At 37.2% G+C, this 288,358-nt stretch overlaps 6 protein-coding genes and 1 non-coding gene across 25 annotated transcripts; 3 read left to right on the top strand and 4 right to left on the bottom strand.

The window, feature by feature from the left end:
- Positions 1 to 6,981: 6,981 nt before the first annotated feature.
- Positions 6,982 to 22,316, top strand: toy (twin of eyeless). Its single transcript, NM_001202531.1, has 3 exons — positions 6,982 to 7,199; positions 16,012 to 16,192; positions 22,164 to 22,316. The coding sequence occupies exons 1-3, from the start codon at positions 6,982 to 6,984 to the stop codon at positions 22,314 to 22,316; spliced, it is 552 nt and encodes a 183-aa protein (NP_001189460.1).
- Positions 22,317 to 72,763: 50,447 nt separating this feature from the next.
- On the bottom strand, positions 72,764 to 100,949 carry LOC101738517 (transmembrane 7 superfamily member 3). 6 transcript variants are annotated; one of them, XM_038015277.2, is made up of 11 exons: positions 85,494 to 85,530; positions 85,279 to 85,369; positions 84,744 to 84,872; positions 82,578 to 82,913; positions 81,931 to 82,190; positions 80,083 to 80,254; positions 78,400 to 78,567; positions 77,167 to 77,319; positions 75,675 to 75,932; positions 74,880 to 75,000; positions 72,764 to 74,236 (listed from the first exon to the last, which is right to left on the bottom strand). In XM_038015277.2, exons 3-11 carry the CDS (start codon positions 84,763 to 84,765, stop codon positions 74,164 to 74,166), a joined length of 1,563 nt encoding a protein of 520 aa, XP_037871205.1. In that variant the 5' UTR covers positions 84,766 to 84,872; positions 85,279 to 85,369; positions 85,494 to 85,530; the 3' UTR covers positions 72,764 to 74,163. The 6 variants fall into 6 exon arrangements, 3 of the variants coding, with proteins under 3 accessions (XP_037871205.1, XP_004922851.1, XP_012552690.1); XM_004922794.5 differs by lacking the exons at positions 84,744 to 84,872; positions 85,279 to 85,369; positions 85,494 to 85,530 and adding an exon at positions 83,477 to 84,381; XM_012697236.4 differs by lacking the exons at positions 75,675 to 75,932; positions 84,744 to 84,872; positions 85,279 to 85,369; positions 85,494 to 85,530 and adding an exon at positions 83,477 to 84,381.
- LOC101743013 (ankyrin repeat and sterile alpha motif domain-containing protein 1B) lies at positions 85,498 to 266,715 on the top strand. 6 transcript variants are annotated; one of them, XM_012697209.4, is made up of 18 exons: positions 85,498 to 85,797; positions 111,195 to 111,275; positions 112,154 to 112,310; positions 113,533 to 113,678; positions 114,807 to 114,929; positions 120,099 to 120,325; positions 121,205 to 121,280; positions 127,999 to 128,128; positions 145,626 to 145,757; positions 146,012 to 146,494; positions 154,322 to 154,481; positions 221,408 to 221,682; positions 252,139 to 252,375; positions 252,515 to 252,895; positions 259,094 to 259,375; positions 260,558 to 260,716; positions 262,757 to 262,894; positions 263,363 to 266,715. In XM_012697209.4, exons 1-18 carry the CDS (start codon positions 85,694 to 85,696, stop codon positions 263,705 to 263,707), a joined length of 3,636 nt encoding a protein of 1,211 aa, XP_012552663.2. In that variant the 5' UTR covers positions 85,498 to 85,693; the 3' UTR covers positions 263,708 to 266,715. The 6 variants fall into 6 exon arrangements, with proteins under 6 accessions (XP_012552663.2, XP_037871201.1, XP_062528000.1 ...); XM_038015273.2 differs by having other exon boundaries at positions 125,518 to 128,128; XM_038015274.2 differs by lacking the exon at positions 85,498 to 85,797 and adding an exon at positions 101,034 to 101,267 and having other exon boundaries at positions 125,518 to 128,128.
- Positions 110,838 to 110,919, top strand: TRNAS-AGA (transfer RNA serine (anticodon AGA)). Its single transcript has one exon. It is a non-coding gene; the product is annotated as a tRNA-Ser (tRNA).
- On the bottom strand, positions 224,645 to 232,505 carry LOC101737899 (collagenase). The gene is made up of 5 exons (XM_004922789.5): positions 226,928 to 232,505; positions 225,811 to 226,078; positions 225,556 to 225,654; positions 225,231 to 225,430; positions 224,645 to 224,802 (listed from the first exon to the last, which is right to left on the bottom strand). The coding sequence occupies exons 1-5, from the start codon at positions 227,123 to 227,125 to the stop codon at positions 224,701 to 224,703; spliced, it is 867 nt and encodes a 288-aa protein (XP_004922846.1). The 5' UTR covers positions 227,126 to 232,505; the 3' UTR covers positions 224,645 to 224,700.
- On the bottom strand, positions 232,830 to 238,140 carry LOC101738031 (collagenase). The gene is made up of 5 exons (XM_004922790.5): positions 237,850 to 238,140; positions 233,968 to 234,235; positions 233,713 to 233,811; positions 233,392 to 233,591; positions 232,830 to 232,987 (listed from the first exon to the last, which is right to left on the bottom strand). The coding sequence occupies exons 1-5, from the start codon at positions 238,045 to 238,047 to the stop codon at positions 232,886 to 232,888; spliced, it is 867 nt and encodes a 288-aa protein (XP_004922847.1). The 5' UTR covers positions 238,048 to 238,140; the 3' UTR covers positions 232,830 to 232,885.
- Positions 243,973 to 269,550, bottom strand: LOC101738159 (collagenase). Of its 9 annotated transcripts, none has more exons than XM_038015279.2 (7): positions 269,380 to 269,550; positions 268,858 to 268,996; positions 248,996 to 249,165; positions 247,285 to 247,552; positions 246,797 to 246,895; positions 246,341 to 246,540; positions 243,973 to 244,161 (listed from the first exon to the last, which is right to left on the bottom strand). In XM_038015279.2, exons 3-7 carry the CDS (start codon positions 249,125 to 249,127, stop codon positions 244,060 to 244,062), a joined length of 801 nt encoding a protein of 266 aa, XP_037871207.1. In that variant the 5' UTR covers positions 249,128 to 249,165; positions 268,858 to 268,996; positions 269,380 to 269,550; the 3' UTR covers positions 243,973 to 244,059. The 9 variants fall into 9 exon arrangements, with proteins under 9 accessions (XP_037871207.1, XP_062528012.1, XP_037871209.1 ...); XM_062672028.1 differs by having other exon boundaries at positions 248,996 to 249,203; positions 269,384 to 269,536; XM_038015281.2 differs by having other exon boundaries at positions 269,384 to 269,536.
- Between the last annotated feature and the right edge of the window lie 18,808 nt (positions 269,551 to 288,358).

The raw sequence follows: 288,358 nt of genomic DNA, 5'->3' as shown, positions 1-288,358 counted from the left end.
AAGAATAATATTATTACTAACTATGAAATACCTCTACTTATTTCTAAAATAAAAAACATCTTGTAAATTCGTATAAAATCTCCATTGTCCAAACATAAAGTCGCGTCCGATAGTTGTAAATCACGTTTTTTTTTTGTTTTGTTAAACGGCAACATTTTTTGCGCATCTGTGGGCGTGGTGCGAGTAAGTTTTATATTCTGTGCTAATTTATGGCCGTTCACATTCATAGATTTAAAACTTGTAATGTTCACTTTATTCTCTTATATGTATTTGTTTATTAATGCAAAAACCGACAGCTGCTTTTTAGTATTTAATAATATGAAATTACTGCTGATCTGAATATGACGAAACTTTAAAAACTTTAATATCTAATAATAAACTTTTTAATAAATACTTTTTAAACTTTTTTATAGAGACAGTATTATTTTAAATTTTTACAAGAAAAATGGTTAAAAACAAAACAAAAGAGCATATACTATTATATTAAACGAATCTAAATCTTTAGATGTTAGTGATTGTGGTCGAATTTCGAAAATTAATAACCCGATTTTACAAACACTTTTATTCTATTAAATACAAGTGTTCTTTACGCGTTTAAAGTGGTAACAGAAGCCCATATACATCAACAACATGAGACATGAGCTCGAAGTTTCAATTTAATTTATAACGGCTTTCCCGCCATTGAAGCCGGCACGCGTGACGCGGCAGAATGATGGTAGTACCATTCTGTGATCGCATAGGAAGAGCTACATAAGGCAATAATCATCGTTGCTCTTCGACAAGGACTATGATGCATTTCCTTGTCGCACTCGTCGACTCAGAAGAAGAATTCGTCGTGCAAACTAGCCCATAGACACAACCCACTGAGTTTCTCGCCGGGTCCTCTCAGTGGGTCGCGATTCCGATCCGGTGGTAAATTCAGCGAAGCACTGCTCTTGCTAGGGTTAGTGTTAGCAATTCTCTCAGGTTGAGCCCGTGAGCTCACCTACCGGTCTGCGTAAAGTTGCGAGTAGCTCATTAGGCTACCGACGATTAAGTGGGGATCGATCTATTAACGGTGCTTTTAGGCACCACAAGCACAGGTCACCGTCCTCGTCGAACCCGTCGCTTGCGACGAAGGGCTCGACGAGCGAGTTAACCCATAGACACAGCCCACTGAGTTTCTCGCCGGATCTTCTCAGTAGGTCGCGTTTCCGATCCGGTGATAGATTGTGCTAAGCACTGCCTGGTCTTGCTAGAGCCAGTGTTAGCAACACTCCGGTTTGAGCCCCGTGAGCTCACCCACACACGTTAGGGTGAAGCTGAAATAGCCTCTCAAGGCTATCAGCAAAAAAGGTGGGGGAAAAGGCACAATAATTAAAATAAAAAAATTGGCAGCGAACAGCAGTGCGTCGCTGCTAACGTTTATACTCAGCAAACCATATACAAGAATGTAACGATAGGTTCACATAGTAATTCATTAAGTACACAATATGAAAACGTACACTTAGTATAGAAATTATAATTAAGTAAGAGCACTATTGTTTTCGGCCATTTTTGTGTACTCCATTCTTATTTTAAGTATTCAAAATATACATATATTTTTTTTCGTTCTCACATTGCATTAAAATACTTTCGACCCCAATGTACCCAAGCGGAGACGCGATCAACCCAAACCAGAAAACGTGATTTAGCGCATCCAAAATGGCGTTTACCCGTACAATTAATTCTCCCCTTACAGATTAATTCAAAAACAGATACAATATAATAATAATTTCAGTGGGGGATGTCTGTCCAGGTGCCCGACTGAACCCTTATATACTTGCGTGTGTACGTAAGTGTTTGATTAATGCGTATTATACAAATTGTGTATAGTAAATTGCATTTCATTTCAGTTAATAGTATATAGAAAAAAAAATTAACTAACGCGTCAATTTTTTTTATAGTGTGTTCCTTGTTTACTTCTAGTATTAGACCGGTATCAAAAATCTAGATTATGAGATAAGAAAATGTCAGAAGCCCGAAAGCCGATTTCCTTAAGTTAAATTGCAAGTCGTCGTGGCCTAAATGATAAAACGGCGGGTGTATTCATATCGAGTTAAGCAACTGTGTCGGTGTTCGAATCTCGCAGACAGGCCAATTTAAAAAAATATATCAAAATACGTACCTAACTCATGTTCACGACTTCAACAATGAAGGAATAATACACGGTCAAAATCAATCCTGCAAACATTTTAATTTGCGTAATTACCGGCGGCAGGTAGGATAAATAGGAAATTAGTGATTTTTATTGGTAAATAATTTACGTGAGACATGTGGTGGTAGGACGTCTTGGGCGCCTGCACGAGTAGGTACCACCACTCTACTTGTTTCTGCCGTGAAGCAGTAATGGGTTTCGGTTTGAAGGATGGAGCAGACTTAGAACTTGTGTCTCAAAGTAAGTGGCAAGTGTTAACGCTGTTCATGTCTAAAAGCTTCGGTGAGCACTTACACCAAATGGGCCGTGAGCACCAAATAGGAATACAAAAACGCACAAAGTAACGATACATCTGCTTATAGTGGACGGCAACTGAATTCTAACTAGCATTTATTATTGTAATACTTTTATATCATCACGAAATAGCATAGCAATAGCTTCCTATTTTATGCTGTTTATTGATTGCTGTTGACACTGGTCAACGTTCTCGTTCGACTCGTCGATTTCGATGAAGAATTCGACGTGCAACCTGCAATAGACACAGCCCACTGAGCTTCTCGCCGGATCTTCTCAGCGACCCGCTGGTGGATTCTGCGCACCGCCCTTACTAGTGCTAGTATTAGCAAGTTCTCTCACGATAAGCCCTTGCTTCTCGTCGGATCTTCTCAGTGGGTCGCGTTTCCGATCCAGCGGTAGATTCTGCAAAGCACTGCTCTTGCTAGGGCCAGTGTTAGCAACACCTCTTGGTTTGAGCCCCGAGAGCTCACCTACATGCTAGGGCAACGCTGATAGAGCCTCTCAAGGCTATCAGCATAGGTAGGTGAAAAAAAAGAGTCAGCCCCGTGACTATTGACAGGTAAATGTGAATAATATGTAGTACTTATCAACTTTATTCTTAGGCAACAGCGATATTAAAATAAGAATTTGACGTCCGTCAATTTTTTTGCGAATTTCCATTTCAGACTCGCTCTGTGAATTGCTCATTAAAACTTTTATGTTAGTTTAACTTACAGCATTACATTTTAATTTGTGATGTTTGGAATCGTAGTAAGTGTTATTAGGATACATACTAACTACAATTAATAAATTGCGTATTGAAAAAATAAACAAACATACGTAAAACTATAAATGAAATTTGTAGCGTGGCACCCATAAAAACGGGGATTAAAAATAAATCGCTCGAATAAATTGCACCTCTGAAATTAAAACACTCCCTCACACGCGACACGCGTACTTGCGCCGTCGTGTGGTGCTAGCGACGGGAGGAAGCGACAGCGGGAAGCGGAAATAAGATTATTCTAAATTTTACAATACGATTGAGATTTATCTAGGTTGATTACGTCATTCCTTTTGTTACGTCCGCATGGTCCATATTTTGGAACCATTTAGACAAGGTATAAGCTTTTATTTTTTGAGGTCATTTCATATAATAAAAATGTTATTTTATACACATTATTAAATAGAACTAGGACTAGGACTAGTCGCTGATGCCTATGTTCGAATATCCATGTCTTCCTTAGGAGTTGCTCTGAAATATTTGAGGAGATTTGAACGAACAAAACGCTATCGAAGCGGAGTTAATTTCCACTATCTGAAACAAATGCACTCTCTTATAGTTTTTAGTGTTTTCTCTTATTATTTTAATCGCGTATTGTCTCGCATAATGCAGTTAATGACAATAAAAGGGTCATTATAAACCTTAGAACAATCTAAACAAGTTATGTGGAATTTACAATTTGATATATCTTATACATTAGTATAAAACAACTTTACGGATGTTCCGTTATAACTACTGAACCGTGATTCCGATTGACTTGAAACTTGGTAAACATCTAGAAAATACAGTTACTTAATGGATAGGCTAATATTTATATGAGTGTTGGACTCCCTACACCAGTTGTGGGGGTGCTAATGATGAGAATTTTTGTGGGGGTGAGAAATAATAATGTTAATTTTAAATGCCCAGCGAAGCTGATGGGTACAGCTAGTGTTTTAATAAAAATGTCTGTATCTATTTAAATTAAGATTTTCTCCTAAGCAATATGAATCCAAGTAGCATAATGCACGTGTTAGTGATGTATAGATATAAATTCATACATACTGCACTCTTTAATTTATTACTTGGACCATCCAGAGCTGCAGCGTGCGGGGGTGTGGCCCATTGTCCATTGTTCTTTTAACAGCCGTCGCTTGTTAGCTGGTGGAGTGCCGCGCGATGCCAAGCGACTACCGAGAGGTGTGATTAATGATTTGTACACGGAAGTCTCGGTGTGAGACCGACACTTCACCGAGCCCGGTTAATTGGGAAACGGTGTAAATTACGAGATGTTTTCAGGTAATATTTGTTCGAGGGATCGCGGTTAAGCTGATTAAAACGAAATACTTGTCAAACTTGCCCCGACTTGTGGCCAGATTCATAAACCTGTTCTCGAAAAAAAAACAAAAAATACAATGAATCATCCCTTTTCGACGCGTCTTTACCGAGAACAAAACATCTGAAAATAAGTACGAATCGATCAGATTCTTCTGTGCTTCTCTGTTTCCAGATTTCGAAACACACGTCATTGTCATTAATCGAATCTGAATCTGACAATCGCAAACGTTATTATACGAAGAAGAAAAAAAAAGCAAAAGAATAATTCGTCGATTTTCATTCCATGCACGATCTTTGGAAATTAGATGAGAGCCCGAAAAAAAAACGGGCTGACGGTCCAAAACAATACAAAACCCACCCTTCAGGCCCTAATCAAGGATCGGCCCAGAATTCGCCCGCAAATTGCATCCAATTGTTCACTTTTTACCGCGAACCGTGTTTAGAAGGGGTGTATGAAAAAAGGAATTATCTAGTACGACCACGGCTGAGCAAGCCTGATCTAATGCACTCCTATTCATGTGTGTTGGCTTGTTAATAACGCGGAGGAATGGTTATAATTGGGTGAGCAGCCAACATGTTCGAGCCATCTGTAATTCGACGAACGATTCTACCGCAAAATGGACGCATTCAATTACAAATCGAATTAAATTTTATTGTGCAATAGTTTCGGTCAAATAATATTAAATTCTAAGAATTCTTTTTTTTTTTAAATCATATAATATAAATAATTGACAGTCTACAAAAACACTATAAAGTTTTAGGTTAGGTTAGGTTTTATGTTATATTTGCGTCCTTTTCCCGCTTTTAAGAGTGGGGCGTTGTTTAATAAAAGCCTCCGTTCAACTCTTAACATCATATAGACCGTGAACTCGATCATACATTTACGCAATAAACATAAAACGTTACCTAAAATAATTCAACACTTTTTACTATCATGCTAGTGTGAGTTATCTTTGAGATAAGTTACACTGAAAAGTTTTTATTGCCTGTTAGTATCGCTAGAATCGAATAACTTCGTAGCAACTTCACTATGTATTTATCAAACGCACGATAAGTCGACAAGTTTGATTTCTACTTAAGCGTATAGTTGACTCTTATTTAATTATGTATTTCTGTTAAATCTCTTGTTTATGGTACCTGTCTTTAATGCTCTTCGTTAATTAGAAATCAACAAAGACAATAAGGTCTTTTGTGTTGAAAATTCTTTACCGTTTGATTCTGAAGGCGTTTCAAAGGAACCTAACTGTTTCTGTTATAGTCATGAATCCTATATCTTCAGAGATTAGATAATGTTTTGTGGTTTCTGTTGTGGACCGCTAAACCCTTTTTTTTTTGTGACGATAGATACTTTTTAGATTTCGCAAAGAGGATTATTTTTTAGACGGTTTAAGTTTTTGTTATTAGTTTTTGTACGAAGCGACCGTATTGGCAAAGGATTGATGAAAAGATTCGAAGCCACTTAAAAGACGTTTGGAATTGAAAATTGCAGACATTATTTTTTCGGTGCCTTCAGAATTTGAAGTGTTTTTTTTTTTTAAATATAAAACATGGTTTTTATTAAAAGCCATTGTCATATGGGACGCGTTGCAAAATTACCACGGCTGTTTGTTGAAGAGTTCCTGTGCGGTATATTAACACATTTCCAAAACAATCCGGGTACTTTTAACACGTGTTTTACGTGTATTTAATGTTGTTACACGTTTGATTAATATGAAAATGCACACACGCATCAAGGACCGATATCAAAACAATAATTTTAGAAATTCGCTCTAATTTTTATTTTTTTTTATTGCATAGACTGGTGGACGAGCTCACAGCCCACCTGGAGTTAAGTGGTTACTGAAAGCCCATAGACATCTACAACTTAAATGCGCCACCCACCTTGAGATATAGGTTCTAATGTCTCAAGTATAGTTACAACGGCTGCCCCACCCTTCAAACCGAAACGCATTACTGCATCACGGCAGAAATGACTGGGTGGTGGTACCCACGCGCGCTACTCACAAGAGGTCTTCTACCAACAGTAATTACGCCAATTATAATTTTGCGGGTTCGATTTTTATTACACGATGTTATTCCTTCACCGTGGAAGTCAATCGTGAACATTCGTCGAACGTATTACATTAGAAAAATTGGTACCCGCCCGAGATTCCAACACCGGTGCATCAACAGAAAAAACTGAATCAACAGAAAAAAAAGAATAAATTTTAACTCTTACTTCGGTTTGCTATTTCAGCGTTTTTAAAGTACATATTCATAAATGGATATGTAAGCACGGCCGCTGAATTTAAGTCTCGTAAAATCTTATTTATTTTGTCTTAAAACAGTAGGGACCAGAATGACCTCTTCAAACCGGATCACGTGGCTATTTATAGTAATAAGCAGAATTATAACATGTTCTAATCAAAATGTCTTTGGCACAGATGAACTCATGCACAGCGCGGCTATGGGTGGTGGAGGCCTCTTCGGATGCTCGTCGGCTGGTCACAGCGGCATCAATCAGCTGGGCGGGGTCTACGTCAACGGACGACCGCTGCCGGACTCGACTCGGCAAAAGATCGTGGAACTAGCCCACTCCGGAGCTAGACCCTGCGACATCAGCCGCATCCTGCAGGTCTCCAACGGCTGTGTCTCCAAAATACTAGGCAGGTCAGTATTATACACTTTAAATACCTTAAAGTCAGCGAAAGGCCACTTTGAGGTCGTAAGCTCAATTGAAATAGAATAACGGCTCATGAGTTCACATTTAATTCATTTGCTATAGAAATAGACCAACCTGTGGCTGTCGTGTGGACCTGGAACAAATCCTTACAGCTATAAAAAAGGTAAAACTGGCATCACGATTGAAAGCGGTACAACTGATACCTTAGGTTTCTGCTTCCCTACCTATGCTGTAGCCTTGAGAGACTATATCAGCGTTGCCCTAGCGTGTAGGTGAGCTCTTGGGGCTCAAATCGGAGGCGTTGCAAACACTGGCCCTAGTAAGAGCAGTGTTTTACAGAATCTACCACCGGATCGGAAACGCGACTCACTGAGAAGATCCGGCAAGAAACTCAGTGGGCTGTGTCTATGGGCTAGTTTACTCGCCGGGCCCTTCGTCACAAGCAAAGGGTTCGGCCAGTACGATGACCAGTATTTGAGGTACCTAAATGCACCGTTAATGGATTGGGGCCTTAGGATTATGGCGTTCTCTTTTTATAAATATTTGGATCACTTTTGTGAAAGAAAATTAAACTCCAAGTTATGTTACTAGTATTATGCAATAATTAATTATTAAATAATTCCATCACAATCAACGGACACGATTGGCTGAATCGGAAACTCAGTTAAATGAGAACTCACTTTTAGACTTACATTGATAACGAGAACAAACCATTGAATTTTTGTCCTTAGAAATGTGTTTTATTATTACTAATGTACGCTAAATTATCGAAATACGACCATAATAACTGGAAACCTTAAGACAGAGATTCATTTTGTCTATCACCTTTTCCCTTTTGTTTTGTTTTGTTTAAGACACGAATTTTCCGTATTTCAATATAGACTACGATTATTATTATCTATGTTTTTATGTGCAATAGTAACATTAATATTAACATTAATTATTACCTATATAAATATTTATTGCATAAGGACTCACGGCCCACCTAGTGTTTATTTGTTATCGGAGTCCATGGACATTACAAAGTGATTGCCGTCACGCACTTTGGACATGAGGTCCAAGTTTCAATTTTAATGTCCATGTAAACATTGTGTAACAATATATTGAGATCAGGAGCAAAGGGTCGGATTTTTTTAAAACAACTGCAAAGTCCTCTCGTGTGGTTCCACTTAAATAAGATCCTTTTTAAAAAAGTCGTCGCATTGAAATTTATAACTTTATAAAATCATGTACATACACAATATCCCTATAGTTTTCTCTTTGATGAATATAACAAAACGTCAATAATGCAATCCGAGTTGAGCAGTATACTATTCGTCAAACGCGAATAAAGTTCACACAAAAACTATTGAAGTGAACGAAAGTCAAAGAATCTATTATATCTGGACTCCGTGTGGGCTTAAATTCTTGCGCCACGCGCTACCAAATTGACGGAATTCCCACAATGCCGCACAAGGAACCGTACAATGGCCTCGACAATAAGCACAGCGGACAAAATTAAGAAAACATTTCAATTACTTAATCAATACAATAGTTCCGTTTTGCATTCCCTTAGTTTATTGTTTTTCATTGAACGATAGACGTGTGCACAACGGGGTCCTAGGTGGGAATCGACATCGGGTGCCGTCGGCTAGCCAAGGGGTGCCAGTTCCAATTTCGTCAGTTTTATTGTTCGATAGCGTTCGTATCTGCAGATCAAGGAGGATTTCGGCCCTCGCTTATATTAGATCGAGTGCTTATTTTAATGCTAAGCGTTCCGTTTGAGTGTAAATTCAGAACAAGTGTTTTCATTAGAAATTTCGCAAGGGTTTTTGTAAATTAATATTTTAGCTTTTGTCCGCGACTGCGTGGAATAGTTACTTTGGCATAACGCTAAATTTTACCCCCCACTTCGTTTACGTAGAAGTGAAAATATTTTTGAATTACAGAATGTTAAGGTTTTTTACTGGTGGTAGGACTTCTTGTGGGTTCGCGCGGGTAGGTACCACCGCCCTGCCTATTTCTGCCGTGAAGCAGTGGTGCGTTTCGGTTTGAAGGGCAGAGTAGCCGTTGTAACTATACTGAGATCTTAGAACTTATATCTCAAGGTGGGTGGCGCATTTACATTGTAAATGTCTATGGGCTCCAGTAACCACTTAACACCAGGTGGGCTGTGAGCTCGTCCAACCATCTAAGCAATAAAAAAAAAAGAAGGAGCTATTTAAAACCCCTATTTTGAAACATTCTTTATTGATGCTCCACTTGTATTAGTTTTACCGTGATGTTAGCCTATAGCTTTCCTCAATAAATGGGCTATCTAACACTGAAATATATTTTTCAAATCGATCTAGTAGTTCCTGAGATTAGCGTGTTCAAACAAACAAACAAACTTTTCAGCTTTATTATATAATATTATATAATAATAGCTCTCGTTGTTTTTTAATGTAAGATACACCGTTTAGTGCTAAAAGTGCAATCAGAATATCAGAATCATCAATAAATCTATAATATATAAATCTACAATGGTTTTTACGGATGTTCCCTTATAACTACTGAACCATGCATCCGATTGACTTGAAACTTGGTATCCATGTAGAAAAGACATGTACTTAATGGATAGGCTAATATTTATATGAATGTTGGACTCCCTAATAATAATAATGTTAATTTTAAATTCCCAGCGAAGCAGACGAGTACGGCTAGTAATTAATAAAATCATTTAATCACATAAAAGTTCGATAAACAAAACATGTAAAATTTTAGCGTAATAACAAAAAGAAATCAAAGAAACTAAATTCGTTTTTAATATAGGGTGTGCCTTACACGGTTATCCCACGACCGCCCCTAAATAAAAATGAAAATGACAACATTATTTTCTGGTAATTGGTGTTCCTACTGCGAGAAACCGCTTGACGCCACTCGAAGAGATCTTGTAGGAAAATAGATTTCGCTCGGGACTCGGGGAGAGCTATTATATAGCCGTACGTACACATGTTATTCTTCTGATTTTGACTGATGTTTTTTTTTTAATTGTTTTCATTGAAAAAGTTTGGCTGAATCAGACTCTTAGTTAAACGAAAACTTACTTTAGGGCTTACATTGACAACGAGAACAGATCTACTGATTTTTTGTCGTTAGAAATGTTTTTCATTATTAGATACTAATATACACTCAATGATCGAAATTCGACCATAATTACTAAAACCTCAAGACTTAGATTTCTTTGAGTCACACATTTTTTCATTTTGATTTGTTGTTCATTATTTAAATATAGACTACGATTGTTATTGTGTAAGTTTTTATGTGTGATGGTAACATTAACTGTTTTTCGTATTAGTTCCTTAATTTCTTCTAGACAAACGGAACAAGACGTGTTATTCCCACGTGACCCCATTTTATATCATGCCAATTAGAAGCAAAGGGGTTTGTGTAGTATTCTTAAAGGTTTATGGAAAAGGGCAAACGGTAGGACTCCTAATTAAGGCGACGCCCCACTGTGACCGCCAGTGTTGTGTTAGACTGAGAATCTCGCAGTTTTGGAAATGCTTTTGAGGTCAGAGCGATCGACTTGATGAGATAAACGGATTGGAATCGCTACATTGTGAGCTACACAAATGCTGTTAACTATGGTAGCTATCAATTAGTATGGTATGTACCGGTAGAAGTAGGTACGTATAGGTATCATAGAAAATGAAATTGAAAATAGACTTTAATTAATAATAATAATAAGTACGATAATTATCTGTAATACTGCATTTTTACCATGTCTACAATCCGTGATAATTCGTTTTCGCTTTCTCTAGAACTTGATTTTCTTTTTACGTAAAATATAACAAATTATTATGTATTTTTCTTCCAAAAATACTAAATTTCAGTTAGTAACGCAAAAAAAAATACAATTAAAATATGAATTATGTTAAATAACGTATTTAAAATAAGCAACAGTACATTTTGTACAAAATTAACTTTTAAACCACGTAATGGTATGTATAAGTACCTATAAACTCACTACTCTAAACACACCAGACTTGTTTGCGAAATAATTTCACCGCTAAATGCATTTCAGTAACAAACTTACTACTAAATAACCACTCGAAAAACAATCTAGATAAGCACCATTGAACGTTGGCCCCAAGCTGCTAAATTTGATCCAATCTTGGCAACTGACGCGACGTTTCGCTAAACGCTAACTCCATTGAATGAGCGATGCGAAAACAATTTCCATTTTGTCGTTGGGAACCGGTAATGAATGCAAACAATGTACTTAATAGCCGACCGTTATCGGTGATTTGTATCAGTTTATTGTTTGTTACAATCATTGGTCGGTTGGACGCCAATTTGTTTGCGAATTCGGTTTGATTGCGGCAACAATTAGATCGAAGAGAAATAGAATTTAATGTTCGAAACGCGATCCATTGATCGGGAGCGTATTTCGATTTTATAAAGAACGTTCTAGAATCAAAATTTCAGCTTTCGGTATTAGATCTATTTCTAGATTTCTCCTACGTATGCTGATAGCCTTGAGAGGCTATATCGGCGTTACCCTAGCGTGTAGGTGAGCTCTCGGGGCTCAAACCGGGATTGTTACTAACACTGGCCCTACCAAGAGCAGTGCTTCGCAGAATCTACCACCGGATCGGAAACGCGACCCACTGAGAAGATCCGGCGAGAAACTCAGTGGGCAAAATCAATTGTTAAATTTACGAGTAAATAAAATTTTGTGTTCCATGTATGTATGTAATATTTAACGAACAAAATCAAATCAGAATCGAATGAGCTCCCACTCAATTAAGAGGCAGTCAACCTCCTGCCCGCCCTTTTTTCGGAAATCTGCCGCCCTGGGCGAAAGCGATTATGAAAGCCCTCCGGCGAGACAGTAGGGCTCTTACCGATAATAACCTTATAAATATAGACAGACACGCATTTTGTATTTGAAAATATGTAATAATATAAAAAAAATACTAAAAAATAAAAAAGTATTTTTGTTGTAATTCGTTCGATTGGGCGTATTTGGATGCACAATCAAATCCGTTCTTGTAACGTTGTATTGCATTACTATTATAAGATGAGTGGCGGTATTGACTTTGTGTCCAGCTGCGCTAACAGCTTACCATCAGGAAGACTGTGAGGTTGATGAAGCGGTCCTCTCTGCAGACCGAGGGTAGTCAGTTCCATTCCCGCTCCTGGTAAGCATTTTTTTAATTGCTCTATATCTGGGAGTTAACTAATTCTAAAGACGTGTTTGTATATTTAAACGAATACATGTGTAATGGCTGGATGACTCCTATAGTCCAATTCCAGTTTGGAGTTAGACGACTGTCTGTAATTTGTCCCTGATTTATATCAATTAAGCTTGAAGTCTTGAACTAAGTGAAATATTAAAACATTCTATTACATAAATGTATAGATAAGATGTTTTTTTTTCATTTTATTGCCCGTATAGGCAGACGAGCGTACGGCCCACCTGATGGTGAGCGGTTACCGTCCCATGGACTCCAGCAATGCCAGGCGCAGAGCCAAGCCGCTGCCTACCGTTAACTACTCTCCACAAGCCTCGTTTAAAGAAGGATATACATGTACAAACTTATTCATTTATATATTTTCTTTTGTCTTAAATGTACCCCGCAAAATGTCTACAACTCCGGCCCTGTTCGCAAATACTCGACAATGCCTAAACAAACAAGTATCGACAGATGACAATCTTGATGTGATAGTGTTTATTTCGGTTTGACATCGCACAACGATCTATAACGGTTCGACTGCTAAACAAACAGCTTAGTACGTATTTATACCGACATTACTGAAGACATAAATAAAGTTGGTATTTATATCGATATTAATAAAATAAAAAACCGTTGTTGCTAAATGTTTTTGTTGTTATAACAATAAACTATTGTCTTGTGTGTAAGATATACGTAGTTTAATTCTGAACGCGTTTTCCAGGATGAAGGGTTCAGCCGTGCTCAGGACGAAAAAGTTGAGTGGTAATGAGCCTATAGACTACGGAAGTCCATTAAGAAGTCATTATGACATGATATAGATATGATAGTCTGCTACTGGTGGTAGGACCTCTTGTAAGTACGCGCGGGTAGGCACCACCACCCTGCCTATTTCAGTCGTGAAGCAGTAATGCGTTTCGGTTTGAAGGGCGGGGCAGCCGTTGTAACTATACTGAGACCTTAGAACTTATATCTCAAAGTTGGTGGCGCATTTACGTCGTAGATGTCTATGGGCTCCAGTAACCACTTCACACCAGGTGGGCTGTGAGGTCATCCGCCCACCTAAGCAATAAAAAAAAATCGAAGTATCAAGTCTAACTGCGGTAACATACCAATAGCAACAGAACGCAAGATTATTTTACAGCCGATTATTTCTTATTAAATACAAAATGGTAAACAGTGTTTTTTATTTAGCGAATACGGATATAGCTAATCTAAGATCAGCACGTGCATTGTCCCGGGCACATGTTACTCGGACAATACGTTCCGTATCTGAAATCTGCATCGATTGTTACTACTCCAAATATCGACACATGTCAATCTCTCAATAGTTACCTCACATCCTGATCTAAAAGAAATTATTATTTTGTATCCTATTTCGAGCCAATAAAATCTAAATTTGCTTGTCTGATGAAAATGTAAATGTTACGAGTACCCTCTCGAACGTGTCCCGTCGATTGTCTCTTATCGTTCAGGTAATAAAGTCCACAATCGTAAATAAGCGGAAACGCATTCGGTAATATTTGTATAGGTACTCGAAGTAAGGGGATGCGCTGTGGATTACATTTTTGTAATTGTATTTTAATACTTTTCTAGTGGATGGGGTAGTTGGGGTTGAAATATGTTACTTAAGTGAGTTTTTGTAGTTACACAAAAGATTTCAACAGGCTTCAAGGTAAATTACTTACTTAAGTATCTATACCAAAACACTACTTTTTTTTATAAAAGAGGCATAGTTTACAGGTGGTAGGACCTCTTGTGAGTCAGCACTGGTAGATACCACCACCCTGCCTATTTCTGACGTGAAGCAGTAATGCGTTTCGGTTTGAAGGGTAGGGCAGCCGTTGTAACTATACTTGAGACCTTAGAACTTATATCTTAAGGTGGGTGGCGCATTTATGTTGTAGATGTGTATGGGCTCCAGTAACCACTTAACACCAGGTGGGCTGTGAGCACGTCCACCCATCTATGCAATAAAAAAAAAAGTAACTGTATAGTTTTAATAATCGTTTTCAACACAACACCTGTGAACTTGTAGTGTCATTAGTTTTTTTCTCTACCTAATCCCTGGTTGCAGGGTATTCCAGCCACGTACGGTTGGATAGGCAAGCTCACGAGGCTCAGCCTGAGAGATATTGCTAACACTGTCCTCAGCGAAAGCGGTGCTTCGTTGATTCTACCACCGGCTTAGAATCACGACCTACTGAGAAGATCCGGTGTGAAACTCTTTTTTTTTTTTTGTTGCTTAGATGGGTGGACGAGCTCACAGCCCACCTGGTGTTAAGTGGTTACTGGAGCCCATAGACATCCACAACGTAAATGCGCCACCCACCTTGAGATATAAGTTCTAAGGTCTCCAGTATAGCTACTCAACTCACTGGGTTATGTCTTTAAGTTAGTTTGCACGTCGAACTCTTCGTCCGATTCATATGAGAATGTCACTAGTATATTTAGAACTCACGAACAAAGATAGAAGAAGCAAAGTGAACAAAGTAATCTATACTAATATTATAAAGCTGAAGAGTTTGTTTGTTTGAACGCGCTAATCTCAGGAACTACTGGTCCGATTTGAAAAAATCTTTCAGTGTTAGATAGCCCATTTATTGAGGGAGGCTATAGGCTATATAACATCACGGTAAGACCAATACAAGTGGAGCACCAATAAAGAATGTTTCAAAATAGGGGTTGAAATAATAGCTCCTTAACATTCTATAATTCAAAAATATTTTCACTTTCTACGTAAATGAAGGGGGGGGGGGCAAAATTTTGGGTTATTCCTGTACCTAACTATTCCACGCGGATGGAATCGCGGGCAGCTAGTTAATTATATACCTTAAAGATACCAAAATTAAGACTAATTTTACGGATTACATAATCTAGCGATATTTATTTTTGTAGTATTACATTATTTCCGCTGTTTCAAAAGCTTTACAGTTTCCGTGGTCACGGAAGACTGTAATTAAATTTTAACGTAGCTTAATCTCGTAAAAGTAAGTTGTTTTAATTAAGTCTACGCCTCGCGTAAACCGAAGGAATTACTTTAAAACTACGATACACAAACATATAATTTGTATTGACGCTCTTTATAAGCACGTTATCTCTATTTAGTTTTATATCTTATAAATCAGAGCTTGTTGCTTCTAACGTATTGATACTATAGTGACCTACCATTACTTATTTATATGCGGCCGTTTTTAGAATCATACTAATCGCGTCAACGCTAACATCTAATTGAATTGCAATTTGTTTATTTGCATTATTTCGATTGATTCGCTGGTGCTGTAATTAGCGCATCTGACTATTGCGCCGAGGGTCGTGGGTTCGATTCCCATATCGCGCAAACATTCGCGTGATGAACAGATTTGAATTTGTTTGGTCTTTTTCTGGGTGTTTATTAACTATGCTTGTATACATTTAAACGAATATTATTATGTATGTCAGTTTCTGATACCCATAACACAGGAAATCCTAATTTAAGGGCGGATGATCGTGTGTGATTTGTACTGAGTTATAAAAAAAAAACAGTATTTATTATTATTATTATTATTTGTACGCTCTTACCGCATTCCGCAATCCAAATTAAATTCAGCTTCACACGCAGATATTACGAGACGGGGTCGATAAAGCCACGCGCGATTGGTGGGTCCAAGCCCCGGGTGGCGACCACTCCAGTTGTCCAGAAGATAGCCGACTACAAGCGGGAGTGCCCCTCGATCTTCGCCTGGGAGATCAGGGACCGCCTGCTCAGCGAAAACGTGTGCAATAACGACAACATACCCAGTGTGAGTATGAATTTTTATTCAAAAACAATTAATGTTACTTTTTAATAGCCAATCGAAGTAAGATTTTTTATATATGGTGGTAGGATCTTGTTAGTCCGCACGGGTAGGTACCACCACCCTGCCTATTTCTGCCGTGAAGCAGTAATGGGTTCCAGTTTGAAGGGTGGGGCGGCCGTTGTAACTATACTGAGACCTTAAAACTCATATCTCAAGTTGCCGCTAGCCACTTAACACCAGGTGAGCTGGGAGCTCGTCTACACATCTAAACACATATAACTATATATAAGCTAGATGTCGCGGTGAAGAACGAATCAGAGACATTCAATACACAGAATGAGAAACTGTACTAAAAATAGGCACTTTTTGAGCTTGCTAAGAACAGCGGATAGGCCGTCTCCCAAACTGACTGAGTCTACAGAAATAAAAACTGCACTAATCTCTATAAATTTAAATACAGAATTGCCAAAACAAATTCGAGTGCTGTTAACGTATTTAACCAAATCTCCCGAACACGCGTCCGTTACGTGTATCTTTGGGCACAATATTGACAATGGTTATTTTTAATCCAATTTTTCAATATTCGGACCATATGTTCGGGTCATTGTCCGTTCGGGTCCCTTTCAAGAGGTCCACAATAGACGTCATTCGCCGAATTATCAATGTGCCATCCATGAAACTTACCTTTGCGTTCAAAGCTCGCGCGTTTTATTGCGTTTTTGTGCATCCCTATACAAATACGTGTCTATTATTAAATTTTGTCGAGAGTTCATAAATTGCATTGCTAATAATCCATCGTAAAAATAAGATTTATTGGTGTGAGAGTTATTTTTTTTTCTTTCGTCTCGCGTTCCTCTATGGAAAATGGGATATTTTTACTGGGCAAACAAAAGCTGAAACTATTTTTGTGCTTCATTATACTGATGAATGAGCTAGCAGCTCGAGACGAGACATCACAACGCCAGCCACTTTGCGTTACGAGATCAAAATTTCAATCGTAATGCGTAAAAGCTCATTAGCTTAGCGGCAGAAAGATGTGGAAATGTGGGCTCTTTCCGTCCAGGCTCGCAATACTCTCGCTTACCAGTAATTACTCAAATTTACGTGTATTTAATAACAAACAACAAACTGACAAAAATAAAACCTAAATCATTTCGTTTGCTAGTACTACTTTTTACCTAACTTCGTCTGTCATCTCAAAGTCGAACATTTCCCACTGAGCACTTCGAATTTTAATCCCTTGCAAATGTTTAATAATAAAAAAAAACCACTTCAATATAAGAAATATCGAACACGATATGAAATGAAGCAATGTCAACATGACACCGGAGTGACATCTGCCCGGCCAATGATAGCAAAAAATGACAATACCCGAAAAACGGGGAGTTTCTCTAATACTGCGCGATTTACTTCAAATACTGTACAATTTCTGTTTTAATAATGTCACAATGTGTGTTTTTGTGTTTCTGTATTCGTACCGTAATGTAAACACTCAGCGAGATGTCGAGTGTTGCCAATAATTTATTATTCAATGTTTGCTATTCGATATTGTAACATCTGTTTGTTTATTAGTTTTTAATTATGATTTTTGGAGTTCGTAATTTTTATCCTCGCACCGGATTTTTATGCACCGTAAGGCATATTATGAGCTCGCAGGATTAAGTACCACCGTTTTTTCTATTTATTGCCGCGAAGGATAATGGAGCTTTCAATATTTTACATCGGTTATCGACTAAATTTAACTTCAATTGTATTCGTAGTCCTTAAATTAAAGACGTTCCCTTCCATTTCGAGTAAAATAGGCATATGTCTGCCTATAAGGCCTAAATTAGATAAGCACACGTCAAGAACGGAAGTAAATCATGCTAAAGCGATCGAGTATACCTAAACACAATCACATAGCCTACCCCTCGTAACGAGAGGACTTCGGTACCCCCAGAAGATTCGGCACCAAAGGGCTATTTTTATGACTAACACGGCCCACTGCCCAAATAGGGTGAGCGGTACATATAACGCGTTAACACACGTGCCCGAGCGAGATAGGTGTTTTCTGTCGAACCCGTAGTCTAGTCATAACGGTCGAATGGGCGTGATGTTTCTTACGAAAGGAAAGCGCACAAAAATACGCGCGACAATCGATTGTTGCTCCGAACGAAAATGACGTAAGCGTCAAAACATCGGCGCTCCTACAATTTTGTTGTTATAATTTTCCGTATAAATTTAGAGGATTCAGCTTTACATTATGACGTAGACTTTGTGTATTTTTATCATTTATTCATTAGCATAATCATTTAAATAACAAACGCGAGGTTGAATCATAAAAGTAGTATTAATTATAGAGTACACTATCGTGTAGAAAAAAAGGAGCTTTCTTGTTCGAAACTTACGTCATTTTTCCACGGACCCCCCGGTTCTATAATACCACAATTTACGCGTGAGTGCTCCGAATATTTGCCGTCACTTTCACTCGCCCACCATCCTGTACTTGAACGTATAACTGTCCTTCTCTGACGGATTAGCGTCTGCTTTTGACGGCTTACACAGACGGTTGTAAATCTTCAGCTATTTATAACATAGATATTGTTATTACCGAAATGAATTTATAGCATTCGCCTTCAGATCGCATCAGATAGCAGATACGAACATTTCACTACTGCAAGGACTTACTAATTATACAAAGTATAATACAGGACAAAGAAACAATTATCTTAGTAGGTACTGCAATGAGTTTTTTAGGGATCGTATAACTTTTTTAGATTTTTTTTGCTATTTAATGGAGGTAAGGCGTCCTGTATGACTGCACGGGTAAGTACCATTACCCGGCTTATTTTATGCCGCAAACCACTATTATTTCCGGTTTCAAGGGTGGAAGCGCCTAATAGAATACTCATTATGGTAGGCAACGGCTTGGCTCTGCCCCTGGCATTGCTGACGTCCATGAGCGACGGTGACCACTTACCATCAGGTGGGCCGTATGCTCGTCTGCCTACAAAGGCAATAAAAAAAAAGAAATAAAAAAACTTAAACCTCATATCTCAAAGCTGGTGGTGACATTCACGTGGGTTCATCAACAATCGAAGCAACAATAAAAATATACCTAAGACGAAGCCAGGTAAACGAGCCAACAAAATTAGTGCGAACAAGAACACTTGAACATTTTATATATTTTTAACATATGTGGGGAAAAGCGAACAATACGTTACAAATAGTAAAAGTATATAATTAACATAAAGGACAGAAAAAAGACCAACTACGGAAACAGATAGCCCCGTATCTATACGTATAAACGTAAACTTCAATTTTTTTTTTTCTATTGCCCTTGTAGGCAGACGAGCATACGGCCCACCTGATGGTGAGTGGTTACTATCGCCCATGGACTTCAGCAATGCCAGGGGCAGAGCCAAGCAGCTGCCTACCGTTCAATACCGTTTAATGAAATAAAATTAAAATTATGACGACTTCTTAACAAATCTGTTCAAATACAAATAACATTGAACGAATAACATCGTGTGTGTGATCAAATCCGCAATTTTTCCCTAATTGTTGATAGTATTTCATATTGCCGGTAACACCACCCATCAATGCAACCCGTCTTCAAACTTTGAGGTCATCTTTCAAAGTCGTTAGTGGCGTTGACTGACGGTGACGTCTCATTCGATAAAATTCGAACCACTTAAAACTGGGTGAGCACAAGAGCTCATTTGCTCACAACTGAAGAAACAAAACACTAAACAACTGTCAGTGATATCAACCAAAAAAATATTTAAACAAGCGATACAATACGGGTACACATAATAAATAGTTTATATGTACATATATAAATATTGAACAGTCTTAATTGTAAAAACGGTGCGATATTATAAAGGATGTAACCTGATCATCTTAAACAATTCCTCAAAGCAGAATGCGAGTATGTTCTTTTATCAAATTTAGGATGTTTTGAGGAATATCCTCTTCTTCTGCACAGCGTTTTCCCGGTCTAGTGCCAGAGTCACCTTTCCTACATATTTTCTTTTTTATTGCTTAGTTGAATGGACGAGCTCACAGCTCAGCTTTTGTTAAGTGGTTACTGGAGCCCATAGACATCTACAACGTAAATGCGCCACCCACCTTGAGATATAAGCTCTAATGTCTCAAATATAGTTACAACGGCTGCCCCGTCCTTCAAACCGAAACGCATTACTGCTTCACGGCAGAAATAGGCGGGGCGATGGTACCTACCCGTGCGGACTTACAAGAGGTCCTAACACCAGTAAACTTCCTTCACTTCCTTCACTTTTTCCGGTCTTCGGCATCCTTCTGCGCGAGGCTATTCTCCTTCATATCCGCCTTTACCACATCTAATCAGCGTTTCTTGGGCCCGCCGCGGGATCTTGCTTTGAGGAATGTATTACAAGATAATTTATTTTTCATTTAAACGTTCGATTTTTAGTAAATCGTCCTAATTAAGTTTATGAAGACAGATATCTTTTTAATTCTAAGGTGAGGGCCTTCAATTAAATATTAAACAAATAACAACTTTATCGTCAAACACGATAGGAGGGATTGTCCAAAATGTACGTACCTATTTAATTTTCAATCGACCGCGTTTTTTTTAAGCCGCGACCGCGTTCACGTAACAGGACACCTCCAAAACGCTACCGGAGAGCATTTTGGAGGCTTCGTGCACATAAGGTGTAGGGTCGACACCTTTCAATTACGAACATAATTTTAAATACAGCTTTTTTTTCCGAAGCTATTCCAGCTAAGCCTTGACGGGTTAACTTAACCTGAGAGAAATTGCTTTTTTTTTCGGGCCGGGAGCCGAACCTCCTTCGAGGTCCCCGCGCCTAGGTGGTGCGCAGGGTATGTGGGACTTGACGATCTGCAAGGTGTTGGGAGCAGACCGCAGGCCCAAGGAATTTTAGGGCCCTACGCACTAAACCACAAATTTACCCATCAATTTGCTAGCCCTAGCAAGAGCAGCGCTTCGCAGAATCTACCACCGAATCGGAATCGTGACCTACTGAGTAGATCCGGCAAGAAACTCAGTGGACTTAAATACAGCCAAAACGACAATATCTATAACTGACATCACAGATAACCATAAACGTTCAAAATAAATTATTACTTATGTTTATTTAAGCACACACAGAGCTATGTGTAAGTTATTGTGGCTTATTTCTGCCGTGAAGCAGTAATGCGTTTCAGTTGTACTGTAAAGACGTCATCTTAGAACTCATGTCCCAAGTGTGGGTGGCGGTATTTACGCTGTTAATCCTTATGAGCTCCAGCAACCAATTAACACCAATCGGGCCGTGAGCTTGTCTACCCTTCTAACCGAATCGTGGCCTAAATTACGAGATCTGGTATTCGTATCTAGTGATGCGACTGTGTCGATGTTCGAATCCATCAGGCGAGTACTAATTATTCTAATTCAATATATACTAGCGCGTATTCGACGATTTCCAGAATGGTCAAATAACAATGTGTAATACACCAGCTATCTTTATAAATTTGCGTAATATCCAGTGGCATTGTAAGTCCATACGCTGCGTTTCGTTTAGCTACCAAACTAATGACCGTCTCCGATATATATTTTCGCACTAATTTATCACCCATCACCTTTATTGTTAGACATGTATGACACGCCAGTCTCCTCTCGAGAAGATTTCCAAAATGTATTTTTTTACAACACCGCATTGACAACCCTACGCATTATGTAGCTTTACTACATTTTACTCGTTTTGATGTTAACTGACAAGTGACGTAATACGAAACTCGGCCCCCCGTCGGTCATCACAGTTAGGCACGAAACGAGAAGCGTTTGCGTGGAAAACTTAATAATAATAATTAATATTCTTTTGGTCATAATATTGGAGTTGAAATTTTAATGTTACTTTAGTATGACCGGGCGTTAAATTGTGTAAAGATTGGCTAGCATATAATAAATAAAAGCTACGAAAATTCCTAATTTTTTGCTTCAAATAAACAGTCCCACATTATCGATGCGGAGGTATTCAGAGGTACAGCTGGGGCACGCACCAGAGGAGTCCCCTCCGTCACGCAATCTTACTCACAGTTAATCGCCAATGACTCCCACGTGTTTATAATTATTTATATCAGAGGGGATCGTTTAGAATTTTGATTACTGCTACTCACTCACATTTATTTGGGTACTCGAAATAGAAAAAATATTAAGTTGTAAGGCTTTATTATATTCAAAGAGGATATATTCAAAGATATATTCAAAGAGGATATATATTCAAAGGAAAAACAAAGATCGTATTAAAGCAAAAGAGTTATTTCGTAAAATCGAAAGCTAGTAAGAATGCGTTTCGCCTTAAAGGGCGCGGCAGCCGTTGTAACTATACTGAGACCTTAGACCTATATCTAAAGGTGGGTGGCGCATTTACGTTGTAGATGTCCACGGGCTCCAGTAACCACTTAACACCAGGTGGGCTGTGAGCTCGTCCACCCACCTATACAATAAAAAAAATAATGTGAAATCTATTTGTTCTTAGCATGAATAATGTTTTTAGTTCACATTTGAATTGCAATATACATTGCCGTTTGCATGTATAGATATATCTCGGACTACACTAACAACACGTACCAGTAGTAAAAATATATGATAAAAATCTGATTTATTCTGATAAGACTAAAAAAGAACTTAGACACATAAAATACTATTTTTACTGTAGGTAGGACCTCTTGTGAGTCCGCACGGGTAGGTACCACCACCCCGCCTATATCTGCTGTGAAGCAGTTATGCGTTTCGGTTGAAGGGTGGGTTAGCCGTTGTAACTTTACTTTAGAACTTATATCTCTAGGTGGGTGGCGCATTTACGTTGTAGATATCTATGGGCTCCCGTAACCACATAACACCAGGTGGGCTGTGAGATCGATCACCCATTTAAGCAATTAAAAAAAATACACCGTCGCGCTACAAAAGAAAATATATATATAATGTATTCTTTTATTTATATCAAAATACAGTTTAGCTTAGTAAAACTATAGCAAAAATTGAGTTGCTCTTATGAAGAGAAACAACATTTAAAGCTATTGCTTCACCACTATTTTTATATCTTTTTATATTTTAATATTTCAAAAATGCTTTTATATTTCTAATGTTCTTTCTAATGTTTTTATGTTTCAATATTCGAAATTCTATTTATGTCATCTTTATATCATATTAACCTCTTTTAAGATTAATCGTATAGAGGTTACATATATACCTAATGTTCAATATCTATATATTTACGTTTATTATCTAAAGCATTTATGATCCAATTCAACCTAAAAGCAGTTGTAACAGTTCATTATAACTAAACGAATGCACGACAAACTATCCAATCTCAGTTCCCCCCGAGGGGCTCGCAAAAAACCGTCCCCCCGAAACCGCATCCAACGCGGCATTTCCCGCATGGGACCGAGGTCTCCGCAGGTTAAGCGTATACGTTAAAATGTTTATAGATAATAGTAATTCTTGAGGGGGACCGGCCCCCGAGATGAGGCTATAGGAATTCGCATTCGGCTTAATGGTCTTTTGTACAAGTCTTTTAATCTGGTTTTGATGTACGAGAAAGGAGGCTGGGGGTTGAATGGCCCTTTTTTGGTTCCACGTTTCTAGCGATCGGTTTTGGCTGCTTTGTTTCTTTCATTACGGAGATTTAAGTATATTACATCAATTTAATTAACTTTAAATCGAAGAAAAAAGTTTTTTTTTTTCCTAATTCATTCAGTTAAGTATTTATTAGTATCCTAAAAAAAAGTGCGTGCGTACAAAGTTCACATGTCAGAAGTGAAACTTTTTTGGCGAACTAATTTATAAGTCTTGCTTATATTTATACAAATCTAAAACTTAGGAAGGGAAAGAGGAAGATATGTTCCCGCCAAAAGTCTATCAAATGTCAATCTCAAACTTCAATGTTGACAGTCACATTATGTTTAGATTTCTAAATTGTAAATGACTAATATTTTACCAATTGAATTGACTAATTTAATTTCATGCTATTTGATTAATGTTCCAAATCCTTTTCATTTCATTTCAATTCCTATTAACATTTTTCACAAAAAAATTATAAAATATTGGGCTGTATGGTATGATACATTTGCCTTTCCAGTTGGAAAAATACAACAACTACTACTACTGACATTTGACAAGTACTTAATTTCAATAGTAGTTTGATGTCACTTCCGTTGCATACCTGCGTGACGTCCTGTTAAAATTTTACCCCTATGCGCCTAAAGAAGTTTCACTTCAAAAACAAACTATTTTGTAAGACTTGCCAAATGTATTATAATTTTACAAGTGGTGGTTTTACAATCCTGGTGCTCATAAATTAATTATGACTGAGGTCCCTTACAGCAGACTAAGAATTGCACGTATCGATTCTACAAAATGTTTCAAAAATCTAACTCCCGATAATGCTACAATTTGATAACATTTATTCTGTAGATGATTCGTTATACTAGCTCTACACACCTACACATATCACAGGACCGATATATATATTTCGCTTTTTTCAATACAATAATATTTTCCAGATCATATTTTACTAACGCGATAACGTAAAAAATTTTTTGATACATTATTTTTCAATTGAACTCTATCAACCGAGTCGAAAACAAATGTTAGTTTAAAAGAAATACTTTATTAACGTAAAATCCGAAACTTCATCCAAAACCAAAGTTGTTAATCGAATTTCGAAGATAATATAACTAAAAGTGCCATTACTTTTTTTATTTTTTTTTAAATTGCTTAGTTTGATGGACGAGCTCACAGCCCACCTGGTGTGAAGTGGTTACTGAAGCCCATAGACATCTACAACGTAAAAGCGCCACCCACCTTGAGATATAAGTTGTAAGGTCTCAGTATAGTTACAACGGCTACCCCACCCTTCGAACCGAAACGCATTACTGCTTCACGGCGGAAATAGGCGGGGTGGTGGTACCTACCCGTGCGGACTCCCAAGAGGTCCTACCATCAGTGATTACGCAATTTATAATTTTGCGGGTTTGATTTTTATTAGGTACACGATGTTACTCCTTCACCGTGGAAGTCAATCGTGAACATTTGTTGAGTACGTATTTCATTAGAAAAATTGATACCCGCCTGCGGGATTCGAACACCGGTGCATCGCTTCATACGAATGCACCGGACATCTTATCCTTTAGGCCACGACGACTTCAACAACGTAAATGCGCCACCCATCTTGAGATATAAGTTCTAAGGTCTCAAGTGTAGTTACAACGGCTGCCCCGCCCTTCAAACCGAAACGCATTACTGCTTATGCTATTATTCGAAGTTAATTTCGCTTTCCATTCAGAAACATGTCTTTTAAAACGCTGTATAGTTTTCCCCGATCCACGTCACATGCGATTCGTTCTATAAATTCGATTGGGCGCGTAAACGTCCATTTTACTTGACGTTTCTGTAAAAGACCACCGCGGTTCGAATCTCCAACACTATATCGCCTGTTGAACCATCTATCATGAACATCGAATTAGGGCTGGTGATTCTGTGCTTTGAAATATCTACGTAATTATCAAAACATATTGACGTCTTTTAAGTCCACTAATCTGTAAAATAACATATCGATTAATTTCCCTATTCATTCAAAATCGATTATGAAACTTGTCGGAATTAAAAATAAATCTGTCGCACCTATGAGTTCGATATTTTTACTTGGATGTTAGTGAATTTTATAAAAATGTAAGAAACGTTGTGTACAAATTCAGCACTTTGTCTTGTTTTGTCGTGCGCACATTGCTTATGTTGCTAGCCAGATTTTGTTTCTTTTTACTTGTGTTTTTATGTATCTTTTTAGCTTGTGATGTGTATTGTGTGCCTAATAAAAAAAAATAAAAAAATATTGTTATACTAAATTCTATTATCGTTGATTTATGGTCTACAAAAATTTATACTTAATTTTTTTTTATGATATTCCATCACAAAAAACCTCTAGACGTTTAAAAAGAATCAAAGGTTTTTTGTATGTAAGACAGCCCTGTGTTGATAGGACGTCCTATGACACCTGTCAGTGTGACAGCGGAGGCCGCCGGCGCCGAGATCTATGAGGCTATCGGTGACGTCACTGCACACGATCCCCTGCGGTCTAATTACATGTTACATGTCGCCGATCTTATCTTTCTATAGCCACGATGGAAAAACACGATGAGCGGAGTTCGTAATTGCGTGCGGGATTCGAACGCGGATGCAAAGCTGAAGAAGTAATTTTCAAATAAATAAAAATCACAAAATTCATTGTAGCGAACAGTTTTCACAGAATAAGCCCGTTACCGTTGTCAATATTAAATTGAGTCATTGTATTTGGGTTTTCTTCGGATCGTCCGCTGCTCATCGCTTTAAGCCAAGAGTGTTCGTTGTGTTTTGTTTTTTCGTTTTAGCTTATGCATAAATAAATATCAAAATTTAAAGTTTAAAATTTAAAAAAAATATCATAACAAAAAATCTTCTTCGGCTATTTGAATGGAGTAAACTTATTTGAAGTTCGATTAAAAACATCGAACTGTTGATGCCGATACCAAATAAAACGCACCTTTAATTACAAAGATAAATGTCACGTATTAAGGGAAATGTCACTTAAGCCACATAGCCTTTGATTCACTCGATATGTATTTACAAAATATGTTTATCAGTTTATTTTAAATAGATCGATGAAATATGTCCTCAAAAATTCTCAATAGAGAATGAACAAACACTTACTAAACTAAATACTATAAATTATAGATGTAGGTATATAATCATTTCAATTTTTTGACTTACGCCGTTTCGAAGCTGAATTGACCGTGTTAGTAGCCAGCGATGTGTGTAAAGAGCATATAACTCCGGGCCGCTACGGGCGCGAGGTGCGTGCACCGGGGGCTTTATACGAGCTTTCGGAAAAAACCAGCTTTTAGTTTTGAGCTTCCCGACGGCAGACATTGTTAAAATAAAACAGTTGTTGTTTTTTTGTTTAACTTAGTTGGCTAGAATTCGAAAATCTGTTGCTGTTTTTAAACGTGCTATTTAAATGATTAAAATGCATTTACGTAGACACGTCCACAGAAAAACGGATAATAATTTCAATTAAAATATAAAAAAAAATTACATTAATGACACAAAAGTTTTTTTTTTTATAGTTTTTTGTCACTAAGCGTATTTTATTCAGGAACACATCGTCGTATTTTAACAAAACTATTTGTATATTTACCAATTAAAATAAACCGAACGATGATTATAATTATTCAACATATCGACGCTTGAAAGGCAAACGTGACTAAGCGACAATGCGTGAACTTTACAGTAGACTAATTTAAAGTTGATACTAATTTAAAATAGCTTAATAATAACTACTAGAGGTCCCGCAGTAGTCGAAATTCGACTAAAATTTATTGGAATTGTAATTTTGTACACTATTATGATTGTATTTTATACTTCTATAATCACAAATTTCGCCAAGACAACACTATAAAAATATTAAGAAAGACAAACAATATTTAATTTATTCTCAATTTGATAACAGACGTCAAGAACAAAAGTTTTACAATAAATAGTATGCATGCGTGTGTGCGTCAAATACATGGTATGTAGTGTGTGTAATGTTTTCTTTATTGATTTAATGTATCTTTTATGTATTATTTAAAAAAAAATAGTAGCATTGTGCACTTCTTCTCTATATTCTCTATAAGTGTGGAAAATTTCATACTCCTCCGTACGCGCAATTTTCGTAAAAAGGGATACAAAGTTTTTGCTTCACGTATTAATATATAGATTAACTAATAATAGCTTAAAATTCTATTTTAACGAATCTAGCTGTAGGATTGAAATTATTTTAATAGACCTAGAAATATATTTTTTTGCGCATCGAATATGGCCTATAATTTTATAATTTTATAATTGCCTATAATTTATGTATAAAGCAGTTATTGTCGCTTAGTCACGTTTGCCTTTTAAGCGTCGATATGTATATTCATAAAAAAAAAACTATCTACAGCTAATTAGTATAACAAATTGAATTTAACAATAGATACGAAAAAGTCGCAGCTGCGTGGTTCAGTGTTGCGTGAAACTCGGCGATTACGGTTCTTCAAATAACGACATCTGAACAAATAAATTGATGGTTTTTTTTCTCTAATGCGTCGCTTAAAAAATGCATTTACCTCGTTTTTAGGCAGGCTCGTGCTGTTTGCACGCCCGTGCGATATAGAGCAGCAATTTAGTTCAATTTATTATGATTAAAAGTAGGTATTCGTAAATAAAACCTAGCTCCGATCCAACGTATAAGCAACATCATCATTTATTATTTCCATACTGTTGATGGTATTATGTGTATGTAAGTATATTAGTATGTATTATATGTAAGTATGCATATTGGTATATAAATATTGGTATATATTTCATATTATATGTAAACCGTATATATTTTGTTTATTGTGATTGATTGATTTTCTAATGAAATACGTATTCAACAAATGTTCACGATTGACTTCCACGGTGAAGGAATAACATCGTGCAATAAAAATCAAACCCGCAAAATTATCATTTGCGTAATTACTGGTGGTAGGACCTCTTGTGAGTCCGCACGGGTAGGTACCACCGCCCCGCTTATTTCTGCCGTGAAGCAGTAATGCGTTTCGGTTTGAAGGGTGGGGCAGCCGTTGTGACTATACTGAGACCTAGAACTATATCTCAAGGTGTGTGGCGCATTTACGTTGTAGATGTCTATGGGCTCCATTAACCACTTAACACCAGGTGGGCTGTGAGCTCGTCCACAAATCTAAGCAATAAAAAAAAATGTATGTATATATTTTCCATAATAATGTATTATCTATAGTACACCGCAACATACCTGCTATGTTTTTACATTTTCTACAATTTCTGTAAATTAAACGGTTGTTTGGAAGAGATCGCTTTTAGCGATAAGACCGCCTATTGTAGAAATGTATCTGCTTTTTTTTAATGTTTTTTTTTAAAATGTAAATTGTGTTTTGGTGTGCAATAAAGTGTATTCTCTCTCTCTCTCTCTCTCTAAGCAACGTTGACGGTCATACAAAATCGGAGGTTTGATTATAAGACACACTTTAGTCAAAGGAGAAAGCTTTACCTAAAATATCTTGGTCCTCATAATATCGTCAAGGAAAAGAGAAATGACAGATACAGCTTAATTAATCAAGATTGGGGATGGAGAAAACACGCTACGTATGACTAGTTCTGCTGATTTTATGAACATTTATTTATAACCTATCCTTGCTATTGCTAACCTACCCTTTAAATCCCGAAAACTTTGAAAACGGGCCTTATAAATTTACACTTAAAATGGCAGGGCTTAGACGATTGTTTATAAAAGTTAACGTCAGAAGATCGTTAAGTATATTAATCGTCTATATGTTAAGTGTTACGAGAAACGAAGGTAATCCTAAATTACTGGAAGGTTTAGGTTTAGTTTACGGAAATTATTTCAACATAATAATATTGCAATTTTAGATGTTTTTTTTCTTCTCAATGCTTGAATAAACTCTCTTTTTGATGCTTCTGGCGAGTTGACATGCGTTTCTCCCAACGCAACGTATAGAGAACATTAACAGTTAGCAACGACATCTGTACCCTTGGCATTGCTGATGTCCATAGGCGGCTGTCAACACAGTTGTCTGTTCGATAAAAATGCATAAATCTTAAATCTAATAGTTTGCGAATCCATTACAGATTAAATCTAAACAGATTATTTTACGATGACAATAGAAAAATCCTTTTGTATTCTAATAGGAACGTGTGGTTTAATCTATATCTGATTGGATGGGGCGCTGTCAGAAGCAGAGTTCGCTTTTTAAATGCAGCCCGCTTATTGGCCGGTTAAGGTTTATAAATGTTTTTATTTTAATCAGATTAGAATTTGTTCGTTTTTGTTTTTCAAATAATGTAACAGAGACGATTCGCGTATAATTTAATTCGAATTCACGAAAACTGTTTGAATTTCGTTTAAGATTGTTGATTGAAATAGTTTTTTTGTTTATCTCCTATTTATTCGCTGGTAGCCCAGGGCTATTCCGATGGTAGAATGGTAGGCGAGCTCACGGGCTAAGCTTAAGAACATTGTTTGTTGCGAGTTCACGCCTAAATCAAAAAATCGTTTCTGACGGAATTGCGCATGGATATAGCCTTAATTGTGAAAAATAATATAGGCTAGCTTCCATTCCACTGCTGAGTAAGGGTTTCTGTCCACGCGGGCTGTATATATATATAATATATTTCACTGGATTGGTACACCGCAATTAATTCGTTTCCAAATGATTCTTGTTCACTTGATGGTTGTCTGGAAGAGATCGCTCTTAGCGATAAGACCTTGAGACCTTAGAATTTATATCTCAAGGTGGGTGGCGTATTTGCGTTGTAGATGTCTATGGGCTCCAGTAACCACTTAACACCAGGTGGGCTGTGAGCTCGTCCTCCATCTAAACAATAAACAAAATTAAAAAAACAAAACCGCCAAATGTACTTTTCTCTTGTATTTAATGTATCGCATTGTTCATTAATTTTTTTGAGTACAATAAAGAATATTCTCTCTTTCTCTCAAAACAAGGATTGAGCGATAAAAGTAGCTGTTTTAATTACCTATATCTACGACTTTTACTGTTACGACGCGAAGACTGACCAGATACTATTATTATTCTGTTTCTGTACAACGCGTGCTCACTCAAACATCGCTTTGTTATTCACGGCCCGCACAGGTACCTACCTACCGTTGTGTACAAAATATTTTACGCATAAACCGTTTAATCTTCGCCTCCGCCGGTCAAAACACCAGAAAACGACCCTCTTTTCATTACCAACGTAATACAAAAAGGAGCTGTAAAGAACGGACGTTATAACCCGAACGCGACCCGCCCCGCGCCGGCGGGAAAACACATTTCCTCCGTCGCCATGGCAACGCGAAAACAGATATTATACCTAGGGACATCGATGAATACATAACTATATCGTGCCAAAATAGACATACATAACGCTCTGTCTGTGTGTGGCAGGATTTCACGCATGCGTGCTTTTCGGCGAAAGTAGATAGATATTGGGGTTTTTAGGCCCTGTAATGGGGTGAGGCGGTTACGGGGGGGGAGCGATGGGAGTCCCTTAATCTGTCCCTTTGAGGCTGCCGATTGGAATTTAGTAATCATATTAGATTTTAAATTACACGAACATGTAAGTTAAAAGGGTGCAGAGGCAATTTGTTTCCTATTAGATAGTTGTTTGGTAAATGTTAAAGGCTTGGAAAGTGGGCCGGGAATTATCCTGTTTCATTACATACGAGATATATTTACAAAATAAAAACAATTAAATGAGCTTTTTTTTTATTGCTCTAGATGGGTGGGCGAGCTCACAGCCCACCTGGTGTTAAGTGGTTACTGGTGCCCATAGACATCTACAACGTAAATGCGCCACCCATCTTGAGGTATAAGTTCTAAGATCTCAGAATAGTTACAACGGCTGCGCCACCCCTCAAACCGAAACGCAGTATTGCTTCACGGCAGAAATAGGCGGGGTGGTGGTACCTACCCGTGCGGACTCACAAGAGGTCCTACCACCACTAAAAATTTCTGTAACTTTTTAACTCAAACAAATAAAGAATAATTAATAAAGAACAATGATCATTCAGGTGTCATCAATAAACCGAGTACTACGGAACCTGGCCTCGCAGAAGGAGCAAGCGGCATCAGCGCAGAACGATAGCGTGTATGAGAAACTGAGGATGTTCAATGGTCAAGCGGCGACTGGATGGTGGTATCCAGGGCTACCCACCGCGCCGACCGCACCGGCGATACCAGCCCCACTGCCCCCTCAACTCAGGACCACAACAGAAGAGCAGAAACGAGGTTAGTGTTGTTAACATTAAAGTTTTGGAACGAAGTTCCTTATGGGACGATGTGGGTACTCCAATCGGAAAAAAACGTCCGTAGCGTAAGATTTTTATTAGTAATGCACACAGTGTACGACTTAACTTTGTAATAACGTACAAAAAATAACATATTTTTTATCATTCATTGACCACGATCTCTGAGCGTTCGTTTGCGCAATACACTAACTCTTATGCAAACAACCGTGAATGAAGTGTACCACAATAAGTTCGCACGTTACCGAATGCCCGCTGGTTTGTGGGTCTTTATACCTCGAATAGAAATTAAAATTAATGTTTTTATAATAAGGAACTTAGTTCCTATCCGGTGTCCCACGACAACACACATCTTTTTTTTTATTACTTAGATGGGTGGACGATCTTACAGCCCGCCTTTGGTTAAGTGGTTACTGTAGCCCATAGACATCTAAAACGTAAATGCGCGACCCACCTTGAGATATGAGTTCTAAGGTCGCAGTATAGTTACAACCGCTGCCCCTCCCTTAAAGCCGAAACGCATTACTGCTTCACGACAGAATTAGGTGGGGTGGTGGTACCTACCCGTGCCGACTCATAAAAGGTCCTATCACCAGTAAAAGTAAGCCACTATATTATTGGTATTGTTACGCCACTAGAAATCGAAATAGGGTTCAACCGAATTGCCAGAAAAACCCCTTGCATTACCTACAGTGCATTTCTATCAAGAAAAAAATCCCCCACTTTTGTTTTGGTTGAGTGGATAAATTATTTCCATGAATATTTTTAAACTAAAATCAGCAATAATTTATCCTTAAGCTAACACATTTGTGTATGTGTCCGTTTTTCATTGCATAGGTGTGTGAAGCTCACGGCACAATTTGTGATAAGCATTTTTCGGAATAAATAGATGTCACGATGTTAATTCCGCTAGACATTGAGTTTTACAAATGTACTAGAGGTCCCGCAGTAGTCGAAATTCGACTATAATTAATTGGAATTATAAGTTTGTACACTATTATGATTGTATTTTATACTTCTATAATCACAAATTTCACCAAGACTACACTATAAAAAATATTAACAAAGACAAATAATATTTAATTTCAGTGTATTTAATGTATTCTCAATTTGACAACAGACGTCAAGAACAAAAGTTTGACAATAAATAGTATGCATGCGTGTGTGCGTCAAATACATGGTCTGTAGTGTGTGTAATGTTTTCTTTCTTGATTTAATGTATCTTTTATGCATTATTTAAAAAAAATATTCACATTGTGCACTTCTTCTCTATATTCTGTATAAGTGTGGAAAATTTCATAATCCTCCGTACCCGCAATTTTCGTAAAAAGGGATACAAAGTTTTTGCTTCAAGTATTATACAAATGTATAATGTAAAAGCTTTCTCTTACCTTTCAAATCAGAACGTACGATTGATACGCGCCATAAGCAGACAGGTTTGTGGTTAGCACAAGTACTATAAAATGTGTCATATAAATTAATTACCTCACGCTCTGTTGTGGTCAGTGTAAAAAATCACAAATTTTCTGTCCCCGAGCGCAGCCACCCGATTTACCTACTTTGATTGTAATTTCTAGAACTATCATCAACTATTGAACTAATCAGAAAACGTTTCATAGCGTTTCACAGCTCACTGCGAAACAAATAAATTCATTCATCATTTACTTTGAACGTGTTTAGCGTTAGACGAAACATTTCGTCTGACTCCAGCACCTTATCTAGGGCATAGTATGTGTCGAAACGAGAAAAACACAGTATACAGGATGTGCCTTTTGCACGCTACACTTTGACGCCGCGATGTGACTCGTGTCGGTGGGACATAAGTAGCTGGATTAGGGTTGAGACGTGCAGAATTACAATAGGAGCTATAATTATATTCTTACTTTTATTCTGAGTATTTATTAGATGACTTACATATACTATTATTTAACGGGTTTCTATGCTAAAATAAGCTAAATAAAAAATTAATAAAAAACTAGAAACATAGTCTTAAGATGGGTAGCAGGATGAATTTTTATATTTTTTATATTTATATTTATTTATGTACACACAGAAAAGAAGACATAGTACAGAGTAATAGGAAAATTATGTACAAAGGCGCTGCTTATTTCTTTAAGAAATCTCTTCCAGCAGACCCGCGAGAGGATTATGAGAATAATAATTAAAATTGATGAGTGTGTGTAGAACAAATAACACGTAACTAAAATAACAAATACAACATGAGAATTATGGTAATGCACATACACATAGCAAATATTGTTAAACTTGAATACAAAATATTATAAGTAACACAGTATACCTATACGATAAGTATAGAACAATGATCATTCGGTTGATGAAAGATAGAATTGTTTGACCTTGTATTTAAAAACAGAAACAGACTTGCAAACTGGGATGTCAGCCGGCAACGAATTCCACAGTCTGACCGCGTGCACAGTGAAAGATTTTTGTAATCGCCATAGACGCCGATAGCTATTTAAATAAACTTTTGAATGCTTCAAAGACTTGACCGTGTCCATCACCATAATGGCGTTATTTTACTCGTGTAAGCCCTAGAAAATGGATTGATATCTTTGACCGGGTTATGATATTACTTGGGTTGTGGGACGGGGTCTGGCTTTGAATTCCAGTCGGAGTTGGGATCTTTGTAACATATTAAGAGGCAGTTTATTTGTCTATTAGAACTAGAACTTTTGAATTCTTTTTTTGATAAATATTTTTTCGTCGTGGTAACTCAAAAATTGTGTACACACGAAAACAAAAATTCAAAATCTCATCTTGTTACCAACATAAGAACTATGTTAAGTCGAGTTGAGATTTCTTGTGTGTACTTCGCTGGCGTGTCTTTGGTAAATAATAAAAAAGTGTCTATGGATATGTGGGAACCCTGCCCCCACCCCCGCCCCTAGGGAGAGGCGGGAGCGGGGCTGTTGTTACCGATTTTCTTGTCGAACACTTCGCTTTTTGTGGCGACTCAGATTATGTAGCTGTGTTTTATTTTGCCGTAGAACCTGTAAATTTTCGGGTTATCCGTTTTCAACTTAATTTATTTCTTTTAGGCAAGTTTCGAAAGTGACGTTTAAGATGTGGCAGTAGGCCGTATTACGAGCCAACACGAATTAGCACCTGATAAATAATAAAAATAAAAAGACTTTAATTTCTCGCATTTTTAAAAAATGACGTTACAAAACTTATACAGGTTTTAAATAATACATTAATAATAATAGATACTAATTAGAATTCATAATATATAATGGATATACTATCAGTCGGGTCGCTTACATTCATAAAACTATACTAAAATATATATACATAAAAAAAAATTAGCACTTACCTTTGCATTTTTTCCACAAAGCATTTGAGGAGTGGGACTTGTCAACGTAGTTGGAGGCATTGATTTAGCCCCACACATACAACAGTATCTGGGCCATATTGATTCGTCCATCTAGTGGAAACAAAAGTTAGAAATACCAGACTCGAATAGATCTGTTTTTTTTATTTATTGCTTAGATGGGTGGACGAGCTCACAGCCCACCTGGTGTTAAGTGGTTACTGGAGCCCATAGACATCCACAACTTAAATGCGCCAACCACCTTGATGTAGTTTAAATGTCCTTCGTTTCCTTTCCTTCCTGTCCTTTTTCCTTTGTCACTCTCTACTTATATGTGATTTTGATGGTGGAAACATATTTGGTTATTGTTTTAGCTAATTTTTTTAAATATTATATGTTTGTTTTGTACTGTTGGTATCCTAAATAAATAAATTTGTATAATTCACGTAATTTTTCTTTTGATCTTATATAAAATTATTTTCACACATATATACGTGATATATGTGTAAAAACACGTAGATAATATTATCTAGATATGACATTTCCATGTCTTACATTCCGTAATGTACGAAATATACTTCTAATTCGATTAATAGGAATAGAAAAATAATATAATACTTTCAAATTGTTAATGTATCGTATTTAATGCGAAGCTCAAAAAGTTTAGTCTTATTGATAGTTGTGGAGAAGTATTATACTTATTGAGCTCTTATTACTGGTGGTAGAACCTCTTGTGAGTCCGCACGGGTAGGTACTACCACCCTGCCTATTTCTGCCGTGAAGCAGTAATTGCGTTTCGGTTTGAAGAGTGGGGCAGCCGTTGTAACTATACTAATCTTAGAACTTATACCTCAAGGTGGGTGGCGCATTTATATTGTAGATGTCTATGGGCTCCAGTGTCCACTTAACACCAGTTACATCACTTAACCCATCTAAGCAATAAAAAAATTAAAAAAGAATAGATATATTAAACACATTTATTGTTCAGTCAAAAAGAGATACATTCAGATAGAAAGATTAAAATAGTCACACAATGGAATCGTAACGAGCGGTATTTGTTAAGAAAAAAATCTCATGTTGTTTGATGTTTAATATTTTTAACAATAGTCGATATAAACGGAAATTATAATCGAGTGGGAGCAACCCTAAGATTGTGAGATCAACTGCGAGTGTTAACCCTTGACTTGCACCCGGATAAAACTGTGACCTCACACGTCCACCGCATCAAGGAAAGATTTATTCCGTAAAATGTTGTCAAATATTATTATTTATTATATGTACTACGGATCCAATACTGAATCCTGGGTGAGGTCAATAACTTTGTAAAGGATATCTCGTGCTTGAGCTGATTGAACTAGTTAATCTATGTATCGAATGGTTATCCGACAAACGTAAAACATTAAATAATAAAATTGTAGTTTAAAGCATTGAAAGTGTAACTTCAGAATATATGAAACAAAATTATTGCAATCTAAAATATCTTAAATCTGTTTATTTATTTGTTCGTGTATTCTGCTTTATCGTTTATCTGATTAACTTGAAGCTCTGTGCAGTTCTCTTCAGGGAAGATATACAATATTATATATAGTCTAACAGATGGAATGAGTGTTTACTGGTGGTAGGACCTCTTGTGAGTTCGCGCGGGTGGGTACCACCACCCTGCTTATTTCTGTCGTGAAGCAGTAATGCGTTTCGGTTTGAAGAGTAGGGCAGCCGTTGTAACTATACTTGAGACCTTAGAACTTGTATCTCAAGGTGGGTGGCGCATTTACGTTGTAGATGTCTATGGGCTCCAGTAACCACTTAACACCAGGTGGGCTGTGAGCTCGTCCACATATCATAGCAATAAAAAAAAAACATGTAACTGTGTACATGTACATGTAACTTATACGCTCACAACGTTACTAACAACAAAGCGTATCGATTAAGCATTCTTGTGACGTGTTACATCACTATTTTACTACTTAATAAAATAATAGTTTAGAAAAACTAAAAAAAACACGCTTTAAATAAGATTCAACTAAAATATATTTTACACTATTTTCAATTTAAATTTATTAAAATTTATTTTCTATTTTTTAGTTAAATTTTCTATAAAAGCGTATTTTTAAAACGATTAAATACTTTAACATCAATTTCTGCCTTATCGACTATAGATAAAAATTATATAAATTGGCAATAATATTATTTTGCAATTTGAATATTGGAATAATCTTATCAAATTTGTGTATTGTCGGCCCTCAATAAATCTACAAAGTTTGAATTAAATCTGGCCGTATAGAGTGGGTCAAAATCTCGTCTAAAGGAGTCAGTTATAAACATAGGTACAAACATCCATACAAGTGAAGCTAATATAAAGCGTGTAAAAAACGAAAGAGGTCAATATATATTTCCCAAGATACTTGTTCTGCCTTCATAACGTTTGACAACATTAGCCAAATTAAAAACTTTTTTTTATTATCTAAAAACTACTAGTCAGCAACCCTAAACGTAGAAGTTGTTTAGAAACACAGTACGCGAACTGAACGGTGACGCGGGTTGTATCCGCCATTTTTGTCTTCCCGCTGTTTTGAGGCGGCAAATAAAAAAACAAGTTTCTGACTAAATTCTGGCAACCATGAATCGCTTCAGGTGATAAAATCAATTAGATTGTTGAAATAATAAAACACCTATAAAACCTATGGATAGGAATCAACGCAAGCCGCTCATTTACATCTAAAGAAAAACATCGAAACTATTAAGTCGACAAAAATGAAATAAAGCTTCAAATAAAGAGGCTAAGCTTTAGAGTCCATCGCAGCTAAATGGGTCTCGTTCCACCGGGCTGGCGCGTCTTAATTAACTTTAAGTCCAGCATTCAACTTGGTAAATAGCATTCTCAGTCGACGCTCCACTTGAAAACAGAGAAAATACAGGATAGGATTCACATCGTCTTACTCGATATAAGCTGATTGATGTCTAAGTTTAGTTAGGTATTATGTAAATAGGTTAACTAATTATTAGTGACTATTGTTATTACCGAAACCCACGCACATCGTAAAGCTTCTCGACGGCTTCGCGGCAGAAATAGACATGATAATAACATCTGCCCGTGCGTGGTTACATACAACGTACAAGTGGCGGTTAGTTATGGCAGTATCCGGTCACCGTCCTCGTCGAACCCGTCGCTCGCGACGAAGGGCTCGACGAGCGAATTAACCCATAGACACAGACCACTGAGTTTCTCGCCGGATCTTCTCAGTGGGTCGCGTTTCCGATGGTTCCGGTGGTAGATTCTGCGAAGCACTGCTCTTGCTAGGGCCTTTTGCCTACCTAGGACCTACTAGTTAAGGTAACGCCGAAATAGCCTCTCAAGGCTATCAGCTAAGATAGGAAAAATAAAAGATGCCAGTACGTTGGTATTATACTCTGCGAACGCTGCTGCCTATTCTCAGATAAATCTCTGATTCGTCTTTTAAGTAAGACATCCAGAGGAAGATACGGGGTTGAGCTCTACAGCACTCTTTCTTTTGATAGCATTAAAAACACTTAATCTTGTGAAAAGCATTTGGTGTCACACGAAAAATATATCCAAATTTTAATGCCGTTTGAAATTGATTCTCTGAACCATCTTCTGATATTGTCTTCTAAGCGAGAAGGCGGTTCTCTTTACGGAAAATAGGGAGATAACCAAGCCACGGCCTATAATAGTTCAGCGCTCTCCGCAGACCTAGTTTGAAGAACAACATGTCATATGGGGAAACTCCGTGGAGAGTAATTCATTCCAGAGCCGGATGGTACATGGCAAAAATGATATCTGAATCTAGATGGTATCGTAGAAATCTGCTCATGTTACAGGCGATGGTAAAAATAATACAAAGCAATCATCTCAAACAACTTTAGAGGAATTAAAGACCAACCCACATACACGTTTTTATTTATTTATTGCTTAGATGGGTGGGCAAGCTCACATCCCACCTGGTATTAAATGGTTACTGGAGCCCATAGACATCTACAACGTAAATGCGCCACCCACCTTGAGATATAAGTTCTATGGTCTCAGTGTCGTTACAACGGCTACCCCACCCTTCAAACCGAAACGCATTACTCCTTCATGGCAGAAATGGGGAGGTGGTGGTACCTACCCGTGGGGACTCACAAGAGGTCCTACCACCAGTGATTACGCAAATTATAATTTTGCGGCTTTGATTTTTATTACACGATGTTATTCCTTCACCGTGGAAGTCAATCGTGAACATTTGTTAAGTACGTATTTCATTAGAAAAATTGGTACACCCGTCTGGTACGTCTAATTACTGAGGCAATAAAAAATTCTGAAGCCGCAATTACCTGGCAATTAAGACTTAAAGACTACTGGCGACGTTCACGCTGTGTCTACAGTACCGGGCCATTTAACATACGGGTAGAGCTCGCGAGCCTATTTATAAATTTATAATAATATTTACGCGTATGAAATAGCCGGTGGAAATCGTTTCAAATAAAGTTAAGCCTACCCCGGGCTTTTCCAATATCGAGGCACTATGTAAAGTATCGGCCGATACATAAGCCGGCCCTTCTTTCGTATGTATGTACATATTTGGCGTGCGTATGTATGTGTGCGCGGAGGTATTTTGATGCTGACGTCAGCCGCAATCGGTTTTTCCTGTAATTACTTCGATTGCATGTCACTGAATTATTTACATAGTTTTCGATTTAAATATTTTACTGGTTCCATTTTCAAAAAGAGCGGTTTTTGGTTTTTAAATTTTTAGTTATTTTAATTTTGAGTCGCGAACGATTATTTCCTGCAAGATGTGGTGAATTGAAACTCGCCTTATTTTAATTTCGACACATTGTTGTTTTTTTTTGTAATTCCGCACGGATAGGTACCACCACTGCACTGCTCTGGAGCTAGCAAATTATCTCAGGTTGAGCCCTATGAGCTCACCCACCCGACGCGCGTAGCTGGAATTGCTCCTTAGCTTATAGTCAGGAAAAAAACCCGAAAAGGTGGGATAGCTATACTATACAACTGAGATTTAGGCCGCAGTAGGAGGTATTCAAATTGTTATACGTGTAGTTAATAGGTTAGTCATTTGAAAACTGTGTTACGATATCCTTTACCCGTCTATGTAAAAGAAATAGATTACGATTTCAGTCTTATGCCTCAAGTGGTGCGATGGAATTCGGGACATGATGTCAATCAACCCTGTTAGCAAAGTAATCCGGTTCTTTTTTCCTACCCAAGCTGAAGCTGCCTTTAGAAGCTATTTTAGCCTAACCTTAACTAGCAGGTGAGCTCACAGGGCTCAAACCGGAGTGTTGCTAACACTGGCCCTAGCAAAAGCTTTATTTACAATATAATCATTTTTTTCTTACACTATTTTTAATTCAAATTTATTTTCTATTTTTAGTTGGATTTTTTAAACTATTATTTATTTTTCATTTTTTAGTTGAATTTCAATTTTTTCAATATATTTTTTTAAATATTGAATTGTCATCGGTCCTTAATAAGTATACCAAATTTCGAGTAAATCCGATGTTTTAAAGGAGGCCAAAATCATGTTCAAAGATTCCGTTAAATATTAACATACTTACGTTTGAAGCTAATAAAAGCGTATTAATAAATTCAAGTGTTCGCTCCATTTTACGTTGCTTCGTCATACAGTGCAAAAGTGCTTTTGCGTTCTGCATTTTTTAACATTTCGATGTCACGTCAAATGTATTGGAAGTCGGGGAAATAGAGGGAAAAACCGATACGTTTTCGGTACAAAAGCCCACCAACTTTTTTATCCGGCTTGATTGACTTTTGCTGTATACAACGTGCATATTCGCGGGACAAACGGTCGCCCTCTGTTTTCAGTTGACACAAAAACTTTTTTTTTTACATACCCATCTGTTATTTGTATTATCATTGTTTATATCTTTAATCTGCATTGTGTAGTTTTGTTTTAAATTCAAACATGTCTTTTTTCCAACTTTAATTAATTTATTGAGTTTTATTAATTAAAATGTAACTTATTAAAATGCTTTAAAATGAAAATTGAACTCTAGATAATTTAACGAATCGTCTTCGTGAGCTAACCGGCGAGCAACCCGAAAATTTAACTACAATTTAATCTATACTATAATAAATTATAAAGAGAAAAGATTTGTTTGTTTGTTTGTATTGAATAGGCTCCGAAACTACTGAACCCATTTGAAAAATTCTTTCACTGTTTGAAAGCTACATTATTCCCGAGTGACATAGGCTATAATCTTTTTTGGAAAAAATTAGGGATCCTTACTAAAACTCCAATAACGTAACCCAAGGTGTAAAAAAAGAATTTTATCGGTCCTTAATAAGTACACCAAATTTCGAGTTAATCCGACGTTTTGAAGGGGTTCAAAACCATGTTCAAAGATTGCGTTACATACTAACATACATACGTCCGAAGCTAATAAAAGCGTATTAAAAATAGCTGTAATTATAACACGTACCCCGTTTACGCAGTCCACTACTCGTTCAAAAGTCAATCACTCAATTCGACAGCAAGCCACGAGTTCACTTCAGCGTTACAATGAAAATACATTGTTTTGTTGTATTAATGAGCCAACGACTCTTAGCTTAAGTGGGCGCGAGCTATGAGTGTAATGGATAGTTTTAATTTTTCATTATTAAGTGTATGCATTATGGCGGGGACACCTGGTAATGTAAAATGTATTAACAGTTAAGTGCTCATGGTACTTTCTTCGGTTTTTGTGATCTAAATAACTTTTACGGTTTTAATTTCGCGTTTATTATTGTTATTATATTATTTCGAACGTTTCGAACCACCTCGATTAATTGTTATTTTACTAAGTTTAATATTTGTTGTTTTATTACAAGTAATTCTTGTTTTACTACCACTTTTATACTACTTGTACTTTTGTTCTTCATACTACTTTTTTTTCCTACCTATTCTAGCGCTGACGACCGCCGGTCCGGCATCCCGAGGGGGAGGGTGATGGGAGAGATGTGCTCCGCACTAAACGCTTCACTTTCCCCCTTTTGCCTTTTCATGAGTTCTGCCTCATGCGAGGTTTGGACGTTGGCTGTTGAGCGACAGGAGGTTTTAGTCGGTTTGACTCTGACATGCTCCGCCCGCCATCTCCAGTGGAGGGCGTAAGTCCGGCGATTTCCTCCTAACCAAAAAAAAACCTTTTTATGATTCAGGGTTTACTGGTGGCCCGGAGGCCTTTCCAATTTCACAAGGACAGGTGGGCGAGCAAGGGCTCCGCCAGTAGGGACAAAAAAAACCTATTCTTGTAACCTCTAGATTCACCGAACTAGTAGATGAAGTCACGGGGCTCAAACGTGACATTTATACTACCTTAATACTACTTGTTTTTTGTTATGCATTAATTTAATTGGGCAAATATTAAAACTGCGTCTTCTAGTTATTACGATTATTTCGTTCTAATACCGCTACGTCGATCGACTTGTATATTGGCATTACAAGCGGTGAGTGAAGTGGAATAATCTGAAGAACACGATAACGCACTCCTTTTTAATTAAAAGCAGTTAAATAGAGGAAATAAAACTATCGCTAATCCCTCCTCCCACTCGTGCAGACAATGACACCACGATTGGACAAGTCGCAACGAGTGTTGTACTTATCTGCCCTCATGTTAAGTAATTCGTATGGCCCACGGGACATTAAATACTTGATTACAAACAACCAATTTATCTTGAGGACAGGGCCGGCGTGAGGGATCGCGGTACGGTTTCAATGTCTTTTTGTTTTTTTTTTTGTTCGCGTTTAGAAAAAAAAATGGAACATTTCTTATGTTTGATTTTGGAAATTATTTTATGTGCACGGTATGTGTGCATGGTACCGGTATTCTAGATTCGTACCTAACATATATTCACAAGCGACTTCAGTCGTTAATGAAAAGAACATTAAGTTAAAAATGTTGAAATTGCGGTTAGATACCAATACCTCCGGGTCACGTGTTTCAGAGTGGGAGAAGCCTTGATATAATTGGGTCTTGGATAGTGGCATCTATATGGTCTATCAGTTTCAGTAACTATGAAGAATATAGCAATAATACATACCGTCAAAAACTTTTTTGGTGGAAACAGATCACATCGTCTGTCTCACTCGAATTCTGGGACTATAATATTAGTGACGTCACGCGGTATACGTAAATTTGTTGGCATTATCTCCTTAATGCCGTCGCCAAATTTAATATATTTTAACTAACTTTTTCAGATTTTAGATAACGTAATCTCTTTATATATAAATTTCAATTAAGAAAACCTAATTAACACTTTATTGCATTTAGATATCAAGTTTATGGTGCGTTCGTGTCATTAAACGAAACAAAATTACAATTTACCTTTTTTTTTATTTTATTTTTGTAGGATTAGAACAAGATTTGTGCTAATAAAGATATCGATTGTCGTATAAACACGGTGGGAGTCGAACAGGTTTCCTTGATACGGGAGACAGACTTCGTTTTATTCCGAGAGGCGTGTCGAATTAGGTGAAACGCGCGCTGACCGACCGCAGAAATACCGTGTTTTCGGATAGACAGCGCAAGTCATAAGAGGACACGTTAAAAACAAAAAACAAAAAAAACGGTGCGCGTGCAACTTGGTGCACGTGAATGAAGTGAAACTTCTTCTTCGATGTGTCGTATTGTGGTTTTCTTCATTTTTCATTCTTAAATCAGATCGCTTTTGTAATAGGGAATGCTGTGTATAAGAGATACGACATATATTTTAAATTATAGATATAAAAATAAATGTACATATTTTTTAAAATACTTCTATAAAATATTAGACGCTACTCGTTGCTGACGCTCGTGCTGGCCTGTAACAGGTAAACTACGCGCATGCTTTCGAGTGCCACGCATTCACTCTCGCTCTGTCTCTTTCTAGTATGGTAGCGTTTAACGTTTAACGTAACCTTGATGGAAGACGCCTTAGAAGTTTCACTTCAAAAATAATCTCACACTGTAGCCGCTCATAATGGCGCTTTTTAAATCACGGAACTGAAAGCATTTCGCTATATAGTTACGTACATAATAAGAGTTAAAGATTTTTTCGATTAATATACGTAGTTCTTTTAACGAAAACATAATTGCAATTTTTGTAAATATACACGAAAATGATTCGCGCAATGCCGCCGTTTTGTTTTGAAATTTGCTGACAGTATAAAAGATGAGAAAATCATATAATTGTTAACCGTAATTGATGATTGTTATCTATATCTACACTAATACGTGAAACAAAAACTGTACCTATTTTTACGAAAATTGCGCGGACGGAGGAGTATGAAATTTCCCACATTTATAGAGAATATAAAGAAGGAATGCAGAATGTTAATATTATTTTAAATTATGCATAAAAAATACATGAAATAAATAATTAAAAAAAACATTACACACACTAGCGTGTATTTAACACAACGCATACATACAATTTTTTATTGTCAAACTTTTCTTATTACTTATAATCTGTGATAAAATTGCAAATAGATTAAATATTGTTTGTCTTTATTAATATTTGTCTAAAGTGTCGTCTTGGCGAAATCTGTGATTATAGAAGTATAATAAGTCTTTGAAAATAGAATCTTAATAGTGTACAAACTTTCAATGAATTATAGTCGAATTTCGACCACTAGTACGATTTAAATTTGTACATTTACTAGTGTTAAGACCTCTTGTGAGTCCGCACGGGTAGGTAACACCACCCCGCCTATTTCTGCTGTGAAGCAGTAATGCGTTTCGGTTTGAAGGGTGAGGCAGCCGTTGTAACTATACTAATACCTTAGAACTTATATCTCAAGATGGGTGGCGCATTTACGTTGTAGATATCTATGGGCTTCAGTAACCACTTAACACCAGGCGGACTGTGAACACGTCCACCCAGCTAATCAAAAAATAAATAAAAAATTTAGGAATCGCTTCCGCTCGTGATGAGCACCGTGTCGCTTGAGTGACAGTATCGATCTCACATAATCGCGCCCCGCCAATCGCCCCCACCTAGGACCCGGGCCGATGCCTCCAATTCCGCATTATCTCCGACTTTCTTCCCCTTTGTACTTATTTTCTTCAATTTTTTCCTCCCCACTTTTATTTCGTTCCTTATTTTCTTACTACTATTATTTTCTCTTATGTATTTTTCGTGTTTCATCCCGTATTGGAGAGGAAAAAGTTTTTTGTCGATCATTTTGAACGTCGTTATTGGTGGAGTTGCGGGTAAGAGCGCTCGTCTACCGAATTGATTTTTTTTAATGAATTCCTTCTTTATTGAAAAATAATAATGGTCCGTTTGTTTGAATAGAAATATTGGCGTACAAATTAATGTTTGACTTTTATTTTCGATTCGTGTTTTTTTATTTATTTATTGTCTCGTTCAGAATATTATAACTTGGGTTTAAAAATAGATTATATTTGGGTGTGGATGCTTGAACTTGACTTTTTGTGGAGATCATGATTTAAATATTTTATTTTAAGTGAATCTATCGTCTTCAGCGACATATCCCAGGTCCACGTGTTAATAAATTGTCACCGAAGCTAGTAGGTAGTATTTTAAAACTTCATCCGAATAAGAATATGAAAGAAATTTCGAGAAACATTGACGAGAGAGCTATTACCCAATATGGTATGTACGTGGGAAAAATTAACTCTAGTAACTGGATGAGCTCTTCTCCTGGGTGGGTGCTGCATTAGTAAGATCTTGGTGTCGAGTTAATTCGGAACAATCGCTAGGTTAACTTTATGACCATCACCTAATAATAGTATGTTTGACCGGTAGATTATTTCATTTAACTGTTCCATTTCCATTTAACTTGGCTGTGCCCCTGGCAACGGTAACCACTCACAATCATGGCCATATGTTCATCTCCCTACAAGGACATTTTTTTTTAATACTAAGTATGATTCTTATATATAATATCGGCGGTATAAAAGCAAACGATCTTATTCAATTTCCATCAAAACGTTTAATCCAAATCAATTGCCTACTTTAGCATTCTGTTCTGAATTATTTCTAAGGGCAATCGATCGCATTATGTTCGTTCCGTCACGATGTAAGGGCGTGCACACACCGTCAATCAGACGGACGATCAATCAAAAGTGTCAACTGATTGGAAAGTCCGCCATGTTTGGCTGAGCAAATGTCACGCATCAATCATATCTCGTAGTGATGTGTGCCGCTCTCAAATTTTTATGTTCTCCAGTGAAAATACACCGTTGCTTTCATAAAAAAGCTCTGTCCTGGCAGTACTTATGTATTTCATAAACCTAAGGTGAGGAGGTGGAGAGTGGACACTGAGCACTTGGGAAACTAATGTCTTTAAGTGTCGTTCATATAAAATGTAAATTTAGTTTCAATATCAGAGAACTCAGCGGTAGATGTGGCAGCTTCACAAGCTTAAAGTCTTACCTTTACTAGTGGTTCCGCAGTAGTGGAAATTCGCCTTTAATTAATTTAAATTATAAATTTGAACATTATTATGATTCTATTGTCAAAGACATAAACTTCTTTATTCACAGATTTCACCAAGGCTACACTATAGACAAATAATATTAAAGACAAACAATACATATTAATCTATTCTCAATTTGACCACAAATTTTAAATAATAAAAGTTTGACAATAAACAAAGTATACATGTATTTAAGTGTGTGTTTGTCTAATAGATGGTTGTGAGTGTAATGTTTTTTTTATTGATTTAAAGTGTTTTTTATGCATAATTTAAAAAAATATTTACATTCTGCACTCCTTCTCTATTTTGTGTGTAAAATTTGATACTGCTCCGTCCGCGCAATTTTCGTAAAACTGTGTACCTACAAAGTTTTTGCTTTACGTATTAATATATACATTACAAATACGTACAAAACGAGTTCTCGATCTTTTCTCTTCATTGAGGTCCCCTTTATTGAAATTTCACGTACAATGCTTTTCATACGTCCATGCAACATAATTAATTACGAGAACTTGCCTCAATTCCCTTAATGAATCGTATCCACGTCACAACGAAACATAAAAATGTGACAGATTGTGTAACAGTCGTCTCATTCAGCGCGACCATCAGGCCGTGCGGTCATTACCCAGGAATCGAACCCCGGCTCAAGTGGCCCGACCATAAAGCAAATTAATCAATTAGCTGGAGGCATGTCGACAGCATCGCTGGGACGTTTAATTTCGCCCTCACTGAGGGCCGTAAACAACCAGTAAAGCCTGAGCCCGCTTTACGAGCAAAGGGTTAGGAGGCGAGGATCCCGGCGATGGGGGCTCGCGTAATTTTTGTCTGCAATACTGGGGTCGTAATTTTGTACAATTCCGCTGACGCATTTGGTTGATAGCGTGGAGTGCGCTTTGTCAGTATTGTTGATAGTTTATGATCGAGAGTCGCGAAGTTCCCTCGGTCTTTAGAGCGTTTTTTGTTGTTGTTAAATACACTGTTAACTAATAGCTCGGTGCTCGGGAGACGATACGAGTTACATTGTCAAGTTAAATGTCGTTTTGTACAATTTTTAATGCGTTGAATTTAAACTTTGCTGCAATTTTAGATGAATTTGTTGACGAATGTTTCTCAAGTAGTCCCCTACTCATTATTTATTAGAGCATTTAAAGCTTTTGTCTATTTCGGTAAATCTTTCTGAATAATCTTAGACTAAGTACATTACTGAGCTACCTATATATTCAGAATTACCTTTCTTTATTTATCGCTATTATATTTCGGTGTTCAACAAAGTTACCGATCACCGTTCTCGCCGAACCCGTCGCTTCCGACGAAGGGCTCTACGAGCGAATTAACCCATAGACACAGTCCACTGAGTTTCTCGCCGGATCTTCTCAGTGGATCGCGTTTCCGATCAGATGGTAGATTCTGCGAAGCACTGCTCTTGCCAGGGCCAGTGTTAGTAACACTCCGGTTTGAGCCCCGTAAGCTCACCTACACGTCAAGGAGAAGCTGAAATAGCCTCTTAAGGCTATCAGCATATGTAGGAAAAAAAATATACCCTCTCTTTCTCTGTAATTGCATAAATTGGTAACTGAGCTCACGGCGGACTTGTTAAGCTGATACTATAGTCCGCAGACTGTTTTGATCTCGAATGAATCAATATCGAAAGCTCCTAAATAAATATACATAAGGTTGAAATTTGTAAAAAAACATAAGAACTCATATCTCAAGGTGGGCGGCGGCATTTACATTATAGATGTCTATGGGCTCCGGTAACCACTTGACACCAGATGGGCTGTGAGCTCGTCCACCCAACCACGCAATTTTTTTTTTAAACTAACGCATTTTATTATATTAACACTTTATTATTTTTCTATGAAAGCAGATACAATTCAGTCGGAAGCGGGTTCAGACGGGAACAGTGAACATGCGTCATCAGGCGACGAGGACTCGCAGATGAGACTCCGATTGAAGAGGAAACTCCAGAGGAACAGGACCAGTTTCACAAATGACCAAATAGATAGTCTCGAGAAGGGTAATTGATTAATATCTATTGTATAATCTAATTCTAGAAATGACGCAGAACGACCCTTGTCTATTGATAGCCCACTGAGTTTCTCGATGGTTTATCCCAGCTCTTGTTAGGGCAGATGTTAGCAAAGTCTCTTAGAGCCGTGAATTTCACCTACACCCTCCGTGAATAGCCAAAATATCTCCTCAAGGCTATTAGCAGCGGTTAGGCCAAAAAAGTCTATGGAAGATGCGAATTCACAGCAGATAAATTATGTCTGTCCGTGATTAAGATCTCGGATTACTGCGTTTTGTAAATGTGATTAACCGGTTATTTGTTTTATTGGTGCTAGTTCGGAATTTTCTCGAAATTCGCTGAATGATTTTTCTGCGATTTCCTTGGAGCTCGAAATTATATCGTATCTTATTTCACCACGATTACCAGATCCAAAGGTTAAGCGGAACAAGTACCTTTTGTAACAAATTTAATAATAACTTTCATTAAGTTTTTAAAGCCTTTTAAAGCATGTCAAACTTTTTTGTTCCATTTTCGTGCATTGAAATTTTTTATTTTAAATTAATATCATTCCATCGAGACGGACATGCAAGAAAGTAATATTATATTGTCTTTATGGAAGTGACAGTTACAAAGATCATCATAAATTATCGTATCTGTCTTCATTTAGCGATAAAACCGATGTTTAATAAACACATTCCGTTGAAATAATGAATCAATATTAAGCCCCATCGTACACGGTCGGGTCCTTACAAATCCCGCGAGTCTTCATAAACCTATTTCCGATTGTCCCTTTCATCTTATTTATTGTTTGCGATACACGGCTATTAGTAAATAAATAAATATTGTCCCCCAATATTTGTTGAGCACTCCGACGTACGACCGGAGCCCAATTACGCCGTAGCCCGGTGCTAATCTTAGTTTTTGCTATTTAGTTGTTTGCCGAGTCATTCTGGACGAACTTATTCCTTTTATTTGTCTTTTTATTAATTGAAATACTATATTTGTTTATGATCATATTAGGAACGTACCCATTTAATTTTAGGTTAGGCTATTTAATTATGAATTTTATTACGTCTTATTACGCATTATTATAAAAAGTAGCGTTAACAATGTTCATTTATTTCGGCAATTTGAATGTAGAGCTCTCGACTTTTCTTATCGGAGCCTAAATATTAAAATGTGAATACCAATCCACTTTGATACATGAGGTCGATGTCCCAATGAATTTTGATCTTTTTTTATTTTTTTTATTGCTTAGTTGGGTGGACGAGCTCACAGCCCACCTGTTGTTAAGTAGTTACCGGAGCCCATAGACATCTACAACGTAAATGCCGCCACACACCTTGAGATATAAGTTCTAAGGTCTCAGTATAGTTACAGTATAGTCTCAATGAAATGCCTTTCAAAATCCTGGAACTAATTCGCTGCATTTGTACATATTTTATGTCAATTTTCTATGGCTATGACTTATATACAGATCATCGAAAACCAGAATTACTACACTGTTTAATACGTTGTCACTAGTGCCCAACGGAGTGCACTCAAGTACCTAATTGTATCGATTTCTCTTACTAAGGCGCCGGAATATCTAGTAAACTCTGGGAAAAACGAATCCAAAGATACTGAGAATGAATCTATTTCGAAGAGACCTAAAAGACTAAAACATTAGAAACAAAAAAAGGCAAAGCAAAAATCGATATGATTACTTCAGTGCACCGCGTAGGGCATAGGTGACCTACATGACAATCTAAAGGATAAGACGTCCGGTGCATTCGTATCTAGCGATGCAGCGGTGTTCGAATCCCGCAGGCGGGTACCAACTTTTCTAATGAAATACGTACATAACAAATGTTCACGATTGACTTCCGCGGTGAAGGAATAACATCGTGTAATAAAAATCAAACCCACAATATTATAATTTGCGTAATTACTGGTGGTAGGTCCTCTTGTGAGTCCGCACGGGTAGGTACCACCGCCACGCCTATTTCTGCCGTGAAGCAGCAATGCGTTTCGGTTTGAAGGGCGGGGCGGCCGCTGTAACTATACTGAGACCTTAGAACTTATATCTCAAGGTGTGTGGCGCATTTCCGTTGTAGATATCTATGGGTTTCAGTAACCACTTAACACCAGGTGGGCTGTGAGCTCGTCCACACATCTAAGCAATAAAAAAAATAAAAAAGTTAACGTGTTAATAGAGTTATTTGTTGTTGATGACAGAATTCGAGAGGACCCACTACCCGGACGTGTTCGCCCGGGAGAGACTCGCTGAAAAGATTGGATTGCCTGAGGCACGTATCCAGGTAAAATAACATCCAGTTTACACAGCGGTGAGGCGGCTGTATGGCAGCGTAACACAATAACACCTTAACTTGTAACATAATAATATACTAATTACTAATTGGGTTTAATCGGGATACGCTTAAGGACTTTTTGTTTTTATTATACAACAAGCTTTTGCCCGCAACTCCGTCTGCATGGAATAGTTACTTTGGCGTAACGCTAAATTTTACCCTCACTTCATTTACGTAGAAAGTGAAAATATTTTTGAAATATAGAATGTTAAGGACGCTATCGAAACCCCTATTTTGAAACATTCTTTATTGGTGCTCCACTTGTATTGGCCTTACCGTGATGCTATATAGTCTTCCTCAATAAATGGGCTATCAAACACTGAAAGAATTTTTCTAATCGGACCAGTAGTTCCTGAGATTAGCGCGTTCAAACAAATAAACTCTTCCGCTTTATAATATTAGTATAGACAAGACAGTAGGGCGGTCGAGTTGTTTGACCTCATACCTGGTGACCTTGAGGTCTCAGTCGTATTCTATAAAGGCTCATCTAACCTAAAAAGCCTGAATGCAATACTGGCAATGCTAGTGTAGTACTTTAGTTGCGCGCGCAAAACACGCCGTGATATTGGTAAAAAAAAGAGTTCGCAATCTGTACAGTTCCTTGTCGTTTTGTAAATAAGGATCAATATCGTAAGTACCAGTGTAATCGCTTCGATACATACGACATCTAATAAAATCGTTATCACAAGGCAAAGCTGGCAGGGGTATTTCTCATACGAATAATTACCGTGATTCCGATTTAGAACATTTAAAGTCATACAACGGATCTAACAATGAGATTTGGTGCTATTTTAGACTTTATATGGCTTGGCAAATATTGTATGTTCATTTATGTTCACATCAGAGTTTATTGTTGTCGATTTAGCCTACGATTCTCAACCTGAAAAGATATTCACCAATTTAAGCGATGAATTATATTAAGAAAATATAACTATATAAATACACCTATTAAGAAAATAAGCAATAAAATATGTCGGTATTAAGCCTGGTCACATTTAAATAACAAAACAATCCAAATAAATAAGTAAAAAGACATAAAAATAATAATTGAAATTATAACAAAAATAGTGGAAAGATCGCGGAGCGTTTTCAGTTCATAATTTATTCCGTTTTATAGAAAATTCATTTAAAATTTGCTCTTTAAAAAAATCTCTCCGCGGCCATGATGTGTGTTGACTGGCTGTTTGTATAGGCAAAAGGGAATGTATAATAAGTATATGCGTCTTCAGCAAACACGTTGAAAAAACAAGGGGTATATCATAGCCCTTATATTATGTAATGTAAATAACTCGGTACAATAGCCTCGAAATGTTGTTTTTAATACACGATTTTTTTGCGGACGCCATGTTTTGTTGGGGCTTGCATTAATTTGGATTGTATTAATTGCGATCACGACTTTAATGTTTCGTTTTTCTATTGCTTAAGCGGGTGGACGAGCTCACAGGCTAGCTGGTTTTAAGTTTTCCATAGACATCAATCACTTAAATACCGACACCTATCTTGAAACATAGGTTCTAAGTCTCAGTCTCCCAGTAAGTAAAACGGTGCCCCAATTTTCGAACCGAAACGCATCACTGCTTCAAGGCAGAAATAGGCAGTATAGTGGTTACCTACCCGTGCGGACCAGTGCACTAATAAGCTCGGTCTTTCTTTTGGATTTTAGGTGTCTATTAGCTCGTTGATAGAATGATGTTTCAGATGCTTGTAAGTTTTTTCATTTATTAAGGAAATTAAAAAGTTATGATTACACTAATGTCACAAGAACGATACATATACCTACATTTTAACATTAAAATAATGTTTCAAAAGCGCCACCTCGAGACATAGCATGAAAATGTTACATTATAAATACAACTAGAGGTCCCGCAGTAGTCGAAATTCGACTATAATTAATTGGAATTATAAGTTTGTACACTATTATGATTGTATTTTATACTTCTATAATCACAAATCTCGCCAAGACTACACTATAAAAAATATTAACAAAGACAAACCATATTCTATTCTCAATTTGACAGCCGACGTCAAGAACAAAAGTTTGACAATAAATAGTATGCATGCGTGTGTGCGTCAAATACATGGTATGTAGTGTGTGTAATGTTTTCTTTATTGATTTAATGTAGCTTTTATGCATTATTTTAAAAAAATATTAGCATTGTACACTTCTTCTCTATATTCTCTAGAAGTTCGGAAAATTTCATACTCCTCTGTCCGCGCAATTTTCGTAAAAAGGGATACAAACTTTTTGCTTCACGTATTAATATATAGATGAAGTGTTATTAGTGGAAAAATTTTTGACTGCGAATAAAATGTAAGCAAACGTAACGACAAAAAAAATGTTTTGATTTCTTCTATATTTTTAAACATAATAAATCTGGTTACAGCTTTGACCGCCTCAAATAAGATTACAGACGATGTAGAAGCTATAGAATTCAATATGTTGAGTCTATCAACGAGCGATAGAGTCACCATATTGAATTCCGACAAGATATTTATTTCAAAAGTATCTATCTATACCACAATAATAATAACCGGGAACAAGTCACACACGATCATCTAGTCCTAAACTATGACAACCGGAGTTTGATACACATATGTACATATATACACATGTACATGTATAGTTTTTTTTAATGCTTAGATGGGTGGACGAGCTCACAGCCCACCTGATGTTAAGTGGTTACTTTAGCCCATAGACATCTACAACGTCCATGTACCACCCACCTTGAAATATGAGTTCTAAGGTCTCAGTATAGTTACAACTGCTGCCCCACCCTTCAAACCGAAAAGCATTACTACATCACGGCAGAAATAGGCGGGTACCCGTGAGGACTTACAAGAGGTCCTAACACCGGTAATTACGCAAATTATAATTTTGCGGGTTTGATTTTTACTACGCGATGTTATTCCTTCATCGTGAAAGTCAATCATGAACATTTGTGGAGTACGTATTTCATTAGAAAAATTGGTACCCGCCTGCGGGATTCGAACACCGGTGCATCGCTAGATACGAATGCACCGGACGTCTTATACTTCAGGCCACGACGACTTTTTTTAGATAATATTTACTGAAATAGTGAGCGAGCAAAGTTGTTAATCAAACGAATGTTTGCTCGATGTGGGAATTGAACCCACAAACCTCGTCCCAGTAGTCAGTGGCGCTAACCACTGCACATTGTTCGACAATGTATACATATATATTATAAAAAACATTCACCGACGTTTAGGAATTATTTATAATGCAGCGGGCACCCGGGCTATAAATTCATGTTCGCTGCATTGAGTTTAAAATGTTTAAAGGGACTTGTAACAACAAAAGCCATGCTATCAAATCGTCATTACGTTAAAAGCTTTTCCTATAATCTAGTTACTAGCATTTTATTTTGTTATACTTTAGCTAAATTACTTACGAGATGAATTTTGACTTTAGTAGATATAATTTAAAAGCATTTGATAGATAATTATAATTAAAAAAAATTCGTAATGCGATTTGAAGATTGAGATACCTCTATTACGCTTATAAAAAATTCTAAACAAATATTAAAGCTACGATGGCGACGCCAGGCGGGGGAGGAAAGTCCTCGAATGGAGGCCACGGATGGGTACCAGTAGCGTGGGGCGTCCTCCAACCAGGTGGACTGACGACTTAGTGCGCACGGCGGGAAGTCGTTGGATGCGGATGCGGAGGATCGCATTATGTGGAAGGCATTGGGGAAGGCCTATGTCCAGCAGTGGGCAGATAAAGTTTGATGATGATGATGATGGCTTTTGCACAATGCTACTCCAATCTCGACACTCGTATGTACACGCTAACTCGGACACTATAGAAGAAAGAGACAGATGAGTTAGGGCATAACACTTTTTGGTTACGTGACGATTTTTAGTAATAGCCCACCGAAGGCCGCGTATACTTCGTATAAAAAAAAACTAGGGTTGTATGAAATAACCTTAAACATTATTTTGAGGAAAATTCTACTATTTTTAATTTATGTAGGCTTTGTGTCGGTAGGCTGACGAGTTTACGGCTCACCTAGCGGTAGTGTGTATCAGAGATTTTTTTTTCCTTCCTAAGCTGATAGCCTTGATAGGCTATATCAACGTAACCTTAACTAGTAGGTGAGCTCACGGGGCTCAAACCTGAAATTTGTATCAGAAAGATAACAGAGATATAATAACGTGACGCTTCACAAGTCTCGAACCATTAGTATTTGAAGACGTCGCACGTTAAAGCATAAGACGCCCGCTGTATTCGTATCGATTGACTGTGTTCAAATCCCGCAGACAGATACAAATGTCTCCCACGATGAAGGCATAGCCTAGTGTAATAAAAATCATACCGGCAAAAATACGATTTCCGTAACTATTATGCAATTCAAACACATAGAACTTAGTTGGTGGCAGTGTCTACGTTGTTGTCTACGGTCTTAGGATATCAGTCGGGCCGCGAGATCGCTTATGTAAAACAATAGAAATACGGAAATGTTACCCTCGAAAGCACGATGGTTTTGCGATAATACACCCTATAATCTAAACTAATATTATAAAGAGGAAATATTTGTTTGTTTGTTTGTATTGAATAGGCTCCGAAACTACTGAACCGATTTGAAAAATTATTTCACTGTTTCGAAGCTATACTATTCCCGAGTGACAGACTATAATCTTTTTGGAAAAATTAGGAATCCTTACTAAAACTCCAATAATGTAACACAAGGTGTAAAAAAATTACCTAAAATATTCTTTACGTCGCATACCTTGCGAAAACTATTGATGATAGAATAAAATATTGTACTACGACTTTGTAGAACACATTATTATTTACAAAAAGTGTCGCAACAGCATATGTCTAACTATTATAGTTATGCCGCAATAAGTGTTTCTTTATTTTTTTAAATAAAACAACGTGATATATCGTTGAAATTTTTCTTAAAGACCCGAGCGGAGCTGGAGCGGGCCGCTACTCAATTATAAAGGTAGAGGCAAAAGAAAAAAATCGATATAATCGGATATCATCTACTGATACCAAATATGGAGGTGTCCATTCCTCCGTATTATCCTGTTAATACAAAAACAGCAGACAATTAAAAAAAATACAAAATACTTTATTTTCAAAAGCGAGTTAAAATAATACAATGATTGGAGTCTCCTTTTAAGCGTGCAAGCCTGTACTAGGAGACAATTCACTGTAAGATTTAAAAACACGGGTCAAATGTTTATTTACGTAAGTAAGTAAACTAAAACACGGCAAAACATTTTCTTCTGCCAAAAAACTTAGTGTTAACTATTCGGGACGTGGACTCAAAGCTCTCGTTTCTTCGTAAAAACGGCTTGTTCTCCGTAGCAGGCGGGTAAAGCTCCCACATTAACCTCTCGTCGGCTAGTTAACATTCAGACCATGCGACGTCACAACTCAACAAGTAAAGCTTTAGGGTTGTGCCTTAATTACTACTCTTTGATCTGATATATACCTTGTACCATAGTACTGTTTAAATGACTTTTTTTGGAACGAAGTTCCATATGGGACGATGCGGAGGGTTACCCTAACCGGGAAAAAACGTCCGTAACGTAAGATTTTTATTAGTAATGCGACATACCTTTGTAATAACGTACAAAAAATAACATATGTTTTTATCATTCATTGACCACGATCTCAGAGCGTTCATTTGCGCAATACACTAACTCTTATTGGTTATCAGCGGATTGGCTATGCTCTCGGTATTGCAGGCGTAGATTAATGACGGTAACTACTTACCATTAGGTGGTGGATCACACCAATTTTTCTTATGAAATAAGTACTTAACAAATATTGACGATTTACTTCCACGGTGAAGGAATAACGTCGTGTAATAAAAATCAAACCTGCAAAATTATAATTTGCGTAATTACTGGTGGTAGGACGTCTTGTGAGTCAGCACGGGTAGATATCACTGCCCTGCCTATATCTGCTGTGAAGCAGTAATGCCTTTCGGTTTGAAGGGCGGGTGAGCCGTTGTAACTATACTGAGACCTTAGAACTTATATCTCAAGGTGGGTGGCGCATTTACGTTGTGGATGTCTGTGGGCTCCAGTAACCACTTAACGCCATGTGGGCTGCGAGCTCGTCCACCCATCTAAGCAATAAAAAAAAATAAAAAAATAAAAAACTTGAAAATTTGCACACGCATCAAGGACGAATGACATTACAATAATTTTAAAACTTCGCTCTAATATCCTAACCAGTATTAACAGGATAAAAAAAATATATAACTAATTGTAGTAACAATTTGCTATTTAAGCATGCTTTTTTAAGTTTTTAAACTACATAATATATTATTTTAAAGCATACATGCGTACAAGATTCATGGTGATGTATAACCACCCTTTGACCGGAACGCGTTAATTGTATAAATTACGCGGCATAACGCGGCAGAAACATGTGCTTCTGCTTCACAATAATTATATGTCTTAGTTTGAAGGGTAGAAAAGCTTTTACTCCCGCGGTATTGAGGCTACGACCTGTCTAAAAAGGAAAAGGTATATTGATATTTGTGTCAATGAATATTGCTAGTGGTTTATCGTCAAGCAATCCATACACTCGTCTCTCCAAGTAAGAAAAAAGAAACAGCAAATGTAGACGTTGCTTTAACTGATTAAATTATAAGCTTGGCTTAATATTAAACGTCTTAATAAATTGTATTTCAAAGTGGGCTTCAAATAAAACAGAAATAGACCAACTCGATGTTTGCTAGAAGCGACTATGGCTTAGTTACAAACGCCATTATCAATAACCAGTTTCATTCAGTCGAGATTTAGATTTAATTTATGTATTACAATTTTTTTTGTGTTTTTTTTTTACTGCCATTTTGCTTGTGAAAGTGAAAAAGAGACTGTTATTATGTTATTATGTCATTGATGGCACTACAAGTTATCAACGTTAGCTAAAAAAACCAATACCTAAACAAAAAGGAAAAACGTTCAACACTGTTATTTATTTGCCTAATATGTATATGTGGATTATGTGTGTGCAACTGATTTGATACTTGTGTTTATATCGTTTGATAATTATAGTAATTGTGTCAGAGATGCAATGAGACAAACACGTACTTTTTCGTATAAAATCTTAGGCATACGTTTTCTGGCATTATATTTGACAGTTGACAGTTGAAGGATTAAAAGACCATTGGCAGTACGTAGATAAAATGCGCTTTACAACTCCGAACTTCTGTATAAGGAATGGTGAAAGCATATTTCTTGTAGACTCTCGCCTTTTTCTCCGGTTCTAATAAGTTATTGTTAGAATGTTTACAGGTGCAAATACAAGTGCAAGTGCAAGTACAGACTTAACTCAATCACGAATGAGGTCTTGGTCAGTGATCATCATAATTCGTAACAACAACGTTACGGTATTTATTGTATTACCCTTCCACGGGCAATAATTTCACTTGGCGTGCACACGTGTCTGATTTTGTAAAAGAAAAAAAAATGCTGACTGTGGCGCCCCTAGTCCAATCTTACAAAAAAAAATTAAAATCCTCTAATCAAAAGTATCTTCAAGATAATAGAGAAATATATGTAATGAGAACTTTTAAAACGCTTCATGGCATAAGCAGTGGAAAAAAAACAGGAAGAAAGAATCAAGCGGAAATTCGTTCATGGAAATTTTTATATACAGATCGAGTTCAGTGTGATTTCAATCGCGTTCCAATACCTTTTTCGGTGCAATAGACATTGATTAACTTCAAACGATCCCTAAGACATTATTAACCATCGCCTGCAATTAAAAAATGCAAACAAAACAAAACAAAAAAATTAAAATGGAGTACAATATTTTCCCCTAAAATTACAGTCATAATATTCAGAAGGGTGGGCTATCGATCCTTGAGCCTACAGGAAGCGGGGGCGCGTTTCCGCCACTGAAGCAAGGGGGTGTTTTGAAAAATTGGCAACCCTCAACGGTTGATAAAATCATTCGAATTTTAACTCTATTCGTACGAGATAAAGAATACGTATTTCAGCTTAAAACACTGAGATTCCTCTATATTAGAACGGTGTTCGGATTTATTGTGTTTTTGTACTGTTTGATGAATGGCATTGGAATTTTCTCGCAAAGTTTCTCTGATGATTTATTTTTTTCTTTGTACATTTTTTTGTCTTACTTTCGAAGACCTAAAACAAGAGTTCATTGATGGTAATTTACGTATCTTTTCAAATCAAATATGTGAATTTTGAAGTTGAGGATTTTTAAATTTGACATAAGCGTTTTTTTTTTTCTTCATAAGAAGCCCACTGCTCACTGTTTAGTGGTTATCACAGCCCGCAAGCATTATGTGAATTCCGCCACCCAACGCGGTGAGATGAAGTTGAAATCTCAATTATATTGCATAAGGGCTGCCCCACCCCTCAAACCAGAACGCATAACTGCTTCGCGGTGGAAGCCCTGCATGTTTTACGGGTTTGAATATTTTAACACAATGTTATTTCTTCATCGTGGGAGTCATTCGAAACTCGTTTATTAAATGGTAAAATTTGGTACACGCTCGCGAGATTTTAACACCGACATATTTATATCGCTTGATATGAGTAGGTACACCGGGCGTCTTATCCTTTAGGTCACGACGATTTCACTTATTAAAATTAATAATTTTCATAGTTAAGAGGCTACTACAACATGGCATTTTTAATCCGTACGGTTACCATAGGGTTAGTGGAAAATCAAATCAAATTCTAAGCCTATAATATTTAATTTGTTTAGTTTAAAAACGTTCCACATTTTCAGCATATTTCTCTTGAAAATCACAATAGTACTTATTATTACGTTAAAAGCAACATTTTATAGCAACACTTTAAACGAACACTGAAACCGAGCAATTAAAACGACTCAAGCGTGATCACACAGTATTGTGACATTGAACTGCGTGGAACGGAACGCACCCCCGGAAAAGGAGCTCACGTGCGCGTCACTTCCGTCCTCCGTCGGCACTCATGGCGACAGCAATATGGCGCCCGGTCTTCCCGCGCTTTGTCAAGATGAAAACAGCAGTTTATTACTCAATTTTAGAAGTCCATAATTGAAGTCGTGAGAGTGTAAGAATCCTAAAAGCATTATTAAACTATGCCATTGTTACTATATTTGAATTTGTATCTTATATATGATTTTCTAATTTTTATTAATCTACAATAACACAGTCATAGTTTAATAATAAGATTAAGAATAATTACGAAACGTTGGTACGAAAAAAAAGACTAAAGAATTCCAAAAATACTTCCACATTTCAATATTACGTATAAGCAAGCCATGATCAAAGAGTTCGAACAGAAACGCGATACGTCACAATTATTATTGCATCGCTTTTGGAAAATCTCAAAAAATTCGCCGACAATACCTATTTTCCTCGAGAAACTTACGAAAACTAGGTAGATGCTGGGGATAAGCTGCTTACACACACGCGATGCTGATTGAGTCGAACAAAACCTTGAACGCGCTTTGTTTTCGAGGTGTCTTTCTTGAACAACAATAGTGTAATGATTCTGCGAAGCACTGCTCTTAATAGGGCTAGTGTTAGCAACGTCACTAGGTCAGAGCCCCGTGAGCTCACCTACTCGTTCGGCGAATCTAGAATAACCTCTCGCTGTTATTCGAATAATAGGAAAAAATAAAAGATTTGAAGGTATAACAAATGAATTGGGAAAATCGCGAATGTTCTAGACACTAACGTTCTCAAATCGGCAGTAAGATTATCGAATAATAGAAAACACCTTAAGTAATAATCAAGCACGGGTCGATTTTATATTAAAATATAAATCCTAGTAATACGAAAACAAATCCTATGAGCACATCTGATAGTCAGTGATTTTCGTAAAATAAGGTAAAGGCCACGAACATCTACCACCTCTGGGATCCGGACAAGCAGTCGCCTAGTACCTTTCAAGTACAAAGTATTCTATGTAGGTACCTAAGAAGGACATACTCTAATCTAATGTTGGTGCGATCAACTGAAACAAATGTTTAGATGGAAATGTATCTCAATACGAGTTCCCACATCAACCTGTGCCATTTATCAAATCATTTATTAAACAAATTTTTTATCATAACTATTAGAAGTTACAGTTCATTAAGAAACTTAGGTAATTGTCTACTTAAGCGGTAAATACTTCGTTATTACTAAGCAAAAAGCAGCTCATTCTACACACGCCCTAAGCATGTGTTGAATTATTGTGACATCCCTCATTTTTCCCATAAAGTCTATAGATATTTCTCTCTGACAGCGATGACAGGCCTTTTTCCCGCCTCTCCGTTATTCCCGTGGCCTCGCAAATTGTGCCTCACAGTCACCACATAGGGATGTGTAAGTTTCGATAACAATCGAGTTGCAAAATAAAAAGTCCGGTAATCAGAAAAAAATGTTTGTGTGAATTTTGTTAGTTTCCGAAATAAGCTTCGATAGAACATTTGTTTGTATTTAGGGAGCGATCGATATTGGCTTTTGTATCCGATGTTTTACGGCCGGTATATTTCGTTATACTCAGAATCATTTCATATTTAACCACGATTGAGAACATTTTCATTTATATTATTCATTTGGGTCTACAGTACAACATAATCCACTATGATCTAAAACAGTGCGTCATTTTACAATTTTGCTGTTGCAATGAGTATTTGATTTACAATGTTAATAATTTATTTCAAGTCTATGAAAGCAGATGACGCCGACACGCGTCGGAAGGCACTATGCGCATATATTTTGTGATAGACCACAAACTGCCGGAAACTTGATTAATCGTTCATACTCGTTCAACGTTCGAGTCAGAGAGAGAGACAGAGAGAGAGAAAGAGAGAGAGAGAGAGAGAGGGAAAGATATTGAAACGCATATTTTAGTGTAAAAACTCAATTGTTCATAATTAAAACTCCTACGGTTTAATCTTGCGTTTTTTTATTGTAATTATATTAGTTCCGGGGTTTTTAATACTGTACAGTTCTCGAAGTTACGAACAGCTTTCAATTGGTCATTGTCAATTGTATTTGTTCAAATCTTTTGAATTTTTAAAGGCTGTAGGACGGAGAATACGAAATTAAACAGTACCTATATAATAATAACTAGCGGCCCGCCCCGGCTTCGCATGGGTAGTAGCGCACGTGATGTAAAAAAAATTATGTAATTTTTTTACACGTTGGGTTACATTATTGGAGTTTCAGTAAGGATCCCTAATTTTTTTCAAAATATAATAAATATAGCCTATGTCACCCGGGGATAGCGTAGCTTTCCAACAGTGAAAGAATTTTTCAAATCGGTTCAGTAGTTTCGGAGCCTATTCAATACAAACAAACAAACAAATCTTTCCTCTTTATAATATTATTATATTATATATATATATATAGTATAGATAAGTACTACAAGTCACGTAAATATGAGAAAATATTTCGAAGTACCTTTTAACGACAACGTATTTAAGGTAGCTTCTTAAATCTTAAAAAATAATAATCAATTAATTGAGTTTTTCATTATTATAACAATATAAACTTTTTAAATATCATTTAAATTATAAAATCTTTAATGTAAGAACCTCAGTTGAATGAAATAAATAAATAATGTTTTTAAATAGATTGTCTATGACTTGAGAATCCACATAACAACAATTCCTTTATTAGTTGTAGCAGCTACGAAACTTTCTCCATTGACACGAGTCTTTCCAAGTAGGCACTCGAGTCGGAATCAGGACTCATCACGTCGATGTCGCGTCTCTAGTGCAGAATAAAGTTATAAGGGTACAAATGGATTTTCCCATAATATTATTATATCTAACGGGTTGCGGCATGCTGTAATTGTTTTCGTTTGAATTTCTACTCGTATTTCGTTTTGTCTGTTGTTGGTTGTTTTAATTTTCGCAGCACGGGACGAGGTATAAATTTATGTTGATAAACTCTAATGTTTGGTTAGTTTGAATTTCGGAACTGACGCAAAATGTACTAAATTTCAATGGAAATTTTTATTCTCATTTCAAACATTATTATTTTGGAAAAAAAATAACCGAACGTTTTTTTTTCTTTCTGAAACCGGTTAGTTTTTAGCTATTATTATTGCACTTATTTAGGCCTACAACAATATCAAGAATTGATACCTACATGGCTAGGTCACACCAATCATTTTCATAGCCTGTAGAATATTTATCTATTTAAGTATTTATTGTGATGTCTTTATGTAATTATTTCCATCAACAGGTATGGTTCTCAAATCGTCGTGCAAAATGGCGTCGCGAAGAGAAACTCCGGAGCCAGCGTCGCGACGCGCCGGCCGCGTCTCCTCCCGCACCCCCCGCGCCGCGACTCCCCCTCAATGGAGGCTTCAATTCCATGTACAGCCCCATACCGCAACCCATTGCCACAATGGCTGATTCTTACAGGTTAGTTTCAACGGTCAACGTCTGGACGTATTGTGTGGACTTTCTCAAACTAAATTTCTTTTTGCTAAATATTGGTATCATTGCATAGTTGTTTTTGGTTTTATACGCTTCGGTTGTTTACTTACCTATTAATGTCACTTAGGCCATTGTATTATTATGATTACACAATTAAATAACTTTTAATTGTATATGAATTCTAAGTTGTATATATTTTTGTAATTGATTAGTTTTTTGTTAATATTACAGGAGTATTTAGCTTTACTTTAATAAAATGTTCCTGGTTACAGACTAAATAGTATTTTAATAAAATAAACATATTGCCGGTCTACTAGCTAATAATATTGTAAAACAGAATGCCAAGCTAGTATCTTTGTAATGTAGGTACCTAATACCTATAATACCGTAAGAATACGTACCGTAAAATGGGGCGATTAGGGACAAATTCCAACTTTATGAGCAATTTTAAGGTAGTTGTTGATGTATATAATGCTATATCAGGATCAAAATGATTGAGTCTTGGGGGCATCTTTGTTGTCTAATTTAAAATTATGCAACTAGCATTCCAGTATAAGCAAAAAATACAAAAATAGGTGTAATCCCTATTTACCCGAAAATTGCGGTTAATTGGGACGAAATGAGAAATTTGCTAGGGTTGGCACTACTTTTATTTTTATATATAGTTTTAATTTATTTATTTATTTAGTTGCACCAACAAAGTGATCATCAATAAAAAAAATTGAAAAACTGACAAAAGTACATGGCAGACATCACCTCAATTATAGGTGCAATCGACAGTGCTGATATTTCTATCTGGGTTAAGAGATTAGGTGTGTCGGTTATTCCATGGATTAATCAGATGAATACCCGCACTCTGAACAAATATTAAATATTTTATTATGTATTACTTAGACATTTTTGTCCACCTTGAGATTTCATTGATCTTGATCGACTTACTTATATTAAATTGCTCATCTATTTCAACTAAAGACTTATTCCCAATTTCGCTTCGATAAACCAGATTTTTACCAACAAATTTAAAAAATATTGTTATAACTACATAGACAACCCTACAAACCTGTACCTATTTATACTTAGGTCGTTTCCATTTCACGTATTCTCATACCAATTGACCCCTTTTTCGTTGTTATTTACACCTAAGACGTCCCCAATATCCCCAAAAACAACAGATTTTTACATATATTTTTATTTAATCAAATACATTAAAACCAATAACAACTGAGACTTACCTTTAATATATATGCTGGTTCAAACACTAAATAACGTTTATAAATCATAGTCGTCTTCTATTATTATCAAATAAATAAAAGAGAGCAAAGTTTTTAGCACTAAAATAATTACCACCACAGGAAGTTAATTTGAAACGCGATTTTTTATAAGTTAGCAGCTATTATCATGCATATTCAGAGTTGTTTTGTGAACTTTCAACATTCTACTATTAAACTACAAAAAAATGGAAGATTTTGCAACGAATATAAAACTTATATTGAGCGTCGAAAGATTTTCCCGGTTTTTTCCCGATTCGCCTTTCAATCCCTAATCGCCCCATTTTACCGGTACTGAATGATTCGTCATTCCAACGCCATCTATGAATCGTGTGGCGGTACTAATTAAATTGCGCGCGAAATCGAGCGGCAAAGGTCGCGCCTCCTTGCGTTTCCCGCCACTGCACCGAGACGCTCCCAAGTTTACCGAAGGTCGCCCGACTTTCCGCTTCAATTGATTTTTAATAGTGAACTACGGGCTTTAGCTTTTGTCGTCGGCAAATTAACTTAGTGAGATGAGAACTTTACCCCGGCTATTGGCTTTTTGTAAAACTTTTTTCTGTTCAACGCAAACTTTATTTTTCTAATGAACCAGTTAAATTCAAATCGATCATTGTGGTTGTTGATATTTGAAAACTTTACTAAAACGTATTTTTAATTTTTAATGTGGTTTACTATTTTAAAAAAATCAAATCTTGACATACACGCGTAGAAGTGTTCAATATTCACGCATCCATAGAAGTATTGCATTCTAGAATTACTAAATATTGGACTACGCCTCCTTTAATATATCACATAAACAAGTTTTTTTATTGGTTAGATGGGTGGAAGAGCTCACAGCCCGCCTGGTGTAAAGTGGTTACTGGAACCCATAGACATCTACGACGTAAATACGCCACCCACCTTGACATATCAGTTCTAAAGTCTCAGTATAGTTACAACGGCTGCCTCGCCCTTCAAACCGAAACGCATTACTGCTTCACGGCAGAAATAGGCAGGGTGGTGGTACCCACCAGCGCGGACTCACAAGAGGTCCTATCAACAGTAAATAAGATCAAAATCGTTGAATAATTATCGATGACGTCACAATACTGTACAGAGAACTACTTATGGATTGTTTTCGCTCTGTAAACCCTTTGACTGCCATGTGGGTCACGGGTTTCCTGTTACTTTCTCTCTTCGATCGATAGTAGACTCTGGGAAAGACGAATCTGAAGACACTGAGAATAATTCTATTTCTAAGTTGTAACGTGGGGCACCTGTGACATACGCCGCAGTCAACGTGTTAATCTTATTTTCTCTTGCTCACGTAACAGCTCGATGTCTGGTGGGCTCTCCTCATCGTGTCTCCAGCAGCGAGACGGCGGCTACCCCTACATGTTCGGGGACGTCCTCGCCAGCGGAGGGTACTCCAGAGCCCCGGCAGCGCATCAGCAGCACCCGGCTTACTCACAGCCACAGCCCGCTGGCAGTACGGGTAAGTTCCCTTAGTCATGTCATTAGTAAAAAAATTGATGCTAGTAGACGGAGAGTGACAGTTTCTTTTTTCAAATTCAAATTACGAGCTATGTTACAGAATTTCAAAATTTGACACAAATGCTATACATGGGCAGTCGAGTTTACTGGCCACATCGGCCCATAAACGCCATAACGTAAAATAGTTAGAATATTAAAAAACATTAAAAAAATCGAAAAGTTCTAGAATTTTTTACCAAACAACATACGGGTATTAATAACAGTCAGTATTTTCATAAAGTGTAGCAGCAGCCCACAATCAAAACATTCGTTGGATGTTACTACGAATTTATATAATTTTATGCTGGGCTACGCTACTCTACAAATACTAACTAAAGAATTTGATACGAAATATATAATTTTATCGGGGAAAACGTTGCGAAATCGGCAAAATTGAAAGGAGAGAGGCCTTTGAAAATATTTACAAACTTCGTAATAAAAAGCAAAAAAAATATGCTGAGTTCAGAACGAGGGGCGCCCGGTCCGAAGACCGCGACATGACGGGGAAAATAAATAAAAAAACGTAGGGAAAACGGAATTCGAGCCTCGATTCTATTCACCGTTGTCTGTTCCTTACAAATGGTTTTTAAATTGATTTCGAATATCCAATGCATTTGTTGAGCGATAGTTTTAGAATGTTAATTTCCTTACAACCGAATTGAATTGTTCGACGAATAAACAAATACAATCTCCACATAGAACTTACAGATTTATTACGTAAAAAAACCGAACAAACTTCGACTGGGTGTGGCGTTCCTATTATTTTAAAAAGGTCGTAACTTTTCCATTTGAAATTATATATGACGTTGCGGACATTTTTAGCCGTAGGCGGCGGAAAGCGCGGCATGAATTATTGTTGTTTGGGGCGTTTCGCGGCATTGTTCCGCCGGCGAGCTTCCATCGCGCGACCGCGAACAAAAGAGTTTTTCACGTTTTCAAAATGCACATTCTCGTTTCATTTAATCTTTTGCGCTCTTTCGACGGGTGCATTTCCAGCTTCGCATTAAATAAGTGCGGATCTGTTGTTCTACTTTTCGCGTTTTCTGGCTCTTTCTCGTTCTTTTATTAAGTCGAATGGACTAGGGGTATTTACGAACGGAATCTTTTGTTTGCTTAAAAATATTCTTAACTCGCCCTACCTAAACATTAGTTGCTTGAGGGGCTTTATCAACTACCGTAGGTGAGCTCACGGGGCTCAGTCTAAGACTTGCTAACACGATCCGTAACAATATCATTGCGTCGCTGAATCTACGACCGAATCGGAATCGCGACCCACCGAGAAGATCCGGCGAGAATATCAATGGCCTGATTCAAACAAAAAAAAAAAAAGTTGCGCACTTTAAATCTCACATTAGAACTTATCAATATGAAAACGTACCAAAATTTCAAAATAACAATGTATATTAAATACCGGAAAACCATTATTATATTCATCCGAGCCATAAATAAAAATCACACAGCTCCCCACAGATGCAATTACGTGCTTGCAGTAAAACGGCTACAACATCGAATTCATCATAAACAAGCGGCACATAGACGCGAACCATCGCCCAAACGAGTCTCGCAGGATCTGTGTTTAGAGTCGATAATAACATGTAATGAATGTAAACGGCGCCCCTCGCGCGCCGGCACGGAAAACTGTTATCGCAGTCCCACACGCGCGGTTAGGGGCGCGCCGTCCTATCGGGATAAGGGATGAATGCGTCTACTGTGTGTGCGTTAATAGACAATGTGCTCTATACCGATTTAAGGTTTCGGTAAGCACTAGACTCTATTGTTTGCGTTGTGCGTCACATAAAGGCTTGAAACGATCGGGATTACGTCGGTTGCATCAACAGAATACACATCCACGTTAATACTTTCTTCGGTTTTCGTTTTCTGAGTATGCAAAATTAAAACTAATTTTACGGTTTAATCTCGCGCGTTTTTACGATCGCTATATCATTAACGTTGTTTCGATTACTTTACGGTTTCCGTGGTAGTGGTCGACTGAAGATAATTCGTCGACATTTGAACATTGTGCGAATTACCATATGTTTTTCTATACAAGTTGTTTCGTTACCTAAGAACGGAGGTAGGGGCAATTCCCACTGAGTTTCGGGCCGGATCTTCTCAGTGCGTCGCGTTTCCGATCCGGTGGTAGATTCCGCGAAGCACTGCTCTTGCTAAGGCCAGTATTAGCAACTCTCCGGTTTGAGCCCCGTCAGCTCACCTACATGTTAGGGCGAAGCTGAAATAGCCTCTCAAGGCTATCAGCATAGGTAGGGGAAAAAAGGGGCGATAAGGCGATTGAATTCTTTCCAATGCTAATTCTAGGCTAACAACTAGTTTAAATACCTCGTTTTGATGACTCTTTTGTCGAAACTAAGCACTCGTCACTCGTGTACGTATTCTGCATGACTGTAGTTTAGTGTATTTCAAGTACACGCGTTGGATAACTCGATTGTATGGTAAACGGAAAGCAATCAGGGTCCTATAAGACACATCGGGTCGACGTTAATGGGTTCCGCATTAGACAGGGTTAACATGTGCTTCTGTGATCGTCCTATATACATGATTGACTAGCAATTACACGGGATTGAAGACATTACGATGTATGTACGTATGGATAGACGCTCGTGCGATTTACGGGTTAATTTGAATCAACATAATATTGAGTTAGCCATGAATTCGTTATACAAACTTTTTATTTGAATTAATTGCATTTATTCTGTTATTGTTTATGGATATATATGAATTAAAAAAAAAGATTGTCGTTAACGTCCTTGATGGTAAATGAACTTTTTTAATCTGTATAATTGTAACATGCCTTATAATGCAAGACAATCAGCGAAACAAAGGGATAGGCTCTGTTAGTAAATGTGTTTATCATAAATTTACCGATTCACATTTCAGTTTGTTTATTATGTACAGTCTACAAGCACAAAAATGTTAGTGGGACAGCCCTGCCCGTCGTAAATGACATGCCCAGATTGTTTATATAGCATTCATACTCGACCGGTGGACCGAATGGTAAACAGTCGACGTCGCCCTAAGCACGTCATTACAGATCCTTCCGATCCATTAACGGTGCTTTTAGGTACCTCAAGCACCGATCACCGTCCTCGCCGAACCCGTCGCTTGGGACGAAAAACTCGACGAGTAAACTAACCCATAGACACAGCCCACTGAGTTTCTCGCCGGATCTTTTCAGTGGATGGCGTTTCCGATCCGGTGGTAGATTCTGCAAAGCACTGCTCTTGCTAGGGTCAGTGTTAGCAACCCTCGCGGTTTGAGCCCCATGAGCTCACCTACTAGTTCGGTGAATCTAGAATAACCCCTTGAGGTTACTAGAATATGTAGGAAAAAAATATTTATAGCAATATTTTGTTGGACAGGTGTGATATCGGCGGGCGTGAGCGTACCCGTGCAGATACCGTCGCAGGGGCCCGACCTCGCGTCCAACTACTGGGGCCGGCTCCAGTGATCTCAGCTTTTCGGGTTCCCGCATCGGCTCCTAGCGATGCCTGAGAACCCGAACTCCCTGTCAGAGTCGCCATCTAGCGACGTGGCGCACAACTACGCCGACGCGCGCCTCGCCCTGAGCATGGCGGCCGTGCCCGACGCGGCGGCGGGAGACCAAAACAATTCAGTGTCGTAAGTGCAACGCTGTACGTGTCTACTACCAGTTTCCGTTTTCGTTTCTATGGTGCAAATATTTATAGATTGTCGTGTACAGTGATTAAAATTAATTATAAAGCGCCCTGTAAACGATCAAATTGTTTGTCAAATTATTTGACAGTATGTAGCTTTGTTTGATGCGTTTGTCAAAAAGTTGGGGGTGTTTGTCAAACAAGATCTGTCGTTACTCGACACGACGTCTCGTTATCGAGAAAACCGAATCTATGGGCAAGTTAACAAACTTATTTGATATTTTAAGCTATTGTTTGATGAAAAATGTAAAGTTTGACAAACAAATTTGATCGTTTACAGGGCGCTTAAGGGATGCAACTGATGATGTTCAAAATTAGTGTGTAAGCGTCGTGACCCTCACAGCGGAATGTGCAGTGCAATAAACACACTGACATTTATTTATTTTCATATATGATAATTTGTGTGACGGCTGCACGAGTCATTGTGCTCGATGAGTGTAAATATTAGGGTAAGCGACATCTATCGTCGAGTAGATGAAGTAGCGCGCCGTCGCTGTTCACCGACGAAAGTGTAAATGTAAAATCGTTTGTGCCAACGTTTGTTATAATTGAGTATTACGCGCCCTATACGTGCACAACCCTTTTATTTCTTTGATGTACGTCGCAGGGGTGGGAGATTTTAATGCCGCGACGAAAAATAAGCTTCGTTATAACCATTTGTTTTCGGACCCCAGCGTTGGCGTCGTCAAACAAATTGTCACACAGAACAATCGTGTTTGTGACGCGACTACTTTGTGTATAATAAACTAATAAATGTTGTATCGTGTTCATATTAAATATACATCGCAGCACCTCTAAAACGAATTACGTTATTTATTTTAAATAATTTAATGATTGGCATTTATAATACATATCGACGCTTGAAAGGCAAACGTGACTAAGCGACAATGCGTGAACTTTACAGTAGACTAATTTAAAGTTGAAATACATGAAGAAAAAAAAAATTAACGAATCTAGCTGGAGTAGAATCTAGCTAGTAGCTGTAGGATTGAAATGATTTTAATAGACCTAGAAATTAATTATTTTTGCGCATCGAATATGGTTATTGCCATCATTTATGTACAAAGCAGTTATTGTCGCTTAGTCACGTTTGCCTTTCAAGCGTCGATATATTTGTAATACTGTGATTTCGAATAGTTGTATAGTTCGATTTAACGACTGTATTGATTATGATGATTTTGATGACGAATTTTTAAATTATCCCGACGGATTAGGCGAGATCGCCCGCGGCGGCACAATGCGCTTCCGATAACTTGACGTGTGTATGTATTTGTACATTGTATTGGATATTTACATTAAGATTGCAATATCGAAGCGGTTAACTCTGTTAGTGCTGTATTAAAATCCGATGTTAATTGTGAAATAAATTATTGATAGTTCATAAGTGCATAGAATGGGAATATTACAGTGAAATTAATTAATAAATATTGCATTAACCATTAAAATCTCGTTTTCTTTCTTTTGATTCCGTCTAATTTTATATGGGCTGCGAGGCAGTGACACATTCTTGTTGGGAAAATGGCGTCGACCTCACGTTTCAAGCTGATGGCATTCGCTTTGCAACGCTAAGTGTCAACACTTCACTCATATGTCACTTTACTGGTGGTAGGACGTATTGTGAGTCCTCGCGGGTAGGTACCACCACCTTGCCTATTTCTGCCGTGAAGCAGTAATGCGTTTCGGTTTGAAGGGCGAGGCAGCCTTGGTACTGTAAAAACTGAGGCCTTAGAGCTCATGTTTCAAGGTAGGTGGCGGCATTTACTTTGCAGATGTCTATGGGCTCCGGAAACCACTTAACATCAGTTGGGCCGTGAGCTCATTCACCCAACTAAGCAAAAACTTAAAAAACCGCATTTAGAAGCATATTTGGTAGTCTTGTTGTTCCAATACCCGACCATCGCAACAACGGCTTAGAGTTCAATTCTCGATCTAAATCCATATCTTTATAGCAATTGCCATTTGGTATCTCAAGATATCACTACAACAATTAAGCTTTAGTATTGTTATCGGTTCTTGATAAGTATTTTTGTGTTAATTGGACGTCTTAGCTGAATAGTGATAAAAGTAAAGCTAGTTAAAAGCGTGTTAAAACAGATGACCACGAAATACAGTATACGATAGTAAGCATCATGAATGCCCACAATGCAACGTCACTTGAGTGTATCGAATGACATAACAATACTCAATAAAGTGGATGAAATATTATCAATAATGAACGACAGATGGCATTAGCGTCTGAAAACAGGTCGATGCCGTAATGGCGGTGTGGCTCTTTTAAACTACACCGCAAAACGCATCTTACGCCTTGGAGTTACGGTTCAAATTTGAAACAGCTCGTTTATAAGACCACAACATAATTTGCGATAGTTTATTTTCGGCAAAATATGCTTTAAGGTATTTTAGATAAAGTTGAAATGTAAATTCGTTATGATATAATAATGGTGTTCGCCGAAGTGTAAGTGTGTTTGGGCGGTGCGTATTAGTTTTGTGTGTCGGCGCTTAGAGCGGGGCAGCCCTGGGGCCAGGGGTGGCGGACAAATGGATGGGATTATGCGTGTTGCACAATGAACTCGGCTTTGTTAGATGCGTTGCGAGCGTAACGGTGTTAATTCTGTGTTCAGAAAGTACTTTAAAAATAATAATAAAAGTTTCGAAATAAATGAACAAGATTAAAAAATTTTTTTTTATATGGAAACTAAATTATTCAACTATTTGATTTTTTTTTAATTGTGCTTTATTAGATATAATTTCGTTTCTATACAAGTTGATTGTTGGATCGAGAGATATTAAAAAATTATAAATGAAAATTGACAACTCTATCCAGGTGTTTGTAGCTGTGTAACATATAGATTCATTGATAAAATAATTAAAGACTAATATGTTTCAATATTCTTTACCTTACATGCTCCAAGCACAATTCCCATAGACACAACCAATTGAGTTTCTCACCGGATCTTCTCAGTGAGTCGCGATTCCGATCCGGTGGTAGATTCTGTGAGCACTGCTCTTACTAGGGCTAGTGTTAGTAAATTCTCTCAGGCTGAGCCCCGTGAGCTCACCTTGAGCCGGAATAGCACCCTAGGCTACCAGCAAATACATAGCGAAAATTAAATTTATATTTAAAAAAATTGCTTAATTCATTAACACGAGATCGTTCCAATACATCTAGAGCATTTTAGTTACATTAAATAATTACATATCGACGCTTGAAAGGCAAACGTGACTAAACGACAATACGTGAACTTTACAGTGGACTAATTTAAAGTTGAAATACCTGAAAACAAAATTTATTTTAACGAATCTAGCTATAGTAGAATCTAGCTAGTAGCTGTAGGCTTGAAATGATTTTAATAGACCTAGAAAAATATATATTTTTTGCGCATCGAATATGGTTATTGCCTATCATTTATGTACAAAGCAGTTATTGTCGCTTAGTCAAGTTTGCCTTTCAAGCGTCGATATTAAGATTAAATGAATTTTCTCTACGCGTTCCGCAATTGTCGACAATTTTTCATATATAAATTACAATTTATTGAATACGAATGAAATTATTATATGGTTAGTTAGGTCCACTGGGTAAACTCTTTCTTTTTACTATATGACTTCTATATCTATATGATTTACGACATAAAGAGGTTATAATAAGTTATACAGGTGACACATAAATAGTATTTTGAATATTGAAATATTAGAAAAAGAGACATTAGAGACATGAAAAAATTAAAAAATTTAAATTGACAAAATTTTACATTGAAAAAAATTTTTAAGTCATCCGAACTAAGGCACTTAAATATTTATATAACAATAACGATTACTGATATGTTGAATAAAATATAAATACATAAAATATTTCTCCTAAAACATTAATAAACGAACAACCATTTAAACTTATACATTACTTAAGCTATTCTAATGTCCCGATTATATTTTGAAACTTTATTATAAAGATTTAAAGTCTAAAATACAATAACGTAGAGAACTTAAGTAATTCTGATAATTTCCTACAATTGCATTAATATTTGGCGAAAGCAAGTTCTTTGGTGATTTTATGTCACATGTTTTATCATCAAAGCTATAAAGCTACAGTCAGAGAGCTTTGGTTTGTGCTATTTTACGATAACAAAGGCGTTCTTTCGTCGCAAGTACCGGGGTCTCGTGGTCTCGTGGAGAGCCGGGCGAAGGATCTGTTGGGTAAGTAGAAAATGTCACTACTACTACTACTGGTACTACTACTGCTACTGCTACTACTATTACTACTACTAAAAAAAAAAACTAGTTTTAACTCTTTTTTTATTGCTTAGATCGGTGGACGAGCTCACAGCCCACCTGGTGTTGAGTGGTTACTGGAGCCCATAGACATCGACAACGTAAATGCGCCACCCGCCCACCTTGAGATATAACGGCCGTCTGGTGTAGTGGTAAGTGACATGGTCACTACACAAGGGGGTCGGGGGTTCGAATCCCGTCAAGGGAAGGTATTTGTATGATAAATATAAATGTATTTTCCAGGGTTATGGATGTATCTTAAATATATGTATGTGTATAATAAAAATCTTACATTTATTTCCGTTATCTGGTACCTGTAACACAAGTTCTTTACGAACTTATCACGGGACCAGTTAACGTGGCGTGATTGTTAGTAAATATTTATCTATTTATTTATAAGTTCTAAGGTCTCAGTATAGTTACAGCGGCTGCTCCACCCGTTAAACCGAAACGCATTATTGCTTCACGACAGAAATAGGAGGGGCGGTGGTACCTACCCGTGCCGACTCACAAGAGCTCCTACCACCAGTAAAAACATACTTACATACTTAAGATACTTACGGGGGTCTAGCTCTGATGCCCCTAGGTGGAGGGGGGAAGGGAGGTCGGCCGTAATTAGTGTAGTATTGGTAGGCGAAACTTGTAACGGTAAGCGATGCCCATAGGAGTGTCAGTACTAAATCTGAAAAAAAAAACAATAGCAAGTTACGAGTATACGAGATTACAGCCTACCTTGTGTTAAGTGGTTAGCCCATAGATATCACAAGCTTCAGGCTTGAGGTCGTAAGTCTCAATTGTATTATACAGCGGCTTGTAGTTGTGAATCTGCTACCAGTAATCACGTGAGTAATAAACTTTTAATATTTTGTGAGTAATATCCATGTTAATACCTTCGCCGTGAAAGTCAATCGTGAACATATTTTGTTAGGTACGTATTTCATTAGAGAAATTAATACCTGTCTGTGAGATTCGAACACCGGTACAGTCGCATCGCTGGATACAACAAGCGTCTAATTTATTAGTCCAAGACAATGGTTACTATAAATATTAATTAGAACATTCTGAATTGAGCTAACGGACGGTGTCAAGAACAGAGTCAATTTATCTTCAACGTTTATTGTTTAATGGACTCCATGGGCATCAGCAATGCCAGGGGCAGAGCCAAGCCGCTGCCTACCGCTAAAGCTTGAACCATGAGGTCCGAGTCTCAGATTTACCATACGTCTGCCCGAGCCTTCGAGCCTAAACGCATTAGGTACTGCTTCACGGCTGAAATAGGCAGGGTGGTGGTACCTACCCGTGCGGATTCACCACACGTCCTACCACCAGCGGCTGCAAGAGAAACCCATTTCTCACCTTTGTATTGATAATTGAGTACGAGCGTCGCACTCTTGAAATTCGGCACCGTGGCCCGTCTCATCGTGTTGATCAGTATGTACTTCAAATTCGATCCAATGTAGTAGTCTATAGGGTATATAACCGCGTAACCGCCGAGTATCGCGCAGGCCAGTATGTTCGCTTCGAAGGTCGCGCTTATCATTATTATCGCGCACACCAATACGATTAATGCGAATATTAACCAGTAATTGAGGTCCTCCCGGAAATACAAGTCATCTGAAATGGACGTTGCTTAGTTCAATTCGGTTTCATTGTACTTTGTAGGCAGACGAGCACACGGCTCACCGGACGGTAAGTGGTCACCGTCGCTCATGGTTATCAGCAATGACAAAATCGTTGTCTACCGAAAGATTATTCAGATTCTTTAGCATCCATTTTATTTTAAACGAACACACGTCCCGATTGAAGGTATGTCCTACTTTTTTGTTGTTTAGCTTAGATGGGTGGACGAGCTCACGGCCCGCCAGGTGTTAAGTGGTTACCGGAGCCCATAGACATTTACAACGTAAATGCCGCCACCCACCTTGAGATATGAGTTCTAAGGTCTTAATAAATAATAAAATAAATTGCTTACACAGACTAATAGGGCCTATCTTTCAAACGGGAAGGCAGGATTGATGTGAAAGGTAATCTATAATTTTGAAATAATAATAATAACTGGGAACAAATCACGCGCGGTTATCCCGCCTTAAATTAGGATTCTCTGTGTCATGATTACTATAGACTGACATACATACTTATATACGTTCAAATGTATACATATATAGATAATATATACCCAGACATAGAGCTAACAGACCTTTTCATCACACATAGTCGACGTCGCCCAAAACACGTAATTACGGATCCTCCCGATCCATTAACGGTGCTTTTAGGTACCTCAAGCACCGGTCACCGTCCTCGTCGAACCCGTCGCTTGTGACGAAGGGCTCGACGAGTAAATTAGCCCATAGACACATCCCACTGAGTTTCTCGCCGGATCTTCTCAGTGGGTCGCGTTTCCGATCCGGTGGTAGATTCTGCGAAGCACTGCTCTTGCTAGTGTCAGTGTTAGCAACATTCCGGTTTGAGCCCCGTGAGCTCACCTACATGTTAGGACGAAGCTGAAATAGCCTCTCAAGGTTATAGGTAGGGCAAGCATAGGTAGGGAAAAAATCACACATATTTGCCCGATGCGGGAAGGCCCGCTAACTACTGCACCGAATCAATCTTCAAAACAAAACACTACATCCACCGCGATGCCGGCATGCGTTCCGATCCGAGACTCCGACCTCACTTGAAGTCTTGAGGTCGCCGGCTGCGTTCGCGTTGTTATGTACAATAAAAATATTTTGTCTCATTCACGCGCAAGCATAAACGCATATGTTCGTCTCTGTTTCATCGACTTTTGAAACAGCAAATTCCGGTCAAAAGATCCCCAACCTTAGCATTATAATTAACTTTGACTTACCTGGTATGACGTAATAGAACAGTGATGCCATAAGGAATCCAAGATTCAATGACGTCAACAGCAGGGCGATGATCGGTATACCGTATACCCACCAGAACATCAGCCACATCGAGCCGAAGAACAAACCTGATAACGCCGAAGCCGCTACCACGGCTGCAAATCAAAACAAACCGTATCTACCCAGCTTTAAGTTCGATTTCGCGTTATCGCAACCGCGACGTACGCGGAAATAGGAAAACTAAATTATATGTACGCACAAATAGATGTTGATCTTTATATATCCAAATTCGCGTGGTATTTGCGTGCGTAGTTCAAACATCCTGCCTGTGTATACCGCGAAACAGTCACTCCAAACTAGTATGGAACACCAACATCTCCCAAAGAGAGAGGCGGTAGTTCCATTGTGATCTTAAGCCGCAATAACCACTTAATACTAGGAGGTACGTCCAATACGATCGGTGATATCCAAGTGCGAATTGCTTTTCCAGATTTACCATTCTTTAAAGTATCTATATATTTTTCCCTACCCGTTTTTAGCCTGAAGGGCAATTCCAATTACTTGAGCTAGAGAGATCTAGCCCTAGCAAAAAAGCGCTTCACTGAATCTACCACCGGATCGGAACCGCGACTCACTGCGAAGATCCGGCGAAAATCCCAGTAGGTTATGTCTATGGGTATATTATAAAGTTTTGGACTAATACCGAAAGTTCGTGCAATTGTAGGATTTACGGTCATAATCATAGTCGGTTGCTCTTAGCAGAGTGGTCGTGGTCATGTGGAATTCTTGTTTATTAAAGCCTTGAATTTATGGTACACACACTTACTGGTGGTAAGACCTCTTGTGAGTTCGCACGGGTAGGTACCACCACCCCGCCTATTTCTGCCGTGTTCGTAATGCGTTCGTAATGCCGTAATGCGTTTCGGTTTGAAGGGTGGGCGGCCGTTGTAACTATACTGAGACCTTAGAACTCATATCTCAAGGTGGGTGGCGGAATTTACGTTCTAGATGTCTATGGGCTCGGGTAACCACCTAACACTATACAATAAAAATAAAAATAAACTTGAATTATGTCAGTCAATTTCTTTTACAAAACTTTTTCTTAGGACATACGGATTTAAATATTCTCGTATTCATAGACAATTCATCAACATGGCAACAACATCGAAGTAGTCATACAAGAATACCCAGTAGTTTCTGTGAAAAGGAATTTAGTCTGTAGGTGCATAACTAACCAGTTCGATCGGTAACGACGAGGTATGATATAAAGATGTAAGTCAGTACAAATCCGCTTGTGAATCCAAACGTGAACAGTTCGATCTTGAAGAAACGATGACGTAAATAACAGAGAAACAGTCCGACGAACACAAGCAGCGCGCATAGTACGCACGACAACAGGTCCTCTGTAAGGTAATCGTTCATGTACAGACGTGGTACCGTTGGCAAAAACAAAACGATAATATTAACTATTATCGTCAATTACATATTCGTCAAGTCAATTGAATATAAAGGGGTGAATAGCTATTTAGTTTAAGCGGCATTCTACTTAATACGTGACATTTATCTTTTTTATTAAAGGTCCGTTTTATTTGGTATCACTATCAACAGTTCGATGTATGTAATTAAACTTCAATAATTATGTTTACGCCATTCAAATAGTTGAAGAAGTTTTTTTGGCATGATATATTTTCCAAATTTTAAACTTCAAATGCCTCTCCTGTAAAATTTGCAAAAATTTCGCTCTAATCAAATAGTTTTTCCTCTTGCTTCCTTTCAATAAAAGAATTAGCTTTAAAAAAAAAACAAGCGTCGAAATCGGTTTACCCAGAAAATAGTTCTGAGGTAACACATTAACAAATTAACAACCTCATCCCCTCCTCTTTTTTGAAGTCGGTTAAAAGCTATAAGCGAGCATCGTCTCCACAATCCACGCTCGTCCACTGCTGGAAATGGCTCAGGCATAGCTATCCCACGCCACTGATGTCTCATCCAGTTTCCTAAGTCATTGCTCCACAAGTAACAAAACGAACGTTTGCACGTTTCGTATTATTTTTAAGCAACAAATCATATTTATGACTAGCTTTTGCCCGCGACTCTGTCCGCGTGGAATAGTTACTTTGGCATAACGCTAAATTTTACCCCCACTTCATTTACGTAGACAGTGAAAATATTTTTGAATTATAGAATGTTAAGGAGCTATTTAAAACCCTATTTTTAAACATTCTTTATTGGTTTTCCACTTGTATTGGCCTTACCGGGATGTTATATAGCCTATAGCCTTCCTCAATAAATGGGTTATCTAACACTGAAATAATTTTTCAAATCGGACCAGTAGTTCCTGTAGTAGATTAGCGCGTTCAAACAAACAAACTCTTCAGCTTTATAATATTAGTATAGATTGGAGTTATGTGTGTTTATTTTGAATTATTCAATTTGTAGGAATTCGTTCTTCGCGATGATCACCTATTGGCACTAGGCTGACTTTTACGCTCTCAATTTAAACTTGTCCATGAATAAAATTAACCAAAAGCAAAAGATAAAGGTGGATGCTACTTGTGTGGATTGCCATTAAAAATTACTAGTAAATTGTAAACACATACTAATATTAATAAAAATATGAGTTTGTTACCCTGCTATTACGTTTTAACTACTCACAATCATCATGAAACAAATGAAGAGAAAAAATAAATTTATTGGCTTGTTTTTTTTTTTTAAATTATCTCTGCAATAATTTAGCCGATCCATATTTATCAGTAAACTGTAGTGTATTTCTTGAGTTGAGTCACATATTTGACAAGAAAACATAAATGACAAGAAAATCCAAAGATTCACGTTCTAAGATATACGTAGCAATTCAATATTAAGCTCGGTCTTAAGATGATCTCGTTTATCGGAACTAGTAACCAATCAGCACTTACTAATAAGTTCGCATCCGTCATTTGAAAACGGTGAACATCCATACGTCTGGGCTGGCACGTAGAGGGCATAGCCGTCGGCGCCGGCTTTGGCTACGGCAACGAACACCATACCCGTCCCGGGATACAGGCCGACGATACGACGCATTTGCATCATCTTCGACATTGCGGGCACCTGATTCCATCGGTTACGTTTACAAGGGAATATATTTGTATGATAAATATAAAATGTCTTTTCCAGGGTCATGGATGTATATTAAATATATGTATGTGTATAATAAAATCTTACATTTATTTCCGTTTTCTGGTACGTGTAACACAAGTTCTTTACGAACTTAGCACGGGACCAGTTAACGTGGCGTGATTGTTAGTATTTATTTATTTAATTCGTTAGAATTGACAAGCGTGATTTCCAACTTTTGGTCTTCTCTTACCTACCTATTCACTGGTAGCCTAAGAGGCTATCCCAGCTATGCCCTGACGGGTAGGTGAACTCAGAGACTCAACATGAGAGAATTTGCTAACACTAGTCCTAGCAAGAGCGGTACCTCGCAGAATCTACTACCGGATCGGAAACTTAGTGAGCTATCTATGGGTTAGTTCGATCAAGGTGCGACCGGTGCTTTATGGGTCTAAAAGCACCGAGAGTGAATCCGGGGGACAAGACATGTTTCGGGCCACGGCAGCTTTGCGTTGCCTTGTCGTGTTCGGATAAGAGCTTTTGATGCTTTCTCGATGTTGGACGTAAATAAGATATAATACTGTTCGAGTTGTAATGAGAGATTGCTCTCGCGATTTTTTGTTCCCTGGTGGAAAAATGTTGGGTATCTTAACTTAGTTAGTCAATGCTTATTAGAAGCTCTTTTTGGTCATCATTAAAATTTGTGACGACAAAAAATTATTCCGCTACAACATATTATTGCGACATTTTTTGTAATTATAAAATTCATAAAGTTGTGATTTGATCAAGAACAGTCAATCAGAATCGATTTTGCATCAAATTTTTAATGTATCCTTGGTATTAAGTATCCTAAGGTCCATGAGCGATGGTGTCTACTTACCATTAGGTGGACTCTATGCCAACAAAGGCAATAAACAAAAGAAGATTAACGAATGTCCTGTGTTATGTAATCTGATCTGTTCTGATCTTGGGCTTTGCTACTAAGCTATTATTAATCAAGCTAATTATAAATTATTAATTTATTATAAATACTAACTATGATTATGCACTTCGATAAGATGAAGAAAAACATGTTAATATATATTACAGTTAATAATTTTAATGAGCAATTACATTATTGATGAAAGTACTAATTATTGTTTTATTGTGAATGTAAATATAGCCCACAAAACCCCTTCTTATGGATATTAGATAGATAGGTTATAGAAGATATTACTGAAAAACCTTTTTTAAGGGCATCAAAGGGTGAACAAGCTCACAATCAGCCCGAATTAAGTGGTTAGAGGGACCCATAGACAAATTAAAATGAATGCCACAGCATACCATGAGACATGAGGATATTGTCTTTATAACAGCTGTTCCACACAAAAAAATTGCCATTTTGATAGCAGAAATAGAATGATAGCTTATGATGGCACCTACCCATGCAGTCTTAAAATACTTTTTAATATTATATTATAGCTGAATTAAGCATAAACACTCCTCAGCACAGAATTTGTGATCAATTTTTTTTTGTAAAAAACAAATCGGTCAATTTTTTTTTGTAAAAAACAGAAACCCTGCAACAGCTCTGTACTCTAGCTGTTAGAGAAGTCTACAGTTACATAAACGTATCTGCTAAGTCATGGCTTGATAAATTATGATTATAAGATCCAAGTTAAGATACTCACAATAACTCCATTTTTCTCAATGCTTGGCAAGTTCATCATACTTTTGATGCTTTCAAAGTACACATCAGCATCAAAGTTACGTTCGGGCATATACATAAGATAGACTTTGACTGAAACTTGGGAAGGATTTAAGCAATTTGGCTCTTGGGGGTTTTGTGCCGGTGCGATATCAACATAAAGGTAATCTGAGAACTCTTGTATTACAAGATCAGTTGAGACAGGAACATGAGACTCCATATTGCACCCACCGGGTACAGGATCTGAATTGAAAGGAATTCAATTAAAAATATAAACAATTTGGAAATATCTTAACAGAATTTTTAGTTAATGCAACTGACTGAATTGCTTAAAGATCATGAGTTTGATTCCTTTGATTGGGCACAAAATCATGTGGTAAGCATGTTTGTTTGCTCTTTGTCTAGATGTTTAATTTTCATTAAGCATCAATAGCTCTATAAAAGTAATGACCAGAATACATAATGATCTCATAGAAATGTATGATATTATTATGGTTATAAGATTATCAGTTTCGATTTGAAGAGTGGTATAGCCATGGAACATCACATCACCATGGTATCGGCTATCCCATATAAGCGTTAGATGGGCCACAAGCATATTGAGTAGTATAAAATGAACTGAATATTTACCCTGTTTCTTATATCCTTGTATTGCAAGATATAGTTTTAAATCTATATCATTATTCATGTTCTTAATATAGAAAACATCATTTTCGGCTATTTTACTGTACAGGCCAATATTAGTTCCATATTCATAAGTATCACTTTGAAATTTATTTCTATACATTGTAACTTTATACAAATGACTATGAACTTGGAATATTATGAATGATAACTCCTCGATTGAATTGTTTAAGTTTATTTGTATTATAGATGAATGGTTTAAGTATATAAAGCCATTGTAAACGTCTTTGGTATCATCTGTTTTTGGTTCTTTGAGTTCAATGGTCATTTGCTCCATGCTTTCTGTAACATTATTTTTTCCTTAAATACATATTCAATATGGAATAAAAAAGATTTGGAACCTTCTATGTTTACTGAGAGACTTTAGTTGGTTGTTTTTACTACAGATTTCAGAGTGATGTCATTGAGATAGACATTACCCCCTCACCATATGAGCGAGAGTCCTAAAGAGCAAGAGGCAAGTCAGCTGTTCGTCATGTCTATGAGCATTAGAAATCATTCATCATAACACCTTTCTTATATTTGGACTTATCATTTGCCATACACTATTTGAATCAAAATATTGTCCTTTACAAAATTTTTATATAAATAATTTGTATTATAGTACTTAAGTATAATCGCAATTTAAAATACTTCGTTATCTGAATAATCTATAAGTTTCTTTTACAATTAACGGAAAATCATAAGAATTTCGATTCAAAGCTGCAGTCATTATATGAACAATTTCAGCCAAGTGGCCGTGGAAAATGTAATTTATTATTGATTTCCTTCCGTTTCGATTACTAACGATTTAAATAACGAATCCTAACTCCAAGTAAGAAAGCAAATAAATTCACACTACATACCAATTGAAGAGACGGACACAAACGATAAAAATAACAATATGATTATTAAGTCAATGCACTGGCTGAGTAACATGATTTTCACTGAACTTGAGAAATAAACACAAAGGTAGGTATCAAAAAAAACAAATCAAAATTGGCGGTTTTAGGCTACGTTTCATTAAGACTATGATTCCAATAAATATAATCATTAATACGTTTAAAATTTACTGGTCTACGTAATAACAAAAGCGCGTTGTTTGTTGTATTCCTGTTGAAAGTAATAAACTTGATAAGTTAATAGTAATAAAAACCATGATAAATTCACAGTCTATTGTTTACGTACAAATTTTAGAGCACTGAAGTTTAGGCTGCATTGACATTGATACTCGATCTGACAAATCATATTTGACAGTGACGTCAATGACAAGCATGTGTTGCGAGTGGAGTCATCTAGCAACCGGTTGATCTTTCGCAAGACATCTGATAAAGCAACTTAAACGTCGTCTTCTTGAGTGTCCCTCAGCAGTTCCCAAGCCGACCAACGGAAGGGGCCAGTCTTCGGGTGAGATCCCCTTCCAAACCTTCGACTCGCAACGACGGGTTGAGTTAGTGCGTAGTTGAAGGCGCTCTCTCTCAAGCTCCGCCGCCTGCTTCCGGAACATGATGTATTTGCAGATGTTGTGATCTTACTTATTTATTACTTACTGTGTGCTTACTTATTTCGGATGACAAAGACACTACATCTGCTCATGCAGCATGCAGGGGCAGACATATATATGCATACGCTCCCACATTTCAAAGTTGCATAGTAATCAACAGCGAGGACCTCCACCTCCAATATCCAGGGTAGCTTCTTCGTCAGCACGCATGTCACATAATGATGACACGCATGCAGCACACGCATGTCACCTAAGGTTATTTAAGACGCAGTAAGCTCGAACGGCTGTAACCGTGATGGCACATTGCTGTCTCTGCAGCAGTAGGGATGTGCTCTAAAGGATAGTTTGAGATGGTCTTTTTTTACCATCGTATCACCTACCACTGAAGCAGAGTTTACCCAAACTACCTAGAATCATTACATTTATACCCGGTGTGTTTCCTTACATATTTACCAACCATTTACCATCCAGCTATAGATAATACACATAAATTAGTTACATCCAGCTTCAGAACAAACTTTCGTCCACGGTATTTTTTGAAAGCTATAATATTATGTCCTTCATTAAATGTGATGTGATACTGAGTGAATCTCAATTCTGATCCGTTAATAAATACACTAGTAAAATACCTGTTCTTGAGCTGAGAAGCATCCTTCGGAGGCTTTTGGGCAGTTACTCCCATTTTGGTGAAAGTTGAAAGGCTTCAGGGCTACAACAATCCATCCATCCGTCATAGTCAATATGATGTTGGCTGGATACTGAAGTTCATGCGCATCACATTAAATAATATGCTATCATCCAAAATATGAAATCGAAAGCTAAAAGCTAAAGTAGGTCAAGAGTTTGTCTAAATCGACAGTGTCCTTTAGAACAAGCCACTTTTAAATGGCGTCACAGTAGCAAAACTTTATAGTTAAAAGAAAGTACTATAATTGCTACTTCTTTTAAAGTACACCTCCTAAGTAATGCAGAAGTGTTTTAATTAAAATCTATTAATTTAAATGAATGATTTTCAATAAATATACAAATACTTTCTTTATCATACTTCACTACTTTTCGAAAAACTATTTTCAAATTGAACTGATTGGTTGGTATAATTAGTTTGACTCACACTAAATTTACCTTTTTAATCTTTCTTGTACCAAGAAGTGAAAAGAGACTTACGGAGTAAGTAGCTTGATCAAGTCTGGTTCAAAAAAGGAACGTTGGTCACTGTCGAGTGTCGATTATCGAGTGGATCAGCAAGCTCGTCTCCCTGGGAATGTAAATTAATTAGAAATCAGTAATTTTGTAATAAATTAACTATTAATATTATAAGGCGATAGGACAAACTGTTTTTAATTTTATGTCAGTCTGCTAATTTTAATAGATTTTTTTACTTGAACATGAATTTGTCCGTTTTGATTTTCGTCAAATTCCCCTTCCTTGTATCTGTCATGGGCTGGGCTTTAATGTCAAAATTTTCAAATATGGCGGCGCGATCAATGAAGTTGTAAAGTGTAGTGAGTGAATTCTAGCGTAAAAATGTAAATTGGCGTTTAAATTTTGTTTTTGTGTGTGATAATAATAATATTAAGCCATGGGTAAAGGCCAGGAGTTGCTGGAAGCAGCCCGCGCTGGTGATAGACAGACAGTGGAGAAAATATTGGCTCAATTAAGTAAAAAGGGTGGACCTTTTACAAGGTAAGTTGGGATTATGTTTTAAGGAAAAAGTATTTATATTTATATAATATATATGTAACTGAAAGATGTGAATTCTTTTTTAAGAGATGTCCCAAAAATATTGGTTCTTTTCGTGTAGTCAAAGAATTATAAATAGAGATTGTTATCTCTTATCAACAAAATTCTATTGTTTTCATGTTTTTTTTTGTTGCTAATGTTTACGTTTATATTATTATCGGAACGTTTTGCAATTTATAAGTCATCCGTGGCCATGAAAACTGCCAAGTATTAGAAACATTGTATATCAATGAAAATTTTGAAAACACTAATAAACCACATCAGCAAATTTAATTATGTCCACTATGTCCACACATTGCGGAAAACGACAAAAATGGTATTTTAATTTTTTTTTGCAGTATTGCTTTAGATTATTCTTAAATGTCAATAAGTTTCTCTGTAGTTTTACAGCTAGTAAAAATTATAAAAGACTCCTAACAAATCGTTAATCCTTAGAAAAGGGCCAGGTTATTATGAGTTTTTTGACACTTTTTATTTATAAATTTATAAAGGAATATTTCAATTTAATAACTTCTTCAATAATTTGAATTAATGGGTGCTCTATAAATACTGTCTAAAGTGATTCTTGTGTAATTGGTGAGATATCCAGTGCATTCATTGTTATGTTATTATGGCAAAATCTTGAGAGACAATTTTTTTCCAAAGGTGTGATGTGCTTACTAAGGTCTTGTGATGAAGGATTTTTCCGTGTAAACAATTGAAACTTGCAAAATATAAATTTACTGTAAGTACAAGTGATTTACAATTTTTATTTATTATCTAGATGGGTGTATGAGCTCATGGACCACTGTATCCAGCTAACAAGGACCTAGTGTAAACTCGTTACCAGTACCCTTACACATTAACTATGTAAATAACAATGTGAATCTCGCTATCCATCTTCAGATATGAGTTAAGAGTGTTCGTTTTATATAGTTAGTAAAACAGTTGCCACAGTTGCCCCACAGCAGTAATAGACACAGTGGTGATACCTACCTGAGAGGGCCCACAAGACAACCTAGTATTATTATTATTAAAGACAACCTAGTATTATTATTATTATATTCCGGGAATAATCCCAATTATATTTCTGCATGGACCAACACCAGTCAGCACCTTGTTAATTTCTTGCAGGAAACAGCTGTGTAGTTCAATTTGAAAGGTAGGCTTTATAATATAAAACTAGTCATTATACAATACATTTGAATGTTTCATAGTGTCTATATACTTCAGTACTAATAAAAAATAAGTGTTAGAAATAAGGCTTGTTAACTGCACATTTGGTGTCTGTTCTTGCATTGAAAATTATTCAGAAAACCCTTTTTGAAAATTACTATATTTGATCGATGTTAATATTGATCTCATCCTTAAAGCCCCATGAAATTGGTGGTAATCTATTTATATTTACCATATACACCAATTTCATGTGGCTTTAAGTATGAGATGTGTGTAGTCAAATCAAGATTGGTTTGACTACACACATGCAGCACAAAAATACTTTAGATCCCATTTATGAAGTTGAAGGTGCGGTGTCCCTGATAGGTAAACAGTAAAGTAATAAAATGTGCACAATATTGGTTTAGTAAAATATTTTTTACATCAATGAAATAAAATGAAAAGATGAGAAGTCCATAATGAGCAAGTACTTATCGAAAAGCTTAGAGAGCACTCAAAGATCCCATACTAAGCACCCATGGTACAGGGTGACAATTTGTCCTGTTTATATGAGTTCATAACACCACACATATTACTGGTGGTAGGACCTCTTGTGAGTCCGCAGGGGAGGTACCACCACCCTGCCTATTTCTGCCGTGAAGCAGTACTTAATGCAGTTTCGGTTTGAAGTGTGGGGCAGCCGTAGTAACTATATTGAGACCTTAGAACTTATATCTCAAGGTGGTTGGCGCATTTACGTTGTCGATGTCTATGGGCTTCAGTAACCACTTAACACCAGGTGGCCTGTGAGCTCGTCCACCGATCCAAGCAATAAAAAAAATTTGTCTATTTCTGTTCGAAAAATGTAATTCTTTCCGGTTCCAAGCATAAATAGGTACTAGGCAGATTTTATTTGAAATTAGTCTTAACATAGTTTGCATCTTCTTTCCGGTTCCAAGCATAAATAGGTACTAGGCAGATTTTATTTGAAATTAGTCTTAACATAATTTGCATCTCGAGGTAGATAGTGGCATTTACAATGTGATGTATATTAGCTACAGTAACAGCACAAAGTGGGTTAAGTGCCCATCTATGCCATTAAAAATGTAAACACTACAATTTCTAATTAGAATATAATATCGTAAACCTAGTCTGTAGTCTTGTGTTTCTTCAGTTTGTTGTGACTTTCAGTCCCATAATTAGGTATAAAAAAAAGGTTGCCTATTAAAGGCTAAATCATGAACGCAAAAGAACACAAAGTACACGCATTATTTTACTTTAAAATCAGTCAATCAAAATACTGGTTGAGGGTGAAAGCAAAATTGTTTTATTTTTGAATGTAACAAAAGTAAGTAAAGATTTTAACATGCAATTCTTGAGGATAAATCAGCTGATTCTGCGACACATGATGTTGAATTTTTTTTAAACTGTTACTTTGTAAGGAAGCGAGATTAGGCCATAAAGCTAAGTACTTGGCTGTTTGCCAGACGTAAATCGATGTAACACACGTGCATTGAACTTTTGTCTGTCTGTGTACACCCCGTACTATATATAGCCAACTCGTAAATATTGTATACGTGCTGCCTGCACCTCGATAAACGTTGTCGGAATTAAAATTCGGTTTGAATTTGAAAATTATTTAGACAATACATAGCGTCATTCTTAACTGTTTTTTTACTATCTTACGATCGGCAGACACAACCTGCATGGTTTTAATTGATTAATCCATAGAGATCATAACGTGATTATCACTAATACATTAAACATCGAACACTACATTTCAAAAGCGGTTGACTGACTCTTCAAAACGGGACTCCTCACGGCTGCTCCTCACCGAAATGGCAAGAGAACCTACCCATCTTCCTATGCGGGTTTTACTATAGTTCTTACCCATCATTAAATATATAAGTCAATAAATTATCCGGGCTCGATTTTTTAGTTTCACCCTGAAGTGAAGTTTTTCGTGAACAGATCCTTAGATGCGTATTTATAAAGAAAGATCGTTACCAAACCCTGACGTTTGAAATCAAATATACGTATCAATAGGTACGAGTGTACTGGTCATTTCACTTATTAAGCCACTTCGGACGATCTCATTAGGAATGGTTAATCCTCTTATAATTTTCTTTGAAGGTCTCTTTTTTTATTATTATTGATTGGTTTACTGGTGGCACGGAGGCCTTTCCAGTTTCACAAAAACAGATGGGCCAGCAAGGGCTCAGCCAGAAGGGGCGAGATTTGGTAACAGCTAACCGAGCGCCTCCAAGGGAGACCTAGCAACTCAAGAGTAGCTGCTTCGCGAATGAATCTACTACCGGATCGGAATCGCGACCCGCTGAGAAGATCGAAGAAGATTGAAGTCGCCGTGGCCTAACAAGTCACTTTAAGTGCATCTTCGTGAACATGGTAAATGAAGTCCGTACCTATTTCTGCCGCGAGGCTTTCGCGTGGGTAAAGCCATAATACATTACAATTGAGACTCCGATCTTATGTATTATGGTGGTGTCGTGGCGTGCAACATCTTTGACAGGACATACGACCTACAATGACTGGACATAAACTTAGAGAGAGACTTGACAGGTGGTGTTTAAAAATAGAAACAAAAGAAATGGAACGAGAACGAATGTGACTGGCAGGGATTATTTTCAATGCCTTCCTAAAAGACAGACGAAGCAGACGACAAAGAACCAACCGATCGTTCACATATTTTATGTACATGAAATAGATGACAAACGAACGAACCAACCGTTTAGGTGGGTTACGCTGTGATGTCTAAGGACCCCCTGGTAACCGTTTAACACTTGGTGGTTCGTGAGCTCATTCAATTAGATGGGTGGACGAGCTCACAGCCCACCTGGTGTTAAGTGGTTACGGGAGCCCATAGCATCTACAACGTAAATGCGCCACCCACCTTGGGATATAAGTTCTTAGATATCAGTATAGTTACAACGGCTGCCCCACCCTTCAAACCGAATTATTGCGGCTTGCTGCTGTCGTTGCATATTACTGCTTCACGGCAAAAATAGGCAGGGTGGTGTGGTACCTACCCGTGCGAACTCACAAGAGGTCCTACTACCAGTGATTACGCAAATTAAAATTTTGCGGGTTTGATTTTTCTGACACGGTGTTATTCCTTCACCGTGGAAGTCAATCGTGAACATGTGTTGAGTACGTATTTCATTAGAAAAATTGGTACCCGCCTGGGATTTGAACACCGGTGCATCGCTCAACACGAATGCACCGGACGTCTTATCCTTTTAGGCCACGACGACTTTATTTTACTTTACTTTAAAAGGCACAACGAATATTTTCGGTCCACTTCGTTGACAGTCTTCATTTAGCGCGGCTCAAGCGGAAATTCCAATTTATTCTTACTAAATAGTTATTGCAAATGCTTAGATTTCGATGTAGAACTTTCGAGAAGGTTCGGGTAATCAGTTCCGACGGTGCCACTGAATATTATTCGTATTTCAGTTACATTCATTTTGTTTAAAATTATAAAACGATGATTGTATTAAACTGTTGGTTTTCCCTATTATATCTGTGACACAATTGTAAGTACTATTGTATGGGCATTATTCAGCGAATTAATCGTTTTTTTATGCGTACGTATATAATAACCGCATTGTAGTTTTTACTAAATTATAGAACAAGACGCAAGTCGTGATTCCATTCGCGTTAAATTCGTAAATCAGTGAGATTGAAAACACCCCTGCGCAAGGATGACACGCAAACTCGTGAAGCGTTCTACATTTTTAGTTCAAAAAATTTTCTGCTGTGAAGCAGTAATGCGTTTCGGTTTGAGGGGTGGGGCAGCCGTTGTAACTATACTGAGATCTTAGAACTTATATCTCAAGTTGGGTGGCGCATTTACGTTGTAGATGTCTATGGGCTCCAGTGACCATCTAAGCAATAAAAAAAAAACTTTATATTTACCCGGGATATAGAGTCGCTCGTATTATTGTCTCGTCTTTAATCTAGTATTCGATTTCTGGATACGTTGTTACGTAAAATCACGTACCACCGAATACAGATTGGTATTTGTAGTACCAGATACCCGGTGTTGCCCTAGACATATAATTCACTACAGTAAAAATATTCCACGTGTTAACTCGGGTCAGGTTTTGAGATTTCATCCAAATCCTTTCAGGCATTTTTGCGTAATTGAGTAACAAACATATTATAGCCATAAATACTGAGACAAAGGAAAAAAAAATCTATTGCAAATAACATTTATTACTTTTACAGTGTGTTAGTTTAATACATAAATATAAAACAATTTAAAAAGCTTAGTAGAAGTGGTCTCCATTGGCTGCAATACATTCCCTTAAACGTTGAGGCCAGTTATCAATAGAAGCACGCACTCTTTCCATGGGAAAAAATTTCACTGCCAATCGTACGGATTGTTTTAGGGACTCCAAATTATCATGGCGTTTAGAGCAAGCCGTACTCTCTAAAACTGACCATAAATCATAATCCAGCGGATTAAGATCGGGACTAGACGACGGCCAGTCTTCAGCTCTGATGAAGTCCGAAACGTTCGTTTCCGACCAAGACTGCGTAGACCGAGTTTTATGACCTGGCGCCGAGTCTTGCTCGAAGGACCATTCTTGATTATTGAACATGGTGTTGTTAAGGGGCTTCATTACCTTCTCAAGAATGGTATCTTGATACACTTGTGCCGATGTTTTGATACCTTTTTCACAAAAGTATGGCTCAGTCACTCCTTCATAGCTAATACCCCCACCAAACTATCACTGAAGTCTGATAGTGCCCACGTTGCACTCTGTCGACTAATTGGGAAGCTTCCTTAGAGCTTTGAACATAAATACGGTTATTTTGTTTGTTAAAATGTTGCTCAATTGTAAATATTTTCTCATCCGTAAACAAAATTTTTCTATGACCTCCCTTTGCGTACCGCTTCAGTAGTTGTTTCGATTTTACCACCCTATTCTCTTTTAAATTATCAGTTAAGAAATGACCAGTACGTCTCTTATAGGCTGCAAGTTCTAAGTCATCTTTTAAAATACGCGACATGGTTCTAGGTGCTATCTTCATCTCCCGAGATAAAATATTTTGCTTTCGGACAGGATATCTTCGAATTCTTTCCCTTACTGCTTTGACCACCTTTTTCGTACCAACACTACGTGGACGGCCAGATCTTTTTCTGTCACAAACAGAGGTCTCATTGCACCTATTAATAGCCCGGTACACAAACATTTTACTTTGTGTAATGCAATCACAGCGATTCGGTTCTCTTTATCACCCCACTCCATTTTAATATCGCAAAATATTGTACAATGTATTGGCGCCAAAATGAGAAAACTCAATGAGCAATCATATTAAAATGATTTTATGAAAATGATGGATTTTACTGGTATTTTACTGATGGTATGACGTCTTGTGAGCTCACACGGGTAGGTACCACCACACTACCTATTTCTTCCCGAAAGCATTCTGCGTTTCGGTTTGATGAGTGGGACAGCTGTTGTACTGTAAAAACGGACACTAGAACTCATGTCTCAAGAAAGTGTGGCGGTATTTACGTTGATGTCTATGGGCTCCGGTAACTACTTTTCACTAAGTGGGCCGTGAGCTCGTCCACCCTACTAGGCAATAATATTCTATGCTTAATAAATAGGTACTGTAAAAAATATTCACAAGGTCCTATAAATTTAGAGGATCGCGTGCTAGCCAGCCATTCAAGCGTGTTTTTACTAAGCATCAATGGGATCTGAAGGCATTTTGTTAATTAATCAGAAATTGACTTATCAGTCTGACCTACTTTGTTTATGGACGTAAAAGTGATAAATTAGTTAAGCATTAGCCTAACAATGTATAGTGTAGTTCATAGTAGGTATTATATCGATAAAAAATGTCGACCAAAAAACCTTTTTATTTATTTTTTCTTTTGTTTGTTTTCTTAGCCTACACACGTCCATGGTTGGTCATAGGTCTCCCACAAGCTTCGCCACAATAACCGGTCTTACGTAGCCTGCATCCAGTGGATTCCAGATGTTTTGAAATTTTATTTTATTACAGACTGAATAACTATCCATTTTTTTATTGATCACCAAGCATGAAATAATTTACAAATAAAAATTAACTTACTGTCGTTTCCTTAATTTATATACAAGGTTGTTAAGAAATAACCAAAGGAAATACCTTTATGTTACTAGTTTAATTCTTGAGGCATCCGTGGCCTAATAGATAAGTCGCCCGGTGAACTCGAGGTGCTGTGGTTTTATCCAGGGTAGGTGCGATTTAAAAAGTATTTGTTAACAAGTGTGGTATTACCGGTGGTAGGTTGTATTGTATAAGTCTGCACTTTTGGTAGGATCATTCTGCTTAATTCTGCCGCGAAGTTTTTTTATTTTTATTGCTTAGATGTGTGGACGAGCTCACAGCCCACCTGGTGTTAAGTGGTTACTGGAGCCCATAGACATCTACAACGGAAATGCGCCACACACCTTGAGATATAAGAGATATAAGTTCTAAGGTCTCAGTATAGTTACAACGGCTGCCCCGCCCTTCAAACCGAAACGCATTGCTGCTTCACGGCGGAAATAGGTAGGGTGGTGGTACCTACCCGTGCGGACTCACAAGAGGTCCTACCACCAGTAATTACGCAAATTATAATTTTGCGGGTTTGATTTTTATTACACGATGTTACTCCTTCACCGTGGATGTCAATCGTGTACATTTGTTAAGTACGTATTTCATTAGAAAACTTGGTACCCGCCTACGGGATTCGAACACCGGTGCATCGCTCGATACGAATCCACCGGACGTCTTATCCTTTAGGCCACGACGACTTCAAAAAGATGCCATGCGTTCCGGGTTCAAGGGTAGGACAGACGTTCTATAGTTCAATGCAGATTTCGACCTTGAGTTTCGGGGTGAAGGCATTCGTGTTGTGATGTCCAACAGGCAATTCGTTCACTAAAAAAAAACTAAAATCGTAGATCAGATTAAAGATGCAATCCAAATACTGAATCCACCAAATTAATTAGCCTTTGCAAGTACTGGTAAAACCCAGATCTGCCGCGAAGCAATCGTGGTATATTACAACGCGGTGTGCGGACTTTAATCGCCACTTTAAGCAAATGGGTATTTTTACCCTACCTAATCTCCGGTAGCCTTGAAGAGTTCCGACTTCAGCAAAGGGGTAGACGTGTTCACGGGGCTCAGCCTGAAATAATTTGCTGACACCTGCCCATACGATAGTGCTTCGTCGAATCTACCACCGGATCGAAATCTCGACTCACTGAGTAGATCCGACGAGAAATTCTTCCGTACAGATGAATACAGAAACTTAAATGGTTTAATAACTTTTGACCTTATTATGGTCAGTGCCTTATTCGCGACTCGTGGAATTTAGACTAGAGCGAAATTTTAAGCATTATTATAAAAGAGGTCTTGAACGTTCAAAGTTATCCAAGCGAATATTTCCGGAGCATCCGGAACATTCACGAAGCATCTGCTTGTTGTTTAACAAAGAAAATTACAGTAGAATTTGTAAACTTAATATTTATAAAGGAATTGTATCAACGAATTTGATTTCGATTACAATAGAAGGTGTACAGTAAGGAACGAAATAAGTCTGAAGACTTACCGGTTCACCTTCCTTCCACTGCCTCGCGCTCCCTGGGCTCAGCGTCGTTTCCGGAGGTGGGACCGTCTGTCCCTTGACTGGTACACGATGAACAATTGTCGCTGGTTCTAATGGTTACGCGTGACTTGCGTTGGGTAATTTTTGTTGTTTGTAATAAAAGAATGTCTGTCGCGGAACGCGTGTACTAAGTTACTATACGACGGCGACCTCTGCCCGTAGGCTTGGAGGGGTTGCTCAGCAAGCTTCGGGTTGGCTAGTCGGCCGTCTACAGGCAAGATCGAACCTTACTGCACCTAGTTTAAGATTTGTGTTGTCTTGAAGATGTATTGCCTGATACTCGATATTAATAAAAAATATAGAAACACGAAAAATCTGTTTCAGTACGAAACATGCCGCTCACCTTAAAATAATGCAATTGTTTTAACACTACTTATGAAGGAATTTAAAAACTCAGTAACTCAACCACGTATGTGTGAAAATTAAAAGTACTAATAAAAATAAAAGAAAAAACAATGAGTGACATAATAATAAAAAAAAAGTTAATTTATTGGAAGTGGACAAAGTTTGACTACTGCACGTTTAACGAAGGTATTACCGATTTGAACAGTTACTACGCGAGTAACATTGTCGGACCCGGGATGAAGAGCGTGTACGCGAGCCAGTCTCCAGTGTAAGGGAGGAAGATTATCGTCGCGTACCACGACAATGGTGCCTTCACGTATGAGTGGTCCGCGTTTGTGAAACCATTTATTGCGACTGGATAAGATCCAGAATCTTTGAAATAAAATATGTTGAACAGACTGAGGTCCGGCATGCAAATTTGTGATATGAGCGTTATCGATTATTAAAAAAGTTAAATGATGTTTTTTAGGTAGAATCAACTGGTGCTTAGAATCAAAATTCAAAATCGACTTGTGAAGTCGTCCTCCTACTCGTAAATTATTGTCTTTGTCAAGAAAGGGATTTAAACGTCTGAGTTTATTTGAAGGACATTTTCCCTGTGAAATATTTTTTATGTCCTCATAAAAACAAAATAATTGAACTCTGTGAATTAATTTCATTAAAGAAAACTCATACTCGGACACCGTAATAAAATCAGGATAGGATTTTTTTATTCGCTTACAATTATTGTAAAAACGAAATATTCGAGCTGTAATTCTAACGAGTTTACCTAACGTGGAAAAGCGTGATATGTATTCCACGTCCTCCGGTTGTGTTATTACTGAATTCAGCATTACTGTTAAATTACGTCTTTCCTCCGTAGTATTAGGAATGTTTTTGTTCGTGGGCCAGTAAGACGGCTCTCGGGCAAGCCACGGTGGGCCATTAAACCACATTTCATTATTTAGAAATGTTTGAGGAAGCATCCCACGAGATGGAGCATCTGCTGGGTTATCCTCAGATGGAACGTGACGCCAGCACCTTGCTGGAAGTCGTGAGAGTATCTCGCTCGTTCGATTAGAAACGAAGGTTTTCCATTCGTGAGGTGGTGATCGAAGCCACGCTAACACAATAGAAGAATCTGACCATGCGTATATATCTTCGCAGTTCACACGATCTTTATAAATACATAGCACCCTCTCACACAGCTGAGACAATAATACCGCCGCACATAACTCTAAGCGTGGTATCGTCAAAACCGGTTTGATAGGCGCCACGCGAGTTTTTGCAATTAAAAGAAAGCATCTAACATTATGTTGTAAGTCCGTAAGACGTAGGTAAATGCTAGCAGCATATGCTTTCTCGGATGCGTCCGAAAACCCATGAATTTGGACAGCATATGTATTTGGCAAAACATAACGTGGAATTTCTAATTGCGATAAGAGTGGTAACTCATTGATAAAGGTCGACCATGCGTTTGCTATATTCACGGGCAGTGGGTCGTCCCAGCCAACTTTTGATAACCATAATAATTGTATTAAATGTTTGGCATATAAAGTGACAGGAGCGAGCCAACCCATGGGATCATAAATTTTCGCTATTTGAGAGAGAATCGCACGTTTTGTTATTTTATCGGTTCCTACTTGAACAGAAAATGAAAAGACGTCAAGCTTTGGGTTCCACTGCAGACCAAGGACTTTTATTTGCATATCATTTTCCATGGAAGCGAAGGATATGTTGTCCTGCCGCTCACCGTGAAGACTTGGCGTCTGAACTGCCGCGAGTATCGCGGGCGAGTTGCTGCACCACTTTCGCAGTTCGAATCCCGCTGATTGACAAATACCAATTAATTGTTGTTGTAAAACTAAAGCTCGTGATTCGTCACTTTCTCCCGTGACTACGTCATCAACAAACACTTGGTCCCTCAGGACCTCGGAGGCTAACGGGAACCGCGTCTGCTCATCGACAGCTAGTTGTCTTATCGTGCGTAATGCTAAATACGGTGAAGAACTAACGCCGAAAGTAACTGTTCGGAGTCGATAGTCGCGTACGGGTTCATTTAATGATGACCGCCATAGGATTCGTTGAAAATCGCGATCCGACTCGCGTATTAAAATGTTTCGGTACATTTGTTTTATATCTGCCGTGAAAGCAATAGAATTTAATCTAAATTTTAGTAAAACATCGACTATGTCTTGATGCAATTTAGGACCGACTAACAAGATGTCATTCAAAGACCTTCCATTGGAAGTTTTGCAACCTGCATCAAAAACAACGCGCGTTCGCGTAGTAGTACTCGATTCTTTGACCACGCAGTGGTGCGGTATGTAATACGAATTGTCCGGGACCAGGGACGGAGTGTGAACTAACTCCATGTGCTCGAGATCATCGTATTCTTTTAAACACGTGTGATAGTCCATTTTTAACAAATGATTACGTTCTAAACGATATTCTAATTTATTAAATCTAGCTAAAGCTATACTCCGGGATTCACCTAAGGTCGGGGAATCCGGTCTAAGCGGAAGGGGGACTATGTATCGTCCGCTTTTGTCACGAGTATGTGAGCTAACAAATAACGATTCACACAAAGTTTCATCTGGAGTGAACTCTTTCCTTTCAGGCAACGACTCCAATTCCCAAAATTTTGTTAGTTCCATGTCATCGTAGGATGAGCTAAAACTTGAATGATAAACTTGTATTCCTGTAGTAACAGGGGAAGACTTGTGATTGAAAGAAAGACTACCTAACAATAGATAACCGAAGATGCTATTTATAGCTATCGGCGAACCAGGTGGTCCCGTAATCACATTGCCTAATAATATTTGGGACAGTATGTCCGCACCTAAAAGCATTTCCACTGGTTGTGGAGTATGAAAATTGGGATCAGCTAATGTAATATTCTGTATATGAGGCCATTCCGTGAAAGGTAAAGAAACGCTTGGCATATTTTGTAAAACAATCTTTGGTAAAATAAATGCTTCAACCGGAATCGAAGGCTGATCCCCATTACGAGGGGTAACGCAAAACGTTACGACGCCATTCGGGTATACAGGCTTACTATCACCCACACCGAACACCGGAACGTTAGTATATTTACGCGCTAAATTTAAACGCTGCGCGCAAGCCTCTGTGATAAATGTCGCCTGACTACCACTATCTACAATACATCGAACGATGTGTTTAATACGCGGAGTCACATATACATGGATGAGCGCTGTGGCTAACAAAACTGTACCCCGAACACACGATGCAGTAGACTGTGTGTGATTCACCGCGGTCATGACGTGTTGAGCGGCTACGTCAGATTGAGATGACTCGTTGCGCGAGAGAGATGCAGAACTACTTTCTGTCATACCACTATTTACTGTAACCGACAAACGATGAGAATCAAAATGAAGTAAAGTATGATGTCTTTTTTGACACGAGCGACACACAAAATTGGACTTGCATTGTTTCACATCATGACCGACATTTAAACAATTAAAACAAACGTTTTTATTTTGAATGAAAGAATATCTATCACGCGGAGATAAATTTAGAAATTTGCTGCATTTATTTAACGTATGCTGAGCTTCACAACATAAACATATATTGTTCTTCGTGTTTTTATTTCTTAAGGGAACGTCATGAATGACGCTAGCGGCAAATGAACGTCGCGTACCTAAGGTGGCTTCGCTTGACTTAGAAACAACACGCGATGCATTTTGCGGTAATGTTCGAGAACTACCCCCATGTGCGACCATTTTATCATTTGTATTTAAACTAACTGAATTTGAGTTTGAAAACTGGCATGCAGATAACTCACGTTCTAAGAAGTTTATTAACGTGTCAATGTCTGGAATATCGCATGGTTTTATTAGAGATAACTCGAACCTCTTACGTATTGAGGGTGGTATTTTACGCAGTAGGATGTTCAATAATAAAAAACTCCATTGTTTCGTGGGCAATGGCATAACTTCCAACGCTTTTATATTTTCTTGATACACGTTCAGTAAATTACGCAAAGTAAGAATGTTTCTTTCGGAACAAGGTTCGATATCGAGTATTTTGTCGATATGTTTCACTGCGATCACCCGTTTATTATCATACCGTGAAATTAAAATGTTCAAAGCCACAAAGTAATTGTCCTCAGTTATCGGTAGTGACTTTATTAAATTATACGGCTCATTTTTTAAAGTTAAAAGTAAGTAACGGAATTTCTCCGTGTTGGTGAAGGCATCACTGTCGTGCACTAACGAACGAAATAAATCATAAAACGGGGGCCACTCTGTAGGTTCCCCGTTGAAACACGGCATAGGCAAAGTGGGTAGTTTGGCTGCGCAACCACCGCTATGAGCGTTAAACGAAGAATTTAAAATTGAAGGTCGACTCATTCGTCTACTCTCTTCATCCGATTTTTTCAAACTATTCATATGAGCAATTATGGCGTAGTAGCAATCATTAAAATCACCACGAATTTTAAGCTGTTCATCTTTATCGAAACATTTTGATTTTATAAGAACCTTTTCAATTTTCGATTGTAATTTTGAGAACTTTCTGTGTTGAGAAGTTAGGTCTACAACACGAGATCTAAATTGCTGTTCATTAATTTGAGCAACTTGTAGTGTACGTTTGATATCGTCAAGAATTATTTCGCGTTCAAACAAATCTTGTTCGATATCCGCCATGATGGCTACGGAGCAGCGCGAGTTAATGGCGGTTATCGTGAATTTTATTTTATTACAAATTAAAAATGAATACTAACTCAAGACAACACAAGGTCACGCTAAGCAATTCGGTTCGAATGGACCAAAAAATATGTACAGTAAGGAACGAAATAAGTCTGAAGACTTACCGGTTCACCTTCCTTCCACTGCCTCGCGCTCCCTGGGCTCAGCGTCGTTTCCGGAGGTGGGACCGTCTGTCCCTTGACTGGTACACGATGAACAATTGTCGCTGGTTCTAATGGTTACGCGTGACTTGCGTTGGGTAATTTTTGTTGTTTGTAATAAAAGAATGTCTGTCGCGGAACGCGTGTACTAAGTTACTATACGACGGCGACCTCTGCCCGTAGGCTTGGAGGGGTTGCTCAGCAAGCTTCGGGTTGGCTAGTCGGCCGTCTACAGGCAAGATCGAACCTTACTGCACCTAGTTTAAGATTTGTGTTGTCTTGAAGATGTATTGCCTGATACTCGATATTAATAAAAAATATAGAAACACGAAAAATCTGTTTCAGTACGAAACAGAAGGGTTTATGTTTAATATTAAATTCTATATGTTCGCAAAATACGCCCTTTTTTTTGTTTTTTTTTTTTAACGCTGTGGAATCCATTTGCGCATGGATACCCGGTCGAGGGGGGTCCTACCACTAAGTAAGTGTCAAAGTGTCAAAAAAAAAACAAAAATAATGTATCTATCTGTGATCTGATCACACACCATTCAAATTAATACGAACCTGACATTTATTTTTGATTGTTTGATTATTACCTGTTTATCAAGTTCTCTTTCAAATTCGACTATTGGTTTTCTTCTTTGACACACTCACAAATGATGTAGAAATAAAATGAACATGCGAAGTGGATTTCCGGTTCTACAACCAGGCGCCTGGCAAGAGTGGAAAAAGCTGTATAAGCTTGTAATGTTTTTTTTCCACATATTATGTTATGTCGACATTATTTTGAGAACAGATTATTTCCGTCCTATTGATACCACGAAAGAATCTCAAGTGCAAACATAATTATTAAAGTTCATTTAAGTAGGGTTAGCCACACCATGTTTAGTACTATGCATTAAATAAAAATGTTTTTTTTTTTATTCGTCACGCGTGTGGCAAAATGACATTTGCTAACAGCACTACTGTGTTTATTAGAATTCATAGAAAAAAAAAAACTACGTTATTGAAGCTCCCTAAACGAGAACAAACACTAAATGTATGCTTCAAACGAGAGAAAGGTGTCCAGAACAGTAATCGCGATCTTATTACAGCACCGCCGCTAAAAAGTTACAGTTAGTCTAAAAAAGGCGCAACAAAAAGTTCTAAATGAACCGACCTGATCCTATGATTCATATTCTCGTTCTTAGTCATTTGCTTCGGTCGGTAATTCGGTTCGTTCGTTTTCTTTAAATATTTTTAATCAATATTTAAACACGATAACGAACGTGCGATATGTTGTAAATAAAGATAGACGGATACACACGATGGATCCTAAGTGCGTTCGTGAAAAATTCGTTGCGCTAAAATGAAGTTTGTGTGGTCGTGTATCGAGAACGAGATAATGCTTCGAAAGCTCAAAAGGAGGTTCAGGTTCGTATTAGTGTATTCATCTTATTGGTTGTAATAGCCCACTGAGTTTCTCGCCGGATCTTCTCAGTGGGTCGCGTTTCCGGTCCGGTGGTAGATTCTGCGAAGCACTGCTCTTGCTAGGGTCAGTGTTAGCAACTCTCCGGTTTGAGCCCCGTGAGCTCACCTACAAACGTTAGGTGAAGCTGAAATAGCCTCTCAAGGCTATCAGCATAGGTAGGAAAACAAAAATTGGTTGTATAATTTAAAGTCGACTGTTCTTTTAGATTAGCTAAATATGCGTTATAATAATTGGTGTTGATGGCTTGGGATTGAGTTTGAACTAGAAATACCATTTGTTATTGCTAGATAATGTGAGTATAGTAGAGAGAGAGAGAGAGAGAGAGAAAATGCACTTTATCGCACACCAAAACACAATTTACATAAAAAAAACAGTCAAAAAGCAGATACTTTTGTACAATAGGTGGTCTTATCGCTAAAAGCGATCTCTTCCAGACAACCGTTTCATTTAAATAAATTCTGGAAACTGTAAAAATATAGCAGGTATATTGCGGGGTAGTATAGACAATACATTATTATACAAAATATATACATACAAGAAACAGATATATACCGTTTACGTATAATATGAAATATATAACTAATTGATTTATATCTGTATATATGTGTATATAGTATATCTGTATATACCTACCGAACTTTAGTGTTTTTGCATTGTTATCTCAGACCTTGTCAACTTTTCTTTGCTATTGTGCACGAGGCCGTGTTTGTATTCGGTTTGGCGTGTGTTGTAATTCTGTATACTTTGTTAAATAATTTCTATTTACGAGGTCACCCTTTGGTGGATATAGGTTTTATTTTTTTATTGCATAGATGTGTGGACGAGCTTACAGCCCACCTGGTGTTAGTGGCTACCGGCACCTTGAGATATGAGTTTTAAGGTCTCAGGTCAGAGTTATTTTAGAAATATTTAGTGAAGATTCGAATTTGTTGGTTCGATACTTTGGTCATGTGTTTGGTGACCTTGACTATATAGTATCATTGAATTTAGACTTTAAGTTATCAATTGAGGCAGTCAGCGCAAAAGTGTCCTAAGCTTATCATAGTTAGTATGGAGATAATGAGGTTGGAATTTCCTTTTACACTGCTTCGTAGGCAAAAATAATATGCGAAAAAATAATGTTTACAAAGCCATCTATTCTCTATGGGTGAGACTAGGGATAGGCTTGTTTTGCATCAAAATTTATTATGTTTTAAATAAATTGCAATATATAAGCGCGAATATGAAAAATTATGGGTTAGGCCACTTTTGCACTGACGCGATGACAGTCTCAATTATGTGTGGCTGTTGTTTTTTTGTTTCTTTTGCGTCTCCAGCAATTATGACAGAGGAGACCAACGTGTCTTGAGTGTGGAATATTGAAGTTAAATATTTAAAGGGTGGTTACTGTTTGGCAAATTATTATAGTTTTTTTTTCAGTAACAATCCTTACGAGTTTTGATTTGCTAGTACGTAGTACATTTGTTTTCATTGAACTATCTGAAGTTTTTCCTCCTTTTAGAGTTGTTGGGTTGTCACAAAGCAATCGAGGTCTAGTATTATAATATCGGCCCGAACTTTCACGTTGCGAAGTCTATTTGTCTGAGTTGCTAAAGGTAAAATGGAACGCGAGATCATCTAACAAAAACCAGACAAACAAACCAGTCTTGCTTCTTAAGGGCAGCAGAATGCAAACCTTCTTATCGTGCCCGCAACAAACTATAGTCCTAATCAAGCGCATGCCCTTTTTTTCCCTACCTATGCTGATAGCCTTCAGAGGCTATTTCAGGTTCGCCTTGACGTGTAGGTGAGCTCACGGGGCTCAAACCGGGAGTGTTGCTAACACTGGCCCTAGTAAGAGCAGTGCTTCGCAGAATCTACCACCGGATCGGAAATGCGACTAACTGAGAAGATCCGACGAGAAACTCAGTGGGCTGTGTCTATAGGTTAATTTGCTCGTCGAGATCTTCGTCGCAAGCGACTGGTTCGACGAGGACGGTGACCGGTCATGCTCTTACGGATCGATCCGATACACTAATGTTTCTGTTAGACGCTTGTAGCTGTAACATTGGAGTTAGGCATGTTGATTTTAGCAACCGTATTCGTCGAGCTCGTCAAAGAAGTTCGGCATGAAATCGAACTGATAGCATTAGCACGCTGAATTAGTTTCTCGCCGGATCAGCAGGTCGCAAATGCGATTCGGTTGTAGATGCATTCGCAAAGCACATGTCCTTGAACTGTTAGGTTTCTTTCGGAGGATATCGGGCAGCTGTTTGCAAACCCCACCACTCTTGGTATAGCCCGAGCGCATCCACCTGTTCCGGTGAAGCTGAAAAAGACTTCGAGACTAACTGGTGTACCTAGATATTCTTCCTCCTAAAGAAAGGTAGGCAGCGGCTTGGCTCTGCCCCTGGCATTGCTGACGTCCATGAGCGACAGTAACCACTTACCATCAGGTGGGCCGTATGCTCGTCTGCCTGCTCGGGCAATAAAAAAAAAGCTTTCGAACAAAAGTAATAATAATGATAAAAATTTAATTATTTTTTTTAGAATCATATAGGCCTTCACCACCATTTTAGTTATCATTATAGTATACGCGGAGACAAAATTATTTGTTCATTGATCTATATAAACTCGTGGAAACAACATCTCGTATTTAAATTAGCGACATAAAATACATATTTCGTCCAATTTCGCATACATGATTCACAGCCATGATAACGTTACACTACACAGACGACATTATTAAATTGTTTATTTAAATACTTACCATTACAATATAATGAGTCATATTGAAGCCTACAGCGCTAAACTGTACGGTCCGGTTATTGAACATTGAGATAACGTGTACATAAAACAGATTGTTGTGAAAGTATAAAACATTATTTCAGATTGTTTAAAAGCTTCAATAACCATGAACTATATAATTATTTAATGAAACCGAATCATGAAAGTTTTAGGTTGGAGGATCGTGTTCACTGTTATACTATGATACAATATGACACAAGCTTGTAGGTAGTTTTCGCGATAACAAACCGCACGGAATTGCGTGTCCGTTAATACAGATTATACGGACTTGCCTATTTTGGTTTAAGGACACTAAACATGGACTTAATTATAATATTAAAATTATCATTATATCGACCTAAATTTTAATGATGGTGGGACGTATTGTAAGTTTTCTTTGTTACGCAAAAGCAGACGAGCTTACGACCCCCCCTGCACAAACCGCGTTAGAAGAAAGACATTTCCTAGTGGTTTTTTTCCCTACCTATGCTGATACCTTGAGAGGCTATTTCAGCGTAACTTTAACTAGTAGGTGTGCTCACGGGGCTCAAACCTTGACGACGTTGCTAACACGAACCCTAGAGCCGTGCTTCGCAGAATCTATCACCGGATCGGTAACGCGACCCACAGAAAACCCGCCGAGAAACTCAGTGGCTGTGTCTGTGGGTTAATTTACTCGTTGAGCCCTTCGTCGCAAGCGACGGGTTCGACGAGAACGATGACCGGTGATCGAGGTACCTAAAAGCACCCTTAGTGGATCGGGAGGATTCGAAATGACGTGAATCCTAGTGCTGAAGAAACATCGAGGAGGGAAGTTCATTCTAAAGGCAGATGGTACATGGCAAAAAAAACCTCTGGAAACGCACTTTGGATGAACGCTTTGGAGGTAGCATGAATGAACTGTCCCGATAGCAGGCGGTGCGAATGCATGCGTTTATAACCCACTGAATTTCTTGCCGAATCTTCTCTGTGGGTCACGATTCGGATGCGGTGGTAGATTCAGCGATGTACTGCTCTTGCTAGGGCTAGTGCTAGAAAATTCTCTCAGGTTGAGTCCGTGAGCTCATCTACCCGTCCGCGCGTTCTGGAATAGCCTTAGGCTACCAGCGAATAAGTAGGGAAGAAAAAAGCATGCGTACGTACCACCATCAATAACTTTGAAGGGTGGGGCAACGGTTGTGCAAGATACATATGAGTTGGATCTCATGTCACAGGAATGACAGGTTCTAAATTCAAATTGTTTTTTTTTTTAAATCAATTATGGCCAAACCGTGTATTGTATCGTTTTTGTGTAAGATTTGTTTTTTTTAATATATTGCTTGCTAGGCCACGACGACTTCAAGATGGCGGCATTTACGTTGTAGGTGTCTATGGGCTCCGGTAACCACTTAACACCAGGTGGACCGTGAGCTCGTCCACCCATCTAAGCATTAAAAAACAAAAACTTTGAGATATAAGTTCTAATGTCTCAAATTATAGTTATTCCTTATCGTCAGAAATTGATTTGTAAGTAATTTTTAAATGAAAGTTAGCCGTTCAGATTTCCTCGTTCCATTTTTAGTATCTTATCGTTATATTTGACTATCTAATCACTTATCCAAAGCTTACAATTTAATATGGACCTATATTTACGTATTTAATATGGTATTGATATTATTTGTTATTACATGAATCTTGTTTATGAATGCATGTTGCGAAGTGGGCATCAAATAATATTGATTGACGCGCCTCTAATAAATAATACATACTTATCTGAATACGAATTTTTACATAAATCTTACTTCATTGCCCAAAGTATTTTCGTAAATAAATTTTAAATTTAAATCGATTTATTGATATGTTAAATTTAATTCAACCATTTTGTGTGTACATTAAATTATAAAGTAATAGTTTGTGAAGTACGCGGTGAGTTTATACGAGAAACTGTTTATGTTATATGTAGCTTTATACTTGTTGTGCTTGAAATATGTCTATATACGAGTAAGTATTCTAGAAATACTACGTTACTTTCGATGAGTATTGATCAGATCACCGTTTTTATTACGAGTATTAATCGATTCGGACTAGTCAAAAGCTGGATATAAGCCATATCTCCCTTTTGGACGATCACTGTCATCGGTTCAGCATAGCTGGGTGCATCGTTAGGCAACAATTAAAAATGGTGTGTAAATCACCGTCTATTAAATATTAGACGGTAGTTAGTATTATTGTCAAATCACGACGAATAACGTTAAATACGTCGAATTGCTTAGAAGGGTGGACGAGCTCACAGCCCGCCTGGTGTTAAGTGGTTACTGGAGCCCATAGCCATCTATAACGTAAATGCGCCACCCACCTTGAGATATAAGTTCTAAGGGCTCAGTATAGTTACAGCGGCTGCCCCGCCCTTCAAAGCGAAACGCATTACTGCTTCACGGCAGAAATAGGCAAGGTGGTGGTACCTACCCTTGCGGACTCACAAGAGGTCCTACCACCAGTAAATTAAGTGTTCACTTTCTAGTTAATCTTTTTTATTTATTACAAAGATGAATCAGAGACGAACGAGTTCACCTATTTTTTTCTAGCCTCCTTCGAGGTTTAAGTGAGTAACAGTCGCGCGTGGTATATTGTACTCTAAGCTCGAAGATGGTGTAGGCCCACACTAAACTCTCATACGCTCTCGTTCGAGACTAAATTGGGGCAAGTAGCAAGGGCTTCAACACTACAACATCAATCGTTCCAATTGTTCAACATAGCCGTTATAAACACATGTTTTAAAACAACAAATCTGGCTAAGGATATATTTAGACTTTTCAAGTGTTTTTCCCTAAACATGTTACTTCTATTAAACATGGACGTAAAATTTAGTTGCCATCATTTGTATGCTCTAAACTCGTCCAGCTGAGTCAGTAATTCTGGGTAAAATACCCAGTGCCTCTATCTTCCGCTAAGTTCAAATTCTACGAATACCATTTGCATATTCCAACAGATTGCTTTTCGTATCAAGACCTTATTGCAAGGGACTAGAGTCGACCGAATATAAGCCCAGTTCGCGTTTAAATAAAATCTTGTAGACCTTGAGGATTGTCTGTGTAATACTTATTATTTTCTCTTTTTATGCTATGTATTAATCATTTTTCAAAATGTAATATTTGGAAGAAATTGTAATTGCTACACATCGTTTTAAAATTGTTTCTTAAGACTACGATAACAGATAAACATTACAAATAGAATATAAAATATATTTTTCTATTACCGCTATATATATTACTAGCGACCCGCTCCGGCTCCGCTCGGGTCTTTAATAAAACATTTCAACGATATTTGACGTTGTTTTATTTTTCAAATAAAACAAAAAAAAACTTATTGCGCATAACTATAATAGTTAGTCATATGCCGTTGCGATACTTTTTGTAAATAATAATGTGTTCTACAAAGTCGTAGTACATTATTTTATTCTATCATGAATAGTTTTCGCAGGGCACGCGATGTAAAGAAAATGTTAGGTTATTTTTTTACACCTTGGGTTACATTATTATAGTTTTAGTAAATATCCCTAATTTTTTTTTCAAAAAAGATTATAGCCTATGTCACTCGGGAATAGTGTAGCTTTCGAACAGTGAAAGAATTTTTCAAATCGATTCAGTAGTTTCGGAGCCTATTCAATACAAAAAAACATCAAATCTCTCCTCTTTATAATATTCGTATAGACGAATAAAAGCAAGCGTAATACAAATGGTACTGGTGGTAGGACCTCTTGTGAGTCCGCACGGGTGGGTACCACCACCCTGCCCATTTTTGACGTGAAGCAGTAATGCGTTTCGGTTTGAAGGGTGGGGCAGCCGTTGTAACTATACTTGAGACGTTGTGGATACATTCACGTTGTGGATGTCTATGGGCTCCAGTAACCACTTAACACCAGGTGGGCTGTGAGCTCGTCCACCCATCTAAGCAATAAAAAAATAAAAAAATGAAAAGTATGTGTAATAAAACAACGTCTGAATGAAAATAAGCACCTGTGTGAATATGTACATTCGATTATGCAAAGTACCGTTTTTACTAACTTCGTGTCGCATTGTTGTTTGTTTGCTAATAACGGTCGTGCTTATAACGACCGTTTCATAATTTTAAACAATTATTTGTGTTCGAAAATTGTTTTATTTATTGCGTCGCTCACTTCGTGTGCGTGCGTGACGCTGCTCACTTTGATGAACTCCAAAATAATTGTTTTCTATTTCGGTCTATCTCTTGTTTCCACGACGTTACTGTCATCATTAAGGTCTTGCTTCACACAGTCCGGGGCTGGCTTCCTAGATTGATCCTTAGGTCTATGTTTAGGTTAGGTGGCTCGCTTAGAAGCAATCTTTATAGCTTTATGCCTATTCTTATCATACTAGTGGTCCCGCAGTAGTCGAAATTCGACTATAATTAATTGAAATTATAAGTTTGAACATTATTATAGTTCTATTGCCAAAGACTATTTATTATACTTCTATAATCACAGATCTCGCCAAGACTACACTTTAGACAAATATTAACAAAGACACCATAGACTTTATGCAATAAGAAAAATTTGAGAATAAACAAATAGTATGCATGCGTGTGTGTGTCAAATAGTGTAGTGTGTGTAATGTTTTCTTTATTGATTTAATGTACCTTTCATGCATTGTTTAAAAAAAATTTTAGCATTGTGCACTCCTTCTCTATATCTAATATATAAAATTCTCGTGTCACAATGTTCGTTCCCATACTCCTCCGAAACCACTTGACCGATTCTCATGAAATTTTTTATGCATATTCAGTAAGCCTGAGAATCGGCTACTATCTATTTTTCATCCCCCTAAGTGATTAGGGCTGTCCACCCCTAACATTTTTTTTTATTTGAACTTTTTTTTTTGTTATAACGAGGTATTATGTGGTTGAATGAGGTTTTGTTATTTTTATTATATATTTCCTCATCGTTCACAGCACTACATACCTCTTTCACTCATTTACCACATCTTTACACACTTACAATAAGTTAGTTTTTTTTTCTACACTAGAAATTCCCTAGAAATCTTATACATGACAAAACAATGTTTGCCGGGTCAGCTAGTTCTCTATAAGATTGGGAAATTTCATTTTCCTCCGTCCGCGCAATTTTCGTAAAAAGGGGTACAAAGTTTTTGCTTCACGTATTAATATATAGATTATCCTCTCATATTATACACAGATGCATTTTCGATGCACATAAAGCTCATGCCCGCCTATGATGCTTTTGTATTTGTTTAGTTATTTAAACAACGGTCATGTATGATAATTGAACATTGAACTAGACACTGGGAATTGGTCATTGAAAAGACAACGGACATGAGAAGGACGAAATCGAATATCATAAATTTTTCAATTGAATATATCGAACTGCTCCGACATCATTCGAAAAATAAAGCGAACTTTTTCAGAATGTAATCTCGAGGATAATAAAAAAAAAAATCCGGGCTGTGTCAATGGCTTATCACCAAGTGCTCCGTTCACTCGTCTGACATTATACATAATAATATGAATTTGAAAGATGCCGTGACGTGAAATATAACTTGATAACGACACTACCACTACTATTAATATTAGATGCTACTAACGTGAACGGGATGATATCAAGATGATTGGAGGGACAATCTGGTCCAGAAAAGCTACCAATAGAGAAGAATGGAAGAGGCCTATGTGTCACAGGACACGCTGATCACCGAACCGGGAAACCCGATGTATTAGATTTAAGTTAAAACAATTTGCTACTGTATGTCAATATCATTGTTTAGTATCAGCAAGCAATAAAGGCTTACCAAAAAAAAAGCAGTATAAATTATAAAATTAAAATGCAGATAAAGTAAACTTTATAATCTCTACACACTCTACAGGAACATTAATTTTAGAAAGGCTTCCGTGTATAAACAGCTGATGTGTTGTCAATTCTTAACAGTTTTTTTTTTGTTGTTTAAAGAATAAACAACTGTAACTCTTGAACGAAACATGCGATTTTCGTTCGACCTGGGCCTGTGAGATTGGTCTAAAGTTCGTCGACCTGTCTGTTTGTGTCAAGGCTGTATCTGTAATGTGAGAAAATTGTCGTTTAACGTAATGACTAGATTTTATTGTGTAGGTTTGCAAGTAACGTGGGCTGATTGACGATTAAAAATAAAGCGAATACTTATAAATAATATTATTACTACTTTTCCGTTTTAAAATCTCATGTTTATAATTGTTATTTCCTCGTGTCATTTCATTTCCGACGTTGGTACCTACACCTTTCGGGTTTTTGTGGTCACGGATGACTGTAAATGTAGTTTTTATTATTTTTACGACTCGCCAAAGCCGAAGAAAAAACTATATATTTATTAAAATTCACCCTTTGCGGCTTTGGGAGTCAATCTGCTAAGTGAAGTAGTTATTAATAAGGGAGTTCATTCCTGACTTGGTTAAGGAATGTGTTCGTAATTATCAATACAAAATTATGTAGCATCGTGTACTCAGCTTGGCCAAATCGTTTAGTGTTATTGTTATTACTAGAGAAGATAATGTAAAAAAAAAGCAGATTTAAAAATGATTAAACAGGATGGCCCAAAAAATTGTGATAATAGTTACTCGTAATCTTTGTTGCGTACATAGTAGCTAAAATGTATTGATTCATTAAGTATGATTATATTTTTTTGAGATACACATAAATAAATGTTATTATAAAAAGTCTATTCGCTTCAAGAATCACATGTGCAATTTCGTTCTATACTTATGTGGCAGTCGTGGCCGAGCGGTTAAGGCGTCTGACTAGAAATCAGATTCCCTCTGGGAGCGTAGGTTCGAATCCTACCGACTGCGAGCTTTTTTGTATATTTTAAAAATGTATATAGTCGCTAGTATAAAGGTAATAAATAGTCCGGCTGTCACCGTAAATTATAAACAGCGATTTTTTGGACTGTGTTGGATTTTATTAGCGTAGAGTTTGCATACTCTTTAACATTCAGATTGTTACTTGTTTGCGAATGGTGGTCAAATACGTGTTTCGACTTTGGTGATGGATATCATAAGGCCAACGAGTTCATATTGAAATGTAATAGTAGCTGTAAGACACAATGAATGTACTTTTGTTGCAGTTTAAGACGCGGTCCAGGACCAAATGTACAAGATGATAACGGTTACACACCGCTACATCACGCCTGTCTTAATGGTCACAAGTAAGTTTTTGTTTTATTCGTTTATTGAAATATAAATTACTTATTTTCATCGAATCATAAGCGTATCGTATAAACTTCTACGAATATTGTAGAATTTAATTTGAATTTGAATTTCATTCTTTTTTGCGCCATTTTGATTTTTTTTTAAAGTAGCCTTTATTTCTTGTTTATTATCGTGTTGTATTGGTAAGTTGGTATTCCCACCGTCAAGAAGACTTAATTTTGTTTTGTATTGGTTTGAAGGTCGAACAAGATTAGGTATGTTGTTAAGTGGATACCGGAACTCATAGCGATCTTAAAGTGAATATTGTTATCCAACTTGACTTCATCATCCTTAGTGTAACAGTGGTTCTTATAGTTCCGATCGGAATCTATGACAGCCTCGCTGAAGATGTAGGCAGGATTGTAGCTTCTACGAAAACACTGCTGCCGGTAAATCTGTTGGCCGCTTTTACGGCAGCGACGGAAAAAAGATGGGGCGGTGCTAATATACACCAATACCACAAACATAGTCGACACAAATACAGTTTTTTTTGCCCTTGTAGGCAGACGAGCATACGGCTCACCTGATGGTGAGTGGTTACCGTCGCCCATGGACTTCAGCAATGCCAGGGGCAGAGCCAAGCCGCTGCCTACCGCGTAATACTCTCCACAAGCCTCGTTTGAAGAAGGACATGTCATAGCGCTCGGGAAACACCGTGGAGGTTCATTCCATAGCCGGATGGTACGTGGCAAAAAAAGACCTTTGGAAACGCACTGTGGATGACCGGAGCGGCTCCAGGTAGTATGGATGAACTCTACTCCGGTAGCGGGCGGTGCGATGGTAAAAACGAGATGAAGGTATCATCTCCTTGTTTACAAAAAATTGGTGTTCACAGGGATATCGTTCGCGTCTTATTGTCGTTGGACGCTTCGCCTTGCATAACGGACAAGAAGGGCGCCACACCTCTCCATCTGGCCGCTTTCAGGGGTGATTCCGAAATCGTCAGAATGCTGCTTGCTCACTCGAATCCACGCGTCAATATAGACCAACAGGTTCGTAAATGAATAAACCCTCAGACACAGCTCACTGAGTTTCACGCCGGATCTTCTCAGTGGGTCGCGTTTCCGATCCAGTGGTAGATTTTGTAGGCAGTGGCTTGGCTCTGCCCCTGGTATTGCTGAAGTCCATGGGCGACGGTAACCACTCACCATCAGGTAGGCCGTATGCTCGTCTGCCTACAAGGGCAATAAAAAAAAAAGATTCTGCGAAGCATGGTTCTTGCTAGCGTTCGTGTTAGCAACGTCGTCAGGTTTGAGCCCCGTGAGCTCACTTACTAGTTAAGGTTACGCTGAAATAGCCTCTCAAGGCTCTCTCTCAGCTTAGGTAGGAAAAAAAAAGAAAAAAAAACTATGTATCTTTTATTTACCGAAATAGCGAATAAGGTTAGATGATTCTTGAGTAAGTACCACAATAATATGGTATGTCCAGATGTTTGTTATGTCTGAGGAAGGTACTAGGATAAGTTTAGAAATATAACGGTTCTTTGCACGTCCGGAAAAACAAGGATGTGGAGAGGCTTTTTGGTGAGCCAAATATTCTGGAGGAAATGAAGGCGCAGAGCATCGGATGGCTGGGGCATGTAGTACGTATGGAGTAGGATTGGACTGTGAAAAGGGTGTACGCGGGTGTACCTGAGGTACGCAGCCCTGTAGGGAGGTCGCGTAACGCTGCTTTAATTCGCGTAGGGAAGCCGAGTAACGCTGGTTTAATGCGCAGCGCCAGAATGAATGACGACGCTTATTGTCAGAGGCCAAGACCCACTTCGAGATCATAGCGCCAGCGCAGTAGTAGTAAATGTTTGTTCGGGGATGTGGGCGGGCACCTGATTCCCGACTCCTCGATCAGTGGATCTTACATGATCACAGCTGTTGATTGCTGTTTACCAGATGCAGCAGGTAAAATTTATCAGTCCGGGATTCTTTATTTTCTATCATAAGCACTGATTGGTGATTTGTGACCCCGCACCCAACATGATCTTTACCGCGAATATATTATTTCTTCATTCGTTCTTGTCTGAGATATATAAATGTTTTCAAACTCAACAGACGTGCTTGGTGCTAATGGTTGGACTCGGTGCTAATAATAATAACTCACTCTCGAGCCTTAAACCGCTGGTGGCTTGTGACGTAGACACCACCACCAGCGGCGATTTAATTTATAAAAAAAAAAACTTTTTTTCATTATTGTATTATATTGATCATAATAATGTAATAGACATGTGACCACGAGACGGCCCTATTGATCGCCGCTCACTTCGGCTACGTGGACGTTGTGGCCCAGCTCATGGCGAAGGGCGCTGACGTCACAGTCAAGAATATCAGTAACGAGAACGCCTTGGATCTCGCTGCTCAATATGGCAGGTTAGAAAATAGCGTTAAGATCTTTAGGTACCTACTCTTTGTAGGCCATTGGCTGTTTAAGGTATCTTGTCGAATGTTCAACGGATCGACTGACCAATGTTTTTCCTCTAAAGCCACAGCAGTACGTAAGTAAGAACTATAATAAGTGCAAAGAACTATTTTTCCTTCTAAATCTAAACCATTTTCGTGGTATGAATCATTGTCTTAAAGATGTTTGCTCGATGAATATAGAAGTTTACATGCGTCTTTTAGTTCGTCATGTAAAATTTAATGTTTTGTTGTTGTCAATCAACAATCTAGTTTAAGGCCGGTATCATATACGATATATTATATATATTATAATGGTGGATTACTTGATCAGGTGGGCTGTATGCTCGTCTGCTAATATAGGAAAAAATATATATAAAAAAGTGATCGTGATAGACAAAATGTCGAATTAGGTCTTCCAACAAATGACATATACGATACAATTATTTTTACAATTGAAGAAACAAAAATAACCAATCAAGCAAAGCATAAATATGTACAAAAAACGGTAGCACAGGTTTTGATTGGTTTGCCGAGGTCAATACGTGGTTTTGTTTGTCTGTTCGTTCCCATTTTATGTGTTCGCTGAACTTTATGCAGTTACTGCTATTTTTTTATTTATTTTTTTATTGCTTAGATGGGTGGACGAGTTCACAGTCCACCTGGTGTTACGTGGTCACTGGAGCCCATAGACATCTACAATGTAAATGCTCCACCCACCTTGAGATATAAGTTCTAAGGTCTCAGTATAGTTACAGCGGCTACCTCACCCTCCAAACCGAAATGCATTGCTGCTTCACAGTAGAAATAGGCGGGGTGGTGGTACCTACCCGTGCGGACTCACAAGACGTCCTACCACCAGATTTTTTTTGATAATATTAATTATTGTTTTGCTCAGAGTCCAAACTAGCGGTATAACGGTAAGTAAGGTCGGAGCGATAAATGAATCCACAATTCTGACGATCAGAATGCGCGTCTTCACCTCCGGTTACTACTACTGTATAACACCATCCAGTCAGTGGCACTACCCATAGTCTTTCTCTTCTTTTTTTTCTAAGAGGAATAGATGCGAAATAATAATTCGTCGTATCATCGCGGCAGGTTGGAGACAGTGAAACACCTGCTTCGGGTTAGGCCTCAGCTCGTAGATCAGTATCGGCACAGTCGGAGGGCGCAAGTGTTCTCGTCGACGCCGCTGCACCGCGCCAGCAAACACGGACGGAAGTAAGTCATTATAAGCATTAAAACACTAATCTATCTATACTAATATTATAAAGCCTGGTCATCGTTCTCGTCGAACCCGTCGCAGGGTTCGACGAGTAAATTAACCCTCAGACACAGCCCACTGAGTTTCTCGCCGGATCTTCTCAGTGGGTCGCGTTTCCGATCCGGTGGTAGATGTTGTGAAGCACTGCTCTTGCTAGGGTCAGTGTTAGCAACGTCATCAGGTTTGAGCCCCGTGAGCTCACCTACTAGTTAAGGCGACGCTGATATAGCCTCTCAAGGCTATCAGCTTAGGTAGAAAAAATAAATAAATTATAAAGCTGAAGAGTTTGTTTGTTTGAACGCGCTAATCTCAGGAACTACTGTTCCGATTTGAAAAATTCTTTCAGTGTTAGATAGCCCATTTAAACTTTAAAATATCTAAAAAAAAGTCCGCGACAGCATATGTCTATATGTTAAGCTTGGCTCACTATAACGTTTTTTATGCTAACCAAATTTGTTCTAAAATAAAGCATTATTTGTGAACTATTCCACGCGGACGAAGTCGCGGGAAAAAGCTAGTATCTATATATTAATACGTGAAGCAAAAACTTTGTACCCCTTTTTACGAAAATTGCGCGGACGGAAGAGTATGAAATATTCCACACTTATAGAGAATATAGAGGAGTGCAGAATGTTGATATTTTTTAAAAATAATTATAAGAAAATACATTAAATCAATAAAAAAAACATCACACACACTACCATGTATTTGACACACACACGCATGCATACTATTTGTTTATTGTCAAACTTTTCTTATTGCTTATAGTCTGTGGTCAAATTGAGAATAGATTAAATATTGTTTATATTTATTAATATTTGTCTAAAGTGTAATCTTGGCGAAATCTGTGATTATAGAATCATGCATTATAGATGCATGCATACATCATGATCATCAATCAAGATTGCAATCATGCTCTACGATTAGTAGGGTGTTCTGTGTGCTAAGTGGTATGGAGTTGGAACTTTTGCCTACTTTTCCCGATAGGGGCGCTGTTCCAAGTCCATACAAATTTGAGTTAACTTTTACACGATCGAGAACGTTAAAAAACTCGCACTAAGCACACAAATCTTACTATTTATTCGTTATGAATGTATGCTAATATAAAATCTCGTACACGCTCGGCAATCACATCATATTCATATTCGTTTGTTCGTTATAACGCATCGATAGATTTCCGTGCCTATGAATTTACGTAACGAAGAGCCACGAATTAGTATTGTCTCTAGATTTGGATGCGGTATTTTTGTACGGTTTTGTTACGTTAAACGGGCGTCCGTGATTTAGGATTAAGAATAACAAGTACGCCAGAATATCGTCGGACTCTTTATTAAAGGGGCGAAATAGGACGGCGGATTAAATAAAAATTAAAACTGTTTTTTTGAAAAATTTATACCTGCCTGCGGTATTCGAACACCGACACAGTAGCATTGCTCGATACGACTATATACACCGGGAGTTGTATCCTTTAGGCCACGATCATCTCACTGTATTGACAAATTTATCTGCACGAAATAGGAGAGCTGGTTCCGTATTCATCTGAATAGTTTCATGTTATTCGACACCATGGTTCACTCAACACAAAAAAGTACTTAGCTATCGAGTCGTGTACGGCGCATGTATGAAAATAACAAAAGAACAGCAAAATTTTTAGATAAAAATATCATAAAGGCTTAGAATTCGCTGTAAAGAAATCAAACGATCATCCCATGATATAGGTATAGCACGAATTACGGGAAAATCATTAATAGAATACCACATCCAGCGCACTAACAAATAAATGTATTTCCATGTTCAACACGCGTCGTCGTGTCAATTATTATCCGCGTACATTGTCGAAGGCTTAAATATTATGTAGCGTGCTTTGCGTGATGCTCGCTCTGTGTTGGTTGACTTGTGTCTTTGTCACGAACAAGAGAGGTTTTAACAGTTATAATAATATATATAGATATGTATAAATGAAACGCTAATAAGCTAGCTATAAGCATGAAGGTATCCGGAGTAAAGCTGGAGTAATTAGACTTTTTTTAATGATGTGTTTCTTCGAAAGCTGTATTAGTGAAAGAAGAATTTTGAAATAAGTTTCCCTATTCCTGAATTCTCTATCAATCATTTTTTTTGGGATTTTCCTACCAAAGCTCATACATAGCCTTCAGAGGCTAATCTAACAAGTAGGTGAGCTCACAGCGCCCAAACCTGACCACGTTGCTAACACTAACCCTACCAAGGGCAGTGCTTTGCGGAATCTACTACCGGATCGGAAACGCGACCCACTGAGAAGATCCCGCGAGAAACGCAGTGGGCCTTGTCTGTGGGAATATTAAACAAAAATCATCTCAGCCTATATCTGTCCAATACTGAACATATACCTCAAATCGATATCCAGTGCGGTCGGTCCGTTGTCACCTGTATCCAACGTGACCCAGCGATTTGGGCTAGGTCGTCGGTCCATCTGGCAGGTAGCTGTCCCACATCATTTCAAACAATTCGTCACAGGACAACATGAGGACAAATGATATTAAAAATCGTAATATTGGTATTGATACTCTATATTGCTATTGATATTGTGAAGGATGACGTATTATGTATGCAGTTACATTTCAAATCCTTCGTTTGATTGCCATGGCCGCAAGTGAGTAAGACCTAATTAAAAAAAAGATACGTTTGGTAATCCGTCGGTCATGAATATTAATGAGCCTCGCTCACATGCTCACAGACCGTCACTTTTCCCGGTGCCATTGTTTATCTTTTCGATCGTTTTTTTATTGTTTTCGAATGTCGAATTCGTTAAAGGATAACCAATGGTATTTATTATACTGTGGGGCACGCATCAGTTAGTAGTCCTAATTTTGCCGGCTTCTAAGATTGTATAATCGTTAATCTAAATCGAAGCCCACCATAACGTGAATTCCGATAGCCATCTTGAATCATGAAGTCAAAAACCTATTTTAATTTTTTGACGGCTTCATACAAGCGGAAATGTGTATGACCGTGTGTTAAATATACACGCGGGATTGCATTGCATTCACATTTCTGTCAGCAAATCCCATCCCACCTGGCCGGGCCCGTGCTCGCTCACCTGTCCTGGTGAAACTGGAAAGACCTCCGGGCCACCAGTAATCAATCAGTTCTGTGGCCCACTGCTAATAGGGCCAATATGAAAAACCATTATTTTTAGTATTAAATGCATTTGAACAATGAGACATCAATAACAAAACTGCACGAAAGCGCGCCATACGTTAGCTTTTTTACATAGTCACTTTTGAAAGAATGTTGATAAACTAATATTTTTGACACAAAAAAAAATCATATACTAATGTATTCGGGATAATTTAGCTCCAGGCCGCATATTTATACCTTTTCCAAGATCAATTGTAAATGAATCATTTGTATTTTCAGATGTTTGTCGTTAAATAAATTCAAACAATACAATGTACAGTTAACTAACTGAACCTTGTTTGCGAATTTAGATTTTATTAATGACGCGACCGGACGATCGCTCCGCGCCACGGCCTAGTTTGAGCGGAGCCGTCTGAAGACGGTCGCCGCTGTCTATATTAAGGTCTACGTTAATTTGGCTTAATGAAGATATAGGCATATTTCCGTTGTTTCTCGAACTGCTGTTATTTACGATGCAAATTCGAAAAGGGGATCGATTAGTGCATTAAAGCCATTTCTTTGTTAGGACTTTGTTCTTTTTTCCTACCTATGCTGATAGCCTTAAGAGGCTATATCAGCGTTACCCTATAGTGTAGGTGAGCTCACGGGGCTCAAACCGGAGGTGTTGCTAACACTGGTCCTAGCAAGAGCAGTGCTTTGCGACCCACTGAGAAGATCCGGCGAGAAACTCAGTGGGCTGTGTCTGTGGGTTAATTCGTTCGTGGAGCCCTTCGTCGCAAGCGACGGGTTCGACGAGGACGGTGACCGGTGCTTGCGGTACCTAAAAGCACCGTTAATGGATCAGGAGGATCCGTAATGACGTGACACTTTGTTGAGAAGCACTTGCGATGTATATAACGGCGCGATCGGTGCCAATAGTGAGTTCCACTGTGTTCGGCAGCTCAAGCCGTTATGGTAGGCAGCGGTTTGGCTCTGCTCCTGGCATTGCTGACGTCCAACAGCGACGGTAACCATCAGGCGGGCCGTATGCTCGTCTGCCTATACGGCAATAAAAAAAATGACAAAAGTTTATAGTAGAACATTGGGGAAAGCTAGTACATTAATTCTCCTGAATACCGTCTTAAATATCTGCTTGCAAGCTCTAGACTTATAACAGCTAACTTTAACTAATCTTAGTCACGTAAATAGCTGTGTTGCGCTGTCATATATTATTGAGTTGAATTAGAAATTAATCTTCTAATACGTCTTAATCTCACGTTTGTTATTTCAATTTTATTATTTTCGATTCAATTGATGACTTAACATTGTTTGTGATCTCACGACGACCGTAGTCTAAATATTCTAGTAGAAGTGAGCTGTAAAGTAATTAAAATTATGTGGAAGGCTTGCGATAACCGAAATTAAATACAGAGCTACGCTCGAAATTTTCTTGTAAAGTTGAATTGTTACCGACCTTTGAAACTGCGCCTTGAATTTTACAATAGCAAAACATCGTGAAAACGCATTCCGATAATCCCATCAGATTACCTCCGTTTGTACCAACGTCAAGTTATATTGAACTTCTTCTTCTTGTATTGAACATGTAACTATACTGAGACCTTAGAATTCATATCTCAAGGTGGGTGGCGGCATTTACGTGTTGTAGATGTCTATGGGCTCCGGTAACCACTTAACACGAGGGGGGCTGTAAGCTCGTCCACCCATCTAAGCAATAAAAAAAAATAAAAAAACATACCTCTTACTTTCGTAGGGAAATGTAATTTTGATCTGGTATTGGATGTGACCTGCGTTATGTTCTGTAAAATTAATTCTAAAATATATAAAAAAAAAAACATAATTTACACCGCTATAACAGGTTGCTCAAAATATATTTATTTAAAATGTAACTCGATATTTTCGAGTCACCTTATAAACAAAGCTATCAGTGAGAAAGTTCTGTAGGATCTTGATACTAATAGAGATAATTTTCAAAAACCTAAAAGTCGTATGTCCATCTCGTTTGCCAGAGACGTGGTAGAGGCTCTGATAGAGGCCGGAGTTGACCTGAACATCAGGACGTACGACGGTACCCCGCTTCACGAGGCCGCGCGCTATGGCCGGGCCTCGGTGGTCCATGTGCTCCTGAAGAACGGAGCCGACCTGAACATCAAGGATCGCCGCGGCAACACGGTCTACGATCTGCTGTCTCTGCTCTCTGAAGAGGCCACGAGGAAAGTAAGGAAAGTGATTAGAAGTAAGTGGAAATTTTAACTGCATTATTTATTTATTTAGCTTAGGTGGGTAGACGAGCTCACGGCCGACCTGAGGAAGCCCATAGTATCTACAACGTAAATTCCGCCATCCACATTGAGACATGAGTTGTAAGGTCTCACTTTAAACAGTACAACGCCTGCACCGCTCTTCAAACCGAAACGCATTAATGATTCACGGCAGAAATAGGCAGGGTGGTGGTACCTACCCGTGCGGACTCACGAGACGTCCTACCAACAATAAATTAGCTTTGCATTTTTCATTAGCTTAAGTATATGTATATTTTTAATGCTGTTCCTCATTTTGAGGATACAGGGCTGAAGTATTTGTACCGTTAGCATGGCTGTTCTAACCTTCGGACCGGAGCCCATAGACATAATAGCGTGAATATCGCGACCCATCTTAATACATGGAGTCTTAGCCCGAACTGTATCGTATCTAGAATATCTATCATACCTATCGTATTTAGAGATATCTACTCCTGAGGGTTCACAACATCAGTTATATGTCAGTTGGCGATTGCAGTACTATGGTCTAATACCCAAAAAAACCTCCTTTTTCCTACCTATGCTGATAGCCTTGAGAGGCCATTTCAGCTTCACCCTAACGTGTAGATAAGCTCGCGGGGCTCAAACCGGAGTAGTGCTAACACTGGCCCTAGCAAGAGCGGTGCTTCGCACAATCTACCACCGGATCGGAAACGCGATCCACTGCGAAGATCCGGCGAAAAACTCAGCGGGCTGTGTCTATGGGTTATAAACCCTGCTGCCGGCTCTAATGTGAATACATTAACTACTTTTACAATACACACACACACACATCAAAAATGAATAACCACACATATACATTTTCTTTCTCACAGAATTTGAAAAAGACATATTAAACGAAAGCGACGAAGACATACCTCCGTTTCCGGTGCACGAATGTCCCACCCCTACGTAAGTACACAAACATTTAAATAAACCGGTATCGGTCTTACTTAAAACATTCTTGATTTTTCTCAATGACGTCTGTCAAATCTGACGTCTGTCAATGTCACCAAAAAAAAAGGGTTTTAAGGGTGAGATCTGTAATTTTTGTATTAGAGTATACATTAAAAAAAAAAGGTTTTTTTTTTTTACTTTATCGTAGTAACGTTTTAATGTTGTTTAAAAAAAATTAATAAAAAATTACCGTAGTGGTATTAGTAGAGCTGGCTAAAAATTATGTACTAGACTCCTATATTATCAACAATGGTTTTTTTTGTTTTTTTTTTAATAGTTGCCATTGCGAACGTTACGAGCAATACTCGTAGAGCTTGTACTAGTTTACGTTAATTGCATTAAAAAAACAATTACTACGAGTATGGTAACTTCTTAATTCCCTTGTACGGATGTGATGATGTATGCAGTAACCATGAAAACAAATAGTATCGGCTTCCAGAGTTATGTGCACAGGGTGAATCGGCCAGAATATATTCAAGGATAATTGTAAATAGACATGCTTTAACAAAAACCGACTTCAAATAAAAAAAAAAAATTCCAAAACAAATTAATATACACTAAAAACAATAATCATCGGATAAATCGGTTGGCGTGATATTGAGTTATTGAGTTATTCATCTATTTGTCGCACACGTACTTAATGCAAATTTAAGACTTATTTGGTTTTCTCATGGATACCATTATCAGAACTGGACTAAATTGAAATGGGACCACACGGCAAGCGTCAGCTTTCTAATAAAAAAGAATCATCAAAATCGATTCACCCAGTCAAAAGTTATGAGGTAACAAACATAAAAAAAAACATACAGTCGAATTGAGAACCTCCTCCTTTTTTGAAGTCGGTTAAAAAGTAAAAGGATATGTAGGAACTAATAAGATCCAGAAAGTTACAGATCTCTATTGGTTTTCGAGAAAAGAAGAGAGCTATGTAAAAAAATTAAATATTTTTTCACAGGATAGACTGATTCGGTTCATCCAAAAAAATTGTAATTAAAGCCTGGGAACTAAAAATAGCCCTTAGAAAAAATTTGGAGTCGTAATTTCTCACAAGCTTTATAAAAAGACTGATTTTTTATTCTTTAATTTTCTAATTTGAACGGTTAGTCGATTTTGGTGCAATGACTTAATAACTTTTTTCATACCTTAGATAAATATCCCTATAACAAAATGCGTTAAAGAAAATAAAAATGTCACAGTAAGTCGCGCTTAAATAATTATCTGGGGTCGATTCACCATGCGAGTACCTTTGTCTCGTAATTGCAGACGTTAGCAAAAAATTACAAACAATCCGTTGATACTAATTGGATTCACAGGGTTAATATTATTTAATTTATTATTATTTATTATATAATTTATATCTGTATACTGAAATTGTTTCATATTTACACAAACCACGGGCGCAACCGATTTTATAATCTAAATTCAGCTGTATAAGATGTATTATTGGTGAAAGAAATATGTATTTTCAAAATGCATGATTCTAATTTGTTTACCGATTGATTTATTTTTCGATTCCTTTGCGGATTTGAGTGCTTCAGATCTGAAATCAAATTTGTACAGGAAACCATTTCGTAACTTTAATTCACAATTTAATTGTCATGAATTCAAGCTTATTGAGAAAAATGTTCTTCGAGACTATTTTTTCTGTGTTGTTTGTAAATGAAATAACAATTTAACGTAGTTAGGATTTTTCATATCTGTTTTTATTATTTTATTCTTTGATATCTGTTTTGAATTAGAAAAAAAAACAGTTGTTGTGTGTTGTACTAATGATAGTAAAACAAACCGAAAGAAAGACACACACACGGTTGTTTGACTCCGAACTAGGATTCTTTGTACTACGGGAACAAGAGACTGATATTCATACTTATATAAGTGTAAATAAATATAAACACACACACACATATATATATATATATTAAAAAAAGAGAAGACAAACTTATTCATCATACAAATGTTTTTCCTTAATGGGATCGATAGCATTTAGGGGTGCTAATCACCGCACCACCACATCTCAGCTTATAAGAATTTTAGAGCGTTTCTACTCTCTAAAAGAGACCATAAAGAATGAAATGAATTATGAACTGGACCGGACAATTTTCGATATTCAAAATTCGCAAATTGAGAATGATCCCTAATTAAATTAGCAAATAGTTAATTGTTAATCTACATTGTAAAAATTTTAATGTCCCGTGGTTTGTGTTTGAAAAGCACGTTTACGTAGTGAATGTTTTTTTCTTCGGTTGTTTTGTCTCAGTATATTCCTGTTTGGCTGTTTCCTAACCACAATAGCGAGCACATTCATTATCCGCACATCACTTGAGCATGCGGTGTAGAAGAACATTTCGCAAAGGAAATCCTTTAATTACTCGTAGGTCCTCGTCGAAGGAGTTCCTAAACGCTCCCTTTTAATTGGAGTGCCCCTCAACATTATACGCGACGTGTCTCCTTTGAAATCTTGATTACTATCTGCGAACACGCTTTTTGGTTTATTTTAAATTCCTGTAATTGTTTCGCCAGCTTTTATTTTTCGTTTATAAAATTTTTGTTCAATTTTGTTTGCTGTGAATATTGTTTTTTTATGGTTATCGTCTATTTAGAACATACTGGAATTGATGATAACAAATTTGAATAGGTTTTTTTTTCCAAAGCAAATGAATTACTGTACCTGTCATAAATATGCTAAACGCGTTTTTCTTAAACAGATTGCGCTGTAAACAAAAACTCGGCAGTCGCTGCCTCATTAAAATGTTCCGTTTCTCTGATTTTGTCTAGTGGAGTTCAAGTTGAGATGTTTCTCGTAACGCGAGAAAAAGATTCCCCCTCTTACTATCGTGTCTTTGAAAATATGTAAAAAGACCGCGCGGCCCGAGCAATTTTTATTTAATTTTATAAAACTGAAATGATTGCGTGTCTATATTTCAATAGAAAGTAGCATGATAAGAAATGTTAAAGTTTAAATTACATATAGAATAATTTCTGTAAAATCATTTAATGATTCCAGGTATCGGTCTTCGCTTAAAACTGTAACAACTGCTTTGTGCAATAAAGACAACGCTTTGAGTACTAATATAATTAATGACCCACGTGTTAATAATAATGTCACGAGTGTAAAATACGAACAAAAAATGTCGACGCCCACGCGCAGTTGTAACTTAGTTTCTCCGATTGACGAAAAATTTGATGCAAATATCAAGGAGAAAAATATTAAAAGTTTGCTCTCAGAATTAAATCAGAGGTGTAGGATTCGCAACAATGTAAATAACGGCGAGAATAGTAACTCGAAAATATTGTATTCCAAGAATATAAATATCCAAATGGATAATTTGTATCGTCCGTATATGAATGTTGATGATTTACAAACAAATCATGCTAACTACCCGAATGAAGATGCTGTAGATTATCCAGACGCGAACCCATTATACGAAAATTTTAATAGCACTAACAATACTAAAGCTGCCACAAACCATCCAGATGATCTAAGAATTTCAAATTTATATCTAGACATGGGACATTCGGCTAAGTCTGAAAATAATAATACGGTAGAATATATTGGTTGTGAAGTAAACGAAATTAATGATCTTAATGCTTTTTCAAATGAAAAGGGGGAGATTGTGCTATTTGAAAATGATACCCGTCGCGTTCCGTTCTGCTATGGTAGCAATAGCCGTCATCGTATAGGTGATCCCGGTTGCTTAATGATTAAAGAAAGCGAATATATATATGAAATGAACACTGAGACGTTCCATAGCGATGCTTATCCGTTTATTAGAAAGAAAGACAAAACCATCACAAATAATTATTGCGAATGTCACGAAGACCTGAATGCGTCTCATTCAAGTGACGGGGTTTATTTTAGTTGCGAGAATATTAGTGCCGAAGACGCTGTTGACAGTGTATCGATTTCAGCCACAGCGAAAATGAGCATTTGGCAAAAAAAGTTCCAGCAACTAAAACAAGTCGTGACTGATTGGTGATTTTGTTTCCAAAATAGTCATATTTTTTTTAGGAAATAAATAAACATAAGATAATAGATAACATAGAAACTAGTTTTTGCGTGGTCGTGATATTTTTCCATGTTCCATCATTACTAATTATTTACTAATCAATAATCATCACGTGCGTTATGATTTTATTATTTTTATTTTTGTTTTAAGACTTATTTTTTGTTTTTCGCTTTATGTCTTTTCAGGAAAGCTCCAGAGTTCCAGCAAAATACTAAAAACCATTGCTTGTTATCACCATCATCTTCTTCCTTAACTAAAAATCATCAGCAAAGTTTTGTACTAAAGCTTGCTTCGAAATGCTTGGGTATTAAGGCGAAATTCAATTCTGCTCCTAACATTTCTAACAGTTCTATTTTGGAGTCAGATGTCAATGATAAATCCAAGCGCACAGACAGTAAAAATATTACAACTACTTTACATATAGGTAAAAGTAAATTTTTCAAATCGCTGTCGAAAAAGGAGGATTCTGGAGAAATTTTATGTAATCATGAATTCGATACTATATCTTTAGACAGATTAGGCACCTTGAACAGAGATTCTGATCTGAATAGGAGTAATAGAAGTTGTCCTGGATTTAAAAATTCATTGCCTAATATATCTGAAAATAATGAACTCAGTGGTTCAACTGAATCTGTGAACAATAATAAAGATTCTAATGAATCGAGTCGTAAAGATGGAAACAGTACTGTGACAGAAGCTATTAATTATAATATTTTTGAGCCAAGAAATAGAATATCTGTTATATCCGGAGAATCAACTACAATTGTAAATGAATGTTATGAACCATATGAATTTTCTAAGTCCGACGAAGAAGAAGATATTAATAGACCTGCTCCGGTTCCTGCCCCCAGACCCAATGCCATCCTATCAAGAGCAAATACGCTTAAACCTAAGCAGGGTATTATTTATGAAAACTTATTAATTCAAAATCAAACTATACCAAAACCTGCAACTAGAACTAATGTTCCCGTAACTAAGGCAAACGTAGAGGATAATCAAGTGTTATACGAAAATATAGCAATATTAACTAAAATAAAGCCTGATCCACCTAAAAGAACCGTATTACCATTTCAGTTCTTAGATAACAATGAAAAAGCGCCTTCACGGAGCTTGAGTCGTTCTTCAACTATGTCATCTGATTCAATGATTGATGAGACGAATCTAGAGGACATACTCCTTTCACAGAAATCAAAATCTTTTCGTCACGGAAAAGTCACGTCGTTCAGTAAAGATTCTATAAAAACTAGGATTTGTAGAACATCGTCATGTTCTTCGGATTCGTCTGACGCAACGGAGGCTAGTGCCATAGAAAATGTCGATTGCAGTGGTGAAGCTGAAAAGCTGTTACAATTGTCTATGACTGGTACGTTACCGACTAAAAAAGCAGAAAGTATTAAGAAAAAGATTCTCTTTAGACATAAAACGTTCACAAATATTGAGGTAGATAGGAATTCCACAAAAATCAAAGATTTACCACAATGGAATAAGGAGTTTTTGAAAGAAACTTTAGCTCACTACCACATTCGTGGCACTGGTCATTGTTTATTTAAAGCCCCAACTGTTGAAGAATTCCTTTACATATTTAATAGAGAAACCCTTAATAGCAAAGCAGAGTCTTTGACAAAAAACAAAAGAGACAGTTACTATGAGACGGCGATTTGTTTTTGTAAGCCCAAACCGTTAAAAACATACAGCAGCGCCGAAAATCTTTTAGATCTATCATTCCAAGAAAAAGAAGATAAAATAACTTTGATAGATTTCGAAGGTCTAGTGAAAAAAAGCGAAATATCATCTTCGTCGTTTCAATGCTTTTGTGATTCCGGTGCCTGCACCCTTCATTGTAAACATCGTGAGTCGCCCACGGATTTCATTGTGAAATTTTCTGTTATGAAGAAAAGTATATCAACTCCTGATATTACTTTAGATGATTCTCCTTATTCGACAGCTGGTTTAAGTAACTTACCGAAAAACAAATCCGTGCCGCGGAACCTCGAAGAACCGTACGCTGTTGTCGAAGTGGACGGTAATAGTGCCCAAAAAAAATTAGAACAAACATCTAGTAGTAAATCGAATGCGTCATCTCAGGCATCGACGTTGTCGTCGACTTCAGATAGACCGTATTCTTTGAAAGATATCTCTGAAGTTATATCGCAAAATTCAACATTGACATCTGACAGTCCGTCTTGTGCTTACAATTCTGTGCATTTGCCTGTGCGTAAATCGACCTCCTCGGAATACTCTGGTAACTGGTCACTCCGAACTTGTAATTCAGACGCTACCGTGAGATCGGACGCGTCCTTCAAAACGTGCCGCGAAGAGTCATCTGATGACTCCGACGGGACCTTGCACTCCGATGATGACGAAAGCTCTGATGCTGACACCGTGAAATCTGACGTCAGTACCACAAAAAGACCGTGGGTTCACAGTAATTCGTTCAGGTTCGGTGGCAGCACCAGATCCGACGTTATCGAGGAGGATCAATTTGAGGAGATGAATTTGTTCGAATCTAAAATGGAAAGCGGTATTAGTGTTGGGTCGAGTGGTGGGGAGAGTTTGTCGTCGAGTTGGGAAGACGAGAGGCAAGATAGCGGTATTCCGAGGACCGACGGGGATGTGTCGCTTTGTTCGGCTTCGCTTGAGCGGGGTTCGGTCGGGGCTGTTCGCAGCGGGTCGGGGCGCCGCCGGTGGGACGAAACGGAGGGTACCAGCGAGGGCGATGCGCTGAGCGTGTCCAGTGCAGCATCTAGCTGTGCGCCCTTGCATCTAGCTCATCATCACGACTACAGTAAAGTATCGGTAAGTCATTCGTATTATTTGAGTACGTCACTACGTTCTAGATATTGAGTACGGCACTACCTTCTAGATATAATAATTAAGTCCATAAAAATTTACAAATTTTACAAATACTACGGTATGTGCTCCGCACGACGCACACGTCATTGATCATAGTCCGCTGTAGCGTCGACGCATGCATCAGCGATATTGCACGTTTTCCTCTTAATAGGGTAAGCTTAAGAAAGGCTATAATCTATAACCGATCATTCTCTTGTATGTAATTCGTCACGACAGGTTAGCAGGATATTATAAAAATATAAAATTACTAGCTGACCCGGCAGACTTCGTAGTGTCACAATCAATAAATAAAAGACCTAAACTTTTGTATAAAATAAACTTAAAACAAACAAAAGCAATCCACACATCTAAGGAAAAACGAAATCGTTATTTTTATTTAATTCCGAGCATATTCATGTTTATCTACCTTTTAAACCTTCTCTGGACTTCGACAAATAATTCAAGACCAAAATTAGCCAAATCGGCCCAGCCATTCTCGAGTTTTAGTGAGACTAACGAACAGCAATTCATTTTTATATATATAGATAAATACAAAAAAAGGTCTAAAACAAAAAAAAATCCATTAAAATGGGAATATCATCAATTTGGTCGAAGTCATTTAAAAATACATTATTAATAATATACATACTATAATAATTCAAAAACTACTGGTAAGATGGTAAGGTAAGACTACATGAGAAACCCTTGCATATTTATTGTAAAAAGTATAATCAAAAAACGGTTCACCTGGAAAAGTGTTCTGAGTTAACACACACCTAACAAATAATGCAGTCAAATTAAAGTTTATGCCTTGGAGAACGTATTCATTCTTAAATGTAAAGTTTATTGCTCTCTCTTGCTACTCTGTGATTAAGACGCGACATACTGATGAGTGTGAGAAAGATTCTCATAATTAAACGCAATTAAAACGGTTTAGATTATGTCGCAACACATTTGAAAAGAAACAATGTGTCAACAGATCAGTGATATGCATTGGAGATGATACAACAGTTTCTTTTGAACTTTTTACTAAGCATTTTCTTGTTAGCTTTTTTTTTTATCCTACCTATGCTGATAGCCTTGAGAGGCTATTTCAGCTTCACCCTAACCTTTGTAGGTGAGCTCACGGGGCTCAAACCGGAGAGTTGCTAACACTGACCCTACCAAGAGCAGTGCTTCGCAGAATCTACCACCGGATCGAAAACGCGACCCACTGAGAAGATCTGGCGAGAAACTCAGTGGGCTGTGTCTGTGGGTCAATTCGCTCGTCGAGCCCTTCGTCGCAAGCGACGGGTTCGACAAGGACGGTGACCGGACTTGTTAGCGATCTTTATAACAGTATATATACTGAGTTGTCACTGTTAATTAATAAACACACACAACTTTTGCACAATATTTTACTTTAATAATGTTAATTGAATTGAAGATACGCCCTAAAACAAAATCAGTCACGCTAGCTGAGAAAAGGTTCTCTATCGCGTACACAATGACATAATTTGTGTCCTATATATACTCTCGATTTTAATCTAGGCTTTGTTATAAAATGGCTTGCAATCGTGCTCGAGGTTTTGAATATAATTTTCGTTTTAAACTTCAATTAAATATATGAAGACCAGCTCTATAATTTGTGTGCATATATCACGACCCAAAGCTTGTTTTTGTCGCAAACAGATGAACAGATGTCAATGCTTACGAAAAATACTCGATAAAATTTCATTCGATATTGTTTTTCATGATTTAATTCCCGGAAGCATTTGAATGCCGTCCATTGTTTGGTTCGTATTAAAAAGAACATGAACGAATACGATATTAAACATAATTAAATAGAAAGGTACGTTCGGAGGTGCCGTGGGAAGTTTTAAAGCTATTAATTAAATATTCACCTGCGTCTCGGAAAAAATAAGTCCATGTTACACAATGCTCAGCCATGGTTTGAATTATTCTAATCGGATTTTTTATAGTGATTTGCATTTAAATACACGTTGCCTTGAAAACTGGAAATAATTTATTTTTTAAACTTGTATTTTTATTTAAGGCTATCGAAAACAATCCCTATACTCTATTCCAAATTACGAAGTCCCTTTTAACACTTCATAAACCGTATCTCTTCACGTTATGATGCATAATTTGAAATAATAATCATTTTTTGGTCATCATCCTAAACATCATTTAAAAAATACACAATCAATCTAAATCATTATACAAAATTAATTCACACACACAATAACATAATAATAACATCTGTCTGATAGGAGTTCGGAATTGGAATAGAGTATAGTACTCGTATATGCAATGAAAAAAGCTTTTGAATGAATCTATTGATACTCGTAGTAGGCGGCATATGAGCTCACACGGTTAGGTACCACCACTCAGCCAAATCTGCTCTGATGGACTCATGCGTTCCAGTTTCGTGGGTTCGACAGCCGTTATACCTCTTGTCTCAAGGTGGGTGGTGGTATTCACGTAGTGATGTCCATAGGATCCGGTATCTACGCAATATCAAAAAAACTTACCTAATTTGTTGCAAAGTAAAGAGAAAGAATCACACTTTGGAAAGCATCTTTCGGTTTGTTTGAGAAGAAACTCGTGTCTATTGTCATCAAAGTAGATGGCAACTTGAAGTCTAATCTGCTTAATCGGTTGAAAATATCTAAATACAAACAACATCCTCTAAAACCGAGTAAAAAGTTCGTGAGAAATAAATAATAATAAAACAATATCGAAACACATGGCGCTGATGACGTCGATTCAACGTTCGTCGCTCGCAATACAACTTTGTTCTTGAAGCATTTTAAATTAATTTAGGTCCAGTTAAACATTGTAAAAATTCATGCCTGGATTAGATAAGACGCATGGCAGAGTCGTGTAACAGTGCTATTGACAGACGCGACGCGTGCTTTTTGTGAAAATGTTTTAATCTCACATTCTTTTCATGATATAAAAAATGAAACAGGAAAACAATGAAAATATGACGCAAATACTTATCGGGCGTTTAGCTGGTCAATGTGCTCTTTTTTTCAACCCGAATGAAAATATGCGTTAAACAAAGAAGTTATCGAGGACCAATCTTACAGGGTAATTTGATGGCAAACTAAATATTCTTGCACAATCAGGTTCCTAAGCTACTGAGCCGACAGCTCGGTTGCTAATTGGAGATTTGAAACGTCTCTCAAGACAACCAACCATATAGCTTACTAGCGGCCCGCTCCGGATCCACTCGGATCTTTAACAAAAATTTCAACGATATTTGACGTTGTTTTATTTTTTAAACTAAAATATCACCTATTGCTGCATAACTATAATAGTTAGACATATTATGCTGTCGCGACACTTTTTGTAAATGATAATTAATGTGTTTTACAAAGTCGTAGTACATTATTTTATTCTATCATCAATAGTTTTCGCAGGGCACGCGATGTAAAGAATTTTATAGGTAATTTTTTTAAATCTTGGGTTACATTATTGGAGTTTTAGTAAGGATCTCTAATTTTTTTCAATAAAGATTATAGCCTATGTCACTCGGGAATAGTGTAGCTTCCAAACAGTGAAATAATTTTTCAAATCGGTTCAGTAGTTTCGGAGCCTATTCAATACAAACAAACAAACAAATGTTTCCTCTTTATAATATTAGTATAGATTAATGAGTAAAATCCGCAAAAGATTGAATCGTTTATAAATATTCTGATAGCTCATGGTATGAGGCCTGATTGATTCGGTGTTACCCGATTCCGAACATTCAAGGGTCATCTAACGGTAACACGTACTTCCTACTACCGTACCCTTATTATAATTGGTGCTTACGTGTTTTCGTGACTGCAGTCATAAAGTTTTATTGCTTTGTTAGTGCTCGTTACAAAATCGCTGCAGTCCGAACTCGAAACACTCGGGTTGATTAACATGAAGGCTTAGGAAGTTTTTATAAGCCTCTGTTGGCAGATGAGCACACTATCCACCTGATAGTGTTTCAGTAATGCTAGGGGCACCCACCACAGCAGGCTTCCCACCGTTGAGTACTCTTCGCAAGCCTCGTTTAAAGAAGGACATGTCATAGCCCACGAGAAACATATTTTTTTCACAGAATTTATCAGACATATCAAACTATTACCTTTTTTTAATTAGTAACCTAATCACCCGTATTATTTATTATATACTACTATTATATACTACGTCGAGACTTTCAATATTATCGCTTCATCCACACAGATTTCAAGCCATGCCCTATTTATACGACGCATTCGGAGACCGGTGATATCACACGCTCCTCTTAATCGCTAGATTGCGAGAAAGAGTTTATTCACATGATATATATATATATATATATATATAATATTCGTTTACTCATTTGTTTAGCGTGTCATTACAGTTGACAATTTTTTTATTATGCGTCCTGAATGACAATTAGCGTCAGGTGAACTGCTTGTCAGTTGTTGTCATCGTAAGGCTGGGTACTAAATAAAACATCTAGTTCAGATGTACGCTTGCCTAATAAATTTACTTTAAAAAATCTTCTGGTATTCCCATGTTTTTTTGTAGGGTCGCGATCGTCGATTATATTTTTTTATTGAACTACTTCAATTTTTGATTGCGGTATCGTTATATTTTACGATTAAAACATTAATTGCTTCATCAATAAATAAGGTTTAGCCTATAAATATTTAGGAACGCCACACCCGATTTATTTTCTTCAATCTTTAATGCAAGGACGAACTTTTGATTCAAGCATCATTCTGATTTTTATTAACGATATGGTTTTTTTAAATATTTAAATTATATTGTCCTCTTACAAAAAAGTTTAGTCTTAGTTTTCTACAGTGAACTGAAACAGTGCGAATACGACAGTCGATTGTTTCAAATGTCCATGTCATTCAGTGCGTTGTAATGGTAATGCAGTCGCGAACTTACACATCCATTTCTTATAAGAAACAATAATTGAAGACAACTATTATGTTGGAATAAGTGGATATTTGATCCGAATATCGCGTATTATAAGAAAATTAAGGTTTGGTCATGAAAATTGTAGACATAGTTTTAAGTTTCTCGATATTTCCTAAGTGCTGTATATTTTTTAAAGTAGATTCGAAAATAGTGTTTATGGGTATTTTACGAATTTATTCATGAGTTTCCGATATATCGGCTTTGTTGCAAGATATAATCACGGGTTAGACTGTGGTTTAGAGGTTAGGTCCAGACAAATCTGTCTACCCTCATTATAGGCAGTTTTTTTTTAAAACTTATTGCTTAGTCGGGTGAACGAGCTCACAGCGCACCTGGTGTTAAGTGGTTACTGGAGCCCATAGACATCCACAACGTTAATGCGCCCCCCATCTTGAGATATAAGTTCTAAGGTCTCAAGTATAGTTACAGTCCGTATCAGTATCATGTTTGGGTCGTGTAATAAAAACCCCTTGAAGTAGACAACCATGTGTCGTGCCAGCCCTACGTTGAAGTGTGCTGAGAGTTAAAATGTAAAGAATTCGGGCGGTCAGTCGGTTCGGCGCGCATGTGTTCGGTGGAGGCGTTCGCGCTCTTCGTCGACTTACCGCGACAATAATCGCGCTCAATAAAACACAGTGAAAGTTTAGTGGTTAGTTTGTGTATAGTTTTTGTGTAGTGTGTTTCTTGTGTGTTGGATGGACTGTGCTCTGTGTACATACAGTGTAAGTTTTTTTTTTTTAAACTCGTCTCTCAAGAACTACCTGCGTGGTTCGAAAAGTTTAACTAAAACTCGAAATAAGTAGAACAGTTGTGGGAAAATGTAGTTAATGTTGTTGAAAATAGAATCCATGAAAAACAATTCATTTTGTTGTTTTTTTTTGTTACGTAGCCTCGTTTTATTTATAACCAAATTATTGGCAACAACGAAATACCTCGGCTTTTCACTCGTATGAATTTAAAAACTGATATCATTTGGGGGTATTATTATTGGTGACAATAACAAAATATGTGTCGGTGTCCTCTCAATTGCATCCGGTCATGGCCACCGTTGCCGTGGTATGTAAAATAGACACGTGAAAATATACACAGCTTTAATGCCTTCGTGCCAACTGTCGTATTTTTTTTATTACATAGGTGGGTGGACGAGCTCGCAGCCCACCTTGTGTTACTGGAGCCCATAGACATCTATAACGTAAATGCCGCCACCAATCTTGAGATATGAGTTCTAACATCTGAGTAAAGTTACAACGGCTGCCCCACCCTTCAAACCGAAACGGATTACTGCTTCACGGCTGATATAGGCAGGGTGGTGGTACCCAACCGTGCGGACTCACAAGAGGTCCTAGCAGCAATTATAAAAGTATCAGAAAGTTATAGAACTAATCGATAATAACACAGAGGTTATAAAATAGTTATTAGTTCAATGGTACATAAGATTTATGATCACTTGTCATACCCGATCCCGCGGACCGAATGGTAAACAGTCGACGTCGCCCTAAACACGTCATTACGGATCCTCCCGATCCATTAACGGTGCTTTTAGGCACCACAAGCACCAGTCACCGACCTCGTCGAACCCGTCGCTTGCGACGAAGGGCTCGACGAGTAAATTAACCCATAGACACAGCCCACTGAGTTTCTCGCCGGATCTTCTCAGTGGGTCGCGTTTCCGATCCGGTGGTAGATTTTGCGAAGCACTGCTCTTGCTAGGGTCAGGGTTAGCAACACTCCCGGTTTGAGCCCCGTGAACTCACCTACTCGCCCGGTTACGCTGACATAGCTTCTCAAGGCTATCAGATTAGGTAGGAAAAAAAATTAACAGAGGTTATAAAAAAGTTATTAGTTTAATGGTACACAAAATTTATGATCACTTGTATAGAAGGGACTCCAGATTGGTCCTTATGTATAATGAATGTTTGGAAATAAATAAGTAAACTATTTAAAGTATAGTAGAGGATGGAACATCTGCTGGGCGTGTATTCGACGGACGTGGCAGTAGGTAAAACATAACCGCGTCATGGATTCAAGATTGAACACGTAATTTTATTAAATTATTGGTTTATTGTTTCTTTCTCTCCCTACCCTTTTGCCGGTAGCCTGAAGGAGTATTTCAGCTTTACGCGAACGGTATTTTCCTTCTAAACATAAGATGAAGTGCGTGTTTGTCAATAATCTATTGTTCTTGTCTGTGTACCTTAATTGATGGGATACCCTATGTATTAATTATGACACTGACAGAAAACTATTGTTCTTGTATATATACGCTAATTGGTAGGTTATTCGATGCCTGCCTACCCCTTGATACTCTCCACAAGCCTCTTTTGAAGAAGGACATGTCATAGCGCTCGGGAAACACCGTGGAGGGGAGCTCATTCCATAGCCGGATGGTACGTAACAAATTAAGACACTGATGAAGACGCCCATTTGTGAATTTACCCTGGCCACCACCACGTTCCTGTCTGCATCTTTCAAATAGACAATAGCGTGTTGTAGTTCGTAGAAAGTAAAATGTTGTTTTTCCAAAGTTATTTTGACAAATGAAATTTTGACCTAATTTCTCATAAATATTCTTACTATTATAAATTATATTAGATACTGTCTTCTACTAGAGGTCTTGGCTCGCTTCACAGAATACCTAAATGACTCATGGAGAAGGTGGCTCAGTTATTCCAGCATTGAAAATTTAGGACTCTGACTTTTTATTTATTATAGTCTATCCTTAAATAGCGGGTTGATTTTGTATAATGTTTTATCATGAATGTGAAATCAACGTAGAGAGAAGATGCATGTGACTGGGAGATGTATGGAAATGTTAGTGCAAAGTAGAGGGGGAAGAGGTCGACCGAAGAAGACATGGATGGAGTGTGTGAATGACGATATGACAGAGAGAGAGGAGTGAGTGTTGAGATGACGGCTGCTAGAAGAGAATGGAATAGAAAAATTACCTGTGCTGACCTCACCTAGTAGGATAAGAAGAAGAGAGCTGGAATCAACATATTAATAGTATTTGTAAAGTCGATACATTTCTCTCAATATTTAGCATTCCGTATACAAGCCGACGATAACAAGTTAAAAATAATTTGTGTACACCTAATAGCTAAAGCAGCGCTAATGTTCTATTGTTTAAAAAATATTGGTGTCAAGGTCTGCGTTAACCTATTTAAATTTTTCTTGGATCACGTGTCAGACGCAAATAATGCGTCGTACAAAAACGTAATGGCAGATGGTACGTGAACTTTGAGATTGGTTATATGAAATTTCTGATATATTTTTTATGGTTCTTTATTTGGTCGATAAGCTGATTCTTCAAATAATGCTAAGTGGTTATTACGGCCACCAAAAAGCGAATGTCAACGCCGACTTTGAAGTATAGATTGGAAGTCAATAACATTGCATCGTCTTTTATCCTTCTTTACGCCAATTAGCAAAAAAATATTCGTTTGATCTGATCCCGGTGACGCGGTCTTATAATATAACTAGCGACCCGCCCTCGCTTCGCTTCGGAAACATTAAAACACACATGAAACCAAAAAAATAAAATAAAATATTTTTTTAAAAAAAGTAGCCTATGTTCATCAGGGACAATGTCGGCTTCTAATGGAAAAAGAATTTTTCAAATCGGTCCAGTAGTTTCGGAGCCTATTCGAAACAAACAAACAAACAAATCTTTCCTCTTTATAATATTAGTATAGATAATACATTCTATCACCAGTAGATTTAGAAATAAAATTAATACATACGAGTATATATGTATAAATCATGATCTCATATCAAATTAACTTGGTAAATGATTGATGTCACGATTGTCACATTCATTAAGATTGATTAGAAAAATACCATTCACAGACATCATACTGTTTATTTTTAGAACTAGTAACGAGGGTATCATATTCAGTGTTGAATACTTCCTCTAAAAATATACGTATTTTATATGAAAAAATTAACACGTTAACTAACCAAGAGATAAAAGATGGAATCCTGAATTATTATTGTATAAGTATGTTTTTATAAGGGCTGTCTTATCTTTTAACCAAGCACGTCTTCGCGGCAGATATAAGCAGCATGTTGGTATTTAACCAGACTAGCTATAAAATACGCTCTGCAACCAGGAACATCGCTAATTGATATTATAGGATCATTTATAGGTTTGATTTTTATAACACCTTTCCACCGTCCTTCATCGTGAAAGTCATTCGTGAACACGTGCTGAGTACATTTTTCTTTAGAAAAAATTGGTATCTATATCTGACAGCGGAGTTTAATCACCGACGCAGTCACATCGCTTGATACCAGATGACTTATCCTTTAGACTACGGCGACTAAGATTTCTGAATTTTAAACCAGGAGAAACAAAGAAAAGGAATAATTAATTTTAAAAAGGAATAAACAGTCACCCTTTCTGGTTGAGAAATGTTCAGTTTTATGATGACCTAATTATGCAGGTACTTAATCCACCTGAGATATAAAAGCGGCGATAAGAATCGTTCAAATCAAACATTTGTTTAAGTTAGAAGTCAGCAGATGAATGCCCAAATGTTAATTATGGTATGGATATAATTTTGAATGCCTTCATTCACTCTGCATTGAGCAGTCAAATGCCCTCCTCAACATTTTTTTACAGCTTAGATTGGTGGACGAGCTCACAGCCCACCTGGTGTTAAGTGGTTACTGGAGCCCATAGACATCTACGATAGACATCTATCAACGCAAATGCTCCACCCACCGTGAGATATAAGTTCTAAGTTCTCAGTATAGTTACATCGGTTGCCCCACCCTTCAAACCGAAACGCATTACTGCTTTAGGGCTGAAATAGACAGGGCGGTGGTACCTACCCGTGCGGACTCACAAGAGGTCCTACCAACAGTACCTAATATTCAGTGGTACCATTTATAGAGCCTGTAAACTATATAGAAGTTGAGGCCATTATCGATTCGTTCTTGTTCTTATCCGAGGCTTCAGGAATATCCTACTATTAAAGTGTAAACCTTTTAATTAAAAATAATGGTAAAAAAATCCAGTATGATTTATTAATTTGTGTAGTATTAAGCAATTTCCTTTTTTCCACACATTTCGATATAGGTATGTATACTAATGCGAACTAGCGTCCGGCAACCCTCAATATGAGGATTTGACGCAATTTTCCTTTAAACAAAATTTCTAATAGTCGAGTGGCGTGATTTGAGCAAAGGGAAGTTGCATTCGATAAATTAAGAATTAGATGGTTGATGTGGTTTAGAATTGCGAAGGTTCGGAAGTTTGATGCTCGAAGTTAATTGAGTAGAAGAGAAACGTTAGACAGAAGATTAGATTGATGGTATGAAGATATGATGGTATGCGAGTTTATTATTATGAAGAATTTGAAAACTTAAATTTTAACACAGTTCCAGGCTTGTCCAAACGATGTGACTAATGTCAGGGTCACAGCCAAAAGCCGAACGTTAGAACCAAAAGTTATTTTCGCCGTCGCGAATGTTTTCATCATTGACACTTTTGTATGCTTCCACAGAAATAAGCGAGTGACGGATGTTTGGCACGTATCCAACGGGACCAATCGTGTATTTCAGCTAGTTGAAAACACGCTTCGCTCACTACGACGGAATTTTGTTTTGTTTTCTTATTGCGTGTTTTTTTTCTTCCTATTCGCTGGTAGTCTAACGGGCTATTCCAACTTCTCGCGTTTCTTGTAGTTTGATATTATAGCTTCCTTTAGTCGAGATGTTGCAAAAGGTACTTGAATATAAAAAAAATCAATATTCTTGATGATCCTAATATTTGATCTACCATCTAAGTAATTGTTATTTTTGGTTCCATTAACAGTGACTGTTTTCTCCTATTTTATAAGTTTTGTTTGGCTTAATAAAGCCTAGCAATAGCTAGTTGCTATTGCTCGACTTCATTTCTCAGGGTAGATGGCATTACGTCAATGGGTTCCAATAACCACTAACATCAGGCCATGAGGTTATTAAACTATATTAAATGTTATAAAGTTTTACCAATGAAGGCACGATTTCTCGATGGAACAATTTAAAAACAACTTCCATCGGATAAGATGCTGAGTAAAACATCCCATCTATCACCTTGACAATTCGTTTATTTGTTCAAAGCGCATCCCATAATGTTACGAAACAAGGGTTTTTCTCAGTCATCGGCTGTTTTTATCCGACACAATAGAATCTATTTATATATATCCTAGTATATTTGTTGATGCTTACGACACAACTCCATGTGCTTTGCCCAGATGTGAGATGTGCCTTAGAACTAATTGATAACTATGTAGTTGTAAACACATGGTTTTAAATTCGCTGCTAAATAGGTAACTCGGCCATCAAATTGCATGAAGTATGTATTCGTAAAGATAGATATTAAGAAATTGAAATGCCTTGAGAAATAGAACAGTGATTTTATAAAAAATTTTTTTAGGTTATCGTTTGAAATTAAACGATAGAAAAACTATCTTGAAAATATAGTTATGAATTTGGGAATTACGATATTTTTTTTTAATTTTTTTTTTTTTATTGTCCTTGTAGGCAGACGAGCATACGGACCACCTGATGGTGAGTGGTTACCGTCGCTCATGGACTTCAGCAATGCCAGGGGCAGAGCCAAGCCGCTGCCTACCGCTTAATACTCTCCATAAGCCTCGTTTGAAGGACATGTCATAGCGCTCGGGAAACACCGTGGAGGGGAGCTCATTCCATAGCCGGATGGTACGTGGCAAAAAAGATCTCTGGAAGCGCACTGTGGATGACCGCAGTGGCTCCAGGTAGTATGGATGAACTCTACTCCGGTGGCGGGCGGTGCGGTGGTAAAAACGAGATGCCGGTATCATCTCGAATAATTCCTCAGATTAAATAACTCCTCCTTTTCTACGCAAAACCGATTTCTTAAGAAAATTATTTGTGTTTTTTATTATAGATTTGTTCCGTACTATTAGAATTTAGAGTTTTTATACTATTAACATCAGGTTTTAATATACGATTTATATAAAGTTTTTTTTTTATATGTGGACGATGTCGAAGGTTATAGAGGAAGAGGTAGACCTAAAAAGAAATGCATGGATTGCGTGAGAGACGATATGTGTAGGAAAGGAGTGAGCGAAGAGATGGTATATGATAGAGGAGTATGGAAGGAGAGAACATGTTGCGCCGACCATAGGTGACTGGGAGAAGGGCAGGAGAATGATTATGTGTGGACAAGCTCACAGCCCACATGGTGTTAAGTGGTTACTGGAGCCCATAGACATCTACAACGTAAATGCGCCACCTACCTTGAGATTTAAGTTCTAAGGTCTCAGTATAGTTACAACGACCTTTCAAACCGAAACGGATTATTGCTTCACGGCAGAAATAAGCAGGGTGGTGGTACCTACCCGTGCGGACTCACAAGAGGCAGAAGAAAATAGAAATTAATAAATATAGAATAGTAATTTATAGAAGTAGTATTGTAATGGAAATTGAACTAAAAAAATATATATTACTTTCCCCAATACTAATGACGTGCTAATTTACCTGCGTCTTTGTAGTGTTTATTTAAAACTCAATCTACACCAAGTCGCTCAAGAAGGCCTCAGGCACATACGCTATTCAAAGTGACATCCCGCCTAATGTATTCCGTATACACTTTATCAAATCAAACACTCCCAATCGGTCACGGCTAACATATCCTCGTCTCCCTAACAAATTAACGCAAGCATGGCGCCTCTTTAACGTACGTCGTCTTGACCTGTTCGCTCTCTGTGTCCGATTTAAACTCAGGCCCTTTGATGTATTTTGTCTTCGGGGAAATTTCATGTCTTTGTAATTTGTTTATGGGTAATTAAATTTTTGATGAGCTAGAATGCTTTGTAAGGATTATTACGTGTCTTGAACAGTTCCTTTTGGTAAATTTATGATTGAGTGATTGAAATTGGTGTTACAACTAGTATAGCGTACTATTACATATTGCTCAAAGAAAATAATTATTCATACTTACATGAGTAATCAAAGATAGCTAAGTACAATTTTCTCTTCGGTTCGTCAATCTGTCAATCATTTCTGTTGTTGTTTACTAGCTATTAAGGAGTTTTAGTGATATCAATAAAACCAATTTAAAATTGTCAGTTTTTCTATTCTCAAATGTTAATAAAACATAACAAAAAAGAGAACGTAATACATAATAAGAAACTAAATCTTAGGCTGTCGATTATTATGATAATCTAAATAAATATGACTAGCGACCCGCCCTCGCTTCGCTTCGAAAACATTAAAACACACATGAAAAAAAAAAAAAAAAAAAAAAAGTAGCCTATGTTCATCAGGGACAATGTCGGCTTCTAATGGAAAAATAATTTTTCAAATCGGTCCAGTAGTTTCGGAGCCTATTCGAAACAAACAAACAAACAAATCTTTCCTCTTTATAATATTAGTATAGATATAGATGAGAATTTCGATCAACGGTACTAAACTAATTATTTATAGCTAACTGATTTGCAAACGACCAAAATCGAAACATTGATGCGATAATAAAAAAAAAGCAACCCGTAATTTGAAAAAAAAAAAAATTTTTTTTTATTTCCGTACAAAAAAAATAACACGCCAATTATTGCAAAATTGATTTCCACAATTGCGTTATAATCGTGAATTCGAATGAACTGTACAAGGGAAATAAGTTCGCACGATACACCACGTTGTATTTTAGTAATATTGCGTAAACGAGTTGGCGTTTCCAACGGGAGATCTCTTATCTGTTACTTTACGACAAATATTATAATTGTACATAAGAATGCGTATTTTTTATTAATAATATCTAAAGAATAATTTAACAATTCAAACTTAATCATCACTAGTGAAATCCGGTGGTGATGCTCCGTCGTAACTAAAAATCTATATATTAATACGTGAAGGAAAAACTTTGTATCCCTTTTTACGAAAATTGCGCGGACGGAGGAGTATGGAATTTCCCACACATAGAGAACATGAAGAAGGAGTGCAGAATGTTAATATTTTATAAATTATGCCTGAAAAATTCATTAAATCAATAAAAAAAACATTACACACACTACTATGTATTTGACGCACACACGCATACCTACTATTTGTTTATTGTCAAACTTTTCTTTGCAGTCTGTCAGTTATAGTAGGTCAAATTGAGAATAGATTAAATATTGTTTTCTCTTTATTAATATTTGTCTAAAGTGTAGTTTTGACGAAATCTGTGATTAAAGAAGTATTTAATAGTCTTTGACAATAGAATCATAATAGTGTACAAACTTATAATTTCCATTAGTTATAGTCGAATTTTGACTACCAGTGGACCACTAGTCGTATAAAAAAACATATATATTTCCCAGCTCCAGGTAACAACACTTTTTTTCTTTCAAAAATAATTATCTTGAAGTTCCCGAATCGGAAAACTAAAAAGGAAACTCGACACGTGCAGTCTAAACGTAAAAAAAAATCTATGTTAAATAATAAAAATAAGACCAAAAATTAAACATCTGCAGTTTTAATAATAAACAAGTAGTCGAACATACAGCAATTAGACGATTTGTAAACACGAGATATAGGCCAGCATTCTCCGCTAAGAACTGGGGCGCATTAGCGAACGAAACACGCGAGCGATGAAACGATATGCGTTACAACATTACATGTTAAAATAAATCCATCTATAATTATGGAAGCTTCAGTTAGACATAATATGTATGTTCGGTTATCTGCAAAATTATTCTTATATGTCCTTTACTAATATTCAATACGTAATTGTATTTTTTATTGTAATCCGAAATATCTGTAATTGTTATAAACTATACGATGGATATCTATATAATACTACAGTCAAACCTGGATAAGCGAGAGTTCAAGGGAGCATAATTTCATTCTCGCTTATAGAGGTTTCTCACTAACCCGAGTTTCTCGCTAATGCACCCTCTGAATTTCATTTCGCGATTTTCCGGATTCAAACGCATTCCCTATTTTAAGTTTATCACTTAATGACAGTACTTTAATTTTCCGTTTTGACATGATGCAGAACAGAACTTTCCCTCGCAATTGATTAATGATAAACTGAGTAAGTCCGACAAACAGGACGGTACACAGGGACACGTGTCCATTCGAAAAGAATGCGATAAAATAACAACGTTATTTAGTTCCACGAAATAAAATAGGTTCTATATTGACGAGAAAAGAATACAAAAACAATGTTAAAAGGTTCCACGAAATTTAAGAATTTGTCATAAAATAGCAGATGTTAAATTTGTAATTTGTTTTGTCATTTGTTCCCCCTAAATAATATAAATAAATGAAGCTCGACTGTCGCTTATAGAGGTATAGATAAGTAGCAGTCTCACTTACGGAGGTCCATGAGGGAAAAAACGACTCTCGCTTACAGAGGTTTCTGTTTCTCGCTAATAGAGGTTTTAGGAGCTAAAAATGACGGGTCCTGGCTATCACTCTCACTTATAGAGTTTTCTCACTTATCCAGTTCTCACTTACCCAGGTTTGACTGTATATATTAATACGTGATGCAAAAACGTTGTACCCTTTTTTACGAATATGGAGAAGGAGTGCAGAATGCTAATATTTTTTTAAAATATGCGTTAAAAATACATTAAATCAATAAAAAAAACATTACACACACTACCATGTATTTGACACACACACCCATAATAATATATATATATACTCTTTGTTTATTGTCAAACTTTTGTTCTTGACGTCTGTGGTCAAATTGAGAATAGGTTAATTAATATTTTTTATCTTTAATATTATTTGTCTATAGTGTAGTCTTGCCGAAATCTGTGATTATAGAAATATAATAATAGTCTTTGACAATAGAACTGATAATAGAATATTAATGTTCAAACTTATAATTTCAATTAGTTATAGTCGAATTTCGACTACTGCGGGACTGCCTACTAGTTTTTGTAAAATTATGGTCAACTGTAATGTGAAGGAATAGTTAGCGCAGATAACAATAAAACCGTATTCGCAAGCTATAACGTTCAGGAAACGCTTTAACGTAGAAAATTGTCCATTCAGTGACCGGCTGCAGCCAATTTACTCCTCATCCAAGGCTCATATTGAATTACTTGGACCACTTGGGCCACGAGAGATGGTTCAATTCACAAGTTTTAGATTTCTCTCTCATAGATTAGATACGGTTGCATCGATGACGATGGTTTATTAACGAAAAGGCTATCCGTTGAGGGTCTTTGGTATGTCAGTTTAGTAAAAGATAATCGCATGTGTCAAAAAACATGATGATCTTCTGATATATTTTTTATTGCTCAGACGGTTGGACGAGCTCACGGCTCACCTGCTGTTGAGTGGTTACCTGAGCCCATAGACATCTACAACGTAAATGCGCCACCCACCTCGAGATGTAAATTCTAAGGTCTCAGTATAGTTACAACGGCTACCCCACCCTTCGAACCGAAACGCATTACTGCTTCACGGCAGAAATAGGCGGGGTGGTGGTACCTACCCGTGCGGACTCACAATAGGTCCTACCACCAGTGATTACGCAAATTATAATTTTGCGGGTTTGGTTTTTATTACACGATGTTATTCCATCACCGTGGAAGTCAATCGTGAACATTTGATGAGTACGTATTTCATTAGAAAAATTGGTACCCGCCTGCGGGATTCGAACACCGGTGCATCGCTACATACGAATGCACCGGACGTCTTATCCTTTGGGCCACGACGACTTACATGATGCCCTTCTGATTTTTTTATTGCTCAGACGGGTGGACGAGCTCACGGCTCACCTGCTGTTGAGCGGTTACCTGAGCCCATAGACATCTACAACGTAAATGCCGCCGGCCACTTTGAGAAATGAGTTCTAAGGTCTCACTTGTAACAGTACAACGGCTGCCCCGCTTTTCAAACCGAAAGGCATTACTGCCGCACTGCAGAAATAGGCGGGGCGGTGGTACCTACCCATGCGGACTCACAAGACGCCCTATTATCAGTAAAATATCTCAAAATATAAAGTAAAGTTGTTAGTTAATCACAAAATCCCAAGCTTAATTGACTAAGGAATAAATAAAAAACAAGATTCTATCAAGCTACACTCATGATCGCTATTGCTAGACGCTGTTATTTCATAACATGGACCAGGCTTCAAACTTATCCTGTTGCCTTACAAATTCTCTATTACTCAATTGTGGGCACTTATCTCGCTCCTCCGTTGTCAACGAGATGAGACCGTAATAGAAAACAGTTTGCGGGTCGTATTCCTAATTTAATTATTTTGATAATTTAACGAACGAATAGGGAGTTTGGCAGGACCGAAAATAATACTCTTAGCTCAGTAAGAGGGCTTAGTAGGCTCATAGTGAATTGTTAAAGGTGGTATGGACACCATATGCATTCAGGACAGTAGTGCAATGTGGATTTAATCAACCTGAGATATTTAATAAGAAAACATTAGATAATTACTGATCTGATCAACTATGGAAACACAACGCTTACTCCAAATTCAAATGCACCTCAGCTTAAATTTACCATCATCCTAACATCGGCCTAACAGCTATATATCTTACAGCCCACCCCTCCCAAGAAGCCTCCGCGGAGGAACCTGTCAGTGTCCCCCACTCATGCTAACTCCCCTTCATCTGGATACAGCTATGAGCTCAGGCCGCATGCCAGGAGCCAGGATGATTTGGACGATATACAGGTACCGGAAGAGTAACGCTGGAATCATAACCTATAATCATGTATCATTTATCGCTTTTTTTTTTGGTTCTCATAAAGATCTTTATGTTCTTATTTTATGTGTTTCTTTAATGGTTTGGTCTAGGTTTTAAGTAGAATTGAGGTCTTGCAACAAACATGCCATGACAAAGTACTATATTACAATATCGTTTATTTCTAGCGAAATCGAAAACCCATCGTTCAAGTAATTATTGATTTTTTTCTCGTTTGTTACAGGGTGGAAAAAATTACCTGAGACTCGGTCGATCTGTTGATCATTACGTCGACAGTAAGCTCTCTTATTCCGAATATGAGGAGAACCACAATTCGCTTCGAGTGGTTCCTGTGCCGACTCCTCGACCTAGCTTGAAGCAGCGGCCCCAACCCGTCGCCATTACGGCAATGTACGAAAATGTCGTCATAAAAGAGCAGAATCCACGGAGGAAATTGAGGAGAAGCTTCGGTCCTAACGAGTTCGACAGAAGCGAGATGAGCCGAGTAAGGAAATACTCGAACCAGGAGAGGAGTTCCTTAGAGAGTCTGCTCGACGAACAATCGCTGAACAGTCCGAGCGACTGCGAGCGTTATTGCGACGGGCAGAAGGTCGGTGTTCCTTCGTCACCGACTCACTACGAACAGCCGCCCACTCCAGATCATCCTCCGCCTTCGGCAAGGCAGGCGGAGAACAGTATTCACGAGAAAATTCGACCTTTGAGTCAGGTCAGTCCTGATTGACTTAGATGTTGTAGAACATATCATAATGAGCTTTGCTTTGTAATGTTATGTAATGTATGTATAGTAAAATAGTGATATTTGTAATATTTTGAAACACAAAAATACTTATTGTTTCTATTCATTTATACACCCCAGCCATACATTTGGTTCAAGCTGCGATCGATAAATAATTGTTTTGAATGTACACACATTATTTCGAGGGTTGAAAGGCTTATGTAACATTTTTGCAACTTTACAGGAAAGCTCAAAATGTTGAAAAAATATCATAGCAAAATACTTCTACAGCTAATTGAATGGTGTAAACTTAACTGAAGCTCAATTAAACACATCGGACTGTTGATGCTGATACAAACTAAAAAGAACTTTTAATTACAAAGATAAATGTCGCGTTTTAAGCGAAATGTCCAACCAAACCAGCTTTTCACCCTTCGATTTAATATCGATTATTTTTATTTCGATCCCTATCAGAGTTACTTGTTTTATTGATTTTTTCTATCTCCATCGCTGTTTGAATCAAATTGTTGTTGTTTGAGTTGATTTCACGTATTTTATGTTAATAACACTATTAATAGCCGTAATAACTCACGTCCAGAATGCGAAATAACACAATTAAACCCTAATATGTATTTAATCACGTCTACTTGCACGAGCATGATTGTTTTCTTTTATATTCATAAATTTATGAGTTTCATTTTTATTTTATTTTTTCGAAACGTTTCAGCTAATAATGGAGGTTGTAGAAGAGATAAGAATTAGAAAAAAGTCTGAAGGCGTAGTCGCAAAGAGTTGATATAGTTTTAAAATCATTTAAAACTTAACAACATTTGAATTACTCGTGTACATTGTTCGTATTTATAATGGTGCTTTTAATTTTTTAGTAGATGAAATAGATTTTAGTTGTGTAAATAGGAATTTATAGTTTTAGCTTCGTATTTTATATTCGTTAGGGTGCTAAGTGATTTTGTTTTGTGTTGAAATTGTTATTGTTCAAGAAACTACATTTCGCCTGAAATATGGAAATAAATGTTTATTCATGATTGAAAGCTAAAAATGAATAGCAATTTGAACGCAAATCTTTTTAAATAGTTTTCAGATCTTCTATCCTATTCACTAGCTGAAGTAGATCGATATTCTAGATGAATTATATCTGTCGAGTGATAACAAAATTGGAATTTATTTACAACGAAATCGTTTATCAAACTTCCAAACAACGAGACGATCGCGAGAGATTATCACCGCAATTATCATTTATACTTCAATAAACATCGAATATCTTTCTTTTACAAATTTCTCAAACAATACTAATATATTAAATGATTTTTTTTTAAATAATCATTAAAGTACATAATACTGGCCACTAAAAATAATTATAATCTTTAGTGCTAAGGTCTTGCTATGTTTTTTTTAAATTAAAGGCACACTGATAACATCTAGGGCTGTAAAAAGTCTATAGATAAATTCTATAGTAAAATTACACAGACTCTCGTGGGTCCTATTGAGTTTAATCCAAATTACACTATAGACTTTTGTTGGCTCTATTAAGTTCAAAGCTATGCATTTGCAGTTACCGATTTTGTTTTAATCGATTTGAATGAAAACGATTTCATGAAAAAATAATTTATTTATCGTTACGTGATTATTTTTACCGACATGACAGTATCGTTTGCATTTAGCGTATGTTTTTAATTTGCAAATTTAAATGTTATAATTAAATGTTTCCTTAAATACTTTAAACATATTTGATTTTAATTTTTATAGAAGACTTTTGGATATTTAATGGGTTGTGATAAATTTTATTCCATTTATTTTTTCTTTTTCTAAATCAAGTTTATTTGAATGTGTTATCGAATTTATATAATATGATAAAAGAAAATAGTTTTGTCACTGTTTTGGAGCTATGAAAATATTATGATTTTGCTTTGCTACTTTTTTATGATTACTTTATTGTACCTATTTTGTATTTTTAAGAGAAAACAATCTTTATCAAATTTCATTTAAATACAGTATATATTAATGACAGTATAATAATAATCGCAATGGATTAAATAGACGAATCTTAGGTCTCACCACTAATTTAGAAGTATTTATTATTATGTTATTTTTTATGTTTATTCATTCATTTATTTAGATGCATACTTTTAAGTTTCGTTGTATTGTTTAAATTAGCTTTATCATTTAGTTAACGCAATAAATTACTTTATAATGATTTATTTTTATTTTTAATTTGCTTCACCCTGTTTTGTAGAAAACGCACCCGAGTTTTGTATTCAAGGCACTTCACGATAATGCGGAGTCAGTTCGAAGTGAAAAATGTATTTGCATACATCGACGGTTGAAAGCGGAAATGTCGTAACTTGAATTTTGAGCTAAATCATTTTGTATCATATTATATTACTAGGGACCCGCCCTCGTTTCGCTTCGAAAACTGTAATTTATTATTGATTTCTCCACTATTTAATGGATGTTATTATACATATAAACCTTCCTCTTCAATCGCTCTATCTATTAAAAAAAACCGCATCAAAATCCGTTGCGTAGATTTAAGCATAGATAGGGATATAGGGACAAAGTAACTTTGTTTTATATTAGGTAGTGATACATAATTAATTATAAGGCTCTGGAGTAAAGTTGGGTTTTTCAAGTTACGACAATTCCGCTTCCTTCCGTCGATATGTAGTACCGAGCTCGATCGATTGGTGGCCGATCTATTTTACTAAACTTTGAATATAATCTACAATCAAATGACAATCGAAATTCGACCTTAACGACAGATATCTCAAGGATTAGATTTATTTCTAGGATCTATTCTAATTCTAAGATTTAATTCTATTGAACACAAAAGTAAACGTCATAGAATATAAAACTGAGATTTTAAAAATTTCTTCATTGATAGCTCAACAATATTACAAATAATCAATAAAAAGTATACAAAAAAATTAATATAAAATATTACATGACTCTTTTGTCTTGTTTTTTGTAAAAATCTTGACTATATCAAAAAAGTAAAGCTCTTGAATAGCTTAAAAAAAAGAAAACACGTTGATAAACAGAAGTATACAGTAGAAAATGGTACCATTTTTATTATTTCATTATGCTAATATTTTAATGTAAATACGTCGGCACCAGGAGCTAACAATATTTCGAAATCGGAAGTATGAAAATTAAACAATAAAAAATCTATTTTTATCCAATTTATTAATATAAAACAAATATACACAAAAAAGTACACACAGACTCCTAAAATAGATAATTTTGTAAACAGTAAATCTGGTCTTATTTCTAATCGTTAAAATGTAACAAGCCCATTTGTGAAAACGACTGGCGCCCCGACTACTATACGTTTTTGGTGATACGCCAGCAAACTTCTCTGAAGGGGATCAATTGTACAGTTTGATCTCGATCGGACAAACAAACAAATCTACCAAAATAAACAATACATAATTTGAATACCGTCACGTGAGATTCTTCACATTTCATTGAAGCATATTTAAGGTTTTGCACAAGATATCTCGTTATTTACTTGGTCCACATTTAAATAAATGTAAGTAATTTTAAAAAAAAATGCGTTAAATTTTATCAGTTTTTCATAATCAAGTATGTAGGTGTTTGATCAACCTTTTGTGTATTCTCAGATATATGTTTTTTTTTATTGTTTAGATGGGTGGACGAGCTCACAGCCCACCTGGTGTTAAGTGGTTACTGGAGCCCATAGACGTCTACAACGTAAATGCTCTACCCACCTTGAGATATAAGTTCTAAGATCTCAGTATAGTAACAACGGCTGCCCCAACCTTCAAACGTAAAAACATTAGTGCTTCATGGCAGAAATAGGGAAGGTGGTGGTACCTACCCGTGCGGACTCGCAAGAGATCCTACCACCAGTAGTATATGAAGTAGATTTATGTTTCAATAACATTTGGCTTTGTGTTTAGGTACAATTAATTGTGATAAACTGCTAATAGAACGTATTGTGCGTCCGCACGGGTAAGTACCACCGCTCTGGATAGTTTTGCCGCAAAGCAGTAATGCTCTTTGCTTTGAAGTGCGAGTCGAGCCTAGTCGTCGTGGCCTAAAGGATAGGACGTCCGGTGCATTCGTATGTAGCGATGCACCGGTGTTCGAATCCCGCAGGCGGGTACCAATTTTTCTAATGAAATACGTACTCAACAAATGTTCACGATTGACTTCCACGGTGAAGGAATAACATCGTGTAATAAAAATGAGACCCGCAAAATTATACTTTGTGTAATTACTGGTGGTAGGACGTTTTGTGTGTCCGCACGAATATGTACCACCACCCTGCCTATTGCTGCCGTGAAGCAGTAATGCGTTTCGGTTTGAAGGGCGGGGCAGCCGTTGTATTATTAAAAGTACAACAGACCTTACAACTCTGTCTCAAGGTAGGTGGCGGCATTTACTTTGCAGATGTCTATGGGCTCGAGTAACCACTTAACACCAGGTGGGCCGTAAGCTGGTCCACCCATCTAAGCCATAAAAAAACTATAAAAATGGTATAACGCACGTTATATAACGGTAAGCAGCGGGTTGGTCCTGCCCCTGGGTAGGTATTACTGACATCGATGAGCATAGGTAACTACTCAGCATCAGGTGGGCCGTATGCTCGTCTGCCTACAAGGGCAATATTTTTTTTTATGAATTGTCAAACATTTTTATTTATTATAGCGACCCGCCCTCGCTTCGCTTCGGAAACATTAAAATACACATGAAACCAAAAAAATATAATAAAAAAAAATTTAAAAAAGTAGCCTATGTTCATCAGGGACAATGTCGGCTTCTAATGGAAAAATAATTTTTCAAATCGGTCCAGTAGTTTCGGAGCCTATTCGAAACAAACAAACAAACAAATCTTTCCTCTTTATAATATTAGTATAGACAAAAGCGCCTGAAGCAGTATTGATAATTGTAGTAAGCCGTTCGTTCTGTCGCCTGATGAAAACTAAAACGCAATATTCCGTGCTGGTTATTTAGAGGCGGTTGGTAAATATATATTTTTACCTTAGCAGCTTAACTTGCCGCTTTTGCTGCGAAACAGCAGTGAACAAAACGCGATTTTGATTCGAGCGTGGGTCAAAGTAGTAGTTTTTTAATCTTCAGTGCCACGAATTGACATTGTTCAGCCATCAATTTGAAACATTCGAATTTTACTGTGCCCTGTCTCTTTCACATGCATATAAAAAAGCGAGTGAAAAAAACAAACCCCTTCGAAATTCGATTTGGAATTCGACCTCAAAGAAAACACGTTCGGAAACGCGTAATACCCTAAAATTTCAAGATATTTGTAAAAATAAATGAATTTTTTTTTTTAATAGTTATTTCAATCTATTCCTGATCATTTCTATTTCTCCTAAGTAATATGTGTTTTCACTGCTGAGGTGAAAAGCTATGTGTGCTACACGAGAGCAAAGCTTTTTGCATCTCGTGCTGTTGAGTCCCTCACTACGCTCAGGATTCTAACTTTGAATCACTTGCTACGCTCGTGAATCAATCTTAGCATCCTTTGCTTGCTCGGGACTCAAAATCACCACTCGAAACGAAAACAAACCTTTTTTTAACAACAAATAACTATTTTTTGCGCTAACAACAACAGCTTCAAAACGAAACGTGATTGTACGACTAGTACAATGGCAGAAAATTTTTCATTAGTAACATTCGCGCAAGTTGTAATTCAATAAATAATGTATATATGTATTCGATGTATGTAAAATAAATAGCAGTATGCATCCGGTTTTTGTACCCAACACTACTGATGCCTTTGAGTAAGGGTATTGCCCAAAACACGTTATTTTGAATCCTCCTCATCCACTAACGGTGCTTTTAGGTACCCCAAGATCATCGTTCTCGTCGAATCCGACACTTGCGACGAAGGGCTCGGCGAGTAAATTAACCCACAGACACAGACAGAGAGTTTCTCGCCGGATCTTCTCAGTGGGTCGCGTTTCCGATCCGGAATTGGATTCTGCGAAGCACGGCTTTTGCTAGGGCTCGAGTTATCAACAGCGTCAGGCTTGAGCCCCGTGAGCTCACCTAATCGCCCGGTGACGCTAATATGGTCTCTCAAGATCATCAGCTTAGGTAGGAAAAAAAGTACTGGTATTTCTTCAAAATCATGCGAAGAGGCATGTGGATCATATTCACTACCAAGTCAAGTAAAGTCCCGTGTACCACACATCATAGCGCTGTGACATGTTCTTCTTCAAACGATTCGTTAAAATAGCTCCAATTGGCAACAGTGCCACAGCTATTTTCTTGACTTTGCTGATGTCCATAGGCATCAGTGACCACTCATCGTTAGATGGGCCTCTGCAGACAACAATAGAGAAATCCCTACAATATCATGATTGGTTGTTGCTATGTGATTGAGTCCAATCATCCAGAGATTTATACTTTATGCCAGTTTATGCATCAAAGCTCATCAATAGTTATTTCATTGGAACGCAGAAATATATGTACAGAGGCGAGTTAAACTAGTTCATGTGTTTTCTTTCAGTAAACTCTACTATCAAGGCGAAATATAATTTTAAAGAACACCAAAGTGTACAAAAAAGACAGTACAAAAACATCCTATTATAAAACACACAAAAAACCTACTACATCTTGATAATACAAAATATCAGGATAATCAGGTCCAACGTGAACATGTTCGGTACCTTAAATTTGCTTATATAAGTAATATTCTAATATTGGTTTTAATAAATTGGAGAATGCCACCACTTTTCTAAGGTTTCCGTACTTAGGTTTCCATAGATTTGCCAGATACTTTCAATCATCATCATCATCATTATCCTGCCCTTCTCCCTGCCTGCCCTGGGGTCAGCGCAACATGTTCTCTCCTTCCATACTCTTCTATCATATACCATTTCTTCGCTCACTCCCCTCTTACCCGTATCGTCTTTCACGCAATCCATCCATTTCTTTTTAAGTCTACCCCTTCCTCTATATCCTTCCACATTCAAAGTTACCATTTTCTTACCAACCTCATTTTCATTTCGTATTGCCAGATACTTCCAATGAACAATGAAAATGGATTGAATCAGATGTAATTCTCAGAAGTGTATGATAAAGTGAGCTACGTCCAACGACTTCATTTTAATGTCCGACACTTTTTGTTAATAAGCCATCATACGTTTTACGTTACGTTACGTATACGTTTTATTTTGTTGCCAACATTTCTAATCATCCCCTCTTGGGTACCGACTTTTTTTTCTTTTGGGTCAAGAAGATTACGTTGGACTTCTTCTTAAACATTGGAGTCGAATCGGCTAAAACACGTATGGCTCAATTGCTTACTACTGGCAATGAGTGATATGAGCTTGTGTCGATTATGATGTTAAATAATATCCTTTTTTTATTGCTATAGATGTGGACGAGCTCACAGCCCACCTGGTGTTAAGTGGTTAGGTACTGGAGCCCATAGATACCTACAACGTAAATGCGCCACCCACCTTGAGAAATAAGTTCTAAGGTCTCAAGTATAGTTACAAAGGCAGAAATAGGCAGGGTGGGTACTAACCCGCACGGACTCACAAGAGGTCCTACCATCAGTAATTACGCAAATTGTAATGTTGCGGGTTTGATTTTTATGACACGATGTTATTCCTTCACCGCGAAAGTCAATCGTGAACATTTGCTGAGTACGTCATCAGAAAAATTGGTACCCGCCTGCGGGATTCGAACACTGGCGCATCGCTTAACACGAATGCACCGGACGTCTTATCCTTTCGGCCACGATGACTTAAGCTCTCAGTTTGAGTTGTGACATCAAGTTGTTGAGATTTGAATTATCACCAACAGGAGTACAAAAGAAGATCAACGCTGCGTGACAGTCAGACTGAAACCGAAATGAATCTACTTAGAGCAGCCTCAGCAGCGTCCGTCGCCAGTGGTGCTACCGATCGAAGCGGAAATACTGATAACTGCGTCGAAGAATATGTTTGTGACGTGCCGTTTGCAGGTAAGTTCCCTTTCCCGGGATAGAATTATTCGTTTCGCCTTTCCAACCAGCATGCTTAGTGCGAGTTTTTTAACGTTGTCGATAGCGTAAAAGTTAGCTCATATTTGTATGGAATGGGATCGCTTGCGTACGTTTGCCGCTAGGGGCGCTGTTCCAACTTCATTCATAATTAGGTTAACTTTTACGCTATCCAGAACGTTAAGAAACTCGCACTAAGCACACTGAACATTACCATTGTCAATCGTACGTTGGGCCGTATGTTGCAACTTCTTAAGGCTATAAGAAATGATTTAGAAACGAAGGCTCCTGAGTAAGTGGAGGGTTCGTTTTGCAAAGAATCTGCTGTGCCCTATCAACAGCCATTGCCGTCTGCGATAGCGATTGAAATCGATTGACGACTTGTACAATATTTGTTCTGGTTTTATCGTTCGATCTTCTGAAAATCTTTGTATCTGTTACTTTGTTGAACTAACATGACCGTGTTTATGTGGCTTCTACAGGTAAGTAAGAATTTTTCACTAATAACATAATGCAATGTTTATATAATTCGAATATAGCACATTATTTATTTATTTGGGAAACAAACACTACAATACAAACATATAATATTTTAAAAAATATAGCTAAAACAATAACCAAATATGTTTCCACAATCAAAATCACATATAAGTAGAAAGTGAACAGCGAAGAGAAAATTTCAAATTTAAATTACAAAAAAACAAAAGCAACACAATAAGCATATATTATTTTATACATCAACTTACACTATAAAACTATAATACTATTATTATATCGTTGGTAGGTCGTAAAAAATGTCTGCCGATATGAATTCGTCGTGGCCTGATGTTTAAGATACTTGGCTGTACTTGTATCGATTGATACGACTATATGGGGGTTCCAATTTTGCGAGTAATTATCAATTTTGTAGCAATGCTTAGGATAGGGATGGCCATACATTTACAGGTAATTCGTTGTGGGATTGGCAGATAACACTTTGAGGCTTCGAACTCGTGTCCAAGGGTGAATACAGCGAATGTTCGTGTTTTGATGTTTGATAACTACTTAATATCTGGTAGGCTTGTGTGACCTTTATTTGTTTTTTTTTCAATAGAGAAATAAAATATGTATAATGAAAATGTTAAAAGCTAATTAACAGGGTTTGTAAACACTTATTAATTAATATAATTTAAATTACTTCGCAGTATCATAATAATAAACCAAACAATTTTAGAGGAACGGAATGAAATATGGCTGAGATATAAAATAAATAAAAAATAAAGTTCATTCGGGCGACTAGACTGCAGAGATTTTTATTTTCATGTCACAAAAAAGCGGACCTTTTTTTCCATTTTTCGTGTTTGTGGTTCAAAAATGGTAACACAGGATACGCGACGGCGGGTTGCCAGACTGTAAACAAATAGTGCCATTGTTATACTGACAATACATTCAGCCTTTTGTTAGATGGTGTATATTAAAAATAATAGGTACCTGTGTGCTCATAGTGCGAGTTTTTTAACGTTCTCGATAGCGTAAAAGTTAGCTCACATTTTTTTGCAGTTGGAACAGCGCCCCTAGCGCCAAACGTAGGTAAACGTACTAACTCCATACAAATTCTCGCCCTAAACACACTGTTTTTTGTTCTCCTACCTATGCTGATAGCCTTGAGAGGCTATTTCAGCTTACCCTAGCGTGTGTAGGTGAGCTCACGGGGCTCAGGAGAGTTGCTAACACTGACCCTAGCAAGAGCAGTGCTTCGCAGAATCTACCACCGGGTCAGAAACGCGACCCACTGAGAAGATCAGGCGAGAAACTCAGTGGGCTGTCTCTGTGGGTTAATTCGCTCGTCGAGCCCTTCGTCGCAAGCGACGGGTTCGATGAGGACGGTGACCGGTGCTTGTAGTGAACACACTGTAAACTTCACTTTGATTTTTATCTTTAACGTGAAATTCGCGTAATCATTGGTTTTCGGGTGTATTCTAAGTCTACATTCGTAGGTACCACGATTTGGCCTGTTATGTCGCGAAGTTTTTTTGTTTGTTGCTTAGATAGCTGGACGAGGTCACAGCCCACCTGGTGTTAAGTGGTTACTGGAGCCCATAGACATCTACGACGTAAATGCGCTACCCACCTTGAGATATAAATTCTAATGTCTCAAGTATAGTTACAACGGCTGCCCCGCCCTTCAAACCGAAACGCATTACTGCTTCACGGCAGAAATAGGCAGGGTGGTGGTACCTACCCGTGCGGACTCATAAGAGGTCCTACCACCAGTAAAAAAGTAGTTCCAGTAAAAAAAGCATTCATGCGATCCGATTTACAGGAATAACCCTCCCACATTACGAGAGCTTAACGAGACTTGTGATGAGTCTTTCACGGTAGGCAAGCGCTCGCCTCTGCCTCGGGAATTGCTGACGTTCATGAGGGTAACTACTCCCCATCCGACCGTATGCTCTTCTGTCTACAAGGGCAATAACAAATCGATTGATGTATTAGGGCTGGAGGCTATGGAGGGCGATTGTGATGACTGTCGTATGATAGATCAGATGTATCGTCGTGTGTGTCTATATTCACTTGCTGCAATTTAAATACTAATAAAATTGTAGGCAACTATTTCAGGTCTAGAGACCATAATTAAAAAAGTTTGCTATGACAACATGAAGTTGAAATAAATGAATAAAGTTGATTAGAACAGTACCTACTTCAAAACAGAAATGCGTATAATATAAACAAATAGTTTTCTCTGTCCAAAACACATTATTAATGCATGGAAAGATAATTTTAATTTAATGAATCTTCTTAGCAGCAACCATTGAAAAGCAATTGAGGTAAAACGTACCGTTAATACGTATACATATGCTTATTACGAAACTCAACAAAGATAGAATGTTGATGTCTAATAACCTCACTGACACCTTATTCCCTTTGGTATGCGTTATTAACTGGAGACGTTATTCTGAAACGTTCGATATTATCGTACGACATAATTTAGCGTAGCGCGATTAATAATATCGGCGAAATATTAATGTTTAATTTGTCAAGTATTTTAATTTCTGATGCTAATACCCGTATAATTTTTTTTCAATAAATAATATACACGTTATTAAATATCACAAGATGTTAAAATGCCGAAAGTAAATTTATAAGAATTTTAGAAAAACAATAAGATTTTAGCTGTAGCTTATAGTATATATTAACTTATAAAAAGATAAGAGCTTTATCAAGATGTACTTAGCATATTTACAAAATCCAAACAACACTTCTGACATCCGAACTTTCGGATCGTCATTAACCCACTGAGTTTCTCGTCGGATCTTCTCAGTGGGTCGCGATTTCGATCTGCAGGTGGAATCAGCAGAGAACTGCCTTTGCTATGACTAGCCCCGTGAGCTCACCCACCCGTCCGCGCATTTTTAAAATACTTCCTTAAGCTACCTACATTTAGTTATGGGAAGATAACAAAAGCGTTATAAAATCTTCAACATTGCATTTTTGTGGGTGTATCCTGAAATTTTGTTTTTTCACATCTATCTTTTTTGATATGTTCAGAATCAATCAGCTTAAAATGTGATATTTTATTTGTGACTCTAACCTCTTAGTATACGAGATCAAATAATTAAGGCGTGCATGTTTTCTTCTAGATTTTTCGACATCTACAACACATGAAAAATTTATAAATTGACGCTAGAACGTTCAATTGATTATGTATACTTTAACTTTTTTTTATAAAGTATTTGGCTCCAACGCCTTTGGCATTGATTTTGCCAATGTCAAACTGTTTACAAAAATGACAGGTGCTTAGAGAGGAAAAAAAAAATACTAAATCTAAATACAAATAAATTTGGTCAGTTTTTCCTTATGCGAATCTGTGATTTTAAGAGCAGCATACTCTAACTTAATGCGTTGTGAAGAAATACAATGAAAGATATGACACTCGGTAATTTCTTTGCGTTGTTCCGTAGCAATAGCGACCCGTCTTGACCTATTGAGACAGGTTTTTAAATTGATTTTAATAAAAGAACACGAAGTTTTGCAAACTTAACACGTCATATAATATCACCAGTTGAAGTTCGAAATTTTCTGCTAATTATACTAAATGAAAAAAATGCAGGAATTCAGTGTATGTTTATCCACATCGGCAAATTAAATAAATGAATCTTATTATAACATATTTATTAGACACTAGCTGTACCCGACCGCTTTGCTGGGCATTTAAAATTAACATTATTATTTCTCACCCCCACAAACATTCTCATCATTAACACCCCCGCAACTGGTGTATGGAGTCCAACACTCATATAAATATTAGCCTATCCATTAAGTACATGTATTTTCTAGATGGATACCAAGTTTCAAGTCAATCGGATGCATGGTTCAGTAGTTATAACGGAACATCCGTTAAAACCACTGTAGATTTATATATTAGTATAGATTAATATGAGTTCGGAACACGGTGTGTGGATAACGCAATTGGGAAGTGAAAAAAACATAAAACATTAATGTTTTATTTTCAAATGAGATTCGTGGAATACGAAACCGAAATAGGACCCCGCGAACAAAGTACGAAGCGAAGTCAATTACCTTTTTTTAAGCACCGATCAATCTCTATCAAGATTTACCGCTAATAGCAATAAACTTGGGTAACGATTAAGTACGTTGCACAACGTGCGTGCGCTGAGGCAGTTTGCGTAACATGTCGCGCACGACATGGAAACCTGTGAAATTGCGTTATGAGATTAACTATTTTTTTGGGTTTTATTATTGTTCGGTACAAGCGAACGAGCTCATGATACCTACTCTAGGTGCTAAGTTGTTAACAGGGTCAGTTGTTGTGTTTAGCCAGAATACATTGGCAGAAGTGTTTAACCACACACAAAAAATAGTTTAAAAAAAAACAAAAAATTTTTAGTAAATTTGTTTTAAAAATAGTGTAAGAAAAAACGATTTTATTGTAAAAAAAGCTTGGGGTTCTTTTCAGGATATTATCAAACCCTTCTACTCATATCTGTTCATAAAATATTTATAAGTATTGATACCATGCATACCGGGTCTCAGGAAAACAAAAGATCGCTAATCCTGATTATCCTAGTGAAGATAACGGATCAAACTGTTTAAAATATAGAATTGTCATCGGTCCTTAATAAGTATGCCAAATTTCGAGTTAATCCGACGTTTTGAAGGGGGTCAAAATTATGTTCAAAGATTCCGTTACATACTAATACGTATGAAACTAATAAAAGCGTATTAAAAACAGAGTAACATTGCAAAATATATTGCAAAAGTCTACTTTATTGCATCACATAAAATAATATGAAATCACACAATACACAGATATGTGTAATCCTCTTGTTTTTTTTTGTTTTTTTTTCCTGTCTAATCCGATAGCCTTGAGAGGCTATGTCAGCGTAACCTAAGAAGTAGGTGAGTTAAATGGGCTCAAACCTGATGACGTTGCTAATACTAACCCTAGCAAGAGCAGTGCTTCGCAGAATCTACCACCGGATCGGAAAAGCGAACCACTGAGAAGATCCGGCGAGAAACTCAGTGGGCTGTGTCTGTGGGTTAAGTCTTGTCTATTGAAGCTGCGAAGCATTCATTTGTTTCGTAGAAATAGTCATACAAAGGCAGGTAGGAAAACGAAGGTACATTTTGTACCTATGTGAAGTTGATTCTTCTTATTTCTGTGCGGTGAAATGAAATGCTATTCATGTAATCGAGTGTGAATTGTGTGATAGTTGCATCTTTCGTTATTGGTACACTGTGTTGAGCACATTGAGTATACTCATAAGTTTCTTGGGTTTTTATTTCTAAAGATCCTTTGACGCAACCACCGTTTCAAAAAAATAATAATTATTGTTTCATTATTACAATTCTAATAGTCTATATACATATGTGTCATATTAGGAAAAGCTGGGACCACAGAAACTAAAAAGGGCTACTTTCTGCAATTAGTTTTGTTTGTGGCATTAGTGCTTTTTCAAATTCAACGTTTATCTGTCTATCTGTCTCTAGCTGTGTCATAGAATAACGTTGGCTTGGTCTGGTCTCTGGCGTTTACGATGCTTATTAGACGATGGCCATTCACCATCGGATGGTCTGTATGCTAATCTGGCTTTAAAGCAATAAGAACTCTGTTCAACTTGGAAGCGCACTTAAACAGCCACCCAATCAATATATATTTTGAGGGTTCTTTTCCCGCAACTTGTCCATAAGGGGTTGTTGAAAAATCAGCTTAACCATCCAAATATACAAGTCAGCTTCTTAATAAAATAACTTTTGGTATGGCGAGGCGATACCATTTGGTCTCACATCACTTACGATCATGATTTAAGTCATTTCATACGAGATAGAGGTCACAATATCATAGTGATCATCCATTGCTTGTATATCATAAAAATCCCCTAAAACATATCTCTTTATCTGGTACTCTAATCCTAATCGGTTCAATACAAGCACTTAAGATTTGTTTGATTTCAATTGCACTTTCGGGTTTATTAGTTGTGCCATTATTTTCATCGTTGCATTGCACTTGGTGCGGCAATAAAAATTATGAAATACAGCCTTATCGAACGAACGTAAGATAATTATGTTAGGGTGATTGCCAAATACTTTTACACGGGTTTCGTTAAAGACTTCGCACACTTTCCTCAAAACTTAAGTCAAATATGTAGGTAATACCGATGTTGCTTGTAATCTGGTTGAATCTCTCTCACGACTTAGCTTTGCATAGTTTGCATAACTAAGGTCTAAGCTGACATAGTTTGCGGACTACACGCCAAATACCCCAACCATGCGAGCCATCTTCCTTTGGTCTGCCACTCGCATTATAATCGAAATTGATGATTTTGTTGCTTTTTACAAAGGGAACAATCGCGACAAAAAATATCCGAGTTTTTTCGTTATTCCCTGGTAATCTAAAGACCTACTCCAACTACGCCCTAACAGGTTGGGTGAGTTCACGATACTCAACCTTAAGAATTTGCTAACACTAGCCCTAGCAAGAGCAGTGCTTCGCAGATATTACCGCTGGATCGTGATCGCGAGCCACTGAGGAACTCAACAGGCTATGGGTTAGTTCGCTCGCCGAGTTCTTCGTCCTAAAAAGAACCGGCAAAACCCAAGCCACCGACCTTGTTCAATTTCACCTTCAATTATGGCCCTTTGTTAATATGAGAACTATTGAAAATTAATACATATATTGAAACATTTTAACTGCCCATCCACCATTAAAGAAAATTTTCAAATACAATCCCGGTTCCTATTGCGTGTTCTGTTTCAATCAACGCGATGAGGTATTCAATATCTATATGCTCAGCGCTTTTAGCTGCATTGTATCTTGTTGCAAGGTGTTATTGCACCACCCGAATGTAACCGTAGTGATTATCTAACATTTCACAGAAATGTGACGTATGAAATTTTAATCATGCCGAATCAAAAATTATATTTTCCTTAAGTATTCGAGTTCAAGTGAATTATGGAAAATCGTACGACATGACGTTTGCTTTTTGTCGTGTTTTACGTAAATCGTCTATCTGCGTCATGCTATTTCTTTCGGAAGAGTGAAAGTTTGAAGAGTGCTGTTACAAAATACATGGACTACCTTTCGCACCAATGTGTCAATACTAAACGAGCTTAATGTTAAAACTAGACTATCCACAATATGCAGTAGAGTATTGGACTTCTTTGGACACATTGCTCGAAACGAGGGTCACAATCTTGAGCAGCTGATGGTGACCGCCAAATTAGAGGGCAAATGTCGCAGAGGACGCAGTCCCACGAGATGGTCGGACCAGATTCGGTCTCGTCTGAATATTAAGCCCCACGATGCCCTCCACGAGCCCAAAGATTGCAACAGATCGTGAACAATCGTACAAGAGAGATTGATACAGCGGGGGAGTCACGACTCTTAGGAATGAGGAGAACGACGCAAGGAGCAAGGAGGAGGAGGTTACAAAATACAACTTAGACTTTGACCTCATGTGTCAAGGTGAGGGCCTCGAGCAGGGAGAAATGGCGGGTCATCGTGAGTCGCATCAAGACTGCCCCTTCTAACACTAATTGACGATCACGACCACTCTGTCAAGAGTGACATGATTGAGAAGAAGAAGAAGAAGTCAATGTGAGTGACTGTAGTCATCTCGTGATATCTATAGGCTTACATCTAACCCCGGAAGGGCAGTGTGCACATCTATCATACAGTACAGTATAAAATATATTTTAAATGGGGATTCTCTTTGAACATTGCTTCCACGGACTGATGGCGGAAAAGATTTCATGTTTTACGTATCAAAAAAGCTCTGTAAGTCTAACGGTTTGAAGTAAACCGCAGAACCACAGAATGCACTTACATTAATACGGTCGAGCTCACGATAACTTACCAACCGCAATCTCGCGTACAGGTACGTGTAGATATTACTAGATATATTGTTTGCAACTTTGCTTTTACTCATTTTGCAACTTTGGTGCAAGTTAAAATTGAGGATTTTCGAAATCACTGATTTAAAATTAAGTAAATGTAATAGTATCAAATGGAAAAAAAAAACATCTGATTTATGAACATTATAGGTATGATATTAATGAGTGTTCAGAAAAAAAGAGTTTATTGAACCTTAGCTTAGTAGCATCACTACATATGGGTAGACCGAGTGTCGTACCCGACGTACAGTTTTGTAATTTACAATCATTTTGAAACATATACTGATAAAATAGTGTTATCCACCTCCTCGCGTCGTTTTCCTCATTACTGAGGGTCGTGACTCCCGCGCTGCATCAGTTTCTCCCGTACGATTTCCCTCCGTCTGCTGCGATTCTTAGCTTCATGAAGGGCATTGTGGAAGTTGATGTTTAAAGAAGATCGTATTTGGTCCGACCATCTCGTGGGACTGCGTCCTCTGGGACGTTTGCCATCTACCTTTCCTGTCACCATCAGCTGTTCTAGTAAACTAAATAGTGTTATACGCCGTGCTTTTTATAGTTTGAAATAGTTTGAATATTTCGGATTCACGACCCGACGCTAAACGCCAGCGGTAAACTCAGAGGCAATGGAAATGAAAAAATAAATACCGGTGTTCACCTTTAAGAAGCCGTCCGCGAGTCCTTACAGCATAAATTAAATTTGTTACTACGAATTAAATAAGGAGAATATGAAATAATAAATTCGTGTTTCTGAAGCTTTTATTAAGAGTCGTTTTACCCACTGAGTTACTCGGCGGATCTTCAAAGTGGGTCGCTTCCGATTCGGTGGGAAATTCTGCGAATTATTGATTTTGCTAGGGCCAGTGTTAGCACATTCACTCAGGTCCCTGCGAGCTTACCTATGAGTCCCAGAATAGCTATAAAAAGTTGTTTCATTCCACTTATTAATAAAAATGGTTCTAGTATTTCTCAACGACTTGACAACGACCGGCAAAACCCGCAAAAGTTTCTAAATAACTATTTAAGTTTAACAATAATTTTAAGCATTGTATTTGTACGTTGATTTCTTCAGCCTGTCCCTCCCATGTTTTGTAGTCATTAAAAATTCAAAGTTTCTTAGAACACGTATACCTGACAGAGGTTTGAGAAGCGTTGTTCTTTACTCTAAAGGTGCATTGTAAGTATAAAAGGGACAAGTATTGTAGTCGCAAAGAATCGTAACGAGACCGGGCGCCAGTCGTTTTTTTTTTTGTCTTTCTTAATTCCCTTTAATGTTTAATGGTTTAATACGTATAACGATATCTTTTTATGCCATTTTGAAATGTAAACGATACGCTGTAGGTTGGTTATTCAATAACATTAAAATCGTTTTATTTTATTTGCGTGTAAGGTTGCGCTAATTTATACGCGCGAGTCGTGCGCTTGCTCGACATGTTGAAACGATAAAAGGATTATGTTTGTTTGTTTTGTTCACCGACGTAGATGGCTTGTCTAGACTTAAGAGTCCATAGACGCTTTGGCGAGAACGTCGTCTTCTTGGTGTTGTTAACTCACGCAGACTTTTTTTTTATTGCTTAGATGGTGTTAAGTGGTTACTGGAGCCCATAGACATCTACGACGTAAATGCGCCACCCACCTTGAGATATAATTTCTAAGATCTCAGTATAGTTACAACGGCTGCCCCCCACCCTTCAAACCGAAATGCATTACAGCTTCACGACAGAAATAGGCAGGGTGGTGGTACCTACCCGCGCGGACTCACAAGAGGTCCTACCACCAGTAAAAATAGTCTGGATCTAAATAGTATACACACCGCCAGTATATGAACCATAAACATTTGTCAGCCCTTGTTATATAACACGTACTAATCATAGACATAATGAAAATTAGTTTCATCATCATCATCATCTCAGCCTGTCCATTGTCCACTGCTGAACATAGGCCTCTCCAAGTGAGCTCCAGTGCGGCCGGTCCGTTGCCACCTGCATCCAACGTGACCCGGCGGTTCTTACCAGGTCGTCGGTCCATCTTGTAGGTGGCCGGCCGAAAATTAGTTTGGCGGCTTAAATTCGATTTTATAATTTACAAAATTTCGAATGTAATTTTGATTATTCGGAGAAACAATTTCGGGGTTGCGACATTTAAATAAAAAACGGACACTTAGGACGCTTCATAACAAATGTCTATCGATTACTATAGAGGTGAATGCACTGCGCAATGAGACAATACTTACTCCACAGCAGATTTGTAATTCTTGTAATTGATTCATTGACCTCGACCGAATGGCACTGGATCTAATCGTGAGTATCTAGCTCGAATCTTACTGTGTAGTTTATTTTTGTCCAGTATTCGTTGTATACCTTTTTTTTATCTGAGTCGTATTCACATATTTTATCATTGTACCTACAACACAATAATATGTGCTTCAAATAAATTCTTAAATGCACTACTGGTGGTAGGACCTCTTGTGAGTCCGCGCGGGTGGGTGCCACCGCCCTGCCTATTTCTGCCGTGAAGCAGTAACGCGTTTCGGTTTGAAGGGTGGGGTAGCCGTTGTAACTATACCGAGACCTTAGAACTTATATCTCAAGGTGGGTGGCGCATTTACGTTGTAGATGTCTATGGGCTCCAGTAACCACTTAACATCAGGTGGGCTGTGAGCTCGTCCACCCATCTAAGCCATAAAAAAAAAAAACATAAATAAGAAATCGTAAGGTGTTCAACACTTTTCGAAGGGGTAACATAGAATAATGGTAATTGTAGTAAACACACTCGTTGCTCGCTCCGGGCATTTCAATATTGTAATAATTGTTACATTATAATACCTCTAGTAAAAATGAAAATTAAAAAAAAAATTAATATTTAAAAAAAAAAGACATGCCTGCTGAGTTTCTTTCCAGTTCTTCTCAGGACCAAGGTTTTTGTGAATTGGCGGTAGTTCCTTTTGGCGTTAAACAAGTATGTACTTTCATTTATGTTGAATAAAAAAAAATGATTTGATTTGATTTGATTGAGAAAAGAATCAAGCTCGATCGATTGTACCCAGGAACATATCACTGAACTAAACTGGTGATCCACATGGAATCGAAGTTTTACGAGCATCATCGAAATGCATATAAGAAATTACTGATTTTATATGCGGAACTCCATTAGCTAATTCACCCGTGCATCGAGGTTAAGGTTCGGAGTCGTGAGAATAAAAACAATAACGTGAACACAAAATGAAATTTACTTGACGCGCTGACGCGAGGGTCAAAGGTCGTCGCGACTGCGATGAAATTCCGTGATATTATGTTTACGAAAGCGAAAATATTATTCTTAAAAAGATAATGTGAAGTGACAGGTCATATATTATATTAATTTTCATTTCAAGGAGAATTTGTTTGGTAGTTCTAAATTATCCAAAAAAAAATTATGACCGTTTTTTTAATGCTTAGATGGGTGGACGAGCTTACAGCCCACCTGGTGTTAAGTGGTTACTGGATCCCATAGACATCCATAACGTAAATGCGCGATCCACCTTGAGATATAAGATTCAAGTATAGTTACAACGGCTGCCCCAACCTTCAAACGGAAACGCATTACTGCTTCACGGCAGAAATAGGCAGGGCGGTGGTACCCACCCGCGCGGACTCACAGGAGGTCCTACCATCAGTAATTACGCAAAATTATTTTGCGGGTTTCATTTTTATTAAACGATGTTATTCCTTCACCGTGGAAGTCAATCGTGAACATTTGTTGAGTACGTATTTCATTAGAAAAATTGGTACCCGCCAGAGATTCGAACACAGGTGCATCGCTCAACACGAATACATCGGACGTCTTATCCGTTAGGCCACGACGACTTCATAATTTATTCTAAGCTATCGAAAATAATTTATGACCTCCATAGAGAGCAAAGTTAACTAACACTCTTCTTCTTTTTCTCCACCTTATTCCACTAGGTGGGGTCGGCACAACGAATTTTTCTATTCCATTATCTTCTATCACCATTATCTCAACACTCTCTCCTCTCTCACTCATAGCGTCATTCACACATTCCATCCATGTCTTCTTCGGTCGACCTCTTTTCCCTCTAAAGTTAACACAAGGAAGGGAAATTGATGTTAAGGTGAATGATTCTGTCTTATTTCAAGCATGGCCTTTGTTGGTTTGTATACAAATAATATTAATGTTACGGCTAATGATTTTTGTAATGAATTAATTACTTTGTCGAATTTTGATAATTTATTTTAAAGTAAAGTCTTGTTTTGGTTAATGTTTGGTTTACTTCACGATTTCAACTTTAAGCGGTAATGTTGAAATCGATACAAAATAACTTCGAACATTCTACTGATGTAATTCAAAGTTGCAGCAAATCTGAAATTCACTAACCGTAATGAAAAGGAATAAAAAATTATCTTTCGACTGAATTGGGGTTCTATTATATTCTACATACATTGCGGTTTCTGAATTATTATGTCTGCCTACTAAAATGATTTTTATATTTCATACTTATTTCTGCCGTGAAGCAGTAATGCGTTTCGGTTGGAAGGGTGGAGCAGCCGCTGTAACTATACTTGAGATTTTAGAACTTATATCTCAAGGTGGGTGGCGCATTTACGTCGTAGATGTCTATGGGCTCCAGTAACCACTTAACACCAGGTGGGCTGTGAGCTCGTCCACACATCTAAGTAATAAAAAAAATTATATATACTTCTATAATGCTTGGTTTGGCCAATGAATAATGTTTCTGCAACATTATTTTTTATTTCTAAGTCAGGTGAACGAGCTCGCTGCCCATCTGGAGCTCATAGACATCATTAAGTAAATGCCGACACTGGCTCAGAAAAATTGGGTCTAAATCTGAAATGAATAATATAACAACTGCTCCACCCTTCAAACCTGCGGAGGGACTTCGGTTCCCTCTGTATTTTGTACCGCATGTTCCATGGGGAGTGCTCTGAGGAATTGTTTGAGATAATACCAACATCTCGTTTTTACCATCGCACCGCCCGCCAACGAAGTAGAGTTCATCCATACTACCTGGAGCCACTGCGGTCATCCACAGTGCGTTTCCAGAGGTCTTTTTTGCCACGTACCATCCGGCTATGGAATGAGCTCTCCACGGTGTTTCCCGACCGCTATGACATGTCCTTCTTCAAACGAGGCTTGTGGAGAGTATTAAGCAGTAGGCAGCGGCTTGGCTCTGCTACTGGCATTGCTGAAATTCATGGGCGACGGTACCACTTACCTTCAGGTGGGCCGTACGCTCGTCTGCCTACAAAAGCAATAAAAAAAAACCCGGCAGAAATGGAAGATTGGTGCTACCTACCCGTGCGTGGTCATAGGACACCGTACAATTTGAACAGTACAATTTTTATGTAATTACATTAGTCATTATAAGTCCAGTTTTCAACGTTATAACAATCAGTGTATTCTATAAAATAAATGTGGTACAGTTTAATATACACTTATCTTGACCTGAGTTCAGTCTGAAGTGAATGTATATTACAACTGAAATGTCTAGGTTAAAATCGAACGAAATCGAAAAGTCGAACTCCATTTAAAGACAAATTATAATATTTATACGGCACGTTATTAAAATTTATGATTATCATTACGATATTGCATGTAATTTGCTAGTACGAGTAAGTGCAAAATATACAATGATTGGAAACAAGAATAAATATGAAACATTAAGATTATTGGAACGATTCTACGATACGGATTTCTCGCGTTTAAAGTATTGATATCGTTATTGAAGGCCACTTGAGTTTCTCGCCGGATCTTCTCCGTGGGTCGCGATTCCAATCCGGTGGTAGATTCCGCGAAGCACTGCTCTTGCTAGGACTAGTGTTAGCAAATTCTTTGAGGTTGAGCCAGTGCGCTCACCTACCCGTCCGCGCGTAGCCGAAATAGTCCCTAGGCTACCAGCGAATGGAGGGATGGAGGACGAGGCATGTCGGAGCCGAACTGACTAAAACCTCCTGTCGCTCAACAACCCACCTCCGAACCTCGCATGAGACGGAACTCATGAAAAGGCAAAAGGAGGAAAGTGAAGTGCTTAATGTGGAGCACATCTCTCCCATCACCTTCCCCCTCGGGACGCCGGACCGGCAGTCGTCGGCGCCACGACCACCAGCCCTCTCGGTCGACAGGCTATCCGAAGCCCAAGTAGATGGCGCCGGTTAAAGTGGGTTATCCTACGGAATACCCCACTGGGTCAGAAGCAGCGTGGGTCGAGGATAGCCAGCCTTCCATCACCCGGATGCTCTTGCGTAAAACGCGTGCAGAGCTGCTTGCACGTCGTCTTCTTAAGACTCCTTCGCCGGTCCTCAGACCGACATGTGAGCGGGACCCGAAACACTTAGAGGGCCATGGCTTGGGCGATATCCGCCTCCCTGGCCCCCGCTCGACGGCGGCGGGATTGAGCTTCTCTCACGCGTCCCGCCGCCTCCTTCTGCAAGATAGTGTACTCGCAGAAGTCGAGCACATCGCCTTTCACGACTTGTCGCCGCCGAGCATCGATGCCACCATACTCAGCAACGAAAAGTCGTTTCCTATTTTTGCGACGAGGACACGGCGCCACCCCTCTCATGCGGGGCAGGCGACAGGCTTATGCTCTGCCGTGTCCATGTCGCAACCACAATGGTGGCACTTTGTAATCGGCTTGGCTCCGACCCGGTGCAGAAACTCACCGAAGCAACTATGCTCAGTGAGCACCTGCGTGAGCCGGAAAGTGAGGCGTCCTCTGTTACGATTCACCCAATCTACAAGGACCGGGCGGTACACCTCGATGGTCCTACGACCAGCCGAAGGATCGGTCAGCCGCCTGGACACCAACGAATAGGTAGGCGAAAAAAAAGTTGACGACTGTGGGCTAATGATGACCATGATGATGATGAAAGGGGCGGCAATATTGCCTTTTAAAATTTGTGATTGCATTTGTACTTATATGTAATGTTGTGGCTCTTTCCTACCCTCAAACAATAAATGTAGCTTTAATAAAACAGCGGTAGTTTTGTGGTAGGCAGCAGCTTGGCTCTGCCCCTGGCATTGCTGAAGTCCATGGGCTACTGTAACCACTCACCATCAGTTGGGCCGTATGCTCGTTTGCCTACAAGGGCAATAAAAAAAAGGCTTAAATAGAAAACCAAATTAATTTCACCTTTCTTTTTATATTGTTGATATGCGTCACGATATCAGACCAGAGTTATAAAATCATAATATTGTCTAGATGCGTGTGGAATTTTTTAGTTTAGTCGCACGTCGTGAAGTCGGTGAAAATAACGCTTAAAGATTCCGTTACAAAAATACTTACATATCGAGCTAATAAAAGCGTGCTAATAAATAAAATAAAATGTAACAACTGAGGCAGAACCTTCAAACCGGTACGGACGTCTGCTTCGTGTCAGAAATAAAGTATTTGCAAACTACCCACGCGGACTTACTATATGTTCTATGATCACCTCTGAAGTACCTATTATTATATATATATGTTTGGAGGTATACGAAAAAGGGTAGATCTTCAACCGAGCGGTTGAAATTGCTCGGTACCGACCGACGGTCCGAATGTTTTTATTCGAAAATTGTATACAATTGTATATTGAAATTGTATATTGTATATGCAAGCTTTTCTTGAAAACTTCGTAAGCGAGATTCAGGCACTGTCAAATATCTTGTGTTGTATGATAGCGACCGCCACAATATGAGTAATCCATATTTATTTCTGAGGAAAAGCTTATTTTCGGTGAGTAAACATGACCTTTCACAATTGAATGCGTCACTGCCATTGAAGAGTCGCCACTGTGACGCGGAATGTCGTCACGGCACTGAAGTAACTTAACTTATTAAATGGTGTATCCATAGAGTGTGTTGGAGAAATTGCCGAAAACCTTGGTAGGTGATTGTGTTTGTGATGATATCAAAAAAGATGATAGTGAAAATTACTGTGGTTTTGATTAAGACCGAGTTTACTTAACGCGGTTTCTGGTAGGTTGGGCAGAAGGTGAATCGTAAGCATCTTAAGAAATTGACAGAGTAGAAAACGACATTAAGTTATTTAAAATTGAGCAAAACCGAATAGGAATACTATGGTTAGCTTTGTATGTATTTTGCTTCAATTTTGTTTACTCACAAAATGTATGGATTACGAAAAAAAAATCGCAATTTCTAGAAGGTTCTATATTCTTATTATGATTTATTTGTGAAAAGAAAATGCTTTGGGACATGGTAGCTGTAAACGTAAGTCTTGCCATTTGAAAATATTTGCTTTGTTATCATTGTCCAGAGAGGAAAAGAAAATTACATTTTTACCTGTGTCTTCCATGGCGGTAATGTAGAACAATTCACTCGATTGGCATTTATTTTCGTGATAAAATATTACTCTATGTCCTTAATTCTGTCACCTTGCCTTGAATAATTTCATGATGATACATCCCATAGTTCAGACGTGAAAGCGTACCAAACAAACATACTCTCTTCCGCATTTATAATTTCTATAATAGTGGTCGCCCGGTAGTAGAAATTCGACCATAATTCATTTAAATTATAAGTTTGAACATTATTATGGTTCTATTGTCAAAAACTGTATGTACTTCTATAATAACAGATTTCGCCAAGGCTAATCTCTTTATACAAATGATATTAAGCACAAACAATACTAATTTATTCTCAATTTGACCACAAACTTTAACAATAAACAAAAGAATATATGTATAATATACGCGTGTGTGTCAAATACACGGTAGTGTGTGTAATGTCTTTTTTGTTGCTTTATTGTATTTATTTATGCTTAATTTAAAAAAAAATAGCATTCTGCACTCCTTCTCTATGTTCCCTACAAGTGTGGGAAATTTCTACTGTACTGTAATGTAAAAAATAATGCTCCGTACGCGCAATTTTCGTAAAAAGTGATACAACGTTTTTGCTTCACGTATTAATATACCTATATAGTTGATAGATAAATTTTTGAAACTATTCATACGGGTGGTAGATACGTCGCCTTGCTCATATTACGTTCGATGCGGAGCCGCGACTTTGCGAGTGATCCTTGTGTCGTCATCTCTAAAGACAAATGACGGTAATGTTTACGTTTACCTTTTGGTCGAATGTGAATCACGCTGCCACGCGTCATGTCGCGTTTAGTGGGTCGTTTCCTCAGTGCTCCTCGTGCCAAGCGAGTCGACGAAACTAAAACAATGAGACTTTTGATGTCCCGGCGCCAGACTGCCGATCAATGACGGACCGGAGATTCAACAGTACGTTATAAAATTGCACCTTTAGAATTGAAGTGGCTTAATCCAAAATTTTATGTTTTTTGGTAAACGACAAAAATGGAATTGGAATTGTAGTTTTTTTAGTTTCGATTTTAATACTTTAAGCCTTAAAGCGCATACTTTAAAGTTTGAAGTATTCTCTTGATTTAAAAGAGACGGAAACTGTTCTTTGTCCTTATCTAGACTAAAATTTAAATTTCATTTTTAATTTAGAAAAATATATTTTATAATCAGACTACCGGCCCGCTCCGGCTCCGCTCGGGTCTTTAACAAAAATTTCAACGATATTTATTTTGACGTCGTTTTATTTGTTTTAAATAAAAGAACACTTATTGCGGCATAACTATAATAGTTAGACATATGCTGTCGCGACACTTTCTGTGAATAATAATGTGTTCTACAAAGTCGTAGAACATTATTTTATTCTATCATCAATAGTTTTCGCAGGGCACGCTATGTAAAGAATATTTTAGGTAATTTTTTTACACCTTGGGTTACATTATTGGAGTTTTAGTAAGGATCCCTAATTTTTTAGTAGTAGTGTAGCTTCCAAACAGTGAAAGAAATTTTCAAATCGGTTCAGTAGTTTTGGAGCCTATTCAATACAAACAAACAAACCTTTCCACTTTATAATATTAGTATAGAAGTATAGATAGAATACATGTTTAGCACATAAGCCGTTCAAAGTATAAAATTAATTTTCTTAAAATTTTTAGTTAAGCCACTTCGATTTTAAAGGTGCGATATTTTGTTGTTTGGTTTATGAATGATCTTGCGTGCACGTTGTTTGGCTTTTACGAATTTATTTTCTCTCTTACTGCCTTTTGCTGTTAACGGAGTTTGATGGATTAGGTGGGAAGGCGAAGTCTAAATTTTATATTTCATTAAAAGCTATCCCTGCCTCCAAAACGTCTTAAAATATTCATAGTGGCCAGTAAGTCTTGGTTTTTTTTTTTATTGCTTAGATGGATGGACGAGCTCACAGCCCACCTGATGTTAAGTGGTTACTGGAGCCCATAGACATCTATAACGTAAACGCGCCACCCACCTTGAGATATAAGTTGTAAGGTCTCAACTCTCAAGTATAGTTACAACGGCTGCCCCACCCTTCAAACCGAAACGCATTACTGCTTCACGGCAGAAATAGGCAGGGTTTTAACCTCAAAAACGTTTTAAAATATTCATAGTAGCCAGTAAGTCTTGTATTACGCTTCGAACAAAAGCTCTAGATTTAGTCTGTTTTTGTAATGCTTACCATGTTGTTTTTTTTGCCAACATACCTAATCTCAAACTAAAAATAACGTTTGAGTTGAAGACCGTTTTGATTTTTGGAACTTTAAATATAATGGCTATTGAATATATTCACTCTCCGAAATTAAACCAATAATAATATGAACTTTAAAAACACGTTGTGTCAAAAAAAAAACTTTTTTCGTAAGCTTATTAACAGTGCCAATAAGATTTTAGCAGTGTTAATGGCATCGGCGACTACGTTTCTGCGGTCTATTCGTCAGCCAACATAATTGCCGTTCGTTGCTAACATCATGCGATATTAGCTGTTTACCTTTCGCATAAAATCATTCACGCTCAAATGTGAGATAACAATAACAGTGTACGGTTGACGGTAGTTGTACTATTGTCTATGACCATAGACTGCATAGACATAGATAATACACATAATGTTTAAAGTCATAGAGGAAATAAACCAACATAGAGGAAAAAAAATTATGATTTTATGGCCTGGTAACGAGACCTTTAAACCAAGACTTTTATTTTCTTCTTACATTTTGATAAAATAATATGAAAAAATAAAGGGAGCAAGATGAGATGAAGTTTATTATTTTTAGAGTTCAACCAATTAGGATGAAATTAAATGAAATGAAATAATAATAAAAAAACGTACTTCACATCACCGAATGTGTTATTTACGGCCATATCCTATAACATAGAGATTAGAAACGTGGGATTGTTTATGTTAATTACTGTAACAAAACAGCATTGAATATGTCGTAATGGCGCTATAATGGAATGCCGTTATCGGTAATGTGAAGCTACACAACCTAATTCAGAATGATAACGCACAACGTGAAAACAATTTAATCTACATCAAAATGTGTGTTCTATACCAGTAATTTTAGTAACAGCCGACTTCAATAACCGCTATATTTGTGTCGACATTTTTTAGTGTATGCTTCTTTGATTGCTGGCAAGACGATTGGAAAACAAAACTAATTTAGTCGAGAATACAAGGTGAAAAATTTAAAGTTATTAAGTTGTTAATCACTGGTGGTAGGACCTCTTGTGAGTCCGCACGGGTAGGTACCACCACCTCGCCTATTTCCGCCGTGAAGCAGTAATGCGTTTCGGTTCGAAGGGTGGGGTAGCCGTTGTAACTATACTGAGACCTAAGAACTTGTATCTCAAGGTGGGTGGCGCATTTACGTTGTAGATGTCTATGGGCTCCGGTAGCCACTTAACACCAGGTGGGCTGTGAGCTTGTCCATCCATCTAAGCAATAAAAAAAAAACATTAAAAAAAATACAACATCAACTAGTAAAGACTACAATTAAATCAACCGATATCATTCAGATCACTTTAAGTCCTCTGTACTTATATTGTAAATAGCAATGCTATTATTTTCCTACCTGCGGTCGAGCAAACAAATTGTTATCAATTAGCAATATCAATAAATAAGGTTGGTAGGTTTTATTAGATCTCATCTATCTGTCACGGGTAGTGGTTACGTCATAAATGTTGATATTGTTAAGAAATGCCCTTCCTGTAGTATGTAAGATAATCTTAGTATACCTGCTAGACGAGATAAGAAGTAAACTCGAAGCTATAGTTGAGTGATAGTTAAGGCGTGGTTTTGAATCGTGGGGCACGTAAAAATTACAGTAAAACAACTTAAGCATGACCAAGGATTTTCCTAATCAGTATCGTAAGCCTGCGAATAGTTATTAAGAAAATACGTATAGGTTCCCAACACTAATATGTATATTTCTGCCGTAAGGAACTTATGCTTTACGTATTCAAAGGGTAGGACATTCACGTCATTACGGATCCTCCCGATCTAATAACGGTGATTTTAGGTACCTCAAGCACTGGTCACCGTCCTAGCCGAATCCGCCGCTTACGACGAAGGGCTCGACGAGTAAATTAACCCATAGACACAGCCCACTGAGTTTCTCACTGGATCTTCTCAGTGGGTCGAATTTCCGATCCGGTGATAGATTCTGCAAAGTTCTGCTCTTGCTAGGGCCGGTGTTAGCAACACTCCGGTTTGAGCCCAGTGAGCTCACCTACACGTCAAGGAGAAGCTGAAATAGCCTCCCAAGGTTATAATAGGTAGGTTCCAATAAGTAGAAAAAAAAACTCAGTGGGCCGTGTCTATGGGTTAATTTACTCACGTATACCAAGGTTTTGTGCTACGTATTAAATAAACACAAAAACTAACCGAGAAATCTTTGATTATTGAAAATACGTGATGCAAGTGGACCACATGCAGGTTTATTTATTATTTTGTTATATGTTCATGCTTATGTAAGTTGAAAGCTTTTTTAAAAGGTATTCATTAAAAATACATTAAATAGTTAAATAGATAAGGCATATCGGAGAAAAATGCGGGGAGTGATATGAGCACACAAGCTTTGTAAAGCTAGTCGTTTGATAAAATATCGTCTCATAGATACGTACTATATGTATGAGACTATTTAAAGAGTACCTATAGCTAACATATTTTTTTTAAGTTGCCAATTAGTAGAATCGAATTCGAATGACGCAATTTATCTAATGAGGTTCCGTATGTTTTTGAATATTATTGTTACTTTTTTTTGTATATACAGACTACTACAGCGTTGCTATAGAAACAGTGAAGTTTTTTACTGACTTACAGATGAGCAGTCCCCCTAGTTGCGACCACGACGAGCCTATCTTCAGTAACGCGAAGTCTCAATTATATCTATATATTAATACGTGAAGCAAAAACTTTTTACCCCTTTTTACAAAAATTGCGTGGATGGAGGAGTATGAAATTTCTCATAAGAGAATATAGAGAAGGAGTGCACAATGCTAATATATTTTTAAAATAATGCATAAAAGATATTTAAATCAATAAAGAAAACATTACACTCACTACCATGTATTTGACATAACACATACATAAAAATATACTCTTTGTTTACTGTCAGTTGGGAAACTTTTGTTATTGTTTAAAAAGTCTGTGGTCGAATTGAAAATAGATTAATATTGTTTGTGGTGTTTGACAATAGAACCTTAATAATGTTTAAACTTATAATTTCAATTAATTATAGTCGAATCTCGACTACTGCGTCGCTAGATTCAGTAAATGCTACCTCCAAAAAGTCTTAAAATATTCATTGTAGCCAGTAAGCCCCGTACTTCGAACAAAAGCTCTAAATCTAGTTTGTTTTTGTTAAATGAATCTTAAGTTTGAATTTAAAATAAAATCATTGTGTCTATCTACTTAAAGTAGTGGCGAGCCCGAAGCTGGGATCGGTCTCGGTACATTGACACTGCCACTGTTCCGTGTTATTGAATCCCAATCGAACCGGGCCATAGACGGATATAGATCAAGAACTGAATCCCTGAAGCTGCTAATTGAAATGAGATGATGTTTCAACGGTAGAAGAAATTTTATTTTATAATGATAACTAACGAATACATTGTTTTTTTTTTTCAAATTTAAAAACGAATAGTTAATTTTTTTAACTTGTTTAACCACAATGGTGACTCTTTGGACGTAATCATGATCATTTGAATACTTTCATAACACTAAAATGTCTACTTTAAGAAATCAGTCAGAGATGGGAAAATGACGCTTTCTTGGTACCTCAAGCACCGGTCACCGTCCTCGCCGACCTCCTCGCGAGCGAGGGCTCGGCGAGTAAATTAACCTCCGGTTTGAGCCCCAAGAGCTCACCTACACGCTAGGGTAATGCTAATATAGCCTCTCAAGGCTATCAGCATAGGTAGGGGAAAAACTCTGCTAAAGAAAGCGGTTCCTTTAAGGCATTTTGCAGTACATTTTTAATCCTTTGAATTTCAAGACTATTGCACCTAACCATTATGTATAGCTCAACGATCGCAGTTATCGTGATTTCAACTATCAATTTCTACAACGAAAGCCCTTGGCCCTACACTACGGGCTGTTACCTGAGCGAACGTACCTACTAAAAATACATCGGTTTCACGGTGAATAAACATGACATAAGCCGACTACGACCAAAATAACTTAGCGCGCTATAATGATTGTAGAGATGGTTAGTAGTTTTGAAATCGTCCGGTTAATACTTGCGCCGGCGCATGGCACGATCACTCCTCTTGTCAGTTGCTCTCGTGCACCAATCGATATCGGTAGCTACTACGTCTTAAGAAAGATATCGATCGTCTAATTTAAAAAATTTTGTTCATTTAACTTCTTGTTGTGATTCAGTGAATATCCGTTCGTCAGTGTTGATTTGATTGCGTCATCAATTTATTTTTCTTCGTGGATTCTTCTAATAGGTGTGTTTTAATTTTATTTTTTTTATCTAAATCGAATTAAAATTATTAGATAAGAGTGATAGTGATGGGACGACACCTTGAATCGAATTCTGTTTTCGTTTGTAAATGAATAGAATCTGTTCAAATAAATTTGTTTAATGCTAAAATAAGTTTTAATGTTTTAGTGACAAAAATGTCTCGTTCCATTGTTGAATGAAAACGCGATTAGCCGTAACGAATTCGGTAGGTATATACACATAATTTACGTGGGTTTATTTAATAAACATAATATGATTGAGTTCTCAACGTTGCTATCAGTAGTATGTACATAATAGATTGACACTTGGGACGTCTAATAAATTAGTTTTGTTTGTATACATGTTTTGTTACGTCGATAAGTTGTTTGATTAAAACATTCGATATATTATTTTGATTGTGTATCGATATATGCGTCATTCGATAACGTGATTAAAATGCGTTGGTAATTTATTCAAATTTTGATTAACAACTTGAAAATTCTGTGTTTTTGTATTACGAAAGAATGTTTTGATTTTAGGTGTCAAATGTTATGTAATTTTTTTCCTTTCGATGTACTATTAAGCTCTTTGCCCGACCATTGTTTATGTGGTGTCCAGTTGCTATAGACACACCACAATGTGAATTCCACTGCTCTCTTTGAGGTTTGAGGTCGAAGATTCAGTGCCGTAATAATGATTGCTCCATAAACTGCTTTAGTTTGCATAAAACTGTTTCGTGGCACATATCCCCGAGATTCATAAAAAAGCTATTGCTGGTATGTAACCGCGTAAATTATTAAAATTAGTGGTCGCCCAATAATCGAAATTCGTCTATAATCACTGATACTTCAAGGCTTAAATTCATTTGATGTGTAAAATTTTCTCTTTTGTTTTTGATATTGACATTTTTCTTGCAAATAGTTCGTCTATTAGAATACACATAAAATTCTGTTTACTGGAAATCAATGCGAGTAGTTTTTATTGTCTTGTGTAATGAATTGTTTTTGAAAATGATACTTTGAGAACATGTATATAACAAAAAGTTCAAGAACGTGTTTTCACGATATGATATCACGTTCGCTCGGCCTCTCGTGCATATTATATATATATACATATATACATACACATACCCTCCTAAGATTTCAGACTGGTTTTCTTGTTGAAGCGCTACCTGTTAAAAATAATGAAAGAAAAAGTTTTGTACGGATTTTCCTCCTCCAGTCATGTTCTCCGTGTCTGAAGGTTGTGATCGCTTCCATTTGCCTTTCGTCCTCACGATGTAGTGCCTACTCGTCAAACCTTCAACAGTTTGGAGAGTTCATAGTAGACGATATCGAGAGAGAAGAATTTTTTCTTCTTAACTTCTTATCCTTCGCCCTTATCGCGCCGGTATTTTTTTTATAATTGATGGATCACTGGTGGCCCGGAGGCCTTTTTATAATATTCCGATGCTGTTTAACGTTTACGGGTCATAGATTGATTTTATTTAATTATTTTTATTGCTTAGATGTGTGGACGAGCTCACAGCTCACCTTTTTTTTTAATTTTTTATTTCTTAGATGGTTGGACGAGCAGACAGCCCACCTGGTGTTCAGTGGTTGCTGGAGCCCATATACATCTACGACATAAATGCGCCACCCACCTTGAGATATAAGTTCTAAAGTCTCAATTATAGTTACAACGGCTGCCCCACCCTTCAAACAGAACTTTACTTACTGCTTCACGGCTGAAATAGGCAGGGTGGTGGTGGTACCTACCGTGATCTTGTGAGTCCACACGACTCACAAGAGGTCCTACCACCACTAAAAAAGGTTCGGTTCCCTGCCCTAAAAACGGCAACACACAGCAACAGCTTTCTAGTTTCGTTTGCATAGTCTTTCATCTTTATTGACAGGTCTGACTTACGATAGTCATCGGTGACTCTGCGAGAGGTACTTTATATTTGGCGTCCTGGATATACCCGTAGTAGTACATGTTATTGCCTAGTATGTTTTCCCTTTAAAGATGGCACGAGTTAATGAATTAATAGTGACGGCTCGACATCTTGACGTAAATTATGTATATTAATTATTGCATTAAGAAACGCCTACGTTGCGGGCTTGTGATAAATAATCGGGATTATATAATAAATGATAAAACACGAGCATAACACTGCTACCAGTTGATGTTGTACGGATTTGTACAACATAGTGACAGATTGAGATAAGATTTTATTCGAATTTTTTTTTTTTTCATAGTTTCCTTTATGTGTTATTTGTTGCTCTCAAAGACTGACGACCTGACGGCATATCCGACAGGAGTCCATGGATAGCACCTTGAGATAATCTCAGTGGTATTAAATACTTCAGACCTGAACGCAAAAATGCTTCATAACAAAAATAGATGACCTATCATCCTATGCATATGTTGAATCCATCCAAATCTTTCGCAATGTTAACTAGTTAATAAGGGGCAAAGGGAAGTAATGTAAAAGCATTTCCAGTTTTGATTTTAAATCGTATGTTCAAACTCGCGGTGAACCGATCATCCTGTAATGCAGAGCGGATCTGAGCCGACCACAAAATGCCGTAACTAAACCATGCACTAAGAGCTTGGTCCGTTACATAGGGGTTAAACGATGGTTTCCTAAGATTTGTACTTTTCTTAGATTTTTATTTATTATACACTTCATGTAAAATTTTATATTGGCGGACTTAATGCCTAAGGCATTCTCTAACAGTCAACCAAAGGTAGTACAGAGTAAATAGTGGTAGGTGCAATGAAATTTATATTATGTTACAAATAGATACACAAAAAAGTGTATAGATATACATAATCACACATACATACATGCATACATACATACATACATACATACATACATACATACATATAATTAGATCAGTGGCCGAGCTCAAATCCCAATGGTGCTAAATAGATACCAGTCTACTAAATTCTAAACGTAAAAGCCGCCATCCACCTACACAGACTGATTTATTTTGCAGGTTTTCATTACACGATGCTATTTCTGCATCGGGAAGGTCATTCGTAAACACGTTCAAGTACGTGTTCTATTAGGACAATTGGTATATGCATACAGGATTTGAGCACAGGCATAACCGCATCGCTCGATACGAGTACAACGGCCGTCTTATCCTTTAGACCACGACAACCCTCTTATCGTGTCCACCGCTAACTACTGAGTTTCGGTTTGAAGAGTGGGGCAGCCGTTGTGACAATACTGAGACCTTAGAACTATATCTCAAGGTGTGTGGCGCATTTACGTTGTAGATGTATACGGGCTTCAGTAACCACTTAACACCAGGTTGGCTGTGAGTTCGTCCACACATCTAAGCATTAAAAAAATAATAATGCTTACATATCCGACCCACGCGACGAGTCAAAGCAAAGCCGCTGTCGCCCAAAATATGTCTTGTTGGTTTCCCCGGATCCACTCTCGGTGCTTTTAGGGTCTTCAAGCACCGGTCATCGTCCTCGTCGAACTTGTCGATTACGACGAAGAGTTTGACGACTGAATTCAGTGGTAACCCATAGACACACAGTCCACTGAGTTTCCCGCCGGATCTTCTAAATGGCTCGCGATTCGTATCCGGTGGTAGATTATGCGAACCATTGTTCTTGCTAGGGCTAGTGTTAGCAAATTCTCTCAGGTTGAGCCCGTGAGCTCACCTACCGGTCCGTGTGAAGTTGGAATTGCCCCTTAGGCTACCAACGATTAGTTAGGGGAAAAAAATAGACCACGACACATCAAATTTTAAAACTGCCAGACTCTGCACACTGGAACGCATTAGTGTCTCGCTCGCCGCAGAAATAGGCAGGGTGGTAATTAAAACTAACTAGGTGATCTCCTAGTGCGCTCTGCCGTATACGTGTTTTACTCGGATCACACTCAAAAGAACTATATAGTGTCATTTTGGTTGAATGAAATATAAAAGGTAACGCGTAAGAGGAACTTCAAATGTATAGTTTCCATCATAATGAACTAACACGAACAATGTAAACTTAGACGTATATGCGGGCTTATAAACAATGGCACTGTTTTTTGTTTAAGCATAGCTTTCAACAGAAATTTTCGGCGACCCATTAACGGTGCTTTTAGGTACTACAAGCACCGGTCACCGTCCTCGTCGAAACCGTCGCTTGCGACGAAGGGCTCGACGAGCGAATTAACCCATAGACACAGCCCACTGAGTTTCTCGCCGGATCTTCTCAGTAGGTCGCGTTTCCGATCCGGTGGTAGATTTTGCGAAGCTCTGCTCTTGCTAGAGCCAGTGCTAGCAACACTCCGGTTTGAGTCCCGTGAGCTCACCTACTTGTTAGGGCGAAGCCTCTCAAGCCTATATCAGCATAGGTAGAAAAAAAGGAGTTTTCGGTGTTTCCAAAATTTTGAGATTGAGATTTTTCTTGTGGCATGATCTAAACAGTGATCACTGATCATTTCAATGTAACAAGAAACGAGGAAGCGCGTCACGCGTTCTTGAATATTAAGCTGTTAATTAACCTCTTTTTTTTTCGTTCAACAATTATGTAAGTTATCGTCGGTAGCCCGGTGAATCATTATTGATTTTGAACGTTTTGCTAAGCAGCCGTCTGTGTTTTCTTTGTAAACATTTGTTTAACCCGAGATAGAGGAACGTTCGAGAGCTTCGCGTTTGTTTTTCGTTTCTATAATATACTTTATCGAAATGACAGTTCAATGAATTACATTGGATTGTCTTTTTTTTATTGCTTAGATGGGTGGACGTGCTCACAGCCCACCTGGTGTTAAGTGGTTACTGGAGCCCATAGACATCTACAGCGTAAATGTGCCACCCACCTTGAGATATCAGTTCTAAGGTCTCAGTATAGTTACAACGGCTGCCCCGCCCTTCAAACGGAAATGCATTACTGCTTCACGACAGAAATAGGTAGGGCGGTGGTACCTACCCGTGCGAACTCACAAGAGGTCCTACCACCAGTAAAAGTGTCTTAATAAGTATGGCACTAACCCAGTGCTGATTCAACGTAACTGATGATCTGTGAAGCTCGATAATTTTTTGAAATAGTAACGTCTTATAAATCAATGAACACCGGCTGCACGCACGAAAAAGTGTCACGTTCCGCCTGAGCTTGAGCGTACCTTTATATGTTCGAATAGTTTTGCTACTGACGTTATCACGTAAGACTATCGTCCGTAAACCGACTTGACAGACTTTTTTTTTAATCTAATAGCCCACCTTTGAATAAGTGCTTATCGAAGCTCTTCGTTATGGTGATTCTCAACGTGAATTTCGCTACCAAAAATAATACATGAAGTAGCAGTCTCTATTGAATGTAAATAGATAGAATGGTGTTTGTTACCTTCCCATGTGAATTTAACATTTACCCAGTTATCACGGTAGGCAGCGGCTTGGCTCTGCCCCTGGCATTGCTGAAGTCCACGGGCGACGGTAACCACTCACCATCAGGTGGGCCGTAAGCTCAAAAAAAATCAAATTTCACTTTACTTCCCGATCTCCATTAGTATTCGAAATAGTCGCACGACACATACCCATTTTTAGTCGAGACCACTCAATCCCTATTATTCCGAGACTTTCAAATATTCTGAAACTAATTAAGTTATACGAACCAACCACTCGTTTTAGATTCTCCTTCCTCCTTTCGTGCTCAAGATCCCTAGGGAAGAATAACGGTCTTGTTTGGGCTTTATTTTTTTTTCTATGAATATGTTTCCGGTGTTGAAGTGGTTACCGGAAGACGACGGCTAATTCCAAGATGCACTGTTTCGTGCCACTAAAAGATCTAACAGGTTTTTTATGGCTCGTTTTGAGGTTCAACGAATGTATTGTTCATACGCGCTTTCTAGTGTACTGTTAAATTTGTATTTTGTATCCTTTTGTCGTATTTAAAATGTTTACCTTTTTTTTGTACGTGAAAAACAAAACATAAACTAATTTAAAATTTGTACCCCAATCCACATAGAAATCACCTATGTTAGAATATATGTCAGATTTACTATTCAATACGTAGGTTTTTTTTTTTATTGCTTACATGGGTGGACGAGCTCACAGCCCACCTGGTGTTAAGTGGTTGCTAGAGCCCATAGACATCCACAACGTAAATGCGCCACCCACCTTGAGATATATGTTCTAAGGTCTCAAGTATAGTTACAACGGCTGCTCCACCTTTCAAACCGAAACGCATTCAAACCGAAACGCTTCACGGCAAAAATAGGCAGGGTGGTGGTACCTCCCGTGGGACTCACAAGAGGTCCTACCACCAGTAAGCCTATTTTTAGAATTAAACTTGTATAATAATATGCTTGTATGAATATATGCTATAAACAAAAAGTAGCCTTATTTGTAGTTTCTGTTTTCGTCCGAGTTATTTCAATCGAACTCATTTATTATTCTTCTAGTTTGTTTGATACAGATAGCGATATAATTACGTATACTATTTCATAGGCACGATCGTAATGTGCAAGCGAACAATTTAATAATTGTAACACTATATCTACTGATTTAGACCGTGTCGAATTACATACGCTGCACAAATATTCCTAAGGCGAGCGTGTTTTCTTTTAATGAGATATAATTACATATCTGTTGCTAATTGAATTAACAATACTGACGACGCGTTTCGTTTTGATCGTTCAACGTAATGAAAAATTAAAAACAGGTTTGTTTCTTGTCTCGTTAATGTTAATTGAATTTTAATTCCACTCCCTTTAATGGTCATGGCAGATGAAGTTATTTTAAAAGTTTAATTTTTTGTCCAAATTAATTTGTCTTCTTCTGTCGTCTGCTTTTTTGTCTCTCGCTGATATAATAATGTCATCTTGGTAAATCACGAAAAATTACTTTTTCGGGTGTTGCTAAACATTGAATGGGATTGCAAAAAAAACCAAACGAACCTAAACTAATACATGACATAAGAAAATTAAAATGAGTATTAATTATTTTTTTGCTGAGATGGGTAGATGAGCTTACGCTCTACCTGGTGTTAAGTAGTAATCGGATACCATATACATCTACAACGTAAATGCCACCGCCCATTTTGAATAATAAGTTCTAAGGTCTCAATTTTTACAGTACAACGACTGTCACACCCTTTAAACTGAAATGCATTACTGCTTCACCGCAGAAATAGGTAGTGTGGTGGTACCTACCCGTGCGGACTCACAAGAGGTCCTACCACCGGTAGAACCAGTAAATAAGTCAAAATAGATAATATAATGGGAACATTCGGAATTAGAACTCTGTCAATTCGACAATAACTAAACCTTTAATTCTAACGCTAACGATATCATATAATGATTTCTTATCGACAACGGCAACCTGGGACTATGCCGATTTAAAAACAATAGAGAATTAGCTACACGTAAAATGCTAACGAAGGTCCCGGAGTAGTTGAAATTCGACTATAATTAATTGGAATTGTAAGTTTGTACATGATTGTATTTTATACTTCTATAATCACAAATTTCGCCAAGACTACACTACAAAAAATATTAACAAAGACAAACAATATTTAATCTATTCTCAATTTGACAACAGACGTCAAGAACAAAAGTTTGACAATAAATAGTATGCATGCGTGTGTGCGTCAAATACATGGTATGTAGTGTGTGTAATGTTTTCTTTATTGATTTAATGTATCTTTTATGCATTATTTAAAAAAAATATTAGCATTGCGCACTTCTTCTCTATATTCTCTATAAGTGTGGAAAATTTCATACTCCTCCGTCCGCGCAAGTTTCGTAAAAAGGGATACAAAGTTTTTGCTTCACGTATTAATATATAGATAATAAGCTTTTTGTAGGGGACATGAGCAAATTCATTCCATGATTAATAGCGCCTACCTTACCAGCTATATGCGCCGTCCATACAATTTCAAAATATTCCTCGGAATTCTTACAAAAGGCATGCATTGCGCAAGTTATTTTATAACTTTCCCCCGCAACGTTTGCATAGGATGGGGCAACGGTATTATCTGTTTCGCCAGCGGATGTGACCAGGTAAGAGGATATACGCTTCGTTGGATGTGAGGCTTTTTTACCCTGATGATTAGTCATGGTAGTCTACCGCTTATCTTATTTGCTGGCGTGTGGCGGTTATACGTCGAATGTCTGATTGATAGTATTTAATCTTAACATTTCAAATGTACACTGCTCGCTGAACTTGGACCTATTTCACAAAATATGTATTATTGATAAGTATGTATAAATGTTTTAAGTAAGCGATAACATGTTCTTATTTTTAAATATCGTGGGTTTACCTGTTTTACATGTGTTTATGAATTATAAAGTGCCAATTTTTTTAATTTAGAAATATTGATCATGTCGAGATTTTTTTTCTACCTCTAGTAACGAGGGGTTATTCTAGATTCGCCGAATTAGTAGGTGAGCTCAAGGGGCTCAAACCTGATGACGTTGCTAACACGAACCCTAGCAAGAGCCGTGCTTCGCAGAATGTACCACCGGATCGGAAACGCGACCCACTGAGAAGATCCGGCGAGGAACTCAGTGGGCTGTGTCTGTGGGTTAATTTACTCGTCGAGCCCTTCGTCGCAAGCGACGGGTTCGCCGAGAACGATGACCGGTGTTCGGGGTACCCAAAAGCACCGTTAGTGGATCGGGAGGATGCGAAATGACGAGTTATCGGAGCTTTATATATATCCATTACAAGGAGAAAAGTTCAGAATCGATATAAGTTAAACGGTCCTTAAATAGTTCGCCAAAGTTAAAACTGCTGCATTATAATCGTAATATACAATTTATGACGTCAATATTGGCTGATACCTTCCATTAGTGTTTTATTATGAGCGTAAATGACAGTTCCCGTTTTCCACCGCTCAGTGAATACTTCACTGCTGGTTCTTTAAATTGACCTTGTGGTTTTAGTGATGTTTAATAAGGTTTTCAGAAAAATGACAATTTATTAAAAACAGAACTGACATAACGGTACAGCTGTGTCCATGAGCCTGTCTGTCCAAAGTGTTGTGATTCGTTGAACGATCAACATTGTGTTCACCAGAAATTACATGCTCACTCCATTGTTATTCTACATGATTCAACTCCAGTCCTGTCACCAATGTAAATTGGTCTTCCCTTCATCTCAGCGAAGGCTTCGTGCGGTCACGACGGAAGGTCACGTTGTACTGGCCGTTTGTTTTAATTTATCGTATGTGTGATATCATCCATGCAGGTCGTGACCTTCAAAATTAATCCAGTTCTGTGATGAGAAAAGTTTTATTGTATTTGTTACGACCAATAGCTAATGCATAGAGATTGAACCAGACGATTTAAAGGCAGTTAATCTTGATTAAAAGATTTATAAATTAATGTAACTATTTATTATTTGAATCAAAATTTTTATAGAGATTAGATAAAAAATCATAAAGCCTAAAGCATAAATCATTTAGTGAATCCATTGAAAACTATTCAAAGATAAAGTAGCTCCACACATCTAAGCAATAAAAAAAAAAATAACAGTTATGTGAAACTAACGTTTGTCCTAAACCATTGTTGCATTGTTTTTTAGTGCTAAGTGAACATAAATTTATTTAAGTGTCACTAAACATTAAACTGGCGCCTTTGGTGTCTTCTTGACTTCACCCTCGCAGTTCAGGAATTTCATCGGAAATTAAATTTCCGACTCTATTTTCGGAACGTTAAAGTTCTTTTTTAAACGCTTAGAACGCTCTCGCCTATTATCATTGTTAATTTCAGCAACGTAATGCTCTCGACAATTGCTTGATTACAACAATTAATTGCAATTGAATGGAATTTGTCGGACTTCCTACACCGACTCGAGAGGTTTTTAATAAAAATAATTGTATGTTTTTCAAATCTTAAACTATAATAGAATTGTAATACCTAAGCTATCTGTTAACTATGTATATAGCTTTTTGTATGTAGCTATGTATATTGCTATTATTATTATTATTATTATTGCCCTTGTAGGCAGACGAGCATACGGCCCACCTGATGGTGACTGGTTACCGTCGCCCATGGACTTCAGCAATTCCAGGGGCAGAGCCAAGCCGCTGCCTATCATATTATACAAAAATCGAAAAGTTCTCCTGTGTTATGGATGCCGGAGATATACGAGATATAGAAAAAGTAATTTACAACTACTAAACTTTGTATAGAATCTTTAACAAATACATTGACTCCGACGTCGAGTCGTTACTTATCTATAATTATCTTATACCTTTAAATGAGCAATTCTTGTATATTAATATATATGTATATAATCTGAATCTCGGAAACGGCTCCAACGATTTTCGTAAAATTTAGTATACAGGGGATTTCGGGGGCGATAAAGCGATCTAGCTACGATTTATTTTCAGAAAATGTTGTTTTATTCGTGTTTTCAATAATCAACTCTTCCCGACATCTATTCGCGAATAATAATACGAATTTTCTTAATTGAGAGCAACTAACCGCTTTAAACACACAACAAGATGGCGTTATCAAAAAAAAAAACCGTCTAGTTAAGAATTATCGTTGAAATTATTCAATTAAAATTGTCAATACGGTCGTTAAGTGAATTAGTTCACGCTCCACACTCGGTACGAGTTGCCGAACCTTACCCAACCGGGAGGTGACCCACTTGCAGCTTGTAATGAAAGTGTGATTGCGTGTTAAACGATCGACGTGAGTACAGTCAGGAATAAAATTCATTAGAGCAATAGGGTGATTAGTTTAAAATACATACAGTCGTGCTCGAATTCGACTTAATTAAAATAAAAGATGTGTGAGGTCGTGGGACACCGGATAGGAACGAAGTTCCTTATCATAAAAATATTAATTTTAAGTTCTATTCGAGGTATAAAGAAAATAAAACTAGAGGTTTCGCAACAACCCACGGTCATTCGGTAATGTGCAAACTTATTGTGGTACACTTCATTCACGGTTATTTGCAGAAGAGTTAGTGTATTGCGCAAACGAACCCTCTGAGATCGTGGTCATTGAATGATAAAAAAATATGTTATTTTTTGTACGTTATTACAAAGTCAAGTCGTACACTGTGTGCATTACTAATAAAAATCTTACGTTACGGACGCTTTTTCCCGGTTAGGGTATTCCTCCGCATCGTCCCATAAGGAACTTCGTTTCAAAAAATAGGTATAATTTTCTAGATTAATAACGTAGAAATGATAAACGAAGCAGGAAGTGGAAACAATAACTTGCTCGCATGAAAAAACAATGTAGTAGCGCAGCTTTGGGCCAAAGATTCGAATTCATTAGATAAATGAGATGCTCAAAATATTTTATAACTTTTAAAAGCTATTGATGATAGTATCTCATTGTTTAATTATTTAAAATTAATAAACGTTAAACGGATTGGATCCTGTAAATTTAGATGTCATCAACACTACAAACAATACTACGGTAATCATTAATTGGGATAATTTGTTTTAGTATTGATTCGCTTACCAGCGACATAGCGAATTAACGACGACGCACCGAATTACATGGGTAAAGTAAATACGCACATGATGTTTCATTCAAATTTTTCTGGTTTCGTTCAAAGACGATACTAAAATTCATTATTCAATGCGTTGAAAAGCGTTTACGCTTGGAAATTGGTCAAAATAAACAACCTAAAGAAAAATAAACGAATACTAAGCTTACAAAATGCCAGACACTTTTCTATCTGACTGTATAAAACCGTTCACAGAGTTTCCTGTCGATTCTTCGAAACAAACGTCAGAGTTTCGCGATGAATTCAAAATTAGACGTACATTTGCTTGTGACGTGTGAGGGAAATATTGTATATACATATGACGGCGTTAACAATATTTCTAATAAACATCACGTGCAACAGGCGTGACTCACACAAGCCAGGTGCGCCGGCCGTGTCGTTCCACTCGTAAACAACAGCTGCAACAGAAGTGACTCATAAGCCAGCTGCGCCGGCTAGTATAAAAAGGCGGAACGTGCCTTGCAATATTCATTCGTTCGACTGCGTTTGCCCGGTGCACTTACTATATCGTTGTTACGTTGTGTGATTCAGTGACTGTTGTACGTACTGGTTAAAGTTGGACAAGTGTCAAAGTGAATTGTCAAGTTAACATATTGTTGATTAAATTAGAAATCAAAGGTGACTTCGTTTTACTTGGTGTTCAACGAAATAATGTCTACCCCGCAACCTATATCAGAAGTGTCGGACTCACCTCCACTGCAGTCATCAAATAACTCGGCCAACAATATGATGTTTGAACAAATGTCATTATTTTCATCTGGGATGGAAGCCATGCTGCAAAGAATCGCTGAAAATATGTCGGTTCACCGACCTAGCCAGAGTTCGCCAACCACATTGGTCAATTTTGACCCGGATGAACCGGAGGCTGATATTGTAAATTGGTGTACGCTGAGCGAAATGATCATCGAACAGAAGAAATTGGATGGTGTAGATTTAATTTTAACTCTCACACATTCACTTAAGGGTCGAGCTGCTACTTGCCTCACTAAAATACAACCTGGTAAGATATCCTGGCCTACTATTAAAGAGATGCTGATATCAAAATTCTCGAAACCTATGATGATGCAAGACCATTTCGACCTGATTATTAAATTCGAAATAGAAGGCAAAGAGGGACCAGCTGAAGCCGGTATCCGGCTATGGCAACTCATAGAGAAGATTCCCGACGCCAATATGCCAGAACAAGTAATCACCGGGTTCGCAATATCAATACTGTCGCAGTGTGACGAAAGAATTCGTCGAGAATTAAACTCTGTTATTATTACCACCAAAACTCAATTATTTCGCACACTACGTGGCTTCACACTGAAAAGAAAAAACGAGGATCCTGCTTCAAGTGATTCAGAACCAAAACGCTTTCGGAGCTTATTCCGTGGAAGCTGTCATCTCTGCGGAAAACTTGGGCATCGTGGCGTAGAATGCCGCGATAGACGACTACTCTCAAAAAATTTCATTATTCCAGCAAAACCTGAACAACCTCCTCGTCCGTGGGCGCGCAGTTCTCGCCCACAAGTCAGCTGTTACGTGTGCGGTGATGCAAACCATGTAGCTTCTGGGTGTCCCATGCGCTACAAGAAGAAAGATGACACCGCTCCAGGAGCCGTGGCAGGTCCAAGCAGATACGTCAACGTGTGTTCCAGAGCTTCACACGGTGTGTTACAGATAAGTGGTGTTGATTTCCCCTTTATGTTTGATTCAGGGTCAGAATGCAGTCTCATAAAACAAAGCCACAGTAATTTACTCATTGGCAAGCGGTTTCATGAACAAGTCACTTTGAGAGGTGTAGGTAGTAATAATATCGCGTCTACGTTACAAATTAAGTGCCCCACTAGTGTACAAGATCTGAGGTTTGATGTGTTGTATCACGTTTTGCCAGACAAAAATCTCACTGAAAGCGTATTGTTAGGTCGTGATATTTTAGAGGCAGGATTATCCGTAAAAATCAGTGACGGAAAATTAACTTTTGCTAAAACCAAAACCTCCAACTCTTGTTCAAAGTCGGAAATTTGTGACTTAAATATGATAGACACCGATTTGGTAAATGAGAATAGGGATCGTTTAATTAGAATACTCAAGAAATATTCAGGTTCTTTTATTCAGAAGCTACCAACCGCGCGTATTAAAACTGCTGAGCTGAAAATTGATCTTATAGACCCTACTAAGATTGTTCATAGAAGACCTTATCGGTTATCCCCAACTGAACTGAAAATCGTTAATGAAAAGGTTAATGAAATGTTAGTTGCCAATATAATTAGAGAAAGTTGCTCGCCATTTGCAAGCCCTATCTTATTAGTAAGAAAGAAAGATGGAGGTGATCGTATGTGTGTGGATTACAGAGAGCTTAATAGTAACACGCGCCCTGATAGTTACCCTCTTCCCTTAATCAATGACCAGATAGACAAACTACACGGAGCCCGATTTTACTGTAGTATCGATATGGCCTCTGGTTTCCACCAACTGAAAGTCCATAAAGACTCCATAGAGAAAACTGCCTTCGTTACACCAACAGGCCAATACGAATTTTTGACTATGCCCTTTGGTCTTCGAAATGCTCCACAAGTTTTCCAAAGAGCAATCAACGCAGTATTGAAACCGCTTAACGATGATAAAATTTTGATTTATATGGATGATGTGTTATCTGCGTCAGAAACTATTGATGAGGGGCTATCACGCCTTGACAAATTGTTAAAAGCCTTATCCAACTCCGGGTTTTCATTCAATTTTAAAAAATGTTTTTTATGAAACAGAAGGTCGAATACTTGGGTTACGTAATCTCATCAGGGGAGGTCAGGCCAAACCCGCGTAAAATTGAAGCTCTTCGAAATGTCCCGAAACCTACCACTGTAAAACAAGTCAGACAATTAATCGGCTTGGCAACCTATTTTCGTCAGTTTATCCCAAACTTCTCAAATTTATTGAAACCTCTATACCCTTTAACATCAGGAAAAGGTACTATCTCATGGACTACAGAGCATGACAAAATTCACACTAAAATTGTCAATTATCTTACATCTGAACCCGTGTTAAGGATATTTGACCCTTCTCTACCTATCGAGCTACATACTGATGCAAGTAGTGAGGGGTATGGCGCAGTCTTAATCCAAAAAGTCGATAACCTCCCTCACGTCGTTGCTTACTTTAGTCACCGGACGTCTGACGCAGAGAGCCGCTATCATTCGTATGAATTGGAAACGTTGGCAGTGGTCAAATCTGTGGAGCATTTCCGTCATTATCTTTATGGCCGAAAATTTACTGTGTTTACTGATTGTAATGCCTTAAAAGCCTCCCATTCAAAAAAAGACCTAACACCTAGGGTTCACAGGTGGTGGGCAATTTTGCAATCTTACGATTTTTCCATCGTGTATAAGGAAGAAAAGAATATGGCTCATGCTGATTTTTTGTCGCGAAACTCCCTTATTAGTCAAAACGGTGCTAAGGAAAAAATTGTAAATTTTTCCGAGCTTGAAAGGGGGTGGCTCTCTATAGAGCAACAACGTGATTCCGAAATTTCAGATCTAATTGTTAAGGCTAAATCCAACGAATTACCTCCTGAAATCTCGCACACATACGATGTTAGACAAGGTATACTGTATAGAAAAATAGAACGTGGAAAAACTACCAAGTGGCTACCTATATTGCCTCGATCTTTGATCTGGTCTCTTATAAGCCACGTGCATACTGAAATAAAACATCTAGGGTACGAAAAAACGCTCGACAAACTGTATGAACTTTATTGGTTTCAAAATATGGCTAAATATGTAAAGAAATTCGTAGATTCTTGTGTGATATGTAAATCTTCAAAAGGCCCATCGGGCGCTCAACAGGTACGTTTGCATCCAATCCCAAAAATAGCTGTTCCGTGGCATACCGTGCACATAGACCTTACCGGAAAGTTAAGCGGTAAAAGTGATCAGAAGGAATATTGCTCTGTCCTCATTGATGCCTTTACAAAGTACGTATTGCTAAAACATACATTGAATTTAAACTCTGCCAACGCAATAAAATCAGTCAAAGATGCCGTTCATCTATTTGGCGCTCCGAAACGAATCATAGCTGACCGAGGGCGTTCATATGATAACACAGGATTTAAAGACTTCTGTAAAGATAGCAATATAGAATTGCATCTAATCGCTACGGGTACCAGCAGGGCTAACGGACAGGTTGAGCGCGTTATGCGAACTTTGAAGAGCCTTCTCACAATAGCTGAAACTAACTCAGACCAATCATGGCAAGAGCAGTTAGGAGATATTCAACTCGCCCTTAATAGTACACGTTGTCGAGTAACAGGGTTCACTCCAATAGAATTAATGTTTGGCGTTCAAGGTAGCTCACTTGAAATCTCTAAAGTTACAACAGACTCTGACAATCCCTCTAGATTAGATCTTGATTTAGTACGGTCAAACGCCTCCGAAAATATAAAAAAAATGGCACAAGCAGAAGTTGCTCGGTTTAGTCGGGGCAAAGCTAAAGTAAAACCCTTTTCTGTTGGAGATTTTGTTTTTGTTAAAAGTGAAGAACGACACCAAACTAAATTAGACCGAAAATATAAAGGTCCCTTTAAGATTACTGCAATTTTGGATAACGATAGATATGAGTTGAGACATATAAATGGTTCTAATAGAGTGTACAAATTTTCCCATGAGAACTTACGCGAAGTACCTCGAGGCCCGTCAGGCTTACTAGAAGCTTCTGAAAATTATAGTGACGATGACGTGACGGCGTGCACAGATGAGTTAATTGATCTTGTTCATGAAACTGATCTCAATAATGACTGCTCTGTAACTGATAATAGAAGTAACACTCTGTCCGCAAATAGTGATACTATGTCAGTGGGTAGTGATACAATATCTGTAAGCTCAGGCACCTCTGGTATTGGAAATGTAGAAAAACTAGAAAAATAAAATCGGTCTCGCACTATTTCTGAAGAAACTCTATCTAAATGTTCTGGTTACCAGGGGAGTAAAAAAAAAAAAAGAAGAAAAAAAAAGAGAAAAAAAAAAAAAAAAAAAAAAAAAAAAAAAAGAGAATTGAAGTCATTGAAGGGTCTATCCGGTCCAATGACTTGGCTAAAGGGATGATAATCCGGACTAGCAAAAAAAAAAAAAAAAAAGAAAAAAAAAAAGAGAATTGTAAGTCATTGCAGGGTCTATCCGGTCCAATGACTTGGCTAAAGGGATATTAATCCGGACTAGCAAAAAAAAAAAAAAAAGAAAGGCTATAGGGATGTTTATCCGGACTAGCCGCAATAACTTGCTACAGGGATTACGATCCGGTCTAGCATTATCCGGTCCAGTTTAAAAACTGAAGGGATAACATCAGGGTTTCTGACGAATTATGCGAAACCGAACCGACCCAGATTGTTAATATCATAGACCACATTTTAAGTTGCACTGGTTAAAGTCAGGATGAACGAATACGCTTATTGTCTACAGACCAACCATAAAAAGGCGCACGAGGACGAGCGCATGTCAGTATGGCCGTGACGGCGTTAACAATATTTCTAATAAACATCACGTGCAACAGGCGTGACTCACACAAGCCAGGTGCGCCGGCCGTGTCGTTCCACTCGTAAACAACAGCTGCAACAGAAGTGACTCATAAGCCAGCTGCGCCGGCTAGTATAAAAAGGCGGAACGTGCCTTGCAATATTCATTCGTTCGACTGCGTTTGCCCGGTGCACTTACTATATCGTTGTTACGTTGTGTGATTCAGTGACTGTTGTACGTACTGGTTAAAGTTGGACAAGTGTCAAAGTGAATTGTCAAGTTAACATATTGTTGATTAAATTAGAAATCAAAGGTGACTTCGTTTTACTTGGTGTTCAACGAAATAATGTCTACCCCGCAACCTATACATACATATAATATATTCATACGTCATAAAGAGTGAACTTATAATCTTTGTTAGATTTTCCTCATGGCCGCGCGAATGAATACCGTTTTTGTAGCCATGGCATGAATGATGTATTCGCTAAATGAAGTTGATGTAAATCTATACTATAATAATAATATGATAAAGAGGAAAGATTTGTTTGTTTGTTTGTATTGAATAGGCTCCGAAACTACTGAACTGATTTAAAAAAATCTTTCTCTGTTTGGAAGCTACACTATTCCCGAGTAACACAGGTTATAATCTTTTTTGAAAAAAAAATAGCGATCCTTACTAAAACTCCAATAATTTAACCCAAGGTGTAAAAAAATTACCTAACATTTTCTTTACATCGCGTGCCCTGCGAAAATTATTGATGATACAATAAAATAATGTACTACGACTTTGTAGAACATATTATTATTTACAAAAAGTGTCGCGACCGCATATGTCTAATTATTGTAGTTATGCCGCAATAAGTGCTCTTTCATTTAAAACAATAAAACAACGTCAAATATTGTTGAAATTTTTGTTAAAGACCCGAGCGGAGCCGGAGCGGGCCACTATTAATATTTATATTTGACTCGTGTCTGAAGGTGGGTTGCGGCGTTGACGTTGTCTATGTGTATAGACTCCGGTAACCATTTTACATCAGGTGGATCGTGAGCTCGTCCCCACACCTAAGGAATGAGAAAAAGATCCGTGTTTGTCTTCCAGGCGACATTCGGAAAAGATATTCGGTAATTAGGGTCATAAAGGTGTACTTTTTCTTTCATGTGTGTGTTAATAAACGTAAGAATAAAATATTCAAGTTTGATACGGCTGAATATCAACTTATTTATGAATACAGAGACATTGGTGATGATTGAAACTTTTCATTGCGCCATAACTCATAAGCGAACTTAATATACAATAATATAACCTGCTTAATATTAAATTAATCTTATACTTGTCGTCAAGTATGGCAATTATTATCACAAAAGGTATTCCGATTAAAATGCCGTACATTTCTATAAATAGTCAGAATGCCAATTACGTAACAACAGACATCGCGGCCGGTACTGGAAGCGCCATGGCGCCACGTGTCCACAAGAATGCAACTTGTTGAATATTTTGTGCGTATATTTAATCAATATTGGACGCGTTTTAATACAAAACTGTCGATGTGTAGATTGAATAGTCTGCTTTAGTTATGAATGTAGTTAACGCTATGAATAGACCCTCCAATCTAAATGAGGTGCCTAATTAAAAATAATAAAATTCAATATATCTCGTCTTTATCGTTTTTTTTGGCGAAGTTATTATTTTTGTGTATTTTTGTGTGGTTTTCAATGAAGTATTGAATTTGTATACTACAGATCATAAACACACGATGGGCGCATAGGTAAGGCATTGAGAAATGGAAGAGTAATTTTTTTTTTAACAATAAAAAAAAGCGTATTTTCTATTTAAAGGCTTGTGAATCCAATTAATATCAGACACGCGATTGATGCAACGATGTTGAACGTGTTGAGTCTAGCGGAACGTGAGCATGGCTCTTGATGATATGCGATATAAAAAAATAGATAATATTAAAACATAGACTGATAAAGTTTGAAAACTATTTAAAAAAAAATTACGTGTACCAGCAATCCCTGCACCCAAAAAAAAGATATATTTTGAAAATTGTATTGCTAGTACAGTTGGTACAGTAGGTAGGTAGGTAGTACAGTTGGTTTTACTGGTGGTAGGACCTCTTGAGAGTAAGCGCGGGTAGGTACCACCACCCTGCCTATTTATGCCGTGAAGCAGTAATGCGTTTCGGTTTGAAGGGCGGGGCAGCCGTTGTAACTATACTGAGACCTTCGAACTGATATCTCAAGGTGGGCATTTACGTTGTAGATGTCCATGGGCTCCAGTAACCACTTAACATCAGGTGGGCTGTGAGCTCGTCCACCCATCTACGCAAAAAAAAGTTGGTTTTACTTAGATTAGGCTAGTAGACATTGGAACGCTTTCACATGTCTATATATCGCTAATTTAACTTCAAGTAGAGTCTCTTAGTAACAGAAATATAAGATTGTTTGTCGAAGAAATAACATAGTCTCTATGTGCTTGGAACATCATTGAACCTATTCGAATAAATAAAACACGATTCTAGGCGAAAATCTTTTCGTCGCCGCATTAAAACATACTCTGTTGTCGAAAAATCCTTATAAGGTCAATAAACTCACGAAGTCCTAAGTACCGTTGTCGGTTTTAATTAAAAAGGACCTCTAACGGAACCGGCTCCACGACTTGACCCTATACGTGGCGTGTTCGTTGTGTCGAATACATTTAAATCTGAATCGAGATGAAATTTTAACATGAGATTAGTTTAAAAGCCGCCTCGTTTGCCTTCTTAAGGCTGGCAACATTAAAGGGATGTTATTCAGGCTTTAAACACGCTTACGTAATTGAATCGGAATGTAATTATTAATCGGAGCACAATGAGGATAACGAGTACAATTGATAGTCGATACTCACCGTATAGAGGTAGGCATTATCACCCGATAATTCTGCGAAACACTGTTCTTGCTAGGGCTAGTGTTTTTTTTTTTTTTATTATTATTATTGTTTTTTTTTTTTTATTGCTTCGATGATTTGACGACTCACAGCCCACCTGGTGTTAAGTGGTTACTGAAGCCCATAGACATCTACAATGTAAATGCACCACCCACCTCGAGATATTAAGTTCTAAGGTCTCAGTATAGTTACAACGGCTACCCCACCCTTCGAACCGAAACGCATTACTGCTTCACGGTGGATATAGGCGGGGTGGTGGTACCTACCCGTGCGGACTCCCAAGAGGTCCTACCACCAGTGTGTGTTAGTTAGTGTTAACAAACTTCACCCGTGAGCTCCCCTGAGCTCACCTACTGGCTCGGAAAATCTAGTATAACAAAAGAAGTACGAACGAGTAGAAGTTTTCAAAACTCCTTTCTTCTTGCTTCGGTTTCCTCAATACTAAGGGTCGTGACCACCTCCTCGCAACAGGAGTTTATTACGGACCATTCCACACCATTTGCCTCTATCTACCGCCGAGTGTAGAGCATCGTGAACTGTGGTGTCGAGGGTAGTGCGGATCTGGTCAGTCCAACGTGTCGGGCCTCTACCTCGTGGTCTTCTTCCGTTCACCTTGCCAGTCACCATTAGCTTCTCCAAGCTGCCGTGATCCTTTCCGTCTTTATCTGGAGTTCTTGGAGGATCGACACGTTGGTGCGATGTGCTGTCCAGGGAATTCCTAGCATCTTTCGCCAGCACCAAATCTCAAATGCCTCAATTAGGTCGCGATCGGCTTTCTTCATGGTCCAGGTCTCTGCGCCATATAATTTTTTGTTAAACTTGACCTAATATTTTGTTTATCATATTATACTACAAACGTGAATGAAATTTTAAAATTATAGTATAATTCAAGTCTTTCGTGTAATGGAAAGGAAATTTATTGAAATGTTCACCACGGATTGCCATCGCTGCCTTTATTAGTTTTGCTGCAAAATTATTAAGGATAAATCGGCCCACTTAGCCGCCATTAAATCGTCTGCTTATCAAATTTATAGACGGTTTTTTAAAATTTGATTCTTTTTAAAAATATATTTAGTTATTATAGTATTACGTTTTATTGTAATTACAACTCACTAATGTAAAATCATACTGTACAGTGAGTGAGTGCATGATGTTAATTTTTATAAATCGAACAAAATATAAAAAAAATATTTTAATTTAATCACTATAACTTTTTCGCCAATGTTGCCAACGTGAACAAGTAGCAAAAAAATGTTTCCGGAAACTGACCTCCATGACACGCCTTATTTATAATGCAAACTGTCACAAAGACAACTTTGAGATAGTCCATGGGCAATACTATCTATCATAATTCATTATTATAGGTATTTTTGAGTAGTATACTGTAACTATACTGAGACCTTACAACTTATATCTCAAGGTGGGTGGCGCATTTACGTTGTAGATGTCTATGGGCTCCAGTAACCACTTAACATCAGGTGGGGTGTGAGCTCGTCCACCATCAAAGCAATAAATAAATAAAAAGTATGTCCCGAGTGTCCCGACCGTTCTTTGTTATCAGTAACGCTAAATAAATATTATTATATAAAAAGACGTCCGTTTGTCCTAAATAGCTCGCATACAACCATGTTCGCTTCAAGTAAAGCATACAAATTTATTACGAAGTTCAAAATTTAAATTTAGTAAACTATTCGTTATTGAAAACAACGTGAACGAAGTCTCATCTCTTTGGGCCGTATTAAGAAAAAATTAACCAGGGTTGACAGATCTTCGAAATTACTACCGTTGCGGTACAAAAAGATCAAGTTGTGCTGGTGCCGTCTGTGGTAGGATTTAGAAAGCCAATTTGTCTGTCTGTCAACTGGATAAGGGATATTTAGCGTTCACGGAGGGCGCAATACTCGGCGTTGTGTGTCCTCCGTCTATTTATAGGTTAATGAATGAGACCTCATTATTACTCGAAATAAGTTTTTCCCTTTGTTGTCTATGTTGCGAGATATTTTAATCTTAAGTAAAATAGTACCTACTTTATTCTTACTATTTAACCGCTGACTGAATAATTATTTAGCACTGAAAATATAGCAAGCGGCAGTTTGATAGCAGGATATAAATTCCGCTACATGTTTTAGTGACAAGGTCCAAAACCAAGGCTTGTTTTACTTTATAAAATAAACATGCTTAAAACGTAGCAAAAGAAATCCTATTTTACAATTTTCACTATAAATTAGGTTAAACTAGAATCAGAACTCGAATCAGGAAATTTCTTGCATACTTTTGGCACTAAACAGTCGTGCGATGTTAATGTCTAAATTCTCACTGTTCATTAATTATCTTTAAAATCAATTCAGAAACGCTCCATTGTCGTTTCGATAGAAAAATAATAATCGTGATCAACTCCAGATGTCAACTGAAAACCGTAAAAGCAGATGTTACGCCTAAAAAAAAATAAACATTAACTTTTTTTTGCTTTATGACGGCCATAAAGTTGTCGTTTTAAAATCGTTCCGTTGACGGACAAATCCTAAACTACGACCTTGAACGTGACAGAAAAGAAGAAGAAAAAAATCGAATTTTTGTTTTAAATAATTTTTATATTTAGAACGCCAGTTCCCGCGGCGCTTCGCTAACGGCCGGTTTAAATTTAGAACTTGTTCAATACTCGAACAGTGAACTTCTGCTCGACGTAATGTTTTTTTTTTCTTCTAAATTTCTGTCCCTTTAAGGATAAGAGCAATGGGATACGGGAATTATTTCATAGTGAATTTAATATTCAGTCGGTGAAACAATAGTCAAGTACGTGCTGAATGTATAATAATATGTAATTTTTATGTATGCGATGAAGGCCACTGACTTAACTGTCTTGGAAGAAAAAAAAACTATTACTTTATGTGAATTTAGGAATTTGAGAAAGTCATAAAATATTCATTTTCCGAATATTCACATTCATGCTTGGATGAAAAGAAAATACGATTCAAATTATGTATATAAATGGAGAATAACCCTTTTTCTTTCTTTACATACTTTGATTTTACTAATTTTTGTTTTCTTTTCTTTTAAAGGTATTTTAGCTTCGTTGTTTTTTTTTTTAAATCAACCTAAAATGTGCTGCAAGGAATTCTGACCAGTGCTGTACGTACGTCAAATATGTATAGTGAAGTTTAGTGTTATAAAAGTGTTTGTGCGAATTAAAAAATTCCGGAATACGTACCGACGGAGGCTCAAATGGGTATGTTATTGTTTTTGTTTGTTTTTCATTTAATCTTTCATTAATTATGGATATTTTTGTAGAGCAGATAGTCTCTACTTTCGATTTCGATAATTATATTGTAATACTATCTGACCCGGCAGACTTCATAGTGCCTCAATCGATAAATAAAAGATCGACGGGGGACACATCAAAGGAAAAACAAAATTGTTATTTTTATTTGATTCCGAGCATTTTCATATTTTCCTACCTTCTAAACCTTCTCTGGACTTCCACAAATAATTCAAGACCAAAATAAGCCAAATCGGTTCAGCCGTTCTCGAGTTTTAGCGAGACTAACGAACAGCAATTCATTTTTATATATAGAGATTATTGTTTGAACACCAAATATTTCTCGTGATGGTGTGAATAGGTAACTTTAATTCTATATTACACTGATTTTTCGCGTTCAATGTTACATTTTTCATAAGATACAACGTGTAATTATTATCATTAGTCAATGGATTTATCAAATCGATGTTAGAAAATAATTGCCTTATTGATATATGAATTTTGAGAGCGCTTGTGTGTTTTATGACGTGAATCTTTCACAATACTAAAGAAGATTGAGTCTTAAAATAGAAAGAAAAAAAGATAAAGGTGAAATAATAAAAGCATACGTCCCAAATTATGAGGTTTATTGTTTGTCCTAAATTCTGTTGAATATACATTAACGGTTGATATACGTTTTAAATTATCCCCGCACCTACAACAATGACTTGTCAGTGTCAGTGTCCTGTTAGATAATATCTTTAAAATTAAAGTCATTCGATAAAGAAGCCGTATATGCACTTTAAAGTTGTTGTCGGATGCAAAAAAGACGGTATTAAACCAAACATAACCAAAATATAATAAATTCGTAGCGATATTTTTTAAAGTTTTTTTTTAATGTTCAGCAGTTTATCTTCTAGTCCTGTATGCGTGTAGGCAATTTGAATATTGCCGATCTCCTTAAGACATGAGTTTGAACTACCAGTATATAAATAACGTATGCTAGAATAAACACCTTTTAAATAACGTCGCTAAATTGGTTTGCGTCATAAAAAGCAGACAAGTTCTTAATCTGTGTTAGCTGGAATAGGCTCTTAAGCTACCAGGGAAAATAGGTAGAGAAAAAAAACTGTGGACATCGAGAACAAAGGATAATCAGTAATACCTTCTGAAACATTGTTTGAAAATATATTATTTGTTTCTCTACCAGCGTGAATGTCGTCCTCAGAAAAACTTAAACCACATTACAATACACTTTATTAAGCCCCACATTTGACCAGAAGGCTCGAACCATTGTTATCCATACAAATGCATATTTAAACCTTATCCCTTGTACGTAAGTTATAAAATTCTTTGTGAAAGCGTAGAGGTGGGTTTTGTAAAAATCTGTATCACGAGACCCGTATTGTCTGTTCGCTCATAAATTTCTTGATGTCCCTGCTTACACGCGAACCGTGGAACAATAAGATCATTATCAACCAACGGGAGGTGATGTTTGTTACATTTTTTAAGAGAACAAAACTTGAATTGATTATGGAACTGATTATCATGAAGGATCATATGTGTAAATTGAATGTTACAGTTTTGCATAAAGCCATTCGAATGATAATATTGTTAAATTTTAAAAATTCTATAAATGCTTTGTCTAATTCGCAATATTTTGATATTGATAAATTGAAAAACTAGTCAGTCTGGGTCACGCTCTGCCGTGACTGGTTCTATACTGATGAAATACAACCATTTGTTGAGCGGAGTTGCGAGTGTCAGCTTTCGTGCATTGATGATACTTACCGAGAAACTTTCTCTGAAAGCGCCAGAAGTACAAAATTTGAACTCAATCAAAATAACGACTCGTGAATGCATACATATAACACATACAAACAGACCTACTAATATTACAATAACCGGATATAATTAATTAAAAAGCTTTAGTAGCTTTTTTTAAAATATTTAAGATAACATTTTTTTTGTATAGTCGCATTGTTGTAACATCTTCTCCATCGCTCCCTCATTACTGAGGATCGTGACTCCGTTTCAGCTTGTCGACTGCCAGTCTCTATCGGTTCCGGTCAGTTGCCTGGTGTAGTGCAGCGCTAAGTGGTCCGCTGGTTTGCTCGGAGATCTGGTCGGACCAACGTTTGGGGCTCCGGCCTCTAGGACGTTTTCCTTCTACTTTTCCAGTGACCATCAGACGTTCCAAGTTGTCTACACCTCTGCGGGCAACGTGGCCAAAGTAGCGCATTATGTAACAACAAGTTAAATTTTCGCAAGAACACTCATATCCACATTTTGATTTTTTACGAATTGGTTTGATAGTATTTTGCATTATCAGCTATCAATCAGTTCGAGGTTAACTTTAACAAACTCGATATCGTTCATTGAACTTAATGTTTCGCATGTGAAGTAATTCTATAAAATGTACTTACTACATATATACATACATACAAGAAATATGCTTAAGTCAAAATCTCAGAAATGGAATTGTATAGTTTTAAAAATTAATTTAACCTAGTGATTTTTGTCTCGTTGAAATGATTGAATGACAAAGGTAACTTACTAAGTTCCAAGCTATACAAATTTAGTAACAGAAGATGATTTTTTAAGACGTAGTTTTTAAGTTCAATTTTTGATTAACAGTAAGTAGTCTTTCCTTAGAATTAGTTCACTGACCTTGTTGCAACATGTAGCATACGTAAAGTTATGAAATCGAACAAACGTCAAAAAAGTGTGTGGCCACGAGATATTTAACTTTTTTTTATCCTACCTATGCTGATAGCCTTGAGATGCTATTTCAGCTTCCCTCTAACATGAAGGTGAGCTCGGGGGGCTCAAACCGGAGTGTTGCTAACACTGGCCCTAGCAAGAGTAGTGCTTTGCAGAATCTACCACCGGATCTACCACCGGTTGTGTCTATGGGTTAGTTTGCTCGTCGAACTCTTCGTACGTGACTGGTGCTTGAGAGGCCTAAGAGTACCGAAGGTGATGGTGTTACGGTCGGACATGAAAGATCATAATCAGATGATTAATTTTGATACGATCATCTCCACTCAGTAATTGCAGTAAACTATCGGAAATGATTGTTAATACCCACTATAAAATGGACAGTGTTCCCTCCTAAGTATCTATACAAACGTTCACACATCGCTTAAGTATTAATAAATCGTTAAATGGACGCACAAAGGGCCGTAACCGGTGTATAGCTGAATGACCAGGAAATCACGGGCCCTATGCCTTCCGGTAACATTCACTCGCCTACTTTTTCGATGCATGACTGTTAGGTGCGTTAAACATATTTCTTCTTTATTATTTTTGGCTCCGGCACGGTTTGTGCATTAGCCAGCGTCAAGCAATAAGATTTTTAGAATTCGCCGTTTTAATTATTTATAGTTGATGAATAATAACAAAACGAAGGAAACTTAATCAATTTTTTTTATTGCCCTTGTAGGCAGACGAGCATACGGCCCACCTGATGGTGAGTGGTTACCGTCGCCCATGGACTTCAGCAATTCCAGGGGCAGAGCCAAGCCGCTGCCTACCGCTAAATTGCATTTGGCAATGGTAATTGGCATGAAATTAAATAAAATGAGATGAGATGATGTAGGATGACATCTAATCTCACTAAATGATGGTCATTTACTAAGACTTTTTTAGTTGACTTTTTGGAGGATCCCAAGAAGTTACGTTCAGCGGCTTTGTTTCATTTTCTCATATTTGTGCACTTTCACAGATACTAAACAGTTAATTAACCACAGTTATTACACATTTAAACCCGAAGAAACACTAAATAAACAAAATAAAACAGATAACACAACTTCACTCCTCGCGTTCCCGCCAAAAGGTTCGTTAAACATAGGTATTGAAAAAGAGTTATAATTTTTTTAAGATGGACGGTATATTGAAGATTACGTGTAGCACGGCAATGGCTCGAATGATTTTCTATAAAACCTTATCAAAATCAATGCGGTCGTAAATTTTGTTAATGTTACAATCACACCCTGTAGATATTACATAATAATTAAATCTAACCGATGATAACTTATTTGAAACGATAGGAATGTGTTTAATTTACATAAATTGATTAAATTTAAATGTACCTTAATGTAGGTACGTTAGTTATCCAGATACACAAAAAACTTTGATACACTCTGAAATTAGTGTTACTTCATTCTAAATTACAATTATTCAGAATACTAAATAATTATTATACTTTCTTATAATGTTTTCGGGATTGAAATTACTGATTCATCTTTTTAAACGTGCATAGAACAAATAATTATAGTAAAAGTTTACCAATTATATGAACGATGGCCTTGTTCTTTTAAATACTTAAACAGGTTTAAATATTGGCCATTGTGTTTCTAGAATGATACTTCGATTTTAAAATTTAACCTCAGTAAAATGGTAACGTTGAATGCCTATAAAACTTACATCTATATATTAATACGTGTAGCAAAAACTTTGTATACCTTTTTACGAAAATTGCGAGGACGGTGGAGTATGAAATTTTCCACACTTATAGAGAATATGGAGAAGAAGTGCACAATGCTGATATTTTTTTAACATAATGCATAAAAAATACATTATATCAATAAAGAAAACATTACACACACTACATACCATGTATTTGACGCACACACGCATGCATACTATTTATTGTCAAACTTTTGTTCTTGACGTCTGTGGTCAAATTGAGAATAGATTAAATATTGTTTGTCTTTATTATAAATTTTTATAGTGTGGCCTTGGCGAAATTTGTGATTATAGAAGTATAAAATACAATCATAATAGTGTACAAACTTACAATTCCAATTAATTATAGTCGAATTTCGACTACTGCTGGACCTCTAGTTCTAATAATTTGAACAAAACAGTGACCTACCATTTAGTGACTTCAGTCTTCAAAAGACTTTAATAAATCTTTTCTTGACCATTTAAAGCGACATCAAAATCAGTGTTTATTGCAGCAAGAACGTTAATGTTTCGTTATTGTTAACCAAAAACGGACTTTTTCGTTTAGTGATCCGTGTTTAGTTTAAATTTAGCGGCGCACTCTTTACCTTCCCATTAAGTTCGCATTCGGATTCCGAAATGTGTTTCATTTGTTACTGATAAAATAACTAGGCTTTTTATAAATTTTTGATAGAATTTAAAAGTAAAATAGGCAAAATCTGGAAAGGGGGGTACACACTTAAAAGTACTATAGTGGTAGCTATCAATTGCACTAACGGCATTTTGAATATAAGTTTGCATATTTTTTTATTTTTCATTGCTTATGTGGGTGGACGAGCTCACAGCCCACCTGGTGTTAAGTGGTTACTGGAGCCCATAGACATCTACAACGTAAATGTGACGTGACTGCCGACTGTCTCGTGGCAGAATGAGGGTACAAACTTGGGCGAACTCACAATACACACATTTTGGTTCCAATTTTATTGCACTACGTAACATTTTTATTACACTATTTATGTGCTTACAAAGTCCACAATGATTATGACATGCATGTGAAATCCCTTCATATGTGTCAATTACTAGTAACCAACCTTAGTTAGCACTTTTTGAATGTGGGTCACTTTGATGTGACACCAAGACTTTGCTGTTTGGAAATGCATAATAAAAATAATAATCGTTGTTTTATTCAACATAAACTATGGATTTTTTTATTGCTGTGTTGGGTGGACGAGCTCACAGCCCACCTGGTTTTAAGTGGTTACTGGAGCCCATAGATATCTACAACGTAAATGCGCCACCCACCTTGAGATATAAGTTCTGAGGTCTCAGTATAGTTACAACGGCTGCCCCGCCCTTCAAACCGAAACGCATTACTGCTTCACGTCGAGAAATAGGAGGAATACCCGTGCGGACTCACAAGAGGTCCTAACATCAGTAAAATTTTTTAAACATATTTGTTCGATTTAAATTCGTTTGTTTTAATAGGTCTCTCTTAACATTGTTAATATACTGCCATATACCTTCTGTTTAGTTTTCAGAATTTCTCTAGATGGCAATGGTTGTCTGAAAGAGATCGCTTTTAATGCTAAGACTGCCTATTGTACAAATTACCTGTATAGTTATTATAAAGTTAATTAAACTTTGTTGTGCAATAATAAAGTATAATCTCTCTCTCTGAAACATATTTAAAAAACGTAAGCCAAATGACTGCATTAGGTAAATGATTTCTCGTGGTTGATAGTTATAAAATTTGGTCTGATTCTCTACACAAGTGAAATTTAGTTCGTAGATTCTGCTAATGGTATTAAAATTCGCTAACCGAGTAGCCGCTACTTATAGTAAAATTGCGATAATACTAGGAGTATAAGAAGGAGTTTTACGCTTGCTTTGCTGATATTCTTTTCAAATTTTGAATAATCTTTAAAAAAACTTATTGTCAACAAAATTGAAATTCCTTACAAAAGATTTTCGAACAAAAGTTAACGTATTACGCTCAATGTCAATTCAACTAGAGAGCAAAAAAAATGTCGCCCTTTCATTTTACGAAGATCGTGTGCACCTGGTGTATTTATTTTTTTATTGTCACGATTATTTATTACAAAATAGTGTACTGCTTTGTGTACACAAGTGAAATACGGCCGCGCTTCAGTGTGACTAGTCTTGAATGTGCAAATTATTTCTAGCTATGCTGATAGCCTTGAGAGACTATTTCAGCTTTACCCTAGCGTGTAGGTGAGCTCTCGGGGCTCAAACCGGGAGTTTTGCTAACTCTGGCCCTAGCAAGAGCAGTGCTGCGCAGAATCTACCACCGGATCGGAAACGCGACCCACTGAGAAGATCCGGCGAGAAACTCAGTGGGCTCTGTCTATGGGTTTTTTTTGTGGGTAATTGAATGTACGAAATACAGCCATTTATTGAGAACATACGAGCGCCACCTGTCGAACGCCGACGGTACTAAACAAAAGTTTTTTTATAGGCCGAGACCGAATCGTCTATGAGGTACCCGCGCCGAGAGGACGCGCATGTTACCTGAGAAATCCCATTCGTAGTGCCACAACCGTACCAAGTTTCTTCACAAGTGTATTAGGCTTAGGAAGACACAGAGACGGAGGCAAACATGCAAAAATTTCATGTTTGTTTACCTTAAGATAAATTCGCGTGGCTGTCATGAGAAACTGAATGCCGAATGCGGGACATGAGCGTTTGAGTAGGTTTTGATATTTAAACCTCACTTAAATGTGAAAATGTCATCATGGTCGCGTTGCCCACTGAGTTTCCCGCTGGATCTTCCCAGTGGGTCGCGCGGTCAACTGCTCTTTCTAGGGCTATTGTTAGCAAATTCTCTCAGGTTGAGCTCGTGAGTCCACCTACCCGTCCGGGCGTGGAAGAGGAAAGGAAATTTGGGGAGGGGAGGAAATTTTATAAACAGGTGAAAGAGTCTCATATGGTGGACCTCTTGTGAGTCCGCACGGTTAGGTACCACATCCCTGTCTATTTCTGCCGTGAAGCAGTAATGCGTTTCGGTTTGAAGGGTGGGGCAGCCGTTGTAACTATACTGAGACCTTCGAACTTATATCTCAAGGTGGGTGGCGCATTTACATTGTAGATGTCTATGGACTCCAGTAACCACTTAACACCAGGTGGACTTTGAGCTCGTCCACCTATCTAAGCAATAAAAAAAAAATATTGCTCCCAAATCCATTCCATGAACTATTCGGTACTTTTAAAATCTATCTAAACCTTTTGTTTTAATTTTGTATTTAAGTACATGATTATCTCACCGCGAAAGACACTCACAAATTCGCTCACCTGAAGCTCTCAGTCCTTCGTAAGAAAAATCAAGTTTTTCGCTTACTAATCAGGCATACACGTATAAATAAAATATATAGTTAAGTAGTTCAATGGCGGGTGTTTGTGGCAAGGTCAGCAGGTGTAGAGCCGGTGCAACGACATTGTGGTGAGTTTCCAATGTACAATGCCAAAAGTTAGAAATGACGTCCGAAATTGTTTGAAAATAGCGTGGTTAATGCAGTTTGATGAAGTTATGACACCAGCACGCCAATGAGCGTGGTACAAGAGAAGCGATCAAAACTTGTGTCTGTAGTGGAGAGCTCTCTGGGGCGGGTCTCCAAGTGGGGTGAACTGAATTCTGTTCAATTCAACTCATCGAAGACACAGGTTTGTGCGTCCACTACAAAGAAGGACCCTTTTGCCATAGCGCTGCGATTTCAAGGAGTATCCCTGCAGCTTTCCGCCAGTATAGGGACCCGGGGGGTCGATATTTCGAGCGGTTTCGGTTATTAGTATACATGACGGAGTGTCCGGTGAAGTCATTCTGATCGTTGTTGTCATTGTCTTCCATAGTGACAGTTAATAAGACCCACTTTTCAATTGAATTCCGTTTATTGAATTTCGAGTGTACAACAATAATAACAGAGAGCTCCGCCTCGTTCGGCTGCTCGAGTCGCAATGTAATGTGCGAGCTATCGGGTCGTCGCGTTCCCTTACGGGAGCGCGGGACGGGCCTCGAGGAATCTACCTCTGCCAGGCTTGTAAAACTCGAATAAGGCAGGGGTGATGAGCTTGCTGATATGGTTCTATATGTGCTGGCTAGATAGTGATGGTAGAACGAACTTCTTGTAATGGGAGGGTGGACTTGTAATTTGCGACAATAGTTACTCGTATTTATAGTAAAAAAGTGACGATAGCTTAATTTTGTTTAATTGTTTTCTTCTTAAATTGTTTACACGCGTTGTACTTATAATAGGTAACCAACAATATTAACTTTAAGGAAACAGTTAACTTTAACTTATGTTAGCTAACTAAATAGTAATGTTGCGCTGATATATGTATACAATTAAGACGTCGACTTGTATTATAGTATTTCATATAATCACGACGTTGATCGGTCATGTCAACGTTCATGTTTCTCGGATTATTATTATCGTGTCGTCCTAAACAATGGACTCGTAATCTAGCAATGTCATCGAACTCCTTTGTCCACCATTTAAGGCTTCCAATAAATTGATCGTCAAGTCTTGCCATCGCCCATTATATCACTATAATTATGGTCACATATACCTTTAATTTCTAATGCGCGAAAATAATTTTCAAAAGCTTCAAATTTTAGGGAAATCAGCCATTAAAAAATTGTATTTTGCGTAACGATCTACCTATTTTGAATTGTCTCATATAATAAATAATATTTTTTCTTTAGATTGACAGACAAACTCTAAGACCACCTGTTTTTGAGTGGTGTTGGAGCCAATGCACTTGTGAATGTCAACACCGACCTTAAAGCATAAACACCGAATTTAAATTGTATATTATATGACAGTTGACCTATCACTCAACATAGAACATATAATTGCTTCAAGGTAGATAGATGTATACAGAATGTTGGTGCTTACTTGCTACAGCTCACACTACCACCAAGCCACAAGTTCAATACGTGAATTTATTAATTTTGCGGGTTCTAATTCTAAAACAAGACTCTGTTCCAATGGATATGTGATAGGTATGTGTTTACTTGGAACATTTGGTACCTGCTGCAGAATTTCGACCCCGGAATAATTGCTTTACTCGATATAAGGATACCAGGCTAATACGCTTTTATTAGCTTCATACGTATATATGTTAGTAGGTATGTAACGGAATCTTTGAACATGATTTTGACCCCCTTCAAAACGTCGGATTAAGTCGAAATTTGGTATACTTATTAAGGATCGATGACAATTCAAATTAAAAAAAATATTGAAAAAAGAATTTGGAAAAATTTAAATTCAACTAAAAATTGAAAAATTAATAATAGTTTTAAAAAACTAACAAAATACGCTTTTATAGAAAATACAACTAAAAAATATAAAATTAAAATAAATTTGTATTAAAAATAGTGTCAGAAAAAATGATTTTATTGTAAAAAAGCGTGGGGTGCTTTTCAGGATATCAAAATAACCCTCATTCTACTAATATCTGTTCATAAAATATTTATAACTACTGATACAAATTTATTAAAATTTGTTTTCTATGCTTTGGTTGGATTTTCTATCAAAGCGTATTTTGTTAGTTTTTTAAACTATTATTATTAATTCTCATTACGGCCAGGGACTAGTCGGAATGTCAAGTTCAAAATGTTTTATTTAAATAAAAAAATATCTCAATACACGAATAAAATGTACTTATTCGCTTACGTCTACTAATCAAGGTCGAATTCCTATACAAAAAACTCGAAGGTTTTTATCGAGCGTTAGCGAACGTTAACACATGAGTAACTGTTTAGTCATTCGCACGTGGCCTGACTCAGTATTTCCTTGATTTATTTATCTAGACTGTTTGGTGACAGTTCTGATATATGAAACGATTTATTTCGGCACGAAATTGAATTGTCAAGAGATTTTGCCTGGAAGCTATTATATAAATATTTTGATGCATGTATTTGTTCTAATTACGTAAACTACTTCATGACCCACCGTAGATCGAAATGGATTATAATAATCCACCAACTCATATATGCAATAATGCCCACGACTCAATTTTTTTGTACGATTATTCCATGCTTAAAGTATTGATGTCTTATTCCCAAAATATTGGTATCATTTGTGGTAAAAATAAGTAGGAGGCTGTTAATCTAGCAAGCTCAGAATATCACTAGTAAACGGATTATCCGATTACTAATTTTGGTAGAGAACTTCCATAATATCGTCATTCAAACTGTTGTTGATGTTATCGAATGGCACTGAACAGCACATGAATTTATAGATGTCAAATAAGAAATTGAAAGTCAATAATCTTGCTTTGATCAAAATACAATTCGCGAACGACAATAAAAGTAATAAGATAATGTTCCCACATGGCGGCTACCAAATACTGATAGTTTTATCAGTCATTCAGAATACTGCAGCTCTAATTACTTTTATCTTTAACTTCATTCAACATTGCTCATGATATTTCAGGAATTCATTTTTCCTCTACATTTTCGGTTTGGTTTGAATCATCATTATCCATATTGAGGCATTTGCGCGATTTCGCGACCTAAAGTGTGACGTAATGTGAAATTTTGTAAAGGGTGTCCTACTGGATTCCTAAATCAATGGATTGCTCTGAAACTGCATTAAAATCTTGTTTAGTAAAACACGCAATGGAAAGTGTAGGGCATTCAGATGTTAGGTGAAGCACGACGTTTGATTAATTGTTGTACATTACCCGCTCCTTGTTTAAATATTCTATAAATAAATAAATGGGAACAAATCACGCACGCTCATCCGGTCCTAAATTAGGATTCCCTGTGTTATTGGTACCAGAGACTGACATACATTTTTACTGGTGGTAGGACCTCTTGTGAGTCCGCGCGGGTAGGTACCACCGCCCTGCCTATTTCTGCCGTGAAGCAGTAATGCGTTTCGGTTTGAAGGGTGGGGCAGCCGTTGTAACTATACTGAGATATAAGTTCTAAGATCTTTTTTTTATATTTTTTTTTATTGCTTAGATGTGTGGATGAGCTCACAGCCCACCTGGTGTTAAGTGGTTACTGGAGCCCATAGACATCTACAACGTAAATGCGCCACACACCTTGAGATATAGTTCTAAGGTCTGAGTATAGTCACAACGGCTGCCCCACCCTTCAAACCGAAACGCATTACTGCTTCACGGCAGAAATAGGCGGGGCGGTGGCACCTACCCGTGCGGACTCACAAGAGGTCCTACCAACAGTAATTACGCAAATTATAATTTTGCGGGTTTGATTTTTATTGCACGATGTTATTCCTTCACCGTGGAAGTCAATCGTGAACATTTGTTGAGTACGTATTTCATTAGAAAAATTGGTACCCGCCAGCGGTATTCGAACACCGGTGCATCGCTCGATACGAATGCACCGGACGTCTTATCCTTTATGCCACGACGACTTCTATGAGATCTGATAACCCCTTAATACACTATGGGCCGTGAGTTTGTTCATTCGTCTATGCAATTAATAAGTACAGATCTATTGTTGCAAAAGATTTATCAGCGCCATCAGACTAATGTAGTTTCATTATTCACATAGATGTGTAGATAGCCGATAGATGGAGACATGACAGTGAAACCGACATATCAGTATGATGAACTATTTAAATTTGCAAAAATCAAAAATTTCCCAAAAACCTCTAAGAATTTATAACATAGGGAGATTTTAAAAAGAAACAGATAGGCTAGGATAGACAGATAGATACCCTTTACTACTAACATCTCTCCTTCATCATTCATTTGAGTGTCACGACCACTTCCAACCATGAGATTTGTCCTCACAATGCTGTGCCATCTGGTCTTATCTTCGGGGACTCTGAGAGCATCGTAGAGTGTGGAATCGAAGAGGGTTATTTAATACCCTCTACTAACATAACAGCAGATTAAATAACAGTAAAACTAATTTTGAATTTTAAACGATCATATCTCGTGTTCTCGACCCGACACAAAAAGTTCTTTTACAAATAAACTTTGTAAGGAAACACGAATTTGGCTTATCTTTTATTTTTTTTAAACCGCCTCCAGAGTTAAACATATGGGATGACAAGGGAACAAAAAACCGACCACAGTATAACTATTGAATTACATTTTTTTTGACTTGATAACTTAATTTTTTCTTTCCTGATTTTTTAGCGAAGTTGAGCCTTATTTCGTGAACTTTGTAGTTTGGTTTTGAGTAAAGTGGTGATGCACTTGTTTAACTAGCATTAAAATTAAAATAGGACTGTATTGCTTAAAACTTAAGAATCAATTTTGTATGTTGGTTAAACTATAGTCGTTTAGTAAAAGGAATGGGGTTACCATACGATACTTTTTGTCTTTTTAGGGGAACAATTTTGTTAATATTGCGCTACTTACTATATTTTAGTTCGATAGTTCAGTTTCAAGAAAATATTATAATTTGGAACAAGTATTTGTTCTGTATCTTTGGAACGCTTTGCTGTGACTATAGCTATACTATTTATTTATGTACTTCGTACATCTTACTTACTTGGTAATAGGCACTTCAACAAAAAACCTTTGTGAAGTGCAAACACGTCAATTGTAAGTACAGGCAAGGTACTCGGCACGTAATTTCCAATCTAAGTTTTATAAAATTAATTTTAAATTATTGTCCTTTATCGTTATTCTACGTAAGGCAGTTTCTCTGTATACTTAATTGATTGGGTTTACATAGTAATTTCGGAAGGCTTAAACTTTTAGTAATATTTTTTTTTTTATGGTTTGGATGGGTGGACGAGCTCACAGCCCACCTGTTGTTAAGTGGTTACTGGAGCCCATGGACATCTACAACGTAAATGCGCCACCCACCTTGAGATATAAGTTCTAAGGTCTCAGTATAGTTACAACGGCTACCCCACCCTTCAAACCGAAACGCATTACTGCTTCACGGCAGAAATAGGCAGGGTGGTGGTACCTACCTACCCGCGCGGACTCGCAAGAGGTCCTACCACCAGTAAAAACCTCGTCTTTGTTAAAAAAAAAGTATCTACATACATTTCATATCAAATCGTAGTATTCTTTAAAATCGGTAACAAATGTAATAATGCCCATTTAAATCAAATCTAAAGTCTCTAAAACGTCACAATGCAATACTTAAATAAACCATACAAACTTGTTCGGCTGATGTATAGAATGACTCAAACTTTGTAGTAAGTAATATTGAAGACGTCACAGTTTTCTTGTAACAGCACTCCGAGATGTCCTTCCACAAGGTGCCATAATGACACACGTACATAGGTGTAATAATACAAATCCGAACGATAAATCATTTATTTATCTGATTACGAAACATGACAAGAACGATAAATACGGAACGTTTGCAAAACACAGACTTAAAACTTAACAATGTTGTACTTGTGCTCTTATCAGTAGTTTTTTTTTTATCGAAGCAACCCTTTCCGATGTTACATTCCAACCTCCTCTGTAAATACGTATGTATATCTTACCATTATATGGGTAAAAAAAAGAATAAAAAAAACACGTGTGACACTCGGTGACTGCCGCGGTAAAGCTATTGCATAGCATTTTTTATCAACTTATGCAATTATAATTAGACAATAATAAAATAAGACCACGCTATATTTATAAACATTATCAAAAGCAAAACATTAGCTGTTCCCTTCACACTCATAAGCTAGACCACGTGAGAGAGAGATGGGCAGACTTTTCATGATGTGCATGCAGTGCGATGTCACGCCGCGCGCTTATTCACAAACACTGCACAAGGGCAAAGTGTGAATGTGTTGAACGTGAGCTACATGGTAGGCGGAGTGGGGGCGTTAGGTTTTATTTTCGTTACGGAATTTCTTGATTCGGTCGCCGCGCACAAAGCCCGTGACAAAAGCTATGCAATAGTTTAAAACCGTTGCATTCAGGCGTATTTTTTAAACTGGTAAAGCATCAGGACATTGTTTTGCTCTTGTTTGAAAAGATGTAATCTTGCCATTTTTCGACCTCATGAACGAAATCATCCTTAATCATTTGACCGCCACGTAGGTCACCGGTGCCCTACGCGGCGCACATGAAGTAATTATGGTGATTTCGGTTACTAAGCATTTGGATTTCCTAACTTTGCTTTCTTTTGTTTCTAATGTTTTAGTCTTTTAGGTCTCTTAAAAATAGATTCATTCTCAGTATCTTAGCATTCATCTTTCCCAAAGTCTACTAGATATTTCGTCGCCTTAGCAATAGAAATCGACATAATAACTTCAGTGTGCCGTGTAGGGCACGCGTGACCTACATGGCAGGGCTATGAAGCAAGATTACAAACTAACGAGGACGAATAAAACCGAATTTCCAAGCATTAAATGCGAAAAATATTTATGCGAATGTGTCATATCATAATAATAAAATAAATTTGACATTGGGAAAAACCATCGTAGTCCTTACGATGTTGAACACAATTCAATGAAATGGTTGGTACATCGACCATCGACCCGACAAACATCGACCCGATTTACTCTACACAAATCGTAAATGAGAACGCCTGACCAATTGTCTCCGTGAATAAATTGATGCAGATTAATAAAGTGGTTGATAACTGTCTCGTCTTCGTGCTTGTCTTATCAAAATGTAGTATCGTTTGCTTGTTCATTCGGCAGTCGGTTCGCGGACGGCTATTGTGCGACCGCATCCAGTGTCTGACGCGATTATGTCATCAATAACTTTTTAAATGAATTTGAAGGCTTCGTTCGTTATTTGATCGTACAATCCTAATAGTATACTGGGACTTGGTGATGTGTTGTGAAACTTTTATATAGTTTAATGTAAGAAAAAAGTTTTTGCCAAACGTGTGACTAATATAGAGATGAATACAGGATCATATGGAATGCTTAATGTCTATTGCACTAATGGGGAACTGTAAGTAAATTTAATTTCGTCTCGTGACATGTTCACACCGGCAAATAATCTTTATGTGCATATTCTGACCCGATTACATAAATAAGGAACGGTCCAGTGACCTTATATAATAACTAATCGGTGACTCCATTTTCCAACTGCACTGATAGATAGCTCTATTAGGACGCGAGTTTTACTGCTTCTTTGCCTGAGAGCAACAGCAAGTTTTAGTTTTAAAATATAATATATTTATTGTTTAATGTATGTATTACATTTGAACGGTTTACGAGATTTGGATAGGTGCTCATCGATTCTTTTAGCACTTGTTTCTTTTGTTGAAGAACTAGCGTTATCTGTTGCTCATGTTATTTATTGCTTTTAATTGTGACACATTACACGTAAATGTATTAAAATTAATCATGTTCTTCTCGCTTTCTTTATTGCACTAGCCAGAGCGCAAATAAATATGAAGACTATAATTTGATTTGGCCTACAGCTTTATGATCGACTTAATTAGCCCTTTACTGAAGTTATTATGTCGGTTTCTCTCTTCTATCTTCTTATTAAGGCGCCGGAATATCTAGTAGACTCTGGTAGACTGAAATTCGGATATACTGGGAATGAATCAATTTCTGAGAAACCTAAAAGTCGAAATCAAACATTAAAAACGAAAGAAGGTAAAGTTAGGCAATCCAGAGGCTTAGTAATAGAAATCGACATAATTACTTCAAAGCGCCGCGTAGGGCACCGATGACCTACATGTTAAAATATGGTTCTTTGACAGCAATCCGAATTGAAAGTAAGTTAATCTTTGTTTTTTTTTCTGATTCTGGTCAGGATATTTGGCAAAAGTAATACAATTCTAATGTTGTCTTCGCTCCTTGATATGACATACATGTGCAGATAGATTTTAAAGTCTTGAAGTTTATGAAAATTGCTTATATTAGGAATATTCCTTTGGGTAGTGTTGTAAATGATGCGACAGAAAAACCAGCAGCGTAACGACAAGTTCTTTTATTTGTGAGAAAAAGTGGGTAGAAATGGTTGGCATGGCTTTTTTTATTAACACTATCCCCCCTCGTTGACTTTGGCTGTTGGCAGGGCATGGCAGCTGACGTCATGTCCGTTATAGTGGACAGCTACAGGTCAAGCTAATAAAAGTGTCATAAAATAAGACTAAAACTTTTCGGGAGCTCTGACCAAACCTCATACATAAGGTTTCTCCGCCCAAAGAGCGCACGGAGTATGCGGGTCTTGAGATATCGGGACCGGATCGCGTGTCTGATGATCTTAAGAATTTATTCACCAAACAACTCCCTTTGCACCCGATATCCGATCTCCGTCCAGGGTCAAAATCCGGGCAGAGTAAGAGGGTTACAAAAAACGTCCGAACCTTAGCTAACTCCAGCTCAACTTAGTAATGTCAGTGACAGACCAATTAGACTATGAATTGTAACAGAATTCAGTTATTAAACAAGGCAAGGAATACCACTATTGGGTCACATGAGGTCTTGGTATATTAGCACTAGCTCCGGATGAATGGGACCGCATATTATCAGATTGTAACAATACACCACTAGCGTGTAGGTAATTGTAAATTTATGGAATCATAAAGTTATTGATATATGATGTTATTTTCTAATGAAGAAAGACGATGCGGCATCCGCAATAAAGCTTATCTCGTTTATGACAGTTTAGTGTCAATGTTTGAATGTGATGATTTTATTTAAACACTACAGATTTAACACTTTTTTGTGTCGAGTAATCTGTTAAGTACGCGATTGTTACATGTTAACAAATTTATGCAATTCAAATATCAATGACAATGTCACTTTATAAACATTTTTTTTGTATGAGCTTCAATTTTCGACTTGTTTTTGACTCAGAATGTAGTTTGAGAGAACTATTTATATACAAGGGGGCAATGATTTACTTAGAATTTTTTATACTTCTTAATAAGGTAAAGTTCTGTGAGCAACTTCTCTATGATTGTCTTAGTTACGCTGTCAAGGTATAATGTTAATTTAAAATTATAAAATATATAGGCTAAACTATTTCTAATTATGCACGTCCTAACAATACTCGAACCAACAAAGCTTATGCGTCGAATAATTAAAGTTCCCTAATAAAAAAGCTATCGCGAAGCTTGCTTAAATAGCCAAATACCTTAAATAGTTTTGATTTATCTTACATATCGATCTTAAATATTTGTAGATTGGTTTGTTCGTGTTCTGTGCGTCTAGTTTGATTCGATTGAAATTTTATACATTTTTCTTGGTTACCGCAGCGTAGATCAAAATTCCGACAACGTGCGATACGTAACGCGCGATTGTTTTTTTTTTTTTTTTTTGTAACTATTCTGAGACCTTAGAACTTGTATCTCAAGGTGAGTGGCGCATTTACGTTCCAGTAACCACTTAACACCAGATGGGCTGTGAGCTCGTCCACAAATATAGGAAAAAAAAAGAATAGCAATTTTTAAAGCGAAGTGGAAAATAATATTATTGTAGTATATTTAAATGATATATTTTTGTATGATATCTAGAATAGATATTGTTGTAAGATATCTACAATAGTGCCTAGAGCTGCCACCTAGGATGAATATATAAAATTAAATATGTAATACTCAGTCCATCATTTAACGTCGAACACGTTGTTTCACTAATAATACTGGATACATACATATGTACATACATACGTGTGTCATCTATAAATTCAAGGATTGTGTGCTTGTTTAAGTTTTCGGCAATTTCGTGACTTCAAATTACATAGGGTAACGAGAAACCGATTTCGTTTTTGGGACAGTTACATTTAAATAGATACAGTGAATATTTTTCACAAATGTAATTTACAACAATACAATTTTTTTTTAGCTAGCAAGCTAGTGTTAGCGAATTCGCTTGGCTGTGCTCCGTGAGCACGTCTAGACGTACGATGAGCTGGTATAATCCCTCGAGGCTACCAGAATAAGCAGGCAAAAAAAAAATTAAACCCGAATGATTGTGATTTTATAAAAACTGTAAAAAAAAATTAAGATTCCTATTATTCAGCATATGACCGTCGTTATGGCCGGTAGACTGTCGCTGGCTTTATATGAGATTGGTCAATTAGTAATTTATACTCGTAGTTTTTCGACACGTATTGTAAAAAATAAGTCCCAGAAATCTGCGCTTCGGTTTGACTGCGGGATCAGTTTAGTCACAACTTAAATATGGTGACTAAAGACAGTCATATATTTTTATAACGTAAGGGGTATTACGCATTGATAGATTGCATCTAAGTTTTCAAACACGCTTCCATGTGGCGGGTAGCGACTATGTGTTCCTAGTATTGCCGATATCCGTGAGTATCCATTGAAATTTCCCTTCAGGCGGCCTGTTGTAAATATTATGATACATATAAACATATCCGTGAATCGTCTAGTTTACACGCAGTCATAATAAGGTCGTTAGTAGTTAATGACGCCACAAAAGGCCACAATTATGCATTGTTCCTGCTTTTGTTTACTGTACCACTATCACTTTCTATACGGTGTGGGTGGGTATACATATAGGTACTCGTAGAGCTTGACTTTGGAGTACTTTTAGCCGATTTGAAAAGAAGAGGGAGGTTAATATCCGTTGTTTGTGAACCGACTTGAATTGTCTTGTTGTTTGAGATAGAATTTTCTCGATTTAGACCCATTGTTAAAAAAAATTTGATTAATTGGCGTAAGAGGTATTTTAATGGATATTTTTTTTAGTATATAAACGTTACCACGCTTTTTTACAATAAATTAATTTTCTATTTTTTTTTTGTTGTATTTTCTATAAAAGCGTGTTTTTTAGTTTTTTTTTTAAACTAGTTCTAGTTATTTTTCGTTTTTTTGTTTAAGTAGCATTATGTATCAAAAATTAATAATTAATGTACAATTGTACATTCACGCAAATACAACAGTTTTCAATTTGCTAAGTGAAAAAAAGAAGGCGCTCAAATAAATTTGTTCTTTTGATTGCCGAAAGTTAATAACTAATCCGACCTTTTGAACGGAGTCAAAATCATGTTCAAAGATTCCATTACATGCTAAAATAGATACTAACATGACCCGGTGGACCGAATGGTAAACAGTCGACGTCGCTCTAAACACGACATTACGGATCCTCCCGATCCATTAACGGTGCTAGCTTTTAGGCACCTCAAGCACCGGTCACCGTCCTCGCCGAACCCGTCGCTTGCGACGAAGGGCTCGCCGAGTAAATGAACCCATAGATACAGCCCACTGAGTTTCTCGCCGGATCTTCTCAGTGGGTCGCGTCTGGTGGTAGATTCTGCAAGGCACTGTTCTTGCTAGGGCCAGTGTTAGCAACACTCCCGGTTTGAGGCCCGTGAGCTCACCTACTAGCTCGGTGAATCTAGAATAACCCCTCGAGGTTACTAGAATAGGTAGGAAAAAAAAACATTCTTGGGAGTTCACGCACCCATCTAAATAAAAACTCTCTAAAGTAACTTATCTATCTAATTGGACAGTATCTGTTGTGCATAGTCAATGAACCATCTATCGGTTCACGCAGCCTTGTATGACTGGAGACCGGTTTGTTGGTGCCGTAAGCGAAACCTTGGCACCGTTGCCGATTGATCTGTTGATACGGTTTTCACTTTTATTCTATTGTATTGTATTGTTTTTTTTTTGTTTGAATTATTTTTCTTCATCGATTATTTACGTTATTGTAATGAGATTTTATCCTTAAAAACCTTTTTTTATCGTTATGTCACCAGTGTGCTTAGTGCGAGTTTTTAACGTTCTCGATAGCGTAAAAGTTAACGCGAATTTGTATGTAGTTGGAACACCGTCCCTGGCGACAAACGTAGGCAAACATTCCAACTCCATGTAAATTTGAGTTAACTTTTACGTTATCGAGAACGTTAAAAAACTCGCACTAAGCAAACTGTTTGATATAATGACGATTAAAGCAAAATGACAAAGGATGAAAGCCCCCACCACCGTTCTGTCTATTTATGCGGTGACATACGTGTCGGTTCGACCTCATGTCTCAAGATGGTGGCGACGTTCACGTTGTGATGCCTATGGGCTCCGATAGTCATTTAACATTGGGTGGAAAGATAATATAACTGGTAAAAAAATAAAAATAAATGTTGCAAATATGATTAATATTGAAAATATTATATGTTAAACCTTTAACACTCTCCTGTGAAATTAGTAAGTTTTGAGACTATACAGTTTTTATGCGAGAAGACGATACGATATGAAATACTACGCTAACTCAAGCTTATCCACATTATGTCCAGGAGTCGATGTGATTTTTTTGTTTTTGGTCACCAGGCCTCTTCAAAGGCTCCACGACAACGCTAGACGGGATCGGTCTTCGGCCGATGCCAGCCGAGAGGCCGAAAACGTTGCGAAAACTGAAATCAGTTTACGACGCTTCGCCGACAGAGCCGCCGGTCATCCACACGGCGACCCTGACCAGCAATGGACAGGCCCACGAAAGGAACATCAACGGTGTCGAAGACGAAGTCAGAAGAAGGAGCAACACCACCAGCTCAACGCATAGCGGGGATAAATCGCTGTCCATACTCAGTCCTTTTGACGAACAGGTAAGGTCCAGTTTAAATAACTTTTTTCTCCTACCCACTCCGAAAGTTCGGTTTGCCTCCCGCTGTACAGGGAAGAAAGTGTAACTTTTCCTCCCTGGGTACTGACAAGTGCGCATGCGCATTCGTGTCTACGTCTGCTCTCACGCACCTAAAATTATCCGCCATTATTGTGCTCGAGTTATTTCCAATATAGTGGTTAGTGTAAAAGTGAAATAAACAAAAGGCAATAAAATTTAATAGCGAAGTATTAAACAAAGATGAGTTCATCAGACAGTTCTTATTCAATTAGTAGTTTATTTATTATAAAAAAAAAGAACACAATATTCCTAACCTAAATGTACATGTTATTATCCGCAACATGCTTCGTCAAAAAGTACAATACTTACTTTCAGCTGCAAGCGTCGTCATAACTTAGTAGTAGTTTACTTAAAAATTAAAAAACCGTTAAATTGTTTTTTTATGAGTATGGGCATGAGTGAAATGTCCTACTTTTCTGCCTTGGTGCACAATGTACTATATTTTATCACTAGCGGCCCGCTCCGGCTCAGCTCGGATCTTTAACAAAAATTTCAACGATATTTGACGTTGTTTTATTTTTTTAAATAAAATAACACTCTTATTGCGGCATAACTATAATAGTTAGACATATGTTGTCGCGACACTTTTTGTAAGTAATAATGTGTTCTACAAACTTGTAGTACATTATTTTATTCTATCTTGCGTTGTTTTCGAAGGGCACACGATGTAAAAAATATTTTAGGTAATTTTTCAAAAAATATCTATGTTACTATGTCACTTGGGAATAGTGTAGCTTCCAAACAGTGAAATATTTTTTTAAATCGGTTCAGTAGTTTCGGAGCCTATTCAATACAAACAAACAAACAAATCTTTCCTCTTTATAGTATTATTATAGATTATAGATTATAGATTTCTTCACATAAAAAACACATTTTCAGCTTAGTGAATGCTATATAATTACAGCTTACGTAATAAAAGGATGAAGTTAAATTTAAATTATCACCAAACAAAATATGAACACATCACAAAAGTCACAAGGAGATAGCTTAGTGAATCGATCACAGGTTGAGTAAATTGCGTAAATTATTCTTGAATTTTTTTAATTAAGAGACTCAAAGTGCATAATTAGATAGTCCGGCTATTTCAATAAGATTTTATAGTTGAGCAGATTTTTATCTATTTCTTTTAAGCCAGATTAAGCAGTAACGCGTTTCGGTTTAAAGATGATCCCCGTTAAAATTGTCTTCATCCCGAGAGTATGCAAGGTTTTTATTTTTGAAGTGAAGTAGTAATGCGTTTCGGTTTGAAGGGTGGGGCAGCCGTTGTAACTATGCTGTATACCTTAGAACTTTTATCTCAAGGTGGGTGGCGCATTTACGTTGTAGATGTCTATGGGCTCCAGTAACCACGTAACACCAGGTGGGCTGTGAGATCGTGCGTCCATTTAAGCAATAAAAAAAAAAACCGTACCTAATCATTGGTAGCCTAAGAGGCTATTCCAACCACGCCCGGACCGGTAGGTTCAACATATCAGAAATGCTAATATTGATCCTATTGATCTTAGAAAGAGCAGTCCTTTGCTGAATCTACTACCGGATCGAAATACCGACTCACTGTGAACCCACTCAGTGGATTGCGTCTATGGAAGGTTTTTGTGTGGTGGTGGTGGTGGTGGTCTACAAAAAAGACAAATTCAATTCGAACCTCGCCGCATGGCATCTTAATATCGCAAACAGCGACAAAGGCAGGAAACGAAATGCCCTAAACACATGTTTGAAGATAACTTAATTTATACTCACGAACGTACTCGATAATTTCGTAACTGCGACACACGCACTTAATTTCATATTCAAATTTGACTTTTAAATTGGCAATTCGCGCTTTCAACCGAATCCCGTGTCCCGTTATGATCTGCGCCGCGTATTGTAATTAGAATTTTGAAGTCGCCATGGCCTAAAGGATAAGACGTCCGGTGCAATCGTATCTAGCGATGCACCCGTGTTCGAATCCCGCAGGCGAATACCAATTTTTCTGATGAAATACGTAATTAGGAAATGTTCACGATTGACTTCCACGGTGAAGGAATAACATCGTGTTATAAAAATGATAACCGCAAAATTATAATTTGCGTAATCACTGATGGTAGGACCTCTTGTGAGTCCGCACGGGTAGGTACCACCACCCTGCCTATTTCTGCCGTGAAGGAGTAATGCGTTTCGGTTTGAAGGGTGGGTTAGCCGTTGTAATTATACTTGAGACCTTAGAACTTATATCTCAAGGTGGGTGGCGCATTTACGTTGTGGATGTCTATGGGGTCCAGTAACCACTTAACACTAGTTGGGCTGTGAGTTCGTCCACCCATCTAGGCAATAAAAAAAACGATATAGAAGATATTATATTTGCAATCATTGTTTTTGAAAGTACTAATCTGTGAGAACACCCGACTGCCAACATTCCCACCTTGATTCGTCTTATACTTACTCAGTTTCTATGGTTCTCCGCTGATTGGTTTACATGGGCTACAAAACAAAATAGAAAATAAATAGTTAAATTTTGAGCTTATCGAAAATCAGGGCCTTTATCCTCCCCTCCATGTGGTGCTTTGATTGATGTATTCGCAGTCCCTAATAGTTTGACACTGAAAATTCAATCGTACCCGATCTGTATCGTTTGACTTTTTCAGGATTTACATTTCGATTCTGCATGGATAAATCATTACCATCGCAACTGTGTTCAAGAACGCTATTCATAAATGTTAGGTTCCTAGTTGAACAATGTAGTGACGAGTTAATATAAACTAATGGTATTTCGAACGATAAAAAGTTTCGGGGTGTAATGCCCATTTTTGTAACATGATCACTATATCAGTTACTTTTTATAGGTATGTATGTTTATACGTAATCGAAAACTTGAAGGTAAAAGCTGGAGGCTCTATGCAAAATACTTTTGTGGTTTATTGCAATCGCATGTACTTGTTTATTCATGATTTTCTAATAAAATTTATAATCTAGCCCGGATCCAGTTGTTGTAAGCAGTGACGCGAGAATACCCGCCAGGGTTACGAGACTCGCATCGATGATGTCCAAACATTACAACGCCAATCTGAAAAAAAAAAAAACATTCTTACTAAAAGCTTAGCTAAAGGAATACTACAGAGTGACCAGCTAATGAAGAACAGATGAAGGCTATCTCTCTAATTGTCAAAATATTAGAAGACGTCACATTTTTTTATTGCCCTATTAGGCAGACGAGCGTACGACCCACCTGATGGTGAGTGGTTATCGTCGCTCATGGACGTCAACATTACCAGGAGCAGAGCCAAGCCACCGCCTGCCGTTAAGTACTGTCCACGTGAAGATTTCTCTTATCATGAAGAGATACTTTATTTCATTGTTTTGTTTGCGATTTATTAATCGTCTAAGCAGTGTTGAGCTATCGTTCGGTCTTACGATACAAGATACATCAATCGTTTATTTTATGTTCGCGATATTCTTGTTTCCGATTTGCAAAATTTACTGCGAGTAACCTACCAACACTCTCCGATTATTGTTGACAATGGATAAAGGTCCGCCAGAGTCGCTGCCGCAGATATTACGACCTTCAGCTCCGCTTGTACAGATAATAGTGTCCCGGACCATAGATCCAAAAACATTTCTACATTCATTGTTGGTAATAACTCGGACGGTTGCCACTCTCTTCGCTTGATCTGGTCTGATGTTGTGTTGAGAACCTGTAAACCATTAATGCATTGCAGTAAATTGAATATTTTCGGTTGTCAATCGTTAGTTCTTCAAAAACAAGTTCATTGATAAAAGTAACATTGAAATACTTTGAGAAATGTTTAAAAAGACATACCGTCACCGGTTCTTCCGTAACCGGAAACCTGTGCCGAGGTTCCAACGAAATTGTTGTTAAGAAGAGATCCAGATGGTAAAGTTATTGCCTGAATAGCATCTGAAAGAACGTTCGAGATTTTTAACGAAAAACCCAACTTGATAGAATATATATTAAAAATCATTACTAAAAGATCGTCATCCGATAATAAAGATTGAGAAAAATGTACTTTAAATGAGTTAAACAAAAACGAAAAAAAAAGAACATACTACTTACTGGTATATCCCACCCGATTGTGGGTGATTACGGCTATGTCGTTGATTAAATTTCTTGGATCCCAATTTTCATGCATCCGTACGTTTGTGGTGCGCACTCTAACACCTCCAGTAAAAACAGTGATTGTTCCAAAGGCCATTGTGAATGATAATGCTTGTCTAACTCCATCAAACCAACAGTGAGCAGCTGTGAGAGACCTCGTGTTACTGAGCATAGATGAACCGCATACTGAATTAGCACTGCCCCGTATTTCTATGACTAAACCGACCTGTCAATCATAAATTACCGTTTAACGTCTGTAGGCTAAATAAAATAAATAAATGTATCAACTTATTAAATAACTTTAAGTTAGGTTTCTCTACTTTGTTACTCTACGTTGTTGAAACCGTACAAAGTTGAGAAGAAGTCCACTTACACTCCCAAAACACAAATCTCCTTATCAAAAGTGCTTAGAAAATGAAATGAAATGAATAAGGAAATTAACTGGTGTCGCGTGCCACAGAATCAGAATTAGCATCACCTACCATCACAAACCGCGTGGTCCCTAAACGCGGAAACCATATAGAAGGTTCGGCTTCTGGCCCCAAAAAAAGTTGCTGGCATTTTTTATTTTTTTATTTTATTGCTTAGATGGATGGACGAGCTCACAGCCCACCTGGTGTTAAGTGGTTACTGGAGCCCATAGACATCTACAACGTAAATGCGCCACCCACCTTGAGATATAAGTTCTAAGGTCTCAGTATAGTTACAACGGCTGCCCCACCCTTCAAACCAAAACGCATTACTGCTTCACGGCGGAAATAGGCGGGGTGGTGGTACCTACCCGTGCGGACTCCCAAGAGGTCCTACCACCAGTGATTACGCAAATTATAATTTTGCGGGTTTGATTTTTATTACACGATGTTATTCCTTCACCGTGGAAGTCAATCGTGAACATTTGTTGAGTACGTATTACATTAGAAAAATTGGTACCCGCCTGCGGGATTCGAACACCGGTGCATCGCTACATACGAATGCACCGGACGTCTTATCCTTTAGGCCACAACGACTTCAAAATAAACATTTATGCTATCGATTAATCTTACGGCAAATAAAAAAATTGGTAGAAAATATTTACCATGTACGGGTGAGCACCCAAACGAGCAAGATTTCCATTCACAATTCTAGATCCATCAAAGTCTCGGGCTTCCTCCGATTTCTTGAGACTTTCTGCCAGAGGAATTCCAACCGTATCATGGTAGGGCAGCATGGCTGGAAGAAGACCCGCTGACGCCAACGAGACCGCGCCCAAAAAAATCAATAGCAACACCTTCATAGTGACAATCCTTAAAGATGACAAGTCGACGTGCACTTGATTGTTTTATATCAAATAATATCTTATCGCATGCTAATTATCGTATCGTTTATATGCGTATAATAATTTAAATCTTGATCCGTGATTGATTGATAAGATACGGGGCAGAAGTTAAAGTTAAATGGTTCCGTATAAACCTCCGTAGCAGGCAGACGAGCATACGGCCCGCCTGATGGTAAGTGGTTACCGTCGCTCATGGTCGTCAGCAATGGCAGGGGCAGAGCCAAGCCGCTGCCTACCGTTACTTGTTGCTTATTGTACTATTAGTTTCCTAAATGAGAAAGAAATAAGAAAACGAAGAAAGAAATAAGAAAACGAAGAAAAAATACTGTATATAAAAAGATGCAAATTGCACATGCAAAATGATTTTATGAATTTGACAGTTCTTGCGGCGACTTAAAATTTTATTTTAATAAATTAGTCGAATAATGTCTTAAAGATTAGCATTGTTGGTGGAAAAAGAAGACGTGTATTCAATAAATATTATTTTGTTAGGTGACATAATAGTAGGCATAATAGTGTGCTGGTGGTATAGGGCCTCTTGTGAGTCCGCACGGATAGGTACCACCATCCCGCCTATTTCTACCGTGAAGCAGTAATGCGTTTCGGTTTGAAGGGTGGGGCAGCCGTTGTAACTAATATATACTGAGACCTTAGAACTTATCTCAATGTGGGTGGCGCATTTACGTTATAGATGTCTATGAGCTCCAGTATATACTTAACACCAGGTGGGCTGTGAGCTCGTCCACTCATCTAAGCAATAAAAAAAGAGGCAAAATTCACCATCCTTTATCTGTTGCGGCTTTAGTTAAGTATGATTTTTATTGGCACAGCTCGACACACGGGGTCATAGTTAGCTTATAGCATAGCTTAGGTAGTAAAAAAAGAAAGCAGATATAGAAACGTCAATTCCGCCCCCAAATTTTAGAAACCAAGTCAAATCTGACAATATATTGTTTAGGACAGCATCTTTGGCTTCCCAGTCCGTGTGATACAAAATTATGTTTATGACCAACTCGTTCAAAGTTAAAACCATTGTAGAAATTAAGAAAAATACCAAAACTATGCAGTTTTAAAATCAAAATATTAAAAAATATTAAAAAACACGTGTCGCACTCGGGGAATGCTGCGGTAAAGCTAATTGCATAGCATTTTTTATCAACGTATGGAATTATGATTATACAATAAAAAAATAATATTAAAACAATAATAAGTCCACGCTATATTTATAAACATTAACAAAAGCAAAACACTAACTGTCCCCTTCACACTCACACGCTAGACCGCGCGAAAGAGAGATGGGCAGACTTTTTATGACGCGCATGCAGTGCGACGTCACGCCGCGCGCTTATTCACAAACACTACACAAGCGCAACGTGTGAATGTGTTGAACGCGATAAAAATATAATCCATCAATTTTTTTACGATTTATCAATATATCAGTTTAGAATAAAATTCAATTATATAAAAATTTATGATTTCCCGTTTGGATTTCCCAATTGTTTTTTTTTTTGTAGTAGAGATTTGTAGTATTTAGATCAAAATCTGTCCGATCGCAGTACATTGTTGCGACCAAAAATTATTAAAATATTTTAAAACGTCTACCTTTTCATGCGATGATTGAACGTTGAAGACGACTAACAAATCTTTGTTTTCGTCATTATGTCTGTACGTTAATTTCTAAGCGGTAATTTCTGTCCACTGAGTTTCTCACCGGATCTTCTCAGTGGGTCGAGTTTCCGATCCGGTGATAGATTCTGCGAAGCACTACTCTTGCTAGGGCCAGTATTAGCAACACTCCGGTTTGAGCCCCGAGAGCTCACCTACACGGTAGGGTAACGCTGATATAGCCTCTCAAGGCTATCAGCATAGGCAGAAAAAAAAAGATAATTTCTTTTGGTCTATTGCGTAGACGGGCAAACGAATTCACTGCCTACGTAGTGCTAAATGGTTACCGGAACCCAATATGACATAGTGAATGTTACCACTGACCTTGAAACTGAGGTATTTGCGTAAATTAGAATTTTTTCGAGTTTAATTTTTATTGCAGGGTTTCCTTCTTCGTTCAAGTTGTTCATGAACATGAGTTATGTATGTATGTATTTCACTAGAAAAGTTGTTAGCTGCTTATTAGATTTTAATGTCGGTATAGTCGCATTGCTTAGTACGAGTTCATTGGTCGGTCTTCTCCTTAAGGTCAATTTAAGGAGCTATTAACTACAGCTCATAGGCAACGCAATATTCCTTATGATACTGACGTCGAGGCTTCAACTCCATTGAAATAAGTGGCGTCCCGGCGCCCCGGCGAGTAAGCACGCCGCCTCGTAGGAGCCGGTGCGGTATCCAGGGACCGCAGCACAGTGACATTCTCGCGGGTCTGGGCGCGGCACCAAACAGGAACGCGTAAAGTGCCATCGACCGCACCACCCCCATGTATAGGCGGCACACTAACTGATTAGGACCCCCGACGTTCGGAAGAAGCCGACTCGAAGAGCCGTTTTAAAACGAGCGCGGAAGTTCCATGGACTATCCAATTCGAGGCCGAGGTACTTGAGACCGGTCACCCCGACCCCGATGCGAACCCCTCCGATCACGAGGTGGGCACCCGGTGGCGGCGCACGTCTCGTCCCGTGAAAAAGCAGGGTCTGGGTTTTGTCGAGCGCCACCTCGAGCCCCAACCTTCGGATCCTTGTGACGACGAGTGCCACGCCTGCGCAAGCCAGACGGGCAGACTCTCGGTAGTCCCTCCCCGGAGCCACGACCAACGAAGCAGACTACACTCAGGCCGGGGAGGAGACCTCGTAGGGCCCAGTCGAAGCCGATGCTCCACAGCAAGGGGCCCAGGACAGACTCCTGCAGGACATCGCGCTCGAAGGGGGAGGCGGTATGCCACCCCACCGTGTCCGTCACATTCTATCATTTTTTAATTTATTTAACAGATATATAAAGAGATGTCAGATAATCTGTTTAGGTATACATATATTTTCCTAATGTACCCAAACAGAACTTTTTGGCGGGAACGCGAGGAGTGAAGTTGTGTGATTTGTTTTATTTTGTCTATTTAGTGTTTCTTCAGGTTTAAATGTGTAATAACGGTGGTTTATTAACTGTTTAATATCTGTGACAGTGCACAAATGTGGGAAAATGAAACAAAGCCGCTGGACGTAACTTCTCGGGATCCTCCAAAAAGTCCACTGAAAATATCTCAGTAAATGACCAACCATTTTACTGAGATTATATTTCATCCCATATCATCTCATCTCATTTCATTTAATTTCATCCCAGTTGATTGATGTCTCAAATTAATCATCTTCATTTCATTTCACTTCATATTATCATTTTGCATAAAAGTATCCCATCATGTCATGTTTCATATTATTAATCAACTTCATTTCATTTCATAGTATCATATTTCATAAAATAAAAAAATATATAAAAGATTAGGCTGTATGGTACGACACTTTTGCCTTTCCATTTGGATAAATAAAACTACTACTACTACTGTACCCAAACAATGACAAAGGCAGGAAACGAAATGCCCTAAACACATGTTTGAAGATAACTTAATTTATACTCACGAACGTAAGGTGCCCGATAATATCGTTACTGCGGCACACACAATTTCATGTTCAAATTTGACTTTAAATTGGCAATTCGCCCTTTCAAACGAATGCCTTGTCCCGTTATGATCCGGGCCGCATATTGTAATTAGAATATTTTCATTCTTTCATTATTGGTTTAATTCGTTCATTCTATAATGTTTATAACTATTGAAAGAAGTAATCAGTTGTAGTCAAATGTTGTCCAATTGGTATCAGGTGGTGGTTAAGAGCATATATAATTTAAGAATAATTGTACCAGGGTATTGCTAAATAATTCTAGTAACAGTAATCAATTTAATTATATTTAAAAATATATAAATAAAATACGACTTGCATATTATATTTACAATAATTGTTTTTAAAAGTGCCAATCTGTGAGAACATCCGACTGCCAACATTCCCACTTTGATTCAACTTACATTTACTCAGTTTCTGTGCTGATTGGTTTACGTGTGGTGCTTTGATTGATATATTCGCAGTCCCTAATAGTTTGACACTGAAAATTCGATCCCACCCGATCTGTATCGTTTGACTTTTTACGGATTTACATTTCGATTCTTCTTCTTTACCATCGAAACTGCGTTCAAGAATGTTATTCATAAATGTCAGGTGTAAATGTAAGGTTCCTAGCTGAACAATGTAGTGACGAGTTAATATAAACTAATGATATTTCGAACGACAAGAAGGTTCGGGGTGAAATGTCCATTTTTGTAGCATGATCACTATATCAGCTACTTTTTATAGGTATGTTTATACTTAGTCTGGCCATAAATACTGTTACAATTAAAAATAAACAAAATATTACATTTGAATTTGGAATCTGTCATTTTTATATGATTGCTCATTGAGTTTTCTCATTTTGGCGCCAATACATTGTACAATATTTTGCGATATTAAAATGGAGTGGGGTGATAAAGAGAACCGAATCGCTATGATTGCATTACACAAAGTAGGTATGGAGCCAAATGCAATTTTTAAAACTCTCCATACGCTTGGTATTAGTAAAATGCTTGTGTACCGGGCTATTAATAGGTGCAATGAGACCTCCTCTGTTTGTGACAGAAAAAGATCTGGCGGTCCACGTAGTGTTCGTAAGAAAAAGGTGGTCAAAGCAGTAAGGGAAAGAATTCGAAGAAATCCTGTCCGAAAGCAAAAGATTTTATCTCGGGAGATGAACATAACACCTAGAACCATGTCGCGTATTTTAAAAGATGACTTAGGACTTGCAGCCTATAAGAGACGTACTGGTCATTTCTTAACTGATAATTTAAAAGAGAATAGGGTGGTAAAGTCGAAACAACTACTGAAGCGGTACGCAAAGGGAGGTCATAGAAAAAAATGTATACGGATGAGAATTTTTTTACAATTGAGCAACATTTTAACAAACAAAATGACCGTGTTTATGCTCAAAGCTCTAAGGAAGCTTCCTAATTAGTTGACAGAGTGCAACGTGGGCACTATCCGACTTCAGTGATGGTTTGGTGGGTTATTAGCTATGAAGGAGTGACTGATCCATACTTTTGTGAAAAAGGTATCAAAACATCAGCACAAGTGTATCAAGATACCATTCTTGACAAGGTAGTGAAGCCCCTTAACAACACCATGTTCAATAATCAAAAATGGTCCTTCCAGCAAGACTCGGCGCCAGGTCATAAAGCTCGGTCTACGCAGTCTTGGTTGGAAACGAACGTTTCGGACTTCATCAGAGCTGAAGACTGGCCGTCGTCTAGTCCCGATCTTAATCCGCTGGATTATGATTTATGGTCAGTTTTAGAGAGTACGGCTTGATCTAAACGCCATGATAATTTGGAGTCCCTAAAACAATCCGTACGATTGGCAGTGAAAAATTTTCAATGGAGACCACTCCGAATAAGCTTTTTATACTTTAAATTGTTTTATATTTATGTATTAAACTAACACACTGTAAAAGTAATAAATGTTATTTGCAATGTAATTTTTTTTGTTTTCCTTTGTCTCAGTATTTATGGCAAGACTATACATAAGTAAGGAATTTACATAACCGAAAACTTGAAGGTAAAAGCTGGACGCTCTATGCAAAATACTTTTGTGGTTTATTGCAATCGCATGTACTTGTTTATTCATGATCTTCTATTATAATTTATAATCTAGCCCGGATCCAGTTGTTGTAAGCGGTGACGCGAGAATACCCGCCAGGGTTACGAGACTCGCATCGAGGATGTCCAAACATTACAACGCCAATCTGAAAAAAAAAACGGATGCTTACTAAAAGCTTTGCTAGAGGAATACTACACAGTGACGAACAAATGTAGGAATGGTGAAGGCTATCTCTATAATTGTCAAAATATTAGGGTATTAGGCAGACGAGCATACGGCCCATCTGATGGTGAGTGGCTACCGTTGCTCATGGACGTCAGCAATACCAAAGCAGAGCCAAGCCACTGCCTACCGCTAAGTACTGTCCACGTGAAGAGAATTCTCTTATCATGAAGAGATACTTTATTTCGTTGTTTTGCTTGCGATTTATTAATCATCAAAGCAGTATTGAGCTATAGTTCGGTCTACAATACAAGATACATCAATCGTTTATTTTATGTTCGCGATATTTTTGTTTCCGATTTGCAAAATTTACTGCGAGTAACCTACCAACACTCTCCTGTTATTGTTGACAATGGATAAAGGTCCGCCAGAGTCGCTGCTGCAGATATTACGACCTTCAGATCCGCTTGTACAGAGTACAGTGTCCCGGACCACAGCTCCAAAAGCATTTCTACATTCAGTGTTGGTAATAACTCGGACGGTTGCCACTCTCATCGCTTGATTTGGTCTGATGTCGTGTTGAGAACCTGTAAACCATTAATGCATTGCAAACTGAATATTTTCGACTGTTAATCGTTAGTTCTTCAAAAACAAGTTCATTGATAAAAGTGAAGTTGAAATACTTTGAGAAATGTTTAAAAAACATACCGTCACCGGTTCTTCCGTAACCGGAAACTTGCGCCGAAGTCCCAACGAAATTGTTGTTAAGAAGAGATCCAGATGGTAAAGCGATTGCCTGAATCACATCTGAAAGAACATTCGGGATTTTTAACGAAAAATCCAACTTGATAGAATATATATTAAAAATCGTTACTAAAAGATCGTCATCCGATAATAAAGATTGAGAAAAATGTACTTTATATGCGTTAAACAAAAACGAAAAAAAAAAACCATACTACTTACTGGTATATCCCACACGATTGTGGGTGATTACGGCTATGTCGTTGATTGCATCTCTTGGTCTCCAATTTTCATGCATCCGTACGTTTGTGGTGCGCACTCTAACACCTCCAGTAAAGACAGTGATTGTTCCAAAGGCCATTGTGAATGATAATGCTTGTCTAAATCCATCAAACCAGCAGTGAGCAGCTGTGAGAGACCTCGTGTTACTGAGCATAGATGAACCGCATACTGAATTAGCACCGCCCCGTATTTCTATGACTAAACCGACCTGTGAATCATATCAGGAGTTAAAGTATGAAATTGCCGATTTGTACTGAAAAATAGAAAATCGTTTTTTTTTGTTTACATTTTTTTTAAATTAAATTATCTACCATTATTATCTATACATTGCTGCCATCTAATAGGAAGGTCATTTATGCCCTTGCGATAGATCTTTGGTGACCTAGATTCTACAAGCTGTGTGAAAACATTTTGTACTGCCTCCTGGGAAGAAAACTTTTTATCACGTAGAAATTTGTCCAGATCACGAAAAAAATAGTAGACTCTTGGAGCACGGTCTGGCGAATACGGAGGGTGACGAATGGTTTCTAATTGCAGCTCCTGTAGAGTTAAAAAGGTTTCTCGGGCTGCATGAGGTCTCGCGTTCTCATGGAGCAATAATGGTGAAGATCGATTCATGAGTCGGGGCTGTTTCACTGCAAGTTTTGCCATCGTTGTTTTGAGTTCGGCACAGTAGACATCTGCCGTTATGGCTTGACCGCATAATACTTTACTTTAGGACATTGTTGCGGCGTTTGACCTGGGGTCAGCCATTGCATTTTTCACTTTTGGTTATGATAAAGAATCCACTTTTCATCATATGTCACAATTCGATCTAGTATTCCTTCATTTCTGTATCGATTCAACAAGACAACACAAGCTTCAACACGCGTTTCTTTCTGCAGATCAGTCAAATCATGAGGCAACCATTTTTCATATTTTTTCATTTTATTGATTTGACGCAAATAAGTTAATATTGTTGGCAAGGTAACATTAAACCATGCTGCTAATTCCTGGGTAGCTTGTCTCGGATCGGCTTCCACAATCTCTTTCAATTCATTGTTATTCACATGTGTGGGCGGTCTTCCACGTGGTTCGTTCTCCATTGATATTGCAAGCTGTTTCTGCAGCGTTAGTTCCGCGTCCGAGCTCGAATTCAAATATCACTTGAATTTTCGAAGTATCCATCTTTCTTGTCTAAGCTGAATTAAAAAAAACTGAAAGTCGATAATCGAATGTTGCATTTTTTAAAAGAAAGAACCTCATAAGAACCATTTGAAAAAAAATCTCAAGCCATGAAGGCTCTATGGCGATTCGAAGTACCTATTACAATAGAACGGCAATTTCATACTTCAACCCCTATTAAATTACCGTTTAACGTATGTAGCCCAAAATTAAAATAAATAAATGTATCAACATATTAAAAACTTTAAGTTAGGTTTTTTACTTTATAACGGGCATCGAAAGCGGGAATCGAAATTATCAAGTCATTCATTAATTCAAGTAATTATCAAAAGTACTTAAGAAATGAAATGAATTAATCAGGAAATTAACTCGTACCGCGTGCCACAGTAGTCAGGATTAGCATCACTACCATCATATACCACGCGAACCCGAGACGCGGAAACCACGAAGGAGGTTGGGCTTCTGGCTCAAACAAAAGTTGCTTGCATCACTGATCACTAGGAACTAAGGCAATCAAATATCGGCGATTTATAGAGTCAAACGAAAGTATTTATAATACAATACATACAATATAACTAGTCAGGTCATAAGTATTGTCACACAGTAAAAACTTTTCTCTTAGAATGCTGGCCACAAAAAAGTTTATTGAATTCAAATTTCGAATTGTTCATGAAAATAAAAATGTATACTTTTAGAATTTTACTCATTTTTAAATATGGAGTGGACGCTTAAAAAAGACCGTGTTGCAGTTATTGCGTTGCATCGTTGCGGCTACGCGCTAATTCAAATTTTTAACATACTGAAAAATTTGAATATAACCAAAAGATTCGTTTATCGTACCATCAAACGATACAATGAAAACTCTAGTGTAGATGACAGGTCAAGAAGTGGCCGCCCTCGGTCTGTTAGGACTCCAGCAGTGATAAAAGCTGTGAAGGCGCGAATTCAAAGAAATCCCAAACGTAAGCAGAAACTGTTGGCCCTTCAGATGGGGTTAAGCAGAACCACGGTGAAAAGGGTGTTAAATGAAGACTTAGGGCTTCGGGCATATCGAAGAAAAACAGGACATCGTTTGAATGCTCGTCTAATGGACCTGAGACTGAAAAGATGACGCGCTTTGTTGAAGCGGTACGCGGGAAAAAAATATCGGGAAATTCTTTTTTCGGATGAAAAATTTTTTACCGTAGAAGAGAGCTACAACAAACAAAATGATGAAGTGTACGCACACAGTAATGAAGAAGCGAGCAACCGTATTCCGCGTGTCGAACGAGGTCATTTTCCATCCTCGCTCATGGTATGGTTGGGAGTTTCTTATTGGGGCTTAACAGAGGTACATTTTTGTGAGAAAGGTGTAAAAACGAATGCAGTTGTGTATCAAAATACAGTCCTGACGAACCTTGTGGAACCTGTTTCTCATACCATGTTCAATAACAGGCACTGGGTATTCCAACAAGATTCGGCGCCAGCTCATAGAGCGAAGAGCACACAAGACTGGCTGGCGGCGCGTGAAATCGACTTCATCCGGCACGAAGACTGGCCCTCCTCCAGTCCAGATTTGAATCCGTTAGATTACAAGATATGGCAACACTTGGAGGAAAAGGCGTGCTCAAAGCCTCATCCCAATTTGGAGTCACTCAAGACATCCTTGATTAAGGCAGCCGCCGATATTGACATGGACCTCGTTCGTGCTGCGATAGACGACTGGCCGCGCAGATTGAAGGCCTGTATTCAAAATCACGGAGGTCATTTTGAATAAACTTTAGTGTCATAAGAATCTATGTTTTGTTAAGTTCATTTTGGTATATGAATGGTTACATAGTGAATAAACTTGTTTCAATTATTTTAAATTAAACATGTGACAGAATTTATGACCTGACTAGGTATAATGATTATATATTGACGATTTTTTTTGTGTAGAGGCTCTAACAATGTTATAACATTAGTTTTTGGAGCAATTCATCAAGCGATTCTGCTATGACCACCTTGAATATCTAGTATTGGAAGATTGTGGTTGACAGCGAGTTGGCTGTACCCCTGGCCTTGCTGACGTGATGAAGGCAAGAAAAAAATTCGCTCGGTTGGGTATAAGTATCCTAGTCATTTATGCCTTTTTTGCGGTAGGTCAGCCGCATTACAAATGAGATATCAACCTCATGTGACCCGACTGCGAACTTGTCAGCACATCTACTGCAATGAAATATACACCTTCTAGATTGTGGAGAAACGGGAAATTCATTTTACTTTAAATCCAATGACAACGCAACTAAATGCAATTACAAATCCAAAAATGTCACAGAACACCCCGTGATGCCGTGCCACACACTCGTTGTATCAATTGAACTTCGGATGCCCGTTGCGATGGACTTAGAAGAAACTGCCTATATGAGTATGGGTATATCCAATAACGGTCCTTTGTGAGGCCTATCCGGTCTCAGACGCACAGTGATGAAGTCCAACCTTTCCTCGAAAATACCTTATACGCACTGGCCGAAATTCCTTTAAAAATAGTCCAGCAATCAAAGTGGTAATTGAAACGAAACATCAATGACGTTACGTCTATCGTTTTGATAATCGCGTAGTATCGAACATAGTTTAAAGGAAAATTTCAGTTATCGGTTAATCTTACGGCACATACATTAATTGGTAGAAAATATTTACCATGTACGGGTGAGCACCCAAACGAGCAAGATTTCCATTCACAATTCTAGATCCATCAAAGTCTCGGGCTTCCTCCGATTTCTTGAGACTTTCTGCCAGAGGGATTCCAACCGTATCATGGTAGGGCAGCATGGCTGGAAGAAGACCCGCTGACGCCAACGAGACCGCGCCCAAAAAAATCAATAGTAACACCTTCATAGTGAAAATCCTGAGAGATGACAAGTCGACGTGCACTTGATTGTTTTATATGAAATAATATCTTATCGTGAATACTCGTAATTTAAATTATAATTAATCTATGATTGATTGATAAGAGACGGGATTTTGGTCGTTAAATGGTTCCGTATAAACCTTAATTTCAATTGGGTTTTTTTTTTTTCAAAATCAACTCATTTGTTGTGTTAGGAATGGAAACTTGTTTGATTTTTGCTTACTTATCTTTTTTATAATACGTGGATTTGTTGTACTGTTAGTTTTCCAAAATGAGAAAGAAAGAAGAAAACGTAGAAAACGAAATAACTCGTTTAAGAAGATGCTAATTGCAAGTGCAAGATGATTTTATGAATTTAACAGTTCTTGCAGCGACTCAATTTTTTAATTTTTTTAATTAGTCGAATAATGTCTTCAATATTAGCATAGTTCGCGGGAAAAAAGACGTACTTTCAATAAATATTATTTTGTTAGGTGACGTACATAATAGTAATGTTTTTACCATCCTTTATCTCATGCGGTTTAAGTTAGATATGATTTTTATTGGCAATCGCAAACGACGAAGGGTTCGGCGAGTAAACTAACCCATAGACACAGCCAACTGAGTTTCTCGCCGGATCTTCTCAGTGCGTCGCGATTCCAATCTTTTGGTAGATTCTGCGAAGCACTACTCTTGCTAGGGCTAGTGTTAGCAACTCCCCCTATGTTTGAGCCCCGTGAGCTCACCTACTTCTTAGGTTACGCTGACATAGCCTCTCAAGGCTATTATCAGCTTAGGTAGAAAAAAAAAAAAAGATAGACATAGAAACGTGAATTCCACCCCCCCCCCCCAATTTGAGAAACCAAGTCGAAGTCTCAAAATATATTGTTTAGGACAGCATGTTTTGGCTTCCCATTACGCGCGATACAATACTCTTGTTACCACCAAGCCTGTTAAAAGTTAAAAACTATTGTCGAAATTAAGAAAAATACCAAAATTATGTAGTCTTAAAACGAAAATATCTTTTTAATTAAAAAAATAATCTAAAATTTTTTTTTACGATCTGTCAATATCAGATTATATCAGCGTAGATTATAATTTAATTAAATAAAAATTGTTGTTTCCTCTTTTGGATTTCCGAATCGTTTTCAGTATGACTGCACGTTCTGCCCACTTAGATTCTCGCCGGATCTTCTCAGTGGTTCGCGTTTCCGAACCGGTAGATTCTGCGAAGCATGCTCTTGCTAGGACCAGTGTTAGCAACACCTCCGGTTTGAATCCCGAGAGCTCACCTACACGCTAGGGTAACGCTGATATAACCTCTCAAGGCTATCAGCATAGGTAGGAAAAAAAGGTGATTTCTTTTGGTTTATTGCGTAGACGCGCTAACGAATTCACTGCCTACATGGTGCTTAACCGTTACCGGAACCCAATATGACATCATGAATGTTACCACTTTGTTTTTCGGGCCAGGGGCCAAACCTCCTACGAGGTCTCCGCGCCTAGGGGGCGCGCGGGGTATGTGAATGCTACCCCCGACCTTGAAACTGGAGGTATTTGCGTAAATAGACTTTTTATCGCAGGGTTTCCTTCTTCGTTCAAGCTATTCATGAACATGAGTTATGTATGTATTTCACTAGAAATTTTTTTAGCTGCCTATTAGATTTTAATGTCGGTATTGTCGCATCGCTTGGTACGAGTTCATTGGTCGGTCTTATCCTTAAGATCACATTAAGAAGCTACTAACTATAGCTCATAAGCAACGGAATATGTCTTATGATGACCGCGAGGCCTCAACTCCATTGAAATAAGTGACTATTCGGCGTCCCGGAGATCAGATGCGCCGCCTCGAAGGAGGTGGTGCGGTATCCACAGATCGCCCTAACCGCGATCGCGAGTTGCCGAAATCGCAGCACATCGACATTCTCGCGGGTCTGGGCGCGGCACCAAACGGGAGCGCCGTAAATTGCCATCGACCGCACCATCCCCATATATAGGCGTAGCGCTACCTGATCGGGACCCCCAACGTTTGGAAGAAGCCGACTCGAAGAGCCGGCTGTAGCCATCAGCCCAGAGGCCAATTTTGTAAAATGAGCGCGGAAGCTCCGTCAACTATCGTGGAATTCGCGGAATTTGAACGCAAAGCTACCTGCAGTAAAATGACGCCCGCGACCGCATCGCCACCCACCGCCACGTCGTCCTCCGCATCCTCTATCGCCTGCATCGAGTCGGAGTCCGAGATGGAGGTAGAGTAGTCTCCTACTACAGCCTCGTCTGAGGGTTTCACGACTGTCGTACGGGGCAAAAAACGTGCCCGCGCCGCAGAGTCGTGGTGGCCTAAAGGATAAGACGTCCGGTGCATTCGTATCAGTATTAGAATCGGTATACACAAACCTGGAAAGCCTAAAAACGAACCCATAAGCTACCGCCTTATTAGCCTCTTCCCAGCGATAGGCAAACTGTACAATCGACTGATTCGTAACCTTCTCTGGGACCTCAAAAGGCATACTCTTAAACGAATTGTTTGGATTCCGCGCCATACATTCGTGCATCCAACAAGTGTACCGCCTCACGGAGCACATCTTAGTAGGACTAAATAGACCTAGACCCGTTCCCACGGAAGCCCTCTTCTTCGAAATCGCGAAGGCGTTCGACAAAGTCTGGCACGTTTTAATTTAAAAACTGCAGAACATGGAAGTGCCAGACAGACTCATGCTCATCATACGAGACTTCTTGTCAAACCGTTGGTTTCGGTATCTCTTCCGCAATCTCGGTCGGAGTTCCGCAAGGCTCCGCTCTCTCTCCGCTACTTTTCAGCTTATTCATTAACGACCTACCCCGGTCGCCGACGACCCGGTTAGCCCTCTTCGCCGATGGTACGGCTATCTACTACTCGAGTAGAAAGTTGTCGTACATGCACTCCAGATCGCTGCCACTGATTTAGGACAGTGGTTGCGAAAGTGGCGCATTGACATCAATCCCACGAAAATCACAGCCGTGCTTTTCAAAAGGGGTCGCCCTCTCCATTACTGTTATAATAGTATCTCGTCATCAATTAGGCATGGTGACTCCATTCCCGCCATAAAAATTTTTAGCTAGCCCATACCTTGGGCTTTGAAGGTTAAGTATTTAAACGTCACCCTCCACAGAGGGATGACATTCGGTCCCCACATTAAGTCAGTACGCGACGTTCCTACTCGGTCGACTCTACCCCATGATCCGAAGTAAATATTGTCCTTTCATAAAAAGGTGACACTAAAAAACTTGCATACGTTCCATCATGACTTATGCAAGTGTTGTGTTCGCTCACGCGGCCCGTACACACATTAACTCTCTCCAGCTCATCCAATCCCGTTTTTGCGGGATAGCCGTCTGAGCACCGTGGCATGTGAGGAATGTAGATCTTCACGGCAATTTTTTTTTTTATTTTTTTAATTGCCCGTGCAGGCAGACGAGCATATGGCCCACCTAATGGTAAGTGGTTACCGTCGCTCATGGACGTCATCAATGCCAGGGGCAGAGCCAAGCCGCTGCCTACCGCTTAGTACTATCCACAAGCCTTAAATTTAGAATCGATACGTGAGTATCTTAGAGAAGCGTCGGAACACTACTTTAAAAAACAATGCGGTACAATACTGGTGGTAGGACCTCTTATGAGTCCGCGCGGGTGGGTACCACCACCCCGCCCATTTCTGCCGTGAAGCAGTATGAAGCATGCGTTTCGGTTTGAAGGGGGCAGCCGTTGTAACTATACTTGAGACCTTAGAATTTATATCTCAAGGTGGGTTTCGCATTTACGTCGTAGATGTTTATAGGCTCCAGTAACCATTTAACATCAGGTGAGCTGTGAGCTCGCCCACGCATCTAAGCAATAAAAAAAAAACAATAGCCCTCCTATCGTGGGCACCGCTAACTACATATGCGACTCACGCGACGGTGTCAAGCAAAGCCGCCGTCGCCCAAAACATGTCTTGTCGGATCCCCCGGAATCACTCTTGGTGCTTTTAGGTTCTTCAAGCAGCGGTCACCATCCTCGTCGAACTAGTCGACTCCGACGAAGAGTTCAACGTGCGAACGAGCCCATAGACACAACCCATTGAGTTTCTCGCCCGATCTTCCAAGTGGGTCGCGATTCCGACCCGGCAGTGGATTCAGCGAAGTACTGTCCTTGCTAGGCCTAGTGTTAGCAATTCTCTCAGGTCGAGCCCGTGAGTTCACCGTGAGCGCGAAGTTGGAATAGCCCCTTGGAATAACAATGGAATAGCCAGGCTACCAATGATTAGGTAGGGAACAAAAGGTACATTGTTGAATTTTTAATAAATTGTTTAATGGAAGACGATTAATATTGAAGTATTTATTAGTAGCAGGGTATTACTTCTAGTGGTCAATATATTTTTTTATTGCTTAGATGGGTGGACGAGCTCACAGCCCACCTGGTGTTAAGTGGTTACTGGAGCCCATAGACATCCACAACGTAAATGCGCCACCCACCTTGAGATATAAGTTCTAAGGTCTCAAGTAAGTTACAATGGCTGCCCCACCCTTCACAAACCGAAACGCATTACTGCTTCACGGCAGAAATAGGCAGGGTGGTGGTACCCACCCGCGCGGACTCACAAGAGGTCTTACCACCAGTAAACAAGACGTGATATCATAGTTGTAACTTATTCTGTTGCAAATAGTTTCACTTAATGCAATGCTATAGTGCGAAGTTTAACACGAACAAGGAAGACCTCAATGACATCTCACCTATTCATGAGAAGTTTGAGTCGGTTCGTCCGTCTTCGCAAGTATAAGTAAAATGTCAACGTTAAGATTAGTAAATACAGTTGTTTTTATTACGCTTTTATTAGCTTCAGACGTATGTATGTTTGTAACGGTATCGTTGAACATGATTTTGACCCCCTTCAAAACGTCGGATTATCTCGAAATTTGGTATACTTATTACGATTACAATTTAATATTTAAAAAAAAAATTAAAAATTGAAATTCAACTAAAAGATTTTCTTCTTCTTCTTCTATATATATAAAAATGAATTGCTGTTCGTTAGTCTCGCTAAAACTCGAGAACGGCTGGACCGATTTGGCTAATTTTGGTCTTGAATTATTTGTGGAAGTCCAGAGAAGGTTTAAAAGGTAGATAAATATGAAAATGCTCGGAATTAAATAAAAATAACAATTTGGTTTTTCCTTTGATGTGTCCTCCGTCGGACGGATTCCTTTTGTTTGTTTTAAGTTTATTTTATACAAAAGTTTAGGTCTTTTATTTATCGATTGAGGCACTACGAAGTCTGCCGGGTCAGCTAGTATAAAATAAATAATAGTTTAAAAAACTAACAAAATACGCTTTTATAGAAAATCCAACTATAAAATACAAAATAAATTTTAATAAATGGGAATTAAAAATAGTGTAGGAAAAATGATTTTATTGTAAAAAAGCGTGGGGTGCTTTTCAGGATATTATCAAAATAACCCTTCTACTCATATCTGTTCATAAAATATTTATAACTACTGATACCATGCACCCCATGCTTTTTTTACAATACAATCATTTTTTCTTACACTATTTTTAATTCAAATTTATTTTATATTTTTTAGTTGGATTTTTTATAAAAGCGTATTTTGTTAGTTTTTTTAAAACTATTATTTATTTTGCCAGTAATGGTCAATCATTTTATATAGTTATGAAAAGATAGATAATTAAAAAATACCATAGAAGATTCAAAGTCAATAGGTCAAACCTAGTATCACCGGAACATATGTATTTATGTGAAACACCTTTAAAGCTACTTTCGATCAATATTATTAATCGAAGAAAGCTACCTTTAAAGTAATCACTTTTGTCAGTTTTACACTACTACTAACATTGCTCTCAAATTTTGTTGGTTCAAATTTTGTTATATACATATTGGAAAACAATAATAACTGCTCGATTTTTGTGGCAATTGCATCTACACATTTATTTAATTAAATCATTTATCTTTTATGTACGGTTTTTTATTATCATTATCTAGTTACAATTATAATCTAGCCCGGATCCAGTTGTTATAAGCTGTAACGCGAGAATACCCGCCGGGGAGACGACCCTCGCATCGATTTGATCCGAACATTACAACGCCAATCTGAAACAAAAAAAAACATACTTATTAACTAACTTAGCCAGAGCAATAGCCTGGAGTGGACAAAAGTCATCTTTCTTATTGGCAAATTATTAGAATTAGTGGTCCCGCAGAAGTTGAAATTCGACTAAAATTATTGAAATTATAATTTTGAACATTATTATGGTTCTATTGTCAAAGATTCATTATACTTTTGTAATCACAGATTTCGCCAAAACTACACTATAGACAAATAATATTAAAGACAAACCATATTAATCTAGGTATTCTCAATTTGACAACAGACTTCAACAATAAATAAAAGAGTATATATGCGTGTGTGTGTCAAATACATGGTAGTGAGTGTAATGTTTTTTTTATTGATTTAATATACTTTTATGCATAATTTAAAAAAAAAATGCATTGTGCACTCCTTCTCGACATTCTCTATAAGTGTGGAAAATTCCATACATTCCATCTGCGCAATTTTCGTAAAAATGGGTACAAAATTTTTGCTTCACGTATTAATATATAGATACTTTTTCCATATACGAGGAGGGATCAAAAAGTAGTGAGAACGACATTCTCCTTGTTAAGCAAAAAAAATACTGGCAGCCGTAGCTCAGATACATATCTGTAAATTAATCATGAAAGAAACCTTCGATTCTCTTTTGTTTTTTTCTGAATGTAGTCATTTATTTGCTTCGTGTCGGAACGTGTTCTCGAAAATGGAGAAAAACGAAGTGCGTGCCGTTATTAAATACGTCTGTTTAAAAAAGTTAACGACGCAAGATATTCATTGCGATTTGGAGGCAACATTAGAAGAGTCTGGTCCGACGTCTTCCACTGTCGCAAGGTGGGTCTCAATTTCGAGTAGGGAGAATGAGCACGGAAGACGAACATCGTTGCGGCCGTCCATTGACGTCAGTCTCCTAAGAAAATGTTGCGAAAGTCGAGAAAATTGTATTGAGCGATCAAAGAGCTACCACCCGATACTTAATAATAGAAACAGGCATTTCATATGGTAGTATTGAATCCATATTGAAACAATCCTTGAATATGAGAAAAGTTTTCGCAAGATGGGTGCCGAGAATGTTAACCGACAGTCAGAAACAAAATCGACTTGACATTTCGAAGATATTGTTGGACTAGTTTCAAGAAGATTCCGAAATCTTTTTGTCTCGTTTCGTAACAATGGATGAAACATGGGTCCATCATTTTGATCCCGAGACAAAACAGCAATCTTCGCAATGGAAACGGCCATCATCACCGACCCCGAAGATGTTTCGTGTCGTGGCATGGGCTAGCAAGGTTATGGCCTCAATATTTTGGGACTCAGAAGGGATATTGTTGATTGATTACCTGGAGCGTGGAACCACTATTATAGGCCAAAATTATGCAGCTTTAATTTCCAAATTGAGGAATGCCATCAAAGAGAAAAGGCGAGGGAAACTTCAAGGGGCGTGCTTTTTCATCACGACCGTACACTCGCGTTCAGGTCGGCAGTTGCAATGGCTGCCATTCAGCAAGCTGACTTCGAATTGGTTGACCCACCCCCCTTATTCACCAGATCTGGCGCCTAGCGATTTTTATCTGTTCCTCAGATGAAAAGATTACTTAAGGGGAAAAAGGTACGAAGACGATAACGAGGTGATGGATGCCGTGGAGAGCTTTTTTGCAGGACCAAGACAAAACTTTTTCTTTGAAAGGGATTGAAGCCTTCCCATTTCAGTCTTGAAAAAGTAATGCGTTTCGGCTTGAAGGGTGGGGTAGCCGTTGTAATTATACTTGAGACTTTAGAACTCGTTTACAACTTTACGTTGTAGATGTCTATGGGCTCCAGTAACCACTTACCACCAGGTGGGCTGTGAGCTGTGTGTCCACCCATTTAAGCAATAAAAATAAAAAAGCTTTGGAAAAGCACTGGACTTGGTGTGTAGAGAGACTGAGACTAAATAAATTATTAAGTTATCAATAGTCATTATATTCTATCTCATTCTCACTATTTTTTGATCTTCCTAGTAGTTGTCAAATTGTCAACAACATCACACAGCTTTTGTTGGTATTTGTTACACGTGACTAGATTGTTATGTTAATAATCTAAGTATTATTCAACTATTTTTAACTAAATAATCCATGGAATCAATGATCGTTTTTTGTAATGTGGTTTTTCCGATTTCCGTATTTACTACACGTAACGCACCAATACTCTCCGGTTGTTGTCGATAATGGACAGAGGTCCGCCGGAGTCACTGTTGCAAATATTGCTTCCTTCAGCTCCGCTTGTACAGAGAATAGTATTCCGGACGACAGATCCATAAGCATTTCTACATTCATTGTTGCTAATTACTCGGAGGGTTGCTTCTCTCATTATCTGGTTTGGTGTGATGTCATGGTGAGGTTCTGAAAATTCATTAATGGTATTGCAACAGTTATCTACTTTCGAAAGCTCATTAACTAGGTTCCCTAAAATAAATTTGACTTTGAATTTGAAGCTTCTTTTTTTTATTGCCCTTGTAGGCAGACGAGCATACGGCCCACCTGATGGTGAGTGGTTACCGTCGCCCATGGACTATACAGCAATGCCAGGGGCAGAGCCAAGCCGCTGCCTACAAATACTTGCTAAAATACTTGCTTTAAAAAAGAAAAAACGACGTACCGTCACCGGTTCTTCCATAACCGGAAGCTTGTGCCCAGAACCCAACGAAATCGTTGTCAAGAAGAGATCCAGATGGTAAAGCGATTGGTTGAATAACGTCTGAAAGAACATTCGGGATTTTTAATGCCGGAAGAATCGGGATTTATAATATATTTTACTGGTGGTAGGACCTCTTGTGAGTCCGCGCGGGTAGGTATCACCACCCGGCCTATTTCTGCCGTGAAGCAGTAATGCGTTTCGGTTTTAAGGGTGAGGCAGCAGTTGTAACTATACTGAGACCTTAGAACTTATATCTCAAGGTGGGTGGCGCATTTACGTTGTAGATGTCTATGGGCTCCAGTAACCACTTAACACCAGGTGGGCTGTGATCAAAAAAAAAAAAAAATATCATCGTAATCATTATAATACAGCATTTTAGTGAGTTGAGAAATGAAAAAAGCGTACATATATGTTCGAGTTATAAAATAAAATAACTGTAAAATATTTACTGGTATATGTGACCCAGTTATGGGTAATTATAGCTATGTCATTGCTAAAATTTATTGGACTCCAATTTTCATGCATCTGTACGTTTGTGGTGCGTACTCTGACACCACCAACGAAGACAGTGGTAGTTCCAAAGGCCAGTGTGAATGATAATGCTTGTCTAGATCCATCGAACCAGCAGTGAGCAGCTGTGAGAGACCTCGTATTACTGAGCATAGATGAGCCGCATACTGAATTAAAATTTCCCGGCATTTCTATGACTAAACCGACCTGTGAATCATAAATTACTGTTTAACGTATGTAGTCTTAATAAAATAAATAAAGGTACATAATAATATTCAGTAGCTTTAAGTTAGGTTACTCTACTGTGTTATGGGCATACAGATTTGAAATGAATAAGCCGACAACACCCCCAACACACAAATATCCCTATCAAAAGTACTTAGAAAATGCAATGAAATGAATCAGGAAATGAAATCGTACCGTGTGACACAGTAGGTAGGTTAGAAGGCACAGAAGGTTCGGACTCCGGCTCAAAAAAAAAATTACTAGCATCACTAATCAGTAGGAAATAAGGTAATCAAATATCGGCGATAGATTAAATCAAACGAAACTATATTTAATACAACAGATAGGTAGGTACAAAGAATATCTTTGATAATCAAATGATTGCATATCGATTATTATTTTTCGTGCTGAGGCTCTAATAGTGTGATAACATTCGTTTTTGTAGCAATTCATCGAGCGATAATGTTATGACCACCTGGAATATCCAATATTGTAAGATTGTGGTCGTGCGTAAGATTCGCTTGGTTGCCTATAAACATCCTATTAATTTATGCGGCAAAGCTTTAATGCCGTAGGACAGCCGCACTACAAATGAGATATAAACCTCATGTGACCCGACTGCGAACTTGTCAACACATCCACTGCAATTAAATATACATCATAGATTATGGAGAAACGGGAAAATGATTTTACGAAAACGCAATGAAAATGCAATAACAAATCTGAAAATGTTACAATGACGTTACCTCTAACGTTTTAATGATCGTGTAGTAAAGAACATAGTTTAACCCATTGACTGCCGTGTAGGTCACCGGTGCCTTACACGGCGTACTGAAGTAATTAATTATTAGTCGATTACTGTTACTAAGCGCCTGGATTGTTTAGCTTTGCCTTCTTTGGTTTTTAATGTATGTTTTAGTGTTTTAGGTCTCTTCGAAACCGGTCATAGTTCTCGTCGAACCCGTCGCTTGCGACGAAGGGCTCGACGAGTAAATGAACCCACAGACACAGCCCACTGAGTTTCTCGCCGGATCTTCTCAGTGGGTCGCGTTTCCGATCCGGCAGTAGATTCTGCGAAGCGCGACTCTTGCTAGGGTTCGTGTCAGCAACGTCATCAGGTTTGAGCCCCGTGAGCTCACCTACTACTTAAGGTTACGCTAAAATAGCCTCTCAAGGCTATCAGCTTAGGTAGGAAAAAAAAAGATCTCTCAGAAATAGATTCTCAGTATCTTCAAATTCGTCTTTCGCAGATTCTACTAGATATTCCGGCGCCTTAGTAAAAAGATCGGAGAGAGAAATCGACGTAATTACTTCAGAGCGCCACGTAGGGCACCGGTGTCCTACATGGCAGTCAACGTGTTAAAAGAAACTTTCAGCTATAGGTTAAATTTACGGGAGATACATAAATTGGCAGAAAATATTTACCATGTACGGGTGAGCACCCAAAGGAGCAGGATTTCCATTCACAATTCTAGATCCATCAAAGTCTCGGGCTTGCTCCGATTTCTTGAGGCGTTCTGCCAGAGGAATTCCAACCGTATCATGGTAGGACAGCATGTATGGAAGCAGACGTGCTGACGCCAACGAAACCGCCCCTAATAAAATCAATAGTAACACCTTCATAGTGACAATCCTGAAAGATGACCATTCGACGTGACCACTTGATTGTTTTATAGGAAATAATATCTTATCGTGAATAATTTAAATCTTAATCTATTGATTGATTGATTGATAAGATACGGGGAAGCAGTGGCTAAATGATTCCGTATAAACCTTAATTTCAATTGTTTTAGTTCCACATCTACTCAAACTACAACATATGTCGTTTTACTGGTGGTAGGACCTCTTGTGAGTCCGCGCGGGTAGATACCACCACCCTACCTATTTCTGCCGTGAAGCAGTAACGCGTTTCGGTTTGAAGGGTGAGGCAGCCGTTGTAACTATACTTGAGACCTTAGAACTTATATCTCCAGGTGGGTGGCGCATTTACGTTGTAGATGTCTATGGGCTCCAGTAACCACTTAACACCAGGTGGGCTGTGAGCTCGTCCACCCATCTTAGCAATAAAAAAAATAAAAAGATGGAAACTTCTTTAATTTTTGCTTACATATATTTTTTATACTATGAGATATAGCTGTTAGTTTCCCAAATAAGAAAGAAAAAAAGTCGACGAAAAAAATAACGTAGTTAAGAAGATGCTTATTGCAATTATAATGCTCTTGCAGCGACTCAAAAATTGTTTTTATTACACTAATCGAATAATATCGTAAATATTAGTACTTTTTCCCATAAAAACAGATGTACTTTCAATAAATATTATTTTGTAAAGTGACGTAATATTACACCAAAATTGATTGTTTCATGTTTTTACCATCCTTTATCTCAAACCGCGACGAGTGGCGGTTGCTCGTGAGGCGCATAACATCTGCCCACACCAATGATACTGGATGACGACTATGACCGCTCTGACAAGAGTGATACGACATACGAGATCTCATGAGGTTTTAGTTAGATATTATTTTTATTGGCGGAAGTCGACACAGAGACTAATGGTCCAACTTATGGTTTCAAGTAGTCACTGGTAGAATTCGAAAACAAATTCAAAGTGTTCAATTATATTGCTCAGGACAGCACCTTTATCACACAAGACTACTATACAAGACTTTTATTATTATTATTATTATTTTCCTACTTATGCTGATAGCCTTGAGAGGCTATTTTAGCTTCTCGTTGACATGTAGGTGAGCTCACGGGGCTCTAACCGGGAGTGTTGCTAACACTGGCCCTAGCAAGGGCAGTGCTTCGCAGAAACTACCACCGGATCGGAAACGCGACCCACTGAGAAGATCCGGTGAGAAACTCAGTGGGCTTTATCTATGGGTTAATTCACTCGTCGAGCCCTTCGTCGCAAGCGAAGAGGACGGTGACCGGCTTCGATCAATAATATTATTGATCGAAGGTGGCTGTTATTACCACCAAGCCCGTTAGAAAATAAACCATTGTAGATATAAAGAAAAATACCAAAATGATTTAGTTAAAACCAAAGTATATTTTTAATGAAAAAATATACAATCTCTAATAACAATCTTTTTACCGCCTACCAGATCAATATCCTATTATACATATCAGTTTAGATTATAATTGAATTACATAAAAATCGTTGATTTCTTCTTTTGGGATTCCCAATCTTTTTTTGTCTGTATTAGAGATGTGAATGCATCAAAATCAGTTGGTTCATCATTACGCAGTACATTGTTGCGACCAAAAATCGTTAAAATATTTTAAAACGTCTTAACTTTTTATACGACGATTGGATGTTGAAGAAGACGTACAAACCTTTGTTCTCGCCAGTAGGTATGTCTGCACGTGACATTAAGCAATAACTTTCTTTTGGTTTATTGCGTAGACGGGCTAACTAATTCACTGCCTATGTGGTGCTAAGGGGCTATCGCAACCCATAAAATTAACATCGTGAATGCTGCCACTGACCTTGAAACTTGAAATATTTACGTAAATTAGAATTATTTCGTGTTTCAATTTTATCGCGCGGCTTCCTTCTTCGTTCAAGTTATTGGTGAACATGAGTTATATACGTATTTCACTAGAAAATCAGTTAGCTGCCTACTAGATTATAATGTCGGTATAATCGCATCGCTTCGTACGAGTTCATTGGTCGGTCTTCTCCTTAAGGTCTCATTAAGGAGCTACTAACTACAGTTCATAGGCAACGCGATATCAATACTGCCGCTTATGATACTCGTATTGACCTCGAGGTCTTAACTCCATTGAAATAAGGGCTATTTTAACCTTCAAACTGTTAAGTATGATTTATCTTGATCCCTTAAATAGAAGTTTTATAATTTAAACTCATGGATAAATTAAGAGGATCCCAAAGAAAGGTTTTCTTTATCTTGTAGCAATTATTAGATGGATCGAATCTGAAATATCTTTAGTGTTAGTTCCATAATAATATAGGTATGTCTTTTGGATTATTTGTTAGGCTTCTAACAACAACAAATCTAAGGATATTCTTGATTTATTTTTGGCATTACTTAAATGGGTAGACTTAAATGATGAACCGTGAGCTAGTTCACTCATCTAAGCCAAAAAAATTTTTTATTCATTTATGCATATTGTGTACTTGTGTACATAAATAATAATATTATTTCAAAATGAGAAGATCTTCACACGATAATCGACATAATATGTACGCGTATGTATGTAGGACTCACTAGTGTAAAAATCTCACTAAAACGTTTTTTTTTTGTTTTCGACCAGCGTTTGTCGAGATATTGTTACCATGGAAACGCTTGTTAGGCGGGTGTCTTTCTCAGTGTACGAAAACAATATGATACTGCTGTTGTATGGTATTATCGGGTTTTAGAACCCGCATAAAAATAAATGTATTTTGTCTGCGGGCTGTCTTTGCGCAGCTCTAGATAATAAAGTTATTTTAAAATATGATTATTGAGTGTCCATTTTTTGGTATTTGTGGTGATCATAGGTACTTGATATTGGGTGTAAGCTTGGGGTTTGGGATTCAAACTGAAAGAGAAATTGTGTTACAGGAGGAATGGGCGAAGATATCCGAGATAATGGCGTCGTTTGGCAGCAAACTGGTGCGGGAGTCGGTCTTTGTGTCCGAACTCGAGCAAGAATTTACATCCAGACTCGGCCTCAGCTGCTCCGAGTCCAGCCTGAGTCCATCTATGGCCTCTAGTCTCGGACTCTGGTTGTCTGGGATTGGGATGCACGACTACGAGACATTGTTCCTGGATAGTGGCTATGACGACATTGATTTTATTGTAAGTATATATTTACAAATACCTATTTATGTATCTAATGCAAAAAAAGTCCTTAATTCATTGGTTTTTAATATATTTCACAAAATAATCGTATGTATTGATTCTTGAATAGAAACTGAAACATAAATATTCGTTGCAGAATGGTATCCTAGACGAGAATGATCTTCGCGAGATGGGAATAGAAGAGAACGATAGACAAAAAATATTAGAATCATCCAAACAATTACCTCTTAAAATAGTTGAAATAAGTAATAACCATAACAATAACGTTAGTAAGAATCAAAACGAATCAGTCGATGAATGGCTAAGGCATATAAACTTGGAGCAATACAGCGAGACGTTCAGGAAACATTTGTACGTGGATATGGATAGGGTGAAGAGGATTTGGGAGGTGGAGCTCACGGCCGTTCTGGAGATTCAGAAGGCCGGTCACAGGAAAAGGATTCTAGCGTCGGTTAGCGGCCAACACAACGGACCAGCTAATAATATGGAAGATATCAGTGCTGATCTCAACACTCTGGTGAGTGCTAGGTTTTATAGATTTTTATTTTGCTAGGATTCATAGCAGTGACTACCCCGAAAAGCTCATGGTAGTAGTTTATGTCGACGGGAAGAAGCCAAATGGTCCATCATTTATCCCTTGGTTAAAACTGATAGCATTACCTATACCTTAAGCCCTTGGGGCTACTGAAGATAGAGAGACCTGGAGAGGAATTGTGTAGCAGCTGATGAGAGAACAGTCAACAAACTAGGCACGAAAATGACGAAAAGCAATAGCAGTGAAGATGGGCAGGCCATTTTAAAACTTAGAACAACTGTTATTAACAACATATTTGGTTATTTGTTACATCCACTTAATATCTATCAATGACTGAAACACTTTACTGTACTGGGTGATTCTAGCTTGCATGACAATGCTAACAATCATTTGTACTAAATAAAACATTCCATAGAACCATCGCGAGCTACCAAGACCATTGTCTTGAAATTAATAGACCAAGGTTTTATTTTTTATAACGTACCCACATAAACAAATCTGTACGTCAATGGAATTCGAATTGCAACATTTCGTAATACCACATCGCTGTGGATGCTCGCTGAATTTAAATTTTATGACTTTGGAAATTATTTTGCGCTACTCAAAATTCCATCTTCATAATTTAGTTATTTTTTTTTTTTTATCTTGAATCACTTGTGACTATTAAATACTTAATTATCCGTGTTTCTGAATTACGTAAAGTATATTTTAATATGAGAGCTTTTAAACTTCCATTTACTTTAGTTCAGTTTGTATGAATGTGAATTAAGAAAGGGTATAATAATATGGACTCTATCCGACATCGTTTTTCTATATATTACAATAATATTTCATGTATTGATTTATACCAAATTTAATAAATGTAGTTTAAACACTTATTCTGCTATTAGCTGAATTCTTTGTCTAATTGCGTTATTGCGTTTTTTTATTTTCAAACATAGGTCCCCCCTTCTTTCCTCCTCTTACATTTTCAAATTACGATTTCATTTTTTTCAAAGAACAGTTACTTGAAAACGATTTATTCATTTCAATCAATTTTTTAAAAATCATAATTCATTCATTCATAAATGAATGATCGATTTTTTACCGAAAAAGATATCAGTCGTAAAGTTTAAAATTACCTTAGTGCGACTTTAGAAGGTACATCTGGACGTGAAAAGTTGGGAAACAGATCAAACCAAACCAATAAAACATTCCAAAGATAATCCTTTTCAAAAACGATAATGCATAATAATACTAATGTGAAGTCGGACAAAGTTCTTACGGACTGGACTATTCAAGTAGTGTTAATTTTTTTGGTCATATTATTCATGTGAACCTAACGTAAATGTTATATAATACAGATCACGACTCCATTGATTTTAAATGAACAATGGCCGCGCTCATAACAAGGATATCCTGAAGGGTGTTGCGTGATGTTATTAAAGAGGATGAATAACTGTATTAAACTGTTGATATTTTTGATAGTAGGGCTTTGATTCTAAACTATCTTTTATTACCGAAAATAGGGTGGTAATTCAACGTCACTAGGGTTGTAGATCATTTGTTTTGAGTTTGAGAACACACCTGAACAGAGTAGACAGAGTTGTAGTTTATGAGGGGGATAAAATATACTTACAGTTAAGAATCATTCCAAATGCTAAAACTATTTAAAAGCTATTTAACATATCGCATTCTTCGCTACTAAATGCGATACGATAAAGAGGAAATGCTTGTCACAACTGATTAGAATAAGGATTCGGCAGAGCTTGTTAAGTTATTCACATCTGACGAACCTAATGACGGTAATCTTTGCAACATACTACAAGCCGCTAAGTAAAAATGTATAAAGTACAGGGTGGCCCATAAGTCCTTTGATATGAAAAAAAAATTATTAAAATAAAACTAATTACATTATGAATTAAATTTTTATTTACATAAAAAGCTTAAAAAACGGGAATTATGTTTTGAAAATAACATCTCCTAAATGTAATCCGTTGCGATCACGGCACTCTTGCAAACGACGTCTAAAATTGTCGATGACTGCGCGGCACGTCACTGCTGAAATGCTTGTCATTTCTCTGCGGATGTTTTCTTTTAGGGCCTCAATTGACCGCGGGTTTGTGTCGTATACTTTAGCCTTAAGGTAGCCCCACAAAAAAAAATCCATCGGGGTCAGATCTGGACTACGTGGAGGCCAGGAAATGTCTCCTCTCTTAGAGATAACTTTGCCAGGAAAAAGTTGACGGATAACGGGCATAGCAGTGTTAGAGGTGTGAGAAGTGGCCCCATCCTGTTGAAACCACGTCCTGGCATTAAAGCCTGAAAAGTTTTGCAATTCTGGTATGAAAAACTCTTCGATCATAGCCACATATCGCTCCGACGTAACAGTAACTGCGCGCCCTCTGCCATCCTCAAAGAAGTAAGGCCCTAGGATACCATGGGCTGACATAGCGGCCCAAACAGTCACTTTCGGACTATGTAAGGGCTTCTGATGCTTAAGTTTTGGATTGATGGGGCTCCAATAGCGGCAATTTTGTTTACTAACATGCCCGTTAAGATGGAAATGAGCCTCGTCAGAGAACATTATGTTATTGAAGGAAGTAAACCGATTCAACATTTCATTCGCATAATTTTGTCTTTGAATACCGTCAGTTTCCTTTAATTCTTGAACCAACTGAATTTTGTAAGGGTGCATATGTAAATCTTTCTTCAAAATCCGTTGTAACGATGTCCTGGATACGTTTAATGCTCTGGCGCGCTTACGAGTTGACTGTGTCGGATTTTCGCGAATAGACTGTGTCACTGTGTCTATGTTTTGTTCCGTACGTGACGTCCTTGGGCGACCCAACCGCGGTTTATCTAACGTCGAACCGGTCTCCTCGAACTTAGCAACCCAGTTCTTAATCGTTTGAAGAGTTGGAGTGTCGTCAAAGTTGTGTAAACCTTTGTGTTCTCGAAATTTACGCCGCGCAACGGTTGCCGAATTGTCGTTTTTATAAAACTCGCGCACACAAAACGCACGGTCCGCTCCGGTAAAACGCTCCATCGCGACTAAATTCCCAGAAACCGAAGTTACTCCCCCCGCTTCCCCTGCACCGCTCACGCGCGCCCTGTTCGTTTTATTCAAATTTTACTTTTCAAAGGACTTATGGGCCACCCTGTATTACCAGGTGAATTGATAATCCAAAAACCAGAAAGAGCCTTTGTAAAATTAACATAACTAAGGCAGGTGTGCGAAATAAATTGAGGCTCGTTTTCTTAATGTTATGCCTTCGAGTATCAGCTGTTAGTGAAAAAGGAATAAAACAAGTCGTTATGACTCAAAAAATAAAGGTGCCTGGTGTATAATTGCATAAAACGATGCGAATATGCCGGTGATTAAATCCCGCAAGGAGGTATACAATTCTAAGAAAATACGTGACTAACTAATAAAAAACATTCTTCAAGGGTGTCGCGAATTCACTCACCTATGCCATAAAAATTTCAAAAAAATTATAATGATTTGATGCAAAAATATTTGGAAATTACCGTTTGGAATCTACTAGATGCATACAGGTTTTTGTTTTCACCTACTAACTAAAAAAATCTATACGCTAATTGTAGTTTATATGCGTCTTCAATGCGACCGTTTCTAGTACAGTATTGCAGTAGAAATGATAGTTCAAATGATAGTACTATTTATTGTGAGTTCAAGAAAAAAATAATTAAAATTTCACGTACAGAAATTGTTCACAAAAAAAAACAAATGGTGATGCAAATCTGTATATTAATACGTGAAGCAAAAACTTTGTATCCCTTTTTACGAAAATTGCGCGGACGGAGGAGTATGAAATTTTCCACACTTATAGAGAATATAGAGAAGAACTGCACAATGCTAATATTTTTTTAAAATAATGCATAAAAGATACATTAAATCAATAAAGAAAACATTACACACACTACATAAAATGTATTCGACGCACACATGCGTGCATACTATTTACTGTCAAACTTTTGTTCTTGACGTCTATGGTTAAATTGAGAATAGATTAAATATTGTTTGTCTGTATTAATATTTTTTTATAGTGTAGTCTTGGCGAAATTTGTGATTATAGAAGTATAAAATACAATCATAATATAGTGTACAAACTTACAATTCCAATTAATTATAGTCGAATTTCGACTACTGCGGGACCTCTAGTAATTAAAAAACTGCCCGCGACACTTGCACTACGAGTACATTCAATGTGACGTCATTTAAAAATCTAATATTGGCAGTAACTAAATTCGAATGTAATCAAAAACTGTCAAACGGTATCAATTTAAAATGGCACACGTTTCACACTTCTGATCCCTATTTTTAACGCCGGGGGAGTTGCCTGGCTACACCCCCGGCGCACGTGCATGATGTTAATTAACGAGATGAGCAGTTAACGAGGATTACCTGTTTTAATCTCGCCCGTAGACTTTGGTAATAATCTTTCGAGATGAGACGGTTGGCGCGGAATGATTGCCTTAAAATTGTCACATGTTTAAAATAATTGGGTGCTTGAGAAAATACATACGTTCATTATTTTTTTTTACTCGTAAATATTCCACAAACATGATCGGTTTATGGTCCGTCTTAAATTATTAATATTATTATCTAAAATTAAAGTTAATTTTTAGTTACAGAATGGTGGAAATTGCCGTTTTTTTTAAAATTTTAATTGCTATCAATTAGCAAGAAAGTATTATACAAGGCTTTCACTGTAGTATTTACCTATGACCTAATAGATTTTTTGAGCAATCATTATTCAGCCGTTGTGATATATGGTTATATGGTATGTGGTAAAACTACTTTTATTAAATTAACCCATTTCTCCCAAATCACTTTCCAAGTTTAATTTTCGAAATGTACTCTCAAAGATACGGTACCATGTTTAATGTAATAACATCTATAAAGCTAGACAAACATAAGCATACATCGTTGAATGCTTTAGGTGCCTTTTTTTTAATTCCACACCTCGGTAGGCTCGTATAGGTAATTAGCGTTCAATTCGAGGTCTATTCAACGGTTTCTATTCATCAAACGAGTGAGGCACTCTACGTACTAGTGGTTTATAGTGAAACCGGAAATTTATTACAGTAAAATTTTCTGTATTTTATGTACGAAATGTATTTCTATCATCTTAATAATATTTTATGTATTATATTGCTTTAGAGTTTTGAAATGCAGGTAGGCTATTTTAGAATCGATTTTTTTGGAAGAGAGTGTAATCACTGACGTTAGTGATTAAGCAACGGTGATTAGGTGTAAATAGTGTCAGGTGAACTGTATCCTTGTCTACTGACAGTGACACTAAAAACCTGCACATTTTTGGGTCTTTAGTTAAGATTGCTCCTGTATTCAAGGTATTGGAAAACATATAATATAAGGAAATTTCCACGTAAATTCCTTACTTTCTAATATCATTAACAGGTAGGAACTCCAACCTGGAATCGAATCTCAAAGAAAAATAATTAAAATGTACGCACTAAAACATTATTAACCCAAAAAAACAAACTATCCTAACATCATTGCAGATCGCTCAAAAGATAATTACGATAATGTATTTTTGATTAAATTAACTTGTGTACAACAACAGAATTTAGCAATGAAATTTTCATTTCGTATATCTAAAGTTTTTTCACGTAAGTCGGAGGTCCATTACTTCCCATCCCTTCAACATCTGAACCCTATACCGACAGCATTACGCTAGTCACTAAAGCGCTGAATACGCGTTTTTATCAGTCGTCAAATTAGATGGTTCATACCATTCAATTATTTTCATCCCTTTGTGCGCGTACATTTTCTTTAGTGCGTTAATTAAAATTTTACGCTTTTTCGAATAGGTACGATGTTTTTTTTTATTTTTATGTTTACTCCGTCACTTGTTTTGCACCTCGGAAGCGTGAATCTGTATTGGAGTGCCATTTTACGTTTTGTTACCACCACTTTTTCCTTTGTTATCCTAACCCTTTCGTATTAATTAGGGCTCGTTTGATGAGTATCTGTTTTGATTTGTATCTTGATATCTTTATATATTAGTATCTCTTTATAATTATTTTACGATCGTATTTCTGCGTTTTGTTTGGTTTGTTAGTTGTTTCAGCTAAGATTGGGAATCTGAGATTTACGAATACCCACCTTATGTTATATTTTTGTAGAAATATCTGAAGGTAGTTTTTTTATTACAGAAAAATAATATACAACAATTAAAAGAGGAAATAAAAGAGAAGCTGCCTTCGGATAATCTGAAACCAGTTCCCCCTCCCGTGGTACCATCGCTAGCTCCGCCTGGAGGCGAGACCTTAAAGCGGAGCAAGAAAAACAGACCGGCTCCACAACCTCCGCGACCTTCAGACCTGGAGATCAGGGCACCTTCGGAGCTGCTGGTCGGGGTCCCAGGGGCTTTGAAGACTCAATGGAAACATCAGCCGTTTGTGCTGGTAACCGGAGCTGTGACTTATGTAGCTAATGTGAGTAGACATCAATATTAAGACATAAGCTCACTTTTAGATCTTTTCTTATCTATTCAGGATTAATGATACCATAACGTTCTATTTTATTAGTAATCAAAGTCACTTTTTTATTGCTTATCGTCGCTGTCAAACCAAAATCTGCTATGTGCAAAAACTCTATTTTGAATTAACGAGTGAGCACATAACAGTTTTTTTATACGGTAGATATGGCTGTGAACTATACGAAAAGGTCAAAAAGTAAAAATCTCAAAAAGTGCACATAGCAGATTTTGGTTTGACAACGACGTTATATTGGTGGACAAACTCACGGCTCACTTGTTCTTAAGTGGTTACTGCAACCCATAGTCATCAATAACGTAAATGCTGCTATCCACCATAAAACATGAATTTGATGTCTCAGCTTCTTTAGTACAACTGCTGCCGCGTCCTTCAAACCGAAACGCATTACTGTTTTACGGCAGAAATAGCCAGGGTGGTGGTATCTTCTCGTGCGGGTCGGCCCTGGTGGCAAAAGGGGGGTAAAATCCCATAGACATAAATTTACAACTTCACGGCCTATTCTGAGATTAAAGATTAAAGAATCTGTTAAATTGTCACAACGATTTGTCCGACCAAATAAACTCCACAGAACTAATCCATGCAGGTTGGGAACCAGTATTAAAGGTAGTACACTCTATGAGGTTAGGAATTAGAAAGTTTGGAGACTACTGGATATTTATTACGACGAGAAGTAGCAGGAATCAGGGAAGTCGGGGGGTCGCATATTTGTGTATTGTGAATATGATCCCGAAAAGCTTTTATCATTAAGATCTGATCTAACATTTGATCTCATTTACACACGATTTCAATTAGTTGCAAATTATTTTGATAATTTATAACCAATTTATTACTTTGCACTTTTTTATAGTTGTTTTTTTTATAATGTTCTACCGTTCTGACCACTACACAGTAGTGAGTATGATAAAATCTACTAGAAGATTCCAGATTTTCTGCTAGAAAAAATGCATTCTAATCTGGTACGGTCGTACTACATACATTATTATTAAGAATCTATCGAAATATGGGTTGCGGTATGGACTCTCAATATGCTCATAAGATTTTGGGAATTAATAACAAAATATAACGGCTACCAATTCGTACTGCCCAAAAAATTAGAAGAATATCTTTCTTTAACTACAGTATCTAGGATCGACGGTGGTCAAAGAGCTACGAGGGACAGAATCCACGAAGAAATCGATACAGAAGCTAAAGAAAACGACCAAAGAACCAAAAGACTCTCCCGATATCATCCTCTCTATCAGTTATAGAGGGGTCAAGTTCCTAAATACGATTACCAGGGTGAGTGAATTGTCTATTAATTGATGTTTAATGTTTAATCGAATATATAAAAATGAAACGAACAGCAGTTCGTTAGTCTCGCTAAAACTCCAGAACGGCTGGACCGATTTGGCTAATTTTGGTCTTGAATTATTTGTAGAAGTCCAGAAAAGGTTTAAAGGGTAGATAAATATGAAAATTCTCGGAATTAAATAAAAATAACAATTTCGTTTTGACTTTGATGTATCCCCCGTCGGACGGATTCCTTTTGTTGGTTTTAAGTTTATTTTATACAAAAGTTTAGGTATTTTATTTATCGATTGAGGCACTACGAAGTCTGCCGGGTCAGCTAGTGTTTAATAGTTTACGTATTTAAAATTCACTAAGTCATTCATAGAAGACACGTTAATGGTCAAAAATTTTCATACCTCTTTTATACCTCATAACTCTTTCTTACCTAACTGACTGAAGTTTTGGAAATTAACTTTACGTTTCTTAATTTAACTTCAGGTATAATTTAAGGGGTTGCCTAATTTGAGGTCGTTTTTAATATTATTGTCCTTGTAATCTATATGGAAATTAATTTTACAAGGATATTTTGTTACCTTATTCAGTGCTATTTCATTTTTCATTATAATCGTCTCTTTGTTAGTATAGAATTATTATTGTAGGATTAAAAAAAATTCTCTTTATATCTCAACAAATAAATGTCAACTAAATTCATATTAAACATAAAGTAGTTTTTTATTCGTTTGTATTTTTTCATCATTCTATTTCTACTATCGTCTCGATCACTCGAACAATGTTCGTGGTTGTTACTATATAAATGTATGTTTTATATTTGCTATTTTCACCTTTAATGATTAAGACTTCAAGAGACAAATTTATAGTTACATCTCCACCGTTTTCTTCCTTGAATTATGTAATATTTCCGATACACAAGTACATAAGTGGTCGCGAAAATTTGGAATTCTTCACACAGTGACAGCACATATCGAATCTGTCTGTATCCTAATCAGTGTAAACATTCCTTCATTGCGAGAGATTTCACAGTTCTTATAAACGGCTAGAAAATTAATAACACTAGAAAATTTAAGCAACCATTGACTTTTAACTCTTTCCTCGTCAACGATGTAATATTTAGTTTCATAGTGTAATTGCTCGTCTAGTCAGAAACTACAGGTTCAAGGGTCACGCTTGAAAGTTTTTGATGATCACCGGAGTGTGACAGGCGAGCCCTTCATACCCGAGACAAAGGGCTCCAGAAGCTTTAGCTTGATTTTTAATTATCTATAGTTCACCCTTGATCGAGCGGTCAAACCTTTTGTGTATCTCACCGAAAAAGGATTGCTTTTTTTTGCTTCTTTCTTCGAACCCTTATTTTTGTATTTTGAAGTCTTCACGGTTAGTCGGGTAGGGTAATTACTGTTTTTTTTTGTATGTAAATATTGTTTTATTTTTTCTTCCTAAATTTACGTTAATTTCGGGATTAATTTTTCGTTTGATGAATATTTAATAAAACAGACGCTTGGCTTGATACATTCAAGTTTTGTTGAATTTCTTTTTTAATTAATATTCTTTGTTAGTACTTTGTTTTGGAAAATCACGGAGCTTGGGTCAATTATAAACGCAATGTTTTTTTTTTATAACCCTAATTTACTCTCACCAATATGTCTGATTTTTTCTTAGCATTTCGCAAGTGAGAATTTAGTTATTAAAATGCTTTAACCACTAGCAGATTTCAATATCACGTATCGAGCTGATCACTGAGAGATGAATAGAAGTAGAATTCATCTGTGGAGCATTCAATTCTAATAGTTTATTATCTCCACTGTCAGTTTATCCCCACTGTCAGTAGTTTAACCAATACATTAGATATTGTTTAAATTTCAAATATCTTTGAAATAGGACTAATTTTTACTGGCGCCATCAATATGTGAGGCCGATTTGTTTTCCATTCAAAACTTATAGTAACACGTACGATAATTTTTTTAAATGTTCTGAACTCAAATTAGTTTATTATATTAAATGCATTTCCTTAACTGCATCGTTTTTCATTAGGAGCTGATCTGTGAACACGAAATCAGGAATATCCACTGCGCCTGTCAGGACGCCGACGACCTCACTCACTTCGCGTACATAACTAAGGATCACACAACGAGAAGTCATTACTGTCACGTGTTCAGAGTGGCTACAATGGTGAGTCACGTCTGGCGACGTTATAGAGATCTGAAAACTTATCAATTTTAGATACCTAATCGCTCGGTCATTCTCCTGTCCTGGCATTTCTGACGTCCACGCTCGACGGTAAACGCTTACGAATAGGTGGGCCATATGTCCGTCTGCCTATGATATCAATATAAATAGAAATTTGTTGTTTGTAAAGTCGACTTACGGACGTCACGCGAGAAGAGAGGTAATTGTGTCACAACTCACAACGCTTGGGCCGATCGTGCCTCTCTACCACATGTTCTGCGCTCTCGCTTGCACGCTCAGGCTCGGGCGGAACGTGACACTTTTTCGTGCGTGCAGCCGGCGTTCGATCGATTAATAAGACGATACGTCAAAAAATTTCAACATTTGGAATTTTAATATTTAGTTCAGAATTTGAGTAATCACTTTGTATTTCGATAATCGAAAATGCAATAAATAATTTCGGTGTTTCAGGACCAAGCTACCGAAGTCATACTGACTTTGGGCGAAGCCTTCGAGGTCGCCTACCAGATGGCGCTGAGGGAGCAGTCAAATCGCACCAAAGTGACCCAGTCCCTGGCGAAAACCCCCACACACGATCCTGTGACGACGAGCAACAAGGAGAAGCAGAGTCTGAATCACGGCCGATCGCACTCGATAACCGAGATCAAGCTGAACGGTCACCAGCTGAAGGTGGCCGCCTTACCCGCGTCACTCTCCAACGAAGACTTCCAGGCCGCGTCTAGGAGCGCGGACGGGTCGCGGAGTCCGAGGACGCCATTACTCAAAGCGCCTATAGCTTCGACCGAAGAACTGTGAAAACGCGGTAACCAAACTTTCGATAATTATTTTAAAAAAAAAATATGTACGGTTTCGTGGGACACCGGATAGGAACGAAGTTCTTTATTATAAAAATATTAATTTTTAGTTCGAGGTATATAGAAAACAAAACTGGAGGTTTCGTAACAATCCACGGTCATTCGGTAACGTGCAAACTTATTGTGGTACACTTCATTCGCGGTTGTTTGCATAAGAGTTAGTGTATTGCGCAAACGAACGCTCTGAGATCGTGGTCAATTAATGATAAAAATATGTTCTTTTTTGTACGTTATTACAAAGTTAAGACGTACACTGTGTGCATTACTTATTATATTATAAAGATCTTACGTTACGGACGTTTTTTCCCGGTTAGAGTACCCCCTCCGCATCGACCCATAAGGAACTTCGTTCCAAAAAAATAACTGAAAAAAAAATACATTAGGTCTTCCTAAACGCAGTGATTATCTCCAAGGATTTCCGCGCTTTATCTCGAATATTGATTGTAAATTTTACGCGTAAAATTAATTGTAACTTTACTGGAAACCGACCAACACCGGTTTCGGTCGGTCGAAACTAGTTAAAACCGGTTATAACGGGCTACGAGCGGTCGGTATTGACCGGCGACTCTGCTTCTCTCGATCCGATGATATTAGATGAAATTATAAATTTCACTATTGATTAGTAAAATAATTGTTAGGGGCGGTCTGTTATTTATCGTAGTGATGTTTGTTTCTGTGTATATTTTTGTTTCGTGTACATGTGTGTTTCTGTGTTTGTGTGTATGTGTCTCTTTCGTTACGTCAGCATTTAGTTTTTTTTTTTTTTAACGGCAGCTAAATATTGTTACGGCCTGACATTGAGATTTTGAACTTCGCACCGTATTTACTAGTGATTCGTTTTACATGAACGTCTGTTCATTTTGATCTCTATCGAAGTATTTGAGAATTTTTCTAAATAAATTTTCTAAAAAAATATATTTGAATATAACAGAAATGTGCTTTAAAAATTTATCTCTGTCTGAATTGTTTCGCGAAGAAAACTCGTTTGTGATTTTCTTCAATAAAATTAAACATTACGGCCTCAATCTATAATCTCTTAGGTACTAAAGACATGTTACCAAATTATTGGTGTCTTAAACGCATTGTATATATATATTATCGTATAAGTAACTAGAAATAAATTATTGAAACCATCTTATGACATAGAGTTTCGCCTATTACGACATATAGTACATAAAACATATCAAAACGATGTTATTCTGATAACGACCAGAATCCGTTGGCTCTTGAACGCATTCAATATATATTAGAGCGTGGGTCTAGATGTAGTGGTTTACTAAACCTAAGGGTGACCACACGTGGAATGTTGTATTTGGATATAAATGAAACGTGTTGTAAACGGTTATGTTACACATGTGTGTTAGTCGCGATATTGTTCGTTAATTATTATGAGCTTCCAAAGTTGATTTTGCTTGTACTGTGAATAAAGTTATGGTCACAAAATGGCGTAATATTGAAAGAAAAAAAAAAATGCAAGATTTCTCTTCGATTACTGCAACGGTTTGCTCAAAATTAGTTTTGGAGGTTATATGACGTCACTGTATGTCTTTATTAATGTACATTCTTTGTCGATTATTTTTTTCGTGAAACGGACTAAGTTGAATTTGCATGTTTCAATTTTGTAATGAAAATGCATTATAGTAAAATTTGTTATTAGTCGAATAATGCACATTTTTCCGTCTCGAAGTCGAAATATGTAAAATTCACATTAAATGATACAATTTATATTACTATGTATGTATAAAATACTTGAAATAAAACTGTATAAAGTCATGAGTTATAAAACTCCATAAAACAATACAAAACGAATTTGTCGCAAAACCTTTTTTTGCAATAATATATAATCTTATACGCTAAACTAAACATAAATACTTCATATTTCATTGGCCGCAATAAAAGTGAAGGTAGTTAGTTGCGTCACACGAGTTCGTTGAACTCGAACGCCAGCTGTTTTTAACTGCGTTACATTGCGCGCCGAAGTATTAGATAGTGAGAATGCTTCACACTCGTACGTGCGATGTAATGTAATTAAAAATTAACAGACCCTATGAATGTGAGTACGCGGGCTCCAATCTTGTCTAGACTAAAAATTACTTTTTTTTTTATTGCTTAGATGGGTGGACGAGCTCACAGGCCACCTGGTATTAAGTGGTTACTAGAGCCAATATACATTTACAACGTAAATGCGCCACCCACCTTGAGATGAGATATAAGTTCTAAGGTCTCAAGTATAGTCACAACGGCTGCCCCCACCCTTACAATCGAAACGCATTACTGCTTCACGGCAGAAATGGGCAGGGTGGTGGTACCTACGCACGCGCAGTCACAAGAGGTCCTACCTGAACTTTTAAAAAAAATAAAAAGTGTTTATGTTTATTGTAGTAGTTTTTCTTCTTTCGACTTCGGGATGGATCTTCTGGTGTCCTGGATACGTCGTCACCAGGGAACGTAACCTTTAAGTCTGAGCGCATATTGTGCGTTAAAAGTTTCTCTATCTCTTACCAACACAAGTGTTGGATGGGTTAGAATGCGTTGCCAAGATGCCGACGTCATTGAATAAGTTTTAGTTATAGGCACGTCCGGAAACACGCCGGACAGGCGCACACAATATGCGCCCAGGCCTAAATCGCTTACCGTCTAACAACGTAAGCTAAACGAAAATTGTTTTCATAAATACACGTTACATTTAAACTAAATACTATTATTTATTATATAGACTTCTGGATGTGAATCAAAATGTAAATTTTAATGTTTTCATTTTATTTCGTCTTTGTTTGTACAATAAAACTATTTTAATTAATTAAAATACCTTTTGTTTGTTTCAATGTCTTCCTAAGGACGTTTTTAATGACCGACTTAGCTTGTTCCAACCACAATTGTATGACGTTTAAAATTTAATATCTTTTTGTGATAAGCAAATGATACATAAAGTAAATGCATCAAGTTTTATTTTTCTTTCATTTTTATTTCCCGTAAATAAATTATTATTATTAATATAGTATTCATTGATACTATATATATAAAATAGTATAATATCTTCCTAAAATATATTTACACGCATAGAATATATATATTACAGCTTTTATGAATGTTAAATGTTGAATATTAGAGATGTATGATGGTATTTATCGATATTTCATTCTATTGTAGTTTATATGTTTAAAAGAATCTATAATTAATTAGTATTTAATTATAACATAATATATATTGAATAGATTATATTGTGCCAAATTGCAATATTACAGGAAACGAACGCCAATATACAGAGAAACCCCGATTTTGAAAATAAATAGTTATATATTTTGTCATTTGCTCATTTACGAACACCAAAGAGGTCAAACACCTGAATATGTCAGTTATCGATATTATTTTATCGATTTTTTTACGCAATATTTTAGCCGTCCTCGTTTTGATGTTAGAAATTTTTCGTAGATTTTTTAGTAATTTTTTTAAATAACCTTTTTTCACTTCTTGAATATGCAGACTGTACTTCAAAGTTAACGGCAAAATGGCAATAAATTCGCCTTTTTTTTCTTCATATAATTAATTAATGTTTAATTTTTATGTCACGACTTTGTTATTGTTGAATTCTGAACCTAAGCATACCTCAAAATCCTAATGCCTATTATATTTAACTATGTATGTAGAAACTTATTTATATACTAAATACTCTGCTATATAGAAAACAAATCAATTTTTTTCATCATTCAACGAAACATTTATATTATAGCGTATATTATATGGATGTATACCAAAGAATATTTATAAATTGATAAGAATAGTTAAAATTAAGTACATATTTGAACAATAAACAGCGGTAGAACATTTTTTTTTGTATTTTATACACATTTCTTTTTGTCTTTTCCATTTATTTCGTTCCATCGGAATTATTTTACTCATTATTTACACCAATAATGAAAGTGATATACGTATTATCATAGAAATCGGTTGTGTATCGTATCATTTATTTATATTTAGAAAATATAATGATGAAAAAAAAAAATGTAGTTCAAACTATCCCGTTATTATTGTAAATATCAAACTAAATATTATATACATTATATTACATACATTCAGAATTAAATAAAATATATAAATTAATTTATATGTGTTGTTATTTATATAGATATGCATTTTATTTATGTGCAATGGCGTAGTCGTTGCCTGTTTGGACAATGTTATAATAGAAATATAGGTAATCCAAGATCACGTTTTATTTTATTCAAAATAGAATCTTATTAGTACGGTTGTAAAGACAACTGTTGTTTACCAGTAGATATTCGGCTGTCTTTAGTCTATGATAAAGACAAAAAGGGACTTGGACATTGAATTTTTTTTTATCTCACAAGTAAGCTAACGAAGAAAAAATTAAAATCTAAGGTAATCCAAGACCACGGTTCATTTTAATCAAAATAGAATCTTATTAGTACGGTTGTAAAGACAACTGCTGTTTACCAGTAGATATTCAGCTGTCTTTAGTCTATAATAATGACAAAAAGGGACTTGGACATTGAAATATATATTTTTTTATCTCACAACTAAGCTAACGAAGAAAAATTAAAATCTAAGGTAATCCAAGACCACGGTTCATTTTAATCAAAATAGAATCTTATTAGTACGGTTGTAAAGACAACTGCTGTTTACCAGTAGATATTCAGCTGTCTTTAGTCTATAATAAAGACAAAAAGGACTTGCACATTGAAATATTTTTTTTTAACTCAAGTAAGCTAACGAAGAAAAAATTTAAATCTAAGGTAATCCAAGACCACGTTTCATTTTAATCAAAATAGAATCTTATTAGTACGGTTGTAAAGACAACTGTTGTTTACCAATAGATATTCAGCTGTCTTTAGTCTATAATAAAGACAAAAAGGACTTGCATATTGAAATATATTTTTTTTAACTCACAAGTAAGCTAACGAAGAAAAAATTAAAATCTAAGGTAATCCAAGACCACGTGTCATTTTAATCAAAATAGAATCTTATTAGTACGGTTGTAAAGACAACTGTTGTTTACCAGTAGATATTCGGCTATCTTTAGTCTATAATAAAGACAACAAGGACTTGCATATTTAAATATTTATTTTTTACCTCACAAGTAAGCTGACGAAGAAGGAATTAAAATCTAAGGTAATCCAAGAACACGTTTCACTTTCTTCAGAATAGAATCTTATTAGTACGGTTGTAAAGACAACTGCTGTTTACCAGTAGATATTCTGCTGTCTTTAGTCTATAATAAACACAAAAAGGAACTTCATATTGAAATATATTTTTTGTTACCTCATAACTAAGCTAACGAAGAAAAAATTTAAATTATTCAAAGATAAATAGAGCACATCTAATACATATATATCCTACCCCAAAAATTGCATTGCGGAAAATCGATCGAATAACTTTTATTCGCCTTTTTTATGCGACTTTTATAAAATTTTGCGCCACGAACCTTATTATTTGAAATATTTCTTCAATGAACACTCCTTCTTACTTAGCCTTCGGGTTTCTAATAACGGCCTTCGAAACAGAATCTAGATTTGTCATCTAAATAATTCTACGTTAAAGACCAATGAAGTTACTTATGTTATGTTATAGTTATGTTATATCACGACAATTTACCTACTACTTTCGTGTCGGCTTGAAGGGTAGGAATCGTAACAAAGCAATCGATATTGGAGTGGACAGGGCTGTTCTCATGTAACACACAACTTAAAATTAAAACTAAATGGAAACGAATATTCTAATTCTGATCAGCACAACAGAAAGCAACAAAGCAGATGGTAGTTGTTTTTTTTATTTATTTAGAGATTTATGACCTGGTAACTAAGACCTTTAGGTCAAGTTTTACTTTAATTTATATTCTTATTTTTTGAAAAATGCTAATATGGAGTGAAATGAAATGAAGATTATTAATTTGAGACATTAATCAACTGATATGAAATTAAATGAAATGAGATGAGATAATGTGGGATGAAATAATAATCTCAGTAAAATGGTGGTTATTTACTGAGACTTTTTCAGTGGGCTTTTTGGAGGATCCCGAGAAGCTACCTACGTCCAGCGGCTTTGTTTCATTTTCTCACGTTTGTGCACTTTCACAGATATTAAACTATTAACAAACCATCCTTGTTACACATTTAAACCTGAAGAAACACTAAATAGTGAAAATAAAACAAATCACGCAACTTCACTCCTCGCGTTCCCGCTAAAAAGTCAATGGTAGTTGAGTATAGTGGCTGATCGTTAGAACTGTGAGCTAATACGGAATAAATAGCATCGCACCGATATTAAATAAAATGCAAGTATTAAAACAGATATTAAGTAATAAGAAAATACAGTACATATTCCTAAATAACACGGGTTCCTAGATCAATCACGCGCTGCAATACAGATGGGTTTATCGGAAGACCATGATTTGAATCCTTAGATTAATCGTTAAGGACGGAGGTGACGGGGTGTTTGTATTCCACCTCATTAGTTTAGGGGGCTGGTCTAATTGACCGTACAAATCTCATCCAGTTTTTATATCTTTTACGATTCACGAATAAGCTGATCAGAATCGTGAGCTGTCTATCACATAAATAAATGACCCGTAGTCAAGAATCAAAGTTATATTTATTTATATTTATTATTATTATATTATTATTAAAGTGATCTCATGTGTGGAGTTTTCCGTAAAAGACGTACCTTTAAAGCTTAAAGATGCTCGCGTATTTTAATTTAGTATATTTTTTTTTAGTTTTAATATTATTTAGCATTTAAATTTTTTATAATTTTAATATTTAGTTTTAACGTTTAATCTCACTTTTATTTTCGAATTTGAAATTCTTTACTGTACTTCTTACTTACTTTACGACGCCTAAAGTGTGATTCTTCGATATTCCAAGTTGTGATAACTGTCATTGTTTTTTTTTTATATTAGCTATATTTTTTGTTTATACTATTTAAGCTTACTATAACTTTTGTGTTGCAACATCAATAATATTAGTCGAGAAATAGAAAGCAACGGGTTTCTCGCCGATTCTTCTCAGCATCAGCAAAAGCTTCCTGAGTAGACGGGAAAGTTAAGGCTAACTGAAAAAGCACACGTGATAATCTTTCCATTATTTTTTTTAACTCCTTAGTTGGGTGGACGAGCTCACAGCTCACCTAGTGTTAAGTGGTTACTGGAGCCCATAGACATCCACAAAGTAAATGCGCCACCCACCTTGAGATATAAGTTCTAAGGTCTCAAGTATAGTTACAACGGCTGCCCCACCCTTCAAACCGAAACGCATTACGCTTCGCGGCAGAAATTGGCAAGGTGGTGGTACTCACCCGTGCGGACTCACAAGAGGTCCTAACACCAGTAATATAAGTATAATTTAACCTTAATACCTTATATGAACGTTAGTTTATATAAACATTAGTTTATATAAGTGCGTAAACAATGCGTCTATGTCGACATTGATTTAGTATGTTAATAGACGAAACGTCGGTCGTGCGCAATATGACCAAAATAAAATGACTAAAAATTCTGAAGCGCTCCTCTTACGTAGTTAGTTCCTTCTAAAATTGGCATTATCTAAGCACGAAACTGGCCGATCCCCGGCAGGGCGATCCATCCTTTTCACCTAATCGACCGTGAGCAACCGAGATTAATAAATGGAGCTCAAAATTTAACCTTTTTTCGGGCGAGCTAATGGCGCTGAAATAATTAGCAGCCTTTTTAACGTTAACACAAATTTATTGTTGGCCGCAGCGCCCGGTCGGTAAATTTACGTAAAGTTTTTACGCTTTGTTTTTTTTTTCTTTCGGGTCGCGTTCTTTTGAGGCTTCACGAGTGAAATGAAAACAATAAAAGAAACAGATGGGATGTGAATCTATACTAATATACTTATACTAATATCTATATATTAAAACGTGAAGCAAAAACTTTGTATCCCTTTTTACGAAAATTGCGCGGACGGAGGAGTATGAAATTTTCCACACTTATAGAGAATATATAGAAGAAGTGCACAATGCTAATATTTTTTTAAAATAATGCATAAAAGATGCATTAAATCAATAAAGAAAACATTACACTCACTACCATGTATTTGACACACACACGTACACTCTTTATTTATTGTCAAACTTTTGTTATTGCTTAAAGTCTGTAGTCAAATTGAGAATAAGTTAGTATTGTTTATCTTTAATATTACGAGTATTTGTCTATAGTGTAGTCTTGGCGAAATCTATAACAATAGGACCATAATAATGTGGAAACTTATAATTTCAATTAATTATAGTAAAATTTCGACTACTGCGGGACCACTAGTAAGTATAAATCTACAGTGGTTTTTACGGATGCTCCGTTATAACTAGTGAAACATGCATCCGATTGACTTGAAACTTGGTATCCACGTAGAAAGTACATCTACTTAATGGATAGGCTAATATTTGTATGAGCGTTGGACTCCCTAATAATAATGACAATAAATAATAATGTTAATTTTAAATGCCCAGCTAAGCGGGCGAGTACGGCTAGCCTTCAACAAATTTACCTATACGTTGCATAATCACAGGCGATATGGTGATTGCAAGCTCGCAAAGGTATCTAGCGCCATCTTGCCGCTATCTGTCTCAAAGTAACCAGGTGTTCCGCTTTGGAGAATGACACAACCGGTTTATAATAAAATAGAAATATAAACCTCACGTTTCAAGATCGGCGGTAACATTCACGTGGTGATGTCTACGTGCTTCTGTGACCACTTAATAGCAGAATCTACTCTTTAATTAAAAGCACAAGCGAGCACCACGACATTCAAGATTGGCCAAGAAAGATTAACATTGTTACACTGTAACAACACTCGTGTTACACTGTAACAAAGTTAGCTACAATCTGTGCACAAAATACTAAAGTCAATATTTTGGGACCTCGTTTTTTGGTTGCATTTTCATTTAGGAATTACATCTCCGAGAACAATTTTTTCACGCCAGATATAGGCTAGAAGAATTGATTTGAAGAGACCAATTATCCTAAAAAAAATAGATTAATCGAATTTTACTACTATTTCATTATAACAAAGATTGCTACAGACAAGACTAAAAAATAGAGCTGACTTTCAAATCTAGAGAAATAATAACAATAATAATTCTACAGGTAATTTTATAAGGATTTTAACAAAATGCCTATTATTAAATAAACAGCTACGCCTTAAATAACATTTTTTATTAGTACCTTCAATTAATAAGCCCCCATTCCGACGTCAACTCGTATTCGAGATTTCGAATTGTAGTTTGAAATTTTAAAATATCCATCCGGATAATCCGTCCTTACTCGAGCAACCGTTAACCGGATCGCAATATTTCCGACCGGTCGGGCAAACCCATCAGGCGACACGATCGTTCGTTCGTATGATCACCTCGTGCTATCCGAACATCGTAATTGCATCGTAAACTGACATCGCAATATGTCATTTGATGTGAGTTTAGATGAGCTAGGTCATTTGAGCGGAACGCTAAAACTAGGTGTTACGCTGTAGTTCAACGCACAGGCAAGAATTACTTAAAAATGTTTATGGATATTAATAATAATATGATAAATATAATAATAAGATCAAAATCAAATTACATTTAAATCACGTAAAAACTTTGAGAATCTTTGTCTTAATCTCGGTTGGTAAATGAATTAAATAATTCAGATATGCAGCGCGAAGCAAAAATTAAAACATTGGCGCACACTTTTTGTGCTCTTATAGTTAAGTTCTACCTATATCTAAGGCTAAGATATACATTATTACAAAACAATTAGGCTGCACAATACTCGTAATCTATCTTCTATCTATAATAAGTATATAAAAAGACATGTGGCACTCGGGGACTGCCGCGGCAAAGCATTTTTTATCAACTTATGCAATTACAATTAGACAATAATAATTTAATATTAAAACAATAATAAAAATAAGACCACGCTATATTTATAAACATTAACAAAAGCAAAACATTAACTGTCCCCTTCACACTCATAAGCTAGACCGCGTGAGAGAGAGATGGGCAGACTTTTCATGATGCTCATGCAGTGCGACGTCACGCCGCGCGCTTATTCACAAATACTACACCAGCGCAACGTGTGAATGTGTTGAACGCGAGCTACATAGTAGGTGTAGTGGGGGTGTCAGGTTATTTTCGTTACGGAGTTTCTTGATTCAGTCGCCGCGCCCAAGGCCCGCGATAGAAGCTATGCAATAGCCTAAAATGAATTGCTGTTCGTTAGTCTCGCTAAAACTCGAGAACGGCCGGACCGATTTGACTAATTTTGGTCTTGAATTATTTGTGAAAGTCCAGAGAAGGTTTAAAAGGTAGATAAATATGAAAATGCTCGGAATTAAATAAAAATAACAATTTTGTTTTTCCTTTGATGTGTCCCCCGTCGGACGGATTCCTTTTGTTTGTTTTAAGTTTATTTTATACAAAAGTTTAGAGGTCTTTTATCGATTGAGGCACTAAGAAGTCTGCCGCGTCAGCTAGTAGTAATAAATAAAACTGCTTTGTCTAGTATGCAGCTTACTCGCTACACCAATGGTGAGTGATTACCGTCGCCCATGGACGTCAGCAATGCCAGGGGCAGAGCTAAGCCACTGCCTACCCTTAAGTATGAGCATGCATGCAACTAAGCATCAATATGCATATGCATAAGCGATTTAATGATTTTGCCACACCCTTTCATACATGTTATAACAAAACAGACAACATGTCATAAGCCATGACGACCCTTACATATTGAATGAATGTTTTTAAGAGAATCTGTACGCTAAATAAACAAGTTAAAATGCTAAAGGAATAAAACTACACAAATCTTAATTCATGTTTCAACAACCAGGTGTAAACGTAAAGTAATTGTACACAAAGATTCCGAGTACCAAGGTAGTGGGAGCACAACATATAAATCGTGCAATTCCCGGCTCGTCTCGCCTCGCCTCTTGTGCGTTAATTAGGTACGCGCGCCTGCTTGCCGTAATTACCCTGTAATTACGTACACACTAATGTGTATCAATTTTACCGGATTCAGGAACGAAATATTACTTCATTTCTTAACCTAGATGTAACCTAATGTAATCAACGCCTTAGGTTGAGATCGAAAACCAGCGCTGATATTTTATACCTCAAAAGCATGGAATAACCGGTGGCCTTATTTGAAGTCACAATTAAAGTATTTGCATACGGCTTTGGAATATTAAAATAAGAAAATAAGATAGTTTTTTATCGTATCAAAGCGTGTTAATTTTTTAGAATTCATTTAGATGGTTTGTTGAAGAAATAGACACAGAAATAATATTATTATATTTTTACAAATTAGTATTTTACTGGATCGACTAACCGTATTATGGAACTTCCAGTAGGCCATTATTTGGAATAATAAAAAAGCAGGGGACGTGGTTTTTATGTTTCTCAGCGATTGTGTAGTTTTGATTTTACGTGGACCTGTTAACAACCCTGTATTTTTTCGAATACCACGGATTCGCGGAACTTATTTGATGAGGTAGGTAGGGCTATATGTAAACAGCAATGATCTTAATTACGAACAAAATATAAATTTGCAAATTAGAAAGAAATAAGTTAAAGTTCTACAAATTAGAAGTGGTTTTGAACTTTCCAAACTAGATAATAATTTTTTTTCACACACGCTCTTATAATTTTAAAACTTATCGATACTAACTGACTAAAAAACAATTTAGACAGGTTTTCCACCAACAAATTATAGCATATCTATACGTGTATCTATATATATAGCATATATCGACAGCGAAAAATTCGGTCAATAAAAATTGCTAAAATCATCATACGGATTAAAGAAATGTCACCATTGGACAACATTCATTTAAGTAAATTTGAAAATATGAAGGTCGAAATCCCCAGAAAAAGGAAAAATACGACTTTTGTTCTTTTGTTTACTATTAAAAAAAACTTTTCTGAAATTCACTTATTCTTTTAATATTACATAACTGTTGGATGAAAATACATAGTTAAATCAGTAAAACGTTTCCATATACATTATGCAGAATTGTCACCCTACAACACACGTCACGTTTTGAGGTCTGCATTAATATAATTAAGTTTATTGCGACACCGGCGGCTCGCTCTTTGACTTTGCGTCTTCAAAATTATATTACCTACTTAGGGTCCCGGCTCGAAAATTGCTTTATACCCCCGTTTGTAACTTAATTTTTAAATGTACTCGTTGACAGTAAAAGCTTTATATAATTAGAATAAACGTGACCCGCGATTTAAGCCGCGTTTAATTTCTCATCCAGATATATTTTTTTATTTTGTATTTTCTAGGAATTGCTTGTACTAGTGGTCGCCGTGTGGTCGAAATTCGACCATAATTAATTTAAATTATAAGTTTAAGCACTATTACGGTTCTATTGTTACATTTCTATTATAACTAGAGGTCCCGCAGTAGTCGAAATTCGACTATAATTAACTGAAATTGTAAGTTATTATATTGTACTATGATTGTATTTTATACATCTATAATCATAAATTTCGCCAAGGCTACACTATAAAAAAATATTAATAAAGACAAACAATATATAATCTATTCTCAATTTGATCACAAACGTCAAGAATAAAAGTTTGACAATAAATAGTATTCATGCGTGTGTGCGTCAAATACATGGTATGTAGTGTGTGTAATGTTTTCTTTATTGATTTAATGTATCTTTTATGCATTATGTTAAAAAAATATTAGCATTGTGCACTTCTTTTCTTTATTCTCTGAAAGTGTGGAAAATTTCATACTCCTCCGTCCGCGCAATTTTCGTAAAAAGGGATACAAAGTTTTTGCTTTACGTATTAATATATAGAGATCATTGTTCTACAAACACAGCGATCGCCAAGGCTACACTATAGACAAATAATATTAAAGATAAACAATATTAATCTATTCTCAAATTGACCACAGAAATGAAACAATAAACAAAAGAGTATACCTATATATGCGTGTGTGTCAAATAGACGGTAGTGTATGTTATGATTTTTTTTAAATTTAATGTATTTTTATGCATAATTTATCAATAATAATATTAGTATTGTGCACTCCTTCTCTATATTCTCTATAAGTGTGGGAAATTTCATACTCCTCCGTCCGCGTAATTTTCGTAAAAAGGGGTACAAAATTTTTTCTTCACGTATTAAATTATAGATTACTTTTTGGTTAATTAAGCTACCCGCCGATTTGTAGATACGTAAAATCACCATTGAACACATTGTCTTATTTATTGCTGCAGTTATATCCTATGTGTTATTATTCCATAGGTATAAACTATCATTCATCCAACTCCATCTAGCCATTTATGCGTGTTTAACTAACAATAAACATTCAAAGTAAAACATTTATTAGTATGGACTAATATAGGTTGTTTTCTTTGCATAATATAAGCAGGTCGGCTCACGGTCAACTGGAGGTTAGTGATTGTACACCTGTTAAATACCGCTGTCCATCTCTAGAGACATGAGGTTTTAGTCTCAACAGGACTCAATGTCTTGAATACCATGACAGTTTTTCTTAAATCTTACTGGCCATTCGTCTGTGTAAAGTTACGGGTAGGGGACAGCGTAATCTTTGAAAGGGAATTCAATTGTACAGTGGATACTGCTACTTCTAGTTAGTTTAGGTAATGTAGTAGCTAAATATAACATAAATAGCTGGAAATGCGTGTCGCAGAGCCGATGGTCGATGGAGCAGCCGCGTTCTGGACTGGAGACCACGTCCACGACATTTTGAAAAAAATTGGCATTCCGAAAAATATTCATTGATGATCCTATAGTAAAACACAAGCATAAATGATTGACAAACGAAGAAGAAAACAAAATAATATAAATGTTTTGTCTTTGCCTATTTATATGTTAATACATATTTTTCTACCTATATGCTCGTATATAACAAAAGCTTTTCTTCACATAATATCGGCTTGAATAAAATCTTTGTCTGCGGTTCACGCGGCGTGCCTCCCAATGCCGTATTGTGCTGGGATTAAATTATATTTCTAAGCGAATGTGCCGGGCTCCTGTCATCGAAGAAATTGTTTATGAGACTTTTACAACTAAGGACTTCATAAAAATAACTGAATTAGTGTACTCCTTTATTAATAAATAACAAATCAAAATATTTTTTTCTGCCGTGAAGCAGTAATGCGTTTCGGTTTGAAGGGTGGGGCAGCCATTGTAACTATATGGGTTACGCATTTACGTCGTAAATGTCTATGGGCTCCTGTAACCACTTAGCGCCAGGTGGGCTGTGAGCTTGTCCACCGATCTAGCAATAAAAAATAATACTAATAATTTAACATAAATCAACTCACACAGTAGAACAAATCTTCCAATGCGCTTGAAGGAGGCACAGTTCCCAAGATACTGGTTACGTTACCTTTTAATTAGTTCATTAATAATTAGTAAATTTAAATGTTTGTTTTTTGTTGCACAATGTGAGTACCGGACGAGTTGCCGGAGCGGAGATGAGTTGCGCCATCCACTTTGGTATATGAGGTTTAATAATAATTATTATAATATTACATTGTGTATTAATTGTATGTATATTAACGGATATATGTATGTATGTATGTGTACATATATGTATATGTCTTTCACTGGATTGGTACACCGCGCGTAGTTCGTTTCCAAATGATTCTTGTCCACCTGATGGTTGCCAGGAAGAGATCGCTCTTAGCGATAAAACCGCCAATTGTACTTTTTTTGTATTTAATGTATCGCACTGTTTATTTGTTTTTTGGTGTACAATAAAGAATGCTCTCTCTCTCTCTCTCTAATTCTGTACAGAGGTCTAGTTCTGTTCTGTTTTAAAGATGTCTTCTCGACTTTGAGAGTCTTTTGTTGATTTATAAAAGAACTCGTTTGTTTGCTTATATTATATTCTATCAATTCTATCTCTCATCAACCGCATGATCATTGTTCTATACTCTTCGTATATACTGTGTTACTTATAATATTTTGTATTCATGTTTAACAATATTTGCTATGTGTATGTGCATATAATTCTCATGTTGTATTTGTTATTTTAGCTGTTCTACACACACTCATCACTTTTAATTATTATTCTCATAATCCTCTCGCAGGTCTGCTGGAAGAGATTTCTTAAAGAAATAAGCAGTGCCTTTGTACATAATTTTCCTATTACTCTGTACTGTGTCTTCTTTTTTGTGTGTACATAAATAAATAAATAAATTAAGAACATAAATTCATAGAGTTAATAAATTTTTGGTCCAACTGGTCTTCTTATACAATGGTTATAAAATGTTCCAAGTTCACAGTTACATCGTACGCCCCGTGAGCTGGTTTAAGAAGAAATGAGGTTCGGATTCTGTTCGGACGGTTGGTTTGATCGCGATCCACCTCACGGTACGAAGACTATTATTTTCTTCGCGAATCAAATTCTCTGATAACTTTTTTTTGTATTTGATGTTTATTTAGTAAATTGTATTGGGATTCTGAACGTTGTTAAAAGGCATTGTGTATTAAATATGTCAAACTCGATGACGTCTTGATGTGACTACGATATTATTATAAGGAACATTGATTTTTTTATGGTATTTTCTTTTGTTTTCGTAAATTGTAGTCATAATTAAAACCAATTTTACGGTTTAGTTTAGCGTTTTTTTTAATTGTCATTATATTGTTTCTGACATTTAAAATACTTTATACAGTTTTTGTGGTCACAGATTTCGTCCAAAAGTAGTTTTAATTCTTGAATTTATTCAGGTTTTTCTCGATTTTTCTGAGTAATGAAATTACAATTTAAATTGGTGGAAAACATATAAGCATTTATAAATTTTAGTATAGGGTATACTTGAATTAAAAGGCGATTTGAATAGGTTACCAATATATCATCAGAAGATAATTTTGTTCAATGGTATTTCGCTTAGCTTCGTGCATTACAACAAGTATCAAAAAGAACGATTCCAACTACAATCTAATAATGTGTCTAATAAAAATGACAACTCATATTGACTTACATATAAATCTAAGATAAAACAAAAGATATTTCTTAAATAAATGAAGCCGGTTCGGATCCACGAATGCGGGAAGTCGTCACGTTCGCGCCTCACACACTTCGCTGCTCTTATAGAGTTAGGCACCGCATGGATGTATACAGAGATGAGATAAAAAAAAAAAAAAAACAGTTACTTAGTGGGTAGACATAAAAGCCGTTGCAAAAATACACATTTTTTAAATTACTCTTTTTTTCGGACCTAGTTTTAAATTTGGAGGATAACTGAAGAATAATTGAAATATTTCTACATTCATCGGCCCAGTATGACAAGAAATTATGTTTTCTTTCTGTAACTGACACATATTGTTTTTGTAGGCAGACGAGCATACAGCCCACCAGATTGTAAGTGGTTATCGTCGTTCATGGACGTCAGCAATATCAGTGGCATAGCCAAGTCGCTGCCTACCATTGAGTACTCCCGGCAAGACACGTTTGAAGAAAGACATGTCACAGCGCTCGGAAAACCTCGAGGACCGCTCATTTCAAAGCCGGATTGTACGTGGCAGAAAAATATCTTTGGATACGCGCTGTCGATGTAGCGGTAATCTATATCTATATATATGTGTATATAAAAATGAATTGCTGTTCGTTAGTCTCGCTAAAACTCGAGAACGGCTGGACCGATTTGGCTAATTTTGATCTTGAATTAATTGTGGAGGTCCAGGGAAGGTTTAAAAGGTAGATAAATATGAAAATGCTATAAATAAATAACAATTTTGTTTTCCCTTTGATGTGTCTCCCGTCAGACGAATTCCTTTTGTTTGTTTTAAGTTTATTTTATACAAAAGTCTTTTATTTATTGATTGAGGCACTACGAAGTCTGCCGGGTCAGCTAGTAATAGATAATAATAGATAGCGGTAATAACAGATAGGGAGTAACAGCTCTGTGAGGTATTGTATTAGTGTAGGTATGGCGTGATATTCTTCAGAGCAGATCAGCGGGATCTTCGACGCGACCCCGTACATCGCGGTTTGAAGACACACACAGAATCGTAAGTATGTTAGTATCTACAATATATATATATCCACTTTTCAAAACGAAATCCGTAAACCACATGTCTTTTTTTAGATATTATCAAATGAAACAATGTTATTTCTAATTTTTCTTGTCCTTATCCCACATTGTGTGGGGTCGGTGAAGCATGTTTTTTCTCATGCTGCACAGGGATTTGGCATGCCTTTTCCAAACCAGCTGCTTGCTAGACGTAAATCCTCCTCGAATTATATTATATGAAATAATAATAATAATACTAAAAAAATACGTTTTCAGGATACTGCAGGACTCTATCCATCTCTTTACATATGAAACTTTATCTCGATTGATAATAGTCGTATATATAGGTATATTTAAATTTTTCTTTTAATTTTATCATATTTAAATATCTTCAAAATGTGGTATTGGGTGTTGGTGTACTGTTATTTATTTTTGGATTATCTGGACTCCAACGTTGATACATAAGGTCAAAATCTCAATTCATATTCCCATTTGAAGTCGTCGTGGCCTAAATGAAGTCGTCGTGGCCTAAAAGATAAGACGTTCGGTGCATTCGTGTTCAAGCGATGCACCGGTGTTCGAATCCAGCAGGCGGGTACCAATTTTTTTAATGAAATACGTACTCAACAAATGTTCACGATTGACTTCCACGGTGAAGGATAACATCGTGTAATAAAAGTGAAACCCGCAAAATTATAATTTGCGTAATTACTGATGGTAGGACCTGTTGTGAGTCCGCGCGGGTAGGTACCACCGCCCTGCCTATTTCTGCCGTGAAGCAGTAATGCGTTTCGGTTTGAAGGGTGGGGCAGCCGTTGTAACTATACTGAGACCTTACAACTTATATCTCAAGGTGGGTGGCGCATTTACGTTGTAGATGTCTATGGGCTCCAGTAACCACTTAACATCAGGTGGGCTGTGAGCTCGTCCACCCATCTAAGCAATAAAAAATAAAAAAAAAACTTATTTCAAATCAGAACGAATTGTTGCTTTGTGGCAGAAATAGGCAGAGCGATAGTTCCAGCACGTGTGGAATTACAGGGGCCCTCCCACAATTCTTAAAATGGAATTTAAGTAGTAGAAAGTAAGAAGTAGAGAAGTAGAATTCAGTTTTGTGTATAATCGAAATTAGATAATACATTAACGTATTAATAATTAAGTAATTAACAAAATAATTAAGGTGTCATGAAATTTATGTGACCATTCAAAGCAGATGAATATGAAGAAAAAAATATCTATTTATTTATTTATTTAAACACACCAACAGCAATACACACAAAACAGTCAAGCTTAAAATTAACATATATATAATTAAGTACTGGTATGTAAGCCAGTTACAGGCATGTACAGCAATCTCTTATAACAAACTATGACATGTTACAGCAATTTTACGAACAGCGGAAAAATAGGCTAAATTTAAATGTTAACAGTACGACAAAAAAAGTATATTTGAAAATAACATGAAAACAAGAGTTAACTACCTAACATTCTCTCATTAATTATAAACAAAGGAACTTGGATACTAGTTTGTTTTTGAGACCAGGACACGTGTCGTTAAAAATGTCAATGCCGTCAATTAATGCACATATTTGGTTATATTCACTACAAATCTTTGATAAAGGGGAATATCTAAGGACGTTTGTTCTACTTGCGGGTTTTAGAATATGTATTATGAATAATTTAAACTATGTATAATAGTTAGTTAGTGTAGATCGAGTACTATATAAATTGTAGTACACTGATTAAAATTTAAATATCTTTAGAATGCTAATCTTTATAGTAACTGATTTCTTTACCATTTCTTCATAGTACATGTTCACGAGAAAAACTTAATATTGAATAGCTGTTTCAAACGTAGAGATTCAATGTGGTTATGTGTTAATGTATTACATTTACATCGTCTTTGTCTGTGTTCATTTATCAAACTTCGTGAATTAAATCTCTTAACACCATTAACGATAATGCGATGAATATTCAAATAAATTGTATAATCCTTTAACAAATCAAATAATAAGATTCTCGCGTCACATGAAGCGAAACGGGTGAGGCGGACCGAAAAATATCGTAGCTCCGTAGCTCCGTAGCGACGTCGTAGAGCTTCGTAGCAACGTAGCTTAACGCAGTAAGAATTCATGCGAATATGAAGAAAGTCGAGTTTTAATTCTATTTGCATCCAAAATCAAAACCGTTTGACTCTTATCGCTATTTAAATAATTAACAATTTCCAATAACATATCTGATTTCAAACTATCCCCACTGTCAACTGAAGTAGAGAAGTTGATGTAGTCTCACAAAACTTAAAAAATAAAAATAAGTTCATCAGATAGCTATAAACGATTATTTAAAAGATAATGCGTATTGTGTTTTGTCACGCAAACAAAAGATATAGTATAATACTACTACTGTGTTTTTGTTTATTAATAAAGAATTTTCGTAAGAAAATTGTCTATATTTTTAATTTTTTTGCAAATCTACCAGATACATTTTGTGCAATTGATTTTTCATTGGATGCGGTATGCATATATTAAGTACATATATAATATTTATTTTTTTAAGAGAAAATCTAATTTTAAACGTTCATACCTTTATCATGTATCAAGGATTTTAAAACAAAATTAAATAACAATCGACTAGATTCCCCTTGTGAAGAAAAACATCTAAACAATGCCGTGTCGTGAATTTCTGCTATTGTGAATTAATTTTACGTGGTTAAAGTCATCATAAGATGAGGTTTATTCAAAAGCTTAATCTTTATAAGCTTAGCAATAAATGAGTCGTCAAATTGATCGATGAATATAGAAATAAATAAATTTTAGGCCAAAAAAAAACCCAGTTCAAGTAGTACCTACTGACCAAACGAAAAAATAATAAATTCAAGCGATAAACAAACAATAAAATATGTAAATAAATTTCTTATTTCATTAACCGGAGAACGGGCAAGTTGCTGTAACATCGAGACTCGACGCAGAATTATAAATTCTGATTGAAATTTTCCATATTCGTGCACTCAAGTCGTAGTTGAGATGATTTGCGGTCTATCAACTTAGTTTCCTATTTTTTTACAAATTACAATCATTACAGTATATATTATCAAAATCGTACAAGTAGTACCTAGATTTAATCTGGATTGCAATCTAAATAGTATGTGCACTCAGCAAAACCATATTAATGTACATAGCTTTGGCTATTGAAAACACAATTGAAATTACAAATATTGATAACTAGCCATTGTTAAATAGGTTATCCTTCACACATCTGTCAAACCCCCTGAGTCTAGGTTCAAAGATATCAAGGTTACCTAAATACGACGTGAATGCGCCACCCACCTTGAGATATGAGTTCTAAGGTCTCAAGTATAGTTACAACGGCTGCCCCACCCTTCAAACCGAAACGCATTACTGCTTCACGGCACAAATAGGCGGGATGGTGGTACCTACCCGCGTGACCTCACAAGAGGTCCTACCACCAGTAACTCTATAACAAACATTTAGTTGAACCAATAGGTCTTAAATACAAAAATGGCTTCAATAATGTAATTCCATAATTGAAACTCAACAGAAAGAAAAGTTATTTAACTATCACATAACAGCTTTTTCAACCGAAGTTTTAGTCTGTTATCTCAAGATTGGTTGCAGCTTTCAAATAATAATATAATATAATCCGATAATCGCCTTAGACATCAACACGGGCCGTCAAACACGCCTGCCTAACTTTGTAAACAATATTTTAAATGTAAGTTCTAATCAGTCGGCTCAGAAAATTAATTGATGTATTTGTTACGTATTTTATTGTTGATTGACGTGTTCGACGAGAACAGTGACCGGTGCCTGCAATGCCCAAAAGCACCGGGCGTGGGTCGGGAGGATCCGAAGTGACGTGTATATGGCGACGGAGATTGTATGTTGCCTGGTCGTTTTGATCGGGCATGTAATTAGAGGGAGGTTTATCTTGTTTTAAATTTCGCCCTCCAACTTGAGACATGCGTTCTAAGTCTCAGTTTTTACAGTACTAAAGCTTCTCCACTATTCCAAGCGAAAGTCATTACTGCTTTGCGGCAGAAATAGACAAAGTTATGGCACATGCCCGTGCGGGCTCTAATGACGCCCTACCAACAATATTCAATTTGTTTATTAATAAAAATATGACATTTATTTATTTATTTGATTGTAAAACTAACAGTACAGTACACACATACAATATTTAAAAAAATAACCAAAAAAATAACCAAACAAATAAAATAACAACTGTTTCCACCATCAAAATCACATATAAGTAGAAAGTCAAGAAAGGAAGAAAAAAAAAGAGAAATTTAGAAATTAAAGTGTACACAAAAAGCAAAAGCAACACAATACGCGCATATCATTATGAACAACAACTTACACTATTAAACTAAATAATACTCATACAAATTACATAATGATTCAACACAAATTTTTATGTGATTTGCTACATCAAGACTACAGGCGCAACGGAAACATTGCGACGGGAAATTCCGTCTCTCCCAGTCAGATTAAGCATGACCTAATAAGACTAGATAATGGAAACTTTCAAGTACATCTCTAAAACGAGGAAATAAGGAAAACATATTAACACAATGAACGTGTCACAGACTACAAAAAAAAAACAATGAAAGTTTAAGAGACTGCAATTTGATTCGACTGTGACCTCGTGCCCGGTTAACGAAATTTGAATTTTGAGTTTTGATAAATTAATTTTGCAGTTGTTTCTTAGTGTTTTACCCTTGCTTTAAGATATAATATATGTATATTTTATTACATAGAACACGTAAATATAACTAAACAAGCTGTTTCCTCGAATTACCGTTAGAAAGTACGTACGAGATACTGATTTTGATTATAATCCTAATTAAAAAGTTCACGTGTGTATGTTCCGTATATAGCTAGATACAGCCGGATCAGTTTCGATGAAATTTTCAGGCAATGTTAAGATTAGCTTAGCAGAAGATCTTGTGAAGCTTGGCAGCGTCAGACCAAGGTAAAATGAACGATCTATCAGCAAAGCAAACTGGATTTCATTGACATTGAATGAAATGGAATGAGCTCCCCTCTACGGTTTTTCCCGAGCGCTATGACATGTCCTTCTTCAAAAGATGCTTGTGGAGAGTATTAAGCGGTAGGCAGTGGCTTGGCTCTGCCCCTGATATTGCTGAAGTTTATAGGTGACGGTAACCACTCACCATCAGGGGGGCCGTATGCTCGTCTGCCTACATGGGCAATAAAAAAAACCTTGACATTGCATAACTATATAATTACATATTACACTACACCTTTTCTTTGTCCTTTTTATATATATCTAAAGCCTAAAGTCAAAGTCTATTTTCAATAAATCTTTCTACGGAAACTGTTGTTGAAATGTTACCCCACAAAAAAATAATGATTCTAATTTTTGTTTCATTGTACGCTTGAAGCCATCAAACCTACGTAGATATGATAGAAATAGCTTTTATGTTGCCCTTTGGTGCTGAAAAGAACCGGTTTCTAAGTTAAACGAGCTTACACTACTCTTGAATATTATAATTAATCTCGAATAATGCTTACTAAAGATATTGTAGAGTACTCTAAATTAATTTTTCAATTTTTTAATATTAAAATTAAATAGAAAGATAATTCTTAATTTTGGGACTTATAGGAAAAAGAAATGAAAAAGCTCATATCGTTAACGTTTATAATTAAAACAATCATAGCACGTAAAAAATGAATCCGACCAAAGTCAATCAAAAAGCAATACTCTACCAGTGACATAGAGACAATAGGCAATATACGGAGAGCTCTCGATACCGATTTGTGTATAGCCGATCTCTGTCCGTGATAGACATTGATTAATGTCAGTCTGTCTGTCCGTGGAAAAAAAAGTTTGCATTTCGCCGACATGGAGTGGCCACGGAATTCTGTAGAGATTATTTTTATATTAATTGGATAATTTTACTATTGCCATGGCTTTCGTTAAGGCATTGCGCCTGCCATTAGACTTATGACGGTAAGCGTTCTCCGTCAATCATGGCTTAACCCAGTGAACACCATAGAGAAGTTCCCTCCAGAATAGTGTGTAGGAAAAACGACCTTTGAAAGAGTTGCTTTTGGATATTTGGAATGAACTCTGCTCCACTGGCGGGTAGCGTAAAAAGAAATATAAAATATCTATAACAAAAATATTTTAATAACAATAAGCACACAAGGAATATACGGTACGAAGTACATAGCCAACGAAAGTCTCTGTGTAGTTTCAGAGTTTAAGAATGGCCCGCTTCTGCATGGTGTCAAATAAAAGTAGTTAATCCCTGAAAGTGCCAGCCAGAGCAAGAATACTCCATATGAAACCGAACCTGTGTTGAGCATAAATCTTAACCTTTCTAGTCTAGAAATTATTCACTAATTTAAGACTAGTAAATATTTGCGTTGTAGATGTCTATGGGTTCCGGTAACCACTTAATACTAGGTGGACTGTGAGCTCGCCCACACATCTATGTAATATATAATAAAATAAAAGATGTTTATGTTCGGTAGACTGACGCTTCAAAATCTTGTTATTCGGAGTTTGTTTAAATAGAAGTCAATCATGATAAGCCCGCTAGTATGATTTAGGATTTTTTTGTTATTATTTAAACATCTCAAGTACCTTCTTATCGCGAACGCCTCGAAATATATCTCCGACAAGCAACGGAGCAATGCAAAGCCGCCTTTTCCTTAAGTATGTACTATCGGATTTTCCCGATCCGCACTCAGTGCTTTTACCTACTCCAAGCACAGGTCACCGTTCTTCAAGAGTTTGGTTTGTGTCCAAGCCCATAGACATAGCTCACTGAGTCTTTTCGGCTATTCTGAGTGGGTCGCGGTTTCGATCAGTGGAAGATTCAGCAAAGCAGTGCTCTTGCAAGGGCTAGTAGTATCAGCAAGTCCTCCCAGGCTACCAACAAATTCAGCAAAGCAGTGCTCTCGCTAGCATCAGCAAGTCCTCCAAACTAACAATTGGGCAAGAAAAAAAAATCGACTGAAAAACGGCCTTCGTAATCTAATCTCTAAATACTAGATTAAATCCGGTCATTACTTAAGTACACGTGGGCTGAAAATCTGTGTGCTATCAACGATAAAAACCAATTAAAGTATCAAACATAAAACAGCAAGCGGTGTCTAAAAGGTTGAAAGGTACATTGCTTCATATGAAGCTAACAATTTTTATCTAACAATAACATCAGTTTTCAAATATGAGAATTTTAATCGTACACAACCCTCTCCGTGCCTTTTTGTTCGAACGACATTTGATTTCGGTGACATCTGGCGGAAATAATGGGATTTTTTCAGTTAGCTGAAGGTGAAAATTTAATCTTTGATAAGTGACGACCGTAAAAAAAACGATTTAACCATTCTTCGCGGGTTTCTCGTGGAACTCGATCGCTTTGACGAAATTCTTGGACCGATTTTATGAGACGGCGAAGCGCTTACGAGAATCGGATTGGAATTACAACAAATAACACGATAGCTTCAAACATTGACACCTACCGTCGAGCTAAGCAAAAGTTAACAGATTAGTAATGAATACGAAAAAGTATTATA

This window comes from Bombyx mori, chromosome 14 (genome assembly GCF_030269925.1).
Source record: "Bombyx mori chromosome 14, ASM3026992v2".
Lineage (NCBI taxonomy): Eukaryota > Metazoa > Arthropoda > Insecta > Lepidoptera > Bombycidae > Bombyx > Bombyx mori.
The sequence above is the reverse complement of the archived record's forward strand: the minus strand, read 5'-3'. Positions and strand labels throughout refer to the sequence as shown.

Excerpts from the sequence above, each read along its gene's own strand:
- toy (NM_001202531.1), top strand. The coding sequence starts at position 6,982 with ATGCACAGCGCGGCTATGGGTGGTGGAGGCCTCTTCGGATGCTCGTCG. Across the intron at positions 7,200-16,011 it reads GTCTCCAAAATACTAGGCAG|ATATTACGAGACGGGGTCGA; the intron begins GTCAGTATTATA and ends CTTCACACGCAG. Across the intron at positions 16,193-22,163 it reads ATAACGACAACATACCCAGT|TCCCACATTATCGATGCGGA; the intron begins GTGAGTATGAAT and ends TCAAATAAACAG.
- LOC101738517 (XM_004922794.5), bottom strand. The coding sequence starts at position 83,549 with ATGTTACTCAGCCAGTGCATTGACTTAATAATCATATTGTTATTTTTA. Across the intron at positions 78,568-80,082 it reads TGACGGATGCGAACTTATTA|AGGACCTGTTGTCGTGCGTA; the intron begins GTAAGTGCTGAT and ends ATTACCTTACAG. Across the intron at positions 77,320-78,399 it reads CGTCGTTACCGATCGAACTG|CCGTGGTAGCGGCTTCGGCG; the intron begins GTTAGTTATGCA and ends TTTGATTTGCAG.
- LOC101743013 (XM_038015273.2), top strand. The coding sequence starts at position 85,694 with ATGGGTAAAGGCCAGGAGTTGCTGGAAGCAGCCCGCGCTGGTGATAGA. Across the intron at positions 114,930-120,098 it reads GCCAGCAAACACGGACGGAA|AGACGTGGTAGAGGCTCTGA; the intron begins GTAAGTCATTAT and ends CTCGTTTGCCAG. Across the intron at positions 146,495-154,321 it reads AAATTCGACCTTTGAGTCAG|GAGTACAAAAGAAGATCAAC; the intron begins GTCAGTCCTGAT and ends TATCACCAACAG.
- LOC101737899 (XM_004922789.5), bottom strand. The coding sequence starts at position 227,125 with ATGAAGGTGTTGCTATTGATTTTTTTGGGCGCGGTCTCGTTGGCGTCA. Across the intron at positions 225,655-225,810 it reads CAATCGGGTGGGATATACCA|ATGCTATTCAGGCAATAACT; the intron begins GTAAGTAGTATG and ends ACGTTCTTTCAG. Across the intron at positions 225,431-225,555 it reads TTACGGAAGAACCGGTGACG|GTTCTCAACACAACATCAGA; the intron begins GTATGTCTTTTT and ends AATGGTTTACAG.
- LOC101738031 (XM_004922790.5), bottom strand. The coding sequence starts at position 238,047 with ATGAAGGTGTTACTATTGATTTTTTTGGGCGCGGTCTCGTTGGCGTCA. Across the intron at positions 233,812-233,967 it reads CAATCGTGTGGGATATACCA|ATGTGATTCAGGCAATCGCT; the intron begins GTAAGTAGTATG and ends ATGTTCTTTCAG. Across the intron at positions 233,592-233,712 it reads TTACGGAAGAACCGGTGACG|GTTCTCAACACGACATCAGA; the intron begins GTATGTTTTTTA and ends AATGGTTTACAG.
- LOC101738159 (XM_062672028.1), bottom strand. The coding sequence starts at position 249,193 with ATGAAGGTGTTACTATTGATTTTATTAGGGGCGGTTTCGTTGGCGTCA. Across the intron at positions 247,553-248,995 it reads TGGGTGCTCACCCGTACATG|GTCGGTTTAGTCATAGAAAT; the intron begins GTAAATATTTTC and ends TATGATTCACAG. Across the intron at positions 246,896-247,284 it reads TAACTGGGTCACATATACCA|ACGTTATTCAACCAATCGCT; the intron begins GTAAATATTTTA and ends ATGTTCTTTCAG.